The sequence below is a fragment of the Salarias fasciatus genome, chromosome 12, assembly GCF_902148845.1.
Source record: "Salarias fasciatus chromosome 12, fSalaFa1.1, whole genome shotgun sequence".
NCBI classification, from domain to species: domain Eukaryota; kingdom Metazoa; phylum Chordata; class Actinopteri; order Blenniiformes; family Blenniidae; genus Salarias; species Salarias fasciatus.
The window spans coordinates 6,021,992-6,286,688 of NC_043756.1; the positions used below are offsets into that span (position 1 = coordinate 6,021,992).

Consider the following 264,697-nt stretch of genomic DNA (forward strand, 5'->3'; position numbering starts at 1 on the left):
TGGGTTTTCTATTAATTTTCTGAACTGCCAGTGCTTTTAATGACACAACCTTGCAATACGGTGCAACTCAGTGTTTGGGGTTTCTCTCTGGATTTATGAAACGTGTGTGTGTGTGTGTGCGTGTGTGTATGTGCGTGTGACGCGTGAAAACCCTGTCTCACTCAGACTGTGTTCATTTAACTTCAAGGATGGTCGCAGCTGTAAATATCCCGGGTTGTGGTGCCGTCGGCGTGACCGTGCGCTCGCACCGTGCGCGCCCTCCATGTGATGAACCTCTCCTCTACTGTAAATGCTTTAACAGGGGTTACATTCGCTGCCATATAACTTCTGACGAAGGGTTGCGGAACGCGTATGTCATCGTAAAAAAGGATTACATTAAATAAAATGCTATTGATAAACACACCAGTGTCGGTTTGAGAGTGTGAACGCCGCTCCATAAAACTGGTCTATAAATATGAAGATTTTCCATGTTTGTAAAATGTAAATTATGCCGACAGAGATGGAAGAGCGGCCACTTCAATCCCCCACCCGTTTAGCGCAGGTTGCTGCGGTCTGATTAGATATGATAATGCGCTGCCGACATCGGGAAGAAATGTCGGCGAGCGCGGGGAGCCGCAGCCGGAGGTAAACATGTAATTTATGGTGGTGGGAATGGCCGTGCGAGTGCTGCCGCTACACTGCCATCCATCAGCCAGCAGCACCAGCCTTGACGCCGGCGTCTGGCTCTGGCTTCCTGCCACTGGCCGATGCATCACCTGGATTGCAGTCTCCGCGCAACAGGCTGAAGCGAGCCGCGCGGCACAGCTTGCTCTCGACCCTTTCTGAGAGCCGGCTCTCACAGCTCGGGTCGGTGCCGCTGGCCTTCGGTGCGTACTGTGGTACAGCAGAGAGGGAGCGCGGTTTATTTGCTAATGGGTAACAGATCCGCGTTGCTTTTATGCCAGGAGTTATATGGATTTGTAAATTAAAACCAAAATACCGCATCTCCGCAGTGCATACTGTGGCCTGCAGAGACACAGAATCTGTCTTGCTCTGAATTGGACCATCCAGATTTCCACACACACTTCCAGGACTCACTCAAACAAATGACCTTATTGGGTTTTTATTTTTGGGGAAAATATCTTTCACTCCTGGAAACGGACAGCAATAAAAAGTATGGCGTGTGTGCTGTGGTTGAGGTGACGATGAAGAGCTCCATTTGGGAACAGAAAGGCCGAGCAGCGCCCGGTTTTATAACCTGCTAATGGCGCAGAAGCAGGAGCAGAGGTGCCGTTCGGATGAGGCTATTATCACTTCTGACAGATGGCACAGGAAGAGTTTGGTGGTTCAAAGTTCATCGTCTGTCCTCTGGCACAGTAACGGTTAAATCGCCGGCGCTCGGCTCATAGCTGTGATTCACGCAGTCCGTCATTGTGCGTCTATATTTTGCTCAGATGAGGAGGCGCAGGGGAAGGTGTTTGTTGTTGTGACTGGGGAGTGTGACAGCAGCTAATTAAATGGTTTATGATCATTCAGATGAAAGAAGAAGACTGCTATGTCCTGTTTTTCTTATCCTCAGACAAATCATCTGTTGACTGATTTGGGAATGCTAATTGATTTGGGAATACTGGAATTTCAGCCACCGGACTGTTACCCAGCTTTATTTGGTTTGTTAGATCTTCAGCAACACCCTTTCTCAGTTTTGCCCAACTGCATGAATACATGAGGAAAAACAGTAAACTGATGCTCCAGTTGGAGAGTTGAGGAACATTTAGAGGATTGAGATGATACAGAAGACATTCAATCCTTGAAGAAACTGAAACATGATACTAAATAGTCTAACTTTTATACCCTACTCTTGATTTGTCTTTGAAAAGGTAACAACATATTTCAAACAGCGGGGCTGTACACCCATATCATATGTTTTATGATGGCAAAGTATTTTTTTAACCCTTGTATTTTGGGAATATGTGTAGTTCAGAGGCATGGCCTTTGAGACAAATGAGGCTCTGGTTTCTGGAAATTTGTGAGGAAGTGTATTTTCAATGAACTTTGGCATTTTTAAAAGTCATCCACGTTTCCTCGCCCACAGTGAGCTGGGATGGGCTCCAGAGCTCTGCTACGCTGAACACTAGAGCCGCGCAGAAAATGGGTGGATGGGTCCATATTCTCTGTAAATGTGTCAGATGTTTTTATGATGTTGGAGCTGTTAACTCGATAGAAATAATACAATAGAAAATACTTTCTCAATGACATAAAATAAACAGGAATGCCTTTTTTTCTTAATTTAAATACAGCTTATGAACATCAGCCTTTTTGACAGTGCTTAAAGGTTAAACTTTCGAGTAGAGCAGACATACAAAACAATAACCAATAAACACTAATATTCATACTTCAACTGACTTTTATTTTAGTTTGTTCTTTGCCCTCACAGACTATTTTAAAAGGCACCATAAGAAAGATGAGAACAGTATAAAAGCAGCATGCCTGATGTCTGATTAATTCACATATAACACACTGAAATCAAGCTGCCAAGGCAATTTATCATTCTGAGGCTCCTGAAGGCTATTTTTCATAACTGGAAGAAAAAATTGGCAAATAGTTCCTTTTCATCTTCTTGAAATGTGCTTTAAATAGCAACATGGATACATTTATTTATTCAGACACCCCAGTTTTAAATCTTCCCAAAATTATATCTCTGAGTAAAAAATTATCAAGACAGATGTGTTTTTCCTTTTTTTTTTTTTTTTTTGGCTTTTAAAGCAGAACAAAATATGACATAAATATACGTATACCAAGCAAGATAGAGAGATAAAGAGAGAGCATAAAGCGATGAGGAGGTTCGGTTAATATTTGTCAGAATGGGAGTGTTTCTCTTATTGGAGTAACCGATCTCTTTCTGCTGGGATCCATCTGGTCTTTAATGTGTTGTTTTACTCAGGTGTGCATCCATTAAACATACATTTAAAACAGTCACTGTGGTCCAGAGTCAGGATCAGGAGAGTCCAAGGGGCCAGAAGTTACAACCCCTTCCTGAGGATCAGCATGTCGACATGGAACTTTAGTCTGTATTCGTTAAGATGGTTATTTACACGTCACGCACAAACTCTATAACTTCACTGAAAGTGTGTGATATGAGCACGACGAGCCTCGGGCATGTTTCCTCTGTGGCCTGTTAGAGGAATTGCTTCGCACTCTTGTTTACCAGAAAGGCTTTGATTTATTCCACTGCGGGATTATCATTTGCAGGTCGGGGAAGGAAAGCCTGATCCTCCCTCCATTAATCTCCGGGGAGTGTTTCCCGTCAGCGCCGACGACGGATGACCTGCCCTTCAACTCTCTGCCACCCTCGTGGAGGAGTCATGTCGTCAATCAGATCGTTTCTCAGCCGTGTGCTGATTGGAGAGAGGCTCGGGGGGGAAGGTGATGCTGTGGATGATGAAGTTGATGATGATGATGAAGATGGCGATGGCACCGGTGATGCCTCGTGTGTGTGTGTGTGTGTGTGAGTGGTTCTGCTTACGTGGCCTCCAGGAAACCAGCAGCTGCAGCTTCAGTGTTAACCCTCACAAATGAAGTGGTTATTTATGGGAGTGAACGAGGAGACTTTAGTGCAGGGGACCTGTCAAAGCACATGAAAACCGCGAGGGACAGGGTTACAGCGTAGTAATCCTGAAACTCATGAATATCCTCTGGCCAGCATCCATCTTCAAGGTGAAGGAGACATTTCTCTTGTCCTTTCCTCCCTGTGCCGAGCGCGCCGAGAGACCTCGGGCACTTCTGTCTTAAAGTATGCGGGATGCCACAACAGGCAGGCTTCAGTGTAGTGATTCCATTTTTCGGTTGGTTGTTCCCTCTGACGTGTGCCCCACCTTCATCATTAACAATAGCCAGGATGATGTGCAGCTGCTTTGGGTATGAATGTCGCCGCTGTGGTTTTGGGCGTAGCTCATTCCTTTCCTGGATAACCGAATAACAACACTTAGAGTGATGTAAATATTTTTCTCAACGGATGCTGAGGACTCTGGTCTGTGGCGGACAGCTGCAGACAGACAGAGTCTTCTCTCTGTCAGTGCTCTTTGGCGGCTGATGTTTTTGTCTCCTCTGAGGTCCCGGGCCCCCCGTCTGTATGACAGGTCCCTGGTGCCCCGGCTGCTCTGTGGGACGGACATGACAGGAGGGGTGAGCCCGGGGCGGCCGCCGTCACTCGCTTTCAGCATCACCAAAAAAAAAAAAAACACAGCAGAATAAGTTCATTGGCGAGTTTTTTGTTTTTCTGCTTTCGATTATGTGAGTTTACATCTAAACACTTGGTGTTCATCAGGCGTCATGATGCCAGGCCTATAAAGACACTGCTGCCACTTTACTATATTTCTGTGTGTGTGTAAATGTGTGTTTATGATCCAGGCAGCATACTATAGTAAAATGTAGAACACAATAATGATATATATTTGAGTTTTTTTTTTTTTTTTACCATTTTAACATATTTTAATCAATGTAATAATTTAATTTATGCTCAAAAATTGATGGTTGCTCTCCCTTCTGTTCTACATCGACATCACGTACAGCATTATTAATGTCTGAGAGACATTATCGCTCCATAAATATGGAGTAAAAACACTGCAAAAACAATCTTCTTGGTTGCTTTATTCTTTTCCTGATCGACTTATCGGCGTGAAAACACACCAGCAAAAAGACACATCTGATCCTGTATGATAAACGTCTGTAATTACAGTTACAGGCTTTAAGTTCAAGTTGGATATTATTCCGATTTTTTAGTTGTAGCACTTAATTAAAAAACCTATTCCTGTTTGTGAACATTTAAATACAAATGTAATGGCAATGAGATCATAATTTTCAGATTAGTCAAAAGTATATTTGTGTGCTAAAGTGCATCGGACCCTTGTGAAGGCTGAGTTGGTGTGCAGTGATTTTTGGGAGTATTTATGGCGTCTGGAGGCCCGGGTGTGGTCAGGTAAATGAGATGGGTGAGGGTGTTTGTTTGGCGTAGAGCTGGCGGGGGTGGGGGGTGGTGGGGGTGGGGGGGCTGAGGCTGTGGTGTCTGCCCGACAAGGTGTGAGTTGGCGTGCACACAAAAACTGACGCCTACAGGCATGGCCCCGCCTTTTTCCCACCAGATCGACTTTCTTCAGCACTGGAATGAGACACAGACACCTCCTCCAGGCTGAGACATATAATCTGGGCCTGTCAGGGCCTTTATCAACAGGATCAACTGGTGTGCAGGGCCTTTCTCCGCAGTCCCCACAGGCGGCAGGATACCTGCACACGCATTCCTCAGACACATCCCTGTCCCAGGAGGCATATCGCTTGTCTTTTATGGCAGCTCGCTTCGACGGTGGGGGGAGGGAAGAGGTACAGTCGCTCCTCAGCATTGTCCCGACTGAAAACTTAGATAGAAGTATGCCCTTCAGTATGGAGGATTTTCTCGATCCCCTGAGTCTGAACATGTCAGCATGCAGATGAACAGAAAAGACATTTCAGAGACAAATGGATTTGAAAGATAATGTCGATACGGCCAGATGACTGTGAGAGATTAGGTCGCAAAGCCTTCCACAGCGAGCTAGCTGAGGATACTTCAGCCTGCATGAGGGAATCCTCCATTCCTCAGTCGTTCCGGCTCGGAGCTCCTTGCACTGTGAGTGACCAGATAAGAGAGGGTATGAATCAAAGCGGCGGCATCGTAGTGCACAGGATTCTAATTATATCACTCGCCCCTGAGCCATGCGTCTTTGTACTCTCTTTAATTGAATTGAGCCGGGGATGGGATTGGCTGACGTGCCTTCCAGTGACGGAGCTGCCTTTAGAAAGCAAGTGGAAAAAAAAACTCAAACAGTTTGGGGCTGTTGTTTTCTTGACACTAAATGCTCGACCCTTCTCCGGCCTCTCAGTTCCTTTTTACGGCCCTCGCATAAACACACTCATCCAATGCCTCAAATTATATCATCTAATGTGAAATTATTGTTAATTTTACGAGAAACTTTTCAACCTTGCAATTGCTTGTAAAAAAAAAAAAGAAAAAAAAAAAAAGAAAAAGAATGGACTCGTCAAATGTGAGAGATTTGTGAGGCTGGGTGCGACAAACACTTAACTTATTGAATTTGCAGTCACGTGTGAATGCATTAGCAGCTCTTGACTCACCGGGGCTGACGTCAACTTGTCCTCACACTTCGCCAGCTGAAGTGCTGGCATCTATTGGCCGGCGGCCCCTCAGAGACACACGAAGATTAACTTAATGATTTAATGTGTCGCCATCACCTGTTTATTTGCGCCCCGATCCTTCTCTGCTAATCACTTTGTGTGAGGGAAGCTGCAGACATGCCTCCCTCTAACAGCAGCACTGTACCTACTGTAAAGCAGCACCTCAACGTGTGCGTACATGTTTGACTGAACACTCAACACTTTTGTGAGTGCCTTGCCCGGGGCGGTTGGGGTTTTCCCCGAAAAGAACTGAGGTGAGACAAATTTCATCCGTCTTCTTATTTTGTTTTTTTTTTTTGTTTTTTTCTTGCTTCCTGTGCAGCCAGAAGGCCGCAACTGTGAAAACTGAGCAGAAATGGAAACAGGCAGACAGAGAGGTCCTGTTAGGCTGCTTGGCTTATAATCAGAATGGGATGTGGTTTTCAAAACGGAGCGCAGTACAGTCACTGGTAAATGTGGCTCTGATGTTGAGTTCAAGTTGTCCAAACAGAGGCTGTTGAGGCCGGCCTGGCTGACGACCATGTGAAAAGCTCACATTTTAAAATCCATAACCTGCCAGAGAGGGAAAGATATAAAGAGTCTGGCAGACAGGAACACTTGTAATGTTTGATGACTAATTTTTGCCAAACCCAGCTCGGCCAAGTGTTCCTTTTAATGTTCAGCTCTCACAGCGAGTGTTAACTTGGCTGAACTTCTCTTTATTACTTGTAGGGATGATTTGAGACAAAGCAGTTCAAGATTCCCAGGTGTTAATTCTAGGCGGTTTCTCCCAGGAAAAAAATGTGCTAAAGCAGCACTGCCTATTAGAGGAAACTCGAAGTTTGTCCTCTCTGCAGAGCACTGCTTTTGCTGAAATAACTTCAACTGTTCTTGTCCTGGAGAATACATTAGTATATCTAATAATATTCATATGCACCAAAGTATTTTCATGAGTATTTTTGTTTGACAGTTCAAAAAAAAAAAGACAGGTTTATTAAAAGTCTAGAAATGCAAAAATAATTCAATAAAGCTTTCTCAGTTTGCTGAAATTATATAGAATGAATTTGTGGTTTATTGACCTTCTCTTGACGTTTTGTGTTTGGTGATTACTTTTATCCAAGACACAGAAGTTTATTGTTAAACTTTTCTGTTGTCCTTCAGTGGCTAAAACACCAAAATGACATATTTTCCAATTCGATGTTATAATAATTATGTAGCATGAACCCTTGACTTATCCTTGTAAGAAATGAGAACTGAAGGACTGAAAGAAATCCACGCGGAGGGACGTGGGAGAAATCCCACATCTAACACTTTTTTCACATCTATCCCGATGTGAAGCCACACTACCGAAAAGAAAGTAAATACGTGAGACTCTTTGCATGTGATAATCGGTGTGTGAACTGCACCTCAGTTGTTTTTCACAGTGAGATCACGACGCTTTGATGTCATAACATATTTACTGCACACAACCCATTTCCCCAAAACAGTATTTTGCGCCCAGACCTGTGATTTAGTGAGCGCGCTTGTGCAAAGACAAAAGTTTTGTGGACTTATCTCAGCAAAAAAATGTCAGATTCCTCTGCCACACACAGGGCATGCTGGGATTCCAGCTGCTGCTTGCTTCATGCTCCTTTCGCCGCGCCATGCAATTATACTGTTTCCCACCGGAGGTCTGGCTTGGGTGGAGCTCTGCAAGGAGTAAGCTCCGGCATTAACTGCTCCTCACTGAGCACAACTTCACCGAAATCCACAGATACAGTTTTGGACAAAGAAGGTAAGACAAACGCAAACATGCAGCACTAAAGCACTGAAAGAAAGTGAACCAGAGACATTTTGGGGCTTCCCTCTTTCTACAATCTGAATAATCTTTTTTTTTTTTTTTCCATTTTGATAAGTAGCCATAGATCAGAGAAGATGAGACTCTAACAGAGGATAACAATGGACCATAAACAGGTCAGACGTTTAAGGTTTGAGCACAATGAGCTGCTACTGTGGTTTGGCCCGTGTAAAAGCGCACGTGGTGGGTCCAGACCGGGAACAATGAGCTGAGACGTGCACAGACAGCACGTCGCAGGGTCCCATTGTGACAACAGGGCTGTTGTGCAGGAGAGCTGGTAATGCCAGGCACAGAGGCCTCAGAGGCCACAGCCGGGCCACAGGTCACTTCTCTCTGCATGGCTCTGCGCCCACACGGTCTTTATTACATGAACAACAGCGCCTCCTGGTGTTCACAGTCAGTACTGACAGTTGCAGTGTTTCATACCTCTGAAAATCTCTCTTCAGCTTCTACTACTTTTCAGTGATGAGCTAAAGGAATGTAATTTATTACCTATATCAGGAGTGTCAAACAATCAATTTCAACTCAGTGCCTGCCAGTAAAATAAGAGTAGATTAAAAGACTAGATATCAATATCCCCAAATACCCCAAGATAAAATGTTCACATTAAAGCCTTTTCCTGAAAATGTTACTTTAGGAAAATGGTCATCAGTAGTAACTGTTTAAAGTCACTAATCTTTCATCCATGTCCAGTTTTACAGGAAAAGTGTACTCCCAGTGGACAGATCAGGAACAGCAATTACTTAAAAAATAGAATATCTTCATTACTGTGAAAATTAAATGGGCTGATTTTGGCCACCGAGCCACATGCTTAACATAATCTGCACAATCACCAGCAAGAAGCAAAGGAAGTCAATTTTGAGTGACTATGAACTGAGACACGGGCGGCAGCTGGCAGTTAAATTCCCAAAGCCTGTATTTACTGGTTTCATGGTCGATGGGGGGAGTGGAGCGTCATTTCATCCTGATACTGCCTGCAATGACTTTGAACTCACTGCATCGTGAAGTTGTTGCATGTTAAGTGAAAGTGATGGTTTAGTAAAGGAGCCAGAGCCAGTGAACTTCATAAGGGATGCATAACGATGTTCATTTTACAAAAGAGTACAGTGTGTGGAAGGCAGAGGAAGAAAGGAGTGTGCTTTTTCATTATTGACATCAATAATATGATTCGTGCACATTATTTGCTCTTTTCTGACCAGAAATGAACGTGCCTTGATGTGAAGGAGGAGAGATGAGTTCTTGACACTTTAAAGAGCAATTTTCAGGCTTGCTCAAAGTGTTGATCACAGTAATTTCACAAACATTTAAATTCAGTTGTTTATGAAAATGATTGCAATAGGGAAAGTGTAAATGTGATGCAGCATGAGGTAGGCCTGCACAATATATCGTTTGAACATCGCCATCGCAATGTGCGCATGTGCAATAGTCACATCGCAGGATGTGCAATATTTTTATTATTATTTTTAACTTTTGTTTTGCTTCGTAAAAGCAGCAAGCTGCTCCATGCTCCGCACAGCCATTCTCTCCCTCCCTCCTGCTCAGTACTCACCGCCCCCCTCCCTCCTCCACAGCAGAGAGGGGGGGCTCTCAGGCTACACTCTGAACACAGGCGACATGCAGGAGGAAGCGACAGAGGATTTAGTCCCCAAAAGAAGGCCAACATGTGAAATTTGGATATATTTCGGCTATAAAACAGACGATACTGAACAAAAAAAACGTTCTCTGCCGACAGTGCCTCGTCGTGGTTTCCTCAACACGAGGTAATACGTCAAAACCTGTTGGACTATTTGAAACGCCATCACAGGCTCCTGTATTTCCAGTGCAAAACCAAAGACCCCAGGTGAAACTTCTTCTCAAAAAACAATTACAGAAGCCTTTGCCGGCATAACACCGTATGATAGGAACTCCAAACAGCATAGACAAATCACGGATGCAATAACATTTTACCTAGCGAAAGACATGGTGTCATTGAACACTGTGGATCGTTAAAGAAGGATTTAAAAAAAATGATCCGCATGCTCGACAAGCGGTATGAAACACCACGTATTTCTCTCAAGTGGCCATCTCCCCAAATCGAGCTATTCAGGTCAGGTGAAAATTCTTCTATTTTTAATTTTGCAATATATATCGCAATATATCGCAAGCCCCCAAAAAATCGCAATGTCAGTTTTTTCCAATATCGTGCAGCCCTAGCATGAGGTATTCACGTTGAACTGCACAGGGATGGTGGATGCTATTTTTATTTCTGAGTGATGTATGTGCATCTTAATGCCAGCACTGACTGCTGTCTCGAAGCCCTCAGAAGATAAACAGCCACCCACACATGAAACCACCGACACGTGAATATGTGCACACACATTTTCCCTTCATTCTGCATTGCTCCTTTCACACTCTCATGGCTGCAGAAGCTTGACAGCACTTCACATCTGATAAGACGTCCACTGATCAGACAGTAAGAGACATTTTTACATGAAAGCTGAGCTCTTCTTCGTTCCCTCTCTGCCTGCTGCTGTTGGTTTGATTTTTTTTTTTCCCTGCATGTGCAGTAGTAAATAATTCAATGTCAGCGACGTTGCCTACAGGTCCTGGTGGGGAGAAAGCAGCCTCGCTCATCATTCCTGCGGTGTGCTTGCTGGCAGCAGCTCCTCACGGGGACACAGAAAAAGATTACACCGATTCAGGGAAGCTGCAGCGCACCCACGCCCACCGAGGACACACAGGAGTACCCTGACTCCCCCCTCCTCCCTCCCTTCTGTTCTCTCTCATCGTTATCCCATCCCTCTCTCAACTCTGCACTGAGCTCCATCACAGCTGCCGGGTCAGTGAGCAGGCTGACCACTGCTTCTCAACAAGCCTCTTGCCACTGAGGAGAAAACTTCAAGAAGCTCGCTCGCACGGCTTCTTTATCCCCCCCCTGCCCAAGGATGCTGGAGCCCAGAGCAAGATGGATGAGGCTGGTCTGCTTGTTACTTCTGTGTGTGTATCTCTGCCTTCTGAGGGAATCCAGTGCCAGGAGAGCCCCCAAGATACCCCGCTGTCCTGCAACCTGCTCCTGCACCAAAGACAGTGCCTTCTGTGTGGATACCAAGGCTATCCCCAAGAGCTTCCCCCCAGGGATCATCTCACTGTGAGTCCAGCGTTCGTGTGTGTGCATCCCACCACCAGAAGCATCTGTTTGTAACCTGCGTAAAGCCTCAGCTGCATGCCGACTGGTACAGACGGCTGCATCACTGATGTCACCCTGCATTATGTAATGAACCCCATTCCACTGAAATGACTTCAAAACTAAATTGCCGGTGTGTTTCTTCTGTTTCTCCTGACACACGTTGTCTTTGCGTTGTCAGCATTACATAATAATGCAGTTCATGTTTCTTTCCTGTGCAGTACGCCGAACTTCTTACATGAGGGAGCGTAGCAGTCAAATCATGTCGACCTACAGGGAGCAAAACTAACAATAGATTCCCGAGCTCTCTGCAGGAGACCTGCTTCTCCTCTGGGAGATTTAATCTTGAAAAGACATACTCTCAATAAATGGAGCACATCTAATGAAGATGGAAGCTTAACACATGGCTGGGGCAAGGTTATGTTCTGCTGAGAAGGCTGTCTGCACTGCACTCCGCCTGATGCTGACCCCCATTTCCCATCGATTGAATATTAAGTTTACATACTCAGGGGAAGTCAAGAGTACAATCTGGAGGAGGTGTCCTCATTTTACAACAGAAGAATTAAAAAAAGAGAAGAATAAAGTTGTGTCCTACTTGTTTTAATGGATGCAGTCTTCGAGATAAGATGTGTTCAGAGGAAACGAGGGTTTTAGAGTGAAAATGACACATTTTCCATGAAGAGACCAGCAATGCCACACCTGTAAGCGTGATCACTGCCCGTCTGATATCTATTGTGACAACAAGATGACACTTCTAACGATATGTGACGTTGTTTGTCCGAACAGGACGATGGTGAACGCAGCCTTTACAACAATCCCAGAGGGAGCTTTCTCACACCTTCACCTGCTGCAGTTTCTGTGAGTGCTCCCACCCATTTGCTCTACCCCCGTTATTCTCTACAGGATCGGAGTTATTCAGCACGCAGGCATCTCTTGTTTTGACGTGACAATAAATGAGCTTCAGCTAGTGTCCTAGAAATGAATGGTTATTGAAAGCAGTGGTGACATAGCAGGAATAAGTGGCTCTGTATCAGTGTCATTGGCAATGACTGACTCCCTTCAGTTGTGCTCTGCAGTACAAAGGCCTGTTTATCCACTCCGATGCAATCATCAGTGTGTGTTCTTCTGCTTTTGTATTGGTCTGTGTGTGTTTGTGTAAAGTCTACGTGTTTTTATTGTGTGTGTACAAACATGTGCTTCACAGTTTGTGTTTTCGACTGAATGTTTTTTTTTTAATTATTATTTTTACTTTGGATTACATACGAGTTGGTAAAAGAGTTTGTTCAGGCATAATTTTTAACCTAAAATCATTAGCGATACATGATTGAACTGATATTCCATCCTTTCTACAGGCTTTTGAACTCCAATACGTTCACCTCGATTGCTGATGATGCTTTTGCTGGCCTGTCCCACCTGCAGTACCTGTGAGTGTCACTTTTGACTGGAAACAAAAGTGCTTTTTCAGTTTTACTGTGCAGGGTTGAAATATTTTGCCTTAAATTGCTTCATATATAAGAACATAGGGTGTTTGCTTACGAAAGACCATAATGAATTATTTAGATGAGCTGCAACTGCATCAAATAGATCTGCATTCAAGCACTATGTAGATTTTTTTTTTTTTTTTTTTGGCTTCAGTGGATGATTTTTGTTCAGCTTATTTCTTAGAGAAGTAAATAACACCAACCCACCCAATGAAATATGGGGGCTGAGTGCTGCAGTATTGCAAAGAATGCCAAAAGTAAATCTGAAAATGAATTTGTCAGTGGCAGCCAGCGCTTTGCCTCCGCAGTGAGATAAAGCTGAATATGCCGTCCTGTGAATTGATGAGCTATAGGAAGCAGTTAGCTGATGACTTGGAGCGCACAGCTATCCTTGATGGCAGAGCCCTGGGCTGCTGCTGCTGCTGCTGCTGCTGCTGCGTGTGTGAGTGTGTGTGTGTGTGTGTGTGTGTGTGTGTGTGTGTGTGTGTGTGGCTCTGGCTGCAGCCCAGCCATCAGGCCCCTGCATCAGAGCCACTACGGCTCATACCTGCTGTGAATGCTAATAAAGGCATGTTTTTATATCCGGCCCCCTTCAGAGAGTCTGCACATGCCGCATGTCCTCAAATATCAATGGACAAAACAGAAACGGGACAGGCTCAGATGACGCTGACTCGAAGACCTTAGTAAGACCCGTCGGACAGATGAATTATTTTTATCACATTGGCAAAGACAGAAGCTTTCATTATCAAGCCTCATCTGGTGATTCCATTGTTGTCTAAATAAAACAAAATAAATTATCCTTCTGTCAGTATCACTCTTCTTATTTTTTAGACTTGATAATGTACCCCATTCCAGTGACTGCAGTAAAAACTCTGGCTCATTTCTTTACATGGATTACATGGATTCTCTAATGATGAATGATGATTGTATTTTTTTTTTTTGTCAGATTCATTGAGAATAATGACATCCAGGCTCTGTCAAAGTACACCTTCAGAGGACTGAAGTCCCTGACCCATCTGTAAGTGTTTCTAAAGCAGAGATAAACTCCAGAAATATGTCAGTTACCACCATGATTGTACAGATTAAACTAAATTACAAACATTTTTAAACCAATGGAACTAATTGCAGACTAAACATTATGGCCCTGAAAATAGTTGCTGTCTTTTTTTCCAGGTCTCTTTCAAACAACAACCTGCAGCAGCTGCCCAGAGATCTCTTCAAGCATCTCGACATCCTCACAGATCTGTACGTGACTGAGCGTCCCACCAGGCTCGACCTGAACATTTTCAGAACAAAACTGCAGTTTGCTTAAGTGATTGGTTTGTTTCTCATTCGGCTTTAGTTCAGTACTGATACGCTTCTTATTTTAGAGCTGTCTTTTCCCTGTATTGCCACTGTAATGCCAGAGATTAAGTCTGAAAGGTTTGTGTGGGAGTGTTTGATATTCAAATCCGCATATTCCCCCCGTTTCCAATGTGTGACTCAGAGACCTGCGGGGGAACTCTTTTCGGTGTGACTGTAAAATCAAGTGGCTGGTGGACTGGATGGAGAAGACCAACACGTCTGTTCCTGCCATCTACTGTGCCAGCCCGTTTGAATTCCAGGGACGCAGAATCCATGATCTTGCACCGAGAGATTTCAACTGCATCAGTGCAGGTTTCGCCTTCGCCTTTTCTGTCTTTCCAGCTCTCTGTAAACAGTAATACCACGTAGTAACTGTGCACTGTCCCTCTGGTGTCTCCTGTGGCAGATTTTGCAGTGTATGAAACCTTCCCCTTCCACTCCGTGTCGGCGGAATCTTATGAGTTCAATGGGGATAACTTTGTGGCCTTCGCTCAGCCCGATTCGGGGTTCTGCACCTTGTATATCTGGGATCACGTGGAGATGGTCTTCAGGAGATATCATAACATCACCTGTAAGTTCCTGACACGACAGCATGAGAACTGTGTGGCGTTACGTGAAGAAATCCTCATGGCTTTTTCTGTGATTCTCTTGAAGCTCGCTCTGCTGTGTACTGCAAACCGGTGGTGATAAACAACACTCTTTACATGGTCGTGGCTCAGCTCTTTGGTGGATCTCATATTTACAAGTAAGGCCCATTTATTTATTTTTGGTCTTTTTATCAAGAGCTAAGTCTTACTGAACACAACTCATGTCAACCTATGTGTCGGCCCTCAGGAGCAGCGATCATTTTTCATGTGACTCTTTGTGAAAACTAGATGCTCATCCCTGTTCTCAATGAACTGTAGTGCACGACCAGTGGAAACTGCCAACATGGAGGAGAGTGCTTGTAACTGGACACCAGCCTCATGCATTTTTGAATCTGGTGCTCCACCTTGTATGGGAATCTGTGATGGAGTTACGCAGGAAAGTTCTCCTCAAACATGTTTCCTTTTTGACTTTGACGCACTGGTGTGCAAAACTCACAGACAAAATGGTTGTTCTTAACGACACCCTATCTCTCCAACCATCAAGCAAGAGGAACAATACTATGTTAAAATATGCAGCACACTTCACCATAGTGTGAAGACTGAAAATACAAAGATAAGGTGAACCTGAAGGTGCTGTAGAAGTGTGGTGAAGCACCAAAGCTTCCAGGTGTTTTGGCTCTCAGCAAATTCATGTTCCAAAAATATCAGCTTCATTTTTTTTCTATAAAAAAAAGAGTAACACAACAAAATGAAGCTTCCAGCAGATGGGGTTACCTGCATCTTCACCGGGAAAAGAAATGGAATTGTCCCCTGAGGACAGTTCAGAGGTTGGACTGAACCATGTTAGAATCCAGATGTATGAAACCCGCTTTCATTCAACAGATTGAAATAGCAGCAGCTCCTGTAGAGACTCCAGCCCCCTGGATAACAGTTATTTTTATTAACTTTGGACAGAGTTAAACCAGCTGTGTCTCGCTGCTGCCAGCAGAAGCTCATCGGCCGGCTGTTTAAGCTCAAATCTAATAGTGGCTTTCAGTCTTTCATCAATGTTTCATTTGTAAATGTGAAAATCTTCCTGTGAACACAGGTGGGAGGAGGACCCTCTGCGCTTCGTGAAGATCCAAGACATTGACACCAGTCGGGTGAGGAAGCCCAACTTTGTGGAGACCTTCCAGCTGGATGGAGAGTGGTACTTCATCGTGGCCGACAGCTCCAAGGCAGGCTCCACCAGCATTTACCGCTGGAACAGCAACGGTTTCTACTCCCACCAGTCCCTCCATCCCTGGCATCGGGACACGCACGTGGAGTTCCTCGATGTCGGCGGAAAGCCCCATCTGATCCTCTCCAGCGCCTCTCAGCCACCCATAGTTTACCAGTGGAACCGAAGCCAGAAGCAGTTTGCTTTCCACTCCCAAATCACAGAGCTGGCCGACGTGCAGATGGTGAAGCACTTCTGGGTGAGGAAGGTTCTCTATCTCTGTCTGACGCGCTTCATCGGCGACTCCAAAATTCTCCGCTGGGAAGGGCAGCGTTTCGTGGAGATCCAGACTCTCCCCTCCCGGGGCTCGATGGCGGTGTATCCCTTCACTGTGGGCCTCCGCCAGTACCTCATTCTTGGAAGCGATTTCTCCTTCTCCAGAGTGTACCTGTGGGACGACCTCACTCAGCGCTTCCAGCCCTTCCAGGAGCTCAACATGAGGGCCCCGAGGGGCTTCGACCTCGTGTCCGTAGACAACAAGGATATTCTTCTGGCTGCCAGCTTCAAAGGAAACACGCTGGCTTACCAGCACCTGCTGGTGGATCTCAGCGCAAAGTAGAGCAGCAGGTGGAGCTTCTGGATATGCTGTATATCATACGTGCCAAATAAGTAAAAGACTGCAAAATGTTTAAGCCATGTATCTAAAAGTCAGCTCTTTCCTCTGATGTTTTAGCCGAGGCAACTAATTAAATGATTGTTTAACCTGATTTTTGCACTGTGTGTGTAACATCTGCACCATGTGTCACTGCATCTGCTCAGAGTAATATTGTTTATACATTATCATGTTATTTATTGTGCTTTACTAACGTGGGGATTATGTGCATGTGCAGCTACAGAATTATTCACTGGATGAGACTGGATATTGTACAGGTGGGAGTAACACTACAGATTTTGTCAGGTACACTGTGTAGGTGATCTGAGTCGCACTTTGCATGAGACTGTATAACTATTCGACACAAGCTTACATCGCTTCAAATACATCCTTACAAATAAGATTTTCTCGAGTCGATTCTGTAGAAATAACTCAGGAACCAAGCTGGCCTGAGGCATGAGTAAACCACAAACATGGCATACATTGAAAATGTGAAAATACTTTCTAACATACATTTTTTTCCCTGGTTTTATTGCAGAAACGCCTGTTTTTTTTTGTGTTTTTTTTTTTTTGTTACAGTGAGATATAACAAATGATCTCAATCTGGAAATTTGTAGGCACCGTAACAAAGCCAGAGAATGTTAAGAATCTAAAAACTCTGATCCTATCTGTTCTTGTGTTTCGTACAGTCACATAAACTGGATAAGTTGTTGCTGTGTACATCTGCATATTGAAGGGTGGGTGGGAAAGGGGTGTGATTAAATTTTGCTTTTGACCCCTTAAAATGTGTTTTTCTTAGCTGATAACAATATTCAAAGCTGCAAATAATAAAAAAAATCAGCACCTCATGATAAAAACCCAGAAAGTTTTTTTTTTTTTTCCCCCCCCACATACAGATAATACAATAGCAGGCTGCACTGTGAATTAGTGGTCAGCATTGTGGCCTAATACCAGTATGGTCCCCACTTCAAGTCCAGTCTGGACTTGAGAGCCTTTCTGTGTGTGTGTGTGTGTGTGTGTGTGTGTGTGTGTGTGTGTGTACTCATATTTCTATCCTTGTGGGGGCCAAATGTCCCCACAAGGATAGGAAAACATGGAACGACGTGCCTTGTGGGGACATTTTTCCGGTCCTAATGAGGAGAAACAGTGTTTTCTTGACCATGTTGTTGTTACTGAAAAAAGTAAAAGTGCAAAAACATTTATTTAGGGTTAGGCTTTGTTGTGGTGTGGGTTAGGGTTAGGGTAAGGGTCAGGGTTAGGGGCTAGACATGAATGGGAGTCAATGGACGGTCCCCACAAGGATAGAAATACAAGACTGAGCGTGTGTGTGTGTGTGTGTGTGTGAGCATCGTCAGCTCTGATCAGCTGCAGTCTACACAACCAGAACTTGGATGAAGTGGTATCGATGATGGATGGATACTGTATCACATTTCATGCAATTTATGATTATCTCATCTCTGAAAACAGTCACAAATCCTGGGTAATTTAGTGCTATAATTTAGCATAAGAAAAGAGATATGGCAGGAAATTGATTAACAAAATGAAGATCATATCAGCAATACAGAGCTTCTTATTAGAAATGACCAGTCATGGGAGGAACTGTCTTAAAATAAACAGCGCTACTATTTTTAGTAATGAGTTATCTCACTAATTATTTTTCCCAGTGTTACAACACCATTAACATTACTGATAATAATTTGAGGTGTGGTTCCATTGCTATAACTCACCTCTTTCAGCTTGATTTATCTTCTGCTGGAGTTCAGTGGAGCATTAAGTTTGTGTACAGAAAGAACCCATTGGTGCAAAGTTCATCACGTGATGCGACAGAGATACAGCCGAGCCCTGATCATTCAAATGCAGCTTTTAAATGGAAGTACAGACATCTATTGAATTGAATAGCGAGTTCTGTTATACATATTACAATGTCATAATTCAAACATTCATTATATCATTTATTTCAAGCAATAATACTCTTAGTATGAGAGGCTTGCACAGAATAAAATCAAAAATACAAGTGCTTTCAATAGAAAAAAAAACAAAGAAAAAAGAACAAAAAGAATTGTTTGTATTTTTAGAAAATATTAAATGAAAGTTCACAGTGTGAAATAATCATAATATTTTACATGAAATTATTAGTAAGTAAATGTGATGCATTTTATTGTGTTTTGAAAAACAATACAAAAACAATATTGCTTTGAAACTGATACATTGTTTCAAAGTCCTCAGTCAGGAACGTTCCAAATGACGTCATCATCTGATTTGCATAGCTTTAATTTGCATATCTAGGCCAAATTGAGCTTTATCATCAAGACCAACAATGGGAGTAAATGCATTAAAATAAACTGTGTTACTATATTGAGTTACAAGTAAATCTTATACTCCATTCTTGCAACCTTTTCTGTATTTCACTCTGTTTGCCCCCCCTTTTTTTTTAGTTTTATTTCAATTGAGATAAATCCGATTGACATAGTTAAAAAAAATAAATCTAATTTATAAATATTGAAGGTTTTGCCACGAGAATAAACTTATTATATTTTTTGGAGTGCAATTTTCCTGCTTCATAATCCAACAGTCAGTGAACTGTACATTCTGATTATTTCCACGGGCAAACTTTCTATGCGCAAAAACGCGGCAAACTTGACGCTTGTGAGCACAAATTAAAGTCGCGATAGATATATGTAGCAGCGTGTCTGCAGGGGTGGAGTTAACAGAACGGGAAATGAGCGCAGACGGTGTCACTGTTCTGCGCGGGTGTAAAAAACAAACGCCAGAAACCGTATCTTGTTTATGATGCATTAGCTTTGCTAGCATGGGGGAACTGTCGCTTATGTGAGGGATATGGAACATGTGAGCTGCGGCTCTTCTACAGATTTAACTGTTAATTTTAATGTTTTGGTTTTTTCAAGGGCTGCTGGTGCCTGTGGCGAGCTGGCCCGACGTTCTCCTAGCATCCAGACAGCTGTCTTAGCGACGGGAGCAAGCTGAGCTGTAGCGTCGGGTTGTTAGAAACGTCCACCGAAATGTCGCTGCCGCCCGAGTGGGGCGACGATCAGCGCATGAATTTCTTGTTCTCCGACTTCAAGGAGAACCGCGATGTCAACACGACGGACTGGGACAGCAAGATGGACTTCTGGACGGCGCTGATCGTCAAGAGCTGCAGGGACCGCGGCTCCGTGTGCGTCAACCTGCAGGAACTCAGCAGGACCTTCCGGAGGAAAGAGAAAACCCCGCTCGGCCTGGCGACCGTCCTCCAGTCCATGTCCAGGTAACTGACTGTCACCGCCCGCGGTCTCCCGGGGCCGGGGCCCTTCAAGCCAGCCGACACTGACAAACACTGTCAAGTCAGCCGACGCGTTGTTTAGCGGTGCGCACATATTGTAAACATTACGGTAAAGCGTCAAGCGCCGAGGATCACATACTCACCTTATTTATAATTAATAGAACACGTATTATTACTGTTGCTAAAAAGCATAACCGAACAACGAAGTGCATTAAGGAAAGTTTTAATAATGCTAATTTTGAGTCAATAAGTCAAATAATCTGGCATTAATTGAGCTAAGACACTACATTTTCCATCAAAATATTAATAGAAACTATTGACAATATTAACAACGAGGTGTGTCTAAACCAGGCAGTGTAGTAATGTGATCCACAACTGATCTGGAGTCGGTACCCTGGAGCTATTGCGCTAAAATACTGTATTTTTCATAAAAAATATTAATGGCTGGCTTGACCGCAGTCTCCTTCTCGGTCTGGACGCCCTTCCAGATGCGGGAGGATTCAGAGGGAGTCGGAGTTCGCGGCCAACGTGGACAGCGGCTGGCTGTCGTGGGGCGTCGGCCTGCTGCTGGTGAAGCCCCTGAAGTGGACCTTCTCCACCCTGCTGGGCAGCAGCCGGGTGTCTGCGGAGGAGTCCTTCGTGGTCATCGAGCTGGTGAAGGTGTGTTTAATGTCCTCACTCAGTGTAGCTGCTCCAAAGAGATCTCCAGTTCAAGCCCATCTGTGCGTGGAGTTTGCATGTTCTCTCTGTTTGTCATTGAGGAATAGCACATTGGTCCAGACAAAAGGTTATGCAGTTTAGCCATTCTTTGTGCCTCAGTATTTTCTTTCCTAAAATTGTGTCTTAAATGCCTCATGATAAACAGTTTTCAGCAAAGACTTCTGCACAGAAATCTACTAAAACAAACCTATACCTCAGTCATCAAGCATACAGATTACAAACATGCTGTAAAATAGATCAGGAGAAATTTTAAAGTTTGAATTTCTTCATTTTTTTTGTGTGAAAGTGACTTTCTTTAGCTAGATGCATAATAAAAATGACATGGTTCTAAACTTAAGTGAGATCAATTTTCATTAATTTCAAGAACTGTGCAGTTTACTATTTGATCAGATTTAATTGATAATGGACCTGATTCCCTTTCTTTTAATTTCATTCTCTTCCATTTCACCCAGGAAGTCCTGAGGAAACATTAGTGTTTCCTCAGTTCAAGATGGTTGTTTGAAACATTTCCTTCAGAGCTGAAATGTGATTTGCCCCCCCCCCCCACTCATGTTTTCCACTGTCATGATACATTTTGCTGTTTAGCTTAAAATTATTGCCCCTTTAAAAATACGTTGATGACATTTCTTCTATTAAAAGAAGAATGGTTTATGTATCACTCCACTTGTTTCACCATTTTAAACAGTTCTCACCTTTTTTTTTTCCCTTCTGCCTTTTCTAAAAGTCACTTTGTGTCACAGAACTGGCTTTTTTTTCCCTCCTTCTCCAGGAGAAAGCAGCAGAATTACTCAAAGCCTACCGCAGCAGCGAGTTTTCCAGCTGTGCCATAGTGTCGTTCCCAGAGCTGTGCGGCCTGTCCTCCGACGTGTGTGCGGACGAGAGCACGCTGTGCATGGCTCTGCTGCAGCTGCAGAGGGACAAACAAGTGACGGTTTCAGTGCACGAAGGCGAGAAGGTAGATCCCAACCTGCGCACTCGTCCAAACCAAGTTTCACTGACTTCAGGACCTCGTCATGTCAACGTCCCGGTGTGTGTTTGTGTGTGCAGATCGTGAAGTTCTGTCAGCCCGGGCAGGACCGAGTGTCTCCGGTCAGCGACGTGGATGTGGGGATTTATCAGCTGCAGCGGAGTGAGAAGCTGCTGGGAGAGCGAGTGGAGAAGTTAAACCAGGAGGCAGACAGGTTCAGCAGCGCAAACACAGACATGGATGTTTGGTTTAGACATGATGGGAGCAGCACACTTCACAGACTCAGGGATGATGAGAGGACATTTCAAACCACTTCTTAGCAAAACTTCCCAAATGTCGTCCCTGTATCCATCACCATCAAGTTAGTTTTTAGAGGTTAGTAGTGTTTAATCACATCTGATATTTTTAAAGAATCAGTTGCTGAGCTCAACCACCAAACCTTTGGGTTTGTCTTTCTTTAGCCAATACATTTATTACTATAAAACAAAATTTTAAAAAATGATATTATTTCTTCACAACCAAAAGCACTTTTACAGCAGTACTGTTACATGTAGTTCAGTCAGATTTATTAATAAGAGAAGTACTTGATTATAAGCTTTATCCTTAGACTGGAGTGCACACATGTTATAATCATAACTTCAAGACCATTTAGGACATCGGGAAAATTAAAAGAAAAAAAAAAACTACTAGAGAGCAGAACTATGGAGCCTTCAAACACACAGTAATACTGAAGATCTGTCAGTGTGAACAGCTGAATTATCATCGGGGAAAAAAAGTGCAGAAAGACTCACTCATTATGCATTTTATTTATATTCTACTGCACTAAAATCAAAAGACATGCAGTCAGTCTACTATTAACAGAGTTACGAGTATTTCACCGCGTGAAACATCTGTATTGGCACGATATGAATACCTCCAGTCTGATATTGCTGTTTGATTGATCTGAATGCAGGTGCAAAGAGGAGGCAAGGGCTCTGCTCCGGAAAGGAAAGAAACCTCAGGTCAGTGGGAGGATCCTCTGTTTATCTCACCTACAGCTAAATGAGTGTGATGGCAGTTCAGCTGGTTTCATCCACTCTCCGTCCCCAAAAGGCGCTGAGATGCTTGAGAGGCAGCAAGCGAGTGGAGAAGAGAGCCGACAGCTTGTTGGCCCAGCTGGAGTCCATCAGAGCCATCCTGGACCGAATCGCTCAGTCGCAGACCGACAAGATGGTGAGACGCACAGGAAGAGCGAAGCTGTAGAGCTCTGCTGTAAAGAGAGGTGTGTGTGTGTGTGTTCTCACTGGAGTGTACGTGTGTGTAGGTCGTGCAGGCGTATCAGGCTGGAGTGGCCGCACTGAGACTCTCACTGAAAGACGTGACCGTGGAGCGTGCGGAGAATCTGGTGGATCAGATCCAGGAGGTGTGTGTTTCCACCGAGCAGAGGAGTGTGTCATTTGAGTGGAGGCGGTGTGGCGAGGCTTCACGGGGGTGTGTGTGTGTGTGATCATATGTCTCAGTGCAGAGAGATTTTAAGATAGACCACAAGTAGTTCAACTTGTTTCATTTTTTTTTTTTGTTTTTGTATTCAAATATTAAAACATGAGGAGGTCTCAGCAAAGACTGATTTAAATGTTTTTCTGATTATTTCTTAGTCACACGGCACTTTCTAATAGATGGAATGTTCTGGATTGAATTTCACCAGTTTCTTAGGATTAACTACTAAATCCTCATAATGTAGTTGTGATTAAACCAGCATTACATGGCAAAAAAAACATGGTAATAATCAAGATTTTTCTTCCTGGTTTATGTGTGAAACTTTTTTTTTGTAATGAATTAGTGAAAAAACTACTTAGTAGTATTAAGTGGCATCAGCTTCTTTTTTTTACACTTGTTCATATCATAATAAAGTCGTTGATGTACTGTTTCATATGAGCAGGACAGTTCAATCTATCAAAATAAATAAAACCTTCAGCGTTTTACTGGTGTTTTAACCCTCACTATATAATTATTCACATATTTAAGTAATAAAAAAGATGCAAATAAAATTGATTTCTGATTATGTTCATGACAGACTAGTTTTTAGATTATTTTCATAGTTTAGATCAACAAAGGTTTGAAGTGATTGTTCCAGTCCAGTTATATGATCCTCACTTTGAGATAGTAGATTTGATGCTTTGATATTCTGTGTTTCATTGTGTGTTTTCTGTCATTTGAACAGTTGTGTGACACTCAAGATGAGGTGAACCAGACTATATCCGGCGGTGTGACCGCTGCGGGTAAGGAAATCCTTTCCGTCTTCAATTTGACTCGTCTGTATTTCTGGTCTGTTCATGTTTTCTCGTTCTTCTGTCTGCAGATGAAGACATGGATGAGCTGGAGGAGGAGCTGAAGGCTTTGCTGGACGAGTCGAAGCCAGAATACGTCTCAGATTTACCCGCCGTCCCCACGAGCGATCTGCGGCCCCCCGGTGAGCCGACCGCCGCGTCTCTGCCCGCCGTCCATCAGAGCCGCCTCAGTATTACTGATGAGCAGCTGGAAGAAGAGCTGAGTCAGTTAACTCTCACAGATTCAGGTCAGAGTTTCTCCGATTTCTGTCTGTGTGCATCTGGATCTGCTAACAAAAAACAGTGACAGGAAGAGATATTTTTGAATTAAATATGTGGTTTGAAGTAGTTGTTTATTTTACACTGAGTTTAATAAAGATATTATATAAGAATATAGCTCATTTACATTCGCTCACCATTCATTTTTCTGCTTTTAAAATTGAGACCTTCCTGAACATACCACTAGAGGGAGCTCACACACCCAATGACCAATAACACCTGGAGGATGGATGCTTCAGTGTATTTTTTTTCTTTTAAAAAGTATATTAAATTGATAAATGTTACTAATTCATCACTGAAACAAAGAACTGAACAGTACAATAGAACAAGGAAGCTCATATTTCAGTTACTATAAAATTGTTAACGTACATTTAATCTAGGTTTACAAAATTGTCATTTTTTTATAGCTTATTTATTGTGTTTTGTGTCGTCCTGCTTTGACGACACCATTGCAGATGTTATGAAATTCTAACGTGTTTTAAACTCTCTTCATTAGGCTTTCAACCTAAGAAAGCAACGTCGCCAGCCAGACGACTGGAGCCTGCTCAGTGACGCTCGGACGAGTCGCAGCAAGTCTCCAGGAATCCAGCAGCATATCCAGACAAACTTTATCTCCCGAAACCCCGCGTGAGTCCACGCAAGTAACAAAAGAACAACTCTGCTAAAGAATATGATGGAGGGGTTACTAAATCCATGTTGAACTTTAATAAAAATACACATCTTCAGTCACTGAAAGCAAACCAGTGAGGTTTGATTCAGTTTTTCCCTCCTTTTGCCTTGAATGCTTTCAGGTCTGTGTGCCATAAAGATTTAAACACATCCAGTTTTAATCCTTTTTTTTTTTGATAAAGATCAGGAAAAAATCCTTGTGATTTAATGTGTGTGTGTCAGTGTGAAAACCTCCCTCATCGACGGTCCTGTCCAGTGTATTAAGTGGCCTTCTGAACTGTAAAAATGAACCTAAAGTAAACAGAATGTTAAGTCAAATTATTAGAACCCTGTGAGTGTGTGAGTGTATATACAGTACCTGTGAAACGAGTTAAAAAACCAAATATGTTCCTCAAAAATAAACTTTATTTTAATCATTTGTGTGTGGTGCTCAGCTTGTGTCATTCACTTCTTCCGTCCATTTTCTAGTCCGCTTGTTCTAGCAGTAGCAGTAATAGAGACAAACAACCAATCACACCCAGAGGCAATTTAGAGTTGCCAGTTAACTTCACCTGCATGTTTTTGGACCATGACAGGAAGACTGAGGACGTGGAGAAAACCAACGAACACACAGGGACAACATGCAAATGTCCATGTTCACCATGTGCTGCCTCTGCTTTTATACATTAGGTTTTTTACTAAAAGTGTGTTGTTGGATTATGAATAAAAGTTTTTTTTTGATTATTTTTTTAATTTAATTGGTTCTTCTCAGAAGATGTCATTAGGATCCTTTCTCCTGAACAGATTTTTGATCATGTGGTTGACTTATTTTACAGCTGCCACTAGAGGGCAGCACAGTGGTTATTAACTCCTAATGAGAGACTCAATTATTCTGTGAAGTTTAAATTATTTCATTTTCTGAATGAAGTTGACAAAAAAAGCTATTTATAGCTTTATTAACTATATTTCTATATGATTATTTTGTTTTCAGACACATTTTGGACTTTAAAGTTAACTGAAACTGCAAGATAAGGTCTTTATTACGTTATATCAGCAGTGTGGAAGCCATTTAATAGACAAAGTTATACCTTTGTAAAAGGCTACAGAAAAATAGCAAAATAAGGGCCTGAAGACGTTCACAAGGCTGTAGATTTCATAGAATAAGGGCGTCAGAATTAATATCTCATCATGATGCATACTTTTAAGTTACTGTTCTTAATCTGAAGTAACGACGTTAATCTATGTCTTTACATGTTTTTCAATTGAAGGCGTCAAAAAAAGGGTGAAGCATGAATGGATGAATGGTCACTGCATCAAGAGTATGTGATCAATGAGGACACCTGGTGGCGGATCGGGGGAACTACATAAACACGCCTCTTAATAAGATTAACGCTGTAGTAAGAAGTGTCAATTTGAGGGATCGATAATGACTCATTTTTGTGAATGGAGTGAAAAGATCAGGCCCCATTCTTTATTTCCACAAGCATTTGAACAAACTGGCTTGTTTTGGAGCAATTCTTCAAACTCAAGAGCCAAGTAAACAAACCAAACAAAAGAAAAACAAATCATTTGCTTTATTGTTTTGTATATTCCAAGAACAAGTAGTCTTAACGTGAAAAGCGGGTATTCAGTGCTTCTAATTCCCATAATGTAGGTGGTAATATAACTACAGTGAATAACAGAGGTGTTGTTGTGTTTCTATATTAAATAAATAATAATAAAAAAAAAATGTTACAAATTTATAAGCTGTATAAAGTACAGTTAATAATATCACAAAGTCATAGAACAGCAGTGTTTTGAAAAAAATGCCCTTGTATCACAAATAACATTAACGGATACTGTTAAAAGCAGAACTTAGATCTCAGTGGCTTTTTACTGTGTCTCAGGAACACACACCACCTTCCTCTCTCCCTCTCTCTCTCGCTCTCACACACACACATAAAAGCACGCCCGTCCACTTTCACTTCATACTGCATTTCAACAGAGACACCACGGTCGTTCTTCCCCGTCAGCAAAAACAAAAGGTGAAACTACAGCTTCCACCCGACTAACAGCAAGTTTCAATTGCACATGTTGCAGCTCAGTCCTCCAGTAAGAGTATATCACAAGCAGATGAGAGATATTCGAAGAGTATTAGTTGAAATATTTGAGCTCTACCCTACGAAGCTGCAGACGTCTCGTTAAATAGTTGGTTGATATGTCCAGACGGTGGCTGAGAGATGTGTGAAGGTTACTATTCGCCATGACTACACTACGCAGCTGGAGCCGGCTGAGCAGGCACTGATGCAGGTATTTGGCTGAGGATTTGTTGAATGCACCACATAAGACAGAAGGAAGTGAGAGTCCAAGCAAAAAGTCAAAGATGTGTATAATACAAGGTCTTATTTTAGGATATAAATAAGAATCATTTGGCATGCTTCACAGTAGTCCTCCTCTACTGGACGTCAGGAAAAACAAAAGTCAGAAGATGAGATACAGCGATCAAAATTCAGAGTTCGTACTTCTGGATATTGCAGAGTTGCGTAAAAAGCAGGCTACACAGTGGGTCAGGCTCCTTCCTGCTCCTGCGGTGCGGTGTGTATACAGTAGGTGTGTGTGTGTGTGTGTGTGTGTGTGTGTGTGTGTGTGTGTGTGTGTGTGTGTGTGTGTGTGCGTGTGTGCGTTGATGTGCATATCAGCTTCACAGTGTTAAACTGTCCTGTCGGCCTCCGAGCGCTTGCGGACCACCTTCTCCTCGTTCACCTGGTCCACGGCCAGCGTCTCCAGCTCGGCCTGCGGGGGGGCCAGGGGAGGGGTGCCGTGCGGGATGCGGTGGGCCACGCCCACGTGAGCCCTGTACTGCCGGTCCCGGGCGGGGCTGTGCCGGGGGCTGGCCGTGGCGCCCAGCGGGGGGACGGGGGAGCGCTCCGAGGCGATGGGGGGGATGACGGCGGGCCGCTCGCGCACCACCTGCGGCTCGGGGGACTCTCTGCCGGCCTGCAGGAAGGGCGTGGGGTCGGGCATGGCGTCCACCGCCTCCCGCAGGACCAGCCGCCGGCCGTCCGACCCCAGGCGGTACACCTCCGTGAGCTCCGGGTGGAGGGGCTGCGAGAGGCTCTTCTTCATGCGGCGGCGCGGCGTCTCGGGCTGCCGGTCCTTGGCCGGCGGGGGCGTGGGCTTGTAGGAGGTGACGGGGCTGACGTTGGGGCTGGCCTCGGAGGAACTGCCCGCCAGCAGCTTCTTCTTGGTGGCGTGGAGCTGCGAGGTGAGGTACGCGATGGTGCTGGCTCTCTGCTCCAGCTCCCCGGACAGGACGGCCAGCTTGTGGCTCTTCATCTTCAGCTCCTCCAGGTACTTCTTCTCCCTCTCTTTGATGGTGTTTTCCAGCACGGAAATCATGGCGTTCTTCTGTTCCAGGTCCCTGAGCAGCTCCGTGTTCTCCTCCTCCTTTTTCTTCAGCTGGGCCTCCAGCTCCTCGCATCTCCGCTGCAGCTCCTTGCATCGGACCTCACTGCTGTCTGCGGAAACAACAAACAAACCGTGGATGCACAGCAGCACAACTTCCAACAGCAACCAGGCTTTTAATCGCCACCCACTTGCTTTAAGGATGGAAAGTAGTAAGAAAAACACTGTTTCTGAATGTCAGAACTTGTTTCATCACACACGATGAGACGGTCCTGTAGGACTGACGGTTACTTGCTTTATTAAGAGATCGGGCTTTTACTAAAAAACAGGTGTTCATCTGGCTGAACGTGTAGCCAGATTAAGGAAATAATCCCTCATCTGCGTTTCGTTGTGAAATCTGACTAATGGTTAGTGGCTGGCTGACTGTCAGCAGCCTCTCAGCTGACAGAGACAGTATGGAGACAGACCTACAGCCGGCACTGAGCTCCAGGCTCACATTACAGTGATTGCAGACAGGAAGGGCACAGCTCTGGCCTGACCTCCACCGAGGGAGGGGGGGCTCAGCCCCACCCAACGACAACCTACACATGATCACATCGGGACAGAAACGTGCATCTAACATCAGCCATCAATCCATTTTCTTTATCCTGTTTAGAGTCATGAGGCGCTGCAGCCTGTATATGAGATGATTTAATGTTTCACATTATTTGTCTCTTATCTTATCAAGTCCAGAGATGCTTAAAAAGATGAGAATTGCATGGGAGTGGGGGGGACGCTGGTGCATGTTCACCCCAGCTGAGCCCTGCTGCACTGAGCAGGCTGCATTAGTCCTGCGACAGATAATCTCATTTCCGGCACTCCAATCTCTGAGATGTCCTTTTCTAACATGATAGTGGCTCGAACTGGAGGCTTTAACGGTATTGATCTCGGTCTGCCTGGTCAGGCGGCCTGCAGCATATGGCGGTGATCCCGCTGACATGTACCGCGCTCTCCAGTTGCACGCGGCAGTGAAGTCATCGGCAGCCTGTAAATAAATTAAACTGTACTCGGCCTGCTTTGGGCCTCCCTGACTGAACTGCACCAGTGATGTGACTCTTTGTCACGGTCATGGTTTTTCTTAAGAGGGGGGGGATGGGCAGTTGGCAACGAGCAATGGGAGCTCTAACGAGCAGCAGGGACTCCCACAGTGCATTGCATCCTGACTTGAACTTTGTTAGCAGGAAACACAAAGTGCTCTGCTCTCACGCCTGTCCGCTGACCTTGGTGAAAGCTGATTTATAAGCTCTGCTAGAGTGACGCTCAGTCTGCTTCAGGTGCTGCTCTGCATTTTCACAGCTACATGAAATGATTGAAAGACTTCTCTTTCACGAAAATATCAGAAATGATGGAAATGTTTTCAACAGCTGTTCAAATAAAGTATAAATGTTAAGAATTCATCTTTAAAAAGCCAGAATCTGAAATATTGACTTTATCCTTCGCACATTAACTCGAGGTTAGAGACCTGATTAAAAAATGTACAGTTATCATCTAAATCACAAACTCACTTGACCCAGCTTCCTATTTTCTCAAACTACAGTTGTAATGCAGGTGGTTCTGTTCACATTTATGTATCAATTTATAGTTTTTACTTTCTTACGAGCCTCTAAAAACATCCTAACCAAGCACCTATATTCCTTTCATACATGATTCTCAACCAAATGACTGTTTATGACTGAGAGTAATTTTAAAACAATGTACAGCCATTTCGTAAGTTTAAACTTAGTAAATTCAGGCGCTAAATGTGTAGATAATTATTTTAAACACAACGCTTCAATAAAGTCCTCAAATGTAGAAAAATAAACATGACTTGCAGAATTAAAAATAAACAGTGGATTATTGTAGCTATGAGTGGTTATTACATTTTAGTTTATATTTTAGTTTCAGTGAAGATGATATCAGCAAGTTAAATTTTCCAAGAAAAACTCAAACTCAAATCTAAGAAATCGGATTTGGATCTTATTTCCTTGTCAACATCAAACATCTCCAACAATTAATTGTCATTTTATCTCCATAACTTTCACTCCTGAGTTTATATCTTTCACTTTCCTCCTAACATTCGGACTTCTTCCTCAATATTTAGCTTGGATTTTTTAACATTTTATCTTTATTAACAATCAAACTTTTTTTCCCTGAAAAACTATCCACATTTCATCTTTATTCTCAGGTCTTTGCCTTAATGTGGCCCACACAGAACACTTCTGTCAGAACAGGGAGGAACGTAAATGTTGCGATGCAAATTAAGCTTTCAGTCATCACAGCATCTCATTTCACTTCTCGTGTCACAAAAGCTAATTCTGAATAAATCCACATGAAAAAAACCTGCAAAAGTCGAAGAACAGCAACACTAAATACTTTCCTGTAAGAAATGAATACTGATGTGATGTGATGACAACAGTCTCTGAGCAGCAGTTGTAAACCTGACGTGCGTGTGTCCCACCCAGTATGTTAATAGAGGCTTACCTGAGGGATCAGAGCTTCTCACTGTGAGCTCGTATGTCAGGTCTGTGAAAAAAAGAGAAGAGAGGTGCTCACATGTGCGTGCTGCATGGGGTTGGAACAGGACAGCTCTCAAACAGTGACTGACTGGCTGGCGAGCGGTAAAGCACATCCAGGGAAAGCATGTTGGTGGTTTCCATATGGCCGGGTATTCATTTGATAGGATTAGTGAGAGTTATATGTCAGCTTTAGAAAACGGGTTAGCAAAGGATACAGGAAATCAGGGCTAAATCACACTCTGTCCTGTTTTTCTGGGACGCCGTTTGTATATTCCTCCCTGTGCGAGCAGATCTATTCCTGGGAGTGAAATCAATACAGGTTCTACTGGGTGTATCCATTAATGCTTAAGTGCATTTCCCATAAGTCACTGCTTTTTCTTTTTTTTTTTTCCCTGAAAGGTTTAGTTTAGCATCTTGCTGACTTTTTCCCCAAATCTCTCCTTTGATTGTACATCTTGTCGTATTGAATTCGGTGATAACTTTGAAGGGCTCCATGTGTTTTCTGGAGGTTTCCTTCTGGAGTTCATGAATGTGCTGCTCTTCCACACGCCATCTACCTGGCTCACCTGTGCATTGCTGCTGTAATCTGCGGATCTCTGCGTGAAGCCCCTTTAGCGTGTTGGCGTGGTCTTGCTGGAGGAAGAGCAGGTTTTTCTGTGCGCTGTGCAGCTGATTTTCCAGTGTAACATTTGCTGACGCCATGGCGGATTATGTTCGGACACACACTGGCAACCTCCAGACTGTTGATGACAGACGAGGAGAACAGGCAGAGAAAGGAGAGAGAGTGAGAGAGAGCGAAGACACAAAAATCAACTCATCAGGAAGTCTGACCACGTTTTCACAGCCTTTCACCTGCAAACATCTGGGTTTTGGGACGGGCTCCAGCTTTGCTCTGTCTGACTGCCAACACTCAGCTTTAGATGACAGAGCAAACTGTCCATCCCGGGAAGAAAAACTCTGCTAACAGCTCTTGAATGGCTCTAAACACACAGCAGCTTTTCGGGGGGAAATCATGAACTAAATTTTGCCTTCATCAGTTGCTGGAGTGTATTATTAACGGAGGTTGAGCTATTTATCATTGCAAACTATCAGATGAACTATTTTCACATGCAGTGAAAATACTTTGGTCAGCATGTGTTTTATATTGAGATTCCCTTCTTTCAGGCTGTGCTGCCTCAAGAGAATCACGCTTTAACTTCAGGTTATGTTGCACCAAATCAGAAAACTGTTGAACATAAAAAGACTAAATCTAATCTTGCATCAAGATTTTTTTTTTTCCTGATGATTCCTACTTTTTAAAGACTGATGGAGCCAAGCAATCAAATAATTTGAAGACCACTAAGAAACAGACTAGTCAATAGTTACAGGGCACTTTACAAGCCAAGCGATGAGTCCGTTTACATTTTTCCACTGATCGATCAAGTATCTCCCCTGAGGAGTGACCTGTGGTGAAGATTGTCTTCATGTTTTTTCTCCTGCCTTCAAGCTTTGCTCTTATTTCACTCTTGATTGATCTGTTCAAACTGTTTGTGAGATGCAAGCAAGAGAGTCTCATTTCAATTACTGAGCTGATGTTTTTAAAATAGCTTTTGTTATTCATCCCTTCTGATCCACTGGTTCTGCCAGTAAAACATTCTCATCGGGATAGAATTGAAAGATTAGAGATTAATGATTCAAGAAAACATAAATTAACTTTTTGAACAACCAGTTTAGAGTTTGGGTAAACTACAGAACACAACTTAAAGTTTATGGTTTTTATTTAATACTCACCACCAGCAGACTACCAGAAAGCAGTGAAATGAACCTTTGTTATCACATACTGTGATTATGATAGCCCAGTGGACGTCCTCAGTATGGCCATCCAATCATAAACGAGATTCCTTATGTCACACATTTGTAATATGACCTTCTCAGTCCTTTAAAACACAATAAGATTCAGGAACTGACAGAAAATGAAAGATGGGGTGGGGGGGGGGGGGCAGAAGTATCAATTAATTGTTCAATCTTTTGTAAAGTTTACATTCTGGAAATCAAAAGTAAAATGTAATTAATCTATTTGCAAACGTGTTTACTCAATCCACATTTTTGAAAATCCAACTGAGGAAATGCGTCATTAAGACGGCAACAATTTCTTCTCTGAACAAATGATCCAATCATCATCGGCACAAATTAATCACACAAATAAAGCAATAATGACAAAAACAAACGCCACAGAGCTTATTGACAGACATTACAATGAAACTGGGAGTGGCAAGCCAGCGTTGTGAAAGCCTCCTCCTTTCCTGCCTCGCCCCACCGTCCTTAGCCCTGTCCTCACTGGGTGTCCTGAACCAAAGACAGAGAAAAGACCGCTCAGTCCCAACATCTCCGCCCTGTTCCACAGAGCCGTACTGGGCGAAGGGCTGGGAGCACATTGATTCTTGCAAAACTCCCTGCGTGAGTGCAGAGAAAGCCTCTTACTGCATACATAAGTGCGCTTCAATAAAACATCCCACAGCTTCTTGCTCTTACATCATCAGCTCACTAACATGAATAATATATCACTTGACACCTGGCTGGACACGCTCCCCCATTTTTGTTTTGCTCATGACTTAAAGGTGGGGATTGGGGGGGGGGGGGGCATGTGACAACTCAAGTAGAGCCTAGTAATCACAAACACAGCTAGTGGTGTGTCATAAAGGCTGAGGAGATAATCTATTATTGATGAGTAATGTGGAGTCCTTCCGGTAAACTCTGCACTGCAAGCATATCTCTCATCCAAGCTCTTTCCTAGAATAGCTTTCCACTTGCAAAGACATGACCTCAGCCAACTTCAATATCAGCATGGCTCATACCATCACATGGAGGAGACTGTGATACAAAAGATTAGACCACAGGGCTTTGCTGAATCGAAGGCTGGCAGTAAAAGTAATGAAAGACAGACACTGATGCTTCTTTCAGTGTGTCCTGTCCTTGTCTCTTGTGTGCTAATACACCAACTAGTGTTTCCTCATACAGAGAATATAAATAATCAATGAACTGCAGCAGCATGAAACATTAGCAAGTAGCTACCATCCCGAGCCACAACAGCAGCTTAGCAGTCACTCCCTGTAAGAAAGCTGCATCTGCAACACTTCATCCCTCCATGGCACACTGTAAACTCCTGTTTAAACTCCTTTATAGCGTCAATGTTAAGAAAATGACACAAAAATCAGTCATGTCGCTCATGTTCCAGGGAACTCAAAGCGTCAACGGGGATTACGATACATATTAATAAGAATAACAAAATATTAATTAAAAAAACAGGGATGGTTGAAGATTTAAACGGTATAAGCATGACAAAAAGTCCGCGGTCTCAACAGTGTAGAGAGCTCCGCGTTAGCAGACAGGGACGCTCGATACTGTTGAACGACACTTAGTATTTCAGCACCTGCATTGCGGACAGCACCCGACATGAAGCCGCTGCTGGGACCTGCTCAGGCTGCCAAAACACCCCCAACTTCCCCCACACGACACGGACCGAGCCTCAACAACAGCCAGCACATCAGTCGGAACTCCAACTCATAATCGTGAAATAATAACAAATAAAAAAACAAAACCCCGTCAAACCTCGGGCCTGTTGGCCTGCCTTCAGATCAGCACAGCTCCCGTGTTGTAGTGTGATGTGGAGTCATGTTAGGATGCCATCGCCGCGTCTCCTCGGGTCATCACAAAGCAAAGCCTGTCCTTGTTACGTCCAGGGAGGAGCTGTCCACTTTCAGGAAATGCGAGCAAGCTGGCTCCAGTAAACAGCCCCTGCCTTCAATGTGCCAAGCGGAACTCTCACTTCAACGCTAGTAGTAAACGGTGCTTAAATATGAAGACTTTCTCACAACATGAAGCTTATTTTGATCATTTTGGCATTCAAGATTGAACTCCTTTGCCAAGTAAAGACTGCGCACTCAATGTTACGGAGGAGATTAAACTGCTTACAATGAAATTCACATGGAGAAACAACAGAAATAATTAAATATATACAAAACAAAACAATGAAAAGGGATTCAAGCTTTGAAATGTCGACTTGTTTTAATGGATTCCTCTCGGAAATGGAGTATTAATGTCCGCAAAATAAGATGATGTGGAGCTGACGTGAATTTTAACAAGCACGGTTTTCGAATTTGACTGTAGATTGAATCAATCCACCCATAAAGGGCTAACTACGTGGAGGTATGAGATTTGTATTGATGCTAGCATAGCTGAACAGCTAACGCAGCCACACGTTATCCGCCGTGGAGCTTACCTTACCAGCTAAAAATACGCAGCCCGTCGTAAATATGTTATCAAACGTTGCAAATGGACGCTCCGCAGTCAGACAGGCCGCGCCGGGGAGCTCTAATCCGTGCTGCGGGGCATGCCGCGGATGCTGCGGTGAGGGGGCTCGCCTCGGTCGGCTCGGAGCGGAGGGTGGCTGTGTCACTTTCCTCTCATCTCCCACAGCTACTAGACAAAATAAAGCGGTGCATGACGGGAAACCACGAGCAAATGATCGACCTGAGAACGCACAATCCCGATGAGATCTTCACTGTTTCAAAGAAGGGATTAAAATCACAATCACCGTCCAAAAAAAGTGCAATGTAACCGACCTTAAGTGGATTTTACTAACCTCGTATGACTTTAAAACGAGGACGTAGAGGATATTAGGGGACGTGCGGCTGTTTGCAGTCACCAGCGTCATCACCATGGCAACAGAGTGTGTCACCTGTTCGGCGGTGACGCGCTGACGCCACCTAGTGGCGGCGCGCGTGCAGCGCTTCTCCAAGCCGGACGTGTGTCAGGTTTAAGGCCTCACCTGTCAAACCGCGTTTAACCGAATGAACTGGTGCAGATGGAAATAGAAGCCGCTGGACGGAGTACAGCAGGTGGGCAGCAGATGGGGGTGTTGCTCTTCAATACAACCGCACACGTTGCTTCTAGGCAGACAGGGGAGATAAGAAAGCTGGTCCCATGAAGGGATTTTGCAAACTCATATTACGTTTTGCAATCAATTTGCACTGTTTCAGAGAGAATGACTACATAAAGACAATCGGTGGAGGTGACATGAAAGTTTTTCGTGAAAACTATCTCCGTGTTGAATGTGCAATGGAAAACATCAAATATCTGTTTTTTATCAACAAACACCATGGCTGATTAAATGTCTTAACATGCAAATAATAATAGTTACGATAAAGATGTTTTGAACTTAAATTATTTGCATCTTTCATTGAAATACTGCTATAAAAATAAGTTTGGAGAAGCATTATTTATAATACTTTTTTCCAAGAAATCCTGCAAATAAATTGGCACAAGTGTTTTAATTTCTTTTCACGTCTTCTTGTTCTTCTTCTTGAATAAATAAGAACACTCAGCAACAACTTTACATACTGAATGCAATTCAAATTTGCTACTAACACAGTCAATATAATAATAAACAAGCTAATAATGAAGGCACAATGGACATGTCAACAGCACATTGCATCTCCAATACACCATATGAGCCAGCAGGCATGTTTTTTGATTGTTCCTGGATGTTGCAGTACCTTGGATACCATGCAGGCAAGGATGGAACTTCCAGAACTGGGTTTAAACCCAGACGTTTTTGTAATGACTTATCCAATTATGTCCAGTGTAACACGTCCAAGTCATTGTTGGGAAAATCAACTGTTGCCAAATTGCATATATTTTTAGAATGCAGTGCTGAGGTCTCTGCTGGAGTATTTGACCATAGCCTGTTGCTTTGTGGGATTATACGAGCTTTATTTTCTGTGCAGCTATTTCAATGTGCAAAAATTGAGGTAATAATGCAGGTAGTGGATTTGGAGAGTAGGGTCTTATGTGATCAATAACAAAGAAAAATTAAATATGAATCTTAAATAGGCGCTAACTTTGTTAAGCTGTGAACCAACTTGTTAAAATGGGGTATCCAGAGGCGGAGCGTGGGTCTCAGTACAGAGGGGGCGGAGCATTCTCGACGGGCCCTTACGATAGTAATTTTACCATTCAAACAACACCTCATGCTACCGTCAAACAACACATTAATGCTCATTTTTATTGAGCCAAGCAAACCTATATGCCTCAGAAAGTAGAATAAAGTCACAAACCAGTCCACAAACTTGTTCTGAAGAACAAATACATATACGCACGCACGCACGCACGCACGCACACACACACACACACACACACACACACACACACACACACACACACACACACACACACACACACACACACACACATACAAATGCAGCCTGACAGGTGTCACTCAGAGCGTCCGCTTTCCATGGTGCTGAAAATTCAGATAAAAACTCACTGGCTAAATCTGTACCATCTTTGATACAGCTACAATATAAAATGAACACAGCTGGTCTAAAATTACACAGTCTATTCAGATAGATATAGACACAGCTATCTATATCTTTTGGAATTCACATATATTAGAAAAAAATAGACTCGGTGGTCTCTTATAGTTGAGAGCAACACAAGGCACATTCAAATGGGCAGGTGTTTAAGACCACGGCATTCTGATGAAGATAATATTTTTGAAGGTTTCACTGACTCACCAGTGGCTCCTATGTTAGGTTTTGGGTAGTACCGCTAGCAGCTAGCATAGTGTTTAGCATACTGTTTAACTTCCCTCCAAAGAGTTCAGATCAAGCGCAAAAGAAAAAACTGGTTCATGCCGCACAGCCAATCAGCGCTGGCTTACAGCTCTGATGCATTCATGGACAGCCGTAATGTAAGAATTGGCAAATTGGAGTCCACAACCATATGCTATACCTTCTCGCGCACACTGCACGTTTTATTATAAGAATTTATTTACGAGTAAATGTGAACACATCTCATGAAACGGGGCCCTATGACCTTGTGGGTCCTGGGGCGACCGCCCCCTTGCCCCCACTCTGGCTCTGATCTGAAAATGTTTATAAATGCTTGATGATATTTCCAGATCTGTGTCCTGCTAACCTTGAACACTTAAAAATTAATGAATTGTGGTTGAGCCAAATAGAATGACCCAGGTTTTATGTGGCATAGCCTCCTTTTGAGAGAACAATACATTTATGAGTTTGTTCAATATTCTTTTTCCAGTTTCTGATTAAAAAATGATGATCATGTGTAAGTTTCTGTTGTCTTTTCCCCACAAATCACAGGTCTCTATTGCGGATTGTCTCAACACTGTTTTGTACTACTTATATAAGCTGAGTGACACATTTTAAAGTATATTCCATTTAAGCCTACATATTTCATTACTTTCAGTACTCCATGTATTTAAGAGGACTGTAATATGTGTCCATTGCTTTGTTAAATCTGAAGTAATATCAGCACTCCTGTGAGTTTTCTTGTCTGGGGCAGAAAAATTGAGGAAACAGTAGCCTTTTCATTACTGACCCCAAATATCACTTTAAATTATTTCTGGCCAGAGGAATTCCTTGGTGACACAGCTACTGCGTAAAACGATACAAATCAAAAACAAAAGCATCAATTTTCATACCTGACCTCAAAATGAGTCTCACATGCACAAAAAGAAAACACAGCATGGAATAAATGGAAATATTGTCCCCCTCTAGAAATGTTATTATTCGGAAGCAGCCTTTAATCTCTCCCTGGATTTGGCTTGTTTGTGATAGGGATTAAATTCTTCTTATTTCTTTATTTTTAGTGACTTTGGCACACTTCCCAGCCATCTGTAGAAAGCAACCAGTTTGGGATCAGGTAAGTTATCCTCACACCAGCAAAAGTGAGGTAAAAAATTACTCCCCAACAGAGAGGGCTACCTTCCACTTTTGATTTGTTTTACTTACACACTGCGAGAGACCGCCATATATCATAACAGGTAGTAAAGTCGCTCATTGAGAGGAACTAACAAAATAAAACAAGCAGGAGTGACTTTGGACTCCTCCTGTGACTCTAACTGGTGCACGGTTGTTGTTTTTTTGGCCTTTGCCTGCAGGGGATCCGGCCCTGGGTGGAATCCAGCTGAGAAATGTCCTCCACACAATCTGACCAAAGCTTCTCTCCCACCTGAGGAGTCCTCAGTGGGATTTCCTTTAACAATCTGGCAGCAGTCATAAATATGTCCGCAATTTATGACCAAAAACTTTAATAGATTTATTTTCAGTGTTTTTTTTTCTTTCTTTTTAACAAAGAAATTGAGGAAATACATTCTTTCTGAAATATTTGCAGATGGTGGCAAAGGTGTTGGACACAGGCCAAAAATCTCCTACGTTATAGCGGTGGAAAAGCAACGAGCGTGAACTGGATTTTGTTGAAACTTCCTGGCATCAGCCACATACCAATGTAGATCAAAAACAAATCCTCAAATGCGTCTCCTGAGTATAGTTGCTGGATTATGGACAGATAGTGCCAGTCCTTGTCATTAAATTATAAATGAAACGTAAGCACATGGCAGCCTCGTCTCCAGTGGCTCTGTTTTACTAGCCCTGTTCTGACAAGCTGCCAGTACCAACACTTCTCAGGTTGTAATAGTTTTACAGTTATTATATTGAGGTTGGCAAGGCAATGTGTCTCTTAAACTCTGAAAACCTAATTTAATTTTCCAAGATGTTTTTTTTTTTTTTTTTTTTTTTAATTTGTCTGCCCAAGAAAAGACAGTCATGAATGTGTCATTCATGTGGAGGCTTCAAAGGGAGTCTATGATCATTTTATAATGGTGGATTTAATACTAAATATACAGTATTGGATAGCATAATGTACAGCTGGAGCAGAATTTCTTTAAATATTTTACCATTATACCAGAACTGATAGTCTTCAAGCTGCGACATGATTGAGAATGAAACCACGAGCACAGGTCCTTTCACCGATACCCTTGACTCATTATGCTTAAGCCAGGTGTTTTACCTTTTTACAGACATTTGAATCATCACACTGCTCCATTAAAATAAAAAAAAGAGAGTTTTCTGTTTTTAATTGCAAAGTGCTTGTGTGCTATGGAAAGCATTCGTTCTTTTCAGCATGTATGTATGAACACTGGTAGCATCTGGACTTCATAGAAGGCCAAAGGCCATTTGGAAATAGAGTGACAGAATGTATGAAATGAACACTTTACATGGAGGTTATTTCAGCAGCAATCAGCCAGTCTGACACAGTTTTGCAACCTCCAATTAATCCGAGACAAATTTACAACCTGACAAAACCCACGTGAACACAGAGAGGAAATTGTAGCCTGCATGTTACATGGGACCTTCGTGGAAAGCCGAGCTCTGGACTCATTATGCCACCACTGCCAACATGCTCCTGCCTTTATTCTGGTAATGAGGCCAGATTGCAGAAAACCATGTTTTCTGTGCAAGATTTTTTTTTTCTCTTTTACAGTCCAGGGAGAGCCGTGCTCCCAGTGCCATTTAAAGTGACAGTTTAATTACGGCTGGTTAATGGACCACGAACACCACCCTTTGAAGTGGCTGTAAGTCAAGGTGCCAGTCTCAGCAGGAAAAATGTGTCCCCTGGTACAATCTCTCCCCACACACTGGTACAAAACAAGCTGTGATGAGGCATACTGCTGAAGTGAGAAGATTAGACTGACTCACATAAACAGGACTCCATTCATTTGAAATAAAAGCATTTTCATTGCACACTTTATGTTATTTTCTTGTCAAAAATAGGAATTGTGGCTGGCATTGTCATCATACTCTTTCACTCAGGATATGTGCTATGGAATACTCTCAGTTATGGTTGTAACACATAAATAAGTACATTTTTGGTTGGTTATTATGTCCTTGGCTTGCTACATTGCAAATGGCCAAAATTATTACATTAGTAGCAGCTATTTTGCTACTGGCTGTTATTACTTTGACGTTATTTGTTGCCACGGCACAGCCACAACCAAACTCTATAAATGAAATATTTGCACCTCTGTAGATTTTATTCAACATTTCTGTGTGTCTTAAATTAAAATAATGTAACAACAATGCTGTAACAAAACATACTTGACATGCTCCTTCTGTATCCTGAGCGTTATTTGCTGTAGCAGGTTTAAAGGGGCTGCAGCACACCTCTTGGCTTCAGCTGCAGCATTTATGTGAACAAACCCAGGCTCCAGGATGAATTGCGTGTTGCGGTTATGTGCAAAACGCTTGTGCGGTAGACAGTGGGCTGCTCAGAATATGAAAGTTTGGTTGACAACCAAGAGAGAAGAAGAAGCAGACGTGCGTTTCCTGGATCCAGAAGTAATAAAATCCTTCAGGCTCCTATTTCGACCACTCAGCCGTTCACTCTGCACCACCATAATCACCGCTATGCTCCGAGATACAGCTCAAAGAATCTGTTTTTCCAAAGACACAGGAGTCTGCTTGTAGGTTTTCCCTGTTTTCAATAGAAATATTTCATCCTGGTGTCTACACACAATAAGGATGAGAGATCTGCTGACTTCTTCATTTCATGTGCCCGCTTTCATCCATCCTCAAACCGCTGCCGGAGTATGCAAAACAGGATCTTAGCGTACTCTATATGTCTTAAAACAGACCCCTGATATTTAATATATGGAACATGTGCTTTCAGCTGTGTAGATTCTACAAAATGTTGATGTAAATACACATTTAAAAAGTGACTAGAAGCTCTTTCTGATGCTTGACATGTCCTTGTGGGCGTTTGTGTCCCGTCAGGGAAAAAGAAATCCATGCATATACATGAGATCTGTGTGATACGGTCCTGACCCCGGTGACATACTGTGCGGTCACTTTTTCTAAAAGTAGCATCCTAAACCCTCCTGAGTGTCTTCTGCTTGTTTTATTGTGCTGAGTAATGCGTTTTCTTTTCCTGCTGAGAGACTGAGCAGGGAAAGTTTAAACCCAGCAGTGATAGCAGTGACAAGTTGTAATGAGATGGATGTGAATTTAAGAAACATTCAGTGATTTTAAATATACAATATGCAACAGTTTAGCAATTAAAATCAAGATAATGAAGAAAAAGTTGCATTCAAATGACTTCCATGTGACTTATTAAGTCTTGCAGATACAGTCTGTTACGTTACAGTAACAAAAATGGATATAATGGAAATTATAAAGACAAGGTCAAAACCAAACAGTGGAGAATATTCAGACCTGCAAAGCAGTAATCAAAGCAATACAATGCTCAAAGATGAAGAAGATTTCTCATTTTTTAAAAAAAGAAGTTATATTTTAATTTAAGACTGAACCAACATAAGATTTTATTCAATTAATTCCAATGTGTTGTGCTGCTGGTAAGATACTGATTTAGCTGATCCACACAACCAGACTACCATCTTGTGAAGTTTGTAGGTATTCTTAGTTTTTAGGAAGAATAAATCAGATTTCTTATGTTGTTAATATGTACCGAACAAAGATGAGACTGTTAGTCATCTTTTAATCTTTTCCCATCGAAAAACCAGGTAAAGTAAGTCAGATACTATTTCCTGAGTGTGGAACAAAGCTTGGGACACATATTGGAGGATGAAATGCTGTAAATAAACTCTGGCTTCTAGTTTATACATCTCACATATGGATTTTAGTGCCTCTGTGATCTCCAAACGCTTTGGGCTCACTCCAGCCAAGCTGGGCTACTCATCCTTCAGTGGTGGACTCCAAATAAAACAGAGCTGCTTAGCCAAGCAAAACCCACTACAGAGCAATTTTCCACCATCTGTGCGGCCAGGCAAAATACAAGGAAACCATTTACAGAGGGCCTTCCCAGATCGAGAAACACTAGATCAGTCGGACTGACGAAAAAGCCCAATCGACACAACGTCAAGGCCTTTCCTAAAGTTGTGTGCTTCCTCTGCGGGGGGTACAGCGAATGGGCTCGCCTAACTTCATACCTCCACATCGCTGCTGGAGACGCTCTGACGTTCCACAATGTCTTAACTTTCTTGAAATGATTTGATTTTTATCCAGCAGCTTTGTTTTTTCGTCCTTCATCCTGAAAAGCGCTGTTGGTTCCAGACCAGACCATCCCCCTCACTCTGGGGCTGCATTCACCTGCTGCCGGTGTCTCTGGGAGCCTTCCAGCTGCTCGCTGCAGGCCTGTGATCTGCTCCGGGACATCTCCCCTCTGTGTGGCTGCAGCAGCAGGGTCCTCAGGGCCTCATGGAGGGACTCAACTTGACTATCCTCTTTCAAAGAGGAGTGAAGAAGACCGCAAACACCCTCACCCAGCTGCTTGGAGAGAAACCCTATACCTGCTCGGCTCTGCGCGGCCAGTCGGCACAGGAAAGCCACGGATTACAGCCTCCTCTGCCACACCATCTTCAGTAATGCCGCTGTCGCCCTTGGCTGCCGGTCCACCTTCACTTTGACGAAAATCTCCTCCGTAGCACAAGGCCAGATTTTTTTACAAGTCTCAAATAGAAAAAAAGAAATATTTGTAAAGATAAAATCAGAAATGTGCATTCTGAAAAACATCTATGATTGTTCCATTTCTTTTCCCCTCCAATCTTGACTGTCAGGATACTTTTGTGCAGCTTTAACAAGCAGCTCAAGCCCAAGGCTTTGCAGATGATTCCTCCAGAGCGCATTCGGCTGTTTAGTGGCAAACGTGATTGAGTTTCATTTCAGGAAATTCTTTCCACGCTGTATTTTCATTCAGGCAGGGGCACTGCTCTGCAAATCTACGACAGCCCTGCTCCAGTGCCCCAGAGCCAGCGAAGAAAAGAGCCTCTATCTGCCACTCAGCCAGACTCATTACAATGAATGACACAGTGCCAGAAACGCTCAAACAAACAGAATACAGTTTGAATTGTGTCTGATTCCACCCGCTTGATGAACAAAATAAACACCTTTTTCTGCTCTAAGCATTAGCGTGAAAAGATATCGCTTCAGCGAGGGGCATAAGAGCGGTTTGAACGTGACGAAAAGTCGAACATTGTGGCATTTGAAGAAGCAAATTATACTGACAAGAGTGACAGGCATGAAATACACTGTGCAAGCTTGATGGCGAGAGAAATTGGAATTGGGGGTTGTGTAAACGAAGCTGCTCCGAGCGCTTCGACCGACTGCCGAGCAAACAGCTGGTGAGCCGTCAAGGTGAAGTGGACGGGGCAGGAGCAAAAACAAGAGGCTCGTACAGGCTCTGCCCCAAGAATGGCAATCACATGGAAAACACTGTCAGAAAAAAAAACAGTTTTTTAATGTACAGGGTTTTTTCAACTTGAATAAGCTGCAGCCATGCAGAATATAATATTTTTTTGTATTTTGCAACATCACCCATCTTTGTCCTTCTGTAAAGTCAAAGAATTGTGTTTTTTGCCTCAATATCACATTGAGAAATAATGAAAATATAGCGTTTGCAAATTGTTTCAACTGCTTTTTCTATTACCTTTTTTTTACACGACTCTGATGAAATTCGACTTTTAAGCAAGTTCAGATGAATACCATGATAAGTTTTCATAGCGGGAAGCAACATGCAGCTTTTGTGGTTCAAGCATCTGATTAAGATGCCTCATTCCAGCCTCTCATTAGATGTACCAGGACCAAACCACTGAAACAAGGGCCCAGGGTCAGCTCAGGACCCGTCTGGGAAGGCTCGGGGTCCCTCAGAATGAGCTTGAGGAGTTGCGGACGACAAGAATGTCTGAGCGTCTCTGCCACTGTGACCCCAAAGTGGAGAGCAGATGGATGCTTAGCTATTTTCTGACCCAAACCAGTCATTTCAGCGTGCCAGCTAAACAAGATGGTGCCTGATTTATTAGGTGTAGTTTTAAGATCCCGTTGTTTCTGCCTCTTTCCATTCTCTGGGATAAACAAGATTAACTGGCTGCCGTGTTTAGCACACATAGAACCGAGGGATGTATTTCTTCATCACAATTCCGGGCAGGAAAACTTTAGGGTGTATTTCTCAAAGTTTAAATATTCGTTTGAGATCTTTGGGCAAAAGTTTTGGCAAAAATGAACTGCATTCAGCAGTTTTGGCTTGACAAGATTAGTTTCATCTTTCAAACATCTGCAAGCTGCAGGTGAGACAGAACGAGAGAGAAAATGGGAGCACAGATGATACTGAGGGCAACAGAGAGGCGGTGTGTTTGTGCACATTCCTGGAAGCCACAACTCCTGGCAGGTCGTCCTCCTGTGCCTGTTCGCCCTTCCAGCTCCACGTGTTTATGTCTTCGGTTTCTCTGCTCCTCCCTCCCTCTCAAAATATTTTCTAATGCCACTGAAGAATGTTCTAATGTTGTTGAAGCAGTGGAGCGGTCATATTCAACGAGCAGGATCATTGTTTTTCCTTTCGGCTGATGCTTTATGGGGACGCTGATCCCCAGCCTGTGCTCATTTCCCTCCTATTGATAATAACCTTCTGTGAGGATTCACTATTCTCACATTGATGCTCGACACACCTGGCAGCACAATCCTTGGCCTGTACGGTAGCAAAAGTATGAACATCTTGACTATTTCTCTAAATACAAACTATTAACTCCTGAATGACTTCTTTGTTACTTTGAAAAAACACGGGCTGAAAATAAAGTGGGTGAGTGGAAGGTTTCTGTGGGCCTGTTGGTTCTGCTGCTGCTGTGCTCAGAGTGACTCTGTCCGAGTTACTTAGAGTCACTGAGCAGAGTGAATCCAAGTAAAGAGTATTTCGATTAATCGAATTTTCATGAAAACGGGTCTGTTGTTCCTGGGGCTGATTTCTGGCTTGTTGTAGTTGTTTACTGCTCTGGTTTGTTGTCTTCTCATCGTCATGCGTTTGTGCTCAGTGATCACTGTTAATCAGGCGGGTTTTTGTGACTTGTGTGACACCGGGAGTGTGATTGACACTGCAGCTGATAGCTCCAGTCTGGCGGTGATGAGGTTAAGTTCCCAGGTCGAAGTCATGTTTTTTTTTCTGTGACAGAAATGACAGCAGGCGTACAACTCATGTTGTCTGACTGTGAGCTGATTGAATTACACATTTGTCAATTTTGGCAGCACATAATTAATTCAATTCAGCATTATTTATATAGTGCCAAATACAACACGGTTATTCCTGGGCACTTTTACTGAGAAAGTCCAAACAGTTCCACATGAGCAATTTTTTTTTTTAATTATTATTATTATTATTATTATTATTATTATTATTATTATTATTATTATTATTCAAGTTGAGGGGTTCTGTTTGTTGGGTAATTTGTGATTTATACTGTTCATAGATCTCTTCATTTTGGCCGAGCACTGTTTTTATTTCATATGTGTCATTACATTTCTCTGAAAAAATAAATAAATAAACAAAGTTTGGGGAAAAAAAGTCACGTTCTTCTCAGATCACAAGTATCATCAAGGATTTCTAAGTGTGCACAGTCGATGCTCCTATGTGTTTATTTTAAAGGAAAAGCAGTGATTCACAAAATTGAAATAGTACAAAATTGTTAATACAGGAAGTGGGAATATGGTCTTATAGAACTTCATTGTCATGTACTCTCTGTATTTCACACATTCATGTCTTAAATACAGCTTTTGTAACAAGCAGGTGGCTAAAGACAGCAGCCACATTAACATCGGGCTGCTGCTGTGAAGTTTTTCAGAATTCAGCTCATTAATGTGCTTATTTTTATTTTTGACTCCACAGAGTGGCGCAGTACACAAAGCAGTTGTTAGTAATCTGTAACAAAGAAAAGTTACTTTTTTAAACCAACAAATTTACAAAATTCTTCTTTTCTTTGTTCAAGATTAGATAGTTCAACGAGCAGGCGTTTGAGTTTAGGCCCGTCTGGACATGGCTTTTCTCAGTTTGAGGTAATAATCCTAACCGGTCTGTAACTGTGTCACATATTCTGTTAATAATAACCATGGTACAGCAACACTTTGTGAGTCAGGTGGTAACCACTGGAAGAGCCTCTCAAACCTCTGTTATTTACTTGTGTTGGCACTTGTTTGTCATTTAAATAAACTCACAGACTTTGCTGAACTTATACTTAAGTTCTTCACAGTTCAATGACAAAAAACTAAAAACACAAGTAACATTTTTGCAAAGCTTAAACCTATAACACACTTTATATTCTGATATTGTACAACTATGGTAAGAGGAATCCCTTTCAAAGTTTTTTCCTACATTTAAGAGCTTAAATATTTTGTGCTTCCAAAAGAAACGTGTCCTGCAGCTCCTTTAACAGCTGATAACTGTCCCTTGTGGTCATATTAATGTGGACTTTAGGGACTGCAGTAACACGCTCCTCTTGTGTCTTTACTTTAAGCTGGGCCACACTGATCACAGGTTCATGTGATAAATTAGTGCTATAAATAGCTACAGTGGTGTGTAATAACAGCTGTTCACTGGCAAGTCATGAGACACAGAGTAGGCACAGGTATCGATACAAACACATGGGATTCAGCCCGTATCAACTTGTTCGTTTGTAGGTGTTGCCTTTGCTTTACATGAAATTTCATCGCATGCGGCACCAGACATTATTCGGGAGTCAGCAGATTTCATGTCTTCACAAAAGTTTCCCTACAGAAAGTCTGTCTCCTCTGAACCAGCAGAGGCGGACGGGGCACATCTGCTGCAGCCCTGCAGATCCATGGCTGATGATTACTGCAGGTAAACTTGCTTATTACCGCAGCGAAAATGAAGGGCTGCAGCTGCCAACAGGCACAACAATATTTCCCCGGAGTGCACACACCCTGCACACCTAGTTCAACATCCATGATAAACACAGAATAAATGTTCCAACAAGTTACTATATTGAAAATTCTGTGGGAGTAAATAAACTGCGAATTTGAAGGTTATGTGATGTGTGTGTGCACAGCTGGCACATTTAGTATATTTAGGTCTACACTAGGCAAACTTCACTTTGCAGAGAGCAGCTCTCAGGCTGAAGTGTGCCTGTTCTGGAGTGTTTCAGGCGACATCCTGAAGTGGGATATTTTACTTTCACCCTAAATCCAACACTGGTCTGTTTATACAGCGACTGTTTAATCAGGTGAACAAGCTTTAGTCAGTCCTTTTTCTTCTTTTTTGATGATCCAGTGGTAATATCACAGACCTATGGAGATTTAAAATAACGGACAGTACAACAATTTGTAAAGACAGTCATGAGTTGCCTTGCAGGACAAATTTGATTTCTCCAGTTGTTAATGTTTGATCAGCGTGCATAAACGTCTACTTCATTCATGCCATATATGCTGCTGATGCAATGTAATGATCTGTGTTTTTGAATCAAAAGTTCTCTAATCAGAAAGTCACTATAAGAACTTTTAATTAAACACTGTAACCCCTCAATGAGAGGCGATGTCGAGGCGCCCTTACAACTGGAAAAATCCCACAAAAAAAGGAGAAATATTTTATGAGAACAAGCAGATTCATAACAGACAGGCTGTCAGGGACATTTTCCACTCTGAACATGAGCTAAATAGGAAACTGCAATGAGCAACAAAACAGCTGTTAAAGTTTACAGGCCTGCAGCAATTTATTCATACATTAAAAGAGTGAAACTTTGAAGAAGTTGTTTACTTGAGGTCATACAGGACAGCTCATGCTGCGAGGAGGCAGACATGGGGGAGAGAGACGCTGGAGCAGCCACCTTTTCATATTTCAGTTCACAAAAGCTCAGACAATGCGTGTGAACTTGTAAAACCATTTTAACACTGAGGTGAAGTTGTTAAATCCCCATCAGACATGTGCCAGTCAAGACATTGGCAAGCAGCCTTCCCCTGACTGACTCGGTTTACTCCCATGTCGGCTCTTTAAATACCAGCCAAAAACACGGATTCACAGACATGTGAAAAACAGAAAAAGAAACACAAAGCTCATGCTGAGTTAATCTAAACATGAAACTGGTATTTGGCACACACAGGTTGTTTACATCCAGCGAGGTGAACAGTGAGGGATGCTGTCGACTGACCTTAGATATGAACGTGACCTTCTCTCTGGTTTGATCCTCTCCAGACTCACCAGCCTGACAGTGACACACGCTGGTGCTCACCATTTGTTATATTTTCTCCAGCGGCCTGGAATTCATCAAACACGGTCCTGGAGAGCCCATCATGCACATTCACTTGTGACATTTATTGTTATATAAGCTAACAAGAGGGAAGCAGCAGGAGTTTCATTCATTCTGTAAAGAAACTTCCCGTCTGCCGCTTTTTGCCACACACACACACAAACCATATAACAAATGAAAGCAGAGACTCCACAGATCATGGGAATATAAGGTTGTTGAATCTTGTTGCAGACATCTAAAAATAGCCTCAGTTTCAGAAAGATGGGGCATAAAATAAATAACAAGGTCAGGCTGTTTTGACAATCTCCTAAAAAACTAAAGACATTACTTTGAACCTTAGAATGATTAAAATCTGCATTTTTCTTGTTGTGGCTTCTTCTGCATAAACTGACAGACACGCAGTACATTTTCCATCAGCTATTAGCTCTCGCAGAGGCAGTGACCTTTGACATAAAACAACACCTCAGTCTTCCCAGACATACTTAAACATGCACTCACCAAACCACACAGGCCACGCTGGTGGCTGTCTGCATTCATTTGTATGACTCCTTAGGTCGCAGAATGACATAAAGCTATAGACTCTGACCTATAAAGAGCTATAACCAAGAACATAAACTGCTGGATGCAAATAAAGCAGTAAAAAAATATTACCACTGCGGTCTTGGCTTTGTTGCAGCTCTTCTGAGTCTGACTAACAGGACAGTCACCGCAGATTGCACCAAGTTCAACAGCAACAAATTAGAAAATGTTGAGGCTTTTCAGTCACATTTTGTCAACTGTTTTCTTGCCTGTGTTGCAAACCCAAAACCTTGGCTAGATATGCTGAAAAACTGCTCTACTATTTGAGTTTGGATTCATATTTGGAAGGTGATGCCATTCCAGTTTTGCTCTGCTTTCCTTTCCTCGGTATGTTTGTACAGGTGCTTGCATGATGTATGTGTTACAGCCACTGTGTGACTGAGCACTGACCCACTTCCCCTGCCTGGCACATGGGCACCGCTGCCTCCGTCCTCAGCAGGGAGACCGCGAGGTCTGGCTACAAAGAACCCTCTGTCACTGTCACTGAGGCAAACTTCTTTTTATTGGTCCTTAGCTTTTCTGGGCTCTGTGATTAAATTATTTCATAAATGTCTGTAGACTTCAGACGTCAGTATCTTTATATCTAAAGTACATGAAAAGATGCGCACTGCTAACTCGCCAGCACCTCAAACAACTGCAAGACGTTGAAAAACACAGCCGCGGTAATGAGAGGCAGAAATGATCAGCATCAGTATGAGGAGCTCCGCTGGGAAACGTCTGGCGGGAGCATATAAAAACCTGAACTCGGGTTGGCTGACATTAACCCCTTTTTTCACCTAAAACTTATTAAATGCTGAAGCAACAACAGGGGAGCGTGTCCCTGTGTCTCCCGTACACGCAGCTCACACCCGCCTCCACGCCTGCCTGGTACATTTGAAGCTTTCTAACACAAAGAAGGCTGAGGACACTGCTGGCTTTGATTGGCAAAACTAGTTTGAGTGCAGCGGGGTGCAGAATGGACAGCTCCTGCTTCTAAAGAAGTCCTGAACCTCCTGCCTGTTGTGTTAATGCATCTCTTGAATAAGCCAGGCAGAACCAGAAGGGGCACACTGAGTCTTTTAGGGCAGATTGATGTGAGGATGAAGCACATGCAGCTGCTATTTTAATTGGTTTTTCTAGTCAATGGGATTAATGTATCTGCAGCAAACCCAAACAGGCCACTAGGTGTCTCCTAGCACTACTTACAAATAAACACCAGCCTTGTACAAACCTCAACCAATACAGTGTTTTCATATCAGTGTCCAGAGGGTAAGAAAACAGAGGGATAGAGAATCATAATGGCTTTATTACAAAGCTGCCCACATCTATATCACACTCAGCCAGAACAAATAGAACACATTGAAAAAGAACAGGTGGAGTCCAGTAGCCTGTTTGGTTTCATTGTCTTGAATTATAACCTCAGCAAACATAAAGGTAGTCACTAATTACTCAATATGCAGCAATAAAGTGCAGTTAAGGGCAATAAATAAAAAAAAAAAAAACTGAGCAAAATCTGTTCAAAGGCAAACAACTTTGGCACACATTTTAGACCATAAAACTTCAGCTTTGTGATATATGAATTGCCTGAGTGGAAAAAGAAAGAGTTGGCTCATTAAAATGGAACGATATTGTGTTACTGTACTTCGCAATTTTACCTGACAGTTAGTATATTTACTGATCTCTCAAAGAGGCCAGAACAGATACAGTATATGTTGAAGGAAGAAAATTTCAGGCCTTATAAATGACATTTATGGACCTTGGATCACATATTCAGTCACACTGAGGTGTTTTTGGCAGCAAAAATCAGCACACTGAATTAAGATTGACTGAAATGGGCAAACAAAAAAGATAAAACTCGATATGAATCAGCAGGGCAAACAAAAGTGTGGTTCTTCTCACACACATAAGTCAGTCCAAGCCCCAGCGACCTCCCAGACATCTTCTCCTTGGTCATTTAACACTGGGATTGGTGCATAAATCTGTCGCACAGCCTCCCGTACAGCAGCTCTGAGACCTCATTTGCAGACCATCTGGCAGAGATGGGTTTCCCACACCTGAAAACTGACATTGCAGCGAGGCTGATTGCTCTTGGCAGAGAGGGTACAGTGCCACTGCTGGACAGGGAATAGTCATCTCAGCCTCAGCCGTGGAGCCACTCTGTGCACGACCACAACTGCCGGCGTCGCCCCTTCTCCTCTGCTTCCTGGCACAAAGCCAAGTCTTTTGGGTGTACGCGCAAGTTTTTCTGGCACCAAAAAAGCAATATTCTGACAAGCTGACCTGCCTGTTCAGAAACAAGCGACAGCTGAGCTCAGAGAAGCTTTGGTGGAGCATTTGATCTTGGGTTGGGTCCATTTGACCTGATGCTGCAGGCGCATGGAAAAACAAGAAACGCTTCAACACCAGGAACCAGAGAGACAACCTCTCCAAGTGGCAGCAGCACTGGGTGGTGGCAAAGAGTGAGGCTGCACTATATCAAAGGTTGCAGTAAAAATTAACTACACGTCAACATTAAAAAATAGTCTCCTTTAACTTAAAGCTTGAAACAACCCGGCTCGTCTTTTTCGATTTATAGCAGATGTTGTATTTGGTGGGACATGAGTCAACAGAGTGGGAGGTCAGTGGTTCGGGGAATTTGACTGAGTGACACTCTTTCCACCTCGAGTAGCACAATCCAGCTTTGAGGTGTGCTAAATACAGAATAACGCGTTTTCCTTTCACGTGAAATTTCACTTCACCTCGCCCGTCCAGCGGCGGCGGCGGCGATGGAGCGTGGCGCATTTTGACAGGCAGACACTGCTCATTTCAGCTGATCCCCTGACAGAGCCTGACCGTGCATTAGTATGAGCTGAAGAGAATAGTGGTAACAGAATTCCTGATCCGCATGCGGTATATCAGTGCTGTGACCGAGAAACCACGACGAGCTCTGCAGCAGATGGAGTCTTGGATTGTCTTCACCGAAGCAGAGGGGGAGCCCGTCCAAAAGAGGCTCGGGGAAAATTGATGTCAGCTGTTGAGATCCTTGCAGATTTGAGATGCACCTCCAAGAGGGGAGTTTGATATGTTTGTTTTCTGTTTGCATGTTGGGGATGAATTATTCTGGCTTCAGTCTGACAGGAATGTGCACAACTGCTGTTACTCTTACCATTTTGTTTCTGGAAGTGTGTTAGCAATGCAAACGTGTTCCTGCAGGCTGCTGGAGCGCAGATTTTGTGTGTGGGGCTGGAAGCAAGGCTCCTTCCTGCCTCTCACAGGATGTGGGGTATCCTGTCTGGCAGCGGCAGAAAGGGGCGCCGGGCTTCAAAGGCAGGAGGAAGTGGTCAGGGGATGGAGAGAGGTACGCAGGACAGGGGCGGGGGGGGGAGGCGCACAGGGCCAGCGACTGAGCCCTGCAGCAATGAATGGCTTCTTAAGCTCTCTCTTTTTTTTTTTTAAGTGAGTACATTTCAACATGAACACTTGAAAAGTACAGTCTAAACTCATAATGGACTGTGAGGGATATACCACTGTGCATGCAGATGTTTTGCTTTTGCTGTACATGAGATGAGACAAAGCTGCACTCTGACATTTCAGATACTTAGCACAGTGGATACACACAATGTACAATACTGTATCGGGCTCAGTGTTGTTAATAGCTCTCCAAGCCTCATAACTGGAGTTCAGTTTCCTTCCCACAGATCCTTGTTCTATTTACAAGTGAGGGGGCTGTCTGAGAGACACTTGCAAATCTTGACTTCAGAAGTATGTGCAGTTGGCTCTGGGAGACGCACCCTGTTCCACTGGCATCTGAGTCATGTAATAGTCAGCAGCGAATGTGTCAAGAGGCATGCGTGCAGACAAACACACTCAGCTAACAAATGGTGGGCAAACCGAAAGTGTCAACGGGCACAAAATGGAAAAAGAGTGAAAGACAAATAAAGCAGAAAACTAGAGCGGGTGAGAGATTTCCTAATCACACATGTAACCGTGAAGCCTCCTGTAATTTGGTGCTTGTCTTGCAGGCTGACTTGCAGGAGATCAAAGGCTAACGTGGAGAGAAGCGGAGGAGGAATCAAGTCATTATCACTTGAAAGATGAAACATCTCGCTTGTCTTTGCTGTAAACGCTTTTTCCCTCTCCACACATGTTTGACATTAGGCATCCTGCGGCCCACATTCATAAAGACATTTGAAGACCACTAACAGAGACGGACGTGAAGGAGGCCTGAGGCACAAGGGAACCCATTTATAGACTGGGTCACAATGAGCTGCCCTTAATTCAATAAGCTTCCTCATGAAATGTGGAAATCAGTAGAAAAATGAAAACAAAACTCCGACTGTGAGTTTAGGTGTTTGCTTGTCACAAAATCAGGGATTGCTTCTGTCTTGACCATGATTATGGCCTGCAGTTCAGAGAAATTCTCATTTATCTTGAATGCCTCTCCAGTTCAGTGGAACTAGTTATTTCAGCTTCTCTTCTCTTTGAAAACTCATTCTGCGAAAGCCTACTTTCAATTTATTGGCAAGCTCTCGTCACGGCTTGTAATTTGACACCAGCGTCATTGCCTTGCTGAGAAAGTGGATTGGATGATCATGAAAAAAAAATAAAAAAGTGACAAACTGACTTCAGCTTGGCCAAACCAACATTTTCACAGCAGTCTGAATCCTGAGTTTTCTCCTCAGAAGAGCTACTTAATCCTGTGGTTAACCTCATTATTTGATACTTTGGTAACATTTACATCAACAGCCGACTTGCAATGATATATATGTGGCAGAAAATACAGAAACACATATCAGATTCCCTTTTATAACCCACTGAGAAAGAAAATCCTATTGGTATTGTTGTTTTGCAGACATTAGGCAGCTGGGTTGTATGTACTTGTCTGTCTGAGAATAAAGAGTACCTGAACATGGGTATTCATAAACCACAGCAGCTTCAACAGTAAAAACCTAACGTATGAATATATGAAAATACTGTGGATGGTAAACTCCACTGAGGCTGAAAAGCAAAAATACATATTTTCTCATTTACAGCTTCAAAGTCCACTAATATCATGCGGTGAAGCTGAAATACTTGGCCCAATTTTTACTTTGGTCTGTGGCTCAGAGATGGAGGAGTGAGCGTTCACATGAGCAAAAACGTTGGAATAACAAAAAGCTCCCGGTGCCAGAACCGCCTCATAGATCCTGCCAGGGTGTCAACATGCCCCACAAGAATGTGCTGAGCTCTATTCTGGCCAGGGGTCAGTCGAGTGTATGTTTGCGAGCGGGGATATGTTTCTATCCGCGGGATTCACTATCTTTGCGGAGGCGTGTGTGCAAGGGGATTAGGGTGAGTCGGTCCATCCCTACTGTGAAGAGAAGTTGGAGACGTGAGACGACGAGCTCAAGTTAGACAAGCTGCTTGCTGCTGAAGGAGGCCAACGGCTGACCACCAGTAACCAATACAGTCAGTTAAATTTTAATAAAACATTGAGGCGGCTGTCACTTTACAACTGTGTGAGTAATGACACCAGGTTCATGCCATCACGTATGCACTCATGCTGCTAAAATGGCCTTGGGAAAAAATATGATTCCTATTTTAATGGTGCAAGTTGCATTTGGGCGACACCGAGTCACCATTTGCTGTTTAACGATGGAAAAACTGAATGCAACGCATGCCGCATGGTTCAGTGGGTTTATACTGAGACGCTTAATAATGGATGTGTTTTTTGGCATGATGTTGAATAAACCAATATGATTGCCTTCTCCTTTCCCCTTAAGAGCCAGGTGCACTCGCACCTTGGCACAGTTGTTATTATGGGCGTGGAATCGCCAGTCAGTGTGAATGAAGCCTTTATCTGAAGAGGAAATGAATCTAATTGTGCATAAACTGACAGCAACAGCTACAACGGACCTCAGGAATAGGGATGATTGCTGCATAACAAACACACTGACTGTTTACTTAATGTCAACTGGGATCGGATCCAGCTGCCTGCAACCCTACCTCACATTAACCAAGAAAAGGAGAGGGATGAATGGATAGATGGGTGGGACAAGTTACACGTTGGATGGAGGGCGGGCAACTTTTGTAAACAGCTGGGAAAACACAGAACAGCTGCACATTACAATTTCAAATATGCATCCATGTTTGAGATATGGAACCGAGCGCTATTGTTTCAGCCTCATCCACAGAAGCAGAGCACGAATGCAGATACTGTCTTTCCCGCTGCTGCATGCAGAAGAAATGACTTTACGGGTCAGGCTCAGCGTCAAGCCAAAGCTCTACCAGTTGTCTAATTGATGGAGATTCTTTTGACTAAATTAGAATTTATTTAACAAGAGCAATTTGACTGCAAGTTACCAGCTCCATCCAGTAGTTATTGGCAGTTCAGCATATTTATCCTCGAATGAAGTCCACAAAATTAACTTAGTATTTTCCTAAAGAAACTTAAATTGGATTAATACACTAAAACCAATTTCAGTAAGCTATGGGAATAATTACTTTATTTTATGGAAAAAGGACTTGGAAAATAAATGTGAAATATGAAATGACAGAATATTAAACAGAAAAAACTTGTGACAAACAGGTTGACAAACCTACAGGAACTGGATGACATTATCATGTCAAACTGGGAAAAAAAAATCTCAGATGAATGTTTCCAGCACCTTGTTCAATGTATGCTACCAAGAAAGAGGACAGTTCAAAAATTGAGTAAAACCCGGAAAGAGGAAAGTGAATAAAATACGCCCTGCTTGATGACCTGATGACAGCTGTGTCAGTCTGAAGCTACCGAGGAGCCGTTTTCAGTGTTCGGTGCCATCATTCCTCAGGTGCTCAACCTTCCATGTGTGCCAGCTCTGTATTTGACCTCAGCCCTTGACCGTGCTTCAGAAAGTTCCCAAAAATTACCGGTAATTGCAGTGAAACGCAGAGGAATATGATCCTGTCTAATGTCGGCATTAGGAGCTCTGAGTTTCTTCCGTTGCGGTTTGTTAAGGCATGCTAATTGCACTTTGATTCAACATATTCTGCAAGTGTGCACACATGTATCTGTGACACAGGTGCCCTGCAGCAAGGTGCATGATTATCTTTTTCTTCTTTCTCTTCATCGTGGAAGTCATACCTTGGTCCTGTTTGTGGGAACTGCCAGTGGAATTTCTGCAGCTCCATTTTGTTGAGCAGCTGTTGCCTGGAGCAGCAGTCGTCCCTGCCTGCGGTATCTCTGCAGGCCAGCTCGGCCCACACAGTGCGGGGATAAAAAGTGGCACAGTGAGCATACCGAGTTATCCCATAATCCCCCTCTGTTAGTAAGATCAGTCCCAGCAGCTCTGAAAGAAGGGGGGGAAAAAAAAAAAACTAAACAAAAGTAAAGAATGCAATGCCTTCTATTTCCCACATTCACACTCTTCTCTGTGGGAATTCCTGCACATTCACCATATATATACAAAAATTTAATTTCTCAATAAGTAAGTGCACTTATTTGGGGTAATTTTGCTTGTACCCAGGTGGAAAGGTGGAACTGGCAGTGCTTGTCATGGCGGGAAATACAGTAAGTGCTGCTGGAGATGCTGCTCAAAGACACAAAGACTGATTCACAGGGCTGATGGGAACATGTGGCCAACACATGGAGCGGCTCGAGCAGAGTGAGAGCCACAGGCTGGAGAGGCCCACTGAGACCTGGCTAAACAACCGCTACACATCACCCGCACGCCGCCGTGCACGCACCCACACACACACACGTGTGCACAAAAGTGTGCTCTTGTACATTCTCCACTTTTACAGGGGGTCGAAGGTTCACGCCATAACTTCAGTTTCCAGGTAGCACTCAGTGTGTGCACATGGTATGCGAGTGGGCATGTGTGTGGGATGTGGTGATGAGGGATATCCGGTGCCAGCGTGTGAAAGTGTTGCAGTTCAGAGGGCTGATTACAGCTAATTGCTTAGATAAAGCACAACAGAGGCTGTCATTCAGGCCCCCAAATTGAGCACCACGGATGCACAGTTCCTCCCTCACATAAGTGACGTGCGGTGTTTTTCTACTTGGACAGAAATGAGGTCCCCCCCCCACCACCACCTCTGTGCACCTCACCCATTTATTCCTCGGGCTCTGCGACTCTTGGCACGGCCATATCTACAGCTCAGAGACCTCTGCAAGATGACTGAGAGGCTGTTTGGGTCGACGTGAGCTGGCTCGTTCTCAGACTGCTGAGGCTGCTTTTTTCAGCTGTGGGGTTTTCCCCCCTCGCTGTGGTATTGATGGAATCCTAAAGATGCTTGAAGCCAGATGTCTCAACGACACAGAAGACGGAATGATAGGAAGACGCAGTTTGAAGCCCCAGACAGACCTGGCGATGTGCTTCAGCTCTCCTCTGTCCTGCAAACACTAGAAAGCCTGCATCCTAATCGCCAGGGAACACAAAGACAAGCGGTAGCTCGTATATACACATTTCAGCATAAAATATTATGACATAAGTATGAATTTCAAATTGCCATCAAGCATGGAGTAAGTGCCAAGCCTGTGGAGCTGCTCTGTGCGGTGAGAGACGATCCAACAACAAATTAATTAGCAGCTAAATCTGCTGCAGCTGTGTGACAGCAGTAAAAGCAGAAATTGAGTTGGGCTGTGTTCAAGACAAAATGATGAAAAGGTTTGTTTCCAAGACATTCAGCAGACTGAAAAAAAAAAAAAAAGATGCAGAGCAAGTGTGTTTATACCAGCTTCACCAGACTGTTCTGATGCAAATAAGAAAAGCATGTAAATGCAATAGCCAGCAGCTCAGAGGCTGATAAGGCATGTGTTGCATTCCTCCAGATTCCTCTTTTTTTCTCTCACATATGCTCTCTTTCATATTTCTATGCCTTGTCTACCTCCTCTTTTTGTCTCCGTGACTCTCTTTGCTTTCAGTCTTCTGGTCTTTCTCCCGGGGAGCAGCTCTGGGCAGACAGGAAGCGTGGCCTCCTCAGGGTTAGGCCCATCTTTGCAGTGTTTATTGTCCTAACCTTAGAGAATTAGCATTGTGGACACTGCGTACAAAGCCAAGGGCACTGGAGCTGCGGAAGGTTGCAGGGGAGGGAGAGGAAGCAAAACAGGACCAAACCGTGTTGTATATTTTTTTAACATGGGGTGTGGAGCTGCCAACAGGCATGGAGATGATTAGGAGGGCGAAGAGAAGCTGTGCTGAGACGAGGGGGTTGTTCCTGCAATTGTACTTTTCTCATCTTTTTTTTTTTTTTTTTTGCAAAGGATCCAATTTTAGTAGAATTTTGCACATGCATTTCTTTCTCTTCCACTAAAGCCCTCATATTCTAAGTTGAACTTTACCATATGTGTAAAACAGAAGACAGGGACAATGAAAAAGCCTGCACACAGCAACCCCTTTTTTTTTTTTGCCTGGATACTTCAGGGCAATAAAAGGGGAAGTTAACATTCAAAAGTGTGTGTTCCTGCTTTGTAAAATGCCATGCAGTGCAGTAAAAGTTGTTCTCCACCGCAGCAGCAGGGAACAGGAGGTTGCAGGAATGTGCTCTGCCCATACAGAATCAAGAAATATTTGCGCTAAAGCAACGATGAAGCTCTGACTCCTATAGAGGAGTGGAAGTAATAATACCACAGATTAACTTTACAGAAGGAAAAAAAAACCCCAAAGATAAATAAATAAGTAAATACACAATAAACTACAATGAACAGTAAATATTTAAGCTGCAATGCTGTAAAATATATATTTTTTCAAGCATATGCAAGTACTTTGTTTTTTTCATAGTAATAATCAACATGTTATCAAAAAAAGAAGCTCTACAACTTCATACTCTTAAAAATGCTGTGCGCGTCATGAGGAAATGCAGACAAAATATATGAAAGACCGCAATAAGTGTTTTGGATATTTCAGTCGCAGAATCTATTTACAACTTAAACCTTCAAAGCTTGAGAGGTGAGCACACTGCTTTAAATTAGAAGTCAAAATCCATTTATTTAGTGTGTTTTGTTTGGTTTGCTGGTGAAGCAGATTGAAATACAAAGTTGAGAAAATCAATTAAATCTGTCATTGTGGCAAAAAAAAAAAGGGAGAGAGAGAGAAAGAGAGAGAGAGAGAGAGAGAGAGAGAGAGAGAGAGAGAGAGAGAGAGAGAGAGAGAGAGAGAGAGAGAGAGAGAGAGAGACCAGGTGGGGGTAGTGGTGGGATGTAAATCACTCCCAGTCCCTCCCTGCAGACCACACCCACTTTTAAAATCAATATTAGAATCTACTACATATTGTTGTGCTTAGTTTTTCTAGCCAGATATTAATAAGAGTTGAATAATGAACTTTTTAAAAACACTTATTTTAGTAGTTCCAGTGATGTCTGAAGTTCAAATTTGCAAGAGTGCCAAACATACGACCCACGGGCCAAACGTGGCTCACAGAAAGCCAGAGAGAGAAGAACATCAACCGAAACAATGCAGTAGAAGCCAGCAGCCATACCCAATGAAAAGACACACACACGCACACACATACACTCTCAAGTCATACTTTGAGAGTAACTCTGAAAAAATGCTCTCTGAAGGCTGTAGAAATGGTGCACCCTGAGAACTGACAGGCCTGAGCCAAGATCAGCATGAAGAGTAACACTGGCAGCCAGGAGCTCAGAACTCTCTGCAGATTCGCCAAATCAAGCACAGAGTCAAGTTGTGTGGTACACTTTGGATGCAGTAAAATTTAAAGAGAAAATACTCATAAGGACTACTAATAAAATTACGCATTAAACTGCATTCTGCAGCAGAGGACATGGGTAAAAATAAAAACTCTTCAAAACCCTATTCTGTTTCAACGAGTTCTGACTTTGCAAAACAAAGATTTCTCCAAAAACTGATTTTTCAGGAGGGGAGGGGGCTTATATTCTAGAACTTCACACTTTTGGAAAAAAAAAAAGCATTTTGAATTGTTCTTATTCAAATGACAGTTTGTTATAATTTTCCTGCTCTTGCCTGTTTGACATTCAATATTACTTTATGTAGCCCCTGAATTAAAATGAAATAAAACTGCTGCAATAGTTTTACAAACTCTGTTTTTGCTCACTGAATCCGAAAAGTTTGTGATTTTCTTCTAATCTTGCCTAGTTTTTAATTTAGCTGTTAGGGTAAATGCATGTATTCTGTGGTGTAGATAAATGTGCTTTATTCCTTGATGCTTTTCTCTATGAAACACTTTGGAATTCACAATTTAATGGCCTTTCAACTCCATGTGGTATTTTTTTTTTTCATACATGTGAAATTTTTGTAAAACACCCCAAGCAGATTTAATGATTTCTCAGATTTTCACACGGTTGTTTTTCTGCAGGGAGATGGGATTTGCTACCTATAAAACTGTGAACAGAACACTGTCATATAATCGCCTGGAAATATTTACAAGCTCCATGTTAGCAAACAGTTGCCTTTGCATGCTGCTGACATGCAGTAACATTAGCATTCATTGGGAATCATGTTTCTGACCACCTGATCAATGTAAGTCTGACATCGACTCCGCTTCTAATCTCCGAACGTTATCGAGTCCCAGTTAAAACCTTAATGTTCACCAGCTATTTATGAACTCAGACTGTGTGCCGGGTGCCGTGTGCAGCCGCTTCACCAGAAGCAAAAAGTACCGAAAGTGTCATTTAAATTAAATGCCAGATAAAACCGAAATGGTGAACGAACAACGACAGAAATGTGGCGAAAGGTTGGAAAAGTCTGAAGGTGAGTGATGTGTCTCGCATGCGTAATGTGAATAATTCAGAATAATATTCAATGTGTCATTGAAAAGTATCAGGTTTTAGTCAGTAGCTTTTGTGCCTGGAGTTTCGCTCAAAGACACTTTTCTTGAAATGTTTTTTTGGATTCAACCTGCAATTTTCTGTGAGTTAAAATCAAGGCTGCAATAACTTTAACGACAGCTCTCACCAAAAGCAGCCAAGTAAGGCAGGAGTCAAAACAACCGTGTCCTTACTGCACCGTAGAGGAGGTGGGGCAATTAATATAAGCCTTTAATTTGCTTTAAATACACACTTTCCCTTCATTAACTTCAATCAGGAACATGTGGAGGCGGCTTTCTGTGGAGAGACTGATAATTTACACAAAACAGAGAAGAAACCGAAAATCTTTGCCCGTGTTTTGTAAACCAAGTCAAATGTCAGTGGCTAATGCCGTTAAATCTAACTCCCATGGTTTGTGGTATTATAAAAAGCCAAACGCATGAAGCAAAAGGTGGCCGGTAGGAAAGGGTATTTATATTCAGAGTGAGCCAAGAAATTATTTGTCTCATTAGGTGAAGAAAAACCTTTCATTTGGTGTTGTTGTGACTGCCCCAGTGCTCCGCTTCTCTCTGAAGAAATGAAAGCCATTTTTCTTCCTGGAAAAAAAAAAAAAAAAAAAAATGCAAAAAAGGAAAGAAAGCGACAGAGTGCAGCAGCGGAACACTGGCCATGCTCAGATTAGTTACGCTGCAAGCAGCCAAAAGCAGAAGTGGACATCAATGCAGCTATTTTCCCTCCTAAAATTAAGTGGGTTGCAAATAAAACGAATGGGGTAATGACTCAGTAACAGATCCCTCCGCCAGTGTTTAGAGTGAGGTGTAAAAGGAGCACGGATCCACGAATTAAATACAAAGCAGCACTGTGGTTGCCAGCTACTCATGAGAGTTAATTTGTGTTTGTTAGCATTTGGTTTGCACTGAAAGGAACATCTATGCACATAAGTCCCTCAGTGGTGCGTGGGCTGTTGTCCAAATCAGATGTTACACAGAGTTTCACGCTTGTGCCTCTGAATTTGCCAAGTAGGGAAAAAACAAAAAAAAAAAAAAAAAATCACAGGGGTGGCCACACAACTTGAGCGCAATCAAACTTTAAGAAAGCGTACGGGCACACAGTGTGACATCGAAAGAGACTTGCTCAAGAAGGATTAGAGTTGCACTTGTTTAGCTCCCGGTGGGTGCTATAGCTGGCCAGGCCATGCATGACAAATCCTATAGATGTAAATGATGGAGGACCGTGAGGATTTAGCTGTACTGGGGCTGAAGGTCTGGCACCCAGGAGAAGAGGGGGGAATCTCTGCCATTTCATCCACTCTGAGCTCTGTGACACTAATCAGGAAAATCTCCCTGAAGTGGAGAACTTGAGATGAAACCGCAAAATGTCTGGAAGGAGTTGGCTCCAGGGGGGGAGCTGGGGTAAGGTACGATATGGCGATCCAGGCCTGGGCTTAATCTTGAGTGCAGGAACAGTTATGAAGGGCTGCCCCAGATAAAGGCGCTGATTATTGTAAATATAGGCTCTGGTGTCTGATGAATCAGCCCGCCTGGCTATCAAAACAAGGCTCTTTGCCTGGGAAAAAGAAAAATACGGTGAACGTTGGTGGCGAAAAGGAACTAAGTCCGGACCTGCAAGAATGTGTGTTCTGAAACTTTTACCCCAGCTGTCCTGTCACTCTCAAATCTCCACGGGTTTCTGCCGCCGGGGTTCGCCGGGACGAGATTACTTTCATGTTGTTGCCTGGAACTCTGAGTCGAAGCATTAAAGCAATTCAAAACGTGACCCTAATTTATTAAGTCATCTGTTTCCCATAAGAGAGCGCTAATTAATGAGCAGGGCCGGAGGGGGAAATGAGAGGCTGCTGAGAAGAGACGGGGGAAAGGAGGGAAACACAGAAAGAGAAACATTTGTGTGGCTGGAGGGAATTAGAGGACACTGAGATGCTATACATTACTTACTGTCACATGTTTCAAATGGGATTATGGCGAGGAGACCGCATTTGAAAATCATTTGCACTTTCACAATGTTTTGATTAAAACCAATTTGCTGTATTTGTTTGGCGACTGGAAAAGCCGCGTAAACAAAGACGCGGGTGAGTTTCCCCTGTGTTTACTTTGACGTGGAGGGAACAGCAAGCGTCTGCGTACCACTTATGACAGCAATTTTCTCAATCCCAGCAAGACGCATGGAAATGATTAAAGGAAAAATGTGCACGGTGGTGGTCACAGTTATTCTGGCAATCAGCAAGAGGAAGAAAAGGCCTTGGCTTTTTCTTTTTTTTTTTTTCTCCCCTGACATTTATCTTGCACCTGGACTTGTCCTGATCAAAATAGAAACATTGGAGATCACTTTCATGAATCAAAATGCAATATGGACTTCTAATTTCTACTTATCTTTTTTTTCCATTTTCAAGTAATCAGACCCAAATGAGGTTAGAGGATATGAGCAATCTCCTTTGAAAGCCTTACAGAGGAACTGCAGAAGACATCAGCTACTTGGAGAAGCACACTCTACCTGGAGACTCACTGCTCAGACAACCATCAGCCGGTCTTTCAAACCACAACATGAGGAAGTCTCCTTCTCCTCATATTGGATATTGTAGATTAAATCAGCATCTGAAGGTCTGGACGAGCCCCAAATCAGCAGACCCACGAGCGTCATGTCGCCAAAAAAACAGCGTCTTTCCCTCCTCTACATTTCCCTTAGCAAACGATTCACACCCCACCGGCTGCTGACCGCTGGATTCTGTATTTGCACAGCTGCTGCTTTCTCAGTCTCCCTCCATATTGCGAACCATTTTCATACGACAAGAGAATAACAGTACAGGAGCCCGGCCCGTCCTCGATGGTGAGAACAGGAGTAACCAAGCTCCTGGATGACCACGGCTTGACCGAACCTCCGGACGTCCGCTCTCACCGGTTCCCCGGAGCAGCCGGTGTTGACAAGGAAATCTGAGGACGTCTTCAAGGGAAATAGGGCCGCAGTTTTTTTTTTTTTTTCCTTTCCTCCCTCAATCTAATAAAGGGTTCAGATTCCGAGAAAAAGCACTATGTTGTGGTTGAGTACATGGCTGTCAGCAGCAGTTGATTTCTTGCCACACACCAGCTCCGCTATATATCTTTACATCAGTTAAGTAAACCTCCGCTGATAGACTGTTGACTGGGTCTGACACTAATAAAGCTTTTTCAGAGATCTGGATGTGATGTATAACATGAGGAGAGACCACAGTGAGAAGAAGAAACTTTCAAATGGGGGGAAAAACCATTTAAATTGATTTAAGCACACTGTGGTGCACCACGAAGCAGCTTTTAGCTTGTAGTTAAACTGCATTCAAATCAACACAGTAGAGAACCAATATAAGTTTTTTAAAACAAGAAACCTTTGTCTTCCAATGAAGATACAGTAGAGACAGACAGTAAAGCTCTTTTTCTCAATATTTTTGTTTTAACTCTGTGATATTTCAGATTTTATTGTTTTTTTTTAAATCTCTCCTTTTGTTCATTTACGTGTTGAACTGTAGCTATTGTTGCTGAAATGTGAAATACAAATAAAGCTGCTTCGCCTTTCATCAGTGCGTTCACTGCAATAAGAACAGAGCTATGCTCATAAATAACACCGGGGCTTTGTAAGTGGGGAGGCCTCACAAAGTGACAACCATGTAACTCTGTGACACACTCCTTCGACTTTACGTGTCCTGATGAATTGAGTTCCTGTGCATGTTTCATCTCGGTACTCAGTTTTACTCCAAAGCAAAAGCTTGTATTTGAGGATGCTAAATGTGTATGTGTGTGTGTGTGTGTGTGTGTGTGTGTGTGTGTGTGTGTGTGTGTGTGTGTGTGTGTCCATGGTGTACCCTGGCATCACCGGAGCCAGTTGAGATGGGCTCCAGTACCCAGTGAAACGTGAAATGAAGGATGATAGACGATGGATGGATGAACAGATGGATGAGTCGCTGTGCAGCTGGGTGTAAAAGGTCAAGGTCAAGGTCAAAGCCAGAGAGCTGTTAAATCCAGCAACCAGCTCATTAATCCAAGCGACCTACTGCCATGTCAGAGGAGGAATTTGGGTTCTTGTTGTGTCAGCTCGGTTGGCCAAGCCACTGGAAACTGGATGTTCCCTCAAGTCTCCTTTTGGCACGTCGGCTTGTTCACTAAAAACTTTGTTTTGCTGCTGTCAGTTTGAGTTGCCAAGTTTCAGTTTTATTGACCAATTCTATAGGCTCAGTTGTCAGTTCCTTGGTTTATATTGTTTTGCATTTTTCATCTAGAAACAAAAACTGAAAAAGAATTTATCTCTCACTTTATATGAGCAACACATCTAAAAGGACTAAAAGCAGTGTTAATACAATAAGAAAAAAATACAATAAAACTCCTTCATTGCCTCCCTGTTTGATCGATTATAGACAATAAAGAAGTCTCAATGATAAATTCAAGTACTTATCATGATCATGATCAATACTCATTGTGATGACGACCTCAGCAGTCATATACTTTTATTGTATGCTACTGTGTAATATTGGTTTCATAACCTTGGAAATGACATTAATCTCTCCAGCACTGATGTCTTTGTGTGTTCCCCACAATAAGATTAATTAAATTGGCTTTAGCAACGACTAACATTTTATTCGGAGGTGCTACAAAGTCTAAATGTCAGTTTTCAGCTTGGTTAAATTTCACAGATATCATGAAGACTCAGAATATATTCACAGAATGAAAAACAAACTAGCATCATACACTTGTTTTCCGGGATTTCTGCTGTATTGTAGAGTGAAAAAACACATTTATAGCAGCAAACATATGAAAAGAAATCCAATCCTCACAAACCCTGTTGTCCTAAACACGTAAGGTGGGGCTGCAAACACACTCAGGAAAGACGGAGAACATGTTACTATGATCCATCATCCATCCGTCGCCTCTGGAATTCAGAAAACACAAGCTCCTCAAATCTCAATTTGACCCCACGATGGATTCAGCACAGAAGGTAAACGTTATAGCCTTTATTCATTTTCTAACATTCATGTAGAGCAAACAGTCTCTCACCATTGTTATGAAACGTACACACACACGCAAACATAATAAATATACAACTGACAGAGAGGGGGACTCCTGAGGACACAGACTTTCCCTGCACCACCCCCTTACCAAAGCCACCGCAGATCAACATTCCCAGCCGCAGAGAGGGAGTTTTTAAAAGTATTTCATGGATTTTCTCAAAAAAAAAAAAAAAAAAAAAAAAAGCATATTGCACTGCCAGATATTTCTCTCTCTTGCATTGAAGGATTCTGCATGTCATCACCAAAGATAAGAAATATTTAGATAAAATGTGCCAGAAAGTGTTTTCGGACTGTGTGTGTGTGTGTGTGTGTGTGTGTGTGTGTGTGTGTGTGTGTGTGTGTGTTGGGTAGGGACTTCTTTTGAACGAGGCGGTTCCACACAGGTTCAAGGTCAGGGTGCGATTAGGTTTCCTTCTCAGTCAACACTGGCGATAAGAAGTCTGGGATATGTAAACACCAGTTTCACTCCCACCCTCACCTTTGTCTTTCTCAAACCGAAACACGCACACATTATCAGATTGGCGAAGACGGGCAAAAATTAAACCAATCCATTTTTCATATCTGGAAGGTCAGTGGGAATTTTCCTCGAGCCTCATTCATCCGCCGTGTGCGCAGTAGATTCCCATGTTTGCACGGGGTCAGTGTTTGGTTGTCAGGTAGCTTTACTGAACCTGTTTTGAAAGATTAAAAAGGACTGCCCATTGTCCAGGATGACACTGACACAAACACAGCTCTGCACGGCAGCCTGCCCTCCTCTTCCACGCTAAGTCCCGTGTATTTTTGGACACAGGCACTGGTCCTATTGTTGGTGCAACTCCAGTGTATTTTTATACCGGTGCCCTGTGAGTGTTTTGTGTGTCTAATATTTGACTGGCATGTCCCGTTCCTATTTTCTGTACTTCTTGTGCCTCGGCAGCGGTCGGCTCCAGCCTCTCTGGTGACTTCTGCTTTGGTTTGGCTTGCAGACGCGCGCCTGAGATTAAGGCGGCTACGCCAGCGAGGAAGGGTGCGGTAATAAATGTCCAAAATTCACAGCAGGCTAGGGGTCAAATTTAGCTCAGTGGAGCTGGCAACTACAACGGTGGCCCAGCAACAAGCATATAGAGGGAAACTAATGTAGCAGTGAGAGCCGAAGAATGCCTGTGCGGCCGACAGAGACATAGCGTAGTGGTACAATATGTCAACAATGACTAACAGAGCTGTATCACGCTATCATATCTCTGTCTCTTCTCTTGAGTGTTTATAAAATGATACACGTTCGTAATATCTGCTGTGGTCACTGTCTCTGCGCCGAGGACCATGTCTGTGGACACTGATCCTGTGCAAACACAACTCAAGTAGTACGCACAAACAGCGCGTGCAGCACATGAAAGATGGTTAAGATGCTACACGCATACGTCGGCACATACAGTACATACGTTAATTCCGACGCACGCATGCACGCCATTCTTCGCCCGGCGGTTGTGTGCGTGCCCAGCATCAGTAGTCTTGGGCCAGCTTAGCAGCATAACTTCAGGAGCGACTGTGAGGGTCTGTTTGTCTGCCAGGGCGTCAGTCAATCCAGTCAGAAAATATCGATATCAATGTATTTATAGAAAGGGCACAGCCTCTGGTGATACCCTCTCTTTTATGAGGTTAACATTTTGAGGTTTTCCTGAAATGTTGACAGCATTTGGATGGACTACTGTGACATTCAGGGCAGATCTCGGTGTGGCACATTGAGTGAAGCACATCAAGGCTTTCTCGCACAACATTTAGAACATTCTCTGAAGTCTAGTCATGTTCCGGCTTTTCCCACGGAACAAGGTTAACGTTTGCGCTTCTGAAGTGAAGTGTTTCATAAGTAACGTGAACAGATTTGAAGAAAATAGTAATCAGTGACCAGTCAGTGTGTTTTTAACTCGGGTGTCTGGGGACATTCATCCCACCTGTTTGTTGTTGTTAATAACTTCCTCGTTCACCTCTTCCTGTCTTCAGAAACTGATGATGGAGAATGAAACCACCGATATTCAGAATAGAAGAAAACCTGCTTTATGAACCGAGCAAATTACAATGCAGCTTCAGATTGACCCCGGTGAGAGAATCGCTCATTAAACTGACCCAAATGGGGCTGACAGCTCAGCTAATGTGTCTTAGCAACACAGCAACGTTGTATTTATGAGCTGAGGAATAAAACAGACTCAGGCTTTCAAAGTAAACAGTTCATGTTTTATTTGGGGCAGCCAGTAACCAAACTCCATAGCATTTTTCACAACTGACTCGTGAGTTTAACTGGCTCTTAATTTTCAATAACTGGCAATTTTCCAAAGCAATGTGGCGAAATAGAGTATTTATTCATGTCAGCCTCATGTTACTATAACAAGAGCATGCTGCTCTGGTAGAGGCTGCTTCAGCACTGCAGAAAATACTGAACCACACTAAAAAAAAAAAAAAAAAAGGAAACTAAGGAAAATACATAACAGTGCATATGTGTGTATCTTTTGTAGTGAACAGCATGTTATTTTTGGAAAGTGGAGCTGTTTTCAGTTGTTTAAAGGGAAAGAAAAGAAGAAAAACTCTGATTTATTCTTTTTAATTTTCATTTTACAGTAATAACTGTGGCTGGAAAAACACATTATGAAAATTGGAAAATGCAGCATTAACATCTGAAATATGGAGAAAAAAATGTTAAGTTATATAAAATTAAAAAAAACTAAGTTAACAGTGTGTAAATGTTCTCAGTTCACATTTGTAAGGTGATGATTCTTTGAATAATCAGAAGTTGGATGTAAAATATTTTAATGATATCTGGGTGGATTTAAGTCTCTCTGCTGTGACTCTCCGAAAAATTCTAACAAAGAATTAGCAACAAAACAGCAAAAGCTCCCAAAAAACATCAGACCCTGTGTTCTTACTTCCTGTTGTACTCTTCAGAGCTGGACGTGACAGTCCCAGTGCACATGGCAGGGGGTAAGTCCTGGAGATGAAGGCACGATGTGTTCAGACGTGATCTGTGCAGCAGCTCGTGTGGAGGAATTGTTTTTCCAGAGCCAAAATTCAATGACTGGTTATGCACCAGACTGAAACATAAAATCTGAGAATTTAATGCCAAAAACCGCCATGGTCCCAAAAATGAAGCATTCCCTCAGTGTTTGGGTTTGTGGCCAGTCAGTGGTGGCGGTGAAGACTGCAGCGTTATGGTGATCACAGTCAGAGTCCAGCATGCACAGCGGTGGTGAGGGTGTTTATGAAGCTCCATCACTGAAACGGCATCGTTTCAACATCTGAATGTTTTCAGGGCTCCCTCAAAAACCAAGTGATAAAGTGAATGCATTTTGACACTGCGACACTGAGACTGCAGAATATGATAAACTGAAGACGGTCATGTCACACCGACAATGGTTAAATGGCTCAGAGTGAATGGCCAGGCTTCCTGTTTTTGTGTCAGAAATTAAAATTTAATCATGATTTGCCATTGCAAATGATTAAACTTGTGTGCCTTTATGTGCAATTGTGAAGTGACGTGAATGTGCATGTGTCCACAGTTGAAACGAATTCTGAAATCTGTTCCTGTTTTGCACTTTTACATTGGTGTGCATTTCAAAAACTGTAGCTGAAGAAGCTGAGAGGTGCCATTCTGCTCCACATTTCAGGATTCTAACACCCACAGTGTCTGCAGTCTCACTTTTCTCTAATTGAAACCCTTCCTGTTGGTGAGGCAGACACACTATTCTCATCCTGTTGTGTCTCTCCCCGCCCCTCGTCCTCCTGTCCATTTAGGTTAGTGGTTGAATATCTGCAGGTCTGTATTCTGATCTTGTTTGTTGCATTTGTCTACTATTCCATTAAAAACTATCCTGTCCTCATCTTTATGTCTTTACAACAATGATCAGATGTGTATGAAATGTACTTTTGAAAAGATTTAAGATTGAGGTGTTGAGAATCAGCTAACAGACCAAATCCAGGAAGACAGTTTTTATGCTCCAAAAGAGCAACATTTTCTGTTTTTTAATTTAATTTCAATGAGTTTATTGCTTCATCAATTTATCTTTTCTTCATGTCCCCAGAGTATAGGTTGAAATGGGGAAAAGGGTTTCAGCTGTGCAGTCAGCAGGAATAAAATTCCACTTTGAGTGTTTCAGGATATCATGTGTTTCACAGTCTGTGCTATGTGCAAGTTTCTAACTTTGTTGGAATGTACCACTGCTTTTTTTGTTTGTTTGTGTGTGTTTTTTTTTTTTCTAATCTCAAAGAGGTTTTCCTGGCTAAATAAGTTTAAGTACAAACTTTAAATTCAAAACTTTGCTTAAGGCTTAAACTCTTTGAAATACCTTATTTTTCCCAAAAGATTCTTCTTGTAGAACATCATACTTGCATATTTCTTCAGTGTTAATCATATTAATTGTGATTAATTAATGTAAGGCTGTCAAAAGATATATTTTTAACCACAATAAATTGCATAATTAGGGTTAGGATTAGCAATTGGCTCAAAGAAATGAAATAGGAGAGAAAACTTACAGCTCAGTTCTGAATCTTATGTCAAATGACTGATTTTTCTTAAAATGAGACTTTTTCTTTTTCACCCCTGAGCAGCAACAGGCGAATTATGAGAATTAGAATCTTTCAATGTAAGCGCTACGTTACTTCATTCCTCTAAATTTTTGGGAGTTTTTCCTCTCTCCAAGTCATGTTTTCATCACCACACTGTTGTAGCATTTTGTTTAAGATGTATTTCTGAAGTAGACAAGTCGGTCTACAAGCTTTTGAAAGTCTACTTTGGGCAAAGTTCTTTGAAAGAAAATACGAAAACTCAAAAGGGAAATTGTTTCTTTGTGTCTCTCTGATTTCCAGTTATGACACATTGGTAAGAAATTCATTACATTATGGGTTAAAAACTGCCTTAAAATGTAAAATAACAAAATTTCAAACATGTTATTCAAAATGTGATAAACTATTGGAATTGCGTTATGAGTTACGATTAAAAAAAATTTATTTTCAGTATTAATCTGTTCTGGTTTGCATGTAGAGCCATTTAGAATTTTTTTTCTTGAAATTTCATATTAAAAAAAATCCTGCCTCGTGCCACTCCTGCTGTTGACTTCTCCCTCTGTCCTTCCCTTCACTCCGATCCCCCTCCTTTCCTGCCCCCCCACCCCCACCCCCACCCCGCCAGCGGGACTGAGTGGTCTCTGCTTCTCACTTTGTAGGTCGAGTCTGAAACCGAACACTGGCACCAGGAGTCACCTTCCACGTGGCTCGAATGCCCGCCGCCGTCTTTGTGCCTCACAGTCATGAGACTGAGGTGGGCCGGCAGGTCGGGATGGGAGGCAGAGCCGCGCTCCCGAAAGGTGGACCTCCCTCCTGTGATGCTTACATAACGGGAGGACTTCTTAGAGGACACTGGACGGGGCGGCACCTCATGGCACTTGATCAAAGAGCATCTCTGTTTGATCAGAGTCGGGGTCGGACCGTTAGACGGACACTGCAAACCTTACCGACGCCCCGACCCCCTCCCCACCCGGCACTTTCCTCGCTCTCCCACTGCAATTCTAGGGATTTAGTTTCAGCAGAGCCATGCAGTAGATTCCTGTTATACACACAGGGGCAAATTAGAGAGGCAGTGAGTGACAGGAAAGGAATGGTCGCAATGAGGGAGCGAGCGAGTCTGGAAAAGAAGAGGCAAAAAGGCGTAAATAGTGGGATGAGGTGGCAGTGAAGACAGCAGGCCAGAGGATTGGTTGGCACTTTACTCGGTTGTCGGTGCTTCTGATGAAGAGATTGATGGCCTCTGAATGTGTGTGCGTGCATGTGTGTGCGTGTGGGCAGTGGTTGTTTACTGTCTTTCCGAGCGAGCATTCGCTGTGCAGAACCTGAGCTCCGGTCCGACCACCCATGTTGCCCTCAACCTGTCAAAAGCAGCAGCTCTGAACAGAGCGGTGCTGTTACAGGTGTCACAGAGTGTCGCGACCCGCTGCCTCATCTCAGCATGTCTCACCCTGAATGTCTTCTTCTCCACTGATCAGTGCTGTGCCTGCTGTTGGTTAAAGTATTAATCAGGTTGTTAATTGTGCGACTTTTCTTTTTCAGTCAGACAACTTTCATGACGCCGTGAAGAGGACTGAGTTAAAGCAGTTAATGAGTTAAAACACTCACCCAGGAGTTAACAGGAATTTGGTCAAGCAGTAAGTATATTAAAAAAAAGGAAAAGAAAAGAAAGAGCTTCGCCATGAGTTTGAGTGAGAAAAAGCAGCTTCACAACGTCTGTGTAAAGTAAAAAAAAAAAGTTTAGCTATTAGTAGCGAAGCCAAGCTGCCAGTCTATAAACGGTACTAGACTACTGTACCTAATGAAAACAATAATAATCTTATTCCTTTGTTCGTTTCTTAATTTCCAGTTTGTCTGGATGTTTGCTTAATGTACACATGACCACATGAACCTCTAGCAGTCTATGTGAGTGACTGGGTGATCTTGAACATACATGAACATAAATGTTAATGTTGCTGTTTATCCATTAAAATGTGTCAACATGTAACACATCTACTGCACAAGCTTTAAATGTATGAACATCATCTTTACAGCCTGTACCGACACACGTGTACAGGTTGTAAATCTGCAGTCTTCGCTTGGTTAACACCGATCATGCACAGGCAAACCGATAATCGGAAAAAAAAAAAAAAAAAAGCACCTATGGAGCTGGCAGTAACTCGACCCTCCTTTCAGTAGCCTTGCATAACTCCTCAGATGCAAGCGCCCCCAAAAGTGCAGCCTGTGTGACAAGAGGTGACACACGCTGTCAAAACATCAGACTGCATGCGGTCACACACTCACAGGCAGCGGCTCCTGATGTATGTCTGCACACATTAAATTCTTCACGGTAACCCAACGCTGTGGGCAGCCATACAGGAGACAGCCTCCGTGAACCCGCAGAGTTATAAAAAGAGCGCTCCGCTCCGTCTGTGCGCCCGCACCTCCACCTCTCCCGTCCAGACCTCCGTCAACCTTCCAACAATCAGATGCAGAGAGAAATGGCGGCTGCCGGTTGTTGGGGGAGTCGGGGTCTGTGGCCTCACATTGGCTAATCTGCTTCCCTCCCGTATGAAACACCACGCAGTGCGTTCTCACGCCACATGCTGGATTAGATAGAATTATTTTGGTTTGATTGAAACGTTTTGATGTTGTTGTTGTTGTTTCTGGTGGTTTAAGATCCCATGCTTATCATCTTCTCAGCTTCTCTGAGGTCAAAACCTGAAGGAATCCCTTCCCCCTGTAGACATCGCAGTAACACATCATCATCTTAGATTACAGAGCTGTTATGATGAACAGCGGCTAAAGAGCAACATTTGTGTTATGGCCGAGTTCCTTTCACACCGATTGATTTATTCGGCTTATTTTTGCTCAGATAAAGATGTGCTTCTTCAGCAGCAAAACTCAACTGACTTTTAAAGGTTTTGCTTCACTTTGCTGTCATGGTCACAAAATGTTGAGTATGTTCCACAGGGTTCAGTTTCAGGCCCACTTCTTTCCTCCTTGACCATGTTGAAACCAGCATGATGCTGAAAAACGGACCCATGCTTTTGTTTGCTCCAGACTCCCCCATTGTATCGATTTATTACTGTTCAATTATAGTTTGCTCAAAATTCAGCTGCAAATATAGATTTATACGGGACTAAGAGCACATCCAGTAGGACAGCCCTTTCAGTATCCCTGGCTATCTTTATTATTTCGTTAACAAATACCCAGATTGATCCTTTTTTAAATGATTTTAATTAGACATGATAAACTAATTTAGGTAAGATGCTATAAAAATAAAATTGTATGACAAATACTGCTTACTACTACTCTACTACGTTGCTCTGGTGGCTACAGAGAACTGATAGACGTTTTATATTGTGCACAAAGACCTGGTGTACAAAACACGAGTGTTTTCTTATGTTATTTTGACATAACGTTTGTTGATAATCGGTATTATTCTGACAACAAATCCTTCACTTTGTCTCTCTTTGTTCAGTATGTCAGCTCATTTTAACTAGGATTAGAAATAAAATGTAAAAACAACTGCACTTTATACATTCAGAAAGCGTATCTAGAGAAATAAAATGGATATTTGAGTGTCTAGACTGAACAAAAGTGAGTGAGAGCGGTGGGATGAAAGAGAGCGGCAGCCCTGCGGCTGTGTCTGCCGTCCCTTGAGGACTGAGTGTTGAGGTGTTGAAATGACCCATTGAGCCAGAATGTCAGCCATACACAGCAGATAGGATGGAGCATGGATCTGTCTGCTGCACCGCGCTCCACCCTAATCCCACCCACTGACACATCAGGGCCAGGCCAGAACTTCCCACTACACACACACACACACACACACACACACACTCCTGCGAGTGAGAAGGAAACAGCCAAGTGTATACCCAAAAGCATGTAAACAATATCAGCACATGTATACATTTTGTGTGTGTGTGTGTGTGTGTGTGTGTTCTTGTATTTCTATCCTTGTTGGGGCCAAATGTCCCCACAAGGATAGCAAAACGTGGAACGACGTGCCTTGTGGGGACCTTTTTCCGGTCCTAAGTAGGAGAAACAGTGTTTTCTTGACCATGTTGTTGTTACTGAAAAAAGTAAAAGTGCAAAAACATTTCTTTAGGGTTAGGCTTTGTTGTGGTATGGGTTAGGGTTAGGGTTAGGGTCAGGGTTAGGGGCTAGACATGAATGGGAGTCAATGGACGGTCCCCACAAGGATAGAAATACAAGACTGGGCGTGTGTGTGTGTGTGTGTGTGATGTGCTACCCTTTAAAACTTCGACTCAGAGCCCCGTAGGCCCACACTTTGACACACACACACACACACACACACACACACACACACACACACACACACACACACACACACACACACACACACACACACACACACACACACAAATCCATTCCCATTGTGACGCATCCAAAGGAATCTGTTTCCCTGAAATGCCACGTCCTTAACAGAAAACGCATGGAAAGCCTTCACAAGGCCAACATTGTTCCTCCGGCCTGTTAAAATGCACATGGAGACATTGTTGAAAGGAAAAAAGAAAAAAAACCCCGATGTGGCGTTGTGGGTGAGAGTTCAGGCCACTGGCAGATCTTTGAAAGCGGGGAAACAAAAATCTTCTGTTATTTATGAAGTACCAAAATATCGCTATAAAATTTAATGAGTGCCGTTCAAGCAAATTCTCAAGAAAAATACAAAGCTTTAAATGAGATGTATGAGTAGTAAAGTGCATCAATGAAGGAGAGCATTCATTATAATTCAGAATATTTTACAACAAAAATGAGCAGCTTGCAAACTCCCAGATATAATATTACCCAACCAAACACACGGCGGTTGTGCAACAGGCAAAAACAGCCTCTGGGAAAGAATCCAACGTGAGATATCAATGGTCTGCTTAGCATTAACTTCTCATGAATTGTAACAACTTTTCTCAGCAGAGATGATTTACCGCTGTTATGCTCCTGAAGCAACCTGTCAATCAGCTCAACTCTTCATAGCGTCTGCAAAGCAGCAATGCAGTTTGACAAGAAGAGAAAATGATTTGTTTTGTGTGGGACTGAGTCTCTGAAAACTGAAGCGTCAGCTCCTCAATAGTCACTACGGCTTAGCAGCATTAAACAAAGACAGAACTGATGCAGCCTGCAGAGAGGACAGATTAGTGAAAATCGATTTGTTTCTTCTCTCAAGTGGGAAAATGTTTGTCTCCTGGGTGCACAGTGAATGAAAGAGTAGCACAAAGATGCTGATAAGTGGCTGAAAAATGCCTCTGAAACAACATGACACATGATTTAGATAGTGGGGAAGCCATCGCAAGCTTCATATATCTTCAGTCTATGTGCAAGATTTGCTTAGTTTTGTCTTATTGATTGGAGAAAGGAAAAAAAAACTATTTGAAATGAATTAGTCGGCAAAGAAAACTTTGAAAGTTCTTATTTAAGCAGAATGAAAATGAACACTGTAGAGACCATCAGTGGTGAAACCCGTTTTGAGCTTAATATGAAATTCCTTTCCCTCTTTCTCTAAACTAGTCCCTACAGTGGCCACAATTACTTTCTCAGTACAACAATATTATTGATAAGTTTCACATGCATGCCACACATCTGTAGCATCAGCTTCTCAGTAGCATCCAAAACACAGGGACTGATGTTCGCAGATGTTGACAGTCCATGGAAAAAGTGAAAACACTTGTGATGACTGTAAGTATGTAGATCCAGAGACCAAAAGAAAGACAATCTGGAGTCGTATTGTGTAATATTTGGTGTTGGGGAGGACTTTGAGGTGGAAGCAGGCATGCTGTTAATCTTCGCTTAAGTAAACCATCTAAATGTATCCTCCATCAGTGAGGACAGGTAATCTCAAACGGTCAGGAAGGAGCTGACAGCTGGGGATTCCCCCCCCCCCCCCTCAGATATATATCGGTGACAAGGCACATCACTGGAGCTCAATGTGAATATTATGTCCAGCGGTTCATTTGAGGCAAGACGGTGAGTGAATGGCGGGGAATGACATGTGCTAGTAAAACCATGGCTGAAGGCCAGATTCTCAGGGCGGGTAAATGCTGCCAACGTTTCAGAAAGGCGATAACAGTTCCCTCCGTGCTGGTGGTTCTGCCGTTGGTGTGACAGGCGCAGGCGGACCCTCCCCAACCTCCACCCCACCCCACCCCACCCCCTTCTTGTCCCTCAGCAAACCCTGGACGTGTAGGCAGAGTTCACCTCCTTTACAGAGCAAACACAGGAGCCACATCAAAGCGGCTCGGCCCGGCCGCAGCGCCCCCGTGTACCGGTTTGTTACTCACCCCCAAAGGTTAATTACAGCTGGGATTCAAAGGGCCGGCTGGCCATCTGCAAGGAATTTGTGAGTTGAAGGCTGAAATTCCTGTCAGGCAAAACGAAAAAAAATAAATAAATAAACGGGCCGATCAATCAGCGCGCCGCTAAATTACACGGCGTAGCGCTGTGGTTTGCAGGGGGTAACGGTAAGTTAATGTCTCAACCAGAAAATAGCTTGAAACCATCGCGGGAGGGAGTTGACACTTTCATAATCCAATCTGCGGGGTGGTTCACGAGACGAGGTTAAATCAGGGCAAAATAACTGTCAGTGCAAAACAAGCAGCAGAAACAACGTTCAGACACACAGATGTGCTGCTGGAAAACAGAAAGCTTCTCCACACGGAGTTCTGCTGCAGCGATGCAGAGGCAAGGTTTGTTTGAGGATAAATTACAGGGTGGAGGAAACACTGAAAAAGGCTGAATAAAGAGAAATGACACAAAAGAAAAGAAGTTTCAGGTGAGTGTCTTTCCATGCCCAGGCCTAGTTTCTAACTGGAGCTGTCATAACTCTCCCAGTGGCGACGGTGCATTTGGAGGCTGGTGTCCCTGGCAGCTCTCATTAGTGCTATGAATAGAAAGCTATTTGTGTTTGTGCAACAGAATCCTGGGCTTTTTATGACTGTTTACCATGGAGGGAGCCGTGCTAAAAGCACACTGCACTATTGAGTGTCACAAATAAATGATATCCAGAGGCAGGCCTGGGTCAAACAGTAGTTTGAACCAGCATTTGTTTTCTCAACCTCGGAGGGCCGTTTGTTTGTGTCATTAGGTTTGAAATGGACTCTGGTAAGTCACATGCAGCACATTCATTTCAGAATATACCTTCCTGAACGTTCTCACACTGAGTGCACCAGGCTGTATGTTAAACTCATACTGGACAAACCGCTTCTGTGGCGAGCTCAAACAAACCGCAAGAAGCCTGTGTGAATGCTGCTCAGCCTCGTTGGCCTGTTTGCCACTCCTCAACCTTTTTCCAAACCTGCAACCCACTGCTGTTTATTCTAATAAGGCACAGCGGGCTAAAAGAGAAGCCTTAACCGGCTGTGGCGCTGCAGTGCCCCTCAGTCTGTATTTATTATTCCAATACGGAGAGCAGCCGTGTCTAATTGCTTGAGCAGCAATATGTGCGTGTGTGTTTTTGCGTCTCCTGTCTTGGGCTGTGAGTACACAGGCTGAATTGAGAAGCGGGTCCCTTGCAGAGCGGCCAAGCCAGCCTCACATGGTTTTAATGCTTCCTGCTTGTTGTTTTATGTGTCTGCATTAAATGGAGCCACATGCTATCAATAGACTTATGCACATGTGGAGGAAATATTCATCCTTGAGAAATCTGGGCCCATTTAGTTCAACACATCAACTGGGGAAATCAATAAATGAATCAATGGAAACGTAGGCATCACTGCAGCCATTAAACGCTCCTAAAAACCTCGTGAGCCCTAAAAGTCTCCGGGTGCCTTCAGGGTTTGACGGGCAGGATTCATTTGCGCTGCTTACGTCAGAAGCAGAGTTGTTGCGCACTCTGGGTGTGCCTCGGTGAAATGTGACGGCCAGGCTGGTGCAGGTGTCACGTTCGCCCTGTGAGTCACAGTCTGCATCCTTTTCCGCCAACTCAGCCCACAGCGTATGCCTGTGTACGTGCGTGTTTGCGTGTGTTTGTGTCGAACACCCGCCAGAAACGCTCGACCTGTTCAGCCGCCTCATGCCTGTGCCAGCATGTTTAAGTACGCACACTTAAATGCCATTAAATTTAAGCATCATTGGAGGAGACCATCCTGCTAAACCCTACTGGCAGCGATAAAGCTGTCAGGCTTCAACCAGCCAACGACTTCCATACCTGTGGTCACAGCTGCCAAACTATGTGAATATACATTCACACAAATTCTACCATGTAATGTTTGAAATCTTGGACAAAGTCTGAAGTAACTATGTCTGTTTGTTGTTGAATAAACAAAAAAAAAAAGGGTGATTGATTACTCAAGCAATCATATCCTTGAATTGAATCAGGAAGCTAATGTGCAATATAAAATGGGAAAAGGAGAGAAAATTCCACACCAAAAAGGCCTCAGCCTGGAATCAAAGACCAATCTTATCACTGGGAGGCATGAGTGCTCACCACCATTCCACCTGTGCTACAAGAGTTAAAAACTTTTTATCCAGGTGTGATGAAATGTGGCAAAAGACACAGCATGTATCTCCCACAGAGACTGATCCAAATTAGGACTGAGGAGGAGTGGAGCTGATCTCCGCCAACGCCACGGACACAGGGAAAGACTGTCACACGCTCTCAGTGAGATCTAAAGGCAGTTCGGCTGACCTTCACAAGCTTTTCAGTCTCCAGGAGGATAGAAACTCCAGACAGTCTCTAGAATCATCTCGATTTTCTTCTACAGGAGCAGTACTGTCTGGATGTTTGGCATAGAGATCTAGAGGAGGCTGTGAGTTTGCATGAAGACTGCTATCCTGCACAAAAACTTTATAAAAGAGCAAGCCAGTGTGTCTGCTCTCTGCTCAGCTCCTTGTTCGCTGGATCCTGATGAATCGGAGCAGCCCGCACCCCGAGGAGGAGACGTCAGTGACTCAGCAGCAGAAGAGTGAAGGTTTTAAATACATCCATCAGTAGCATCAGTAGTAAATCTTCATCGTGTTTACGGCCTCGCGGTGCTGAAGGGGAAGAATGTGTCTCTGAAAATCCCTCTACTCACCAGTTTCTCATCATGTCTCATTTAAGCCTGGAATATTCAGTCCAACTGACCCGTAGAAGTCAAACTAATTCAAAGAAACCGTCTGAATCTTCTATTTCAAACGTTGATGTATTTGATGAGAAATACGCTCAACAACATCAGGTCACTTTTTGTGGCAACTTTCTAACTGTGAAGTTATATTAGCTCCATGAGTTTACAGGTATAATTGAAGTATTTGAGCTGTCCAGAGCACCATGTTTGTTTGGGTTTTTTTTTTAACGACTTTACAACACTTGAAGTTCTGGGGTTGAGGTGGGACCACCGCTGGAGATAAATACCACCACTTCCTTCGCTCCTGTCCACAAAAATGTTCATAAAGGCTTCAAGAAACAAAGACGATGTAAATTAAGTGCCGCGTTAAACTGTCAGGGTGAAGTCAATGAAGAGACACACTGTACCAAAGCACACATAGTTTTCTTACTTATCAGTGAATTGAAGTTTCTCCTTCTCAGTTTTTTTTTTACTTTTAAGCCAGATGTCAAAACATCCTAAAAGCACAGCATGTAATGCAGCAGAAGTGATGCAAAAGATGGAACTGCACAGAGTGTAAAGGACCAAAAACACTTGAGGTGAGGAATTCGATGCACAATAATGAAAAAAAACTGAGCAGTGTGGATCCCACTCATAACAGTAAGACAGTGTTATCAATGTCCTGGGTCTTCCTGCAGCACAGCATGCATAAACTCAGTGTGGAGGCGTCGTTTGTCCTGTGATGGACTGGCGACTTGCTCATAAGTGAGCTGGGATTAGCTCCAGCGCCCCACGACCCTGCACAGCATTAAGTGTAGGTGTAGTACAGAAGATGGATGGAAGTGTTTTTTTAATTATACATTCACAGAGAGGACTTACTGCCACTTTCTTTCACTGAATGAAAACCATGATTTAGAACCATTGCCAATGTTTCAAATAGTTATACTATGCAAGGTACAAAAAAAATGACATTAGGTAAGAAGCTGATTGTGTCAGTACGTGTGTTTTGCGAAAGTAACTCATGTTTGAATATCAACTTTATCTCTGAATTAGATATGTCTTAATGGTGTGCACATAACTACAATACTGCAGTCTTGTGACACATGACACACTCTCTGTGATTTACTTTAATGACTAATTTAATCCTTAAGATTAACTAAAGTTACATCGGTTAGAGGGAGAAAGATTGTCTTCAGTTTGACATCAGCTCTTGAAAGACAACAGCCTTAATGACATTAAGAAGCAAAATAAACTGAAAAAAAGTACAAACTGCAGCAGACATTTCTTAAAAGGGAAAACTTGGAGGGTTTTAAAGGTTGCTGATACATTACTTACTGTGGCTTTCAATACTAATGTTATTTTCAGTTACTCTTCACTGGAGACAATCTGGTCTAAAGATTTGCACATGTAAAAAAAAACAGGTCCAAACCTAATATTTGAGGCACAGATGTGGCAGCTGATCTACTGATAGGAAGCTATGTTCAGAAAAATCCACCAACGATTACTGGGTGGACTGAGATTTACAATGCCTGAATATGTTTGTGTTGCTCACTGCTGCATCTGTTTTCCAACAGATTTAATATTCATCCCAGGTCGTTATTGGAAATGAGAAGCAGTTCTCAATTAACTTACTTGGTTAAACGAAGTTTAAAAATGTATAACTCATAATAATATACAACAAACTACATTTAGTAATAATTCTGTTGTTATTTTTGATATGAAACAACTTTTCTTTGTTCCTTTTCTATCAGCAGCTACACATCTGATATTTGCTCTGATGGACTGTAGCTACACACACATTCTCACTGTAATTAATGAACGGGTGCAGGAAGCCTTTGGTTTTGTCTGTCAGACTGTACAACTCTACTGTATACGTAGAATATGAGCAACAACTCTGGACAAAATATGCTGCAGTCTTGGTCAATTTATAATGTTCTTTTTTTATTATTCTTTACTTGCAAATTTCCTCAATGCACACTCACTCACACACACACACACACACACACACACACACACACACACACACACACACACACACCCATTGTGACATGAAGTCTATTCTTCTTCTTTTCCAGCGTCGCTGTTCCTTAATAAAAGACACTTTTTTTTAACCTATTTGTGCCTTTTTTCTTCTTTGTTTAATTGAATTGTGCCTAGATATTAGCTCTTTTTTTGTTTTGGTTTAACCTAATTGTGCCTGGAATGTAGCTCTCTTTTTTTTCTTTTTTATCCTAAATTTGTTGTGAATTTCTTCTTCTTTCCCTCTGTCTTCTTCCCTCCAGCTGAGCGAACTGGACAGAAATCAGTTTTTCTGGCTCTTCCGGCTCTTCCAGCTGACACAGCTGAGCAGTTTCCTCCACCAGCTCCACCAGCTCGACTTTTTAACCAGTTTCACCGGCTCCATCGACTTCACCGGCTCCATCGGTTCCATAGGCTGCACCGGTTCAAAGGACTCCACCGGTTTAACAGACTCCACCGGTTCAACGGACTGTACTGGTTCAACGGACTCTACTATTTCAACGGACTCCACCGTTTCAATGGACTCTACCGGTTCAACGGACTCCACCGGTTCAACGGACTCTACTATTTCATCGGACTCCACTGGTTCAATGGACTCCACCAGTTTAACGGACTGTACCGGCTCCAGTGGCACCACTGGTTCTGCAGGCTCCACTTGCTCCTCTGGCTCCACCAGCTGAACCACTTTCCCTGTCAACAGAAAATGTAGAGTCACAGTAGTGAGTTGGAGGGGTTTTTACACACTGTTTAAAATAACAATCAGCAAATCAAGCTGCTCTGATCTGCTCTGATTTTGAGGAAACAATCAAATTGAAATGTGTGTTTGCGTCATGCAGGTTTGGTATTGAACACCGTCAGCTCACCTGGCTCCACTCGGTTTCGCGCCATCGCTGCTTTCACTCCGGCCTCTCTTGGTCTCTGTACGTGTTCTGATTCAACAAAAGAGAGAATTCAAGGAAGCAGTAGATTTTACATACAATTTGAGAGAAAAACAAAGGTTTTTCTTCCATGACGAGTTTCCTTAGCTCAGGAGGAGACCTTACCAGAGTCGCCAGCTAGACTCCATCCACGACATCCTTGAGCCCATAACCCCAGACCCTGTGGGCGCAGCTGGATGGTTTCATCCACAGGGTCTGGTTTGGGGCCGGCGGCCTGGGAAACTCTTGATTCTGCAAGAGCTCAATCAAGGAAAAGCCTCATTATCACCATTCAGATGCAGCAGCACATCACAAAAAAGACAGAAATTAATTCATTTCAATTAATGCGATTAAAACTAACAGCCCTAATTAAAGCATGTGTTCTGATTCAACAAAGGAAAGAAATGGAGGAGGAGACCTTACCAGAGTCGCCAGCAAGAGAACATCCACGAAATCCTTCAACGGACTCCACCGGTTCAACGGACTCCACCGGTTCAATGGACTCCACCGGTTCATTGGGCTCTACCGTCTCCAGTGGCACCACTGGTTCTGCAGGCTCCACTTGCTCCTCTGGCTCCACCAGCTGAACCACTTTCCCTGTCAACAGAAAATGTAGAGTCACAGTAGTGAGTTGGAGGGGTTTTTACACACTGTTTAAAATAACAATCAGCAAATCAAGCTGCTCTGATCTGCTCTGATTTTGAGGAAACAATCAAATTGAAATGTGTGTTTGCGTCAGGCAGGTTTGGTATTGAACACCGTCAGCTCACCTGGCTCCACTCGGTTTCGCGCTATCGCTGCTTTCACTCCGGCCTCTCTTGGTCTCTGTACGTGTTCTGATTCAACAAAAGAGAGAATTCAAGGAAGCAGTAGATTTTACATACAATTTGAGAGAAAAACAAAGGTTTTTCTTCCATGACGAGTTTCCTTAGCTCAGGAGGAGACCTTATCTGAGTCGCCAACTACAGTCCATCCACGACATCCTTGAGCCCATAACCCCAGACCCTGTGGGTGCAGCTGGATGGTTTCATCCACAGGGTCGGGTTTGGGGCCGGTGGCCTGGGAAACTCTTGATTCTGCAAGAGATCAATCAAGGAAAAGCCTCATTATCACCATGCAGATGCAGCAGCACATCACAAAAAAGACAGAAGTTAATTAAGTTCAATTAATGCGATTAAAACTGACAGCCCTAATTTAAGGTTGTATAGAAGATCTTTATTTATAACAAAAATTAATTAAAGCTAAAAAATGGCGTTAATAAGCTGTAGCAGCCTTGTTTTTATCGTGATCATAAAAAAGAAAATTAAAATTAATTAAATCCGGACGTTGTAAAACCAACATTACTTTAGCCAATCAATAACAAGGTAGCCTCGTTATCTATTGGTTTTCTAACGTGTCGATCAACCTCTCTACATTTGTAGCGTAACTGTCATGCTCCTACACCCTTTTCGTACCCCCCTCCCCCACGCACTCCACCCATGCAAGGCTCTGCTGCCACTATCAACACCTTTTCACCTGTATACTTGAGATAACTTTTCTTAATCATAGCTGCAACGTGCTTGCCATTTGGCGAAAACATATGTTTTAATCTTAAAACAAGACTTGTATGAAAAAGTCCAGAGTGAGAGGAGGAGGGGGTGGCTTTGTTTACGTCTGCATGCTGCAGCACACACACAGATCAGCTGTGAGCTCCGAGCGTCTGCTCCAGTCACGCAGCTCCACACAAACCTCCCCCGTCCTCCTCTGATCCACCCGAGAGCAGGGACGGCTCAGGTACAGGATTTGGCGCAAGTGCAGGATTTTACTCATATTCGCTGTGTTTTATGTTGTTCAAAAGGACACGTTGGTAGCTATGTGTTAGCGCTATGATGCTAAGTTGCTACATGCTACTCAGCTCGCACACGGCACTAACTTTCTGCGTAAGGAGGAGGAGTTCCTCCGTCGAGAGCAGGGGCGGAGGGGGTTTGGGTCACGCATGTGCAGCATTTCAAAAAGGACTAACTGTCACTGGATTTCTCTCTCCACGGAAAATCCTCTATACAACCTTTAAAGCATGTGTTCTGATTCAACAAAAGACAGAAATCCAGGAGGAGACCTTACCAGAGTCGCCGGCTAGAGCCCATCCATGACATCCTACAGCAGCCATCTTATTTGATTCGTCTGATACAATACTACATTTAAAGCCTTTTCTCAGATGAACAATGGAAAAACTCTGCCAAGACAGTTTGTCTTTTTTGTCACCAAATGTTAAAGCGATACTTCAACATTTTGGCAAATTGGCCCATCTAGGGCAATTCGGTAGTCATTTAGAACAGCCTACTTACTTTTTTTGTGAGGGCGAGCTGTTGTTTATTCAGCGGTGGGTCTGAGGAGAGCTTCACGGCGGACATAATGGAAGTGGACGGTACAGTTGCTTCCCTCGTCAAACTCATCAAATACACAATCCAACAACCCCAAAACACACTTTGGCGGACACGTTATAATCCGCACATTCACTACGCTGTGAAATATTAATGCAAAATTACGAGATTGAGATTTTTTGCGAAGATTGCTAAGACGGAACTACTTACTAAACATGGCGTATGGGCGTAGTGATTTCAAAAGAAAAAGTAGTTCCCAGTATTTGCTTCAATGTCGTAACACTACAATATTATTTGTTGGTGTTTCACAGCGTAGTGAATGTGCGGATTATAACATGTCCACCAAAGTGTTTTGGGGTTGTTGGATTGTGTATTTGATGAGTTTGACGAGGGAAGCAACTGTACCGTCCACTTCCATTATGTCCGCCATGAAGCTCTCCTCAGACGCACCGCTGAATAAACAACAGCTCACCCTCACAAAAAAAGTAAGTAGGCTGTTCTAAATGACTGCCGAATTGCCCTAGATGGGCCAATTTGCCAAAATGTTGAAGTATCGCTTTAAGATAATCAGGAATTTATTTTGATTAAATGAATTCCCCCTTTTAAAAACATTCATTGTTTTGCTTTATTTTGGTATTAATTTTTTAAATCAATATAATTTCTAGATTATTTAAACTTTTAGATTGCAGAGGGAATCCCTCTCATTGAATCAATCACATCAAAACTTTTCTCTTTGGTTAAAAACCTGCTTATTTTTCCTGAACTCCCTGTTCTTCCTCCATATCATCAAACTCTTCTCTCTCTCTCTCTCTCTCTGTCTGTCTCTCTCTCTCTCTCGCAGTGCATGCTGGGAGTGATTGGTAGTAGGAGTGTGTGAGAGCGTGGTGTGTGTGGCGTTGCTTTTTGCGTGTGTTTTCTGTTTGTTTAAGTTGTTAATGTTGACTTTCACTGTAGTTTATTGATCACAGAGCACATTTATTAATTTATCGTTCTTGGGTTTCTTGGTGCGTTTTGCCGTCTGTTTGGGGGTCTGGCTGCAGCCACGACCAACCTCAGACAGCTCACCCGCAGACACGGTGTCCGGGTTGTGGCCCCGCCCCCTGCGGCGTGGAGGACGTGGCTGTGGGGGAGAAGGTGGGTTACGATAATGTGAAGTCAGTCACGGGGATGAACAGCACTGTGGTGGTCTTCCTGGACCAGGTGGAGCAGGCCAACGCTGTGGTGGAGTCGGGGACAGGTTCGTCCCGGTCCAGCCGGCTGTCCGGGTCGTCCTGTCCAACGTCTGTAGGTGAGGTGGAGGGACGGTTGGAGCTGGATCAGGGTGAGACCGTGGTGGAGGAAGAACAGGATGGAGGAGCCTCATAGTGATTTTAATAATGAGGCTGAGTGGAGGAGGGAATGGAATTTACTTCATGCCAATAAAACTCTTCTCATCAGGCCAGTTCGTGTCCACTGCTGCTCAGCTGGACTCTGTGTGGCAAGTCGTCTTTCATTCCAGACAATGGTGTGACTTCCTGTGTTTAACATCTCACTGAAGGACTATGAAACTTTGTCAAACATCCGACTGCTGTTCCAGCTAAACGCCTTGAAGATGGACAGAAGGAGTCTGAAACACTCGGCTTGTTGGTTTTATTGAAGAAGAGAGATATGAATCGGTCGCCTTCTTTAAAGGCACCTCTAAAATGCACAATAAAAGCTGAACCATTTATTTATTCAGAATACAAAAATACACATCTCAGTGACTCCAAATCGTAATAAATAGTTCACCATGCATTCTAACCATAAAAAGGCACAGAAAACAGTCACTTAGTACCAAAAATCATCCAGATAGTAATACAGGTGACAACCGTAACATTATATTCCAAATGTGAGAACACAAAACATGTCATATCATTTAACCTGAGGCAATAAATTTGCAAAAAATTGTTTATACCTACATATATGTCCTTACAAATGAAAACTGTGCCATTGTAAACGTAATGTAAACAAATAAAACTCACTTTTCTCCCATAGTTTCAGGACTACATGCCAGCTAGCCTGTCTCCTTAAAGATCGTTGCATGGGTTCTCTGGGGTTCTGGAGAATCAGGCAGTTTGCAGCATTATGTACAGTCCACTGAAAAGACACGGCGGGGGGGGGGGGGGGGGGGGGGGGGGGGGGGGGGGCAAACACACCCAGACGGTTCACACACACACACACACCACACACACACACACACACACACACACACACACACACACACACACACACAGACAGAATCAGAGTCCGAAATGTTCAGTCTGATCTGACGAGACTAAAATACCTTCAGTCAGGAGAAATGAATCAGGAAACATCTTTTGATTGGCAGACTGTCCATTTCTGAGAACCAAGAGAGGAAGATCCCGTTTGCACGATGACGATTCAGGTGAAAACGCAAAGTTTTAGCTTATTTGTTTCAGGAGAGTTTGATGTTTTGTCGAGGTGAAAATCTTCTGCCCGTCTCCACGGTGCCGCTCTACCCGAGGCTTCCCCTCCAATCACGCCTCGATCCCACAGAGCCTTTTTGGATCCCAACATCAAGGTGTACAATAATGACCTTATGACTTCTGGCTTTTAGTGTGTGAGTTTATTACAGTAAGATGTTGTTTCCCTGACACAGAATTCTGGTCCTTGAGTCCCTGGTCTACCCGAAAGTAGCATCCAGCAGGCAAAAGGCGATGTCTAATCTCTGTGTGTGTATTTATGATCCCTCGCTCGCAGACGGGGTTCTCAAGCTATAGTTCTCTGTATTTTTCCATCGTTGCACCGCCATGCCATCCTCTCTCCCAGGCTCGTGGGTCAGTCAGTCTCCGGCTTTCCGTCCTTTGCTCCCCTGGATGTTATCTGCAAAGAGCCCAAACAAAGAACCCTCCCCGGGAATTTGTGTGCTTTTCTCAGGGTCATAACTAGAGTTTATCAAAACCTACAAAAGCAAGCTCATTGCATTCATATTATAGCACTTTTACCCTCAAATATCATATGTAAGCAAGCAAGCATTAGAATAAGAATATTAGAAATAAAATTAATTTCCACAGTTTACACGGAAACGCTGAAAACGACATGGTTAGTCGTTAGCATCTCCGCCCAAACGTTGCCACAAAGTGTTGTTTTTCCTCGTTCCCATGGAGACACACTGTTTTCGAGAAGTTCCACTTTGGGAGCAGCTGTCAAAAAGGTGCGTTGCACCGTTGTGGAAAGTCTTGTGTTTTCACTTGAAATTGTTTTCGGTGTAAACGGGGTCTGAAACCGACGTGAGGCCGGAGTTCCAGTCGGGGGTGACTGGATTCTGGACTCTTCCAGCAGGGATTTACTGACCGACCAGCCGACGGATTTCCTTGATTTTGTTCTTTTTATTTTCAATAAAACAGACGTGTGTCTTCATAGTGGAGAATGTGGATCTTGATCAGCTGATCGGTGGTTCCTTCAGGTCTGGGGTCAGAACCGGGACTCCACTGGATCAGCAAGAACCGTCACAGCTGTAGACTGAATCGGTTTTAAATCCACTCCAAGTTCCCCAGCTCTTCTCCAATTAGTAAAAATCCTCTCATTATGGACTTTCGTACCATGTGCGAATTTACTTGTGAGAGCGAGAGGCTGAGGGAGACATGGCGACCCCCAAAGGGGGTCCCAGACCTCAGTTTGGGAACCACTGAACATGATCCTCCAAGGATTTAACTCTGCATGATGAAAGCTCTGAAGACAGTATCAAAACAGGAGAGGAAATATTGCACCATCATAAGATTACGACAGCAATATCATGTACAAGAGATCCGAACCAAACACACAGGAGTTAAGGTGTAATATACACAATCAAAGGTGTGAGCTTGTTGACAATGCACGCCGTGTCTGCAACCAGCCAGAACTCAGGCTACAATACTGACTAACTTTGTCTACACTGGCATACTGTATATACAGTGCATCTGATAGGTTTAGACATATGTACACAGAGCATCATATACTGAAGTAATGCCTGTAATGCCACCAGTTTGAAAAGAAACTAGAAGTAGAGTGAACGACTCGGCGCGTCGTCCATTTTCTGAAGAGGAGAATCGAAGCTGCACTGGAGCGACTGCCCTAACATCACCCCAACGTCTGACTGCCGTCCTCCGTAGTGTTCAGTGCTGCACCAAAAGGTAAAAAAGTCGAGGCGAGGCTGTCGATTGGATGCTATGATATGCCGATAGGAAAGTGCCGTTTAGATATTCCTTAAAGGAAAAACAGAAACAGATCGAGCCTGACAGAAACTAGAGCTGCTCCCAGAAGTCCGCGAATCCACCAGCAGGTCGACGGAATCGCCGTTTTAAAGGCTGAGGTGTGTTTTTGAGGAAAAGTGGAAGGAGTGTCATCAGGACATCACACATCAGGAGTGTATTTGGGGCTCCTCATCCTGGTGGGGGTCTGTAGGTTGAAGGATGAATCGACAGCCAGTCTGTGGGATGCAGAGACAGGCACGGCCAGATTTTAAGCCACAATGTCTCTGGAGACTTTTCACATTTTCTCCAGAGTAATCCCATTTGATAATCTAAAGACAAGGGCTGGTAGACAGGAGAGACAACCTGGGAGCTCTGAGGACAGTGTGGGACAAGTGGGTAGAACCACCTCCACTACTCTATAACCCACACCCTCATATCACAGTGGAGGAAAGGCTGGAGGCATTCAGAGGTCACTGCCCATTTAGGCAATACATGCCTTCCAAAACAGCTAAATATGGGATAAAAAACTGAGCAGCATGTAATGCAAACAGCATTGAACATCCAGGTTTACACTGGAAATCCAGCTGAAGGAGCCCCAGAGAAGAATCAGGGAAAAATTCAAATGTTATGTTTCTATGTCATCTAAAACTATTGTTGTATTTGTTGGTCTTTCGAAAGCAGTGAAGTGGTGAAACAATTAAAAAAATGTTTGAATATGTATTTTTTCAGAAAAGAACGAGTGAATTATCTTAAATTGAACCACTACCTGTGAGAGGTAAAGAACACAATTGCACTAAATATTGAGAGAATAGTTAGTAATCGAGTTAATAATGACATGTATCACACATGTATCACATTTCCTGTTTGTGCCGGTGGGAACTCAGTACTGCGTCCAAACCACAGTGTTTCCAGTTGAAAGGTCTCGTGTAAACAGAGTCTAATGCACACTAAGCCCTTATTTGAACGCTCCTATTAGCACATGAAGTTGCTAATGTTGTTATTGTTCTGGTGTTATCTGCAAAACGCACGCAAACCAAATGCAATTGAGAGAGAGAGAGAGAGAGAGAGAGAGAGAGAGAGAGAGAGAGAGAGAGAGAGAGAGACAGAGACAGAGACAGCAGCACTGCAACTGCATTCACAGCAGGTGGCTATCAATCTGAAACTTCTACAGCACTGAGATTAATGTCATATGAGGTATACATTTTCATTTCTTTTTTATCATGTTGTGCACGTTGATTTGAACAAATATACTTTTCGTGTTTGCGTGTGTGTGTGTGTGTGTGAGAGACACAGCAGATTACAATGACACCTGCCTACAGCAAAAAGTATGAGTGCACTTTTTTGTTCGTACAATCATTTGCATTTATGAATAGATGTATAAATTATATTTATATGAATGGTTTTTATATAATAATTGAACATACCAGATTCATAATGATGACAAAATGATCAGTTTTGATTAAAAATTCCAGGTACTTTTCATATCTCAGAGAATGTCTCCTGCAGAATGCACCTTATACTTCAGAACATGTTTGTGTTGTGTAACTTATGTTGTAGTTTTTCATCTGCAATGCATCAATTCTTTGTGAATTTTTTTGAAGATTTATTTTAAGCGATGACTTGCTTTATCAATCTCTTACATGTCTGAAATAAAACTGAAAAGCTGCACCCCATTTGTTCACATTTGCGTCTGTCTCTTCCTTCATGTAGCTCCACATTAACTGACGTCCGTTGAGACAAAACGTCTCAAAGATATTTCCCAAAGAATATTTCACCAGGAGAAAAACGCAGACGCGTCACAGGAGAGCGAATGAAGGAATGTGCTGACTGCATAAACCTCTCATCTCAAACCTCGCGTACGACCATGACGACTCTCAATCTGTCACTTAGCAGCCTGAAGCGCTGAGCGTCTGGCGGATTCAAGTTACCAGAGGAATGCGACTTCGCTGGAACGTCACAGTATGTTCAACAAGAAGTAGTACGTAGAGTTTGATATGATGGTGGTGCGGACGAGTGCAGCTAAACTCCCTAATAAGACTCCCACACGACAAAACAGCGCAGCCTACCACTGCGGCTGTAAATCACTTCTAGTTTACAATCAGCCAGAGAAGAAAAATGAACATCTCAAGCCAAAGACTGCACATTAAATTCATTAGCTGTGTTCTTACAGTAGGGCAGCGCACACGGAGTGGCATTTAAAAAGTCATCTCTGATTCCACTGAGCATAAAACTCTGGAGCTGTCGTTTGAACTCCGCCCAGTCCCATTTTCTTTGCGGTATTTGGGCTTTGTGAGGGATAAAAGAGGCCTGTGAAAGTGGATCGGAGAAAATGGACCAGTTGGCTCGCAGCTCAGAGCGGCGAAAAGAAACACATCGGCCCAGAAACCCTCCGCCGCAGCTCCAACGGGGCCCACAGTTCAGCAGCGCAACGTTAATTGCCACAACATTCAAGGCTCTTTATAGCTTACATGTGCACAGATCCTATTATGAGGTCCATGTTTGGATGCTCTGGGGCTTATAGATGAAGCCAGGATATCACCCCACTGAGGGAGAGGAGCAAGGGGGGGTGGAAAAAGATTGCACTACCTTTTGTCTGACCTGTGCTCTGCCGCTGCTGTCGGACAGTGTGAGGAAAGACAGCGACGCAGGCGGCAGCTGGAACTCTGCTGAAGCCGTCCACAGGTCAGCTGGGGTCAACGTGCGCTGGCAGGACAGCGGTTGGGACGTGACCTCGGTCCAGCCGAGCACAGCTGAACAAACTGGCCGCCAGAACCAGGCTGGAGTTCAAGTTTGAACCCTTATATCATGTGTAAAAATGGAGAGGCATCTCCCACTCGCTTAATCGCTGCACGGGGAACTGCAGGAAGCAAAATTGCAGCGGTTTGTCTAGACGGGACACAAGAGGATCTGGTTTCAGCCATTTTAAATAATATTTCCAGTGTATTTTGGGATTTTTCTGGAGTTAGAGTGTGTGTGTGTGTGTGTGTGTGTGTGTGTGTGTGTGTGTGTGTGTGTGTGTGTGTGTGTGTGTGTGTGTGTGTGTGTTTAAACATTGCCACTTAGCAGCTACGAGGACAGACTGCAGTGTCAGTTTCACGATCGCACCGCCTGAAAAATATAAGCCGCGTCGAAAGGCTGTAAGAAAAACAATGTTTGAGAAAAATCCTGGTTTCCTTATATTTTCATGCTTCTTTTAAGTATAACTAAAATGGAGGCTAAAGCTGCTCAAACTTAGTTCCTCACACGAGCTGTGAGAACTTAAAGTGCTTCACTAAAGTTAGTATTTGAGTTGTATTAATGTGTATAATGTCAGTACAAGTCTGATGGTTCTATCTTCACATAACAGACACTTAATGAAGAAGAAAAATGACAGTCTCCAGGCATTCCTGTTTGATTAAACCGACTGAAGACACTTTTCTGGTGAAGCTGCGACAGGTTTGGACCGCGAGACGTCAACCTTTTATTGCACGAAGCTTTTCTCTGTCACATGTCTGAATCACACGTGTCTCTCCTGCCTGCAGAATCTCTGACTGCAGGACTGGAGGCTTGTCAGTGCTTCCTGTTTTTATCAGGCCTGCAGTGTTTTGATTAGCTTGCTCTCTGTTGTTCAGCTTGTTTGTTTGTTGTCTTCTATCTCTGCTGCATCCTTTTAACTCTATCTGGTTCAACCCGACCTGTGCGACAGGAAGCTGCTACCTCTGAGTCTGAATCTCTCCGAGGTTTCTTTCTGGTAAAAGTGGTAAAAGTCAGTTGTTGGTTGTTTTTTTTTTTTTGTTTTTTTTTTTTCTCACTGTGCGTCCTCTTGAGGGATTGCTTGTTATTATATTGTGCATATTTTTTAAGTAAAGGAGTCATGGGTTGAGCTCTACTGTAATTGGCCCCATATCAATAGAAATACATCAGAAAAATTACACGTATAGGTTGGTAGTTGTGACAAGTAGTCACTTGTGTAGCTCTTTTTCATAATAATAAAAAAATCTTGTTGATATTTTCCGTGCCTGTCGTGACAGCTTGATTGAGCAGACTGATAAAATATTTAGCCACATAACTTCAGTTCCAGGAAGGACGCTGCTGAATTGGATTTCCTGGTGGTTATTTTTATCCTGATGTGTGCACTCAAGTATTTGATAACTACTTGTAGATTCTCTACTACGAAATCGATAGGAGACACTGATCTGCGTAGTAAAAGAAGTGCTCTTTAATTTCAAGGAGCCACATGCTCTGATTCATCGGACGCTTTGATTAAGCTGCGAGGCAGTTTGGGGATCCCGGCGTTTGCCTGTTTAGTTCAAATTTAAATCATTCGAACCCACAAATCATACTGTAATGCTGCGCTGTCGGGGCGCTTGCATGTTATTACATTGTACAACATTGCAAAAGTGTTATTTTACTCAGTCCAACAAGTTGTGACAAGAGGTTTTGGTGTGGCCGTGCAAATACACCCACTCTGTAGGTCTTGATTTGTTTGCGTCTGCATGCACGTGTGCCTGCGTGCATGTGTGTGTGTGTGTGTGTGTTTCTGTGTTTGCAGGTTGAGACACGGGCATCTAAACACAGCCTGTTTACCCACAGCTGTGTTGTGCAACAGCTTGGAGGAGTTAAATCCTCCTCGCGCCCTGGGGCCAGACTGAGGCAGCAGAAAGCACAAACCTCTGTCTACATGTGTCTCTGAGACGAGTCTGATTCACGGAGCTACCAGCACCAACAGCCTGCGGCCACTTCCAGCATTAATCAATTTTCCAAATCATTTTAGACCAATCCCGGATTCAATTTAAAAGGAGGGTGTGAAACTGTCTCCGTGCTTTCTCTGCTCGGCTCAGACTGACATTAGCAGGAAACTGCAAATGAACACTAACCCTGTGTGTATTCCAACGTGTCCGCCGACTTCACATGGCATGACAGGTCCAGGAAGGAAGAGACGCCGGCCAGTGGAAAGAGGCCTGTCTCTGAGCGGGCGGCGCCGGCCCGCCATTATAGAGGGAACATCACACCGAGGCTGGGAGGGGAAAAAAGATGTGGAGGAGCAAAACAAGACAAAAAGAAAGTGAGTGAGTAAATGAGTGAGTGATTAACGGAATCGGTGAAACTGAGTAACTCTGAGTGAGAAAGAGAATGAGTGTAATATAGTCATCACTTTTGGTCTACCCACTTTCTTTCTGGGAACTGAGGTAAATTAAATACACTCATACAGAGAAATTATGTTTCACCTGACAGAAAACTTCACTGCTAAATACTCATGATTTCTTTCTCAGGTTTTACCTGATGACACCTGATGAACGAGACTCCTCACTAGAAATACCCCGAAGAGATTCAGGCTTTTCCGGAAAATGTATTTCTGCTCCCAGGACCCAGTTTCTTCACGACTTTCAATGTAAATGTCTTCACAATGTCACATTTCTGAAACCAAGGATATGTGGTTTGCTTCAAACTGCTGTCTTTAAAACTGGTTACTTGTAAATTCCAAACAATTTTTCTTAAAAAGTTCACAAAGATTCTTGAAAATACATATTAAATAATCCATTTTGTCTCATATGGTTTCCACCCACGTTTTTTCAAACAATTAACAATCCCCTCTTCAAAAACCCAATGCTGATAGCTGATTGGCTGAGCAACATGGTGTGTAGACAGGGTCAAGACGAGCTGCTCAAGCTTAAACTGAGGAAAGAATGTGTTTTGATTGACTTTGAATGTGGTATTATTGTTGGTTCCACATGAATGTTTCAGAAACTGCTGACGTACTGAGATTTTCACACACAACCACCTTCGCCGTTCACAGAGAGAACGAGAAAATATAAAGTGACCTGCTAACAATGCCTTGTTGATGCCAGAGGTCAGAGAATGGCCAGACAGGCTGAGATGTTTGGAAGCCGGCAGTGACTCAAAGAACCGCTTGTTATGCAGAAGATCATCTCTGACCACGAAACATGTGGTTTCGCAGGGTTCACACAGGGTTGCCAGAATTGGAAAAAAGTTCCCTGATGGAATGAGTTTAGGTTTCTGCTGCCACCTTCAGAATGTAGGGTCAGAATCTGAGGTAAACGCCATGGAAAAGTGGATGTGTTGTTCCTTGTGTGAACAGTTCAGGCCACAGCCCACCTGAGGTCCAGGGTGACATGTCAGAAAGCTCCAACCAGATTCCCAAAAATCTTTTCTCAACATAATGATAGGTTTACTGGACTCCAAAGTGACCAGATGTAGTACCAGAGGAGAGCCACATCACAGATGGTCGACCAACAAATCCACAACAAACGTGCGACGCTGGAACATAAATGTGGACTCCGATCATCAGGTTGAGTACGTGCAGTAAAGTTAGCTCGCACGTTTGCATAAGGTGGTGTGGATGCCACCAAAATAAAGACGTCCTGACAAATTCCCACAGGATCGTCATTAAGCTAGAAACACATGTAAGGGATTATTGCATCGGCAGAAACAGCACACATGGATGGCAGTCTGTGGCCATGGAGAGGGGCCAAGAAAAGATGTGGCTTAATCACCCAAACTGGGCTCCAACTGTCATCCATGGCAGATCCTGGGACCTCTGGGGCTCATGAATATCTCCCCGCCTCGACTTCAGAGCCCCCCCTGCTCGCTCAGGACCTCCTGTGACTGGTGCTTGCTTTCGTCTTCCTTTAAGCTTCAGACAGAAACAGAGAAACGGGCCATGATCACACTGATTGATTCTGACAGGGGCACTGAGAGTGATTATAGATTTACAATACAGCATGTGAAGCTGCACTAAGTGAGGGAGAGGAATCTGGCAAGACTCTTTCTTATACTGTTCCAGTTATTTGACTTTAGAACAACAGCTTTACAGAACAGAAGAAATGCACGAAGGTAGGACATTGTTCCTGTTAATGGCGCTTCAGCAGTCTTAGCAAAGGCTTCTAAAGGTTCCTGCTGTTTTTATTGGTGCTGTAAGCTTATTGGCTGTTACACAGCATGGATGTAAAAATGTGGAGTTAATCTACATACGTCTCAGAAAATAATTTAATTGAAGTAACAGTTCATCTCCTATTGCAGAAGCACTTATGTGCAAGGAATAAAAGCCACATTATCAACAAAAGTTCCAGCACTTTATGCCTTTAGGAATGTGCAAACTCTTGTTCTGGTGTTGATCTGATTTTTAATTTTTCACTGCTTGCAGCTGTAGCTCACAACAGCCACTCAGCAGTGTAGAAAAAAAAGAGACATGAAATTTTGGACACTGTCAGAAATGATCTTGCTCCATCTTTGGTCACACCATTGACATTATATGAGTGCAGATTTTAGACACAATCAAAGGAAATGTCACGATTGCACATCTGGCCACATTTATATAAGAACATTTTCAAGTGACAACTCAAAATTTTCATTTCATTTTGGGTTCAGTTTTTTGAAAACGATTCCCTCGGTGGGACTTTTTAAAAAATGTTCCAACTCTTGTCGCCATGGAAATGAGGAAAACACATTTTTCTGAAAACGCTCTGACAGCACCCACTAGTGGCCCAAGATGAAAACTATCGTTTTCAGCATTTCTGCTGTTTCTGTGCAAACGGACATCGTTTCTGTGTCAACATGAAACCTTTCCGAAGCAAAAGCAATGCATTTTCAGATGTTAAACTGGGCCTAAGGTGGTCAAAAGTCACAGTGTGTAGCCGTTCAATGACTCTTTAACTGTAAAATAACAAAGAACAATACAGGTTAAATGATCAGTTATTACAGATCCATCACTGTAATTCTGCATGTCAACTTTTCAGAGTTAAGATTCATCACTTAAGCTCTGGTTCAAGCATTAAAATATAAACTGGAGCTTATGGTGACATGCACACGCGCATGCACGCACCCTAAAGCTTGGGGAATTTCTTCAATAACAGTCAGGCCAAAGCAGACATGGGTGGTCCAAGCTTGTCATTATATCCCTGCAGGCTAGAAGGCAAACACAAAGTACCATGGGAAACACAAGCTCCCCTGATGGCAGAGCACTCGAGGTGCTGTCAGTCTGGAAGGAGACGAGTCATGAACTCTGGCCGAGGCACAAATCACTCAGAGGTGGGGGTTTCAACTGTCTTCAAGGCAGCAAAGGAGCGGAACTTAACCGGTGGAGAGTAAATCCCTGCGCCTCAGCAGAGGAAATACACAGCTTGTTTGTTCCCTCCTGCAACCTGGGCTCGATCACTCCGCACTAAATCGCCGGGTGATAAATTTTGAGGTACCGTGGCGAGCAGCTGTCACGTTGACATCATGCTCGAATCGCTGCGTTTGATTTGATGCCTTGCGCTGCGAAGACTCAAGCCCAAACCGCAGGCCTGAGCAAACACTGCAGGAGACACAGGCAGGGCTGTTGCAGGAGCCGGGCGCGGGGTTGTTTACACTCTGAATGCACGGGGAGAAGGCCTCGCAGCGGGTGTGGAGATGGATGTGTCTGAATGCAGGATGAATGAGACAAGAAACATAAACAGCTGTTATCTTGCTGCCCTCTACCCCCGCCCTGACCTCTCCTTGTCTTCCTTGGCTCGCTCGCTTAGCCGGACTCCCCCCCCCCGCTGAGCCCAGCTCTCCCTGTGACCACTGCACACCTATTTCAGTCAATAAATAACGCTGACGAGCGTCACTCTGAGACAAAGCCTAGATTGTATCTTTTTTCCCAGGGTGGATACCGCAGACACTCCTGCTCGCTGGTATTTGTTTGGCAAATGTGTGACTCATGTGCACAAACCACATGCAAACCAGCGGCAGCGACTGACTATTGACTGTCTGCTCACGCAGTCGATTTTATGATGACGTTTCATTGTTTGAATTACCTCTGAGTATTTGCACTGGCAGAATATGGATTCGTACGTGGACAGATAAGAAGCCGCGCACGAAATCTGTGTCGCACAGCATGACGGCAAACACGGCCGGCCTCGTTTCAGACTGTTACACATTAAACAAAAGCCATTTTCGTGTTTGCCTATTGACTGTTCACACAGAGTTACGAGGAAGTGAAAATGTCAGAGGAAGCAGCGTGCAGGTGAATCACTGATTACAGCTGAGAGCAGATGAGCTGCTAGCATGCGAGGCCAGCAGCTGCGGAGCCTCAGGGAAGTCCCAGGAAGGAGGTCACGCACACTGCACGCCGCCACGTACAGTACCTATTAATCAGCCCCGTCCAAACACTGCCCGACACATTTCTGCAAATGACTTCCACTAAACATACATTTTGAGTTGTTTTTTTGGAAGAAACACTAAACTGGAACCCTGGACAACAAGAAGAATCTTCCGTTAAAGTCCCCCCTCTCTTCTCACGATATTCCCTCCTGAAAATGCTGCAACTAGATGCAAGAGGAGACACCCTAAATCTTAAATGTGCGAGTTTTAAAAATGTCTTTTGTTTAATTTGGTGCAAATGTGGCAACATCCAGGCAAAATATTAGCAATTAGACAAATTTCCACATCAGAAATCTGAACACTGATGATTCTAGAAGATCCAACAAAGATTAAAAAGACAATAAAATCTAATTCCTTTAATAGCATAACTGTTTACAATATAAAATAACAACAGCTCTAATCAGAGCGCAGAGAAAAACAACACTAAACACGAAACCCCTCATTTAAAATGTGTACTCAAGTAAAACTACTAATTTGGTAGCTTGCTAATGAAGTTGGGCGATTTTCCTCTTCAACTGGAAAAAATTTGTTGATGACCAAATGAATCATCAAGAAGTAAAGTTAATACACAAATGTGTCACGTGGAGTGGCGTCACATTAGAAACTGACGTCAGACGTTTTAACCTTGGCAGCGTTTAGAAATAGTCTTCCCTCTATGGAACTTTCTCACTTTGAACACACACGAACACGCCACACCAGCCGATCGATCATGTTTCTCTTTGTTTCAGTGTCTTACTATAGTGTTCAAGCACGATAAAGTTAATAATACGCTGATGTGAAAAGAAAAAAAGACTTTCGATGTGAAAAGAAACAAGACTCACTGGAATAAATCTTGGAGCAGACCCCAAATAAAGAGGCATATAAATAAAGTGGTACATAAATAAACGCTGCAATGTGATCCGCGGATGATCACTGGTGTCATTTTAAGATGCCTGGTGTTGTTTTGCTCAATGATGGATGAAGCAGAATCACAGAGACAGATTAGAACTGAAGGGAGGAGAAGAAGCTTGCGTTGGATTGAGAGAAATGCAGGGTGAGGATTGTCTCCTCCATTCAGACCGCGTCTCCACACATCAAAACCAGATGTAGGCTGGCTCCAGAGAATTGAGGTGCATTATGGATTGAACTCCGAGGTCTGGATGGCATATTTAAAATCTGCCAGACTCATCCATCATCAAGCCGACTTCTTTTCAAAGGTTGGAAGAAAGGGGAACGGAGCAGAGGTGCGGGGTCACGTGAGTGCGTCGGACAAGTAGCTAGTGTTTATGTGTACATTGTGTGAAAAGCAAACAGGAGAACGGTCACCTATCTGCGAGATGGTGAAGATTCATGGAGGCGAGTTTAAAGACGAGCACTGTGTGTGTGTGTGTGTGGAAACCACACTGACGCCTCCGCCGACTCAAAACACCCGTCCTGCCAGCGGCGGCCGGCCGGCCTCTCTGCGGTTTGTTTACATTGAGAGTGTTTTCCAGACGGCAGGTGCACACGCCGGCGTGCACGGTGGAGCTGTCGCACCTCCAGAAAGTATCAGTACCCCACAGCGAAACTCAGACTTGAACAATGCATCACGCAGAGAAATGAACGCCCTTCTTTCTGTTTGTGTGTTTGTCTCACTCTCGTGCAAACAAACACACACCTGTATCACATCCATCCCTCATTTCCCAGCTCAGATTATACAGCTGGCTTGGCAAGTGTGTGTGTGAGCGCAGCGAGAATGAGCCAGAGATTTCTGCACATCAGGAATGTCTGGGCGAGCGAGCGAACCAGTTTCGGCATCTATGCGCATGCAAACATGTTTGTGTTGTCCCGGTTTTGTCTGTGCGTGTTTGTGAGCGTTTGTGGCAGGATGTGAGGAAACGCTGCCCTGCGAGGGGAAGGCTGATGGAGCACTAAAAATGAATCATCGGCAGACAACTTGGCCGTCCCTTCCCCCTCCAGGTCTGTCTGGACGCCCCCCGGGATCCCAGAACTCTCAGAAACCAAATACTGATTGCAAGACTCTTCAATCAACTCCTGCATAATGGGGCCAAAAGCTAAAGGTGTTTGTTCAATAATGTCCCAGGTCTCCCATCCATAATTGAGGGGTCATAGGTTTGATACACATGTGCCAAAGTAACGTTCCTAGAAGAACCAGAGGGATAAAGCAGGCCTGTCAGCAGCCATGTCTGAAATGAAAGTCTTTGAAAGAATAATTCATTTCCCTGAGCGCATGAAGCACATGGAGAAAACATTAAGCAGACTTGGTCAGAATCTGACCTTTTTTCTTGTTTGTACAAAGTTGTGACCAGCACACGGTGAAAGCTGACCCTTTCAACTAACAGAGGCAAATTTCTAGCTTTATGAAAAGCCAGGAGGTTCTTTCTAAATCATCTCATGTGAGCCAAATGTTATTTTAGACACATCAGGGTGTAAAATAAGTATTTGTAGAAATAAACATGAATACTTCAACACTGAAGAAACTGAAAAAAATACAATACAACAAACAAAAAATACCTTCATTGGGTCAGAGACATGGTGAATGTGTTTCACTTATTTTACACTTTATGTTTAACAGCCTGAAATGTTCAAATCACTCAAACACACACTTTTAGATTCATCATTAACATCAAATTCATGCTTTTATTCTGTGGAAGGAAACTGAACTTCCTAGAGAAAACCCACCCATGCACAGGAAACATGCAAACTCCATACAGACATATCTGAATCAGTCTGGGATGTTCTCGTTATGTGTTGAGAGTCTGAACCACACCACTGTGGAGCTCAGGACATACTACAGTACCATGAGTGCATATTCTGTCTGTTTTATCAATCTTTCTAAAAAACATGATATTTAATGGCTCTGGTTTCTCGTGTGGTCAGTTCAACGAAATACCCAAAACAAACACAGCATTTAGTGGTTTGTTTTGTGCATTTGTCAGCCTGATTTTGAGATATGATAGCCTCAAACATTCGTATCTGCCGGCCAGTATAATCAACGTCGATGGTATTTCTGTTGAGGTCAACATGAATCACAGCCTGTCAGCCGACGAAGGCGACACTGAGCCACCTAAACACAGGACTGCTGTGAGCTTAATGCTCGTGTAGCAGGCTGATATGCAGACCGAGACAGCGATTCTCAGCAGGTGCTTTATGGACAATCAGCCAATCTGTTGGATTAAGATTTGGAAACAGTTCTGCTTCTAATGGCTGATATTGTTTAGTCTGGGAAAAGAGATTAATTTCCTCAGGAAGGAACTAAAATTAATTTTTCACGCCGCAACTTCTCAGTTCTGTGCAAACCATTGAGTCAACAGGCCACCAGTCCGTCACAGGACACACACAAACACACACCTGTGTGAGATTTGGAGACATCCGTTAGCCTCAAACGCATGTTTTTGGACTGTGGGAGGAAACAGAAATACCGGAGGAAAACCAATGCGTGCACATGGAAAAAAAACATGCAAAGTCAGCACAGCCAGGCCTCCAAGCCCAAACCTGGACTTGAACAGGGTGCATTTTTTTCTCTGAGGCGAGATTGCTAACCACCAGACCCCCATGCAGTGTCTAACCAGACCCCCTGGAAGCAGAATTTCATAGCAAACCCACTGACATTAGATGTACCACACGGGCTGTAAATTTGGCTTCTGAAAGAAACGTTGTCCAGATTACAAAACGCATACGTTTGGCATCTCGACAGTGAGTGCTGGCATGTTAGCCCGACATTATAATACAAATAACGGAGCCAAAAATGGCACTCCAGCCACAAATTAAATATATGGCTTGATAGAAAACACGCAGGTATGCATTTAACCCTTTAACTGTTTGCCTCACTCTTTGCCACACACAAGAAAAAAGTGCTATTTCTTGTTGTCCTTGCTCTTCTATGGACTCGTTGTTGTTGTTTGTGCTTTGATCCATGTTGACATTCATCACAAATGAGTCTCACATCATTGTAACTAATATCCATAAACCAATAACTGCTTAATAATAACAGTAAATCCTCGGTTGTGGTCTGAGTTTCATAACAGCTGATGAATTCTGCCTCTTTGACTTTCCACTGATTGTTTGTTTGCACGCAACCAAAAGCCGCTAAAATCCGATTGGTCAAAGCTACTGAGGCAACAAAGAGAAGCCACGATTTTCCTGGTGACAAAGTCTTGTTCATGTGTCTGCAAACGAATCCAATCCTGCAAATCAAATCAGCGAATGGGCCTAGTAAAACCTACGTTTGAGTTGTCAGGTAGAATTAACTTCTGAGGCTTCGTCAGCAATAGACTGTGTGGAAATATACTTTTGTCCTTTGAGTGAACTGATCCTTTAATGCATTTGATTCCCACCAACGTGTGAACAGGCCAACAACATGTAAAACACCGAAGACAAATTCCAGCTTTGCTTGCTCGTTCAATGAGGATGCAGTTGAGCAACTCTTCCGCCCAGCACGCTCACCGACATGTCTACACCCACCAAACACGCTCATCATCTGCGCTGCAGAGCCTAATCTGTACCAGATCTCTGCACTGATCCCTTGAATGCCTGAGGATCAGCGTGATGGGTTCTTTAAGATGCATAAGATGACACAAAAACACACCTGACATGGGGAACGCCAGTAAAAACTTTGCTCCGCGGCTTCCTGCTGCGGCTTCCAAACAATAACACGGAGGAGGGAAAACAAACCTCAGCAAGCAAGATTACAGCTGCACAAGCTTAAGAGGCATGCCATTAAGTATATCTTACCGACAACAAAGGCAAACAGAGTTATCAGAGTTTTTATGAGAACTTTAAGAAGAAAAAAAACAGCTTCATGCTTGACTTCCTGGCAGTCTATGGTAATCACCATGGAGAGCTGGTGGACCATCAAAGATACAATCAACTACTTAAAGCAGGCAGCGAGTGTGTGCCGCTCTGCACTGGCTCTTATTTATGCTCTGATTTCCCTTTTGGCAGCGCTGCTGCTGCTGAGAGTGAGCGTATGAACAGACAGCACAGACGCTCTGTGGAGTGAAACATCAACAAGGATTCAATTCTTTCTCCGCTGTGTGCTCGTTTGTTCACTCAGGTCTGTGTTGTCGGCCTCTGCCAGTGTGTGTGTGTGTGTGTTTCTGTGTGTGCACACAAATCACTCGGTTGCTAGTGGATGGAGCGTCCCCACCCATCTCCACCCAGTCCTGAAATACACCAGGCAGGATAGTTACAGACAGATCTCATGAAAAATAACCTTAGCAATCCTTTAATCATCCGGTTACTGACTAAATATTTTCAGAGTTGCTCAACAAAGAGCTGACTGTTGATTTCTTTGCTGTAATTAAATGAAAACAGCATCAGTCAACAAGAACAGTGAATCTGAAAGATCCTCTGGATACCTTTCAGATTATGTTGGGGAAAGTTGATCTCCCTTGAATTCCACCTCAAAGGGATTTCTAAGTGTTGTTGAGCTCACTTGTTCAGGTAACATTAGCTGCTGGCTTTTAATAAATGAGTTCACGTTCATATTCTTGATGTTAATGCTCATGAAAATTATGCACATTGTTCTGCAGATGATACAAGCTTCCCCAGATGTACTTTATAAACAGTCAATCCGTAAATACTTTCAGTTTCTGCTCACTTAACTTGAACTGTTTGTTTTTAATAATATTTTTACCCATGATGTTGAAGATGTACCCACAGGCCACACACACACAAACACAGACACACACACATGGAACCAGAGCAAGCTGGGAGAGGAAGAGAAGAACCGACTGAGCACAAACTGTACCTACAGCTATCAGGAACATTTGTGTAACTTCATAAAATCTGTTTCTCCCCTTTGTTTGTTGGTGTGGCTGCTTCCCGAAAACAATGGTTTGTTTTGAATCCTATTGTTACAGACGACATATTTGTATGTGACAAAGTGTGCTGTGATTCTGTAATGTGTGCAAATATTAGCAGCATAAACATTTTCATTTCTATGGTTATTCCTGTGGAGTAATTAATAAGTTACATGTCGGTATGAATTACACCACTAATTAGAGGGCGGATGTGGCTCAGCTTCATTTGATACATGGTTACATGGGTGTTTTTAATTTGGAATTGTCCTACTCTAAAACGAAATAATTCAGAATTATATTCATGAGCGTCGTGTTTACATGGGAAAAACGAAGAACTGAACCTCTCTCATGCCGGGGTCTGTGAAGCGTTCTGATTGGACAGGGGGCGTGACGTACTGACCTCTCCCAGAAGTAAACAGCGTTTTTCTCTTCTAAGTTTCTCGATTAACTTTGATCCTTCAGCTTTGCTAATATTCATGTTTTTATGTGCCCATCCATTCTTTGGCTTCATTATATCCAGTTCTAAAACTGCCTTTAAAGGTGCTGTAGGCAGGATTTTGCTAGTCAGTGCTAATTTTTCTGTTTTCTTTGGATTAAATGTTAGAGTATCCATTGATAATCCTTTAGGAGTGTAGCATAACTGCACTACCGTGAGGGCGCAGCGTTTCCATCTGTCTCTGTTCTGAGCTGAAAAGGAATCTCACAGCTCCAGGTATCTTTGACCAATCAGAAGAGCCCCTGAGGCTTTAACCGTGATTGGTCGAGGGGCGTTCGTCGCACGTTCTTGTGGGAGGGGCTTAACTTGCGTAAGGGCGTGATGTCAGAGAAAACAGGACAGGATTGGCTGTGCTGGGTTTCAAATCGCCATCTTGCTTTGGTAACCCTAAGCAAGATGGTGGAGATGCTGAATCCTGCCTACAGCACCTTTAAATAAAACATCTCCGTAAGAGTAGAACCGCGGCCTGCGGGCCGCCATCTTGGAATATTGCGTCATCATGGCGGAGCATGCGCAGAACGACCAGGAAAAAGTCGCGCCTAATTTACATGTAATTCTGCTTCCAAAGGATAAAAGTTCTATTTGGATTCAAACTTAATTCCGAACAAAGTTTTCAGGCGTTTACATGGTCAATGTAGAGCGGAATTAGGCCTAAATTGGAGAATAAAAAGTCCCATGTAAACGCTAAAGTGTCCTCGGAGATGCTGAATCCCGAGTTGCTCCAAACTGAGGTCATGAAGGCAGCTGATGAATGTGATTAACTGTGTAAAGACATTTGTGACTGTTATGAGTTTGGCAGGGATGACATGGGTGATGAGGGTAGAGTGTGTTTAAAGGATTTTTCAGTGGTGTCAACTGTAAAACTGCACTGATATTATTAAGAGGAAAGAAAACCCAAACCTGAAACTCAGAATAGATTACTAATTTCACCTTAAGGGTATTTCAGGTGTTTCTTTGATAAATATGAATAAAAATTACACTAATGATCCTGAAATGGTGTTGTTGTTTTGCACCATAGCAGTTGCTCTACTGGTTGCACAAAAGAGGTGAATGTTGAAGACAATAATAACCCCAGCAGGGGAACACGTCCAACATTATAACCATCTGCTAAAAGGCACATCAGCATTGTTGCAGCCAAACTGTACAGTGCAGCAGGAGAGGAGGACGCGCTCGCCCCTGTCGGCTGGACGTGGAAGTGATCCAGATCATGAGGGGCTGGACTGGATCCAGGTTCGAAAAAAAAAGCCTGGCAGGATCATTAAGAGGGAGCTCTCCGCTGCACAGAGCCGCACACACACTGTACACACAAACACACTCACACACACACACACACACGGTTCACACACACTGAGACTCGGAGCGGAGGCGCAGAGCAGCGCTCATCCAGATCGGTGCCAGACGCGCGGACCAGGGTTTGTTTTCTGGGTGACTTTTACTACGGTTCTGCTCAGTGGTTTGGTCGTAGAGATAGGAAATAACCTCACACTGAGGTGAAGTTTAAAGCTGTATGCAAGTGTGTCTCCTGTTCCTTGGCGGCATATTTTGGAGTATATTTCTGGGTCAAAGTGGACGCACCAGGACGCACAGGTACAGTGAAGTCAGAAGCGAGGTAAAGAGTGGGTCGATGTGACTCTGGAGCTCAGAATTCATTCCTAAATGCAGTTTTCCCGTGTTGTCCACTTGCAGGGCTCTTCTCCTCCTTCAGAGAGCTCCCCCAGGATTGTTTGCTGCGTGCGGACGCAGCCAGGAGCGCGCGGCGGCTCGGAGCGCTCCGACACCTACAGCCCGCCTGTGCCACTCCGTCACGAGGGTTTCTTCTTTTTTAAGTGAGCCATCCCAGAAATGGTGGGGCACCTACATTTACAAGCGATGGATGATAGCCTGAAAGGAAAGAACCGGGAAGGGCTGCTCGACAGCCCGGATTCGGGGCTGCCCCCCAGCCCCAGTCCGCCCTTCTGCTCCCTCTCCCCGGCTCTGATCGAGTCGCGCTCCGGCAGCTGCTCGACGCCCGTCGAAAGCCATCATGGATATTATAAAAAGGAAAGCAGAGAAGGCAAACTGGTAAGAAACAGAAAGCTGCATTTATGGTTTTATTTGACGCAAATTTGCGAGGTCTGTTTAGTGTCCAGAAAGTGACTTTGTGGAGTGAGTACAAAGATGTCGAATTAAAAACAAGAAGATCAAGTTTTAAAAGTTCTAATAGTGACGCTGCTGGGAGAGACGCAGGAAATCTGAAAGCATTTTAAGAGTTTGGGCAGAAACAGATCTCACATCAGCTCCCCTCACTCAACATCTGGAAGCTCTCTGTCTGCTCCTCTGTCCGGAATTCCTCAGTTGTAAACTTCTGATGTTGCCCTCCTGCTTCAGATGCTCCGAAAAATACTGTAAAAGTTCTGCTTTTTTATCTCCGGGGCATCTGTGGGACTCTTACTACACGGTGTCATTAAAGGTCAGCGAGTTGCTGGGCCCAGATGGGTTTCCAAACTGGGGTCCAGGGACTCCCAGGGGTCCTTTCCAAGATTCCAGGGGCTCCGGGCGAAATGACAGTCATATGAGTGCAGTCGCTTCGGTAGCATGTGTCCGAGTAAAGGTGTGTACACTGAGAAGGATGACAAGTGTGATCAGGTTTCCGTCTCTCCACTCCCGGTGATCTGTGAGGAATCTGCATGGGCGACTCTTGTGAAAAAGTTTGGATAAGGCTTACTCAGTGTCGAGAAACACCGTCAAGTTGGATTCAGTCGCCACTGTTGAGCCGCAGAGACTTTCAAACGTTTAAAAACATTAAAATGACTGCGACTGCTACATGTGTTTGAATGAATTAAATTGGTCATATATTAAACCAGCAGTGACCCTGTTCACCTTTGAGATTATGAAGTTCCAGCTGACCCGACTGAAGAAATACATTACCGGACTGATGTTTGACCAGATGTCGCAGATTGTATCTTGTATCCTGTTCGATCTTTAAACATTAACAGGAATAAGTAGCTTCAATCAGCAACTGTGTAAATAATACTTGTGCAAGTATTGTTCAGGTGATAAATAAATGATAAATCAAGAAGAGACACTTTCTGCAGTGAAGTGAAGCAAAATCAAAAGTCTTTGGCAACAGGTTTTATTTAGATCTCTTAGAAAATTTATCTCAGTTTTTGACTTACTGTGAATTCCTGGAAATCCTAAATTGTTCTTTCCATCAGATGCAGATCACTCATCTGGGGGAAAGACTTGCTGTGCAGACACTGAAAAGCACCTAAAGGGAAAATTAACCCTCATTAAGCTGAAGACAGTCGTGCACAAATAACACGATGGGAGCTGCTCCCCTGAAAATTAGAATTTAGGATAATTAAGGCATTTTTCTCATCTTTCAAAAGGCAGATGACACATCCTGCGTTGACCTGTCTGTCATACATGACAGATGATTGAGAATCATTTCCAGGTCGCTCCCAGCTTCAGAAGTCTCAGAGACGTGTCTGAGCAGGTCAGGGTGGTTTTTAAAGTGTCAGAAATGCAGCGCTGCATCCTGGGAGTTACGTGACATCGGTTTGCTGAGGCCTGCCGCAGAAACAGGGAGAGAGAGTGAGATCCTATAATCCCACGGAGGTTTGGATTAGGAGTCTTCTGCTTTGTGCTCTCCCCATAGAGGCTGTTCTGGTTTGGTACTCCGTCTTTGGGCCTTCGGTACTTGCAGAACGGGGGGAGGCGTGCATGTCTTTCCTCTTTGGAAATCTATTTTCGTGTTGTTTTTGTATGCCACCTAAGAACAAGCCTCCAGTGCTATTTGAGGTGCGGGGGGCTCGTTGAAGCGATTGCAGTCCCATTGCATAAGTTCTTGGTGACTATCTAATTCCTAAATTAAACACACATAAATGCTCAGACAGTCTGTCTTGGTGCAGATGCATGCATTGCACATGCAGGATAAGTATTCTTATACCTGCAGCCTTGTCAGTGCAGGAAGGATTCCAGGCACAGAAATATGCGTGTGGCCATGTAATAGTGAATATTTTGGGAGTGGATTAGGTGGTGTGCATGTCCGGTTGAAGGAGGCGGTTCAGCTGAAGGTGGATTAGGCAGAAGGACGGTCAGGAGGCAGATCTCACCGTGGGACACTGATGCGCCAGCAGTCACATCCATGCAAACAGGATATGAAGTCTAAGGCTTTGCGGCACCAGACAGCCGCTGCTTGGAATTCCCTGTTTGTGTTGGCGTTCCTCACAGCGGCTCCGCATTGTGCATTGTACATTGTGTGGCTTTTCTCAGCTGCAAGTCCGTTTCTTCTGGGCAGAAAAGTGCTTCCAGGGGGCGATTTATGCAGTGTGTGGAGGTGACCTCCCCTCCATTCACCAGTGTTTGCTTTGCAGACGTTTCCAGAGAAATACCTGGAATGCTCTCCATGCCAGAGCAGCAGAGGAAAGACAATCACATTCTCTGGGTCAAGAGTACCAGCAGCAGGAAAAGAAGCTGTAGCAGAACCTGCAGGGTTTTAAAAAAAAAAAAAGAAAATCTCGCAGCTGTGCTAGTGGAGTGCCCCCCCGTTGAGTCAGAATGTGGCGATGGTCGCAGGCCGTAGGTAAGACGAGCTTCACTCGGTGATCTGTGGCGCCCTTGGCCTGCTCTTGCTCGTCCCCTGTAAGTGGCATGTGCAGTCGGACCGCAGCATGTGACAGCCTTCCTGCTGTAACGTGAGAAGGACCCAAGTTTTGGCCGAGGGGCCAATTCAGGCTGGTCAGATACCTGCAGAGAAAACACTGTACAGTATCAGAGGTTCAGCCAGTGTGGAGGCAGGAACCTGTCAGTCCTGGTTTAAATGAAGCCTGTATGTCTGCAGTGTGTCAAAACTTCACACATCTGGCGCGTCCTCCTTGAGCAGAGCCTGTGAATGTTGTGTTTGATCTTGTTGAGGCTGTCTCTTTTGTTTTCGGTCCTTGGAGCAGCTGTGCCGGGTGGCCTGAGGTCAGCAGGAAGGATGGCACGGTGGGCATGTTCGCCTATTTCTAACAGGTTATTAATAAATTAAAAACAGAACCGGTGGATCAAACAGCTGTCAAAGTAATCATTAGATAAACTGGAGCGACAGAGTCCAACAGCAGGTCTGATCTCCTGCAGCTGCCGGCTTGTTTTGAACCGGTTCCTTTGTTATCAGTCCTAAAGATAGTCCCAGCTCAGCAGTCCCAAAGGGTTCCACCAAAAGCACCTTATTCCTGAGGATCAACTGAACAGACTCCTAGATAAATTCAGGAAGTTCGAGCTGGTTTTTGCCCTCATAGGGAGTACGAATAATCCCAGGTTACTGATTATACTGGTGTTATATATGTTACTATCACTACTAGTGTCTGTTATCGGAATTTAATTCAGTAAAAAAAGAAAGCAAAGATAAGCCAAAGGGTCAATTTAACTTCAGGTACTGTGAGGAGTTATTGCATGATGACAGACAGTGGGTTATTAAGATTTTAATGATGGGGATTTTAATCCAGGAGATCAAAATCAGAATGTAATTCTGATCAAGGAATCAGTGAAAAAGCGTGTTGCAGCTCCAGCTGGCAGTGCAAAATGGGTTACAATAGAAATATGTTGATAAAAATGATCAGAATTAACTCTTTAAAGTCACTGAAATATTCGGAATTTCAATATTTTAAGGTTTCTGAAGAGTATTTCAAGATCTGAGCTAAATCTGCGAATTCCAAAATCAGCTCAGTTGCTTTCAGTAATGGTTCTTGATTTAAAATAGTTTTATGGAAGCAAAAGGAGCAGGAAATGATTTTTACACTTGCTTTAAGGTGGATTGTGGGATCATTACAACTTGAGTGTTGAGTGTGTGTTTTGTTTTGTTTCGGTGTATTTGCTGGTGTTGCGAGGTTGTTATTCTTCAACCAGACATGAGGGACACACTTCCTTTACTTTAAATACCATGAAGATGTTGTGTTGCTTGACGGGAAAGAAGGAAAGAGGAAAACAGAGAGTGTTTGAAACTGCTGCTCAAACTGGACCTCTGACCTTTTCTCGAAGGCGGCCAGACAAAACAGAAAATCCTTCACTATCACCTCGTTAACATTTTCAAACAGCCTCATCTTCCCTCCGCCGGGGAACCGGCAGCTCTGCTTTCTGCAAATGAATTTCTGTAATGTCTGTAAGTCTATTTCAGTCCACACACACTCACACACACACACACACACGCACGCATGCAGGCGATGTCTGGGTCACGCGTCTCTAACCGGCCTGATCCACAGTGAAAGATTGTGAGTGAGAGATTTACCCCCAACACTTCATTTGGCCGCCGTAATTATCCGAATTCGAATGGACGCGTTGCCTCGACAGCTGTGATTCCTGTTGGACTCTTCGTCCTGCCAGTGGCCAGAGAGGAGGCTGCAGGATGTGTTTTCCTGGAGAGGGTGGGGACGGCAGTGTTTTTAATTTGGGCTGCAGGCTCTGGTGAAACAACCACCCCCCCTCCCACCCAGCCATGCTGGGATCTTTTTTTTTTTTTTTTTTTTGAAACTGAAATTCCTTAAATGGACACGTTGGCAGGCTGCTTAAAACCGATCCAGCAGTTTGTGGGCGTTTAAGTGAGACTGTTGTTGTGTTTCTCCGTGCACAGCTGCCCTACCTGCTGCTCAACTCCACGGGAAGCGACCCCAAGACGCGCATGTACCCCGTGTTCTTCGGAGAGAGCATCGAGGTCGACCCCAAACCGGAGAAGGAGATCAAGTAAGATCGTTATGGCTCGGTTCACTACATCCCACCCAGTGATCACAGGCTGAACCTGGGAGGTGAAACATCCGGCTCGCGGGGCATAATCGGGCCGTTACGGTGTGGAAATCATAAAGACATCAGCTTAACGATTCGTCAGAAGTGTTGCTCTTTGCTCAGGGAGGGTTTTAGAAGAGGAGGGGGCAACACGGAGAAAACAGTGACGGCTTATTGCCAGCATGAGCGTCAAAGCCACTTTGAGTGGGAAAATGACTGAAAACATGACAGAAATCCTCTTGTTTTGAGAAGCGACAAGTGTTTGCAAGCTTCAGTATGAAGAGAAACACTGTGGAAAAGAGGATTTGAGGTTTTTCAGACTTTAACTAGCTGCATGAAGCCCTTAGGAGTGATTCTAGAAGTCTTTCACTGCTTTTTACAACTGATGAAATATAAGAAAGCTTGATTTTACTCTCTGGGATCGTTGTTTTCAAATGCGACCTCTGATCTAAAAGACGTTCTCTTCCCTTCAGGTGCAACTCTGAGGTCAAGTACGACTCCGACAAGCATTACCAGGACCGGGTTTTCTGCTTGCCCGTCCCCACGCCGACGTCCTTCAGCGAGACGGTGGTGGCGGTGAGGAACTGCACCTGGAGGAGCTACAAGAGCCAGGTGTACCTGGAGCCGCGGCAGAGGCCCGTCAGCTACCAGAGCACCACCATCATCTACCCCAAGCACGCCAAGAACACTTACCGCACCACGCTCAACTACAACGCCACGGGGTCCCGCCGCTGGTTCGTCTCCACGGTGCAGCTGGAGTCCAGCGAGGACACGAGTCCCTGCATCATCTACACCGAGGACCTGTAGAGTCCAGACCGCAGGGCTCGCTGCTCGTCCGCCCTTTGGTTTGCTTTCTTTTGTTCGCTTGTTTTGAGGACGATGAACTCCACGCTGAAAGGGAAACACTTAAAGTTAATGCCTGGAGCTCCGAAAAACTCTCTTTGTCTTTAATGGCCGTTGAGGAAACTCTGGGAGCCGTTCGGTGACCTTTGACCCGAGTGTATTTAGATTTTCTACTGTTGCAGTCGTCGATAAAGGGTGTTTTGTTTTTTTTTTAAAGCTGCAGCTCAGCAGTTTATGTCTTATTTAATGCAAACGCTGACAGATTGGTTGCCTTCGCTCTCCGTCACCTCGGCGATCGAACCGCTCACGTCTGTATCGACGAGCAAAGTCAGCACGGCGCGAGCGGTGGAGTGCCAGCCAAAAAAAATTATTAAAAAGTACAAAAAAAACTAGACAAACCAATGCAAAGCTTTCTAAATGTGGCTTTATTGCACTTGTTTTCTTGAGTTCCCGGTCCTCTCAGAGGACTCGGGGTTGCAGCGGAGGATTTTCAGTACTGCGTCTGAAAAAAATTGGACCAAAGATAGTTTGAACATTTTAACCTCACACACACACACACACACACACACACACACACACACACACACACACACACACACACACAAAGGTTCAGTCAGCCGATTGACGAGTTTGAAAAGACAGATCATGAGATGACAGGAGGGGAAAAATGCACTAAAAATTGAGGAAATATTCATCTTGAACCAGCAGATTCTCCCTTTTGAGCTTTATGCCACTGACTTCGTGCAGAGCCTTCCAGTGAAGACAAACGCCATCAAACCCCGTGGAATGTCTTAACAAGTAAAGACTTTCATTACGTGAGCAATAAAATAAAGCAGATGTGAACACGAGGCAGCAGAAGCACTATTTCTAGCATGGTGTTTCACAAAGGCAGACAGCAAATCAAACCTGAACAGGATTTAACTGATTTAACATTTATTTAAAGTCTGAAAGTCTAAATAGTGTGTGGCCGTTTATTTTACCTTCACAGTGTGTATAAATACACTTAAAACAGCAGCTGAAAAGCACCAAACCCCCTCTGTGATGATGATGTACAGCTGATGTGTGTAGATTATTGAATGAGGCAAATATCGAAACTTCAAACCCTTACCTCAAACATTTTCTTCCGTATTCATTTTATCTCGTTGCAGATGTGTTTTTCTGATTTTCGGTTGAGGTCTTGTTGTGTTTCTTCGACTAAGGAGAGTCGAAGAGGAGAGGCGGTGCATCGTAGGAGAGGTGACGAGGGAGGGAGAGGAGGCAGCGATGAAAAGAGCAGGAAAGGATGATCTGCTCTTTAAGGAAAAAGTAAATATATCCATGAGTAAAAGAGCGTTTGGTATAAAACGGTGAAGTTTCTGGGAAGATGTTGGAGTTTGGTGACGTGTTGAAGGTCTGTGAGATGTGAGAGAACGAGGAGAGAAAGTGAACGGACGTCCGGTTTTGATCTTTACTTCTCTTTTTTTTTTTTTTTACCTTGGCGGGTTTCATGTGAGATACTTTTGTGTTTTCTAACACTTGATTTTGTTACTGTAAAATATTTTCCTGTTGTATATGTGGCATCGAGGCACTTCATAATTCTCTTTATATTTTTGTACGTCAATTGTTGTTCCTGTTCTGATCGAAGAAAATAATTTAAAAAGATGTATATCCTCACTGAATAAGAATAAAAAAACAATTCCCAAACCCTAATTTGGATGTTTCCACATTTCTTTGATTTGCATTTTTTTGTGTGTGCGTGCTTCTAATTTCGTTACTGGTATTTCAGTAATATATACAGACCCATGTGCAGAATATGGATGAATCATGGAGTCAGATCGCTGCAGTGGTTTGCACTGTTGCCTCACAGTTAGAAAATCCCAGGTTTGAGTCCTTCCAGAGCTTAGAGTGTGATTCTCCCTGTGCACGTGAGAAAATAATCTGACTCCTCCTCAGTTCAAACAGATGTGTTGGAGGCTATTTGGCATGATTGGGTGTGTGACTGGGTGTGTGTCTGTCTCTCTGTTTGCCCAGTGATGAACCTGTGATGGAGGTAAACAATAAGCTCACAAATTTGAAAATAAAATGGATGCATTATTAAAACACTGTTAATGGCCAAAGGTCAGTTGTATGATAGTAGTGTTGATCAACAAACTACAAGCTATTCAACTCTAACTATACAGGGTCATGAAAGTTAAATCCCCCGTCATCCATTTAGTATGCAAAAAAAAAAAGATAGAAATATGATATATATTAAATACAGTGCTTCAGAAAACACATCCTCAGCAAAAAAGAAAAAAGAAAAAAAAGGAAGCTTGACACTTCTCACAACGTGAGAAGAGCAGAAAAGTAAACAGTGGCCTGGTTCGACAGTCTCACCTTCTGCATTCGCCGCAGCACCGACTGTAAATTCAGGAGCCACTCGTCTTGTATGTATATCCTTCTCAGGCCTTAAATATCAGACTGAAACTAAAATAACAGCGGCTCCTGCAGCCAGCTGGGCTTTTGGACGGGAGCCTCGGGGCCTCCACGGCAGCTCGCTTCATTCAGCGCCTCATCCGTCTCTCTCCTGTGTCGGATAAGGCCGAGGTGCCTCCTGACGGGCCCCGGCCTCAGCTTCACACTCACCCAGGACTCATTTTTCACAGCCGCTTCTCTCTGTGGGAATAAATCCAGGCTGCTAAAATTTGAGGGTAAAACAACAGGCCCAAGGTGAGAAAATCTGAGAAAATTATGCGATACGTTGTGCTGAAGTAAAAGCTTCAGCTTGAGAGATATCGCCAATAAAACCGGAGGCTTGAACTTTAACTCAGCAACTTTGTGAAGACTGAGGCCGGGAGTGGAACTTCACACTCTCTCTCTTCCACAGAAAGATTCACACACACACTCACACACATCACATCATTCATGACACACTATGGATATTTTTGGCCACTGGGGGCGCTAAAGACCAAACACCTTTACCAAGCGTCTGTTTTACTGAGATAAAACTTGTTTTTGAGATTGAGATTGAGATTGAGATGTCAAGTAGAAAGTTGCATTAAATGTGCATAATGAGTCCAAAGTGAAAGTTCTATAAATATGGATGGAAGCTGTATTTAAAACAACAGATGACTGACTGTGACAGCGATTTTTGCAAACTTGAATATTTATATAATGAATGTAAAACTGCCAAAAAGGAAACGGACTCCGGTCACTTCATCCCAGCGTAACCTTGACAGGCTCATGAGAGTGATGTGAGAGGGCAACATCGTAGACACGCAGCGTCCGACCTTCACAGGAGGCAGACGACGGTGCAGCAGATCACACCGCCCAGCAAACACAGCAACGTCACTGATCAACCTATCAGATCACTAGATCAAATGATACAGAACACACAGCAGGCTTAAAACCATGATACTCGCGCTGTTCGTCTACAGCGCTAACCCACTGCATCACTGTGACGCTTTCAGTCATTGTTCCAAAGCAAGAAGAGATCTTTAAAAGTCACCAAGACACAAGGCCCGGGGGAGTTTAGAGTCACCAGTAAAAGCATTGAGGGACAAGACCGGCGTACCTGAGGCACTGCCTCAGGCACTGCCTCAGGCACTGTGCGAACGAGCAAACTACTCAGGAGCTTCTTCTTCCCATGAGACAACACCACTGACATGTATCACAGAGAAAACAGAAAAAGGCCACAAGAAGAAAAAAAAAAACACTTTAAAACTCAACCTGATCGACTGAAGTAAAATGAAATTCCCTTAAAAAGGTTTCTTGTTTTTCAAAAGGAGTTTGTTCCTTCCAAAGTGGTTTAATGCTTCATGTGGAACTGTTGGGTTTTGATCCTTAAATGTGCCTACAAATGACTGTGTTGTACTTGGTACTATATGAGAAAAAGCTGAATTAAATAGAATGGTGAGCTGTTGAGAGATATTAACATTAAAAGCTTAATTTAATAAGCAAATATGATGCATTTTTTGCATTTATATAAGAAAAAACGTTGCTGTAAAACTGATACATTGTTGCCAAGTCGCAAGTCAGGAAAGTTTTAAATGACGTCACCATATAATTTGCATAGGTGCTCATTTGCATATCTAGGTCAAATTAGCTGACGTCACTTAAAAATTGATACATTGTTTCAACTCGTCAGGAAAGTGGGCTTTCAGGAAACTAATGTAATGTCAAACCTATGCCTGCGGCGCCCCCTTCTGGAGCTTCACCTTCATTACATCAAAATTTGTTTCCAGCATAAACCAATGAAGAGACTCTGAGACGATGAATGGCAATAAGCTTTTTATTTAAACATTAAGGCAGTGTCTTTTTTTGTTTTTCATTTTTACACTGCTATCCACAAAGCTTGCTGGTGGGCATGTAGAATTTTAACCATGTGAATATTTCTTTTTTTTTTTGTAATACCAACCTTGAAGCAAGCCACATAAATATTTACATCTCTTCAGTTGTATATACAATCCTTGCTATTATACAGTGGGTTATAATAAAAAAAAAAAATATGCACAAAATGGTTGAACAATGTATATGTATATGTCAATCCCCTCCCAAACCAACACTGGACAGTCCAGGGAACGCATCAGCAATCAGGTTTTGTCCTTTAAGGTGTGAATGATTCATTTGATTTCTAATAAAACGCAGACAAAAACAGCGACAAGAAAGTAAAAGGGATGCAAGTTAAAATTCCTTTCATACCTTTTTAAAAACACGTTAGTTATCAGTGTAGGGAACAGCTGGATATGGCTTAGTCTATTGAGCATCACATTCTTCAATTTAATCCGTGGATCAATGATATGAATAGAGCGCCTGGCTGTGTTTTCGCCTCGTCTTGATCAAACTATAAACCTTCCCGGAAACATGGCTGAGATGAGTTTTCTGCAGGTGAGGCATCGCACCGTCACGATCAGGTAGGGTGAAGGAGGGAGAGGAGGTAGTCCTATAACAGTCACGCTCGTGTTGTGAGGATCTGCTTAAAAAACAAAACAAAAAGCCAAAGCAGAGATGGAGGTGAGTGCTTCTGAACCATCGACTGCGGCCTCGGACCAGCTCCTCTGCACTGATGGACAGAGAGGCCGAACGTGACGCTGCGGAGTCGTTTCACTCCGGAGGTGTGGTGAAGTACACTTGGAGTCGTACGTGAAAAGCTGTGCTGCCGAGCGGCCTCGACAGGTTCTGCTTGGTTTATTGGATCTGATGAGTGAAACCGTTGAAAGCTAAGGCAGTGATGGATTTGGAAGAAAACACACATGCGCACAAAAAAAACAAAAAAAGGACGTTTCTTTTTGTTGTTTTAGCCTTCCCTGTATGGACAGTATAAACCCAGGCAAGGGGGGCAAAAAAAGGAAAAAAAAAATTGTGCGTCACTTGGTAACTTCAGTACTGTATATGTAAAATAAATGGCACTTAACACTAGGAATATCTCATAACTGTACAAAATCTGCCTCGGTGTGGAGTCTCTTGCAGGCAGTAAAAGGTCAGAGGTCAGGCTGTCACAACAGCTCCTAGACTGGGTTCGGACGGGCGAGCCGGAGGCGCCGCCGCGGACCCGGGGTCAGAGAAAGATGGCTTTTTGTTGTCACCTCTTTAATGCGAGAAAAACTCCGAGCGATGCGGTGGAATTTACCTTTTCAGCAGTTTCGCGGTCGGTCTGCAACCTGCTCCAAGCGGCTTCAAGTTGTCCTTCACCAAAAAATGTGATTGTCGCTTTGAGTGTGGGCGCGCAAAACAATAAAAGGCGGCAAGACCAAAACAAAAAGAGAAGGGTGTTGAAAGGACACCTCCACAGAGAGCCGTTCTCTCACTGCTCTTCAGGACTTTTCTTTTTTTTTTTTTCCTTTTCTCACCAGCCCCAGGAAACACCGATTCTCCAAGATGCTGTTGTGAACTGACTGACAACTAAGTGCTTAATATTCAAAAACTGCTTCAACAAACACAGACATGGTTAATATAAAAACAGTGAGAAAGTGTCACTTGTCTCAGTGCCATCCATCTGGCAGATCACTTCCCCTCGTGTCAGCAGGCCCCCCAAAATATACCATGACATCAGCATTGAACAGCATGTTTACCCTGTAAACCAATGATATGACCCCCACCCCCCACCCCCTCCCACCCCCCAGCATAACAATCTCTGCCCAACAGGTTCTTGTCCCGAGCCCCCCATAAAAGATACATCATTGCAAAAAAGAGACAACAAAATGACACCATTAAAAGTTCACCATCAAAAATGTACTAAAGGTCTGAGCTCACCAAACACAGGACTGGACTGACAGAATTTAAAGGAGGAAAACAAAGCCAAAAATAAAAGACAAAAAAAAAAAAAGAAACTAAAATGAGGAAGAAAGAAAAAAAACAAACAAAAGGATGTTCTTGAGTCTCCTCCTGTCGCCCTCGCCGTGTTTTCTTTGTAGTGGTAAGCAGCGCACAGGCCCGACATACCCGGAGTTCACCCAGAAGAAACACCGCGGGGGGCCTCGCTGGGCGGGGCTGTCGCTCGCAGGTGGGTGGGGGTTTATCCGTCACCGGAGCGGCGGGCTCCATCTCGACCTCAGAGTCCCTGCCACACCGCTGTGAGCACGCCGGACCGGATAGGTGCAGGTCAACGCGTCTATCGATAAGGCCAGTGAGGAAAAAGTAGCTTTTAAAAAAAGTGATTTGTCCTTTAGAGTAGTCCTGAAGTGAATGCATAACACGTGAGCGCAAACACAGACACACACACACGGTGGGGTGCGCGTGCACGGGGAGCGGCAGCGTGTGTCTTCGTCTCTGCTCCCGGTGCGGTAAAGGACGCAATCCGTTCTCGTCGGCTGATGAGGGAAATGCAGGTTGGAATGATGTGTGTCGGTCTGCAGACGCCTCAGCAGGGTAAATCTGAGTGTGTGTGTATATATATGTGTGTGTGTGTGTGTGTGTGTGTGTGTGTGTGTGTGTGTGTGGCTGCAGCATCACGGAGGCGGTTGACTGTGGCGGGTCCTGTTGTCGTGCGGCGTTGTGTTTCCGGTCACTCGCTGTCAGACAGCGTCTCGTACTGAGACATGAGCAGAGGCTTGGGCTCCTCCTCCCAGGACCGGCCCTGCCCGGGTCCGGGTCCGGACCCCGGGCCCTGCTGGCCCCCCTGCTGCCCGGAGGACGGGGAGTGAGCCGACACCGTGCCGCTGGGGAAACGCATGATCAGCGGGTTGCACGGGAAGGGAGTCGGCGTCGAACCTGCAAGAGGCGGAGCGAGGGAAAGGTTAAAGGACGATCCGCGGCCGCTCGGCCAATCGCACGGCGGCGGCTCCGCACCTGCAGAGAGAGGCCGGTCCTCCCACACGCGGTTGGTGAGAGGAGTCCGTCTGTTGCAGTCTCCTTCTGAGTGGACTGAGGACACAGAGGACGGCCGCTCGCCCCCGGACAGGCCCGGCCCGGGGGACTTGGCCTTGCGCCCGTTGGAGCGTCCGCTGCCCTTTAAGGACTTTGCCCCACCTGTAAACAGAAGAGGGTGATGAAAACCCACAGCGCCCCACAAGATCTGAGCTTGTTGCATAGCAAAACAACAAAATGACTAAATCAAAACAACTGCTAAAGGTTTCAAATGACCGTACTGGCCCAAAAATGAACGGCTTAATTTCAAGTAGAGCCGGTTGTCTGTCGCTGCTATTACCTGCTGTTGATATCTTTATTTAAACAAAAGAAAATTAACATCGGCAAATGAAAACTTGTTCAACATTCAGTTTGAAAACTGAAAAACCTCGTCTCGTCTCACTGCTTTGTTCCAAAGGTTTTCTGTGGCTGCCACACAAGGAAATGTGTTGTAATTTGTTTTTCTTCCAAGACAGTCAATCTGGACTCATCGCCCTCCTAACCATGTCTATTTGCAGTTTTTACTGTGCGTCACAACAAATGGTGTTATTTTATGTAACCCGACAAACTGCAGGCTTCTTAGAGGAGAACTTCACAGAAGGTCACCTCCACACACGGACCGATGATTGCTTGTGTAAATAACTTTATGTATGAGTCCTCTGTGGCTTTCTGGCGAGAAATGATTGCAATGTGTAAACAGAAATTTTACCGATGGGCATCTCTGATCACTGACGACCAGAAAACATTCACTGCCAATACCAGAGAGCCCAAGTGTGCCCAAGCACAATTAGAAGGATATGACATTGTAGCTAAATCTATCAATATTTACATTTAACTTAGAAGCTTATGAATAACTGGAAATAAAAGGCATCAATTAGATTTGCACAAAGATTATAAACACGTAGAAGTTGCAGTTTGGGGAAAATGTCACATCAACTGAAGGAAAATCTCAGCTCTCAATATTGCATTTAAAGAAACAGAATCAGTGTTAAGTAGCTGGATCAGATGAAGCTGATCAGTTGACGGGAGGCGGCACCTTGCGAGAAAGAGTCGTCGCCACGTCCATCAGCAGAATTCATGGAGTTGGCAGCGTTCGAAGGAGAGCGCTCCTCCGACTGGTCGTCGTATTTGCCCATTAAAGCCTTCCTGATAATGGCCTCCAGGCCGATCGAGTTACCCGGAGCCTCGGGAACAGGGTGGTTGCGGACGCTCACGGGTCCTGTGGGTGAGAGAATGGCAATCAGATGCAATAAGCTAACAAAATATCACAAAAACCATGTAAGACGAGCTTCAGATGAGGGGAAAACACACATCCAAACTTTCGGCTTCGGAATATGAGATCAAAGAAAACACGGAGAGAGCAGAAAAGCCTGAATAATAAATCTGAGTCAGTGGCGAACATACGGGCTGGCAGTGACTTAAGGACGCCTACATGAGTCACTTCAGTGGTAAAAGGACTCCACTACTCAGTTTCAGGATTTCAGCAGTCTCATATCACTTCAGTTAGTCACATCTCTGCATGAGGAGCTGTTCTCGATTTAGTTTCTTGTCCTACGGATCAAACCAAGCTTGGAATGGAACCTGAGCGGTACTTATTTACGTCAAACCAGCAGATATCATGCAGACAGCAGTGGTTCTGCCAGGGAGGAGCTAACGTGTTTTGGACGCTGGAACTTGAAGCGCATCTTGTTTTGTCTCAGAAATAAAAGGTAAAATAAATGATCATGGGAGTTTTTCAATACCTATGTGGTTACCTGCAGTCGTAGACGCTGGCATATTGAAGATTTCGGTTCCTGGCTGACCAGCATCTGAACATGAGAACATTGTTTTTAGTCTCATTAAGTCATTAAAAGACAGGCGGAGTTCTGGTGTGTTCTGCTCGTTTTCTGGCGCTGTCTGGAAGTGGAACTCACTGAAATCCACGGTCTTCTTCCTGATCATCTCCTCCTTCTGTGTCCTGACGATGGCCGAGGTGCTCTCGGTGAGCTTGCTGAAGAAGGAAGGAGGCTGGGAGGTGTTGGGGGGAGAACGGGAGCCCATCCTGCAAGGAGGCACAGCGGCAACTTATCAGCACAGACACACAACCATCACACTGCGAGGTTTGATTTGGATCAATGGTTAACTCTTTATATGGCACTATGTGGACAGCGTCAAACTCAATGAAACATTTTAAGTTTCTTTTTCTTGTTGACGGAGTTCATGCATTATTCAGTACTGTGTAACACATCACTGCCCTACAGATGTTAAATCAAAGCATCCATCAGGTGAAATATGCACTATGTGGGAATACGGCGTGCTTCTTTCATTACATGAAATGTGTAAAGCAGAAATGTTTCGCTGTCACTGATGCAAACTGTAAAAGTCCTAATCAAGCTTCCACTATTGTCTTTTTTTTTTACTTTTTTTTAATGTTTTGTGATTTTTGTTAAGAGGACGTCACCACATCAGGCTGATAAATATTTGCAGGCAAAGTTTAAGATTAAGTCTTAACATTAAATACACCGTCACAAACACCGTCCAAGCACCCACTCCTGCAGATCGAGGTTGTAACATTCAAGGCATTCCTCCTACTTTAAGTAAACCTCAGGCCTCGGATCCGGTGGCCCCTCCGGGTATTTAAGTTCCACCGCATGCACCAAGCTGAATAATAAACTGTTGATTTATCTGTTTTATTTCAGCCACGTGTTTTTTTTTTAATTAATGTTTGCCTGGCAAGCAACAACTGTCTAGTAAACACAGTTTCATTGACTCCCACCCTTGAGAAAACAGTTGCAACACTCACAACAAACACTTTGGCTACAAAAACGGCCTCAACACTGATACGGAGCAGAGATGCAACCGTGTACGTCGTGTCTCAAGATTACGTCTGTGAAAGTGACTGATGGAACAAATATCCAGCAGTAACTGGGTGGATCTGAGCAGAAACGGGAAATAGTCACAGTTTCCAAAACAAGACTAAAGAAGACACAGGCCTGTGACAGCTCCCGTATCGCGGCGAGAATGAATCCAGTGTTTCACAACTGGGACAGAAACTTAATTTCTCCGCATGGATCTGAAGTTTTGGATGCTGAGAAGGAAACAGCAGCCAATGGTGTAACATTCCCAGAGAGCGAGAGAGACAGAGAGAGAGAGAGAGGGAGCTGGCAGTGTCATCCCTGACAAAACAAGCCCACACTCTCACAGTGGCAACCATTGACCACCACTTCCTGTCTGACTGCCCCTGTGTTTTGTCTCCACTCCTCGGACTCTTGTACGTTTTAGCTGCCTCAGCAACTCCCCAAGAGGAAGCCAGAAGCCCCAAGAGGGCAAACCGTTGGATGTTGTGTTAGCTACACAAATAAATGACATGATTAAGGCCAGACTTTGTTTAAATAATGGAAAATATTGATTCACTTCGTGTGGCCAGCTTGACTTGATTTCAATGCGATTGCTTTGAATTGGCTCAATAATAATAATAAAAATAATAATAAGGCTGAAGGCTTCACCCTTGCTCCCCCTGCTCGCTGGAGTAGGACGACCCTCCCTGGATGTCGTTCTCGGAGTTGGCTCCAGCAGGAGACACCGGTTCAATGCCATCATTTGAAAGACTGACGGGTGAGGTCTTGGACTGGAGGGGAGAGCTGGAGAGAACGCAGAAGAAAAACAACATCAGCTACCTGCTGATCTCGAATGAGTTGCACCAACAAAAAAAAATACATAAGACTTGTCGGCTCATAAGACATATCCGAGTCTTTGCTGAAGCAGGATGGTGATCACCTGCACATCCGGTTCTTACCGGTCTCGGTTTCGCTCCACCTCTGAATAGCGGGACCCCTGGACAGACTCCTGTGAAGTGGGTGGGGGCTGGGAGGCACTGGGCGGACGGGTCAAGTCCAGGACAGGCGAGCCGTGGTAGCTCTGCTGTTGCTGCTGGCTCTGCCTGGTGTAGTCTTTAGTTATCACCTCCTGTTGGTGAAAAGACTCCTTTACGTCAGACATTACACAACAGCGTGTGGCACACATACAAATCCCTCAACCAATATTTGAGGGTTTCACTTCACTGCATCTTTTTTTTTTTTTTTTTGTGGCATTCTTTATTTCACATTAGCTTATTTTGTGACTTACACTGACAACATAACACCACTGTGACAAGAAAATCTCTTGATATCGGGTTAACTGAGCTGGACATTTGCAGTGCAATGCCGAGTGCGCTTACGCTGATGTGCTGGGCCAAGGTGACCACCCTTTGGCTGCCTTTGACGCAGGGGGATGGGGGCTGTTGGCCTGGAGACAGTCGCTCTTCAGACGGAGGGCGGTACAGACCATGTGGCTGAGCTGAGAGTCGCATCCAAGGAACACACACGCACACACACGCACGCACAGATGGAGGGAGAAAAAAAATCCCATCCACACAGGTAAAAATTAATTCAGCTTTCCAGTTTGAGGTGACACAATATTAAAAAAAAATATATATATATATAAAATGCCCTGAGGAAAGCATGCAGTTCTCAGACATGTTTGTTCATCCATCAACACTTAAAGTGGATGTTCAATCTGACACGTTTCATGATGCATCTGTGCATGAAAGCTCAAAGGGCAAGCATTTCCTACAGAAACGCTCCGTATGTGCATGTAAATATGGCCGAGTGTCTGCGAGACAAGCTACGGCAGATCTCTTCTTCATTCTAATTTGTACTTTACATACAGACCTCCCAGGATGAGCTCTGACCAGAAATGATGCTATATTAGACTGGCTTCGCTTCACTGACTCATAAATTGGGAAGTTAAAAAGTCCTGTAGCGCCTCGCAGAAGACCGCATTAGGATGTTAGGACTACGGAGACCTGAATGAAGACGATCCTCTTCATACTGTCAGCCTACTAAAGCAGTCTGTCTGCAGACTGACTAAAAGTCCATTTCCAGCCTTTTTTCCCTTGTGTCATGTCTCACTATGTGTTCTATTACACAACTCTTGCACTGCAGTACATGTGAAAAGAGGATGATGTAAGATGAGAGAGAGTGTGTGTGTGTGTGTGTGTGTGTGTGTGTGTGTGTGTGTGTGTGTGGTGGGGGGAAGGATTAACTGTATGAGCGCTCCGAGAGGACTAGTCCCCCCCGGGGTTTCAGGAGACAAGATGCTGCGGTTTTTGCTGTTAACTAGCAACGACATAACAGACTGTGGGTTCCTCTCTGACGCGCGTGACATCGGCCTGCAGTCTACAGTGAGGTGATAACCCACGTAATCTGTTCAAAGGAGCACGCTTCCTGTTTACTACTGTATGTTCGAGCACATCAGCTCACATTTAAACTCGGCATGCGGATGTCACTTGGCCTGAAGCCTCCCTACCATATACAGATGAGAGACATTGCTCTACCAGAAGAAATCAACAGAACAAAAATCACATTCCACATGACAAACCCCCAGAGGCTTGATTGAGAGAAATGTGTTGAGCGTTTGGCGTGTGTGAAGAACGAAAACAAAGAGGAGGAATAAAAACCAAACGAAAACAAATCTGCATAGATTACAGTGAGCCATAAACAGGAACATGCGGAGATTTGGAGGGCCAGAAGCTGTAGTACCCCCCCTCCCCCTGGATGGCTGAACGTCTCCTCAGTCTTTGACACTTTCATTCCCCATTTCTCCTTTGCAGCTCTGGTTCACTCTGGGACCCCAGGGAGTGACTATGTTGGCTGCTAAAGCTCTTCATTAAGTTAAAAACACACACACAAACGCACGCACACACACAAAAAAACAACCATTGGACCAATTTTCCTTCTTATTTTGCCATCTGAGTTACATGCGGTCATTGCAGGGGGAAAAAAAAAAAGGAAAAGTATCCCAGCACAATGTGTTTCAAATAGGACTCTTACTGGAAACATTGCCTCATCAGAGATGCAGGACAGAAGCACAGCCACTGCATTCATAAAGTCCACGTGTGTGAATTATGCCCACTTGCATGTGGTAAAATATTCTGTGTAAGTAAGCAGCCGAATGGGAGGGAGGAGGGGTGCCACATGTTCAATTCAAGTCACGTCGGCTACGAAAAAGAAATGAAGATAAGCAGCAAAGGATGCTTTGCCTTAATGTCCCACCAGCTATCTTAAAGGACACCTAGGATCTTGTTAATGGAAAATGTCATTATTGGCCAGTTGATCTATTAATGACACATTAAGCTGCACCATAAGTTGCAGATATTAATTTTGAATCAGCCAGTCAAGGTCCAATTTGGACAGGCCAGTTGTTACTGTTTTCCACAGGGCACCCTTGGTGATCTTTAAGTTTGTAAAGAAAAAAAAAAAAAAAACTAATAATAAAACGGGAAAAAAGCAAAATTATAGCATTGAAATAAATTTAAAAAAAAATGTAAATGAATTGGGCTGATTTGAAAATGCCAATCACCACAGCGTGCAATAGGCCACAGACTGACGGGGGAAGGTCTGGGTGATGAGGGGGACCCTGGGATCCAGAGCGTCTTACCATCAGTGGCGCTGCTGCCAACAAGCGAGCCCGTCTCTGGCATCCCCGTTTCACAAGAAATTTGATGCATAATTATCGCGTTTATGAAGTTGGCCGCAGTCATGGTGGTCTTACCGAGTGCTCGGAGCTCTTGTTCCTGAATGGACATCGGTTTGTTTTGAGTCTTTTCCCTACTAGGTGTGCCGCTTTCTCCACGGCCAGGAGGGTTCTCCGACTGGGGAGGCAGCAGGTGTGGGGGACGGCTTGTAGCCGAGGGATAAGAACCTGTGTATGGTCCTCCCGGGCTGGGGCTGGACAGCTTCTGCTCAGATTTACTGGACGAGCCGTGCTGCTCCTGCACATGCTTCGGTAGACTTCCCCTGCTTTTGCCTCCATCGCGGCTCTGCTCTTTGGCCACGCTGGAGTCCATGGCAGGCGGGTAGCCCTCGGGAGCCACACCTGTCCTGAGGAGGTGTCCAGGGTAACCTTGGTATCGGGACGACCCAGGGGTCATGGACCTGGCAGGGCAAATCAAACGGTGAAATGAACACTCATGATCTCGTGGATGATTTCATAAAAAAAGTGCGTGTATTTCGAAAGCAGAGCTAGAAGTCAGTTTACCGTAACACGGATGATCCAGCGTGTTCGCTGATGGACAGGCTTTTGCCCCCAGTGTTGTGCAGCACACTCGGCCTCTGCTGCACGTTCTCCTGCGTCCGCGGTGAGACTGGGGAGTGCTGGTGGCCGTATGGCTGCGAGGCTGGTCTCACACTGCTGCTGCTCGCCAAGCTGTGCTCTGTACCTGAGAGGCACAAACGAAAAATGCTTATTCCCGCCTCTCTGCGGCCAGCATCCAACTTTACGGCTGCTGTGTGACTTTTGCAGACAAAAATGATTAAAAAGACAGAAACAGTCTCTTCCACACCTGGTCTCCAGATGGGCGCGTGCTCCACATTTCCCAGAGATCCGCCCTTCTCCCTGTCACGCTCTCGGTCTCTGTCTCTCTCTCTATCACGGTCCCTTTCCCTTTCGCGGTCTCGCTCTCGCTCTCTCTCCCGGTCCCGCTCGCGCTCTCTCTCCCGCTCCCGCTCTCTGTCTCTCTCCCGCTCCCTCTCCCTGTCACGTTCGCGGTCTCTTTCGCGCTCGCGCTCCGAGGATGACGTGCCTTGCATCTTGTTTATGTGAGACGAGCCAACTGTAAACAAAAACAAAAAGGAAACCTCATGAAAACAGAGACGGGGTGATGCATTCAATCTGCTGCTGGCTTCGCTTGTGCGAGCCGAGGCCGTACCGGGAGAGATGGGGGAGGTGGTGTAAGGCCTGCCGGGGAAGGTGGCGCTCGTCCCGGGGATGTAGGTGATGCGGTCCATTGGGGAGCCGGCTGCCCCTGCAGAGGGAGGGACCAGGACAGGTAAGTGTGGCACCTGAGAAAGATCGATGATTCCTGGGGGACAGAGAGAAAGAAGAGTCAACATCAACCCAACGCCTGGTCTGAATGAGGCAGCTGCTGGGAACAAAGAAATACTGGCTCATATCAGGAGACTTCATTTTACTCCAAAAGCAAACTGTCTCTTAGAGGTGAAGTGCACGGGTTAGGCTTTAAGAGGTGGAATGTCATGACAACAAAAACACTGTCGCTAACATGCAATCACTCACTAACACAAAATGAAGGGCACGATGGATTAACACAAACAAATGGGAACAAGGGAGTGGATGATGGATGAATGGATGAATACAACGTGAAAAAAAAAAATAAAAAAATGAGAGATTACCTGCATAAACTCTGCTTTAACGTGTGTTTCAAGGCAAAGCCACTGATGATTTATGCAAGACGTGTTCCTGTGAATACTTTGCTGATATATGTGTGTTCATTGGATTACAGTGGGAACCAAACTGACGTTAAACGCTTTTACACTACAAGTCCTGATGCCCAGATCAGATTCACTGCCTAAATCCCATCTTTCTAACCATGCAGTTACACTTATTTTATCAAGTGACCCATATTTGTTTCGCGCGATTACATTTTCCTACAACATCAGAAAAATCTAGCATGCGTACTTGGTAGTGTTTACAAACTTGAGGCTATTTCTGAACCAAGCACTAACTGTGAAGCGATGGATGATGACATGTGTTTGATGCTAACGTTGCGACACATGAGAAGCTCTCCAAACACTGCCAGGATTTTTAGGTGGGGAAGGAGGAAAAGGTCCATGATTGCATCTTGTGCAAAATCTGCAATTATTCCCTCTCCTCACAAAAGAGTGAGAAGTGATTTCACCTCTTCTGACTGATCAGATAGCCTCAATTCTTCTCATTTATTTACTATGTACTCAATAATCAACAAAATTAGGCAGAAGGTCGCCGATTTGGATGGCGTTACAGACGCAATGTGAAGAAAATCTAATAAGCCTGGCTGCATGGCGGTCACACTGGCGCGTATCTGATTTTATTCCACATATGAATGAGGCCTGTATCCAATCTCAAAATATCTGAGTACGTCTTTTTCCTGCTTACACTGTCCAAAAGGAGATCCTATCTGTGCCACTTCAGAGCAAAAAAAAAAGAAAAAAAAAATTGGAATTGGGTCACCTTACACTGACAGTGGGAAAGCAGCCTAACGGCTCCCTCATCGACGTCACAATACAACGTTTCACTGCAACAGTGTGTGTATTCGTCTCTCTCTCTCCAACGAATGAATGATGTAAGCCACAACTTCAAGTATGCACAAAGTAAATACTCCAGAGAGTAATAACTGCTCAAAAAGTGCCTCATTACTGTTACTTCGCTGCTGCCGGATACGGCGGGCTAACTGCCTGTAATAATCACATCACTACGGATGCATTATCCAGCCGATGTGCAACATGAAACACATGGTCAAGTCGGCTAGAAACAGCCTGCACTTCGTACTGCAGCATACAGGTGCTTCTCTTATTGAATAAAATCTAGGCAACGTAAACCCAGCTGTCGCTCCCTCACGGTAAGTGCTCTTAGCCAGCTCCGCCTGGAGGTGTAGCACACTTGACAGCTCCCAAAGCCAATGTGTACAAAAAAAAAAAAACGGTGATACATCTGAGTGAAAAGGAGCGCTGCGGACACTCGAAGACCGTTGGCCTTACCGCGGGGGGCTGCGGTGTAGGGCAGAGGGAGGGGCTGGTCTCGTGGAGTCAGACCCCTCAGCAGGTCGGAGCGCTGGGCCGCCATGGCGGCCGCCGCGGGCCACTGGTGCATCTGCTGAGAGGTGATGTAGTCGTTGAGCAGCGTCTGGCGATTCTCCAGGGCTGCCGTGTCTGGAAAACCACGGATGAGGTAGGGGTAGGGATGAGGGTACGCTGGGTTGGGGGCGAGGTGGCGAGGCAAGTAGTAGGCAGCTGCGGGGGGCAAGAAACAGACATCTGTGAAATATCTGACGAATGAAACAAAGTGAATAAAGTTACTGTAGCTTCAAAATATCTATTTTGTCTTTGAAGGAATTTCTTCTTTCTTCAGAAATGCTTTTTTATTAGGAAAAGGAGGAAACACCTGAGATAGATAAAACGTATGTTCATTCAGATATGAAGTGATGAAACAAATGGGTGGAGAGTAAAAATTTGAAAGCTTTTGATTCTTGTTTTAAATAAACTTGCGGCTGTCCTCCTGTACCTGGATCAATGGGGATGCCACGGGGCAGTGCTGCAGGATCGAAGGCTAACGGGATCTGCCGGTAGACGTCTGAGGCCCCGAGACCCTGCAGCAGGCGCTCATACGCCTGCGGATCTGTGACACCCGACAGCGGTGATTTGGTGGCGCTCATCTCTCTGGGGGTCGGCGTGGCTTTACGTTCCTGAGGCGGATTCTTGCTGGGACCTGGAAAAAGGAGGAGGAAAACGAATCAGCTGTGCAGACGGTGAGGGATGAAGGATTTCTGTTGAATTATTTGTAACAATGACAAAGACAGATGGATGTGCAACTTTTAAACTACATTCTTTAAAACCTATTGATCCGACTCGGGCTCACATCCCCGCTCACAGACACCAGCATTCATTCACAACATTCAGCTAACAACACATTCTGGAGATGTCCTCACCCTCGTGCTGCCTTTGGCTTGCCTCCCTGGACAGCGGGGAGCCGCGATGCGAGGGACCGGGGTAAGGAGTCCTTAAGGCGCCTTTGTCATCGTAGCCCACCGGACTGTGGTGGGCTTTGCCTCCCTGCTCGGACCCCAGCGTGAGCGGCGAGGAGCGAGCTATGGGGCTCGCCGTACTGACCACCGCACTGGGCCGGCCTTTAGGGGCCTCTTCATACCGACCCCTCTCTGCTCGCATGTCCATGTGGGAGGGTGCGTTGTGGTAGGAACGTGGAGAGCTGGCAATGATGGAGCGGACGTCGTGACGTTTGGCTGAACCGGGCGGCTCCTGTTTCATGGATGATCCCTGCAGAGAGGCACAACGATGAGGCCTTCAGTGGAATCAGGAGCTCAATCGCCTCTACATCGGTTAGAGGTATGGGTTTACCTGTGTGATGATGCCCTCCTTAGCAGGCTGTCTGAGCTCCTCCCTGGGAATTAAGTGGATGGAGCGTCCAGCCTCCTTCACTGTGGGCACGATGGCCTCTCTGCCCTTCATCGGGTCGGAGTGTGAACCGGGCCGACGAGGCGGAGAGTTCTCTCTTTTCATCTGCTTCGCTTCCCGCAGGTAACCATCCTGAGGGTCCAAATGACGAGGAATGCCTGAAATCAAAAGAAAGCATTATCACTGTTCCTCGTCCAACAAGATCACTGGTTTCCTTTCTAGCCAGGAGGATAGAAGCAGACAGAAAAAAAGGAAACAGAGCTTCACATGGGATTATATCAGTTCAGCAGAAACACCAGGGGTTTTAAGACCTGCTTCATCTGCAATCATCTCCAGGCAAGATGATACAAGATGCTAATTCCACTTAAGTTCTGTCAGATAAATATAAAAATCAACATGGAAGTCCTGCTGCCAGTGGGTGACTTCTGATAAGACAATCTGTTTCTTGAGAAGAACAAAGGCTGCTTTGGTCTGTGATCAGCTCAGAAGTGAGCACACAGAGCATGCACTTTCACACAAACGGCCAGTACAATTAACACACACACATGCATGAGGGATTCAGAAAGTCTTCTCTCAGGATCAAACGGAAGTTATGTTTGAATGGGTAAACGATAGAGGGAAATGCGTAGATTTGTCTTACCTTGTGAAATGGAGCCACGGATGTGATGGGCATCTTTGTAGTGTGTGTGATGCGGGCTGTCTCTGTCGTGTGGCATGGCTCGACCGATCAGACCTGAGGATGAGAAGCGACACTTGAGCAAAACGCTTCATCAAACATCGAAGGTCAGTGTCTTTTGAGAAGTTTCCAGTGGAAGCAGATATGTGGGGAAAAAAAAAAAAAAAAAAGAAGAAGTCAAGTTTCAAACACAGTGGCTGGATGTCTCTTGCCTTCACAGTTGGCAGCAGACAGCGAGTCCCTCATGGGCAGTCCTCGAGAAATGCCCCCCTCCATGACGTCGTATGGACGCTTCAGGCCGAGCATGTCTCCCGCCTGTCCTGGGCCTCGGCTGTCGTCTTTGGGCGTCTGAGACGTCGGGCCTGCAGATGACGCAGGGGTTTCTCAGCGTTTTGATGAAAACGACTAACATCTAATAATAGGTGTAGAGAAAAACTGAACAATACTCACGGTCGTATGTGAGGATGTTCCCGATGAGGCCCTCAAAGAGCACGTTTCCTGTGGACAGGGCCTCATCGCGCTCCCGCTCAGTTCGGCTGGCGCTGTCCTCTGTGATTAGACGTGTTATGGTTCCCTTATATAGCAGATCGGCTGGCGTCCCCTGTGGTGTTGAGAGGAGAAATGAGACCTGCACTTTGTCACCGCAGAGTGCAGCCGCAGCTGTCCTCAATAAAAAGTCAAGTCTGATTTTGTGATTTTGACAACAGATTAGAGCGGTGAGATGGCCTCCGCTCCCAGACGGCTCGGTTAACAAGCCCGCTTTTTCACTCGCACTGAACCATTTCCAGATTGTCACCAAAAAATAAAAATAAAAAAAATACTCTGTCCTCAGTTTTCTTGCCAGTTCAAACTATGCAAGGACATGTTAAGCATGCTTGTCATTTTTACTGTAAGATCAATAAATTAAATTAGTAAATTTCAAGGCAGATGTGCTTCCTGACATAACACGAGATAGTGGAGGTTCGGGATCTACAGTGGTGACCTGTCTGCACTTGGATTTGAACCAGCAAGCTTTGCTAACCTCTGCTCCACCACCGCTCTTTGTTGCAACACTGCTGTTTCGCAAAATAAACAGTACATCTGTTTATTTCCTTTTTAAACTGTGCCACAAATGATAGAAGCACAAATCTGTTGGTAGAGCAGAGGAGTCGAGTGCACGGCCTTTCAATGGTTAATAAAACATGTAACCAGAGAAATCTTTTCCACTTTTTATGGTGCATTTAAATCCAAAGAAGAAATACAATAAAGAGTCCAACTACTAGTGACATGACGACAAGAGGTTATATCATGGATGCTAAATCGTTCTGACAAAGAAAGGTCATTATTGAGTTACTGTACAGATCAATAACAATCTCGATTGAAAACAGTTCCACTACAGTTGTTGTGAATGATTGGGAACTCTGCTCTTCTTTTCAGGGTTGTTCAAATCTATGCGATGCAGTAGACGGAGCGGCAGCACAGCAGACGTTGTTATATACCGTATTGAATTCATGTAATTGTTTTCAAAGCAGAAAACGTCTTTGCAACAAGGCTGACATATAAGAGGAAAGCAAAACACTCAAACGCTCAGCTTGGAAATACAAAGTAGTACTCCCAGAAGAAGTGGAGGTGCAATACTTGGCAACAGCAGATGACAACGGGCAGCTTTGAAAAAAAACCTTGAGTCATAATACTCGTCCACTGTGGGTGAGTCACACTTCTACACTGCCAGGTGAGAGCATGAGTGGATGACTGAATAGATACACAGCAGTACCTAAAAGGGGTATTTCTAGTGCGCTGGTTGGAGCTTTTTAAAGAAAAACTACACTTGCAGAATTTCCCTAATGGGGGGTTTCTGTTTACAGGATCAGGTGGCACTCACTGAAACAGATTGCGTCTACTTCTAAAGACGCCGTATCAGTGAAACGCGGGCATATACTCAATGATGTAGGAGCGAGTTAAACAAATAAAGCGACTGCCCTATCACTGTAACACTTAATCATTCACTTATCTGTTACTAATTTACCATGGTGGACAGCGGCCCGCTCAACACTTGTTGTCTCCTGCATGCCAGTTGGATGTGATATTACAGTGGGCAGGCATATCAATGACCCGCTTTTGCCAGGATCGAGAGTAAATAGATAAATGAAAGCGGGAACAGGCGCGGTACAGTGTGTACCTGTTGCCAGGGCGACAGGGCCACTCAGCGCTGTGGTTATGTCACAGCAGCAGGGAAATCCAGCAGCCGCAGCACTTGGCTTGCCACATGACCTCTCACCAACACCGCTGCTCTCTCTTTCATCACAAGTACAAAGCTCAGATGCAGGAGGGCTGCTAAATTTGACTTTTGGGCTTTGTGCAGTATGGTCAGAGGCCAGGGACTGCATCCATATGAGCAAAACTAATGTTTGCCACTGGGAGAAGTCAAGGCAACTAAAGAGAATGATTGTGGCTCTTCGGTGCACCGACACTATTACGTACCTCAGTGCAACTTAGTTTGTTTTCACTGTCTACATCTAGTAAATCAGTAAACCAGTGTCTGGCAAATCACTTCAAACTGGCCACATCACACCACCGAGCTTCCGTAACGTAAAAACAAACGTCAGGCCACGTCACTGGCTGGGGAAACTGATATGTTCTGTGGCTGACAATGACGGACAAATTTAAAGGCCAACTGTCGCTTTGACAAATCAGATCACTGGGGGCAGATCTTTACACACAATCACCCGCCGTGTGGCGGTAATTAAATCTATTAAAAAGAAGGTAAAGGTTAAAAAGAAGCAATCTGTTACATAAATATACTGCTGCTGTGCAGAACTAAAAACAGCATCTGCGTCACTTTATCATGTGACAAACTTTTCACATCATATCGTGATTGGTAGTGATACCACTAAATGGAAAAACGCAACACTCCATAACCAGATTACAAGTTCATATCATGATTATTAACATTATAGTGTCACAATATAACCAATAATATGGCACCATCCTGAGATGTAAATGCATTTTAGAGGTAAAGGTATGTGACATAAAGTCACCTGCAGGCCCTATATATGCACCAAGTTTGTTCTTAATTACACAATTCCTGCAAATGACTCATTTAGATGGATTTCAGAGGTTGTGCAGAGGTTCTCCAAATAAAAGGGGAAGAGGCCTGTTTGCAGGTTGTCTGTTATAACGCAATACTTTAACTTGAGTGCTGTCAGCAGAATATTCCGCGCGCACACACGCAAAGGGACGACGGCTTGCTCGCACAGACACAAGGATTGCCAACAGTGGCAACAAATTGTAATTACTGGAAGCTCTGGTGCGATGAGTAAAAAAACTGAAAACAGGAATCGTCTGTGCATTACATCATAATACCGACAGACGATTTGTATTTCGCAAAGAAATTGCACAGATGAAAAAAAAAAAATGCAGTGAATAAAAGTCCAGGCCAGCAGGCATTTTCTGACTCTACAGTAAATCATCAGTCAAACGCAACAATTTCAGAGTATATTACTACGACCAGGAAAGGCAGGAAAGACCGGCTGTAAATTCAGACATTGTTATTTATTAAGTCTGCATTCGCACAGACTTCGATTTGCTCTGGACAGAACTTTGTAGCAAGGAAAGGACCCCAAGCTGGCTCACTCTAGTCACTCCTGTATGACAGCTTTAAGAAAGGACAGACTTCAGTGGTGTGAGCTTACCTGAGTAATGGAGCCCCCTCTGTAGGAAACTGAGGAATCTGGATGCATTCTGGTCCCTGGGATGCCCTTAGTGATACTTCCCCCCTGAACAGCTGGAATTGAACCTGCAAACATAAAAGAAAGAAAAAAAAAAATGCCACCAGAATTAAGTTTGTTGACAAAAATCAGTAAAGCTGAGTGGAAAGCGAGACTGTACCGCTGCCGCTTTCGGTTTGATTCATTTAACATGAACAAAAACCCCCAAACTTTATCCAGACACAGCTTTATATTGCTGAAAAGCTTCCCGCACAGCAATGTGGGCAGTCGCTCCTGTTCCTCACTTCCTTCCAAGCTCTGTCAGATTAGATAAGCTTCAGTGGACTCAACTCCCCACTGATTTTCAATTGAGATTTAAGTCTAGTCTGGGTCACTCAAGTACACTCAGAGACTCATCCCCAAGTCACTGTGGTGCGCTCCGTGCTGCGTGCCTCGGGTCACTGTCATGTTGAGAAGGTAAATCTTGTCAGCATGACAGTGCTGAAAAATAGTGGGGGGAAACTCACGGCTTGACTGTTATTTCAGGGCATAAAACAGCCTCTCGATGGATGGCAAACATTTGATCACTTTGAAGTGAATTTGTGATGAGAGAAGGGAAAATGAGAGTAAAGCTTTCGACAAAATACACCAGTTTTTCTTTTGTTTTTAACTCGGAAAAGGGGAAGACGAAAAAGTCGAGGCAAAGGGGACACCCACCCCGTCCACCATCGTGAGGCGCCCCCTGTGTTGACAGGTTATCAGCCTGGGAGGATGAACTGTGAGGAGACAACTGCTCCTGCTTCACCACTGGAAAAGAGCCTGTAGTGTGGGACAGCGAGGAAGAAGAGGCCACAGTGAGAAAGACACCCAGATACAGCTCGGGCTGGATGAGACTGCTACCAAGCAATCAGAAATAAAGTGGAGTAATTTCTTCCAGGCAATTTCACTCACCCACTTTCCTCTGATCCATCCACGGTAACCCCATTTGAGAGGAGGGCATCTTGGCATGCTCCAACCCGTGAGCTGGGTTGTGCAACTGCACCGGTGTGCCCTAACAGAGCACATATTTGGTCAGGATTGTAATGCATTTTGTTTTTATGGAGAAGAAGCTATTTCACCAGGGCATACCTGTGTGATGGAGCCTCCGGGCTTGCTGGAGGAAATAAGGGGCGGAGGCTCTGGCATGAGGGGTCTGACTGCTGCAAGCCTCCCACTGTCCTGTGGCAGACTGGCTAGTGAAGGGTGGCCTCCCGGCTGGTACGCTGCCAGACAAACAAGAGGTAAACATTTAATTTGAATCATCCTTGAAAGCATCACACAGCATGCATTGCATCCAAGCCTCCGAAAGGCACTCACAGCTGAAGTGGAGCAGGGACTGGTCCTGGCTGATCTTGGCCATGTCTCGTGGGGACATTGGGTAAGGGGACAGAACCGGGCGACCCAAGTTGGAGGGCCTCAGGTCGTCAGGGCCCAGCACCTGCTTCTTGGCTTCACCGTGTGGTGAGAACGCTCTGGACTTTTCTGAAAATAATTAATACGCAAACAGTCGGCACGCCGAGTCGCCATAATCCAGGAAGCCGTTCATTGCTGTTGACACAATCAACACAGACCCCCTCCGGTGCCACTTCCCAGTCACAGTGACGCACCACTGAATTAATACCAAACACAAAAACTAAGGGTAAATATTTAAAGTTCACAAGTGAAATCCAGCGGGTGTGCCAAAGTGTGATTAGAAAGAAGCGGGGTTAAAAGGCATCGGGCGAGTCCACTTAATCTGTTCAGGAAGGTTAAGTAAGCACCTCTCATTGCTTTCTAGCTTAGCGAAGATCATCACATCGTGACAGGTTTTCGCTTGCTTGCGCACAAACGTAGGGTGACCGAATATCTTTTGCCCGGGCATGTTCTTTTTCACATTCTACCCCCCCTCCTTTTTTTCCCCAATATCAGTTCAGAACAATGTCTAGCTTTCATTTTCAATTTTTCGAGGCCTGTAATTAAACTACCACACATTTTCCCAAGAATCTTAAAAGTCGACTTTGAGACTAAGTTTTGTGAGGTCGTGTGAGGCGCCCTCATTTTTTGGGAAATCACAATGGTTTTACCTTACACAAATAAAAACAGCGGATGATGTCTTAAATGTGTGTCCACGGGTATTAAGATGCTTACTAGTGATCCTCCTCTTTTGAAATGAATGAAAAACTGCTTCACTCTGGATTTCAGAAATGCTGCTCGGTTATAAAATACTGATCTCTGTCTCAAAGCACATTGTATGGCCTCGAACAGTCCAGCGGAGACTCGTCTCACACACGCTTACAGTAGGTGCACCGCAGTACACTATATTCCCTTCTGGGTCAGTAGCAATACCAGATCATTCATCAGTTCCCTCTTCACGAGTGTCCCAGAAACACTTGAATACCCTAAACACTTGAGAACATAGATTCAAGGTTAGAGCTTGTAGCAAGGACCAACTAAGTGAAACTGGATCACGCGCTTCTCTCAAAGCCTTTTTGGAAGGATTAACATTAACCTCTAGTTTCTTATAATCTCACTGTTCTTAACTTCAGAATCTTAGATTCCTTTAAAACGGAATATCTAATGACTTGGACAAATTGCAGTGGAAAATAAGTTTATATAATGTAATTATTGAACTGTTATAGTTTATATCTGCATATGTTGCTGTAATGAAGTGTTCATTTTTCACAGATAGTTGATTTGTCGTTAATTCAGTGGACTCATATTTGAGCATGCATCGGTAATCGACAAAAATAAAAACAAGCAATAAAATCGAGTATTGTGCCTTCTTAGCAGACAGAAGAGTTTGTGTGGTGAAGGAGCCGTGTGTGCGTACCATCCTTTTCGCTGTTGGAGGGGCTGCGTGGGCGAACACGGGGGCTGCTGCTGCGAAGAACCTCCCTGTCTCTGTCTGCCTGCAGGGGATACGGCTGCTGTTTGCCGGGCTGGCCCGAAAGCTGCTGCTGCTGCTTGACCTCCTGAGAGGACTCCCCGTGAGCCATGGTGATCTGCTGCTGGTACAGCGCCAGGGCGTGGGGGGGCAAGCCCGCCTTCCCACCTCCACCGCGCTGACTGACCTGCATGGAGGCGTCTGGCATCTGCACCCACGGAAGAAGAGGAAAATGAAAAGGTTACATACATGCCACGAACATAACACAGGCCCCCCTCCGGCCTGGTATGTGACATATGGTTAGCCACATACAGTATCTGATCAACATGATAGCTTTTAGGCATCTCTTATTTCGTGGTAAGCTAAAGTTTCCCTAACGCCTGGCATCTCATTTCTTCCCCACAAAGCAATCAGTCTCATCATCTTCCATCTGGTTGGCTTATCTTATACAAATATGACTTAACAATTTCACCTGCCATACTGTTATCTCTGTAAGCAGAAAGAGAGAGAGGCGGTATTGATACCACAGCGATGGAAAAGTCAAAACATATGAGTGAGTGAGTGAGTGTGTGACTGTGTTTCTGTGAGCTGGAGAAATCAATATCAGTTACTATCCGTTGCAAAGACACTTTGCTAAGAATGGAAAAGCTGCGATGCTCTCCACCCAACTGCTGTGTGATGTGTGAACTGGAAACTCACAATAGGTGGTATAGTGGCGGCTCTATGTTTGAGCTGTTTCAGGTCCATGGGCTTCTGTAGCGGGGAAGATATGACCCCGTCGTGACTGTAGTTCAGCAGGCTCGGCCGTGGAGAAGTCATTCTGCACACAGAGACGGAAATAAATCAGTGGGAGTGAAGACGCGGGTCACAGTAGAGGGCCTTTCTGATGTTTCTACCATCTGATGAAGCACTTCAAAACTTCAAGATGTCAACAAGCTGCCTGGTGTGATATTCTTCAGCCATTTCAAACCAAATTTCTTGAGTTATTGGAGAATTTAAAGGGTAACGAAAAAATTTAAAAAGACCAGAGGTTCTGTCTGTGTTTATACCACCATTCCCCCCCCCCCCCGGAGGCTCATAAATCCTCACTCACAGAAAGCAGCTGACGGAACAAAGCAGAAATATATGGTGTGAGTGTGTCTATAATATGTGTTGACAGAAGCCAAGACTGTGGAAAAGAATTGCATGTAAAAATCCATATCCAAGACTCTCACATCTGTCAAAAGCACACAGCACACTCAGAAGCACACACGGACGCAAACACTGATGCACAACTGAGTGAGAGTGCATGCACACATGCATACACGCACACACGCACGCACTCACACACGCGCACTCACTCACTTACTCCCTTTGTTTGCTTTGGCAGAGAGGGCAGTGTTCCCCTCAGCTCTGCCAGTACATGCAGTCTGCTGTCATGGAAAAAATTGAACAAATACCGTGCAAACAAGACTAATCACTCCTCCCACGCACTTTGACACCCATTTCTTGTGGTTTCATTCACACATATATTACAAATACATAGATATATACGTGATTTATATTTGTATTCTCATTCAGACGCGGTGCAAATAAAATCCTCGGTTGATAGAAAAGAGCAACCTGTGGTGTAGACACAAGTGGCTTGCCAAATATGGCTTCACTGCTGTACAGTGTAGCTAGGCAACTAATACCACTTCAAAACCCTCGCTGCTTTGTTTTCTAATGTCTGCTGTGGTGGACTAGAGAAGTAGAACACCTAGTAAACCACTCTGAAACCAGAAGCTCTTTGACACTAATAATCTGAAGCAGGGTGAAGGCTCAACCATTTCAACAGGGAAGTGACATAGGAAACCCGCATTTGACATTATTTTAAACACGAAACTGTTGGAAAAGTGTGTGTGTGTTTGTTTTTTTACCTGTTCTTGTCATTGTTGTCTGTCTCCTCCACTTCGTCAGCGCTGCATGTGGCACTGGAGTCGCTGTCCCCGTGGGAGCCCGTTTTGGCCGCATGGTCCTTCTTGGAGCTCTTGGTGGAGCTTTTGACTTCCTCCATCTCTGGTGGAGGTTTTTTATCTGCGGCATCGCTGGGTGTCGCTGGCTGCAGCTGCTCCTTGCTCGACTCCCCAGTCTCAGTTTTTATCTCCTGCTTGATGACAGAGTCTACATCCTCCTGGACTGGAGGCTTCTCGTCCCCGGCCTGGCCCGTGTCGGACCGGGCCTCCTCCTTGTCTGCGTTGCTGGAGCTGCCCTTTGACCTGTTGGAGCCTTCCTCTTTAGCCTTGCTGTCCTCAGATGAGTGTGGCGAGGGCAAGCTCTCTGTGTCCGAGCTGTTGTTGGCTACACCTGGCAGACGGAGGGGACAGAGAGAAACACAGATTAGGGTTTACCGAGTAAATCATGTTATATCTCCTTGTCCTTTTTCTTCCATATTTCTTCCCCATCTCTTTCTGCTAAACCAGATTGTTCACAGTGCCAGTCTTCTGCCTAATCAGGTTTCACTGTACAATAAAGGGGAACACAAAACCAATTGGGATGATGGATGAAATCCCCTGGGGCTTATGTGCTCTATTGCGGAAATTCGGTCCATGCAGTACACTTCTATCAACATACTACAGCAGCATTTCCATGACACTTATGTTTGTCACTGCAGAGCACAAATGTTCCCACCATCGGGCTGATACTCAAAGGGGTTCACTTTTATTGAGTTAAATGCATTCAGGGGCCACTTTAAGCAATAAAAACACAGCTTGGCCCATGAGTCAACATTTATAACTGATATTAGAGTTCACTTTGACTTAAATTGTCACGGACATCATATTTTAAACATGTGTTTTGTGTAGCATACAGCGGCTGAAAACGAAGGTTTGACTTTTCTAAGCCAAAAATGTTTCATGTAATACAAATGAAAAAGTCTCGGGGGACAAATGAAACTTGCACCTCAGACATGAATAGATGTTACCCCGTCAAAGCAGCATCCACCCTGTGCTCAAGGTGAGGACTTAACCTAATAAATCCTAACATAGCACTGTGTGAGTGTCGTACCTTCTCCATCCTCGGGGGCTTCCTCTTCGTTGCAGCTGGCTCCTGAGACCTCCATCTCCTCCTCCTCTGCTGCATATGGGGCACTGGCCTCCTCATTCTGCAGGTTTTTGCCCCTACGACGGGCCTTTCGCTCCTTCTCCTTGAGCAAAACAAAGCACAGGCTTAATAAATACAGCTCTCGGGGGGAGGAACCTTTAGATGACAGGGCACAAAGAGTATAAATGACTTCACTCTGTCAGCGAGCAAGTGAAGAAAATGTGACTTTTTACTTACAGTTTTCATTTTATGCTGCTGCAGAATCTCGTCCAGTTTCTGTCTTTTCTTGTAGTTAAAGTAGAAGTTTTTGCACTGTGACACGGTTTTTGATCCCACCATCTTGGCGATGGAGGACCAATTCCTACCATACTGGAGAAGGCCTGGAAGTAACAGACAGAAAAAAAAAAAAGAAGTGCAAGGTTTAGAACAAATTTCACCAAATCCTATCAAATTACACGAGATCAATACTATCTTGAAGCCCAGTCTCTTCAAGTGTGAAGTATGAAAGTCATATTAGATCAATAGCTTGAAACATTCGTCTGTGTAACATACAGACAGTCCCGCTCCCCCGGCCCAGCAGCAGCTTGATGCCAGATACCACCTAAATGGAGACAGAGCAGGACTGAGTGAACGGCTGAAAGGAAGGGGAGCGGCGGTGCGGTCGGTGGACTGTCAGTCACACCAATGACATCACTAACTCTTCCCACGAGGGCTGGTCTGTGACTTATTCCTACTGACTTTGATATGACCCAGTTCCAAGAAACTCGAGTCTTCTACCCAGTCAGCCACATGATTGTCCCTTACACTGGAGTCTATAGACACCCGCTGGGCCGGGGCTGCGATACATCAACCTGTCATGAAACACAAAGGTGTGTGTGCGCGCGCACACACACACACACACACATACCCAACAGCACAGTGTTTGTAAGCTAAAAACAGACATGTACAGAGTAGCTGATGTGTTACAAGTACAAGTGGGTGCGAAAGGCAGATAGCATCGAGTTTGCTCCAGTGCCCCCAACCTGGAGTCTGCTGTTCACCGAAGGCAGCTCATTAACAGTGTGTGTTGTAAGAGGCTTAGCTTACACCACCCACTTGTTTCCTGTGCCAGCCTGACAGGTCCTGGCAACAGGACAGCCTTCTCAAAAGGTTGTCGGAGGGTGGGAGGGGTGTTATTAACAGGCAGCGAGCCAACACGTCTTGGGATAACCTTGGACATGGGTTCAGAGGTCTCTGCATCTCATCGCTTAATGGACGTAGCTGGACAACAAGCAGAAGCACGAGCCAAAGGGGAGGAAAGGACAGCTGTTTACAGCCTTGTCATTTCAACTCTCATATTATCCAGAGAGACGGAATCTGATACCTACGCTTTATTGGCTGAGGCCAGCGCTGAGTTACAACTGCAATAAAAACTGATCCATTCATTCACTGCAAGTTGAATATTTAGGACATCACTCAAAAGATCATATTTTTATGTACAGAGACACTGGTGATCAACATGAAAATGTCACCAGAAAGACTCCAACAATAGCGCAGCAGCGCACGTTGCTCAATTTAATCCATCCCTCACACAGCCAACTCTATTTTCTTGTTTCTGCGCTGACATATGCTAAACACAACATCAGGCAAATAAATAACATGCCGGGGGGAGGCTGATAACCTGTGCATCAACCAGCAAAAACACAGGAAGACATTTAACATTCGCTGTCTTTTATTTAGAATTTATTAATGCCAATATAACAGGAGCTGCCAAATCCAGTGAGGGTTATCTCCAAGTCTGAGCTTCTGGTGTCTAAAAGCCACCATGCACCTACAACCTGTCAAGTGTTAAAAGGAAGAGGTTTTTCAGCTAAAATATTCATCGCCGCCACTAAAGGCATTACTAGAGAAGCTTCTCCAAGAGAGAAATGAAAATAAGACTGGTTGGCCTGAGTCGCTCCAAGAGGATTGACACGTGACCTACCCCTATTAACCTTTTACAGCCGTCTGACAAGAGAGGAGAGGAGTGAGCAGACTGCCCTACAAGTCAGACACCCTCCGACCTGACGCACAGCACACAAACACGCACGTGCTCTCATCAACCAGGACAGCAATAGTGGCAAAATATCGCCCACGTTCCAACAAGTAAGATAAACACTCTGCTGCATGCAGTGACGCTCAAGCATTAACAGCGAAGCTCATTTACAGAAAGTCAGGGACCACACCGCTGTGGATTCAAGTTGGATCTAGTTTATGCTGTAAAGCACTCGCGAGCATAAACCTGAGCACTTCTGATTAATTCATGGCCTAAGTTGCTGAAGCAACACACATGGAACAAACACCCAATCAGCAGCAGCAATACTGAAACAGGTGGTAGCTTCACGCCCAATCGGGACACGGCATTCTCATTAGCTCCTCCCAGAAAGAGTCCAATCAACACCTGGTGCAGCCAGAAAGTGGTTTGTTCACGTCAGTCACATGCCTGTCACTCCGGCCGTCGTCTTGTGGCTCTGCTCTGGATAACACTATCAGACGGTCTGATCTCCAGAGGGCCAGCCGGGAAGCTCTTCGGGGCTGGGCCTTCCGATCCAGAGCAGAGGAGATGAAAACAGCTCAGTCTCGGCACTCTTCCTGCCAGCTGGCTTGATACTTGAGCCGGTGTCAGGTTGACATGCTCCAAAACAGCACATGCTCCTGGCTTCTCCCCTCCTTTTTTCTTCTCACTCTGTCCACCCCGCGCTTCGTTGAGTGCTGGTCTGTTCTTCTCTGCCGTGTCTCTCCCCAATGGCGGTCGTCTGGGAAGACTTCCACAGGAAAGTGGGACTGTGGGGCGGTGCTATGTGCTCAGCCTCTCTCTCTCTCTCTCTCTCTCTCCCCTCATCTGATCTCTCCTCTATCTCTCTTTTTTTCTTCCCTCCCTCTTTCCGTCGGTCTGTCCCTCCCCCTAACTCACTGTTCCAGCAAGCGCCGCGGCACGCATGCACGCGCACGCGCAAACGCATGAGTGAGTACAAACTCACTCGAACCCTCTCTCTGTCTCTCTTGTTAATACTCTAGCACACATACACAAACACACGCACACAGACACACACACACACACACACACACACACACACACACACACACACACACACACACACACACACACACACACACACACACACACACACACACACACACACACACACACACACACACACACACACACTCAGGCAGTCCAAGAGTAAACAGAGAGCAAAGAGAGAGAGTGAGAGAATGAGAGAGAAATAGAGAGAGAGGGAGGGAGGGAGGGAGGAGGCACTGAGCCAGATAGACAATGGAGAAAGGATACAGAAGTGGAGAGTAAGAGAGAGCGAGAAGAGGGGGAGGCGGGCGGGGGAAGAGAGGGAGTTGATGTTGATACCATGAGAAAGCATAAAGGCTTTCACATTTTTCCTGACTGACCTGCTTTTCATCTTGAATGTGACCTCTCCGGTTTATAACAACACAGAGAGAGGGGAGAGAGAGAGAGCGAGTGGGGAAAAGAGACGCTTGCCAAATCTTCCACAGCTCTTGCCAAACTGGGCCGGTGCCATCTCCCAAACCGAGAGACAGACCGGAGAGTCAGAGATAGTGGAGAGGAGAAAAGCAGAAGAGATAGTATGCCATTCTCTACCTGCTGCTCCTTTAAATGGGTTCTTCCAGCACACAGAGCAGGGGCCATTATCCAGCTGCCTGCCTGCACCCAAGCAAAGCCTGGCAGATTAGTGCACTTACATAAACACTGGCCAAGACTGGCGCACATGCAAACGCATACACAGCTTGGACCAAGTGCACACTGTCACAACCTGTGCAACTCGCACCTTGTGCATGCGTGCACATCGGCAAAGCCGATGAGTTTCAACACAGAAGCGTTACAAAAGTCTGGCAGTCACTTGTTTGAGGTACGAGTCTGTATGAGCGGTGAAGACAGGAGCAATCTATTGCTGAACGTTGCCATGCGATCCTCGAAGGCAACGCTGGCTGGCACCGCCACGCTGGAATGCCGATGCCCTGCCAGGCACCATAAATGCAATTATTCAGATCTGTTTAGCTCAGGGGGATAAACACATTAGCATCAGGCAACCTAAGCCTCTTTAAAACATATACATGGCAAACACCTGCCAGGGGAAGCACCTTGACAAGCCTATTCAACTGTCTGAGGTAACGGCGTACAAAGCGGTTTTGATAGCAGAGCGTCGGACATCTTGGCAGGGGGAATCCCTTCGGGTACAAGTGGGGGCGGCTGGTAGAAACGATGAAAAATGCTATGAGAAGCTCCCCCTCCTCAGCCCTGGGTACTGTGGCTGGGGCTCGGTGGTTGTGGTTACATAAGCCCTTCAGAGAAGCCCTGCTCCCACCGAGCTGCCAGGCTAATCCTCCGGGATGGAGCGCCCCACTAATCCCACAGCAGGAGAATGGAACTGAAGACATTAACCAGGATTACTACACAGGACTGTGTTTGAGCCAGGCCAGCGCCAGTTATCGCAAAATAACCTCTTAACACACAAACCTGTGCGCACATACAAACCGACACCTCACGCAGCATAAACCTAATGCAAACTTCAAGACTGCACGCAGTCGAGTCCTCCGCAAGAGGCACTTCATCCACCGCTGATTACACAAGGTGAAAATAGTCAGAAGCAGAACTGAGAGTCACACAAAGCACAGTGACACATCACCTACAAATGGCCACAACATGAAACTGTGTCAACTTTACAGAAGGCAGGACGTGCACTGGCGGAGGGGATGTTCGGTTTAAAAACTGCGCATGAAGAGTAGCATTAAATACAAACCGAGTCTAGTTTAATGATCATCCACATGAGGCTTTTTTTTTTTTTTTGAAATGCACAAACCAGATCAAATATTCTATCTTATGCAACAGATCATTGAAGAACTCCCATTGAAGGAGTAATACGCACATGGAATCACTGACAGCATGGAGCTCATTCAATCAGTAACTAAGGCTCGCTGGACGCAGCTCTATTCAATATACTCACGCAGGTTGCTGGTGCGAGGAAAACGGGCTGGATGTCAGCAACCTCTGTGAATCAGCCATAGGCTTCTGGGTAATCTTCAGTCAGAGACAATAAACAGCCCGAGTTAATGACTGCTGCATTTGCAGAGGCTGGCTGATAAGGGGCAGACTTTACAGCCTCCTTGATAAAAGGCAGGCTGCCTTGACCCAGAGAGACAGAGGAATGACTCCAAAGAGCAGCAGAGCCCATACAGGTGGCCGCACACGCACACACGCACGCACACACAGAAAGAGAGAGAGAGAGAGAGAGAGAGAGCACGTGGCGGTTGGTGCCTCAGTAACAGGAAGTCACAGCCACATCACTTGTACGCGCTTTCGAACAGCGTTCGAGCCGCGAATGTTCTTTCCTTTTGACACCTGTACCTTAATGCACGGTAACGGCGCAGAAGCAACACGTCGCAGGAAGAGGGAAGGTTAACCCTATCTTACCTTTTTTGGCAGTTTCCATCTCTTCTTCCGTCCAGCGAGAGCTCTCATTCATCTCCAGATTAGCTGTCAAAAAAAAAAAAAAAAGGAGAAGCACAAAGTCAGTGAGGGCGGGAGGAGGAGGGGGGGAGGGAGGGGGCAGTTGTCAAAAAGTCAGTTAGGGAGTGACTGGCAAGTGGAAAGGAAGGAGAGACAGAAATGAAAGGAAGGAAAAATTAAAGAATAAAAGGGCAGGGGGGAGAGGGGGGGCGGGGGAGCTTGTGCTGCTTTCCAGTGAGGCACTGCAGCATGGGGTCGCTCAGGACTGTTTGTTTTACATGGAGGAAGCAGGAAATCCAAGGAGAGAAGTCAGTTAATGATTATAGACATAACAACTGGCTTGTTCCCCTGAACAGACCATAAGCCAGGCCGTCCCTTGCCCTGCACGGCAGACAGCGGAGCCGTCGCCCGCGCCTGTATGTGTGTGTGTGTGTGTGTGTGTGTGTGTGTGTGTGTGTGTGTGTGTGTGTGTCCTCTATAGGGACCTGTGAAGGGCACAGCGGGCCGGTTCACACTGCTGCCAGCAGGGGAACCAACAGGGACCGGGGTGGGGCTGCTGACTGAGAGCCCCCACCGCTCCGGTCACCTGGGGATTCCCTGTGACTAAAACCTGTGCTGCAGGAGCAACTGCAGCACACACACACACACACACACACACAACTGCTGAAACATCAAAAACCTCATCCGAGCCTGCAGTGAGAGTGTCGGTGTGTGCGCGCACGGCTGACTAAACCATCTGCGAGGAAACAAAGAACTGAGCGGCGGACACTGCTGACACGCAGTGTTTTGTCCTTAAATAATACTTCTGTCTTGTGCCAACGGAGAGGATCCTGGCTACCTCTTCCTCGTGAGGAGCCACAGTTTTTCACCGCTTTGATTTCTTATCACGCTATGTATTAAGTGTCAAAAGTAGAGGAGGGTCCAAGAGTGCGGGTGAATAAATACACGGAGACAGAGGAACAACAGTGCACTCTTGTGGTGTGGATCAGGAGGACAAAAGTAGATCAAAGGTGACTCAATTCAGTCAGTGATAAAATATTTATTCCAAGATCTTATTTACTACTTAATCACAGCTCAAGTGATGCAATGGTCATAGCAGAGTACCATTTACTGCTCATTTTATTTAGGTTACTGTAAATGATGCATAATGAATCAATGTGACATAATCTAGCATGAACATAGAAATGATTTACTGCAGTGGGGGTCATACGTTGCACCTCTGGTGACATGGATTTTTATTTTCCCCAAGGTTGAGAGAAGAGAAAAAAAAACAATTGGCACACACCTGTTGCACCACAGTTAAGACTCACCGAGCTCGTTGTTGAGTGGCGGTGTAGTGGTCTCCTCAACCTCGCTGGTCATGGAGCGGGTGACGCGGCCCTTTCGCAGCCCCTGGCTGTTGGCTGTGCGTCGACCCCTCGCAGGCACAGCAGGCTCTTTGTCCTCGGCATCCTCTCCAGAGGTGTCGTCCCTGCGTCGGGGAAACATCACAGTCAGCAAGAAATACAAACATTTGAATTCTGACATTTCAAGTTTCCATACACAAAGCTTTATGCTTTGTTTCTATTGCTTGAGTTTGAAATGTGTGTCAACGCCGAGGATCAAATAGCTAAGGGGGGTTTCAGGGGATGGAGGGAAGGTACCGAGTTGCTGTGGAAGACTTCAGACTGTCGGCTGTCACTAATGACACAACAGTTAAAAAAATGATCAATAAGCTCGCTCTGTGTCTATTTCCGTTTTATTGGGGCTACGACACTTTGGACCAGTTGTAAAATAATTGTAGTGAGGAGGTTGACATATTTTAAGACTGTAATGTTGGCCTAGAGACAAAAAAAAATGCTTTACGTTACAAAAATACGTTTCACTGCCACAGCTTCAAGGCTGCCAGACATAATTCAAAATCATTCAGATGTACAATGTTCAGTTCATAAAAATGGTCTGAAAAGAAAGAAGGGTGGCACTGTAATTTCAGACGCAGATGTGGTGCCTGCTGTTAAGTCATTACACCCAAAACTAAAATCTAAATGGGAAATTTTGATTATTATGAGGGCCAAAGATATTACATCCTCACTTCCAGAGGGCCAAAATGTTACGGAGCACTTCTAAAACGAGGATGCGTCCAGATTATGACTACCGCTTCAATAAAAATCTTAATTCATTTTGAATTTAATACTGTAAGGGTATTTCCAATTTAAACGAGGTTCAAAAGTGGTTGAGTAGACATTCTTTTTTTCCAGAACGTCAGAAAAAAAAGAATGAAATGGGCCTTGATCAGTGTCACCGTGGGCCACCAGTTGCTCGCGTTTGCATCACACTGTCTGGTCATCTCACTGTGCTCAGGCCTATCACAGCACTGAAGCCAACACAGACATGTTTGCCTGTTGACAGGCATGACAGGCGTAGAATCAGACACAACCTCAGGGGGCTAAACCTGTATGCCGACGCTGCTTTTTTTTTTTTTTTTAATTCTCTTTTATTTCTGGGAATAATTTATCGGGTGTCAGCACAACAGCATGCCAGGAGACGGCCACTGGGTTTCAACTCTCTGCTCCTCCATTCATCTTCCCTCCAGCATCATTAATCTTGCTGAGGGGAGCCGGTGGCACTCTAAATATAGGCAAGGCCAGCTGTGCCAGGGGTGACAGGCAGGCTGCAGTCCCCCGGCCTCGGCTCGGAGCAGAGAGGAGGGACAGAGAGCTAGATCACCGTCACCTTTCATCCACTGTAGCTGCTAATAAATACGACCAGTAACGGCTTGAAGTTAGCGCAGTGTCCCAGCTCAACTGACAACATAATAAAGTCCCAAAATACAGATCTGGACTGCTGTGGATCTGTTCATTTTCAGGAGAAGAAAGCAGCGATATTCCATCTGTTGTTCGGCGTCCTTTGCTGGCACTGTGCCTCTAAACACCCCCTCCTTTACCCCTGCAGCCACCTGCCTGCACGCACACACAACACAAACTGACAGGTAGGCTAATTATACCACTTATTTTTTGCCACCGAAAACAAGCTAGACAAACAAAATAGGAACTGCGTTTCAAAAGATGAGACGTGGCCGTCATTTTGGGAATGGGAAAAACAAACAGGAAAACAGCTGCTGTGATACAGACAACAAATGGATGCTTGAATGTGCTGTAGGTGGAAAGTCTGGCTGAAGGTGAGGGAGTGAGAGCTCAAAGGTTACAGAATGATTGGATTTTCAGATGCACTCCCACAAGCCAAAACGCACTCCTACTCTAGTTCCTTCATGCTGACCTGGAACAACTTAAAGAGAAAAAAGTGAGCTAGAAAACTGGAGTAAGTTGGAAGGTGAATACAGCTGCACTGGTTGAGGGTGATCAAAATGTATTAAGTGTTTTCCAATCAGCTCAATCTATTCCTCTCATCTGCTTTATTGAATCAACAAACATGTCATCCTCGCAACACTTAGTAACTTGAAAAAGGACTCACTTCATTCCCTCCTCTTTATCTTCAGTTTCATTTTTTTCTTCATCGCGCTCTCCTTCTTTCTCTTTCTCCTCCTTCTCCTTGTCTTCCTGGCTGCTCCGGTTCACTTGTTGCTGCTGTTGCTGCTGCTGGCCGTGCTGTGATGAAAGGCCCAGGGGAAAACATTACCCTTGGTTAGAGGTTTAAGCAATTTGCACAAACTTTGATAACAAGTCCATCCCATTTTTTTTGCGTACACAACAAAGAGAGCAACATGATTTTCTGCTTTAGTATGAAGCATTCTGCCTTTCAGCTGAGTGTAAGTCCTGGGAGGGTTGTGAAAAGTACCTGAAACTAAACCATGACGAAGCAACACATCAGTACTTAACACATTTGTCATTAAAAGCTGATTCAAGTTCAGATCAGAAGAGGCGGGCTTTGTTCGTTCCTCATTCTGGTGTTATGAAGCTCCCTCATCTTGGCGTCCTGCCAGTTTGGTGCCTCTATTTTTTTCCCCCCAGTTGTCAAATGTCAACAACCTATTTGTTCCTTGATAGCTGTCGAGTTTTTACATGCAGGTCTGCTATAATGACGCTCAGCTGACCCTCAACACCACGCGTGAACCCAGTTGGATCAGCGTGAAAATGATTTTAGTGGGTTATAATTTCTCACCCAACATTTATGTTGATACACAAACACGCCAAGTAGAAAGTTAAACCCAAACCCAAAGTGATGATTCAATAAATGTGAATACAGCGGCTTAATCATTAGCAACAGCATAAATCATAATTGAACTTGAAGCATAGATTGGAGTTTCAAACTAAATTATTTTCTAAATAAATAAATAATGTTGGACTTTATATGAAGCATTATCAATTCCTCGTTTAATGTTTATTTTGGAATAAATTACTTTGCCAAAAAAAAAACCAAAAAAAAAAAAAAACTGGAGGTCTATATTATGAATTCTTGCTATGAATATACTCCAACATAGACACCTGAAAAATCTACTGAAATACAGCAACAAAGAACAAACACCTGGAATTATATGAGATTGTATTTTAAAATAACCCCTCTTCACTTCGAAGCATGGGCTTCATTCTTCCAATTCTTAAAAATTAGTCTTTGTTTAAATTGAAATTAAACAACAGGATATGAAAGTTCAGGAATTACAATCGAGGCAAAACATTTGCTCTTTAAGCAGCCTGAACCACTTCCTTACCCGTTTCCTGCTTGTCTGAGATTTTAAGGTTAGAGTTCAGATTAGTGCAGAGGGACGGCTGCACTGAAAACCATAACTGCAGCTTAATATTCCCCAGCTAACTTTCATTAGGCATCTTTTATTCGATCAGATGTTTTTACAGTTGCTCCCCCTGGGAAAAATCTCATCCAATGAATATAAACCGTTGCTGGTTTTTCCACTTTACTTCATATCGACTTTATGAAAGAAAAAAAGAAAAAAAAAAAAAAGACTCATTACATGTGGCCCCCAGCAAGAGAAGGGCAAAATTAAAGTAAATAAAAAAGAATAATACAGAGAGAAGTTATTTTGTTCTCCATTTGGACAGTATTACTAATGCCCCCCACCCGTCTCTTGGATATTAATGTCTTTTAAATTTACTCAAGACGGAATGCAAATGAAAGACATAACTCAATAGAGCTTTATGGTCTCTCTGGTCCATGTGCTACACAGACATTTTTTCCCTCCTAGGATACAAAATTAGTTCATAATCTCGATCTGAGAAGACATCTGCACTGCGCATAAACAGGCTCTAAACTGATCCACAGAAAGTTAAACCATCATAACCCGACCCATTACCGATGACATTAAACCACTACTTTGTCCTGTATGCAAACACCGCCTCTATTAGCATTTCGCCGTCACGCTGACGCGTGGCGATGCACTCGTCTCTCCCCGGTAAGTAACTCCCACTGTGAGTGTGAGCTATTAGCGCAAGCTGCTACTGGAGAGATGTGGAGCAAAACCGCCAGGTAATGAGCGGAGGCTTCTTCAGGAAAGATGAGGCGACACCAACCTCCCGCCCACAGGAAAAAGGTCACCAGTAAATTAAAGTGCCATTTCATTAGTGTCCGCAACTGTGAAGTTCAACAGCGCCTCATTTAAGGGTACGTTTTAAGTGTTAGGTCGCGTGCAGCAGGAACAACCTCCGTTTGGGAAAGAAACGCCTCATGTGAAAATAACGTTGACACGTGGAGTTCAACAAATTGCAGCAGGAGCAGCAGCAACCGCTGGTGTGTTTTTCTTATGAATGCCTTTCTGCAGGAACATCAACAAAGCTTTTACACAGAGGAGACAGTTTGGGCAGATAAAAAATATTTCAGCAGTTAAAAATCCTCTACTTGCTATACTTTCACACTTGAGTTAATGTTGTTCTCAAAGTTAAAATATTTTCAGCTCTACGACGAAACGGCATCGGCGCTGAACATGTCTGATGAAGAAGACGTCACTTTCCCTGGGTGATGAATTGACCTGTGCGGTGTTTTCGCTGCTTTAGCAGCCTCGAAGCGGCTCACAACAACCGAGCCACGGCCGCTCTGCTGGAGTGAAATTACATTATCCGGAAATTTATGGGATGGAATTACTATGAATTACCACGTGTCCGATTCTAAAGAAGTACTTTTATTTCCCCAATTACTGAAAAAAATTGGATTCTGTCAATCGCTATTCAGATAATTGACTGACAGCAAGCTGCAGTGTTGCTGAGCTGAAGCCAAACGTGTCATGTGGGGGTTGTTTTTTAAAACAAAGAAAGCCTAGTTTAGACTGGGAAGCTGTCAGAACGCAGAGCGTGTTTCTGAAGAGTGAACTTTAAAGGTGACAGTACCTGGCTTCTTCCTCTGCGACGGTAGTTCCTTCTCACGATGTTCTTATAGTTTTCGTTCTTTTTGGTCAGATAGTAAAAGAGCACGCATTCGGCCACAGTCTGAAACATACAAGAAATGGAAATGTTTCATTTTTTCCGAGAAGACTGAGAGGATGACGGCAGGAACGACGCACAACAGAAATCAATCTGTACCTTTCTCTCCAGAAAAGACGCAATCAGGCCAAAGTTTTTAGGGTGCTGGATGAATCTGTGGGAGCAGAACAAAGCCAATGACTCAAAATCAGTGGTACATGCTAAAAGCTTCTAAAATAAGATGAGAATAACACCGAGGAGAGAGGGGGGTGACGTCAGTGCAGAGACAGGAGAAATCATTTTGGGAAAAAAAAAAACTATTTAAAGTTTCTCCGTATTAGAACAATATTACATGAATTAATCATCTGGGCCACAGAGTGGTGTAACAGTTGGCATGGAAGCCTAACGAGAACATTCTGGGTTTGAGCATGGGGGGGGGGGGGGGGGGGGGGGTTGGATGAAGCAGTGTGGAACATTGTTTTACTGTTTCAGAAATGACAAAATACGACAGCAGATGTGTAAATAGTAAGGACGTTTCTTTGTATTTGTAATGGATGGGCTTCATCAGGACAGCGAAGCTGACAACTGGAGCTCTTTGTGTGCGGGATCTTCAAAGTTGCCGATGTTACGGCGTGGGTTTGATTTGATTTGGCAGCTGAAAAACGCCTTCTCTCGATTCTCATTAAAGGGGAAGAGTGACTTCCTCACAAACAACTGCTTTGACCCATCAGCAGTCAAACACACAGTATGCCAGAGCGTAAAAGAGGGACTTCATGCTGCTGCTTGGAAGGAACCTTTCACCCGATGACAAACATGAGAGCGGCACTATAGAAGGATTAGCGCCTTTGCATTAACCAGGAAAGACACAAGTTGAGTGTTTAAAAAAAGAATAATAGAAATCTGAACATGATGTTAAAGAAAGGACTGTTTTGCGCGTCTGGTTTGACGGAGTGTTTGCTTACTTCTCTCTGAAAGTGTCCTTCTCCTGCTCGCTCCACATATTCATGACCTGCCGGTCCTTGTACACCTTCATGGGGTCATCCATCAGCCCGTTCATGTTGATAAACTTGATGCGCTGCTGCTCAGCGTCGAACAACATGGGTGGGATGACTGCCAACTGTCGCATTTGCTTCTCTGTGTTCTGATGTCCACATGCGCGCGCGCACAAACACACACACACACACGCACGCACGCACAAAAGACAGGCAAAGCAACATCCTTGAGTGAGTGGGCCACTCTCTAGAGAACCCACCTGACAGCAAAGTGCTTAGACAGACATGTCCTAAATGCAGCCGGCAGTGTGAGCAGAGAGAAGCGGAGATGCCCTTGTTAGCAAAACGACTAAAATGTATTCCTCATTTCCAGTCAGAGAGGATGTTTAAGGGGATTAACAAATGTCATCTGCCCAACGCATGTCACAATCTACGTCTCTGAAATGTCAGGATCCATCTATAAAAATATCACCTATTACATGTGTGATGCATGACTCAGTATTAATGATGATGGAGGAACATAGTAGTTTATAAAGTTTACATTGTTGCATGCTGTGTATAATCTCACCTCTCCTAAAATCAAGTTAGGATCAACATATTTACTGTCATCCTCAAAAAAAAAAAAAAAAAGGCAGTACAGTCACAGCAACCAGTGAAAACTGTGTCGACTGTACAGTTTCAAAAGAAGGAAAGAGAAAAAAGAGAGAACTGCAAAAAATGACACAGGCAGCAAAGGCTTCCAGAAACTAACAGCGTTTTGGATGCAATCCAATTGAAAGCAGCTGTGCTTGCTGCTGGGATGCGGTGACCTTCCAGGGTTAGTATTTTGCTCTGGTTAGCCATGCTAGTTTAGCTACAACAAATACGCCAACCACATTTCACATCACCTAAATGACATGAGCAGTGGCGATGACTGACGCCGAGTTCCCTACATCTTTAAAGAACAATTACAAAGCAATACCTAAGCACTGTTGGTATTAAATGCCCTGTGGCTTTTTAATATCTTGTCTCTTTTACTACAGACTCGTGTTACATCTTCATTTATAAAATACTGAGTGAGTAAATGTTAAGCGCCAACAGTAAAGCAGGGAAGGCTTCCAAAAATAAACCTATAAATATTTTATGAATGAGTTTCATACAGAGTGCTGTTAAACAAAAAGAGTTCTTCAGCTAAACCAGTGCTTAGTGCAAGTCTAACTTCATAAGAGCCAACGCAATCAGCTTAAAGTATTTGTAGTATATTACAAGGATTTTCGTGTATGTGAGCTAAATATGATTAAATTTCCACTTTTACAAATATGTGGTTTGTTCGCTTACATAGCACAGTGATTATTGCTGGAATAATAATATAAAAAGCCCAGGAACACATGGTTTCACCTTTTCGTGCAGTGCCAGGCTCAGTATGAGATCTTACCTCGTGCTCTGATATTCCATCAATGATTTCTGAGACTTCGTGTTCGCTGCGAGCTGCAGATGAGGTCAGTCCGCCTCCTCGCTGCCCAACACGGCTGCAGAAGCAAAGCCAACGCATCACTCAAAGGCTCTCGTGTTACCGTCGCCGAGCCCTCCGCTCGTCACAATGAAACACACCAACACCAACAGCAGCAGCAGTAACAAGGCCACAAACCGATACAGAGTGATCCAATCTGTTTCAGAGTGCCTGCTGTGAAAGGAGAAAAAACTAGAAACTGTGACCCCCACCTCTGCATTCGTTCCTGCAGCTCTCTCTGCTTGCGGATCTCTGGGAACTGCTTCTCGTAGTACTCCCGCACCTTGCTCTCTTTGGCTCGGCGCCGCGGGTTGTTTTCAATGCGCTCCACCTTCTTCTCCCAGGCTTCCATCAGCTGGTCATAGCGCTGGCAAAACTTCTGCTCCTGGCAGATTGCAGGGAGAGAAAAAAAAATCTCAGTCGGCTGCAGACCCACTTAAATATGGGCATGAGCCCGTCATGATATTAGCTTTTAACTTAAGACACATAACTAACGCGCCGTTAAGTGTGGAGGAGTACAATTAGAAGTGATTGACAGGCACTACTTCATCAAAAGGACCCATCACAAGATGGTATTTGAGCGGGCAGATTTTATTTTCTGGTAATTTTACACCTCTCTCCGTCTATCTGGAGTGTCCTGCCATGCTCCCCCACTCGCTCCGGCGACATCCTGCTGTCCCGTTTGGGGGATTCTAGCCTTCCGTCACAACTCTGGCAGACAGAAGTCCGCTGTTTTCCCGGCTTCCCTCACGGGCAGGCTGTAAAGCAGATCATTAACGCTGGTGGAGACACGACCCCCAGCAGGCCCATAAACCACGATGCGATGTCTCCCCGCACTCTGCCCACCTCCCCCACTTACGGTGGACGCTTGCCCACGACGGGTGGTGCACTACTTTCCTCAACCACGCCGACGATACACAGCAAACGCTTCGCCGTGCCAGCTGTTTCTGGCAGCGTCTTGAGACGGGATGTCAAACTCTGTTTAGCTCACGGACTACATACGGCCAGATTTCATCCGAGTGGGGCTGGACAGGCAAAATGAAAACATATCAGGCTATCACTACTGACAACTCAAAAATTATGCCTGAACTTTTGTACGAAAATCCCCACAAAAAGGTACACCCAGAAAAAGCTAGACAGAAAAAATATTTTGCCGACAACTTAAACTGTCTCAAAAAATGAAAGAACGAATGTCCGTATCGTTTCAGAAAGCAGGACTTGTGCAGCCTTCAGTGTGCATGTTTTCACAACGCCAGGCTTAGTGCGACTTTGATCAAAGAAATTTTTTTTATAGCAATAAGGTTACTGATGAAGTTCCTGAGTACCACTGCCATTTGCTGTCTGGTTCTGGGCTTGAGTGTTGTTCTGCGTCGTCTTATAGCAGTGAACCCCGGTGGATGAATTGAAAACAGCAGTTACTTCTATTAAAAAGATGCAGATAATAGCTTGATTCTGACCAAAGCTACCTGGGACCTTTCATTTCAGCTACTTCATTTCCAGGGACTAAAAGGTGATCTGTTGCTCATTGTTGCCTGTGTTTCTACAGACTGAAGACGTGGGAGTCTTATGCTGACGGAGGAGGAGCAGGTTCAACTCGAGCCGTTTTTGATTGTGCTTCATTGCACTTTAAATGGGTTTAGCGAGACGTCACTAAAAAAAAAAAAGAGAGAGAAGCTCTAAAAGCAAATTGGATCCAAATGACCAGAAAGCAAAGTGACGATAACAGAACAAAACAGCGCAGTTTATTTATAATATTAAGGCAGAGAAATCATCCAATCAAACACGACCCACACCCAAATGTTTCTGAACCTTTTCAAAGTACTACTCCATCAACGGGGACTCCAGAGTTAAAATTAGACCCTGTGTCCAGCGAAAGAAACGCACAAAGTTCCCATCAGCGTTCCCAGTTCTTGGTGAAAGTTCCTGCCGCGGAAACACAGCTCATGTTTTTTTGGATTTTAGGATCCACACACCCTGCCTGAAGCAAAAAAAGTAGTTTTCAAAATTTTCTCATGCTTTTTCTACTTGAGGAAACATGCAAAATTGCAGACCTAACTTGCGCTAATGATTTTGTGTTGAGTCAGTTGACTTCATGACGCTCGCCTGGCATCACAGTTCACCCATTGATGTCTGATTTATTTATAGTCGCACTCACAGGCTCAGCCTCATTCAATCAGGCTGGCGAAAGTGCAGGCTAACCCTGCACAACGCTCATTCAAGTGTTTACCTGACAGTGAATTCAAAAGACACGTGAAATGATACTTTTAGATGACAGCACGAGAGAGACAGAGAGCCTTTTCTTGTTGTCTTTTTCTAAAGCGATCACCAGCTGAAGCTTCGGTAGATGCACTAACATATCATGCCCAGAGCTCTCTCTTTTTTTGTATGCCTAAAATAGCCGCTTACTTCAAGGAGCAGCTGGCCCGGTTTGACACTAGTCATCTGTCACACACTGAATCTCAGCAGAGAGTCAGAAATGTCTTTTTTTTTTTACTTACCCACTGCTTACGAGCATGATTTCTCCTTTTGAAGTACAAGATGAGCTTTTTCCTCATCGCCTGGTTTCTGAGAGAGCGAAGAAATAAAGACACAGAGAGGAAGACAGATGGACAGAAAAGAAAGAGCGAGGTGAGAACATTCAAGAAAACACTCGATATCAGACAGTGCTTTGGCTTTCATCACATCTGTCACATATTATATCCAAGTGTAAGACATTCCCCAGATGCTCAGGTACACTCTCCCTACCCTCTGCGCTCCGTCTGCCTCACTGCTCTCCCCAATAAACAACAAAAAAATGCACGCATACACACACACACACACACACTCACTCACATAAACACAAACAATGCCTGTCCTTGTACGCCACTGCTCGGTAAACTCAAACTTGCTTCTGGGTGGAAAAGGACAGCGAGAGGAGCCAAACTTATAAAACTTGTCTGTGCTGGGAACAGCCAGCCACAGCGCTTCAAATAAAGGTCAGGGCCAGTAATCTCCTTAGGCAGCCACTCAGTTTGTCTCTTTCTTTGCTGCAAGACAGAGTTTTATTCCTGACACTTAATCTGTCACTTGTAAGGTCACGTTCCCCACTGATTAATGTAATCTTATTCTACATTAGTCACTTCAGCTGAGCCGCAGGGTCCTTCGGGTCACAGGCAAGGACGAAAGACGAGGAAGTGGGCTACTGGTGGTGTTAGCGGTTTGTGAAAATTTAAAAGATAGCACGATAACACTCAGAGTCCGCAGAGATAACCACACACGGTGACCTCGTCGTTATTCTTTGAACATATTATCTGTGGAAACAGGACCGGGTTCAAACTGAACAGCCTTAACCTCCAACCCACATAAACACTGCTACACACCCACGCGTACAAACACATGTTGAGCAATGCCACCCCGGCAGGGACGTCACATTCTTTGAAATCGAGCATGATTAGAGCAGATGTACACATATTGTGGTGAGAACTGACTCGGTATGGCAAAAACAGGACTGATAGATTAATCCCTCTAAAGACAGAGATGGCATTGTCCTCTGGACACCAGATGGCAAAGGGAAAGATTAGTGGCCCTGAACCCCTACAAAAGGTTTCCTTTGTCCTTCTCTAAGCCTGTGCCATTTCTGAGATATTGGAGAACACAGTAATTTGGCATAATACCTCCAAACTGCAAATACTGAGAATTTCAGAAATAATAATACTTCCTACTAGAAGCAGATTTTCTGTTGCGATACAACCGTGCTGAGAATTGATCAAATAGATCAGTAGTGGTGTGGCAGCAGCACCGTGTGTGTGTGTGTGTGTGTGTGTGTGTGTGTGTGTGTGTGTGTGCAGGAGTCGAACTGTGATGGGGACTGAGAGCTCCACAGAGATATTGGTAGTCATCCATCCCAGCACGGATGAATGCCAAGGTTATCAAACCGGTTAACTAAACAAAGGAGGCAATTGTGCTGGCCCGGAGCAACACACTGGTATTTAATAACACACAGACACGCACACACATTTACACACACACATGCACGCACACGCACATGGAGAGAGAGAGAGAGGGAGAGGACAGTTTTCAGTTAATTGCTTTGAGGCAATAATACTGATCAAACGGTGCAGGATCAAAAGGGGTGAAGACAGCAGTGTGTGGCAGAGAGGTCAGACACATCTAGTGGTACGCCACCGTGCCCAAACCACAGCGAAAACAGCAGAGGCAAGCCATCGAAACCCTCCCACAAGCCTTTTGATGTGCCTCACTGAATCATGGGCCTTAAAAGATTACACATTGGACATAAGCCTCACTGATGGACGTCGTAATGGCCTCCCTTTACTGTATACATATGAGGCCCATCTACAGAGAAATCCAATGCAACAGAAGCTACATTTTCTGGTTAATTTGATCACGTGACACAAAGAACACTCTTTAGATGAATTTAGTCACCAATTTAACTCAAACACATGCTACTTTGGACTGTGGGAGAAAACCAACACGGACACAGGAAAATATGCAAAATCTGCTTAGAAAAGCCCCTGAAGTTGGACTCAAAGGGTTGATGTTCTCACTGTGAGGCGAAACTGCAAACCACTGTGCAGCTTTGTATCAATTTATGACTTCTTAAAAAAAACCAAAAAACCTCAGGTTACCTCAGTAAAGGTGAAAACAGAGCGGCTAATACTCTGAATCGGAGGAAACGGCCTCTGTGATGCCAAGTTCCCTCATTCAAGGTCATGACAATAAAAAGAGTTTGAAATCTGATTCAAAAATATTTTTTAATACATAACATGAACTCCGAGAACCCAGTTTGATAATAAATAGGAAATACAAGGACACGGAATGGACGCTGCACTCAAATATTGCTAGATATCTGAGGAGTGGATTCAAGCAGAAGTAGAAACTAATTAGATTAGATGACTGTATTTTCTATACTGATCAAACTGCCAACATTAGTCCATTCATCCTCCTCCTGCTGGGTATTTCAATCTGCTTTTAGCCCTCTGCAGCATGCTTTGTTACACATTTATTCCAGTAAGTTTTAAATCTGACAACTCACATCTCTCTATGATATATCATGCTTGCCAGGGAGAATAGACGGATGGAGGTTTAGGGATGGAGACGATCGTTGAGTTTCCCCACACAGGCAATATGCTACCACCACTGGAATTAATAACTAGTTAAATCACCCAGACTCTTCCTCTGGAATTATTGAGTACCTGCTCAAACAAAACAATCCAACACACTTTTTTTATTATAATATCTAACAAATGTCAGATCCATGTTTTACATTTCATTACTATTTGGCGTGATCTAAATTGTTGGTGATTATCGAAACTGAACGAGTTTGTTGTAATTTTAAACGGCATCATTGTGCCTTAAAATTTGGGATGGAAACACATACTATTAACCCATTCACTGTGTTGAAAGTAAAACGTTCTTAAATGGGAAAGCATGAAGAGGTATGCAGAAATATACTCACATTTTGATGTTTTCATGGTACTGCTTGGTATCAGAAGGCTGATTGTACAGAGGCTAAAAGAGGAGAATAAACCATGTTAGCAAACGTGCAGAAGACTGTGAGCAGTACACACACATACACACACTGCAGCATGTCTTCAATACACACCAGGCGTCTCTCAATGACAAATTGCAAAAGTGGCACAAAGCTCTGACTGACAGAGTGACCTGATCTGATTGAATCTAAAGAACTCACTGGAAATGAGAGCCCTCGGGGACACAGCCAAACCTGTTGGCTGCCGCCTCTTTGCAAAAGCTCAATAGGTAATTTGTTCAACAGAACAAAGTGATCAATTCACTCAGTGAGTACGAGATGGATATTTTCACAGCTTGAAGGATACTATGACTCGGCATAATTCCAACAAAAACAGGGACGCATAATCAAAATGATACAGAACAAAAGCGCACTAAAAATCAGAAGTTTTGATAAAACCAGCATCCCATGATTTACTGCGTCTTTTGACTGTAAACAAAATTCTTCAATGTACAGTTTTTTTACGCAAAAAATGGGGCAATTATGCCATTTCGACATTTAGTCTCATCTCTCATCTATTTGCCATCTTTTATCTCTTCAATGACATCTTGCAAAAACCCGAGGGAGCAGAATACAATGTCTACTCACCAGTTCTACCCTGGGTCCCAGTCCCTCCAGTATCCTGTGAGCCTCTTCTGCCTTTTTCTGGTGAGGTAAGACAAACACAAGTAGTACATTAGCCGGCTGCCTGCACCTCTGCCATCACCACGGCAACGCTGTGAACATGCTCACTCGATCACTCGGGCTACAACACTGCGTGTCGGATGGATGGACGGCCGGCCGGATGGATGGAGAGATGGATGTACTGACTATTATTAGAGCTTTTAGCTCAAGCTGGGCCACAGTTTCTTCCCTCAGCTCCCTCTCCCCTCTCCCAGAAAAAAAAAAAAAAAAAAGATTACTCACCTCCCCAGAGCAGAGAGGTAAAAGAGAAGGAACAAGCAGGCAGGAGAGCGGAGTGGGAGTGGAATAAAAAGTGAGTGGGAGAGAGAGAAAAGGCAATCCAGGAAGGGGGGTATCTAATAAGAGACATCTGATGAAAGACAGAGAAAGATCTCACCTCCAGCCACCTACAACTATCAGCCTCTTAAAACAAAAAACCCTGGCAGGGACAATGAAGTAAGAAAGGAGAGGTGTCGGGGCTTGAAGATGGGCAGCCGAAAAAAAAACCTCCCATCCATGTCTTGAGATGACCTCTGAGCAGCGCCGCTCCTCCATACATTTATATTTAGCTCCAGCAGACAAATGTGCGTGCAGTGTCCCAGACTAGCCCACTCTTGCTCCTCTCTCCCCTCTGTACACTTGCTCTGCTCCATCGATCAAACAGACCCTCCGTGGCGACGCACAACATGCTCTGCTGCTTTCCATCTCAGCTCATTTCCCCCGGTGACCAGCGAGCCCGGCCGGACCGGGTCACCCGCGGCCAGGAAGGAAAGGAAGGAGAGCCAGACGGTGGGTGGGGGGATTTTCAGAGGTGATAACAGGGACAGAACTTGCCAGGGTGTGTGTATATTAACCTTTCCTTCTCACTGCCCAGCATGCCACTGCGCTGCCTTGTCCATTTCCACGGTGTCCTCACTACAGAGGGAGCATCACAGCGTGTGCACAGGACCTGAATGCGGCACCTCGGAGGAGCTCACGCACAGCTTAGCTCGAGTCAACACAAGCTCACAACTGGGTCACCTGTGCCAAGTGACAGGGCTCCAGTTTTTAAAAGGCGCGCGGCTAAAGAAAGCGTGCATTAACATTTGTTAACCATATCATTGAACGCCATGAATCACCGAAGTGCAAATGCAGTGCCACGGCGCTGATGTGCCTTTTCCCTCATTCCCTGTCGCTCCCTCACCAGTGAGTAGGTGTAACAGGCTGCAGAGTATTGCCTCAGAGAGCTTGTTCACTACAGGAGGAGTTAATGAGCTGCAATTATTAAAGAGGCTCCCTCCCTCCCCCCCGGGGAGTCTCAAGGACTTCTCTTCATTTTAAAGCTGCGATTCTTTAAGCAAATTTTAAAAAACAGGGCAGCATGAAACTGGCCTTAAAGCTCTTCAAATCTGGCTTTTAAATACGAGAAATGACTCATTCAGCAGTGGAAAGAGGGGTGTGGATGAAACGCAGAGCTGCACTGAGTGTTTCTTCAAAAGTGTGAAGAGTCCTGATGGTTTAATAACAGTCATCTGAATCCATGCACAGAAAAACATTTTTTTTCAATCATGCCACCCTGTGGTAACACACAGGACTGCGACTCTGGGAACTAAGCAACCGCACCATTGTCCAGTTCTCCAGTAGGTCACATTATCTCTAAAATAAAGCATTTAACAGAGGATGCTCCAAACCAGACCTACGAAAATAGCACAGCAGTTGTTGATGCAGCTACAAAGACAGCAGGGCCCAGAGGAGGAAAGGAGGGAAAAAACAAGTCGAACAAAGATTTTTTTTAAAAGAAATAAATGAAAAAGGCAGAACTAAGCCATCTGAAGAGTGATACAAGGGTTTATGACTGTTCTGTGGTATTATAATAATGCGGGCCTAGTGGGGCTGTCTTCTCTTGTGTTCGTGTCTCTGACTGTTTAGTGAACTTGACTTTAGTCATCCCTGGGGTTTCACAATAGCCTGTCAGTAGAAACGTGGCTGTAACCCAGTCTGAGAGAGACGGTGACACTGAGCCCACCAGGGACACATGACACCGCAGAGACACCCGCTCAAAAAGGCACGCCGAGGCCACCGTCATTACAGACAGGTGCTTAAAAACACAAAAAACCAGCAGGCATGTCGGCCAAGCAGACACGACAGTTAGTTATGTTTTTTATCTTTCCTTTGAACACAATATCTTGCATAAGGATGCATTACTGTAATTATGATTTGTCAAAATCTAGTGGTATGTCTACTGCTATCAGCAAGTAAGACAAATATGGCAGAACAGCAGGAGCTGTGTTTTTGTCCGGTGTTTACATAACCTCAGGTGTACAATTAACCACATCCTATGTTGAGGCTGTGAGAAAGATCTGTTGTTTATGACATACAGTCCCAGGAAACCAAGATGGTGCAATCAGTTTCGCTATGATCCAGCAAACAAAGACACAAACTGCTGAGTAAAAATACACATACCATTAATAAAGCAGATTTTGCTTAAATTTTCTTCAAAAGATGAGCGTAATCTCACTTTCGCGAGGGGAAAAAAAAACTATTTGGACTATACAGCTGAGAGTGAATGACTTTAAAAAAATTGGCAATAAAATCAGTGAATGAGCAAACGTAAAATTAAAAAGGAAGCTGGTTAAGTCTAGCCGGGAGCGATAGCATGGTTGGAGGAGCTGGCAACAGGCCAGAGCACATCCAGCCAGTCAAAGGGAAGTGGGAAGTGTTACAAAGGTTACATTTCATTGTGGAGTAAGCCTTGAGTCATTCTTAAACTCCCAGTGAAGTCTTGAGCAATCTGCAAGCCCCTGTTACTCCACAGAACTGTAGTGATTCAGCTGCACACGATAACAGGTAAAGTCATGAAGGTCAACCCTTCAAAGAGGCCTCGTGCATCATGCTTGGTGGTATCTGTGCAGGTTAGGGTCAGAAAAGTTGTACTAACTGAAGTGTGCTGCTCAGTAACTCCTAATCAAGGTTTCTAAATCCTAAAGAGAACATAAATTTTACACATAGTTTGAGGCTTTCAATATACTATACTGCTCAACAATCCCATTTAATTCAATTTAATTTGAAAAAATGCTTCACAAATTCTCTGCACTGCCAAGTTTTGACAGTATTCATAGTTTTGCATTTGGTGTCTCAGGCCACTTGGGAGATGATCCAGTAAAGGAGAAGGCCTCTGCTTTAAATGTCAATTTGGATCAAATGGACACTTGTGTCTGTAACCACTAGGGGGACTGAGAGCACTGAGAATCACACCACCATGGTGTTAATCGTGTGCACACAGCTCTACTGTAGGTAATTATTGGCTCAGCTACGACTCACGTACCACCTCCACAAAAACTTTCGTACGGGCTCTCAGCTGGATTTACAAAGTCAGGAGACAACGACTTTTGTCTGACTGCATCTATTATCTTCAAGTGTGCGCATGTTTCCCTGTGTGTACATGTATGATTCATCATCCCTGCTATGTTGACCTTTAGTCGCTTATTTTGAGCTTGGCTTTCCGTGACAATAAAGAGGGGGAGGGGTCAGGTATGACATAAACCGTGTGTGACAGTCAGCTTGTGTAAACATGTTTTTTTAAAGAGGGTATATGAACATAAGAGAAAAACACCAGACGGAAGCACAGTACTTGTTTAAGATCATATATCCACCAACAGTAAATCCATACCAGTATTTCTAAAACGTAATAGAAAAAGGAAATTAAAGACCTGCATTTCACTGGTCTCTATTTATAGAGAAAAAAATCAAGTCTCTGTGGTGTGTTCGAAGCTGCACCTGCTGGGTAATCTAGTTACCTTAGATGCACTGTGCCTATCTTCAACACTGAGCGACGGTCTTATCTCAGACTTTAGAGAGAGATAACCAAACCAGGAAACAGAGCATTGAGAGGTGTAAGAGCCTGGCCTAGCTTAGTTGGTTATCTTTTATCAGACCAGTGAAAAAACATGACTGAATTACTGAAATGTGCGTGAAAGCAAACATCTTTATGAGGAAGTGTCGACATATGTAGTGTATGCAGCAAACAAAGCAGAATGTTAAAAAGAGCAGTTTTTCTTTAAAATGTGCTTCTGTGTGACTTAAAAAAAAAAACAAACTTCAAGTCAAATGCTTGAGTGAGCAGTGCGCTCCAAAAGTGTCTGAACTTTCACCACAATGCCGTGAGCCAGGCTAAACGCATGAGTGGCATTATTTGGGCAGCAGGTACATTTTCCTCTGCCACACACACCAATGAAAACAGACTATGAGGAAACAAGAAGTTCCAGCACCTGTCACATCTTGTGTTTAGTCTATTCAGACAGCTTTGGTCTGTGGTGCATGCAGCAAGCCACACCGACATTTATCTGGAACCAGATCAAGATCTGTTTTTCTCACTTTTTTTTTTTTTTTTTTTTGCTTCACATCAGCGCTTTCATGGCACCTCAGGAACCAAACTGACAGAGCAAATGCAACAGTGCCTGTTTTGATCAAAATAAAATTAGCAAGTAGGACGATGCCCACACTTCTAGTGCTAATCAATCAACCAACCAATCTTTATTTATAGAGCACTTTTCATATGCATAAAAAAACAGCGCAAAGTGCGTAACAGTAAAATTAGTCATAAAAACAGAAAACAAAACTGCACCATCAACCAGGTCGGATGCGCTCACACAAACACACACACACACACACACACACACACACACACACACCACCACCAGTGGGGCCGCCCACACCGGGAGAAGTCAAAGGCTATGACTGCTGGGGTCCCAGTGCACGACCTCGAACCCCCCCAGACCAAGGGAATCCCCCACAACAAGGTGTGGAGTCCCCCAGACCCAAAGACCAGAGAGCAAGGCATTACAACAATCTAACCGGCAGGAGATGAAAGCTGCATTATAGCACCTCTGTACTGGCCTGAGAGAGAAACGGGCAACTCTGGCTATATTCTAATAGCCAGGATGCTCGCAAAGGTTGACAGGTGCGCGATGCAAGGGTCTCTGGGTAAGCTGTGTGTTGCACTGACCCTGTTCTCGTCGTAGATGATCTGAACAAGGCTGCGGTGTTTGGCCTCACTGGGTGGCGGCGAGATCGGCCTCTCGGGCTCGTGGGGCTTTGCAGCCTCTTCCTCCAGCTGTTGCTGTAACACAAAAAAAAAAAAAACAAAGACAAGTGTTAGCTCATCTGCAAGGGCCTTGAACTGTCTGAAAAGATGTGTGGCTCACATGCTTCTGTTGTGAGGGTTAGAGACAGTGTGTGTGTCTCTCGGCTCTCCAGCTGGGATGGCACTAACTGTCCTATTAGCTGTAATAGCTATTAGCTCCCCAGGGTCTACTTAATCAAAGAGTTACCACAACAGTCTGCTAAAAAAAATAAAAAATAAAAATAAAAAAGCCAAAAGCCTGCTGTGTAGCTGGAACATCCAATGACAAATAAATAAAAGGAAGGCAAACAAGGAGACAAAAAAAGAGAAACATAAAGGAGAGAAAATGTGGGAAAATGCCACCATAACAAATAGCAGAAAACAGTGCAGTTCCCTCAAATTACTTTTTACTCTGGCATTTAACCAAAAGTGAGGTGTGTAACAAAAGAAAAAAAGTGTTCTGTAAATACAGGCAAAAACAGAGGAAGGTGAGCTGGTGTTTTGTAAGACTTTGGACTCGAAGGATCCAGCGTAGATAAGGACCTATGACTCACTGAAAGCATTTATTGGAGTTCACTCAGTTCTTCTTCGTCCATAAATCTTCTCTTATGCAAGAGGAGTATAGAAAGAAGGGAAGGAAAAAAAAAAGACGCTTGTTCCAACCATCACTGAGGGAAGCAATGAAGGCACCATCTGGGATCCTATAGGCTATTTCCAGCCGAAAGATTAGAAATCAGAAATTGAAAGGCCAGTAATATACATTAGAGAGGAGCAGCTCTCCAACTGCACATTATGCACACATGATGAAAAAGCACCAATGGTCAATTACGGGCCCCACAAATGATAAACCAGTGAGGAACGTGGAAGCAGCCACCTTTCGTAATGCTGGGTTATAATGAGTCAAAAAAGTCTCCTAACCTTTAATTATTATTACTATGGATTCTCTTTTGATGAAATGTGGAGCTTCAACTCACATTCATGGGACAAAGTACATTTCTACAACAGCCATTTACAGGAGTGTGATGAGGTTAAACAGTGGAGTCAAGCTTAGCTTGCCTCAGTTGACTATTTCCCTGGTTTAAGTTGAGGTGTTGGGCCTTCCTGTTCCAAGTGTGTATCCTCTCCTACGTGTGAGTTTATCCTCCACAGCCTACGATCATGCAGTTGAGATATACTAGTGATTCCAAAACTAACTTTACACTGCATTTAAAGGATCTGATAACGCAACCCACATGTGACCTTAGCTGAGGTTTTTACGCCGGTGAACAGCATGAATACATACTTCCTTCAACGAAGTGTGACGTGGCGAGCGTCAATGTTGCTATAAATTGTCCCTGGCTGTACCTTGAGTGTGTGTGACTGTCTGCCTCTCTGTGTTTGTCCTGTGGTACAAAGGGAACTGGTTCAGGACGTAGTCTGAAATCCCTTGTTGTCACCTGGGATCAGTGTCAGCACCTACGACTGGATGAAGTTGTTTACAACATATGGTAATATTGCAAAAGGCTCTGTAGTCCACCGACAACATGCAAGTGGGTTCAAGATCACACTGCTGATTTCAGTTGACGTAGCAGAATAGCACAACCTAAATAGATCTCCATTTAATCTTCTGTTGAAACTACAGAAGCAATGTAAGTACGGCAGACCACTTTTTGGATTTTGCTGACAGTAAAGCCAGACTTCTGACAAAAACAATTCCTGAATAAAGTAATGACTACTGCTTGGTGCAAGAACAAACAAATACAGTGACTCATTCTCTCCGAAAAGCTACCAAAGCAGACTGAAATGTAAATGACACACCACCAAAGTGTCAGACATGAATATTTTGTAAACAGTAGTTGAGGCATGGCCTGCCTTCTAATGTAAATAGGAGTATATAACTTCGTGGAATGCAAAATTTATAGTTAGGATTTAAACTGTAAGGCTTAAATTTGCATTAGAACTTTTAAAAACAGTTCATGTGTGTTTTAAACAGCTTGAAGAAAAAAAAACTCGTGTGGAGCACACAAACTTGCGCTCGGAGGAATGACACCAAACAAGGTAACCTACAAAAAAAAAAAAAAAATTGAAATATAAAGCTACAAACCAAAAGGAGCCAAAAAAACAGCCGTGACCCACAGAATTAAACCATATCTGCTGATATTTTTCCAGCTGAAGTAATTCATCATTTCTATCTATGTCAATCATTTTTCTTTAGGTTTCTGCTTCTCATCAATCACTTCAATAAAGAGACGGGCCCAGGGACAGGCTTTTAGACCGAGCTTTTCAAAAACACCACTGAGCAGCTTGTACCATCTTATGTTCAACAATCAATTCAGCTTATCAAGGACATCCCAGGTCTCTTTGGTGCCAAAACAAAACCTGGCCTTTCATAAATCACTTCTTCCACACTCCTCACTTCCATCCTTATATAGACTAAATGCATTTCTATCATTATGTGCGCCACCACCACCTCGACACTTGAGCAAATGTGTCTGGCTAAAGACGCATTTCAAGATCATTGCCTGAGAATGTTTGGATCCAGAGTAGACTGACGGGTGGAGGGAGAACAGGGGTGTATTCAGCTGTGTCGTTGCGTGCGTACAGCTGGCCCACGGTGAAGTCAGCCCTCTGCAGCCCCCACACACCTCTTCCTCATCTCCTGACGGGGGCTTTGGAAAGGGGGGTGCGCAGCCCCGGGAGGGTCAACATGAGAGCGGAGAAAGATGGATCATCCCGTGCCATGATAGCACCGGATAAGCATCTGGCGAGGGGAAACATAGACATTCCCATAGAGAGCACCCCCCCCCCCGTTTCCGTTTCAAACCCACCACAGAGTAAAATAAAATAAACCGGCCATCCTGAGCTCGACTGACATGACACACGCTGGCGGTAACCTAAGCCTTTACCCCCACCCACTCGTCAACTCTGCCAGAACTCTTTAAATAAAGTTTTAGCATGTCACTTAATTAGTCCAGATGTTTTAATGCCTGGAAGGAGCTGGACTGTAAAAATATCCATAAAAAACTGAGTGAGTATGAGGCGAGAGAGAGGGGGGGGGGGGAGAGAGAGAGAGAGAGAGAGAGAGAGAGACGAGGGATTTTGATTTAAGCCTTCAAGCAGCTGAACAAAGATTTGTGATTTATTCAGAGGTTGAAATCCAATAGCCTGTTTTATTGTTTTTATACTATTCTGTTAAACAGGCGGATTTCTTTACCTTTAATATTATCACATAATTAAAGAGTGTGTCTAACTCAGGCAAGGTGAATTTGGAGCTAATTTATACTACTTCACCAACAGCCACTCAGGTCGTAATGGTTTACTAAACAGTTCAGATCAAATCAATCTTTAATTTGGAATGTTTATATCTCACTACACAAAACAGATTTAAGTTCAAGCTGTTTGTGTGCGTCAAATCCTCACTTTAACTGATTTGAAACTATCAATTTAAAGCCTGTATGACTGCACGACATGATAGGGACACCAGGATATATTTTGACTTTAGGGCAATAAAAAATGAGGAGGAGTTACGTTAACTTTCAATGGATGGCAGTGCTTCATATCACTAGTTGTTAATAGTTATCGAATTGTTTGCTTTCTGGGGACTTCAATAATTTGGTAGAAGTTATAAATGACATGAGAATTATGGCGAGATAAAATGTGCATGCTTAATCTTGCAACAAAATAATAATGGTTAAAAATGCTCCATTCACACAACCACTTCCTATCTTTTTATATTAACACTTGGCACTAATAAATAATGAAGGAAAAAAAACCTTTATTTGGCACCACTGTGTTAAAATGTAACTTGTTTCAGGTTATTACATCGATGAATAACACCGGAAGCAGCTCAAAAACTATGATGCAGGAAGTCGTCCGTCAGTCTGTATATGTTAAACTGTGAAAGCAGAGAGAAGTATCTCACAGTCAAGAGTCACACTTGTTAGCATTAACACTGTCAGATGAGAAGACAGGCATGCAAAAGCACCTGCCATCCGTAAATTAACATAAATGTGTATTCAAAAGACAATTACCTCTTAATGAGGGGATGCTAAATAATATATTAAGAAAGTACAGTGGAGGAAGGCTGCAGCTGCAACACAACAAAGCCATCCATAATGTTTCTTGACTAAATGTGGCAAACGACCAAAGAGGAGACGGTGTGGCAGGGATACGAACGCTTTAGCAGTCACAAAACCTTCACCATAATCCTTCTCTTCCCCGGGGAAGCGGTTATTTATAGCCGCATATATTTTTAACCTACTTTTCTCCTAAATAAAAAGCCAAATACGATAGGAAGAAAAGGGAACGCAGATGCCTGGAGGAATGCGTGTACACAATCACTGCACACCGAGGGGAGAAAGAAACGCTACAAGCTTGAATGCAGCTATTACAACACAGCAAAGTCTATTTAAGACTTTATTGCTCTGATGCCAACCGAAGCCTGGCAGGGAAAGTCGCACTGGAAAACCACACATTTCAAACACACAAACACTGCGCCACCAAAATTCAACAAGGACGCCAGCCATGGCAAAGACTGCTGCAAGCAGGACCTCACAGGCGCTTGACGCACTCCCGTGAGGTTAGGATGAGTGTACGACACACAGGAACATCAAAGCTATTCCCCTTGATTTCTTCAGCTTTTGAACAGTCGGATGCAAAACAAAAAATAAAATGCCTCCCAGAAAAACCTGTACATGAACCGGTATTAGAGATTCTAAAAACTAGAGAACGATTTATTATTTGTGACATTAGAAGCAACTTTCATTTTCAACTATACGGGGGAATAAAGTGGAGAAAATTAAATGGAAACCAATGAAAAATGCACCTAACTTACAGCTTATTAGTCTTCCTTTCTTGCAATTTCAAAGCCTTTTCTGAAGCATATATCTTCACTGGCTAATCCATCGAGTGCTTTGATGGTGTTACAACAATCAACAACTTAAATCTTTGACATTAATCAGAAAGCTGGAGGCATCCACAGAAAGGCTGCCAGCGTATTACCACAAAGCGTAATGATTGGAATCTAAAATCAGGACAGATAATATCTCTCTGCAATCAAGCTTACGACGGCGCCCGCTTCTGCACAGACCTGTTTTTTGCGAAGTTTGCAGATCTGCTGCTCCACCATGGTGATCTCCCTGTCCACCCGGTCCATGTTCTGGATCAGTTCCTCCTTGGAGAACCGAGCTGGCACCAGATCCAAGTCAGTGTCCATGTGGACCGGGCTCACAGGAGAGATGGGCTCCAGCTTCCCCATCCCGCCTCCACGCTCCTGCAGAGGTACAATGAGGGAAGAGAAACGACATGATCAGATATAAAAGTTGTAGATTAGGTACCATTGGGAATATGTGGAAACTGGCAAACATTTTCACATGAAGATGGTGAACTTTCATTATGCTTGGAGTTTTTAAAAATGACTTGGTAGAGAAAGGTAACAAAAGCTCATCTCTACAAAAAGCATGAAAGCGTGCGATTATGAAGAAATGACCATATTTTCTACACCCTTGTGTTTCTAGTAATACATTGTTAGCAAGTGTCTTTACAGGGAATCATCTAAACAATCTGTGTACCCTTTGAGAAGCTAACATATGCACATAATGAAGTCCACCGGGTCATGAAAGTCAGTGAATTGTCTCAGTGTCACTAGATCGCACTAATGAATATGAGGTCAGTCATCCTCGCCAGGACTGTGCTCAAGAGCTTCTGGCAGGCGATTCCGCATGGGGAAGGGGAAAAAAAAATCATTTCTCCTCTTCTCCTCCAGAGTGTTGGTTGGTGTTTGAAGGGTAGTTATTAAAATGTATTCCGATTTAAAAAAGGAAGAAAAAAAACAAAAAAAAACTGCTGTCCATCTGTCAGTCAACAAAACACTGTGTGGCTCATCAACAGAGCCGCCTCAGCGATGAGAGGAGTGATTCATGAACACACCGATCTTCAAAGTGCAGTTCAGAGATTCAATGTAGGGGTAGGTTATAAATAACTGGGGAGGTTTTCTCTGGTGTGTGATTGTGAAAGTATTCAACTTCCTTTATTGCATTTGTGAGCATTAATCCTGCTACTTATCCAAACGGTACACAAAAAGCATAATATGCATTTTAATTCCGTTACATTTCACCTACAAGACTGTTTGCAACAGATACGGTCTCATTCTTTGCCTTTCAAACAGCATTACGAACGAGCAGCTGCTCCAACTATGAATTATGGCTGGTTAATGCAGGAAAGTCCTACGTCAAATCACGCATGTGCGTGACTAGTGTGCTCAATGAATAACTTCTCCTCCCTTGCTAGTCGGAAACAGAAGTATTAACTGGTTAGGCTTTCAGCCCTGTACAGTGAGCTTTTTGACTTTCATTTAAGCGAGGATACTGTACCATCAGACAGCAGTCTCCCTTCCCCTGGCAGCGCTAGTATAAACTTCCGTTTTAAAACAGCGCGGAGGGAAATTAAATGTCCTCTTACAAACCAGCATGGACTGGCAGTACTTTTGTGGAGAAAATGAAAACAGGATTGCATGTAGGCCGTGTCAGGGGAAGGAAAAGAGAGAGAGAGAGAGAGAGAGAGAGAAAAAAAAAATCACATTTAATCATACTACTGGAACAATGTGCAACCGCATTCATCTCAAGTAACCAGGACGACGACAGCTGAGGCTGGCTGTGCCGGCCAGCCACATTAGTTTACCCGGGTATACCGTGATCCCATGATGCAGCTCACCATGACAGTGGAGCTGCAAGATATGTTGCTTAAAATTGTTGAGAGCAAAGACTTCAGCAATTTAAAAGGGATGTGTACATGCTAAATACCTGTTCACTGTTAACTTCAACTGTTTTGGGGGGATCTTTAAGATTTCCTGGTTAAGCAAACCCGCTTCAAACGGTGTCATGTTATCTACCATCACATGAATAACTTTGTGGTGTAGTTGTTTTCATGCACTATTTCATTTTTTAAAAGCAGGGCTGAAGGCAGCTCAGATTGATCTTTTTATATAATTATTACAGAGCAGAAGACTAATTAAATTACATTAAAATTGCATTTTTGCCTTGTTTTTCCCCATGTGTGCCTAACACATACTGATTAGAAATGTGGGTTACTGTTCTGCAGATAACAGAAGCACTGGCTTCTAGTGACCAAGTGCACTTCTGCTTTTTAAATGCATGTGATTGATCTCAGGTTTATTCACCATAAAAGACTTGCGTGAGCAATCCAGGCCTGGTTTTAGTTCCGTGTTATTTTTAAACGTCTGAAATAAAGGTTATGCAAGTGGGCTAATCTGGACGAGCCATGCAGCAATACGACGCCATAGGACTGCTGTGATGTGAAAATGTCAGGGCCCCAGGATGTTGATGGCCTGTCCTACATGAAAGTAGCCCGAGGTAGCCCAAGCCAGATCGGCACTGAAGTCCACCACACACACACAGAGCTCTCTGAGTGTGAACGTGACATACCTCATTACCTGTTTTGCAATTTTTCACACCACATACGTCTTTCACAGAAGAGACGTTTAACAAAAGACTGCAATGTGCATGCATTGTCACACAACCCTAAATTTCAGAAATTCTTTGTTGTTGCTGCAGACATTTAAAGACAAGTTCCTGAATGATCAAAACCAGCCCGAGTTAACATTAAGTGCATCCTCCTAGCAGTATGTGTGCATCATGGAAGATCCTTCTTTTCGTTTTTCAACACAGTGCCCACATGTCAAAGCAGAAGAATGCTTCTGTTAGGGAAGCGCATGGCTGAAAGGGTAACCGCCACATTTAAATTCGAGTTCAACACTCAGAGTGAAGGAATTCTAACACCCCAAGCCATCCTCTGATCATACCAAAAAAAAGGGTTCACTCTCTCCAACAGTGTGAATACACTGAATAGAACCACAAGTTCACTATATTCTGAAGAGAGTTCCATCCTGAACGGCTAATGCAGCAAGAAGGCGAGCTGCAGCATCAAAGTCCACATTTTATTCGTACTTTAAAGCAACATGATTTTTTTCGGGGCAACTTCAATTGAACAATAAAAAAAACATGAAAGTCTTTGTGAACATCTTGATAAGCTTTACTTATGCTGTGTTACATAATCTCAGAGTTTCCATTGGCAGAGCAAATGGAGACAACAAAAGAGCACAGACGCGTTTAGGTGTGCGGTTATGCTCCGAGGGGGAAACTTTCCCTACAGAAAGTCCCTAGCTCCTGGCTTGAAAACACTTGATACAGCAGAGCACTGTAGCATCGAGTCATCAGTAACTTCAGTGTGAGCCCCTTTTGTCACATCTTCGGTTCACAGCAACGACAATGATGTGCTGATATAACATCAAGAACAAGATCACACGAACAGCAACATATTTTGTATTTGAGCAAAGCTTTCTACATATACACACACGTAGTTTTTTCCTCATTTGGACTCATTTGTACTTCCAACATTTTCTGCAATGACACAAGAACAAATAAGCTCATAATACTTCCTGTTATCTAAGAAAAACTAGAAAGGCAGGACTGGCAGTCAGGAAGTAAAACTGCAGCTGTCTGGTCAGGCGTTGAGACAGTTTGCTTCATAAAAAAAGATTTGATTTATGACAATCGAGTCAAATCTAATATTCTACTTCACCCGCTATACGGTCCTCTCTACTTATAAAAAGTACAGCTCCATGATAGTGACCACACTTGTGACATATTGCATAAGAAAGAAAAAAAAAAGGTCACGGGTCAACAGTTAAGCCATGAGCCTATCTGGCAGCTTACAGCACAACATGCTCATCATGACCTGATTCATATTTAGCACTTTCAATCTTTCAATTGGTCTGTGTGTGTGTGTGTGTGTGTGTGTGTGTGTGTGTGTGTGTGTGTGTGTGTGTGTGTGTGTGTGTGTGTGTGTGTTTTTTTGTTTTGTTTTTTTACAGGAAGTCTCAAACACTAATACAAGGTACAAAACATTCAGTGAACAATCATTCTGACACAAAGGTGGGACCTTAAATGTATTTCTATAGATTTAGATAGATGGAACTTCTAATACAACTAGGGAAAAAAGATCCGTGCAATGAATAAGAACACTGGAAAAGATAAAACTGTATTTAGCCAGGAAAAAGCCAGCAATTCAACAAAGCTTCACTATCACTGGTATTTAAAAATACTAACAGCTTTTTTGGTCCTGCGTTTTCAGCATCCAGAATTTCTGAAATTACATTAATGTCTTCAGAAAAACAAGATTATATCAGCAAAACATTTTCCCTTTAAAAATGAGCTTTCTGAATGCCGTACCCTAATATTCAGAACAATACTTCCTTTTAACAATACAAGTTTTTGCTGGTTGCAAAATATAAAAGGCAAAGGTTTGATCGTGTTTCAAAGGCATTATTTAATGCATTGAAGATGATCTGACATTTAAACTGGGCATCCCATCTACAGAAGCAAAAATAGCCATGAATCGTAATGTAGTCATTAAACAACAGCTGTCATGAGGGTCAAATCATGGCCGTCAGTATTCACAGTACTCACTGTAGCTCATCACTCAAGCTTGATTAATTCACCTGGATATGCATTAAATAAAGCAACTATTTTATAGCAGGTTATCATGTGGAGGCTTTTTCTCAGAGTCAAATAACACCAATAAACCAGAATCATCAACAGGGCTCAAAAGCGGCTGAACATGGTGGGGACACAAAATGCAACTCATTACGTCAAACTCTGGTGAATACATGAACACATATTTAGGCCACAAAAATAACTGCTGTAAATGTTTGGATCTTTTGTGGCTCTTCGTCAGGCTGTGATAAGAAGCACCTGATAACAATACATCTGCCTGAGCGATGAGTCAGGCTCCGGACGCACAGGGTCAGACAGCTTGCACTGTGTCACTGCTGCAGACACTACGCCTTGTGTTAGATTTGTCACATGCGGCGCTCTACAACATAAATATGTCATAAGTCTGACAGCCAAGCTCACCAGGTCTCGGGTTGCCATTTAGACTGATTTATAATTGGCGATCACAGAGTTCCCTCTTTCGACTGGCCTTCCTGTACTCCTCCTACCAGCAGTTGTGTAAAGTGTAAAATAAATACCTTATGTAGTTGAGATCAGTCATTGAAGACACTGTTTTGGTGTATTTAGAATACTTTATATCCTGTGATCAGTGGAACACTTTCCATTTGTTGAGGGGGCTGAGTCAACCGAGAAACAGTTTGGTGTTTATGCCATATAAGGCAGGAGTGGGATGAATGGAAATTTTCAGGACATCCAAAGAAAGATGCATACTCCACGTTTCTCATGACGATTTGCGCTTGTCGTTGATTTCACTCCCTCGACCACAAAACCCAGGATGACTGCACGACGGTGTACAGTAACAAAAAGCTGTTTTTGTCCTCCTCTGATTCGCTGTCCACGTGAGTCATGCCGCAAGCATCAGCTTTGTCTGATACTACTGGACTACTCCCTCTATTCCCGTTGGTCTTAAGTCTCCTAACCGTCCTCCCCCTTCTCTGTGCCTCTCCACATTTGCCCGTTGCTTAATTTCCACTTGCGTCGCACGTTTTATCCCACTATCATTGGGTGCACTTGTTCCATGTGATGATTTTATCTGACACCTCTTATATAATGGGTTTACAGCTCTCGCCGCTGGAGGGGGAATTACTAGCATTCCTAAATATTTCCTTTCTAGCTTTACAGTCAATGTTTTCTTTGGGGTTTTTTTTTTTCCTCTCAACCCTCTGTTATTGGTTTCTCTATTTACCATTCCTTAGCTGTCTGCCTCCCCTAGCATTTTGAAGCGCTCTGCGCAATGTCAGGAACACCTCCTCATCAGCAGGCGCTGTACTGCAAGCAAGTTGGTTTGATCTGCAGTTCACACAGCTCCATCCTCAGTCTTTTGAAATCTAGGTCAGCGCTTATTATTTATTAATTGCTGTTTCACAACTCCCCGAGTCTTCCCACTGCTGCTCGCAGAGATCCAGCAGAGCTACAGTGCACAATCTCTTTCTATGTGTTACGCTGTGGTGTGTCTAATAACATCCGCTGGGGTTATGAAAGCGGCTGGCAGGATTATTAAAAAATATTACAAACAACAGGAAAATACTTTCAAATAACAAAACAACTGTTAAAAATATCCCCATTACGGATCAATACATTTTTTTGCATGTAAGCATATTTCTTTAAACGGTCACATATGTGGTCAGACACAAAGCTATACGCCTATTCTTCGTAACAAACACAGCTATAGGCAAAGTTTATATGTGTTTTTGTTATCAGAACAAAGTCGTGGATCAGTTTCTATGCACTTGTTCATTGTTTTGCTGTAGCATAACCCACAATGTACAGTGAATACTGACCTTTGTCATGTCCTCAGCCCCTCCCAGAGGCAACGGCGGTCGATGGGGAGAAGGTCTCATCAGAGACTCGGGTCCCATCTCTAAACGAGGCCTTTTGATTTCTGCATAGTCCACCTCTGATTGGCTGGGGGGCTCTGGTAGGTAGATGTGCTCATAGCGGATATGCTGCTCTTGTCCTCTGCGGGGAAAAAACAAACGTAAAAGGTTAATAAAACTCTAAAAAGCAGGATGGTAACAGAGGAGCAACTTTGAGTATGAGAATTTATTTGATGTCATTTTTAAAGGTTTTTCACCAGATCAGACATAATTTTAAATAATTAACCGACTGTTCATGGAAATTCATGTTTGAAGTCTCTCTGATGTAAGCTGACCCATCAGAATAACAATGACAAGGTGCATCAAACGTTTCCTGTTAGCAGCTGCCTCACCAGCAGACCATCAAACCACCACCTAACATGTCAATGCTGTGGGTCACATATGGAACATGGTGGCTCCAACGTACAGCAGGTAAGAGATGTGACAGCATCCTGTGACCAGACACCACCCAAAGAGGTCCAGCTCCCAACGCCGTGCCTCCGTAGCGGTTGGTGTCGATGATCTATAAACAGCCTTTAATAAAGTGGGTGTAGCTCAGGGTGGCTCATTAGTGAGTGTTGGCATCCTCACAGCACAGCTCAAGGAGCGCTAAGTAAGGTTAATTAAAGCTTAAACCCGAGGCCAAATAATGTCTAAGAGACAAACGTGAGAAAAAAATAACTGACAGAAGCTAAGAGAATGAAAGAAATACGATCGGAAACGAGATAAACAAAATATCAAGAAAGAGAATAAACTATAAAATCAAATCTAGTCTGTCCTAATCCATTACACAGCAAACACAGACAATATTAAACCTTTCAACAACAAATCTGGTTCTGCAGAGATTTTTTATGAGCAGTCATCTTTTTCGATCCCCATAAATAAAGAATATCTTTCACCCTCTATAGGACACTTGTTGCTGTCTGTGAGAATTGAATGTTCTAGAACTTTTTGAAGTTAATATAACGGAAAAATAACCTATTAACATATCAAACTGAGATTACTCACTTCAGCACAGGATGCACACCTACATTTTCCGCAGATAAGTTAGATAAGGGAATAGCTCAGCAGTCCTCTGAATGGCCAAACAACTAAAAAGTGTGTCTTATAGTACAAAAACTAAGGTAAATAGCACACTGTAATTGTCACAATCATTGCTAATTTGCATAGAATTGACTGAAATGATCAATAACAGCACCTTGCCTGACAAAGGGTCAAAGACACAAAGACTACACTTAAAAAGAACACAGTTGCAGCGTAAACACAGACAGGTCTACATCTCTACTGTTCCATTAAAAACACTCATACACCAGCCTGATTCATTTGGTTCTAATAAAATTACAATCAAGTGATCACTAACAACCTTTTCTTCCCTGTAAAATGTCAATGTGTAATGGGTCATTCAGGACTGGAAAGTGGAAAGAAAAGCGAGCAAGGAAATTGGAAACAGTGAGTCACTGTTACAGTATCGTCTAATGGTTTTAAATAGAGCTGCACATGTGTTTTGCCGACAATGGTAGGTAGTGAATGGTCACAAACACAAAACTATAAAGGGACTTTCTTACAGCTGCAGCAGGAACTGTGACACTTCCTGTAGTGTATCACAAACTGCTGCAGATCTGGATGGACGTCTCGGCCAATGATTACACTAACAGCCACGGGAGGGAGAGGAGGGGAAAACTAATGTAATACGATCTGGCCATGGTGTTCAGCATGTGTGGTACTACTATAAATCACAATCATCACATTTCTTAAATACACAGGAGAAAAATATCCAGAAACAAGCTCGAGTAGCCACTAAAAAGAGAGGGAAAGGGGCTCCTGGTGAGCAGTCAAATGACAGCTTCGAAATGTTAACTGCACTCACTGCTTAGATCTGGCTTTTTTTATTAGGCCACATGAAAATGGCTTTCTGTTCCCTCTGTTTTCTCAAGTCTGCCCTGGAGGCAGATGCCAGAATGTCGGTGACTTTGCCGCTAGTGTCAAAATGGAAGTGGCTTCTGAGGAGGAGAGGGAAAACACAACCATAATTGCTGGTTCAGACCCACAATGGCCTAGTGTGTGGTTTCTCTATGTGCCAGAGGGCATGGAGCCCATCTCTGGCTGGTAAGGTGGCTGGAGGGGTGCTGGAACAATTGAGACCATCCACTGACTGGACCAGGGATCAGCATGTGTCGCGTCAGCCATAAATCCACGGTTTAAAAAGATGACACGGGGTGCTGAGTAAAAGAAGCGGATTGTGAATGTTGGTCTGTGACGCTGTTGATGTAGTACCTCAAAATACAGTGGGTCAAATTATCACCCAGATGGTGTGTGACTACTCCCCCGGACACAATTTCCTTGCTCATTCAGTCGAATACTTCCTCATCTCCATGGAGGGCTGGCACTTACGTAATCACATCATCAAGCTCTAGCCCACCCCCTTCTCTCCCGCTCCGTCCCTCTTTCTTACCCCCCTCTCTCCCTCCTGTGAGCGTGCAGAATAATCTGATCCCTGGGGAGGATTTGTCTGGAGGATGAGAGAAAGAGATGTGTGGTGGGGGGAAGAGTGTGGGTTGTGGGGGCTGCAGAGGGGGGTGGGGCTTGCAGGAGGAGAGAGAGACAGAGAGCGAGAGAGAAGGGGGTCAACGTACACAACACCCCACAACAGCTCCATTAGTTTCTTACTGGCTCGGGCCCAATTATGACAAGAAGAGAGATGTGTGCCGATGGCAGGCCTGTTATTGTGAAAGCATACAGTGTTTGTGTGGCTGCCAATCTCTGCGACACTCCCCGGAGGGGCGGCTCCACAGCTGTGCAGGGCTAACGGAGAGGGAGACGCCTGGCAAAGTGCACCACAGCTGGGATGAATGAAACTGAGAAAGTGCAAAGAAGAGACTGGGGAGGTAGTGGAGACGAAAAAATCTTAGTGCCAAATACTAAAACACGCCACTTTCCAGTGCTGTTTGAACCACATTACCCACTGGCCAAATAAACTATATTTATTGAACGGGTTTCTTCATCGACATAGATGTTTACATAACTTACATCTGCTTTCGAGAAATCAATCTGCATTGAGCGCACAGAGAGTAGTTTATGTGCAGTGGTGGAAAAAGCCAACGTAGAATTAGTGTGTCGTAATTTGCTTTTCAGGAATTCAGCACGAGTGCATCAAACTACATAAAAGGCTACACCAGATCAAGACCAGATCAAAAAATCCACAATGAAATCAAAGTGGGTCAACAAATGAAATTAAAATACTGAAGGGTTGATTATCTTTAAAAAATAAATAAAAATGACAAATATCTCAAATATATCCGACATTGCTGTTTATTGAAGTTGTGACAAAAGGAATAATTCACATTATGTTCAATTGGTGCAACACACTTGTTTGCACTGTCTGTTCCAGCTAGAAGAGAAAGCCTGTTAAGTGGTTTCTATGTCTTGTTATGCTTGTTAGAAAATGTATTCACTCCCTTTCTCAGGGAGCTTGGATGATCTCAGACAGATGGGAAGAGGCGGAGTGACTGAGACACTGCCTGGAGTAAAGAGGAGGATGACAAACACAGTGCGGTGGTTCATCAATGATTATATACTGTTGTGGATCCCTGACCTGTAATTAGGGTAAATTTGGAGCATTAGCTAAATGGCACATTTTCACATTGCTTTCAGCTCAAGCAAAGTGTGGATGAAGACTGTTACGTAATGCATCATACTGGCCATTATTGAAAAGAAAAAGAAAAAAAAAGCACAGTTTTCAAGGTCACTTTAGTGCACATTCTCTGGTAGAATGTGAACAAACCCAGGCTTTCTGCAAATGGAGATGTGTGTACAGAGTCACTAAGACTAATGAAAGATGGGCACAGAAAAAAGCAACATAATAAAATGAAGGACTGCCAAGGCCAGAATTACACTATTCATGCTCTGAATGATAGTGTAGAATAAGGGCTTGAAACTCGATTGTGAGCCCTCCAAAGGAATGCTGAAGGCCTGATATATTCCACTAAAAGATTTCCCCACCCCCGGACGCCTGCCAGCAAGACCAGTTTATCTCCAGAGAAACGTGGGCTAACTGTGCGTAGTCGTTCTGATATGATACTTGTTTTTTTTTTATTCACTAAAAAGGAAAAAAAAAAAGCGAATTTGGTGCCTCAGTGCTGAGCACAATCCACAGAGTGAGTCAACTCAGACACTGATTGAAGGAAGTGTGTCCGTAAATCAGGAGCTGGTGGGTAGCAGTCGAACTGTGTGGCATTTATTTCTGCATCAACCCATGACCCGGTGTTCCCACACTGTGGGCCGGGCTAATGACTGTTAAACGAGGCCAACACACTGCTTTGTGTCTTACAATGAAGACCATAATCCCATCTGATTGATACCTAAAGACGCCGACACCACACGCCACAGTTCCACACAGCTACAGTTTTACCATCTGCTGTCTGCTGTCTTAACGCCACTGCATTCCGGACACGGAGCATTTTACATTTTGAACTGCAGCCCGGCGGCTCCACCAAACATTCTACGCATTTATCACATTTCTGCTGACTGACTTTCTCGATGAAATATGCAGACATTTTACTTCTTTAGTAATTTTAACACCTGCCATAAAAAGACTTACCCTTTGTGCATCATGCAAAATTCATATCATACAGATTATTATTTTACAAGTACTCATCCAGTCTCATCCTCAAAAAAGCATGTCTATATAAATAATAAAGAACACAGATACAAGTACAAGACCCAGATCTCCAGAGACAAAATGCTATCCATACAATGCTTTGCTTAACGCACTGTTTGTCTACTGAAGATGGAAAAACTATACAGGTTTTGTTGACCTGCAGAACCATTATATATAACACAACGTTACAACTTGAGAATGCCAATTACATAACGATTACACCAGGGGAGGGTTAACAGGCAGAGGCTGCAGCAAGATAATACTGCTAGAAAACACAGTATGCGTGAGGCTTTCTTTGAGCATGCTCTGTCAAAACTCAACAGGGACAAACACTAATGTGGCACTACCACCACAGCACGCAACCTCACGGTCTGCTGTTGAACTCAACTGGCTATAGCTTTGTTTTTATACTCTCTCCACACAAAAAGCTGGGGGCATGTAAGTAATGCCAGCAATATTTAATTTACAACGCATGTAACAAAAGATTTATGTAAATGGAGAACTTGGAAACTTGGAACTTGGACAGTGTTAAATGCAGTGAAAATGATAGAAATCTGTTGCTCATCAGGGAATAGAAATTATGAGTATGCTGGGTGCTTACCTTTCATTGCCAGGCTGGAACTCTGAGAGCAGAGAAGGCCGGCGACGATGGGGCTGAGCCAGGTGGGAGCTGTAGTCTCTGGCATGATGAGAGTGGTAGTCGACCAGTCCCACCTCCTGAAACACAAACGGCAGGTCGTCAGAACACCACAACCAGAAATGTTTCACTGAATCCTCCTCGACAAGAATGGCACAAACACTCAAAACACACACAAATTTATTTTTTTTTGACCATTTCCCGCTCCCATTTCCTGCCTTGGGCTTAATGAAACATGCAGCAGAGTACACTCCAGCTCTCATTTCTCCCTGCATTTCCCTTCGTTTCCAAGACAAGTGGGGTACCATGTAACACTTTTCCCTCTGCCAATCAGAGATTGTAGGACACAGCCCATCAACCCTCATCTCCTCCTCAATGTGATGACAAGCTAGAGTGGCAGGATTAACTGTAAGAGCAGCTGTGGAGACCTTTCAGGGCGTCATAAGCCTTGGATCCTCCCGCCATTCAATAACAAAATAAGCCTTGCAAACAGTGGAGGTCACTGGTTGAACTTCCACATCAACTGGGGGCCCTTTTCCTTTGAAGTCCATACGCCTTTGTTCCTGGTGCGCAAAAGAACATAATCCTGATAATTAGGAGATGTGGGTGGAAATAATGGGGAAGGCCTTAATATGACTCCCCGATGACAACATGAACTTTCAACTCACACGTCTAATGAGGGAACCGTTACGAGCGCAAAACAATGAGACCAGGAATGTCCCTGTTGGAAAAACAGCCGTGGGAGGCCTCTGGGGTGAGGACCCCTCCAGTGCTTCTCAGTAACATCCTGTTTAGTAAATATTGACCAAGTAGGCAGCTTCAGCTACAATCCCTCAAACAGTTCTGAAGCCACTGGCTGTGCCACCGCAGGTCAGACCCCTTACCGTGTGCGCCCGTTGCAGCTGCAGTGGTAGGGTGGCGGGGTTTGGCAGGTGCCGTGTGTCCAAAGTCCTCCGGCCCGGCGGCACGGATTGGGGGTGGGAGGACATGCTGGCACAGCCGCTTCCTCTACAAGCCGGAAGTGTTTGTGGCTGTAGAACAGACGCCGCACATCATCGGCTGGTTCATTGAGCCCGCAACCTGAAAGAGAAACAACAGGAATCATGAGACATTTGTGAACCACACTGGATTTAATTTCCTTTATGTGCATTCAGGAGGTCAGATGAATACGAGTTTAAAAATATATATAAAAAAATAAAAAATAAAAAAAAACTGGCTGCATCTGGCTGAGGCAAGGCAGTGACCTGATGATCAAACAGGGAACGATAAGACAGCGACAGGCGCTGGACATTATTGCTGTTTAGAAGCTGTTCAAAGAATTCAAAATGCTGCATCGCACATGCTTTAGATATCAGCTGTGGTGATTCACTGTGGCAGGAGCAGGTGGAAGCCGAGCGATAAAGTGAGGACAACAGAAGAACTCTGAAGACAGATTACAAAACCGTATGAAGATCAACAGGGCTGCAATGATCAAAATGTTATTTTTCTAAACTAACTATAAACTATGCTGAGGTTACTGCAACAGGAGGAATACCAAACTCAGCAAGAACAAAACTTTGCAGAGGCGTAACGGTATGTAACATGCACTTGTTATGGGGTCAGTAGGTTAAACAAAGGTGAATCAAAAGCTGCTACCTTCCATATCAGTTTCCAAAAAATGAACAAATGAAAAGTCTGAAGACAAAACAAAACTAATTTTGTTCAAGTTTGTAAGTACACTGGGTGTGTGGTTTCTTTTTACCAAATAATGATTTTTGATTGAAATATTGGTGATAAAATCATAAATTAAACAAGCACAACACAGACATCAAAACTAAAATTTACAGCAAGTTTCTATTACACTCCAGCGACAGTGAGTGTAATTCTGGTCTCAATCATGACAATGTGAAATATTCAATCCAATACATCACCACAGCTCGCAGTACACAACTGTCGCTGAGAAGCAGTTTAATGTTTTCTGGCTTGCACCTCCAGAGCGGCAGGAGATCAAAGTGTGCGTCTCCGTCTCCTCCGGATATCAGAATGTCATCACCTCCCTACCACAGCTGCTCCCCCCACTCTTCTGCTCCTAGTAAAGGAGTGAGAGGCCCTGCACCTGCTAGAGTCGGCCTCTCACTGAATGGCCCACTGTCCTCACACTGAAAACTCAAAGACGGGGCGGCCAAATCAAGCAGCGAGTCGGTAAAAATACTCAAGAGTTTAAAGGGGTTTTAGAGGCAACATAAATAACTTATTACCACACGGCGATGTAGGTCTCTCGAGTCACGACGGTGGACTTCAATTACAGATGACGTTATGTAAACTGCAATGGCCTCATTTTCATGGCGTGTGTCATATAGTCACGAGAAATTATGTTATCTGGAGAAGTAATGCTGCAAGTCAGTCAATCTCCTTTATAGAAGAAGTCAAAGATTAAAACTAAACAGTCATCAAGAGGATTAAAGCATAAAGACACCAAAACAAAACCCACTCTGGAATAACACGTGAAATGCCACCCCTCAATAGGATAGACAGCTCTGTGAAATCAATCCATTTAGACACTATTGAGCTGTACCCAGCTTGTGACTGAACATTCAGTCCTGCTTCCAAGCCCTTGATAGTAGTAGTAGGTGGACTAGTACTCATGACATGTGTCCCTGTGACTCTTGCCAAAAGAGAAATGAGGACTCCTGCCACTTCTATGGGCCGCTGACTAATGACGCCTCTCTCTCATGACTCATGTTTCAGTGCTGCGTGAGGCACACGAGGCGGCAGAAATATGGGCTCTCAACATGGCACTGATCGAAATCTTGACGAGGCAGCTCAGTGCTCTAAGTGCACTACTGTTCCTTTCACTGAATGAGAGGCTCGCCCACCACTCCGGAGGGGTCCACTATGTAGTTTACTCCTAAATGACATTAAATATACCCTGAAATACGAAATACTATCCATCAATCCTCCAACCATCCATCTTTTAGAACATTTTAGCCAATTTAAGGTCAGAGACTCGGAAGTAGGACTGCTGAAACCGTGAGCCGCATATAATTCAAATATTTTTTTTTAAAAACAGACACAATGTTAGAATGAGGATACAAACTTTAATGTGTGGATGGCCATGTATTGATTATGGATGGGTGTTTTAAAGGAAGTGACTCTTAACAAAATTCTTTTTCAATCAAAGAATAAAATTCCTTCCAGAGTACACAAGCACTCCACGTAGTTGATAGCAGTAGGATGTAAAAAGCGAGCAAGAGCTTGGCTTTAAGTTGTTTTCTTATTGCAAAATTGATTGACAACTGTCCAGTTCTGCATAAAAACAACTTCTAAATAAAAAATAATCTGTTATTCCATTATTTGTGTTCATGCTTCAAGATGTGCTTCCCTGCTGAAAATACTGCAATCATATACCAACCGTAACTTTAAGCTTTGATATTCCTCTGTAGTGCGACATTAATCCTGAAGTTTTTTTTTTTTTTTTCCCCAGTCTGTCTCCTCACGTAGGGACTTTTAAATTAATGGTAGATAAATGTCTCTGTGGTCAAGCTGCGCTCGAACTCTATCATTTCTCCCATACTGCTTTTGTTGACTCATTCACTTTGTTTGAGCTTGACCCAAATTCGGTCTCTCAATCGATCAAAGTGATGTATGACTTCTATCCATCATCCACTTGTGCTCAGTGCAGCAGTCCAGGTCTGTGTGGCAACAATCGAATATTACATTTAGCAGCTGAAAGCTTTTTTTCCCCTCTCTTTTTTTCCCCAATCAGGTTGCATGATTGAATTCAGGATATAATGTATGTCAATACTCTTAATCTTGGTATTGTCAATTAAATTTAAAAAATCTGATGTATTGCATACTATTTAGTTAGTTTGCCTGTTGACAACTGGCACAACTGGAAACATCCACAATACAACGCACAGTAAGTTCGATTAAAAACAAAAAAGAAATATTCCTCAAATGTTCCCATAAACAAAATCCTTTTAAAGTGATCACGTTGGATTCTTGCCTCACTCGGCGGTGGTCGGTAAACTGTGATATGAGGTCAGTGGCACTAATACCAGGTCAGCTACCTCTGCAGTTGGCTGCAGTTCCTCGTAGTGAATCGTTCAGAGAATTCAAACCAGGACATGTTACATAACAACCTGTGCAACCGCAAGTAAACAACAACATTCTACAGCACTATGAACCTGAGTAACACCAGAGGGAAGCCTACATGGTGGTAGATGTGGTTAAGTACCAGTGTGCAGCTCCATTGTGAGATTCTGCTTTTGACTATTTGACAAAGAGGAGTGGGGCTGGGCGATGTGGCCCAAAATTCATAATATCACTGATTATTTTCCCTCTATCTCTAAATGGTGATATGATATAAACTCAATTATTTTTTTTCTCAATAAAGTTTCACCATAAATACAATTCTGTGTTACAGTCATGAACAGATTGTAACACAGCTGCACAAAATAAATATGTGAATTCTCCAGAAACATGGTGAAATAAACTAAACTCATTTTGGTGTAGTGAGAAACTAGAGGGGGTTCGACAAGCGAAATGACAGCACACTAATGCACAAACATCCACAAATTCAAATTTTTTTGGTGCAAATAAATAGAACATACGCAGGAAAATATATTGACAATTTCAACATCATGCCAAATTCAAACATTTTATTCTGATGTAAAATACAATGAAATGTCTCTTTTAATACTGCTGCAACTAAAATGCAACACTGATTCAGCTACATACACAGTCATTAGGGTCATTAGTGCAGCTTGCTTCAGAGCAAAAGGCTACAGGAAGGCAAGAAATAAGGAAACGTGAAACGTTGAGAAATATTTATATAAACCATATTGTTCTTTCAATATTCACTTTCAGGAAAATGTCAATATATTGTAAATCAGCCAGCCCTACATCAACCATTCTTTAACTGTCAAAAATTCCAAAACTAACATTCTGAAACTATGAAACATTCTAAAGCGGTTACAAACTAAAGAGGAGGAGGACCCTTCCCTTCCTGCTCAGCTGTCATAAACACAAAGTATCACTTGATTTTAGTTATGCAAAGGGCTCTATTACGAAATGCTGAACATGGCACTGGCAGTAAAAAACAGAGGAGCTCTGTAAACACGGACTCACAGAGGCCACTAGATGGGAAAACACTGCTGGAAGTCTCACACCAAGTAGAGACTCTGCCTTTGTGTCTAGCAGCCTAAACTGTGGCTTCACATATTTTCATGAAACTAGTGCGCTCATTTCTTAATCAGACAGGCTTGCGTAAACAGACCCCGCAAAGGGAAGCCCATCAGTAGCCCTCAATGCTGAATACTACATTGAAAAAAAAAACTCACTATTCAGACGTGTGTGCAATAAACTCAACAAAAGGAAGGGAAAAAAAGCTAGGGAGACAAAGAAAGGGTGAGATAAGCCATCCTACTCGGAAGCCTCTCTTTGATGACTGTCCAGTCCGCAGAGATTCCCCTGAGAAGAGGGAAAACAAGTCTGAAGGCAGTCACAAGATCCGCACAGGACAAAAAACCTGAATCAAGATGAGAGGGCCAACACAATGAGAGAGCTTTGACATCAACTCTGAGGCGAATGGGGCCTTCCAGACGGGAGGCTAAACACATGCACTGGCACTGCTACAGACACCCACAGGCAAGTCGATGGCTCACTGCCAACACTGCAAATGAACTCAGTCACCCCACTCTCCAGCTATAGCGTGCTTTCCTTCTCTGCTCTCCTTTACTCAGAGTAGAGTGGGCCTCAGCCTTCAGCAGTGCAAGCCAATATTTCATCCTCTTACCCCCCACCCTCTCTCTCCATTTTAGGAATGGGAGTGGAAATACTAGCACAGAGCACACAGACGGCTTCCAGGCTGCCAAGGGGAGCAGGAGGCAGACTTCAAACAACAGTTTAATTCTACTGACATAAACACTTAATCAAATCTAGTCTAGTCTGAGCCGGTATCTTGACAGCGGAGCTGCAAAAGCGAGCATAATGAATTCAACCGCATTTCCTTATTCTTTAATGACAGAACTGTGGAAAAGCTGTCAATTTCTTTGTATAAGGTGTAGAGCCTGCATTGTCCTCGTGTCCATTTTAAAGCAATTCAATTAGGATTGCACAATTTGATCCTATCAAGCGAATAACCTTGGATGACTCTGCACTACATCTGAAATCCTGAGCCATAATATTCTGCTTGCAGGCGTTTTCACAATGGCCTCTTTCAAATTAGCCAACAGTTCTGCACTAAAACTGCCATTGCCAATCAAGCCAGTCTTTTTCCAAGTAAGCATCTCACTGATTAGCAAGAATAAACAAAGCCCCAATTTACATGCAAAATTGAAAAGCTTGTTTTACGCAACTCTTTTGATGGTTTTCGGGAAGTCTTAGCAAAGACAGAAAAGTATTGGCTTTTGGATTTCAGCTTTTTTCCCCCTCAAAAATAGCATATTACAAGTCAGAATAAAAAATTAGATGGGAAATAATTAGACGGGAAATACTGACCAAACTCAACCGAGTCCTATCTGAAGTACAAGGACTGCTTTGCAGCAATAGTTAATTACATGTTTGAGCAAATAAAAATGACACTGGGACAGCAACATCCTCCAATCTGCTGCAATTAAGAAAAAGAGCTATATCTTATTGTAATAATCCAAAACACACCAACACATCCATTTATATAAGCACTCGTTTAATGCCTGTTCTTCATCGCAGGCACTGTGTAGGTGCACTGAGCAAATTTCACACCGTGTAACAATTACTAAGCCACCTACCACCACTTTAGAAACATAGCAATACATGAATCTCATCACAAAGCCCGTTTCAAAGAATATCTTGAGGATGCAGCTGTAGAGTCGACCAATAGCACCCAACAGAAGAGACGTCGTCTTGCAGTACCAGTGTGGTACGTCAGTTCTTTCATCTACACTATCAGCACAAAGTGGCATTGGTCTAGTATTGAAGAAGTAAAGAATGGCTGCTGTTCACTGGTCATGCTCTTGGCAGTTTGACATTGTTTAACCTTCCATCACACCTGCTTTGATAAGATAGCTCAGCCTTTCACAACAATGAGCTTTTTCATGACTTAGCTGATGTTATCAGTTATAAGGAAGCTAATGTGTTGAGCCTGAATACACCAAGCCTGATAACCTCCAGAAAACAGTATGGTGTGACGTATATTATACTCGAGTCCCATTCAAAATCCAGTTTGAAGCCTTTGATCAGCCTTCTACAAGCAAAGTCAAACAATATACTTGATTGACTTCCAAATATTTTCTTTTTTGGTCTTGATATTTAATCAATAGAGAAATAAGTCGCCAGAAACATTCCTAACATTTAATTTACAGTGAAATCTACTAATTTTTTTTATCTGTGTGCTCACCTATAGCAGGATAGTTAGCCCCGTTTATATGGGATTTTTTCCAATCCAATATCAATGACAATGTTTTATTAAAAGGATCTGTATACATGGAGGCTGAATAAAATGATTCACCTTTAATCCCTGTATAAATGGGCCCCAGTTTAAACGGATTACATAGCGTCCATGATATGTGAAAAACGTCTCTCTGCCAGTTTTCAAGTTCTGATCTTTATCTTCGTCACCATCAGACTTCAGAGCCTACCAGCGTGTTTTGATCTGCAGGATATCCGATCAAATAGCTCCGTCACATGCCGCCTGGTAGCGAGCCGTCGCATGCTGCACTGCCAGGTTGCATGCCACCAGGAGATCTGCTGCCATCTTGCTCCTCAACAAGTTTATGCTCTCTCGGGGCTTCTGTTAAAAAGTTTTTCCTCAACCACCATCCACTGCTTCTGCTTGTTTTGATTTTGACTTTCTGCATTGCTGCCTCGTGTTTGCTATGCATGACAATGTATGATGGAGCGTGAGTTCAGAACAAATAACCCACTCGTTCGATCCGCTGACTTCAGCTGTTTATATGAGGCATCAAGCGGCTCATCAGTCAGGGTAAACTACCTCTTACAATCCAATCCGAAATTTTATCCAATCCAAGTGAATCGAATTAATTTAGTTGTTTATAATAAGAAGCGTTTACAATCCGTATCACCTCACAATTCAATTATAAGGAGTATATTTGGACCTATGTAAACAGGGCTCGTATCGCATATCAGTTTAGTTCTCAAACTTTTCTGATATGTTAGTTCACTGTGAACCACCCAGGTTCCTCAGGTCTACTGGGACAGGCATGCTTACTGTTCCAGGACTCAAAAACTAAATATAGAGAGGTAACATTCAACTTTTATGATCCACATTCCTTGAACATTTTCCCAGAAAACTTTAGGCCTGTTCCAACTCTGAGTTCATGTATATCAGAGACTTACACTTTTGTATCTTCCGTAGTTATATCTGAAGCCCTTTACTCGCATCTTAAATGCAACATAATGAAGCAGGAATAAAAACAAGGGAACCCATATCTTTAATGAGTAAATTTTTAACCTAAACAATGCGATCTGTCTCTGCTGCGCCTCCACAGTATGTCTGTGAAATGGAAAGAGCCCATTTTTTATCACCATAAGAGCAATATTTTATCATCAACCAGAAGCGTTATTTTCCATCCAATAATTTGGATCCAACACCAAGTTGTGTTTACGAGGTTCTTACAGGTGTGCATGAAGGACAGGTGATAAAAGTGAACCTAAAACACTGCTGCATGACTGAATGTGAAGTACTCTATTAGAGTATGACAAAATAAATCACTGGGATCTTTTTGAAGCAATAAGCTGTAAAGTCAAGCTGAGCAGCTGTCCAACGCTTCAAAGAGTCTGATGGCATCAGATAAAGGCCGCCTCCACTTTTGGCCTCCAAATGAACAACCAGGGTGAGATAATGCAACATGCATAATATGTACCAACTCTACTAGTTTTCTTTGAACATGAATTAAGCTTCATCGGTTAATCCACACTGCTAAATCAGCTAAACCTTCAATTAAAAAAGTACATTAAAGCAGGGGAGAGTCATCAACATCTAATGCTCATATTTACACTGTGTTAGAAAGTGACAGTTCAAAGCGCTGTCATGAAAACACACCAGTGACCCATGATCATTACAAAGCTTAGTTTGAGAACCATACAAAAAGTTTATAAAGCTGCGTCCTCGAGAGCAGAGCTCATACGGGGGGGGGGGGGGGGGGGGGGGGTGCCTGCTCTGTGAGCCCAGGAATGTGGCACCCTGTCAGGTCTCATAAGGATTTATCTCCCTGGAGCCTCATTATCAAAGGGCCCGGGAAAAGGAGGCTCTCGCTTGCTTGCTTTTTTCCGACATTCACTCACATTCAACTTCAACTGGCAACAACTCTGAAACACTATACAAGCATGAAAACCATCTGCTTTGCATATGGTTTACCAGGCTTGACTGAGAGCTTCTATGTGGCCCTGGTCATGTTTTACAACACACTGAAAATATGACTGGGTGGTCATACAGGCAAAACAGATAGTGCAAGGTTTCATGCACACTATCTGCTCTCCTCAAGTCCACTTAGTCTGGTTTTAAGTAAATGTTGTGCAACTTTACAGCTTAATCTTGGAGGAATTTTTATCTTCACTACTCATCTAGCTGTCGGCTTCTCTGCACCAAAATAACACCCGTTCTCCAGCCATCCAAATGAAACATTGAAACAAAGCCGCTCTAATTAATCCACTGAAGCTTTTGCATTTGGCCCAAAGAGGTCTTTTCAGGTCATGATGCAGGAACAGGGTCAATATTCAAGCTAAGCCCAGCTGAAGATAAAGGGAGCAGAGTTACACCTCTTACCAGCGATTGTCCCTTTCCTCAAAATAATTTTTAGTTTTTCACAGCAGTTATAACAAGACTATCATTAAAAGATGGTCATCATTAAAACTTTCACTACCAAGAAACTCTTTCCAACTCTAAAATGACACACTTCTCTTATTGTGTTCACTACAGCAGGGTAAACATGACTACACACAGAAGTAGAGAGGTGGAGCTATCTATACAACAACCAATACAAAGTGGGAAGGTGAGTGCATAAAGTTTTAAATCGCCAGTCAAGCATGGGTATGAAAAACCTGGATGAAAAATGCCATTTCTTACAACCGAGCAGTTAATGCAAGACATTAATCACTGCTCTCCTAATTACATTAAAAAAACATGTATACGCCACAACTACATAAATACCGAGGAACATCCAAGAGCACACCTGCAAAACCACTCACCCAGCTACCATGTGTCTTTAACAGTCTACAGTCAAACCTTTTCTTATTTTTGTGTCTATATAAATCCAAAACTATATTTTATTGAGAGACATTTCATAATGCTTCACAACTTTCTAATGAAAGTCCTCCAATTAGAGGAATAAAATGGCTTGGTGGTGAAAGACAGAAGCTATAAAAGATGACAGCTGACAATATTGCCTGTGATCTAACTTGATATATAGTGCAGCTCCTGGTAAAAAGGTGGCTCATGTATTGTTTTTAGTACCAAATGGTGAAAGAACATCCAAGCACCCGAAGCTGATCTTACCTTACCTCTGCTCAAGTTTCACATAGGAAATCACATTGCGGTCGCAGTGTACAGTCAGCAAAGAAGAAGCAGTGAGAGACATGTGAACGCACAGTCAACTTTGGCACAGTCGCAATTTGTCTGATGGAGAAATGTCCAATCATCGCCTTCAACCACAGTTTGTCACTCCTCTCATTTTGAATCTGACAATACGTCTCATCACCTTAACATGATCATCATCCATCCAAAACACCTGGAACCATGAGCGAGGAGAGAAAACCTGCAGTGAATGTGAAGCTGAAGTAAAACGTTTTCTCAAATGGATCAACACAATATAAAAATGTCAATTAAGTTAACACAGTGCCTCTCCGAGATGAATAGTTTTTAAATATTCAAACAATGACCTTTTAGCAAATACATGACACTGATCTCTTTGGCACCGACTTCTGTCGCCTTTAAAGATATTGACTTTCTTCCCTCAAAAAAGAAAACTCTTCTCTTGATATTTTGTTAATCCATAGCGGCGCCCTTTAACGAATTGATTACCAAACACTTATTCAACTCAAAGGACACATGGGAAAAACACTGGCAGGCCAGTTCACACCTTCTCTTTTCATACAAAGAGCACAACTGAGTCTTAAAAACTGTCTCATAAGCATGCAAAATGATAGTTTGCATTTGATAGTGTTCAGATTCCAGTTTTGAGCTGCAGCTGATTAAGAAAAGCAGTAACTGGGCTAGCATACGGACACTGCTAGTCAAAGTAGACACAACCACGCAGGGTATATTCACGGGCAACACTGAGCTGCGGCACTCATTTTTCATAGTTTCACTGTAAATACAGAGAGTAAAGGACCCGTTTGCAAATACCGTTGAGCAGTGGTTACTGCAGCCTGTGTCACCACAAATGGTAATTTTGTTGACTGTGCATATACCACAGGACAAATCCAACAAGCAGCTGTTATTAGAGACATCAGTTTATACATGTGGAACAAGAAATAAAAGTAACCGAGCAACATTGGTAATTAATCATTTCAGAATCATTGGAGATGAAATGACCAGAGCCAGAAAATGTGTCACAAACATTTTTCCTTTACTTAATTTATCCAGTACCAAAATGTACCAGATTGCTGTTCTAATGGATCTGACTGTTAAGGTCCTAAAACATCCTAGAAATAGCACATGTAACCGAAAGAAGTTCAGGGTCATTTCCAGTCAGTTGGAAAAAAAAAAACAAAAAAAAAAAAGCCACCAGGAGCTGCTGATGTAGAGTGCACTCTTGTGAAAAACCTCGCACAATCAATTTTGCATGGTGTGAAGTAGTGAAGAAAGGTGTCATTTTTCCTTTGTAAAGCTAGTGTAGTGACAAAATGGTTTTGAGCTGTTATTTCAAGATAAAAAGGTTACGTGAGGTCGTTGCGGAATTGAGGTGGAACATGAGACTGCTGCTCCGCATTGATTAAAGCAGGAGTATGTCTCTTCTGTTACAGGCACATGAGACGAGCAACTGAAAAACAGAGCTGAGCAGCTTCTGGTGTAAATACAGCTTAATCAAGTCAAAGCACAGAACGCTGCAGTACGTGCTTGTTATACACCTGCACAAAAACGAGAACAGCACTTTTCTCTACCAAGCACTGCTGATTCAAACCCAGAGCTAAAAAGTCAAATTAGGCTTTTTTTGTACTGTTTAAAGACAATGGGCAAAGATAACAAAACCTTATTTTCAATCATCTGCCTGAGTTCAGACATATACAGTTACACGAGTGTAGTGTGGGGTTGCAACTTCGCTGTAAACCAGGGCTGAGACAATTCCTCAAGTAATTCCATTACTAAAATGCCTCGAGGTGAAATTCTCTGCCTTGAGGCTTCATTCAATGCACTGCTATGTGCACGATACATGGACTGCATGCTCACTTCTGCTTTTGATGCCGTAAAGCGTATACGAAGTGGGGAATGCGAAATGGCGGTGGACAAAGACGAAAACAGCAAGCAGCAAGGAGAATAAAGTAACCTGTGGAGAAAGCGTCAGAAAACTGTAGGACCATTATCAACTGAACAGAATGCAAAACACTGTCTGATACATGTGCTGCGGAGTCAGTTTTCCGTTACAGCACTTCGTTCACGCTAGAGCACCTCAGCCAAAAGCATTCGCAGTATGCACTGAGCCTGCAGAGTAGAGCCAACAGGTAATGTCAATGTCACATTCACTTAACATTGATCAGTGATTACCAATGTGGATTATAGCATGAAAGCAAAGGACATACAATTAAGTGAAATTGGGAAATAATTGCAGTGACCACTTGATGAGGCATTATGCTTAAAAAAAAAAAACAAAAGAAAAAAAAAAGAAATAAAGTATTAGTTAAGTACTGTTAGAAAATTACACAGAAAATACTCAAAATTAACATCTGGATACCACGATGACAGACTATTGCGATATTTGGGTCCAGTCCTAGATGCTATCGCAAAATTTGATATTCCACCAGAGAAAACCAAAGCTGTCATCCATGAGAAGTTTGCTATTACTGTAACAGTGGTTAAGACTTAGAAAGACAATGGGCGGTGCAGCGCGCTCTGAAAAACTGCCCAACTATCTCTAAAGGTCTCAGTATGCTCCTCCGTCGTCGCCACGGCGTTCCTACGACGTTCCTACGACGTTCCTACGACGTCTACGTCGTAGCCCTACGACGGGCTACGCCGGGGCTTGACGTGCGCCTCCCGAAAAAAGTGACTTCGCGTCGAGGCGACGCGTGGTGACGTGAACGTCGAGGGCTGTGATTGGTCCGCTTTCACGTTGTTTATAGAATAAAGTAGAACTAACACGGAATACTTTTCTGATCCGAACAGTGCTTCAGGAGAAATTTAGATCCAAAACTGAGCGTCGCACATCCCTATACTAATAGCGGTGTTAGCACTGTTAGCAGACGGGGCTATTTGTATAGCCGCTCCTAAAACGGCTTTAATCGTCCAAAAGCTCATTAGTTTCACCAATATTTCATCATGGTCCGCTCAGCCTCTCCTCCACCACAGCCCGGTGTCGCCAGATATGTCATATCTGCAGATATATGTTCGGTAAATGCACACGTGTCTAGATACGTACGTCTAGAAATCTATGTCTATAGATCTTTGTCTAGGTAAAGCCGGAGCTACGGAAGCCGCATTGTTGTTGTGACTGCGAGCGGCTTGGCAGAGGAGGGCGTTCCCTTGATGAAGAAGCAAGACATGTTCAGTAGCGGCGTAGAGTTGCTGGCGTAGGAACGCCGTGGCGGCGACGGGGGAGCATACTGAGGTCTTAAGTGTGGAGCAGCTGGATGAGCAGCAGCAAACAGGCACATCATTACACATGCTGGTGCAAGCTGTAAGCACTTTCCAACAGAGGTGGCCTGCTGCATTATCTGACCCAGCACTGACACCAAGAGAAAAACAACCACCTTGATCTCAAGCTGAACAGTGGGATGCGACTTGAGCCATCTGAAAGAGCAACTTTTGTTTCTGAATGGAAAGACCAGGTTACCCTCTTTACTCTTCCACAACTCATGCAAAGCCTTAAGAAGTCCGTACAGACTCCAGCTTTTGAGACCACGCCAGTCAAGTCATTCTAAAATGATTTGACAGAACCGATCACAGAAAGGTGGCCAGGATCGTCTTTCACCCGGAATCAAACCATGGCCTACTTGCTGGTGTGCTTTAGATCCCAGGTTGAGTTAACTTAAGTTCCTGCCTGCTGACAAAGCTCTCAAGGTCCAAAGCACAGTACAAATCATGTCACTTGCTGCCAAAAAGGAAGCGGGGCAGAATAATTTAAGTGAAAGTGGGTCTCCAAGCACAGCACAAGACAAGTCAGTAACACATGAGAGGGATGCTCCATCACTGCTGGAGAAAGCACTGGGGTCCTCAGACTGACGCACCAGTGATGAGGAGGACGAGGAGGATCGGTTGAGCCAAACTGTCCAGAAACAGGTCTTGATGCACTTTGGAGAATGTAATCTATCCAAGAAGAAGAAGAAGCCATTGTCATGGTGGAAAGCAAATGCAGCGCGCTATTCAACACTGTCAAAGCTAGCAGAGTCCTTCCTGTGTATCCCGGCAACATCTACGCCAACAGAGCAGTTGTTTTCTGCGGTGGGGAACACAGCACCGAAGCACAGGGCAAGCCTTAGTTCTGAGCCTGTTGATCTGCTTCACTGCAACCACAGGATCCTTTAATGTGTTGAGTTTATACAAAGACAGGAGAAAATCATTTCAAGTTCATTATTATGTCAGTTTTATTCTTCATTTTTATTTCTATCTTCTTCAAAAGTAATATGAATTACTGTTTTTTGCTCAGTTTAGCACTTTAAAAAAATTAAAGTGGCCAATCTGCTTGGTTTTTTGTCACTATTAAAATCAAGAATATGGAAATAGCACTTAAATGGCAGTATTTTCTGTCATGTATTACTGCTAAATTAAACTGAATTTACAGAACTTTTCTGTAATCAATTACCTGATTAACTGCTAGAATAATGGATGGAATACCGATTTACTAAAATAATCAACAGCTGCAGCCATACTGTAGTGTATTTCTGATATAAAGAAGAAATTATTTAGTATTTCCTAAATTACTTTGCTGAAATGAAGAAAAACTCTGAAAGGCAACAATAAAGATGGGTAAACACTGTCCACAACCAGGAGGAAAATATTATGCAGCCCCAATAATCAATTCAGAGAAGCTTACATTAAAAAAAACAACAAAGCAATCATCCTGAAACATTGTGTCAGTCATAAACTAATGAAAGTGATGGTCTGAAAATGTTGGAAAACCAGGAGGATTTAAACAGAACCAGTGATTGGCCATCCTAAACTTCCAGATGTGGTCATCCAGCTGCATCCAGGCTGTACAGCACAGCCGCGATTGGATTTCCTGCGTGCTCCCTTACTGCAGGCTGCCTCAGCGACACTGTGTGAAATTACATAAAGCTCTCCCCTCCCCCCAACCCTGCTGGCCGGTGTAAAGCTGGGGTCTACACACACACACACACACCACATGCAGCTAACTACTCCCTGTAACCATGGAGGCGAAGGCACTCTACCAAAACACACCGGATGATCTGAAAGCTGCTCCCTCCTTTCACAGACACACGCTGACACCAGGGAAACACATTTTACATCATTGCTCAGATCAATACGCGATAACAAATCACATTCAACAAAAATCTCACCATTTCTCCTCTGCCGTTCTCAGGGAGATGTTTTTCTTCCTACAAAACCGGTCTTCTGAAATACACTCAAAGTGACATGCGAGACTGTACAGTATTTGTGAAAAACATTTGGATAGTAAATTCTAAACAAAAGTTCCAAACAATAAAATGTAGAGATCAGGATAGATATTTTCCTATTGCTGGTGTGTTTGCCTCTCAGCAACATGCAAACACCACAACATGCAAACAGATCTCATGCTTTGCATCATCCCACATGACATCTGTGGTGATAAATGAGATCTACATATGTCGTGTGGATCTGTGGCTGAGTAACGCTGGAGCTGCATAAATGCTCAAAACGGCTACCCAAAGACCAGTTAATACAAAAAAAAAAATCCAGGCAAAATTTGCTGCTCCAACTGTACGCAGTATTGGGATATTCATAAGTTGTTCAAACACAAAAAAAGGGAGCACTTTCATTGGTTTTAGTGTATGTGGTGACACATGTCCATCCATGATGTTCATTCAAAGCTCTCATATGTACTGTACTAGCACAAACAACCTATTTTTCTCAAGGAACTAAGTGATCAGATGAGAATTATTCTTAACCAGAGAAGAAGCAAATAAGAATGATGACCTACAGGGCTTTCTGAGAAATCAATAATACTATGCCTTCTGTACAGGGGGGAAAAAAAAAATCTGCAAGAAAATCTACATAGCAGCAAACAAATGTGTGATACACATAGTTTAAAACTGTAGCCCAGCAAATGCAAAGTCATGACCTGAAAAGGAGGGCCAGCATGTGACTCAACCTCTTTCTTAGGTCAACAGTATATCTAGGAAATGGCATGAGAGCAAACAACCTCTGTTTACAGAAAGCCACAGCTCATTACAGTACCGATTCAAAGTCTGAAAATGACGCGGTGCACTTTACACATTCCTACAACATCTCTAAAACACAACTGCTGTGAATATATCAGAGAAGTGTTTTTATTGATGAAAAACCTGCTGCGGAGAAAGCAACTCGTGCAATCAAGTTACAATTTGAATACTTTTTTGCTTGAACCTCTTTTTTTCCCCCCATTATAGAGCTGAAATTCCCATGAAACAGGTCAATTTGTTCCAATAACATTTCACTTGCTGAGTGCCATTTATATAATTTGTGTAAAGCAGTGCGCACACAGAAAAGAGTTGGGGAGGTCCAAATAAAGAATAATAAAAAGAGCACACTTTCAAAAAACCTCCATCACTTTCTCAGTTTGACTTTTCTAGCCTGTTTACCCTGAAATTGACACCATCATAGTAAATTAAATATGGTTGCCACACACACTTTTTTTTTTTTTTTTTACTGTTCTGATGTAAAGTAAAAAGCCTGCTTAGTATAGATGCACAGATCTACTCTCAACAGGTCCCACTACTCCTCAGCGTGTGTAAAACACAAGGCGACAGCCTCTCTGATGTCTGAGGCGTGAACTTCCGAATCCCCCTTTATTCTCTGCTGGCTCAGTTCTTATAAAGCCCACCTGACATTCAGAGCTCCATTCTAAGCAGCAGGAAATAAAACTGAGGAGTGCACTTGTCTGCTGTGCTGACCTACTTCCTCCGCACTGCTACTTAATTATTCAAGAGCTTTGAAATGTTCTTCTGTATAGCAGCATGCAACCAAGTGCCTGTGTTCGCCTCTCATGATAGCGGCTCCACAGAGCTCCCTTTTATGCGCGAGGCGGTGCTGATCTGTGTATACATTGGGGCAGTGTGCACGCCTGAGATATTCAGAAAGGCAGCCTAATCAAGACGACACATATCAATTAAACTTGATCGACTATGTCGAAGCATATATTTTGTTTGAATTACAGAGTGCGAGATCTTAATGGACCGAAATCAAAACATTAGAGACGTCATAGCTGCTGCAGCTCAATACTAACTTGTCCCCAACTGCACTGTCAAGGAGCCAGAGCACGAGTCGAGACACGAGTTCAGCCCTTTCACGTAACCTGTAATTACCCCTTCACACCTCTCACTGTTATATATCACCTGTGTTTTCACAGTGAGATCATCAGCCCTGAGGGGGCGCGCATTCGGCTGCCATTATTAACGTGTTTTAATGTACACAAGTGGTATAAATTGTGACATTCTTCATGGAAATGTGAGGCTAATCAGAGAGATGAATGTAACGCTCCGCATAACTGCGGCCTTCACAAAAACAAGAGTAATGTCCTATAACATGCTGTCAGCTGTGTTGCGTAACAGAGTCAAGTGAATCACTTACCACAGAGCCATTTCTAATCTCTGCTAATCCGCCGTCTGGCTCGCTTTTAGTATGTTTAAATATGGGTGACTGGTTTTAATAGCAACTCCATTTCGCGGCCAAGGAAATCAAAACGGCACACCTTGAGAATAACAAATGACTAACTTTTAATCTATTTCCAATAACACAGAGAAAAAGCATAGCTGAAAAGGAACGAGAGGTATTTTTAATCAGTGGTATTGTGGAACAAAACAAACAATGGTAAGCATGTGGTTGGCATCCATTACCTACAGGATTAAACCAAGCAACTAATTCCTTGGTTGCATCAACCAACAAAATAAAGAGGTAAACTGGATGAACAAGTACAAATACTCTTGTGTCTTTGCGGCACACCAAGTCTTCAAATGAGAAATTTTTGAAATGTTTCGAAATAGTCCAATAAAAATACATATAACAAAGGCTAGTGGAATAATTGCCTTTTTGTTTTTTTTTGTTTTTAGGAGCAACACCCATTTTTCAATCAAGCGCTGGCTTTAAAAAGAAGCAATATCACACTCAAGACGATCACACACACCACATGTGAAAGCACAGAAGTGTGACTGTTTACACAGAATAGGCTGTGTAATCAGTATCAGAAAAATATATATTGTAGCTGGATTTATGTGTGTAAATTTATTTGAAGGCAGTGCATACAGCCAAAATGACAGTCTGTGTTCCATAAACAGTAAATTATCTTTTCTGCATCATCGGCATGTGAACCATGTCTATACAAAAGAGTGGCACGTCTTTAAAGAACTGACTACATGCGGGAGGAAACTAAGTTTCTTTTATACCGACTGGCTGCAGCAGGAGCAACTCTGGATTGAAATAAAACCTAGACACAACACGTAGATGGTTAGCATAGTGATGCTTGACATGGCATCAAACATTAATCCTCTCCAGCATCACAATGCTGTGCTGTAACTAGGAAGAGACAACAAGTCGTCTCTACAGAAACCAGCTGGAATAGCTGTATCTGAATGCTGATTTTATTTTTTTTAGTCCTCACAGATAATTGTTGTATAAAATGCTGTAATTCCACAAGAAATAAGCTTTCTGAGCAGCTGCTGTTTATATAATTGCAATTTGCACATAATGCCGGATCAATGTTCTTAACTCGGTGTGCATTCACCTCGCAAAATAAAGCGTAAAATGTGATCCTGAAAATGCGCCCAAAAGCTCTCTGCTGTCAATAACAATAACACCACAGCTTTTCTGCTACTTTATCCAACTATTAAAGGGTGTCGAAAAGTGTGTTTGTGCAACGATCGGTGAATTAATCCATTATCAATTTGTAGTGCTCCGTTAACATGCGAAGCATAAAATTAAAACAGACTTGATTCGATATTACAATTAGCCCAGGAAAACACGGCTAAATTGGATTGTTGAGATCTGAATTGCTGATGATCCTCAGGATTGGTACACATCTGGGTATTCAACTCTGCTGCCAGTTAAGATCATTTTAATTGTCCCGATTGGCTGAGATCAAAAATCAACTTCATTTCACTTCAGGTGCAGCAATGCATTAACTTGAAATACAAGACGTAGTCTGGCATCCAACTAAAATGCGGAGCAATGAATAAATCCTGCCTTCCATTTCAGTTCCGAAAGGGTGACAGATGAAGAATGAGTCTGATATGCAGATCCCATTAACCCCAAACAGGAGGTTCAACATACCCCACCCCCTCCTTCTGTCCACTGCATCTCTTCTATCACAACTTGGGTAAAGAAAAAACAGGAGTGTCTTTAAAATGAAGGCTAAATTACCAGGCTGTAGGCCAATGGCTGCATTGACCAACATGAGAAACGTTTGCCTCGAAATAACATGCCGCAACCACAGTTTTTCCATTTAGCAATCCCAGAAAACAGCAGCAGGACTGCAGCAGCTCGACTCTGTCCCTCCACGCACCACTGTAAGCGAGGCGCTGCTGTGTCCAGTTCAATCGCACTTTGATTGCGAGCAATCTGAGGCACACCAATGGACCAGCTGTGCGTGATCAAAATATTCGACCACACTGAGTCACGCATTGCATTCTCCACACACAAAACCTACCAGGTGCAGTCCGCAAGCGAGCAAGAAATGCTAGACAGCTGCTGTTACTCATTCAGTGTGAGGGAAACTGGGTGGGAGGAGGAAAGGGACTACGCCTGGAAGGCAGTTTCACTCAGATTTCCCTCTTGGGTTTCTGTATGTTAACTTAAAGCAGGCATGTCTAAAGCCTGGCCTCGGGGCCAATCACGTCAAGAAGCCGGATTTTTACAAGGCCCCGTGCCTTCTGTCCCACAACGTCACACTTTTTATCCACAGCAACATAATAAACAAATGCATCATGCGATTCCTGTTTTCAACTTGCGTTGGCAGCATTACTGTAAACATGCAAATTACGTAATGTGTGGAATGAGCACAGCCTTTGACGTCAGCCTCGCATTTAGCAGTATGTTATGCTACTGGCATGACAACTGCCACGAAAAGAAGGCTATTCCTCGCTTACTGTTCTCAAAAAACAAGCGTTTTATGCTTTAAAGTTATGTAACCGTTGTTAATGAACCTTATGAACTCTGACATACAGCTTCTGAGAGCAGTATTTCTTTGTAATCATTGTATTACGTGTTAAAATGACTATTAGATATTGTAGCTGCTGTTTTTGTGTGCATACCTGACTGAATTTGAGAAGGCAGTGTGTTTTTGAGTATTCAGATCTTTTAGATGTCAGTAGAAGGCAAATAAGGATGCTAAACTGGGATTTTAGTTTCTCTCAGATTCAATCATAACAATATCAACTTCGTCACCCTATATCTGATCCCACAGAGCAAACAGGTCAAGTCTGGTCCTTCGCATGTGTCATTCACTCAGAGACGATCATATGTTGCACTATCTACATCAAGGGAGGCAGTCTTCTCTTCTCACAGAGCACCTGCCCTATGGCTTCACTCAACAAGCTTGTCTGATTAACAGTTTTAAAGCTGCAAAGCCCGAACCATTTCTAAAACCTATACATAAGCATCCCGTTTACGGGCCTTGGTGTGAGCACAGCCTGGTACGGCACGGAGTGCCAGAGATACCTCATAAACTCAACCGAGGATGAAACGGCTTCAGAGACAGTTACCTGCACACACGCGCCCATGGGAATTGACCTGAACGGGTCACATTTATCTAATAAACCAAGAAACACTGGACAAAATTGTTTGCAAAGTCATGTTGCACACAGTAACACAAAACAATATTCTAGTATCTCATAACAGAACGACGGCATCTGTGGGTACAAACAGTGTCATGGCCTTTGTAAGTAGCACTATGTTATATTGAAATAGCAACATCTGCGTAGAGGAGTGTTTGAACATACAGTACTATTGAAACTGATAGCTGGTGTAGTAAAAAATTCATGTTTACTGTTATTAAAAAAATACACCAAGTGACAAGGATTCCTCGGTGGTGGATTGATTATTTCATTGATGAAGTGTCCCAAGTTCCTCTGTTCGTGCTCCACTAAGAGTTGTTTTTGAAGAAGAGTTTCAACTGAAATCTTCATTCATGAAAAAGCTTCGTCTTCCCTCTAGAATTCCCCTTATTGGGTTCATCTTTCATAGACAATAAAATGAGCGAGAACTTTCCCCTTTCCAGTTTCATAACTGTGTTGTGTTTCATAATAGGAGCAGAAATTGAACTAGCAGAGAAACAGTCTCCCCGAGGCACCACATAGAGTACAGGATTATCTCTGCCCCCATTACCCTTTAGGATAAGGGGGAGATATCGCCTCACTCTCGTTTAACTCTTCACAATCCAATTTGCTAAGCTGACACAGTGCTGTGCCGACTTGATTTCAGCGGTCTCAAATCACAACTGTTATACAATTCAAGGATTATTAGGAGATTTTGCGCTCTCTGGGCTGCCTGGTTAAACAACATTTTCTTAGAGTGTGAGGGCGTAAAGTACCTGAGGTCTAAACCACAATGTTTACATACCAGAAATGATTTCACTACCAAGTAACCAAAGCTTGGCGCTGATTACACGATCAAATTTTAGCACTGATGAGATATTTTCTTGGGATTTGTAGACATGAGATTTCAAGACTGACGGGTTATTCTGCTCCAAATGAATACAAAACAGATGGCAAGTATTGGACGCCAGACTTTTTACAATTAGGTTGTGAATGATCAAAAACACTGGCTGCCTGAAGCCACAGAAGCTATAATGAACATCTCTGGGGCGTCACACTTCATCTCCTCTGTCAGCCCTCCTCTGCGGTTGACCCACTGCTCTGCAGGTACTGACAGTTGTAGAGGGCTGGTTGGTTTCAGTGTCATTTATTCTTTGCAGCCACTTCAAACACTACAAATCTCAATTAGCATAACAGCAACTTGATAGTTATGCGAGACATGACGACTATGAGCAGAGCAGAGCAGCATTCTCATGCAACAATGTCAAAACTGTCAGAACGAACTGATCACGAACATGACGACGACAGCATTTGGGGTCAATGAGAACTTTTTTTTTCTTCTTTTTTTGGAAAACAGCAGAGTTTTAATACAAAAGTCAGACGCAGAGAGGACCTGAACAACAGAATGTTTGAATGTTTTTATATCGGACTGTTCTCTGTATGCATAAATGACTGTATGACAAAAAGCACCAACTAGTGTTCTCGTATGAAAAAGAAAATGCTCAAACAATTCCAGTCAATTGGTATTATGCTTCCTTTACATTTCTGCTGAAATGTCTTATGTGAGGCACTTAAGAAAGGTTCATCTTATCTTTACACAATGTAAATTGCTACATGCGTCTCAAGTGTTGCCACTGACGTCAATAGGAGATGTCGGCCTGTCGTCACATGGTCTGTGGAAATATCCAGTGGTCAACAGTGCAGCGAGCACTCGAGATACCGGCTAATTTGTTTTCCACACATCTTTTACGAGTTTCATGAATAAAACACATCTGATTTTAATAACAATGGTAACACCATGTGTGGTAGTTCGATGCACTAATCGATTCGAGACAGAATCGGGCCTGAAATTTCTCGGCGCGGGCTGACCGCTGCTCACTCATCACTGCACAGGGAGCTCAACGAGCTAGAGAGAGAGCTCATTTCTCTTAATTTCTCTATTTGTCTGAATTAAATGCTTCAACATGTATCGCCTTGACAGAATAAAGCAGCTCTACAACTGTTTCCAATGGTAGCTTATGTAAACACAAGATGATCTGCACCAGTCGAAGTTCTGTTTCAGGTTAAGCGCCATTAAAATGCAAATTATAATGCAAAGCTTTTATCTATGTCGTTGGGGCGTTTTGTCGTTACTGATCAACTCGCCATAAAAGAATCGTTTCATAGTTTCCATTCGCTCCATAACTCCGCACAAACCAGAGGTTGTCGTGTGAGAATACACGTTGAGAGCACATGAGTTATACTGCACTACACTGCCCCTACAGGCCATCAGTGGCATTCCTTTGTTACACACAGTGAAAATGTACCAAATTACGCACGGGATGAACACCAGACAGACAGAAGGCTCTGTCCATATCCATCTGTGTATCCGTCAAGCAAATCTGAGCCTTAAGACCGATATCTCTAAATTTGTGTTCTGGATGTTTGGTAAATATTTGCTATTTTTTTCACTTGCCAATAAATCTTATTAGCAAACAGGCATCATCTTTTAAACTGCATAGGAGGAAAACCTGGAGTCCATCATGTCTTCTTGGAAAAGAAGACGGAGGAAAAGAAGCACAGAGGCAGAAATCAGCACTCTGAGCTGGAGAGCCGACTGATGTTCCTCGTCAGCTAAATACCCCCCAACCTCTGAATCGCAGTGTCTTCTTGAAGCTTGTGTTGACACAGCAGTAAAAGTTGGTGCGTTTGAGCAATGCGGACGAGGCCATCAAATCATCCTCGGTTAAGCATCACCACAAGGACTCTACACACTTTACGCACTGAATAAAAACTGTGATAAAGGCACACAAAAGAGAAGAACAGTAATACACAGTAGAGTATCAAACCTCCAGAGTAAATGCAGTGGTTCATGTGTAATGCTGCGGATTTCTCAAAATAACAATAGTCCTAGAATGCTCATTTCTTCTGTACAGCTGTATTACTACCTCCAGTCTTTAACTCGTCATCTACAATATTCTCCAAATTAACATGATCATGACAGAAGACAAAATGAAAACAATGGCAGAGGCACTGCTTGTAAAAACAAAGCACAAACTTCTCATTCATCGATATAAAAAAAACTCATATGAAAGCACAGGCTCGCCATGATTTATGCTTTTAATCTAAAAACCTCAGCAAATTTGAAAAAAAAAAAGTGACACTATGACAGTACACATAAAACATGTCTGACAAATTGTGGGATACTTTAGCAACTCTAGCTGTGATTAACATTACAATGGAGGAGAGAAGTACTGCGCAGTGTTTACATTTTTTTGCATCCTATAGTGAAATCACTCCCCATTTCAAGGAGTTTTTGGGAAATAAATCGAAAAACGTCTTCAATTTGTCAGTTTTACACTTTACTTCATTGATTATTGATGACTTTAATAAAAAAAATCTGAGGGAAAAATTCAGCCTGGGGTTGAAATTTTTCCACTCCTCACTATTTTAGTGAGAGTCCTATAAAAGAGCTGTCAGACAACTATATACTCAACCAAAACAAGTGCAGCCATGTTCTTCCACCCTTTAAATGTTTGAATTGTATATAGCATGGAGTCCTGACAGATCTCATGATTTTCAATCCAAAGCACTGAAATTCACACTTGTGTATCGCTCTCTGTGAGGGAGCAGCAGCCATTAATGCTGGGGACCAAGCCTTGAGGACTTTGGAAATGTTTCACAATGCCTGAAAGGAGCTGCCCTGTAGAAGGCCTGTATTTCAAATCAGACTGTCGCAGACCGCAAGGTTTCCTTTTATACTATGGAACAGCAGAAACCTGAACGATCCACCGCCTCATTTAACATAAAAATGTGATGCACCGATGAGAAGCACTTGCTTTCAGAGAGAAAGAGAACACATTGCATTCCACACAATATAGAGAGCAGGCCAATCGTTTATAAGTCATCAATTACTGAGCAGATCATGAGAGGAGACGTGTCAAGATTGTGGTTCACCATTTTGGTCAAACTAGTTCGAGGGAGAAACGCCAGCTTACGTAATCAGAAAGGACAGCTCACCAAACGCACCAAAGCATGTGATTTACCAACAGACACGCACTGATACAGCTCGACATTCAGAGGTTTCCACATATGTCACATAACAAGTTACTTTCACAATGCAACTCCAAAGGGATCTTAACATCTATGTATAAAATTATATATATATACACACATAAATATATATATATATATATATATATATATATATATATATATATATATATATATATATATATATATATATATATGAGAGAGAGAGTCATGATAAAATAAGAGCTATATCAGATAAATCCGACAATATGGAAATGGTGGTGGAGAATGAGCAACTGTACAACACACATTTCTCCACAACTACATCAACTGAATAAAACAGACCCCTTAAAAAAACGTGTTAAATCAAAAACCTCTGACCTAGTTGTGTGTGTGTATGTTTATAATCTCCTGTTTACTTTTATTCTCTTATCATTATGATATCAAAAGCACTGTATTGATTATATCTTGAACGTAATAGTGGACTACACTGGAGTAAATAATTCCAGTAATAGCTAATCTCATTATGAATAACAAACTGGATTTGCATATTTCAAAGTGTAAATATTAGTTGGAAGGACTGAAGCATTCCATGACCTATTAAACATTTACAGATATAATTCATGGACGTGTTGTAAAGTAATCATTTAGCTATAGCTTGTAAACTGGAGAAAAGGTTGAGATGACCATTATCAGCCGGCAATCATGATTTATAAAGCACTATATGAGAAAACTGTGTTCAAATGTCAGAGATAAACCCAGGTTCAAAGACAGTCAAACTCTGTTACAGTGACAATAACGACGGATCAATCTCAGATTTTTTACACTAAATCAATAATGTGGTCCTATATAAGTGTGAACCGACATTAAACTATTTAGAAAATCTATTGTTCCTTATCATTCATCTGCCAAAAAACAAAAAAGAAATAAGCTCACATCCGTCACAAATAAAGCGCATTAAGTCAACTAGCAGCAAAACCAATGTTTACAAACCGGACGCTTTGTGCAAAGCCAAGTTAGCAAGCTAGCGACTTAGCCACCACAACATACATTTGATAGCGAGCTGACACGTAGTATTCACGGTAGACATCGATGCTATCATATCTTGAACAGTGTCTTTAAAACCAGTAAGGCATATGCCCGATTATTTCAGGTGAATAAAACTCCCCTTAGCCACTCTGCAGTTCTGACAGCTAGCCGAGGCAGCTAGCCTCACTAGCAAGGAGCTAGCTTAGCCTAGCCATGTAGCACGTGTTCCTGATTTATAAAATAATTAACTAGGTGACGGATTCCAGCCGACTGGGAATACAGCGGTGAAGCGAGTAACCAGCTAGTCAAGCAGCTATTCAGCGTTTCAGTTTCTAAAGACACGGCGGACCGTGTGAGTGTAGCGTATAGACTGGAAAAGGTCAGTACTGCTATGTGAGTGTGTCTCCTCCAAAGAATAGCCGGACCCCGTCATCCAACAACAGAGCAGACCCCCAAAGCAACGGGCAGCCAGCAATGGAGGCTAACCAACCTTAGCGGCGGGGCAACAGAAACCATTCGGCGGTGTTGTCGTTCAGCAACAAAGGTCCCAATCCTCGTCAATCCCGTCCGACTTCGCTTAAAGATCTCCTCTCATCGAGTGAACGCGTCGCCCCGGAATTAATCCACATGAAAGAGAAGTTTTCTTTTTCATCCGCTCGGCGAGCGGGCTGTGGGGCTCCGTCGTGCCTGTGTTCCTGCACAACACAGTGGTGTGGTTCTGCTCCCCGAGCCGCTGCTGCCGCGGAGCTGCCGCTGAGAGAGAGCACAGCGGGCTGATCAGCCTTCCTGTCTCCCCATAGGTCCGCAGGCTGGCTCGCCCCTCCTCTTTACTCAAGCACTGCACATTTCCCACAACCACAACTGATTCACTGGCACAGGCACAGGCACGGCGGTGGATGTGGCGCAAAGAAGAAAAGTTGTGATTTTCATCTGGCATTCAAACACAAATCTCACACTGCGACTATGAGCCTCCTCTGCACACCTGCACTCCCCACACAGACATGTCTCCACAAAGGACTTCACCTATCTGATCATGAAACTGATCTGGATCTGAAATGTAGTGATGTAATCAATGCAATGCATTTCCAAGAAGCATGCATTTGTGGGATGAGCAGCAGAACAAAGCAATCGGCCACTAAACTGTCATCAGAAATGCATGCTCCAAGGAAATTTATTGGCAAGTAGCACTGTTTACATTAATAAATGGATGTTTTATCAGTGTATTTCAGATCTTTTATCGCAAATGCTCAGTTTCTCAATCAGATATGTTAAGAAGTCCTTTGTGAAAATTTGGATATGTCTGTTTAAGGTATAGAGATGTGGAGAGGAAAACAAACGTGACTCCATATAAAAGGGAAACATTGGTGCAAAAATGAAAAACAAGGTAGAAGGTAGAAGATAGAAGCCAAAGTAAAAGAAACAGCTTACATGACATGCAAACTGAACACAAAAGGAAAAAACAACTAATGTTACACGCAAATACGCCCCACAAGATGCAAAAGCAATCTGCATGAGTTGCAAAACATTGCAAAGTGACAGGAAAGGGAGTGAAGGATGACATAAAAAGATCACAGAGACAACAAATTTAGATGCAAAATGATCTGAATAAGATGAAAAGTTTGAAACAATCTGAAAATGTGGTGTAAAATTATCACACGTGCATATGAAATGAAGTCATTTGCATAGAAATGCAATGCAAATTACATTCAAGCATGAATTATAATGATCCCAAGGTGGTTAAAAAAGTGACAAAAACAATTAAAAGAGACGATTCTGAAAGAGAAGCAAAGCAATGATAAAAAAATGCAGAAGACCATCCAAATGTTCACAATAGAGCTGCAAAAATGACAAACCTGAGACACAAAATGGCCACATGACGATTAAAAAAAGAAATTGAAATCAGATAAAATGTGAGTTTATAAAAGAAGAGTTTCAAAAAAGCAATGAAAAAAATGAATCTCAATAAATGCAATCAAATAAAAAAAAGCAAGACTTAAGAAAGCCAATCCAAAAACATGACCAAAAAATTAATAAAGATACAAAACTGACGAGATGACTTAAGGCTAAATGAAATGCCAGTGATAAACAAATCATGGATTTTTCTTTAAACCAAGCAATTAAAATAAGGATAATAATGTGCACACACATGTAAAACGGAATTTGAAATGTGACACAAAATGACCCAGATGAAACAAACAAAAAAAAAAACCCTTAAAAATGCACTTCTGACCTAAATCAGGTCATAAATCACTGAGATTGCAACACTCCACAAAGTGGCAAAACTGTTTACATAACAACAAATGAAGAGTCGACAACATACAACTGAAATAATGCAAATATCAGGCAAAACACACAGACACGATTTACCAAAAGTTTGTCCGCAAAGTGACCACATGAATATGAAATGCAAATGTGAATGAGACAATAAAAGATCAAGATGAGGCAGAAAACGGTCAAAAACAGATGTAAAAATGATGAATAGCATCTGTAGAATGGAGACAAAACAACCACAAATCGTTCCCGTGTTATTTTAGCCTCCATCAGTTCGGGATGACGTTTCACGATTCACACCCAGTTTTATACGAACCTTGACTCGTATTAGAAACTTTTGTTGTTGGTCTTCGTCACTGTTGCAGTCTGAGGTTGGAGATTTTATTGTTTTCAAGGGGTCATCTCCAGCACGGACTCTCCAGACAGTCTACATCTGTGCTGCTTGACCCCCACAGAGAAGTACAAGCTGTGAATACAGTGACTCAACATTGAAGGATAGTATTCGGGGGATCACAACATCCCATGCTGTGGACATAGTTGATGACTCTGCTGAGGCCAGTGCCCTGTAAATGGTCCGAAACCCTTCTGACTCTCCCTCTCTTCCTTTCATATTACCTCCCACACTGGAGCTAATTTACCAGCGAAGATTGTGCGTTAAAACCTGAGTGCATTTCTGCGTTAAATGTGTGCAGCTCATTAGAGAAAGAAATCTACCGCTGCATAATCCTTTGACAGGTTTTGACAGGCTATGCTAATTAGCTTCAGCTCATTCTCACCGTGTAATTCAGATTATGTATGAAGTTATTCCACTTGGACAAGACGTTTCACAACCTGTGTTTGCCACATAAATATGTGGCACACTCCAGGCGGGCTATATCTTGACCTAAATTTCAGCTGCAGTCTTCCTATGATGTCAGATGGGATTGTTTTTTTTCCTCCCTGTTTTTCTTACTGCTCTGCGGTTTGGGAGAGCCCCTCTAACCATCAGGATAACCACCATCTCTTCATCCAGCCATCACAGAGGAGGAGGAGGAGGAGGAGGAGGAGGAGGGAGGAGATGACTGTTTATTTCTGCTGGACTTTCTGGACTCGGGCGCATGTCTGGATAATCAACCCTTCAATCTCTGGGATGCCCAATTTGTCAGCGAGAGCGATAGAGCACGGGCGCTTCTCACTCGCCAGTTCTGGTGTCAACAGCTGTGTTTCATCTGCAGCCAGATTCCCATGGAGTCAAACAAAGCTCCAGACAAAAGCCAAACAGACTGATGAGCCGTCTCGAGATTTCAGACTCACAGGCACGTCACACCGACAAAAAACACCTGCGATATCTCTTTCATTAAGTTATTAGAGTCACCGAGGACGAACGCTTCGAGGCAAACTGAGTGCGGCTGCATGAACTGTGCATGCGGGCTTTGTGGATTTCAAAGGGGCGTCAGCTGAGAGATGCACTGCAGACAGTCATTACAGGTCTGAAATGCACAACAGAAAATCCTTGAGAACAGAGAATGGGCTGAAGGGAAAAAATACAATCCTCATCAAAACAGAGCTGTTTAAAGACAAGCCACTGTCCGGGGACCGCCAGATTTATCAACGATCAGCTTTGATTAGGGATTCAAACACACTTGTGCTATAAGATAAGAAACACTTATACTCCAGCAGCATCCTTATTGCCTGGAAGAGTGTAATTTAAGACAGGCTCAGTTTGACTTGAACTAATTGGATTGAAGTACAGTCAAACTGTGCATGTGCTAATATCTCTAATTCAAACTATGTGCTCCATTTATAATGTGATTTTTAAATGAAGATGATGGATATTCATTCACACGTACTGCTATTTATAACACCAGTATAATTACATGCCAGGTTCTTCCTTCTTGCTGTGATGTACATTTTTAGCTTTGGCATAATTCATTCTGCCATCACTGGCATTCATTATTGTCATGACAGGGCTGGAGTTAAACAGCCGGGGAAAATGATCTTTCTCTGAAGATACCACATAGAGCCTGATATTATTTTTTTTTTCAAATCTTCTTAATAATGACGTAATTTTAAACATCATTCACAAATCAATAAAAAGTTTATGTTGCAAAGCCAGGAGCTGAGTTTCCCTCGTAGCCAGAGGATTTCACCTTTCAGCGTTTCTCCTTCCACAACAAAGACAGCAGTGAGAGCAGAAATGGCAGCGGCTCAGCGAGGAGTCCAACGACTGCTTGCATTGTTGGAATTCCAGCTTAACTTCCTGAGTCTGTCCACACCTGGCCCTCCGCCAGCACGCGCTTTTCTCTCATTTTTCCTTTTCCCGTCCTTTCATCAAAATCATGTGCAGACTAAAATGTGCTTTTTAAACATAATACGAGTCCTTTCAGCCTCACCCAAGTGTAACAGGAAGATAGAGCACTTTGTGTTTTTATTACATCATATATATCGACGTGTTTCAGCAGAGTTTTAACAACTTCTTTCTGATTTCTTTTTGTGATCTCGTTGAGAACGATAAAATAATGATTTTCCACACATTGCTGTACTCCGGATTCCTGTTTCGCTTTAACCGGGAGGCGGTTTTCATGTAGCCTGAGTTTTTCCTGGCTTCCGTGGGTGTGACAGACACATTCACACTTGTCCAGAGTCCAAACGAACCCCTGTAACGAAGCTGGCAGTGGCGCAGCATCGCTGGAGCTCAGCTCAGTCAACCATCTGTTAGGTTGCATGGATTCATGCGGAGTACACTAAAGTGGACCTTGTATGGACATGTTCCAGCACGACTGTCATGACATCAATGTTCACCATGAAACAGACAGACAGAGAGAGCGAGAGAGAGAGAGGGAGAGAAAACATTCCTTTCTCTTTCTAATGAAAAGCGCATGTGAGGAGACTATTCGCTGCCTTTCATGTTTAATCCAGGTTTCAGTGCTTTAAATAAATTGGACACAGACGCATGATGGGGCATATATTATGCACATTTTTAATATGTACATATGGTTTGAATAAGCCAGGACATTTGCTCTTTGATTGCACACCACAGTGTCAACACACAGCACCAACACTGATAACGCCGACCTGTTGAACAGGTGAAATCAGGTAGTTTGTGGACCTTGCCAAAGATAAAATGCTGGGTTGCGATATGAACTTTGGCAACTGAGGAGCACAAGTGATTCTTTTGTCATGAATACAGATGTGCGGCTTTTCTCCCACACGTCTCCCTGCTGATAACAGGCATTATCTCCGATCCTGAGGAGAAGATATGAATGCCATATCTCGTCTTCATCCACAAGGACAAAAGTGGTGTTTGGCTGCTCTCTAAGTGCTCTAAAGCCCAACGGTGAATTGTTGCTGACCAGCCAAGTCAAATACGGCTCTACGAGGAAATGCTGAGCTGGGTAGTCTTGACTGTTGAAAGCCTGGCCAGCGCTGAGCCCTTCACTATAGAGCACGTCGCTATCTATCCAACCCTTTGTCCACTGCCAGATAAAAAGCTTGAGGCTCACTTACATATAAACTAGACTTAGACAAGGACTAGTTCCAGGAAAGATGCGTGGGAGGTGGAATCAAAGTATTTCCAGGAAAGAAGAAAAAAAAAAAAGAGCTGGGGTGTATATGGGTTGCCATAGCACTATATAAAGGAGGAAGAAGAATAGCAGCATTTTCAGTGGGAGGACAGAAAGGGGAGGGGTTCAGAAGAGTGCAGAACTCCCATAAATAAAGCTAATGAAATGGCAGTTGAGTCTGGAGAGAGGTGGAATGGCTGGTTGGGTCTTACCCACTGTCTGATTTATCCTCAGTGTCCCTGTGAGCACAGTGGGGGGATCCATTACCTCACCTCATCAATAACATCCCATGGACAGGGAAAAAGGTCTGCTTTCCACACCGGCACCCACCCCGGGGACCTGCTCACAAGGCTCACATGGAGGGGGATGGGAAGCCGGTGTAATGTAGTCACACATATAGAGAGCAGAAATGTCTCAGCTGGGGGATGGGTTACTTTAGGAGAGCTGCACAGGGGGCAGCTCCACATACAGCACAGGACGCACTCAGCACATTGCTGCGGCTCATGATCACATGCATATGCATTTTACAAGCGGTGGAAATAGATGCATTCAGCATTTCCCACATGGACGCAGTGTCTTTGCTCTTAATCTGTGGGCGGATGGTGAAAAGAGAGATGTACATCCTCTGAGTCAGAACCGAAAGAATCGTAAACGGTTGACAAGGTTCACCTGACTCATAAGCAATGCTGCTTATTGCAGCGCAGGTGCTTGCGTGCAGGGGTTTCAGATGGTTCCTAAAGACATATCATGAATATGAATGAACAGAAAATAGTTCTTCAATGAAAAGGCAAGTTGTGAAAAATAAAACAACATGCGAAGAGGATAAGGCCTTGGAAGTATTTCACTGCAAAAAAAAAAAAAAAAAAACGGGGTGAAACGTCAACTGAGTTTATGGTCCAGAGGGAGTTGATAACAGCGCAGCGATAAGGAAAGAGGGCAATAGTAGATAGTGTGACTGAAGTAATCTCTGTCACACATCCCTCTCTCTGTGCATGCGTGTGTAGTTGAGAATAATCTTTTATGTGCTTTTTGCAGCGAGATCACAAGATAGTGGCAGTGTCTGTGCAGGCTGAGTAAGACACCCTGAGGGAATGGCATTTCAGCAGTGCAGCTGAAAAGGAGGAAGCTCCGCACTCGAACGCCGCAGCAGAAAGACACAGAATAAAATCCTTGTCAATCACTCCGCATCTCCGAATTCTCCGTATTCTCGCTCAGCCGCGCCGGTGTCAGCTCAGAAAAACATTGGACTTTGATCAAACAATTGAGGATTTCATTCGTATCAAGTCAAGAATTCAGACGTTCTCCAGAGGCATAACCCATCGCTCGGAGGTGTTTGGGCAGGGAAACCACAACAGTTCTCCGCTTTTCAACTTTCGACAGAATAAATGGCAACGTCTCTCTCCTCCGAGCTAAAAGGCGGCGTGCTACGTCATATAAATCTGTCTCCTCGGTGTCAAAGCGAGGGTATCCAAAGTTCAGTTTGCTGCTCGCTGCTTAGCAGTGATTTTTAAAAGAACAACTCAATTACACTTTGCTGTCAAAAAAAAAAAAAAAAAAAAAAAAAAAAAAGCCCCCGCAGACATGCAGAGGCTGCTCTTCTGTGAATTACAGCAGCCCGGGACTCAGACCTTTGACAGGCCAATGGAAGAGTGAGCTATTTTTATGCCGCTCTGCACAGCTCACACAGATTTAACAGTTCCACTCCCATCTGTATAAGCCTCCACACCGCTGTTGCTCCCCGCTGATTAGTCATTTGTATTTTCTTTTTCTTTTTAAATTTGCTTCAAGTTGGGTATCACACAAGAGACCAACTGCGGAAAAATCTGCAACGGCTGAACACTGAAATCCTACCGGGCCGTCTCACTCAATGAAAATTAACTATCGCATTGTTTATTTATTATTGTTTTCAAGCTGATTTAATAACTGTGATCTGCAAGGTTTTTATCATTTCTCTCCGGCAGTGAAAGAGAAACCTATTTATGGAGATTGTCTCATGATTTAACAGCAGAAATATGCATCATGGTATTCACTCTTTTACAGTGAGGTTTTGGCTTCGGGGCAGAAGCAACAAACAGAAAGCACAACCTGTCAACTCTTTCAGTAAGCTGATACCATGAACTTCTTAACATACAGCTGTCTATTTTCAACATTCATTCGGAGTCCTGTTTCTCGCCACAAGGCTGGTTGAATCAGTCTCACACTCGCTCTCCTCTTCCACGTTCATTTCTAGTTCCAACTCCTGTGGGCTGTGTCAGCCGTGAATGCTCAACTGTGATTCTTGAAATTCATCAAACAAAGACTTGAATTGAACTGAATCCTGTAGAGTTGGCTTAAATATTCCTCAGGGCTCGTGTCGTTTCACATCAAGCGGTACTGAACATAAGAGGTTGGATGACGAAAATAACGTGCATGAAAGCCTTTTCTTTAACATTTACAGTCTTATGCAATCAGATGAGGAGTTATATGCTTCCTATCGTGATCTCAAGAGTTCAGGTCAGTCTAGTTTTCATCCCATTTTGTTAATCCATCTGTCTCTGTACTCAGCCTTTCACTTTAGGTTATATCTTCATTTTAACCACAGCAAAATCATTCACTGTCTGGAATTTCTCAGCATTTTAAGAGCAACAACTTCAATGCCAAATGTGCTCGATCAAGTTCAGCAAATATCTCATAGAAAAAAGGAAGAGATGAGAAACATTTAGTTGAATCTTTGGCAGATGGGAAATGTTCATTCATTTCTTTGCAGGGAGGACTAAAAACCAAATGTTACTAAAGCATTTTATTGATGGATTACACCATCAACATGTTGCAATACATCAAAGGGTTTAAAGCAGATAGACAATCAGACATTTACTGTTATTACCAATTTATCGTCAGCAAATAATTGAAAGAGCACCCCAGTGCCATGACCCTTCCTGCTGTACCACACAGATGTCAGCAGACATTTCAGATAATATCAGCACCACACACAGCTGATTTTGTCAAAAATCACTGTTTCGGAGATGAAATACTGAACCGAAGGTTACGTTCCAATCCTGCTGGAATGAGGTCAACTGCAGTTTGCCGCCAGGTAGTCGATTTACCAAAAGCCAGTTCAGTTATGCGCAGCCTCTATGTATTTAACATGTTAGAGAAGTTAAGCATTCCAACCAGGTTTTTGTTTTTTACCCGTATTTCTGAGAGAGCGAGTCAAAGCGTAAAGTCAGGCAGAAAACCGGAACGACACAGCTGGAGCAGACAGCGAGATTCCTCAAAGCTCTGTTCACCTGATAGAAACCACAGAGCTGAGTGACGGTGACTAGATGGAACCTTGTAACAGGGAGCTAATTTTTTCCTGTGTTTTTATAACAACAAGACTGTGAGTTTATGCTCGCCGCTGAATGAGGTTGTACTGAAATGTGCATGATGACAATGGGAAGCTGTGATAAGGTTTCTTCTGTTTTACCCTCTTGTGTACTGGAATATTATAGTCTGCTAATTAACAAAAAAATCCATAGTCCAGATCAGGATGAAAGGAACACGATCCATAAAATTAGACGATTGTAGAACCAAATTAACATAGAAGGGGGGAAAAAAAAAAATCAACATTTGTACAATTTCTCTTGAGTGCAAGATCAATGTAGGTATTGAATTTCATGGCGATCCATCATAAGTTGTGACATTTCAGTGAAAAAAACACCCACAAATGTCAACTCCATGGTGATAATGGGAACAATCCGTTTGATAAATGCTCGGGGTTATTTTTCTCCAGTCAGGATCAAAGAGAACGACGAAAATTGCTGCAAGTATTTTTAGCTGCGGTGATTATGGGAGACATATTGTATATCAGCAGGCTTCACACCTGAACTCACACTCTCACACATGAGCTACAAAAATACTAAGACTTCATGCTGAGCTTTGACATATAATAGAGGTAAAAAAAAACAAAAAAAAAAACGAAGTATGAATTTTCAAAATCCGTCATATCTAATTAAACTAATGAAAAAGAATCATTACAGAAACAAAACAGGACTGTCCTGCCGTGCATGTCCTTGAGGAGCAGACAGATATCCTATTCAGCAGCTTGTGTCTGGTTGTGCTGACACCAAGGTCAAAACGTACAAACCTGCTTGGAAGAAGGGAAAATAGTCCATCAAACAAGCAATGAACCAAGCGCCTGCATCCTGGAAACTGTCGAGGCAGGAATTCGCAGGGTCCTCTGAGAATCGATGCCGCTCTGTAAGCATCCACCACGCTCCCTGAGCATTCGCAGCTCGGCCTGTGGTCCTTCCCCCCCTTCGACCCCGCCTTCTGTCCTCTACAGCCCAGGTGCAATTTCACTCAGGGTGTGTTTGCTGAAATGCCTTTTGTTATGCTCTCGTGAGTGAGAATTAAAATCGATAGGTTATAAAATTCTCTGCATCTCTGTGAAACACAATGTAAAACTAGAACGTGTTGAGGGAGAAAAAAAAAAACAAAAATGAAGGCAACGGAAAAAGCTGAGTGGTCATCGTAAGAGAGTAACAGAAGAAGAATTTAGCCTTCCACTGCCAGAGTTAGTGAGTCACATCCGATCTGAGAGATTCGTGTCAGATGTGGGAGAGTGGGAGGCGTGTGTGTGGGCTGCAGAAATATGATATAGAAGCACCGAAGCAGCCTGCTCGCATTCTCTCTTGAACACCCAGAAATTAATCCATCCACCTTGGAAAGCCCTCCAGGCTTCTCACACCGAGGACATAATGCGTAAGTCGCAGACTTGTAAAGAGTCTTTGTGTGTTTGTGTCCCTGCGAGACACCGAGGAAATGCTGAAGGAGAGTAACAATGCTCCGTGCATGCTGAATAAAAAAGGTTTCCATGCATGTTTGGTTGGAGATAACTCAGTGATACACTGCAGCTGCTGCGTATTGACTGAGAGGAGTTATTCTCCCTGCAACTGAGCAGCGATGCATTCATTGACCTTTACAAACATTTCAAACACACATCAGCGTGTCTCAATCATCGTGTTCACCATTATTCCTCACTTGTTATTAATCTGCTTCTTGTAATTATTTGGTGGAAAATGTGATTTTTTTATTCCTCTCCATCCCGTTCATTCAGAGCAGCAGTCATTTTGATCCTGGTAGTGATTGGTGCCCAGCCAGGTGGCAATAATGTGCCCATTCTACTGTGTTTCCTTCCCGGGGTCAGGGGTGCTGGGTGATTAACACACAGGATGTGACCTTTAATCCACTCGCAGCTCCTTTCAGCATTAATCTCCCCCAGCTAGCATTCAGCTCTGATAATGGCATGTTAATTAATGACGCTCTTTTGAGGTGGCGTCAGCCGGCAGTGGAAGGTCCGAGAGCTGCTTAACACTTCACACATGTTCTCAAGCGTTTCAGAATATCATCTAAATGACACGCACAGTCAAAACCAATCAGGAAGTGGGCAGGCGACAGGTCAAGATTATTTTTGCTCGCATGCATACATCTTCTTCAGCATGGACATATTTAAAGGTTTGATGGATCGATCAGAACAAAATCTTCTCTCACTGTGTCTTGAAGGCTGTAATTTAAGAGAAGCATAAAAATTAAGATGCTCTCTTGTGCATGTTAATTCACATTCCAGGAGCAAAATGTCAACCCGTTTTCTGCTATCGCATTGATAAAGCAGCTCAGCGAAACATATCCACAAGCATGATCCACCCAGAGGACTGTCATCGCCCCAGCTTATACATATTTAATCAAATATTTACATTCTCATGCTCGCTATTCCCTGCTGATGCAAGAAAGAGAGCGAGAGAGCTGGCGAGGCCTGGGCTGAGTCTCAGTTTTGTATATACTGGATGAGTCAGAGTGATATAGAAGAGAGGCAAGGGCCAGGACTGTCAGTGTCTGGGAACTGTGACAGGATTTATGGGTCCTTCTGCCTCAGGGGTAGTGTGCGTGTGTGTGTGTGTGTGTGTGTGTGTGTGTGTGTGTGTGTGTGTGTGTGTGTGTGTGTGTGTGTGTGCGCGTCTTTGTCTTCTGATGGGGGTGGATGCAGCAGACAGCGAATGATCAGTCACTTCCCATTCTCAGCTTTCAGTCTCTCTGCAGACTTCTCTTGCTTCATCTCATTGACTGTTTATCTGCAACAGTTGTGAAGAGGTCGTACACAAGTGTGTGCCGGTGCGTACAGACGCAGCAGAGCTATATGCTAAATATGCACACACATGTTGTCAATACTGAAATAAACTCTCACCATGCTGACATTTGATGGTGGTGTAATGTACTCATGTGATCATAATATACAACACATTTGGTCAGATTTAGTAGCTCGAACTGAAAAAAACAGTAGGAGAGTTTAAAATTAGGAATCTCTTGAATTGTAATCATTTGTTTCCCACGATACAAAGATGCTCCTTTTTTATTCCAGTTGATGTTGGGTGAATTCAGATTACACCGTTTAATGCTGGAGCATGACTGCAGAGTGAAGCTGAAAGAAGCTAAGGTGAAACTGAAGCATCGAGGGAAACATCAAACCAACTGGGAACTGTAAAGGATTTTTTATCATGTCATAAGCAAAGCAAAGCTATCAATTCAGTATGCTTCAGTTTTTACTTCAGTGAATAAAAAATAACTGAAGTCTTGTTTGCAATACAGTGTAAAAAGTCAATTTTACACCTTCTAGCAGCAGAAACCACACTGGGTTCACAAAAGAGGAGCAGAATCAGAACAGGAGAACATATGAATATCTAATTTTAAAAAAAGGTGTCATGTAAGGATTCCACCGACTTTCATAATACATCAAAATTATACGGATGTCCCACTGCATCATTTCTTCCCCCACCAGGCACAGCAGGACTGACTCCTGCTGCTCAGTCAAAATATGATTTTCTCCCCCTCCCATGCTTCCCTCCCCCACAGCAGTGGCTCCACTTCCCCCTGCAGTGGTTCAGGAGGAGTCGGTCTGTTGGCTTGTGTCTCCTGTAGCTCAGACCTGCCTGGCCGGGGAGCCGGGATCCGCCGAGGCCTGACCCGGCCCCAGCTGCTGTCTGGGTCTGAAGCCGAGACCGGCAGCCTCTGACAGTGAGGGAGCCCGTCTGCACACACTCCAAAACCATCAAAGACCATTTGGGAAAGTGTCCCGTCATCTAATGTTCCTGCTTGCTGCTGATATCAGGCAGTGTTAGGTTGTCTAGTTAAAGGTTTTCAGTTGTACTGCACAAATTAGAATTGAGCATTTAAAGGCAAGAAGCCAATAAGGTTGTAGTTCAGCGGTGGAAAAATCCACATGATTTCTCAAAAACTCAGTAGTCACAGAGCTTTTTTGGACATCTCATACATGGAACTGTCATCGGCAGGTCAAACAACCATGTCAGAGCAGACAAATCTGATATCTGACTTGAAAGACATTTTGTCAAGAAAAAAAAACACCTCTGTGAGTTGCTGGTGGATTAGTCTTTGGGTGAGCGTGGTTGTGGGGTGCTTGGGTATTGTGAGGATGTACAACGAAAATATGAAAAACAACAGTGTGAAAGATTATGATGAGTTAAAAACAAAAGCAAACACATTACTTAAGGAATCAATCCTTAGCTGGTAGCTTATACTGTTAGCTCAATGAGCCAGAGGTGTCCAAACCGTGGCCTGCAATCCAACTGCAGCTCATAGATTAAATGGCCAAAGTCTAATGCGTAATTTCCTTCCATTTCCTTTACATAGATACAGTTTAATACAATGTAAAGCAATAATTACTGTAGACTCTCGGAGACAATTTCCTGTTGCTTATCTATGACAATTAAACCCTGATAACATTACCATCCTGGTCGCTTCTTCCTATAATGATTAAAACATATTTTTATGTGCTGATGATCCCATTTTTTGTTTCCCTTTAAGAAATGTACAAAAGTGACTTTGAGAACAAATACCTTGTTTGGGAATAATAACACAATCTGTATGTGGTGTGTTTGTAAATGACATGACCCGACCCTTTTGCCTCTCTTCTCATCCTTCTTCCCTGTTCTCCTGTCTCTCCACGTCCCCTTTCTTTATTTTCAGACCCTCGCCACACTTCGGGGAAAAGAAGAGGCCCCCAACTCAGATACCGGACCCCATCGCCCCATCGCCTTATGACACTGCAGTGCTCGAGTGTGTGTGTGTGTGTGTGTGTGTGTGTGTGTCTGTCTGAATGTGATTTATGCATCTTGTCCAGACTCGGTGCGAGCTGGGAATACAGCCCCCCCTCCTCCCCATCGTGCCTTGCTTGCCCAACAAAGCTCTCTAAAAATATGTGTCAGGGGTTTGGGGGAGGTTCCCCTGAGAGCCAAATAGAATTAAGGAGCCAACTCCAGTCACTGCAGCCACAATATAGCTTCTCAGCTGACAGCAGGAGCACATTTCAGGGGGGAGTAAGCATTCTGTACTTATACTTTCCTACACACACCTGCACATTTTTCTATATGACACCTCTGCATAAAATCCCTGAAAAATCAATTTGGACCAAGAGTCTGACAAGCCGTCTTGACAAAAGGCCCATTTAATTTCCTTAAAGATACACACCTCTGAACTCAGAGGCTGGCATTTCCAAAATAAAACAGCCAAGCGCACAGAGCCAGCATCAGCGCTTCCTCCGGCATTAATCTTGTACATTTATTCTGGCCAGTCTACTTGCAAGGCAGGAATTCACCAGGACATCTCATGTTGCATATCAACACTTCCATTTGTGCAGCGAGAGGCTTAAGTAGGTTAGAGGCACACATGCACACTCCACTTTCGTCTCGAAGCCCTCCGGGCAGTAAACGATTCTGTCATAGAGGCTGCTGCTCGTTATCGACGTGCTCGCAGGCTTGAAGAAGTGGGCACCGCAGCAGATCCTGCACATGCCATGAGTGATACTGTACACTATGGATTGGATATAAAAGCATAAGCACGCACGCTAACATACTTAAAGCAGAAGAATCCATGCATGATGCAATAGGTACCGATTCAAGAGGAGTACATGGGAACAGGCAGGGGAGGAAAAATGCAAATATGAGCTGATTGTAATGGCTTTTAATGATTGCCCAATGCAGCGCACAGTAAACAAAATTCTCAGGCTATTGCTAGCTTTACCATCGCTGCAAGGCTGACATTAGTCACGGCGTCGCCTCAGGCCGAACACCGCCACGAACAGGCTAACAAGATCACAGTCACATTCTGACAGGCTAATGCTCACACTGCTGGCACACATTTTGTGGTTAATTTACCTTCTTCATTTGACATGAATTAACTGATGAAATGACATTGCCGTGCAAAAATAGAGGCTGGTGAGCTTCACCGCGATGTAGAGAAGAGAGCTGTTTGACAGAATTACTAATTGTAATTTCAAGGTACAGTGGAAAGTGAGTGAAATTAATGTTTACGCAGTTTGTGGTGAGTCCAAGAAGAACTAAACGGTAGAAATTAATTGAATTTTGAACCTGCTTTTATCTCAGCAAAGATCACAGCATGCGAGAGCGTGTCCAGCACTGGTCAAGAAGAAGGGTTTTAGAAAGAACTCCAATTCCGGCATTGTATCTGGACCTGGAACAATGGGGAGTCGCAGTTTCAGCCAGTACCATGGACCCAACAGTGAACCAAGTCCACGTCCTTGTATGATGACTAAAAAACAACTCCATGACTAAAATACAAGCCCCGAAAAGCATAAGAAGAATCTGCAAAAACTCAGGTCCCATTTATGATGGGAAATGCACAGTTTCTGCATTTTTGTTTGAGAAAACTTACCGTACATTTTCCACTGTCGGAGCATTTTCAAAAAGTTATTTTATGTGACTATTTTATGCAGAGATTGCATGTTCTTTCATGTTTTTTTTTCCCCCCAATCCAAAAACATTTCTGCCCACAGTCAGCTAGGGTTGACTGTTGAAGGAAACGGCTGTGTGGATGTCTATACACACACACAAGCAGCTGTCTTTAAAGGATTGTGTTGTTTTGATGAAGCCAACTTTGGCATGTGGTGTTTAGTTTGCTTCCCTTCCCACAATAAAGCATTGTGACTGCTTCGGTGCCTCTGGCTCCGCAAGCGTCAAACCTATCAATGGAGTGATGAAATCTGGAGATTACCGAGGCATTTAGAGATAAATGTGTTACCTATTGTCAGTAAAGGAGGTCTGAGATGAAAGTCTTGGGGCCGTTAGCAGGATGGTGACCTAAGGCATAGATTTCACAAAACAAAGGAGAGGCTGGGAAGACAGAAATGCCTGCTTTAAATTATTCAAATGAGTCATGACCTAAATTCAAATTACAAGGTATTTAAACACAGCAAATCCAATTTAAAATATATGTTAGGAGAAATCTGCTGCAGAACGGTCTTCTGCAGGAGGTGAGTTAGAAAGTCCCAGGAAGCAGGTGCAGGAAAGACATTCAACAACTGTTAACTTTCTGTTGTTTAGCTTTGGATTGTTTTGAACATCTCCATCGATGAGATGTTGGAATATTTCAGGCTGGTTCAAATCTGTCTTTTTGTTTTTTTCATTTCCGTCCTTCGGGCCCGGCATTAACGTGGTTGAAAGAGGAGAAAAGTGCTGGTTCTTAATCTGCTGCAGCTAAAGAAAAAAAAAAAACCACACCCCGCGTAGCCCGGAGTTCTCTGAGTGCACGTGCGTGCCTCTCAGCTCTGTCGAAACACCGGCGTTACCAGATAGTTTGACTCTTCGGGCTGGTAGCCGCTCAGGGCGCCGGAGTGGGATTTGCGGATGCGGTTAGACCAGAATAACAATGCCGAGATTAATGACCCCCGTTCCTCCGCGATGCTCGCGCTGGCTGTTACATTTCACAAGTATCTGCGGCTGGAATGTGTGTGTTTGGATCGTGTGTCTACTGTATGTGGAGGGAGGTGTACTGTAGGCGCGGGGCCCCTCGTGCACCCCGTGACATTCACGCTGAGGAGTGAACACCGCGGAGGGGGGTCTGAGGGGGGTCTGGAGCAAAGCCAGCTGGATTGTATGATCAGTGTGTGGTACCTGTGATCTCTGACTGGAGGCCCCCTCCACACACACACACACACACACACACATACTCCCCACTCCCCGAAGGTATACATGTGACAGTGAATTACACCATCTCCCACCAACCGCACTCCCCGGCTCACACACATGGTTCCTATCACGGTGGAGACATTCCAGTCGTTCCAGGAAAAAGATCTTTCGCGGATGAGAAACGTCCAGGATAGAGGAAAGATAATCCGCACAGAGGAAACCTAATGAGAGAGTCATGTTTGCATGCACACCAAGGCTAATTTAAACCTCGTGCTTATTGTCACATTGCAGTGGAGTCCAGCTGGGGCGCGTTATTTTCAAACAATTTGCACATGCTAAAAATGTTTAACCATACATTACAACTTAATCGTCTGAATTATACAGTTAATGAATGACTATTAGAACAGTATTAGAGAACGACGCTGGAGGGAGCAGCGTCATGACCTGCTGGACGGACTCGCACTGGAGCGAGTGTGCAATAAGTATTGGGTTGGATGATGCACCACCAATCTCTGCACACGTTTGTCGCCCCGAAAGGGTGAATAGTCCTGACAGGAGAGATTACGCTGAGCACCACCATCAAGACCGGGGCTGGGCAATTAATTGTCCCCAAGGGAGGCATGAAAAACAAGGACTGCAGCGAAAGGCTGAACCTCGAGCTGACTTCAGTTTCTTCAGTATATAAGTACGCAGAAATCTGCGCTTTACAGTTTTTCTTTGTTTTTATTTACTAGAAATTCACTATAAGTCTATTGCACCATTTTATATAAGTTCTTGTTGCACAGGACTGGAGTCAGCATTTAGGTGCGCTGAAGCAAGGCACAGATCTGAAATATGCAGAAATGATTGCATGTTTTTGGATTCTGGGAGTCCTTGGGGGGGAAAAACACACACATACACACCCCACAACAATCGCCACTGCATCGCTGTTTGGTCAGAAAGAACTTTACACAATGAAACAAAATAGTTTTATTGCAGGCTCCATGCACACATTCCAGTTCACCGACCTCTGGCGGGACGGTAATGGAGCGTAAAACGCTCAGGCCTGTTTTTTTGTTTGCTCTGTCCTTTAAATATCTCAAAATAGAGCTCACATCTTATTCCTGTGTCAGAATGCAAACATAATGGTGGGATGATCACACCTTCCAAACATCAGCTGCAACGCTCCCGTCAGGGTTTAGCTTCCAGCACCCGGCCGCATGGCGAAGACCTGCAGGAAGCAAACAAGAGTGTGTGACGTCGCCTTTCCGCCACACTGCGGATGCTGTCCTTGTGCCAACAGTGTGGGCACGCGTCTGTGCACAGAGTTATTTTTGGACCTTCTGGGATCCCTCTTTTGTCCGTCCACCACTTCCAAACCCAGAGACACAAATAAAACCAAAAGTGTTTGGTGTACAGGCGTATAAATAGTTTCAGGACTTCTGACGCGTCTGAATTGTTTTTTTGTTTTTTTTTTAATCCTGCGATGTTTCACACTTTCCTCACTAAATGTCACTTCTTTATTAAATCAAGTCTGGTTTTAATTGAGATTTAACAACAGAAATAACAGGTAATAAAGTGTTGATGATGTTCAGCTTCCTTGCAAACACATGATCAGAGGCCTCATATTCGGCGCTTTGAACTTGCGAAGGCACCGTCTCTTTCCAGTTAACTGTCAGAAATATTTGAGTTGACTTCTGCGAACCTAAAGAACTGGTTTGGAGGATTTGGCAGTATTTCACAGCGAAGTTACAAGAGCTGCAGGTTTTAAAGTGTCGTCCTCACTGCCTCTACATAACAGGTGGTTTTCTATTATATTGTGTTCCACACAATCTGAAAATATAATCGCTATAAAGGTGAAAACAAAGCTGTACTGACACAAAACTGATATTTTATAACTGAATTCTTCTATAAATGTATTTTCTTCATACTGTGATAAACAAATAATACTATACTAATCTTAAATATCTGTAATGAAAAGTTGAAAATTCTGCAAAAGGTTTTTAAAAGTATCAACCTGAACGCAATAATTTGACTAGTTTGTGTTGTCATGAAGCTAAAGCACTTTCTCTGTTCCCTGTAGAAATCAAATCAGGAGCGGAAGGCTTTTTACAAAATGTACTTGATGAGAGGAAGACAGGATGAAGAGGAGGAGGAGGAGGAGGAGGAAGGGGAGCAGGGGCTGCAGAGCCGTCCATGGGGGCGGATCAGGACAAGATCAATGGGAGTGACAGGGAGTGCAGGAGGCAGCAGGAGATTCAAAGTAGGCCAATAAATAAAATCCTAGTGAGACAGCGGCTGCCTCCCCCTCGGCCGCCACCTCCCCGTTCCACCCCTAACCCCGATGGCCCCACCGCCTGGGCCCCCCTTGATTACTGGCCTCTCAGAGAGGAGGAGGAGGAGGAGGAGGGGGGGAGGGGACGGAGGCCCCCGGCTGCACAATGCAGCTCTCACACGGGGCCCTCGTTCACCTCTTGCCTCCATTTGTTGGACATTCATCTTTCAGCATGTGTGTGAGTTTGTTTAGAGGGTGGAGGCTCGGCGGATGGCGGGGTGGCAGAGACTGGTGGGGACAGGGATGGAGAGCTGGAAGGGTGTGTGTGTGTGTGTGTGTGTGTGTGTGTGTGTGTGTGTGTGTGCAGAGTGTCTTCTATGTTTTTTACATCATCTCCCTCCCACCCCCCCAACCCCCTCAAAAAAAAAAAAAAAAAAACAGCAGCTCTGCTGTGGTTTCACTGAGGGAGCTGGGTGGTTTAAACATTAGCCACTGCAGAGTCTCCCCCCTCAATCTGGCAGCAGGCACCTAACCTAATAACGCAGGAATGAATCCGAGTGTGTCACACCACAGACATCTAAAAAATGGGCAGAAATATGAAAGTGGGTGTAAAAATTATGTGGAAAAATCTGCAGTGCTTTAATGCTTTGGAAGTGGGGGAGTGTCTGCAAAACACACTGGAACTAAAGCATTGGATCACAAAACAACAACCAGATGAGAGAGAAAAAAAAAGGAATGAACTGAGCTGCTATAAATATAACACACATACATTCACGGTAAGTTACAGTAATTGCACCTCCTGTCAGCAGGAGTGCCAAATGTCAGTCAGATGGGAAGACCGAGGTTGGGGGTGGAAATAGTTTAGCGTCAATCAGCAGGAAGGGGAGATAAACAATGGAGGCTCAGCTAGTAATGTTTAAGCTGTGCTGGGTTTAGTAGCAGGTTGGCGGAGAGATCAAGAGACGCTCGGCTGCCACAAAGTTTAACCGAGCGACTGAAAAGGAATCCAAGCAAGAAAATGTTTCACTTCCATCAGTTTTTTTTTTTTAAATGTCTGAACATAAAAAAAAAAAAAATCATATATATCTTTTTAATTTAAATGAGACCACCACTGTTTTCTTATGTGGTAACAAATTGGACACAAAACAAAATGTCAGTCTGTCACAGTTAATTTGGTCAAACTCTGAATCCACACACACCTTGTTTTTATAACACTGATCACCAGGAGGAAACCATTAACGTCAGCTGTTTCTTCTTTATCTTCTTCCTTCACTTTATCATTTGCTCAGAATTCTGTCAGCTCCAATCGAATAACATCGGTGCGCAAACGCCGACATGTGTTGCATATTTATCTTGTTCACACAAAATGTGGTGAATTATTTTTATACTCCACTGGAACGCAATGTTGTTTCCTCTGAACAATCGGAACAAAATGACTCACAAGATCCTCATGACAGAAAAAAGTCATTTAACATGTTTGTGACACTTTAACTTTACTCATATTTGTTTCTCTACTGATGTACTTGTTTTTGTTTTCGTACTTGCTTTTCTATTGGATATATTTAACAGTCAGATTTTATTTCCAGTTGTTTACATTATGCTTCATTCTTCACGCCACATTCCATTAAATCTTGACCATGAGTACAGATGAAACCAGTTCGAGTCCCAGTTGTGGTCAGAAGGATGTCCGGTGTAAAAACAGTGGAAGTGACAATGAAATGCACTGTTGGCTACTGTTCAAAAGAAAAAGAGGGGGGAACCAAACTGATTATCTTTTTTGTTGTTTCAAAGAATGCCAACCACTGGAGCGGAGCAGCACGGGTGGTGGGTGCGTCGGGGTCGGGGACGTTTTGGCTACTGTGACCCACAAAAAAAGTTTCTTTTTCCTAGGATAAAGTTTTAAGTTCTGTAACCTGTGTGGCTTTTCTTTGGCTTCTCTGGTTTTTTCCACATGCCACCGAAACATTTGTTCAGGCTGTTGGGTGACTGTATGGATCATAGGTGTGAATGTATGTAGAAATGTGAAACTACAGCTTTGCTAGCTTCTAACTAAAACAACGGGAAAAAAAAGAACAGTTTGACTGTCCAAAGCGAAGAGAATTAAACCATCCTGTGTTTGTCAATTGTATTTATTCATCCACAGCAGCCAGCCAGCTGTTTCAAATGTACAGATGTGAGCTGTGTGTGTGTGTGTGTGTGTGTGTGTGTGTGTGTGTGTGTGTGTGTGTGTGTGTGTGTGTGTGTGTGTGTGCGTGCGTGCGTGTGTGTGCATATGCGCATTTGTTGTTGTTCAGCTTCTGCCTGAACCAAAACTTACTAAACTCAGAATGGATTTGCTTCTACAGCTCATCTGTTTTAATTCTCAGATTTTTGTAAATTACTCACTAAATGACAACAGAGCCCCTCTGATCACTTTAAGGTACGAATGCAGGACACAGAAGCCACATCTAAAACCCCTGAATATCAGACTACAAGTAAAGACATGTATTGTGTTTTTTTCTTTTCTGCTTCAAGGAATCAATTTCCTGAAATGATGCGAGGGCAGTGGCAGTTAATTGAAGAGGAGAAAGTAAATTAAATTAATCAAACTTAAAGCAACACTAAGGAACTTTCAGTTTTCGTTGATTTCGGCGGCGCCAGTGGACAAAAGCGGTAGTGTTTTGCCTGAACGAATACTACAGTTCCCATGAGGACTCGCGCGTGGCGTGGTAAAATCCTGCTCCCGGTGGCATGCTGTCGGACTGAACTCGCCTACATTTGTTTCCAGTGGCTGTGTGAAGGACGGATAACAACGAGGTAATGAATCTAATGGTGGCTAAACAATGTTATATCATGATGTGACGCATGCCGTAAAGCAGTCCGCACATTTGGAGTTTTTTAGTGTGCAGGGTTCCTACCACCCTCCTCACAGCTGCTCAGTCCAAGTGAAAGCAATACTGACGCCCTCAGGCCGTGACAGAGGGGTCATTCAACTAGTTGTAAGTCGAAGTATCATCACAAAAGATATTAAAATGTTTTATTAAAGTTGAAAAGTTCCTTAGTATCGCTTTGATTAAAAAGAATATTCAGCTCATGTTCACTTGGGTTTGTCTATTTTTTTTCAATAATGCATTAGTAGATCCAGACTAATATTTGGGTTTAAAGGACTTAATATCTTTACTTTTACATTTTTTAAAAACTGTATTTTGTATTCTTTCACTTACAAAAGGACAGAAGTTGTCTCAGTGGCTCAATGCATCACCTAGTGGTGTAAACTTGTACGACAAGACGTTCTGGTGAGTCGAAGTTGGAAAACTTTCGTAGCTCCACCAGCAGCACCTGGTTAAATACTTTACTGAGCCCCTTGAGGAAATGATTTCTCTGCATGCACACCCATCCTACTGACCTTAACAGCACATACGGAAAGCAGTGGGTCAAAGGTCACGCTCAGGGAGCCACAGAGGTAACCTGACTGCTCGGATTCAAACTTGTGATCCTCCGAACACAAGGCCTCTTCGCCACCACGGCTTCCCCCGGCAGGTTTCACAGCGTGAGTCTCACCTCAAACTTTTTATTTTTTTTGTTGTATTTTTCATTTTTTTACACACTCACACCTTCGCCGCCCCAGACAACTTAATCATGGCTTTTCACTCGCCCGTGAAGTGGTGAACTGACATTTTTCCATCTTGGCTTTCAGAGTGAATGAAGTGATTTCTTTTGTTTGTTCCTAAAAGATGTTTGGCTGCTCTTATCTGAGAAAATGCCTCTTCTTAAAATAAACCACGTGGGATTTAACTTCTGCTCATCTTATTTCTGTATTTCTTGTTGCAGTCTGTCTCGAGCAGTTGTGTTTCCTTCAAAAGCAAAACGCTCATCTGTCTGGAGGATGTAGGATAGAAAAAAAACAAGGAAATTTGAAACAGTCCCTTTATATTAGTGTTGATTTTATTATGTTGCTCATAAAGCTGTAAAGGCAGATCACAACACAGCACAAGTGACAGCTTAAATTGATAACATGTCCATTTCCAGCACTCCAGTTCCAAACAGGAAGCTCGAATTCATGCTGCAAGAGGAGCAGAGTGAACGCAGTGGAGGTGTGAATTTGGCATGCACCTGCATGCAACTGAAGAAAAATACACAAAAAAAAATAAAAACGCCATTCAGGCTGGGAGACTTTCTTCTCCTGTGTCAGTGGAGTGTGTCTAAATAATTCACAAAGCACATACAAGCACAGAGGACAGGCAGATGACAGGCAGGTTGGCAGGTCGAGGAGAGAAGGGAGCGACGGGGAGGGAGGAAGAGGAGGGGTGAGAGCTGGTGTGTGTGTGTGTGTATGTGTGTGTGTGTGTGTGTGTGAGCAGGGCCACACCTCAGCCAAGGTTATCGCCGAGACTCAGAGAGGAGACAGAGATCCCCTTTGTGGTTCACAGCCACTCGCTTACATGACTGTCATACCACAAGACATTTGCGTGGAAGATGAGAGCAGCCGAGCGCGGCGAGCCGAGAGGAGGCGGTCGGGGAGGAAGGAGCCGGCAGACGCAGGAGGGGAGAGAGCCGTTCAGAGGGAAAGGAGTGGGAGGAGAGAAGTGGCAGACTTATACTGGAGATCTCCGCGGTGTGTTTTCAAAGTGCCAAATGACACTTCCTATCAGTGTGCCGGGGGAAGTGGAGCGTGTCGGCTCCGGTGCGCACTCACCACATCTTGCATGCAGAGCAATTACCACTGGCACGTACCCCCCCCCCCCCCCCCCCCCCACCCCCCCCCCCCCCCCCCAGCCCCACCTCCTGCCCATCCACCTGCATCTCCACCTACACCTGCACCAGCATCCCACTGCAGTGGAGCGAAATCAGCCAGCAGAGCCGTGACTCATCGTTTGGAGCAACGGGCCTACGCTGCCTCGGCCTCAGGAGCCAGGCAGCTTAACGGGCACCGGGGAACGGCTAAACACGGCAAAGCTGTCTCATTATTGAGGGGGGATGGGGTCACCTTTTATTCCAATTAGTATGAATTATCATGATCCAAAAAGCTGTTGTGAGGTATAATTTCACCCTGTCACCGCAGTCACACAGTTTACCGACCGGCAGCTCCACGAGGGCAGTCGAGGGCGGAGGACCGACAAACATGATCTATTGCTGCTATTAACACCACATGGCGGCGTTCGGCGCTCACACGCCCGTCTCCATCTGCATCGCGCATGCAGCCACCAGGAACTGTGAGTTACACAGCACGGTGGTGAGCACGGTTCCAGATCGAACCCCGGGACCTTTATGAGCAGAGTTTGCATCTTCTCACTGTGCCATGTGTGGATTTTAATCAGGTCATGTGTTATCAATTGGAGAGGTGTGAATGTGCGTGTGCACGATTGTTATTCGTGTGTGTGAGTTCAATCAGACTAGAGTAGACAGGGAGAACGTCTGGCTGTTATGAATGTACACAGCTGCATTGCAACTTTGAATAAATGAGTAAAATATGCACTGAAAAACAAAATAACAGATAATGGATGTGATAGAACAGGCATGAGCAACTCACAGGTGGCCTCCATTTGCACACTTTGCAGTCGATTTCCAGGAAGCAACGAAATCTTTACACATGCATGTGTTACACACGATTAAAACTAGAGAAGAGGAATGAGTTCTTCTGGCAGAATTAGTTTCTGTATTTCTCAGAAGTCCTCGTGGTAGATGTGCTGTGAGATGTGCTGTCACTATTTGAAATGGTGTATTTGTGACATTACAGGCCAAAACTGTAGACATTAAAAACAACAACGTCCCTGAGTATTTTTATTTATGGAATGAATTGGTTTGCATTTCAAAGTTTCAATTAAAGTAAAGGAAATAGATACTTCTTAAAATTATTTTCTAACTACCTGCACCAGTATCATCAGTATCATCAGTGTAATGCATACCGCTCACACAAGCGTATGTTGTGTTTTGGTGCTGCGATGCTGCTGGTGAATACAGAAATGATGGTCTGTGCTGTTTGGCTCTGCTGTGCTAAAACGTGAACAAACAGACATATTAGCTTCTCAGTAAATTCAATAAGATGAAAGATTGTGTGGAAATGTTTCAGTCAGGTGTGAAAGAGCGAAGCTGGTTCTTCGAGAACCATACTGAAGCAGCTTTAGACGCCATAATATAAAATCATGCTTTTTTTTTCTGTTGCTGTTCTTAATGTTGCAACAAAGAGAGAGCGCAAACTGAGACACCTCTGGAAAGAAAGATGAGGAGACGAAGCTGTGTTTGTGCGAGCGTGTGCTACATGAAGCATTGTTCCAGCAGCCCTGTGATTTGCACTGAAGGGGTAGCGGTTGGTTGCCATGGCAACCTTTCAGTATAGATGGCCTGCTTCTTCTCCAGCGGCGGTGATCATCAGCATCATTGAAGGAGCATCATTAGCAGGGAGCCCCCGGGGCCGTGTGATCGCTGCCTGGCCGACGGACAGAATCTGGCCTTTCATACAGTCCGCACACTCTTCTCCCTCTCTTTACCTGCCTCTCTCACTCTCTCTCTCTCCCCCCCCCCCCCCCCCCCCCCCCCCCCCACCCCACGGTGTGTCGAACGTCGCCTCTGCATCTGTTGCCTTCAGCCCAGCTTGTCTCTCAGGCAACAACAAAGCCCCGGCTGTGTTGATCTCCTCGCCGGGGCTGTGTCAACACGCGTAATGATTGTATCATCCCTGTTTTCGGAGGCTGTCATTCAGACGGCTCCTCTGCACCTCCGACACGCTCGGGGGCTCGGAGCAGAACAGCAGCCCTCATTCGCACTGCTCAGGGTCGTTAAAAAACAACAAAAAAAAGGAGCTGCTAAGGTAAAGACTCACATGGTGGGATGTCAGTGTCATGTCACCCCCCCTCGCCCAAAAAAACAGGAATTTTTCATTGAAATTAGAAAAAAATAATAATAAAGGGAAAAAAACCTTCAAAACAGGAGCGTGCACTCCAAAGTGCTGCTGTGGGGGGGCTCTCTATACAAACACTGGAAATGTGTCACTCTCAGTTCCTGGATCAGAGGGCTTGTGTGCGTGGTTTTTTTCCCCCTTTCTTTCTTTCTCTGTTTTTTTTTTCCTCCTCTGGTTTGAAAATCAAAGCAGCAATGTGTCTGCGTGTTTACTCGGCTGTGTGAAAGCGGCGGTTACCCCCACCGCTCTCTGCTGTAAGCTGGCATTTGGATTTAACACAGAAAAAAAAAAAGAGAAAGTGGGTAACAGAGAGATGGCAAATGGCTCTCTGTGCAGCTTTTCCCATCAAATGCAGACATTCACAGAGGAGGTGTGAAGCGGGAGAGGAGATGAATGAGCGGCATGAAAGTGCTGGTGAGGTTTATACTCCCTCCTTTACCACGCAGGCCTGACTGGACTCCCTTCCCTCAGCCTCTTTGACTTTTAAGTGACTTGCTCAAAAAGAAATCCACCATCTCTGACTTGTGTTGATAAAAGACGGTTTCCCGAGTCTAAATAAGAGAGGCTGAGCTCAGGGATGGAGTGACGTCCCGGGCAAAGGAACCAGCTTGGTCCATCTGTTCCTGTGCGAGCCCTCTCTTCCACCTCACCTCCCTTGTCTCAGTCGTTTAGGCCTGAATGTGGACTGGCCACCGAGTGCCAGCACACAGCAGAGGCGCGGGGCGTGCACCGAGGAGCAGATGGGAAATTTCAATGAGCTGGAAAATCTGGAGTAGTATTCTGGTGCTGGCCTCCACCAGAGAGCAGGGGAGCTGAGGCTGGAGCAACAGTGACCCCTTGTGGATGATCTGTATATGAGAGTAGACTCTTTGAAGTGTGCATCAGTGGAGGGAGGCTCTCTTTCTGGAAGAATCAGCTGGTCAAACACGCACACCGAGCACAGAGACAGACTGCATGCAGTAAACCAGAACTGCATTTTAAATATTACGATTAACGTGCTGGCAGCTGTCCACTTCTCTCCCTTTATTCTAACTCTTTATAAAATCAGTCCTCCAGAGTTTTCTCTGAAAAAATCCAAATACTTTGAAGTAACTGGAACAATAAAGCACCATAATCAACAATCCAGAGAAGACAAAACAAGGAACTTAAAAGCTGAGTGACTCAGCCGTCTTCCAGTAACTGAGAGTGATTCACTCTTTCACCCTCGATCAACACTGCATTAAAGCTGCTTAACAGGATTCCAGCCATGTTTATAGAAAGAACAACCAAATCAACCGACCTCACCTTTCCTCCATTAAAACACTCTTGTGTGTATGACACTGACTGAAACACATATATTTAATCATTTGGGGCTTTAATGTTAAACTGGATACATTTCTCTGATCCTGGATGAGAATATCTAAAACCTGAATCCCAAGATCCCTGAATTCCAGAATGAATCTCTTTCTGTTTGCATGTTCTTCCTGTGGCTGCCTGTGTTAGATGAAAGTGACAAATCACACTATGACTGGATTAGGAAGTAAAGGGATCAGCAATGGAACCTTCAGTAGTCTTCTTAAGAAATGTGTGCTTCTGAGAATGCATTTTAACAGGAATTTCTACTCGTAACTTCTCTAAAGTTGCATCCGGTTCGTAGCCTGAGTTTGAATCTTGTTTGCTTGTAAAAACCAGTCAGGTGAAACTGACTGACTCATCAGAGTGTGACTGTCTCTCTTAAGGCCTTGTGATGGTTTGACAGTGCTTCCTGCTTTTCGGCCCGGTCAACTGGAGCATCTTCCCTCCTCCCGGAGGTTCTCATGTGGATAGCGCTCCGTAGATGATAAAGCAGTGGAAGGACGGACATGACAGCAACACGTAGAAAAGACAATCCTAGACGCAACGTTCAGTGTACATGGGCACACTGGAGATAAATAACTCAAGTTTTGAGTTTGAATTTCAAATCTTGTGTCTGGAAATGTCCTTCAGTGAACCCCCTTTTTTTATTTGTGAGCAAATTTTCAAGCTGGAATATTTTTTTTTTCAATACAAGTTAATTTGCTACTCAAGCAGACATGGCAGCCTTGGTAAAATATTTTGCCACTAGTGTTGCTTTTTTTTTTTTTTCCAAACATTATTCAATGAAAAGAAAAATCACTTTCAAAATAGTAAAGGTAGTAGAAACCAAACCATTACTCTGCTACAACATGACATTCTACATCATAACAAAAACAAAAGCACATTTATCTAACTGCATCAGCAGAAGCCCTTCAACAGAACAGAGACATTCTCTGAATATTTCAACAAAGCAGGCTGTATAAAAACATTCCATCCGCATTCAATGATGGCAAGACTGTTATCTGTCTCCTACCATTAGTACATGTTATATGGTGGTTCACACTCCTGTGTTCAAAACAGTGTGGAGCTCGTGTGCGATCCTTGCGTGCATGTGGGTTTTTGCTGGATACTCAGGCTTCATGTTACAGTCCAAAAACATCCATCTGAGGTTAACTGGGGATCCCAAATTGCACATGGGTGTGACCTGTCCAGCGTGGACCCTGCCTTCATCCATTTTTGTCAGCAGGGCTTGGCTCCAGGAGTCAGCACAAAAAAGGAACAAGTTACTTCTGATAGTGTACACAAAAGTCACACTTACCCAAATGTTTTAGCTGTCATTTAAATACTATATCCCTGTCATATGAAGACATCTGGTTAGCACTGTGCATCAATTTATAATTTGTGATCAATTTTTTTTTTTTTTTTTTTTAATTGGAAACAAGTTATTATTGTCATGTTTTCATTTGGGCCTCGTACACTAAGGATACAAATTCACACTGCCAGTTTCTGACACTAAAAAACTAAAAGACAAATATTTGGTCCAATACACTTGATGACATATCAATAATGACATAAAGCTAAGCAGAGAGTCACAATTTGGATCTCAACCAAGAAATAGGCAATAATCATGAACTTACCATTAGATGTCAAAACAAAAGATAACAGCGAAGGCAAAGTCGGTGTTATATCCTCCTCCTGTTCACTGTTGTTTGCAATGCAACGATGTTTTAACAAAAAGCTCCTCATTTTATTACTTGAAATGAGTCAACTTCACCAGAAAAAAAAAGCACTCTCACTAACAGGAAGCGGCGAGTTCAAAGGCTAAAGCACGAGCTGCTCCTATTGGCTGATTCGGGAGTTTTTAGTAAATAAAGTCAATACATGTCTATTTTACGAATGGATTTATTGATTAACCAGACAAAAAAAAAAAATCAAAAAATCCAATATTCAGAAATAACTAAAATCTAAATAATAAACCACTTTTTAATTTTAAAACATATTTCTTTGGGGTGTTATGGCGACCAAGACCCTCAGAGTTTTACATTATTCTAGTTGAGGATATTTTCTCTAAATTAAGAGCCAAGGTGTTCGGTGTTCTCTGTTGGTACATTAAATGAAGTCATAAAAATTGAAGAGATGTGTCGTGTGGACATTGATTTTCAAACTTGAATTCTAGAAAGATGTTTCACTTCATCTGTGCTTCGAAGAATTTAGACAAACTGAAATTCAGCTGACTGAGCATCCCCTTGTCTGGCAGAGGTGATGATTACTTCTATGCTTGGTTTAGAATGTGTTGGCACCAATATTCAATTTTATTTCAACTTGAAAAGCTTTTCATGTGATAGAACTGAAGGCATAGTTCCATCTGATCGGGTTATTTCCAATGTCCTGTTTTGATGGAGCTCAGTCAGAACATTTGAGTGGAAATTATTTTTTTTCAACTTGATGACAAAAGATTCCAGAACGTGCTGGAAAGCCACCTTCTTATCCAGTGTTGACTAAATACCAGACTGAAATCAGGAGAGCATTAAGAATTCACAAGATTTTAAAGTACTTCAAACAATTTAATGAAAGGAAAAGATGAATTTGTGTATAAAAACAAAACACTTTATTACAATTAGGCTGAAAAATCCAATGAAAACACAACTACTTTACAAGTACAAATGTTTTTTGTTGATATTTACAGGGTTTTTTTTTTCCTTGAACATCAATAAAAAAAGGGTTCATGAGAAAACAAAATACTAAAGTACATGTTTACAGTGTATTTGCTGAAATAAACAAAAGGACTAAAGGAACGTGCATTTTTCTCCATTCAGTATCTACAGACAACAAGAGAATCAAACGCAAAAGGACTATTCATGAATACACTTATTCTAATGGAGAGCTTATTATCCATGACCTTCAGCCGGACGTCTGTGGTCGTCTTGAGATGGATCAGGATGTGATTGTGGGGAATCTCTGAAAGTTTCTATCCGAGGAAACTTCCGACGTCTCGTGAGACGAGTGAAGGACAGGCTGCTGGATCCTCTTTGATCTGCAAAAAGAGTTCAGCCCTGAAAATCTATTAAACAGTGAAGGTTCCAAATGTCCAGAGCGAGGCGAAGCTCGCTCGATCCTCGGCTCTGGGCCCGCGGACCGGAGGAGGGCGCCGCCTCCTCTAACTGCTCCCCCCGCTGGGCTTGGCGGGTGTCTTGGCCCGGATGCCCCCCTGGCGAGCCTGAGCCTTGGTGGGCTGCTGGGGCTGAGCGGGCTGCTGCGCCGGGGCCTCCACGGCGGAGGCGGTGCCGGGCTGCTGGGCCGGGCTGTGCGGAGGCGGGGTCTGGATCTGCGGCGAGGCGGCGGCCGTCACCACCTGCTGCTGGAGGATCTTCTGCTGGACCACCTGAGCCGTGGCCGTCCCCGCCGGGATCATCTGCACCTGGGTGGGCGCCGACGTGGCCGCCTGGGTGAGAGTGACCGTCTGGGCCTGGATCTGAAAGACAGACGGCGGCGACACTTTACAACTCACGCCAGACGTCCGAGGCTGCAGATTTCATTCAAGATCGAAGCGCTGCTTTCAGAGCTCGGCTGCCCTCGTCACCGACAGAAATCCTTCCACACAACACATCAACCGGCAGACACATGGGACCAGCGGAGTCGGAACGATGTCGCTCGTCAGATTAACTGCTCACAACATGCTTGTAGTCACAAGTTTGCTGGTTGGAGTCCTGAACCAGCATCCCTGAGCAAGGCCCACAACGCTCCAACTGCCCTGGATGCACCAGAAAGGGCATCAGGGGTCAAACTGATCGTGAAATCACATGATCCGCCATGGCAATCCCAGAGAAATTCATGATCCGAGCAACAACACTCGGTCTTTGCGAAAGCAAATTAAGCTTTTACTAGAGTTTGTCAGAAACTGACGTTTTGGGGGAATTCATACACTAAAGTCCAATGAAAATATAATAAGGAATTATCATGTACACATTGTTTTTTTTACTCATTCATCTTTAAATTTGTTCCCTGTGAGATATTTTTCCCATTAGGAAACTAAAAATTGTAAAGAAAAAAAGAAAAGAATCTCTGGCTTCCAATAAAGAGTAAATTGAAAGGAAAAGGGAAAAAAAAAAAACCCTGGAAGATGTGACAAAGGCAGCATCGTCTCGAGCTCTGTGTAGTTGAAAGAGATGACGGTCTGTGTGTGAGGAACTGAAGCTTTTGAAACTGTTCAAGTCTGGCACAGCCTGAGGCGTTAACCACACTCTGAAGCCATCAACCACAGACGGTCCCCCGCGGGCCTCAAATCTCTACCTGCTGAGGAGAAGAGACTATTTGTTGAATATTGGCCACAGTTGGTTGCTGCTGCACTATTTGTGGGAGTTTAGCCACCTGAAACAAGCAGAAGAACATCTGACATGAGCACACCGACCAACACTTCCTCTACACACACACAGCCTGCGCGGCGGCCGGCGGCGCGTCCGCTACCTGGATCTGCTGGGCTCCGGCGGGCTTCTGCGCCTGGGGGAGGGACGTGGTGAAGAACTGGGTCTTGATCCCCGGCTGGAGCTGGGTGGTGGTGGCGTAGGTCACCTTCTGCTGCGCCGGCTGAGCCGCCTGCACCGTCACCTGGGTGCCGATCTGGAAGACGGGACGCTTGACCTGAACATTTCTGTCCTGAATTTTTTTTTTCTTTTCTGGTTTTCATTAAGATTTATTTGGATGAAATACACCACAAGTCAATATAAGGGGTCTCATATTTAGAATTGCTAGAAATGGAAACCTGATGTTACTTTCAAGGCTTCATGGGAATATGGGCCTTAAAAACCTGAGTGAACACACATGGAGAGCAGCAGCTCATCCAACACTGAAGCCACCGTAACATTCTTTACTGCAGTCAACATGAATGCGGCAAACCAACAATGATTCTGGGGTAAAAACTACATAATTTAACCTTTTTTTTTTTAATAGAAGGGACACGTCGGTATTCTTTATCAGAGTAATGTTATGTTGACACTAATGCTGTCAATTTTAATCGTGATTAATCCATTGAGGTCTGCCAATTGGGTCAAAGAAAAGAACTAGAGGATAATAGTGTTTTTTCCTGACATTGGGACTGATTTATGAGGATTAGATTGTTCATTGCAATTAATCTCAACTTTAAAAAAGTTAATTGTTGACAGTTCTTCATGAATTAATCACGATTAATTGCGATCAATGGGATTAAAACTGACAGCATTAGTTGACGTGGAAATAATTCATTTATTCAATGACACATTACAGAAATCAAATTAAAAAAAATGCAGTGATGATTTTGGTCAATCATTATCAGAAGTTTTAGATGTAGTATTGCATTGGTCTGAAAATGTAAGATTTTTTGTTTTCCTTGGAAATCGGTCTAAAAAACTGACGCAGCCATGGGTTAAGGAAAAAAAGATATCTGCTTTTCTTCATATTGTCTAAATGTCGAGGAACATTATCTGACATAATTTGCATTCAAATAAGTATAAATCTCCGATGCAGATACTGTGATCACCTGGAGAAAAATGTCTCAAGAGGAGCTTAAATCACTCGGCTACAGGAAGAGATCTGTAATAAATAACTGTCAAGGTAATTGGAAAAAAAAAAAAGTTTCACAAGTGACCTGAGGCTCACACATTAAACAGGACATATATGATGGTTGTAGCTCGACGGGGATGTCGGTTTCCTGACAGAGATTCAGAGATTCCTGTCCAGTGATGATGGCCGTGGCGTCTTTACCTTCTGCTGCACGGTGGCCTGGCCCTGCTGCGGCTGCCCTGCTTTCTGCTGCGCTGCAGCAGCTGCCTGCTGCTGCTGCTTCTTCATCTGGATCAGCTGCTGGACCTGCATCTGAGGGAAGGGTGCGCTGAGCACGGGGCCGCCTGGCAGAGAGAACACACAAACGCACCATGAAGACAGATGAAAACAACCGGAATGAAGCTCTGGTGAATGTTGCACCGAGGTGCACGGGATTTAAACACACCGGTTTTCTGCGCCTGCCCGATCGCCACACTGATGCCCGCCACAGTCACTGGCAGAGTGGTGACTCCAGCCGAGGAGACCACAGCTGGCACGGAAACAACTGGAGGCTTGGTGAGGGTCACCTGGGCCGTCTGTCCTGCCTGGGCCTGGATCTGGCTCTGAGTTGGCATCCGGGCCTGTGAGGAGGGAAGAAAAGTACCCGGATCAACGTCGCTCACTGACTGATGCAATTCTAAGGGTTTCTCATGTCGTATCGATGTGTAATGAAGCCTGCGTTTTCACAATCTCACCAGTCTGGTGACCTGCAGGTTGGCCACAGTGGTTCCAGTCAGCACCGCTCCCGGTCTGGGTGCAGCCACAGCTGCCAGCTGAGGATTGGCCTGAGCCGCCTGTGCAGGCTGCACCTGAGCGGCCTGCTGGGCTCCAGCGGCCTGCTGGCCCTGCGCCGCCACCGCCGCGGCTACTTGCTGCTGCTGCTGTTGCTGCAGCTGCAGCTTATGTTTGTGCATCTTCAGCAACTCCTGTGAACAAACATGGAAACGTCAGGGATCCGGTGAACTGAGCACATCCTGTTCATATAAACCAAAAGGCCGTCAGACACCATCGTCTGGTAATGTGAGAATAGATCATTTATTCTTCCAACAGGATTTAACATTGTTTATCAATGATTGTCCTTTTCTGCCTCAAAGAAGAATAGATTGTCAAATCATAACATTTCTATAAGACATCAAAAGTCGAACTTCCAAAGTCCTCTACACCAGTCAAATCTTCTTTACTACTGGGTAACTCTGAAACCCTACAATCACAGAAGTCTCTCAGTTCAAGCAGCGGTGGAGATGTCTCAGTTTGACTCCAACAGTGTGTGTGGTGTACCTGGGGTTGTTTGCCTACAGTTTTGATCTGAGGAGAAGTTCCCTGCTGCTGCTGCAGCTGCTGCTGCTGCTGCCGGAGCATCTGAAGGTGTGCCGGGGTGAGGGGTTTCCCCTGTGGCAACTGCATGCCTGCGGCTGGAAAGGCGACATGAGGGAAGTCAAATGCGGAAAACACCGATGGGACATCCTGAGAAACCAACTCGGAGGGAAGCCTGCGTTCGGTACCTGGTGTGACCTGAGTGACCAGCGGGCGGGTTTGAGACTGCACCGGGCTCAGAGTGGTAGAGACTACCGCCGACGCCGTCACCGGGGTGACGGCTCTCACGGCCTGACCCGTGGCGATGGCGACCACTTCGGCGGGGGCAGCGGCGGCCGTTACGGCCCTTTGTTGTGCGTGGACCACTTGTGCTCCGGCCGTACCAGCGGGCTGCGGCGACAACAACAACAGACACAACAATGAGCGGAGGCCGCACCACTTGTGATGATTATCCCTGCCTACGGAGTTTGGCGCTACGTGCCGATCTGAAGGCTGTTTGCGTCAGAGTAAATTAATTCCTGTTAGTCAGTAGGTGGCTGAGTGGAGCCAGAGCAGCAGCGAACATGACTCACAGAGAGAGTGCCTGATATGACTGGAGATGCCAAGCGCTTGTTGGCCTGGAAGGGGCTTGGAGGAACTCCAGCTACTGTGTTCACAATCACATTCCCCGCAACGGTGGCTGGAGGAAAGGAAGAAGAAATAAATTAACTACTGGAACGCCAACTGCAAAGTAATGTGAGCCATATGTATGTCAGCGTACCAGCCTGGATGGTTGTGCCCACAGTGGCATTTTTAATAGCTCCAGCCTGAAAGAGAGGGAGGAAAAAAAAAATGTATAAAAACACAAAACATGTGTTTAAATCTTCCTCGAGGACAAACTGTAAGATCCAAAATGAACTCTACGGAGAAACAAGCCGGTGGTGGACATGAGGACTCACCAGCACGGCTGCGTTTGGCACAGCAGCTCCGGCTACAGCGGCGGCCTGCGGGACCTGAGCCTGTCCGGCAGCGGCGGCCTGGGCCTGACCCGGAGCGGCCTGGGCCTGGGTGCCTCCAGCCTGCTGCTGCGCCAACTGCTGAGCCTTCTGCTGCTCCGCCAGGGCCTGAAAACAGGCAACACACCGGTGAGAATGAAAGAACAACACTTCAACCAGTCTACATGCATGGCTGTTCCTCCTGGTCTAAAAAAAAACTTGTGTTTGAGAACCATCCACTTGAAACAACGCAGGATTGCTTCTCTGTTTGTGCTGTGACAGACTGGCGGTTTCAGGATGTTTGTTTGTTTCATTTTTAAAAATCCGTTTCTTTAATCCAAAAGACTCAGGCTGGGATCTGACGCTCCGGGGAACGGCATTCATTTTCTCACAGAAAAAAAAATAACAAATCAAGAGAAGCTGCCAGCGCGGACCGGATCTGATTGCAACAGTAATAAAGAGTGTTGAAACGGTAAGAAAACAGTCGCACTCTGCTGTTTTCACTTATTGAATCAACATTTGCCATGGTGACGCCTGATTTAATTTACACATCCACAAGTAGCAGCTCACTGCAAACTGTCACCTTTTTCTCTTTAGCGATCCTTTCAGCACGCTGAGACGCCACCTGGATCGGCGGTAATGGCTTGTCGTAACTGATCCCACTGAAGAAAAGAAAAAAGAAAAAAAACATCTTACAATTCCTTCTTTACTGACTGAAGTACCAGATAAATATTGTTAAAAAAAAAAAAAAAACCCAAAACAAACCTTTCTGCCAAGACGGAAGCATGTTTTGGATTCTTCTGGAAAGGATTCATGCCGAGCCTGTAAAAAGCACAAAATATACACTGAAACCAACGAAATGTCTCCGGTGCAGCTTTCGGCATCGTCGGACTAAGCAGTTGCTCACAGGGGTTTGATGGGCGGGCTCCTCTTGCTGGCGATGATCTTCATGAGTTCAAAGCGGCTGTTGTAGAGCTGGATGTGAGTGGAGTTGTCATCCTGCGTGTAGATCTGGCTGGTCCTCAGAGGCCGGCTGTTCTTAGACTGAACAAGAAAAGAAAACTGAAGCAAATTCGAATCACAAAAGCTTTCAGACAAACCAGAGACCAGGCAGAGAACAGTACCTTGTATATGCTCTTAGTTTTCTTCTTGGGGTTTGCTTCATACACCAGCTGAAAAAAATATTTACCACAATCACCTTTTTGTTATTTTCTTGTTTTAAACAAAAGAAAAAAAAAAAAAAAAGAGTAATCAATACCTTGCCCTCTTCTCTGGGAATGATGACGTTCTCGTAGCGGTTGCGACACTGCTTGGGTGAGCGGTATATGCGGCTGCATGAGTTCACCACGTCGCTCACCAGATCCCAGTTTGGCGTGTGTGCAGGAGACACGATTGTCAGGTTCAGCGGCAACTCCAGGAGCTGCTTCACAGCCTGACGGGCACAGAACAACGTGCGTCTTAGTACGTGACGTCCGTTCATTGCTAGTTTAGAAAGAGGGATCGTGAGGGGAAAGAGCACCTGAAGCAGAGCCCAGTCCTCGCTGATGAGCCACTCGGGGTTGTCCTGGCTCGCCTCCATCGCAGGTTTAACCAGGGAGGGGAGGGGCTTGGCGAACGGCGCCTGCTGCTTGAGGGAGAAGTTCTTTTTCTGGTCTTTGCCGTCCCGGCGAACTTTGAGCATGCTGGCCTTTTCGAAAAGGGATCGAGGAGGAATGACCGTCTCCCCGTGACCCTTCTTCTTCTTTCTGGCAGCTGCTGGACAATGAAAACAATTAAGTGCCGAAAAAAAAAAAAAAAAATCACAGTAACACTTCGAGATGAATCTAATCTCCATCTTTGGAATATTTTCCTCTAGTGAATTTATTTAGTGGAGTGAAATTACAAACTAAAATGTGCAACAAAGGCTGGTGAAGGCCGTCAGCAACAACGTCCTTACCTGAGGGATCCATCTTGAGCCTCTTGTGCTCTTTGCGGATGTAGATAGGAGGCAGCTTGGACTCTGGCATGGGTGTGGTGTCATACATCAGCATCATCACAGAGTCGATGTAGATATCGTTGTCATCTTGAGGTGGTGTGGGCGGGGTCCAAAGCTGTATTTGAAAATCAAAATACAGTCAGATGACGGTGAATATTGTGTTTCGATGGCAATAAATGTAATGAAAACAAAACTAATAAACATTTTGGGAAGGGGAGATAAAAGCTTCCCATGTATAATATCCATAGTGTATTACTTGAATGCGTGATGTAGCTTAAAAACCTTGTCATTCACAAATATCAACAATCCTAGTGGTTTCTTTCAATACATCACACGTGGCGTCTTACCGGCATGATTTCTGTGTGGCCATCCTCTGCATCAAACACATACTCCTGTTAAATTGCAGAGACCAGGTTAATGTCAACAGCTACAAACACCAGCTCGCTCCATGAGCAGAGATCACTGCTGCCACCCACCATGTTGTAGGCATCCTCTCTGGTGTAGGTGAAGAGATCTTCATCTCCCTCTATCATCTGCCTCCCTTCTTCCTCCTCCTTCAGCTTCTGCAGCTGCTGCAGCTCCCAGCCTCTCTTTGAACACTCCAGTCGCTCCTGAGGGAAGTACACAAAGAGTTTGCAATCACTCAGTCAAATATTACAAAGTGTGAACACAGAAGGGCGCGTTTCACCAACCGACTCATTTATGCTGCGAAACATCTCCGAGTGTACACCTGAAATCTACAGAGAGGTGTTGCACTTTACCTTCAGAGCAGTTTCGTCGTCACTGACGTGCAGGTACTCCAGATAATGGAGGGCGTATCTTTCTATAGGTGTGAGCTGTTTGGAGGAAAAGTAAAAGTTAACAAAAAACAAACCTTTTCTGATTTATTTCTTGTACTTTTTGTGTTTAATACTCTAAAAGCAGATCTACCTGTTCCATGACTGCATTCAGCTCCTCGATCTGGACAGGCTCTTCTTTGACCTGGCTGTTTGAGTCCTGATCAGCCTCTGCTGGCTCCTTGCCCGCCAGCTGCTCCGTCTCCTCCTGGTCCTGGTCCTGCTGGTCGTCCTCCTCTGGCTGGGTGTCCAGGTTTATGCTGTGGAGTGCTTGGATGTACGGCCTGGCTACTCTGGGAGATATGGCTTCTGAAACTGAGGGCTCTTGGTGAAGAACCACGAACTCCTCCACCTTCTCTCCCGAGCCCGCCTCCACTTCAAACAGATCCTGGATTGTTCGCTAAAAACAACAACAGGTTACTTTAGGTCCTGAGCTGGATAAAACTACTGAGAGAGGAGCTACATTTAAACTGTGTGTGTTTAACTCCCTCAAAAGATTTTCAAAGTTAAAAATCTTTGAAGCTAGAGAAGTCTGAATTCATCTTACCTGTGTGAGGAAAGCTAGGGTGTAGTCGGTGCCCTGAGCCGCCACCTCTCTGATCAGGTCTTTTGTACCGTTCTTCAGTAGTTTCTCTTCGATGGAGTTTCCACTCTCCAACCTGTGCAGCACAAAATTATTTGTATGATGTAGATCGCAAAACTTTTAGCTGATCTCCTCATTCGGTTAAGTCTATATGGATTATTTGTCTGGAATAAACGATCCACTGTATTGACAGTATCACCTGTATATATGTATATCTTTGGAGCGTCCTATTTTGTCACACCACTCCTGAGTGCGGGCGTCCATGCTGGGATTGAGGTCTGTGTCATAGAAGACGATGGTGTCTGCGTCGAACACCGTTCCAACGGTGGAGCAGCAGCGATTCGTCAGGATGCTGCAGAACACCTGCCTGTTCCTGTTGAACTTCTTCATATTCTCCTGCAGAACCAAGAGCCACACAAAAGATAATCCGTTACATCCAGTATTTTTACTCATCTCTGACCTTTGAGTTTCACATAGATGATTATAACCTTCACAGACGTCACTTAAGTGGCTGCTGTTAACATTCAGCAGCCACATCGTCACAGATGAGGTCTGATGAAGAAAGACGTTTTAGTGCCCTCGACATAATCTTTGTTTTTCCCCAGTGTACCTGTCTTTCATCGAGGCTGAGGCTTTCATCGATGCGCACATAGGCCAGTTTCCGGTAGTCGAGGAAGGCCTCCAAGATGTTGAGCATCTTTAACATCTGAGTGAAGATGAGCACACGACGGTTCTCCGACCGGAGCTTCTGCAGCAGAATGGCAAGAGCCTCCAGTTTACCTTTGGAGAAGAAGAACATGTGAATTTAGCACGCTTGTTGAATAAAGAGGGCATGTGTCTGAATTGCTCCTTTAAAATAAGCCTATTCAAAATAATACTGTGTACGCGTCGCAGAGATGGCTGTGTGTGGAGAGCAAATTCCTCTGCGTAAAAAAATTAACTGTAATAAGAATGAAGTAGCCCTGCTTCCTACACAGGTTGAATGAGTCATACCAAAACAAAACAGAGATTGAGATGAATATGATATTTTTAGCGCTGCATGTTTGCTCTTCTAGCCTGCTGCTGTTTCATTACAAAAAAAGAAAAAAGCCCAAGACTAACCTGAGTCCATTTGCATTAACTGCAAGTCAGGATAGCAGATGACATGTGTGGATGCTAAACGGTGGATGTCGTCCCGATGAGGCGCCGACGCCTCCAGCAGCCGACGATGAAGGGACTTCTCTGCCAGCCTGTAGGGAACTGGGGGATTGGCTGCATACAGGTGAGGAGGCGGAGCTACAGCTGGAGGCACCACGCATATCAGTCTGAAAGAAAACCAGATGCATCAGGATTATTTGAAATATGAAAACACATGAACTGGCGACAGGTGTTGATTTACAACATAAAGGGAGAAAAACATTTGGAATGTGGCTTAAAGAATAAAAACAGAGTTGAAGATGTGCCGACATACCTCTTGATGAGGCTGCTGGCAGCTTCCTGCTGATTCTCCACAGAGAGCAAAGAGGACTGCAGGGTCGATGTGGTGGCAACACATGTCCTCTGAGCCCGAAGGCAGCTCTCCCTGCCAACCCACCGCCAGCCTCCAGCGGTCAGAGCCGTGTGGCCGGGCTCGGAGCTCAATGTGCACGCCTGCAGCAGGTCCGACCCGTACAGCACTCTCCGACTGCAGCGCCGCTCATTCGCTTCGAACAGGCGTCTCAAGCGCTCCTTCAGCTGCTGACTCTTGTCCTCTGAGGACTCCTGAAAGCCACAGCGACAACCCGTTGTTTCAGTTAATTCTGAAGTGAAGCTGGGCATTAAAAAAGCGATTTTAGAACAGAGTGATGCACTGACCTGATTGCCGCTTTGAGGTGTGAGCTTGGCAGAAGCTGATGTCGCATTTGTAGTTGCACCCAACGCTTAAAGAAAAAGATGCAATGTCAAAGACACTTCTACATTTACATGACATCTAAAGAAAGAAAATTACTGCATCAGTCCACCTAAAACTGGACTTTAAAAAGTACATAGAAACATTTTCGCTCCACTGAAATCAACATTTTCAAAGTGTGACTATCAAGCTCAGATAATGGGCTGAAATCCCATCAACTCCTGCATGAACACAGGGACTGCAAGAGGATGACGTATTCCGTGCACACTTCAGAGCTCCACGTCCAATACTGACCCCGAAGTCAAACAGCACGTCAAAGGGTAAACGGGACTCCAATAAAGGAAGCCAGCTGACTGGAAACATGAAAACTAGTGGGGTTTGTATTTGGACCCATACAGAAACAGACTGTATCTGTGACACTATAGGTCAACGTTCAATGGACCAATACTGATAAGTTCAAAGAATGCATATATGAGAGTAAACATCCTTTCAACAAAAACAATCCTGTGCATGACATCATGGACAATTCCAACAGTTCAAGCTGCTCAGGTAAACAAACTGATCGATTTACGACACTAGTTCCAGAACGTCATACAGAAAAAGGAGGCGAGCTCGCTCTAACAACATGTTTTCTAATACAAAACAATATTTTAACCTTCAACAATATCGTCACAAGTTGTCCAGTTGATGTCATGAACGTAAGAAGACGGTGTTAGTGATGCAGTGTCTTTGCTGACAATAGGTCACCTTGCTGAGTGGTGGACAGGGCAGGATGAGGTGTGCCGGGTGTAGCTGATGCACTGGACGCAGGAACAGCTTGAGGAATTGTTTGCATCAGCATGGATCCCTGTGGCCTAATGATCTGCTGCCCTGGAGCTGACACAATCTGCAGGATGTTGCCTAAATCCATGGTATATATATAGTATGGGGAGTTTATTAGGAGGAGCCAGACACATGCTTAAAATGTTAATGTAGAATCAAATAAGAAAGACTATGTACAAGATTTATTGATGTCCTTATCAAACTTTGTTTTCCTATGATGAAAAGCTGATGATAAACACAGGATTAGAGGAGTATGTCACACAAAACAATGACACATATAAAAGTAAGATTTACATGTTTTGTGATATAATAGATTAAAAAAAAAGGTGAATTACATAAAAAAGCATCAAATGGACATAAAGAAAAGAATGAAATAAAGTGGGACAATGGGATGTACATTACCGAGTGTACCTTGGAGCTGCAATGGCTGCCCGGTGGTGAGCTGGCGGAGCTGACTGGGCGACAGCGTGAACTTGTTGCCCTGAAACTGCAGCGTGACGGGAGTCTCCGGCTGCGCGATGCGATTCTGATTGCCCGCTATGTTGGCCAGCTGAGCAATCTTCACTACATCCCCACCTTCAACACAAAAGTAAGAGGAAAGAAATGATCAGGAACAGAACTGAAAAGACCAGAAGCAGTTTCACAGTGATCGTTAGTCCAAGGGTGAAAAAAAGGCCAGGCATGCAGAACCAGGGTGGATTAATCGGTGGAACAAGCACAGCTCCTCTCCACAACAGAATCATAGCAGCTCCTACTTTCAAACCCTGAAAGGGAGAAGAAATGACTACAAAGAAAGTCCTCGGGTGAGACAGAGATCCTAAAACAAAAGACGAAAAAACACATTTGCTGAATTTCTTGATGTCTTGAAGCACAGCTACTGAAACAAGTACTGCCCAGTTTGTCATGAATATTTGCGACACTTCCAATAGATCATTCTGCTCTTGGCTTTTAAAACATGGACTAAAAACAAAATGTGAGACAATAACACGTCACTGTACAGTGGTGTTGATGTGGTAGGTTTAGAAGCCTTCATGGCCAATTTATCGTGCTCATGTTTTTTAAGGCAGCGGCGTCAGACAGCACTGATTCATTTGAATTCAGTGATGCACAGAGAAAATGTGTCCAAATCATCTGAAACTTCAGTGACACCTGCTGGGTTGAAATCTCTTCGGACTGAATTTGGTGAGAATCAATCACATTCACAGTCTCTCTCAAATCGCAGCGCTGCAGTTCTTTGAACAGCCAAAAACATCAAGACAAGTAAGAAAGAAAAAAAAAAAAAGGTTTAAAAAGTTTCTCTGTCCACATTTGAGGCTGAAAGCATTGATATCCTGTGGGAACTCTTCCACATGCTGTGCATTTTTGCTCAATGTCAGAATAAAATCTTAACATCAGCAAAGAAAAGAAAAAATAAAGTTTGGGGGGGGGTTTCTTCCAGCAGCTGGGCTAATGCAAGAGAAAAGAATATTAGTAAACTGGGGAAAAATTACGATTAAAAGCCAGGGGGAAATAAAAAAAAAATTCAGTGAAACAGCACAGTGACGCGAGGTTTAACTCAAGTGGGTCATTCTCAGTGTTCATGCAGGTTTCAAGAAAGAAAACGGGGAAGGCTGAGGTTGTGGGAGATGCTGCTGATATGGCTACAGGTTTACTAACTTTTTCAACGGTGAGTTGTAAAAGTATTCATGATTTGCGACTACTGACGCACAAGCAGTGCGACGTCTGCTGGACCTATAAAGTCATTTATCTGGACGATACAAAGACTGAATACATATCAGCAGTGCCTCGAGTAAAGGCCTCAGTGCAGAGCAGCCTGGACTGTTGTGCCAAAGGTGGAGGGGAAAATGCTGAGAAGGAGGGGATGGCAGGCCACTTACTAGGCAACCGTGCCTGGGCCTGGGATGTAAGAACCAGCCTCTGGGACAATAAGCTGGGTTGGATGGCATGGCTGGGGGCTATCGCTGGCCTCGGGACCTGTGTTAACCCAGGCTGGTTGATGGGAGCCATAGAGCCCACCACTGTGCCAGCTAAGGTCACGGGGGCAGCCCCCAACACATGCTGACCAACGCTACTGTTCCCAGAGGGGGCTACAGTGCTGCTGCTGCTGCTGCTGCTGCTGCTGACAGGCGGGGCAGCCTGGGGTCTCTGAGTAGCTGTTCCAGCTGCTGCAAAGTACAAGGCAATACGGGATGGGACTCCATGTTAAGGGAGGGGAGGGGACCCAATATTTAGTCAAACAATTCAAAACACTTTCCCCATAAATTCAATTAGCAGTGGTAGACCAACATAACAAGCCACATTCAGGGGTGTTACAGCTAGATTATTTATCATACACAATCAAGAACATTAGTAATTCTACACAGATTAGACTAAAATGGCTCATTACATTCTGATTTTTTTTTGCAAAGTATTCATATAGTCAATCACACATTTTGGTAGCAGAATAAGCTCTGCAAAAACAAAGCAAAAAAACACTTGTACTCTGCATCAGGATTGTTCTTATACAGTCAGACCCTTTAACATCTGCACACATAACTTCATGATAAATCAGACTGCAGTTTGTGGAGTGATCAGTTTGCCCCGTTTACATCAAACTGAATAAAGTGATCAAACTGATGTGTTGGCTTATGTGTGTCAACATTATAATTTAATTTGGTCAGTGGATCAATGTGAATAAAGGTTTGTTCTTGTTGAGGGTATGAGGTTAAAGAGCAGCTTCTTTTGAATCAACCAGTTCAGCTCTGGTGTCACCGTTTTCCCTGAAACAATGTGGGTGAAGCAACACAAAGATGGGAAGCAGTCCAATGTGCAGCTTCAATAAAGTCTGATTGGATCATTAACTGGGTTACACCACATCACTGTCTTATTTACAACTTTTATCTGATTTGGCCAATCAGATAGATGTGTGTACATGATGTGTTCTTGATGGGATTTTACTCCAATCACTTAGGGTCCACAAAGCAGTTAATATCTTCAAAGTCTGACTATAGATCAGGTTAAAAAAAAAAAGCATCTCAGTTTTGCAGCTTAACAATGTACAATGTACACACACACCACAGGCTTAATGTTGGTATGAGCATATCAGGTAAAACCACCACGAGAAATCTTGATGTTTTAACCAGTTTGCTATCTAGAAATGCTCCGGGGAGAATCTTACCATGGGGAGTGGGTGTGGTTGTAGCAGTGGTGACGGGGGACTTGCCCCTGGTCTGGCCTGCCTGGACGGGGGTGGACGAGGACGTGCTTGTTGTCGGGGAGCTTGTTGGAGGTCTCTGTCCGGCTGCACTTGCAAAGGCAGCGAGACGGCCTTCAGGCTTTGTGCCATACTGCACCGGCTGAAACAACCTGGACAGAGTTTTGAAAAAATGATCATAATGTGTAAATTCCAAAACAAATAAGTGGATACTTTGGAGGGCAGCATGAAAACTTGAGAGGTTTTTCCACTTTGATTATGTTTAACCGCACTAGTGTTTGGAGATGCAGCGCTCACCTCATGGGCTTTATAGGACATGGTTTTGGTCTTGGTGGTGGATCTGGACCAGAGTGTATCTCCTCGATGAGCTGCTGAGTGACCTTTAGCTTGGGTAGTGCCTCCTCTGTCTGATACCGGGTCAGTTTGTTGTCATTATTGATGAGGTCAAATATGGACAAGTCAGCCGTCTAGGAAGGAATTGAACGACAGGACAAAACTTGATCAGTGTTGATCGTTTACAGCATGTGTGTAAAACAGACACAGAAAAGATGCATTGAAAACATGTAATATATCACAAAACAGGAAAGAAAGAAAAAAGAAGAATTGAACAAAGCAACAGAGCATCCAAGGACAAACTTGAAACGTTGCCAACATATCAAACCACAAGACAGTGTAAGTCCCTGAAAGACGAAAGTCACAGTTCACACCTTGCTCGAGTCATTCTGCAGAGCCTCCAGCACCAGCGATGGAGCGTTGTATTGTAAAGAGGAAGAGTAGTAAGAGCTGTGAGTTTCTCGGGGCACCACCAGCTCGGGGTGGTTACACACTCGCTGCAGCTGCATCAAGACCTGCAGCACGCTGACGAAATGGCCCGTCTTCAGCGCTTCCTGAGCTCTGAGGGGGCACAGAAGATACATCAGACCAAATAACCACAACACAGACAGCTAACATATTGTAACCGGTATTCAGTACAGTCTAGTTAGTATTTTATTTCTGATTAAAACTCCATTGCAGTTTTTATCTGGCCACACAGGCTGATTTATGATGTAAAAAGTACAATAATCCATTGGGATGAAATGTCTCACCCTGGTTGAGTGAGAATGTCTTCGTAAAGGTTCTTCTGTCTGCTGGACAGGCGGCACTTCAGTATGTGCTCGTACTTCTTCGGCAGCTGTTTCTCTACGTCTCTTTTGGAGCGCCTCAGTATGAAGGGTTGAATCATCTACGATGAAGATCACAACGAGGGTTTATGTGAATGGCATAGTTAGTGGTTACAGGTGAGCGCATCATTCAGGCCCTATACCCACCCTGTGCAGGCGGATAACCAGTTTGTGGCAGTAGTCCTGATTCTGGTCTGTTCCTGCCTTCACAGGAAAGTCGGAGTAGGGCCTGGTAATTCCGGGCAAGAGAAAGTGGATCATGGTCCACAACTCCTTTAGAGTATTCTGGAGAGGAGTGTTGATGAGGAGAATCCTCTGCTCACTGAAAGAAGCAGACAGATATTTCAGATAGGTTGTTGTCTTTACATTGGTACAAACAAATAAAGTGACATTAAAAACAATGCATTGATCAGCAAGCTCACCTTCTGAGAGAAAAGATTGTTTCCCAGTGTTTTTCCGTCATGTTTTTGATGAGCTGCACCTCGTCCAGGACCAGATGCCTCCACCTCCTCTTCAGAAAATGATTCTGGTCTTTCATCAGCAGCTTGTAGGACGTCACACAAACATGGAAGCTGTTCGCTTCTCCCCACCACTGTAAAGCAGTTATACGTCATTAATAGACAAAACCTCTTTTACATCGAGTGATTTCATAGCCACGTTAAAACAAATAACCATTCTCTTGGATCTGCGCTCCCTCCTGTTGCCAAGGTAAAGAAGGATCTTCAGGCCGGGACACCAGCGCTTGAACTCCACTTCCCAATTAAGCAACCTGCATGTCCTCACGATGATAAGATGGGGTCCCCAGATGCCTGTCGACAAAAACAAGTCTTTGAACACCGAATTTCAATCTTTACAAAAGACAATGAACTAGAATGATGAGTTTCACTGAAGTGAGACTCACCCTCCTGCCCAGCTAGCTGAGCCATGTAAGCCACAGTCTGCACAGTCTTGCCAAGGCCCGTCTCATCAGCTAAGATGCCGTTGAGGTGCTTCTTGTGAAGGTTGACCAGCCAGTCCACGCCAATTTGCTGATACTCTCGCAGTGATCCATGCAAGAGGGCAGGAGCTGGGCTGCGTGTCTGGTTTTCAAAAGAAAAAAAAAATACAGAAAGAGAAAGAAGAAAGGAAATAAAGTCAAGTGAAGTCATTCTTCACATTTTCTCTTTTTAAATGTCTAAATAAGTGTGTTTCTTACAGTTGAAGTGGTTCTGAGGCTGCCCTTAGGCAGGATTTGTTCAGTCGCAGCGGCCACTTCTGCTATGTCTCTGCCAGACTTTCCACTGGAGTCAGAGGAAGCAGCTTTGTCGGCACCACGGTACTGGTCCACACTAAGCAGGGAGTCTATCAGCACTGGCTCGGATGAGCTGCCTGCAGGACCCTCCACTTCTGAGGGGGAGAGAGAGAAAGAAAACAATAAAACATTACTGAATATTCTACAATCACAACTGCAAACTTGATAAAAATGAGATTTTCCAGTGACAAAAAGCTACCGTCAGTCTCTTCCATTTCATCCTCATCACTGTGAGGACTCGGCTGAGGCCACTCAAAGCTGTCAGCATAGGCACCGGCATACTGTTTGATCAACGCATCTAGAGGCATCTCAGCTGTAAGACAAATAAAAAAGCCTTTAATGAAGACATATCAGCAAAAAGATGGGCAATTATCTGGATTCTCAATGTCTTAAAATGCTATTTTATTCATTACAAAACACATAAAAGACATTTCTAGTTAGCTGGTTTTACTGATCCTCAATAAATGATCAAGCTTTGTTGTTGGGTCTGGTTTCATTGACTCGCCGTCATAAACACACAATTTAGTTATCTACTCAATACTTTCCAACTAAAACCGTGGACACCCCTAAATTTGAAAAACTGAGTACACAAGTCATACACAAATGAATACCACACAAAACAATTCATCCTGTTTGATTAAAATAATTCCCATGCTTAGATAAATAGATGAAGTACCGTCTTTAGCGAGGTCAACCAGCTCTGCCTTGTGGTCTGCTTCCCCTTCCATGACCTCCTGTTCCTCTATGGTGCTCTCTTCATCGGTACCTGACAGTGGAAACAGCTTTTAATCAAATATGCAAAGTTTTAACTTTGTCCTTTTAGTCAGTTCCATTATTTGTATCACATACCATGTCCTTCAGACAAGGAAAAATTGCCTTTTCTTTTTTTAGCTGCAGATGGCCCCTCCTAAAAAGAAAGAAAGGAAAAAAAAAACATGGGGTATAAATATCTTTTAGGATGATGAATGTGTGTTTACATTCATTAGTATGCCACTGCAACACCTACCTCTTTATCGGCTTTATCCCCTGATGACTGGCTTGATACTGTAAGGCAAAACCACAAACTCAGTGCAAATGTTCAAGTTTTTGTTTTTAATAAAAGATGAAGCAGGACAGCAAACTTAAGCAGAACAAATGGGTGAAGGCTGTATCTCATACAACCAGGAAAGAATAATGCATGAAATACTGAACTTATTTTTTGGCAAATATGTTCCGGTTTAAGTCCAATAGCTGTACCTTTAGCTGAGGCCTGTTGTAAGCTTAGCGCTTTGAGTCTCTTCTCATAAATTTCAAACTGAAGCTTGATTTCCACAACCTATGGGGGGGGAAAAAAAGGGGAAAAAATTCACCAGGTTACTGGTTAACTTTGCTTCTCATCAGACATTCAATGTGGTCAGGAAAAACAGATTACTAAATAACTAAATGGACAAACCTGTTCAATGTTCAACCAGAAGAATTCAACCTCTCGGGCAATCGTGCTGGCAATGTGGCGAAGATGAATTTCCCTTTCTTTCCTTGATCTCTCTTCACTTTTCTTCTGTTCTTGGTGATAACGGGCACAGGTGCGAACGAGCTGCAGCATTGACAGTGAATAACATCAGGTTTTCAACAAGACGCCAGTTTTGGAGTAAATCTTGTTGTCGAGCTGAAATGCAATTTTAAATTTCCTGTAGTAACTTATGTGTCTGTCGTACCTTCTTGGCAGCCGCCGCCTTCCATCGCCTCTCCTGGGCAAAGTCAGCAGCCATCCACTGCATCTCTTCCAGGAGGTAGTCCCAGTGGGATTTGGGCCGTGACGCCTCCACAAGCTTGGGTAGCTTACTGGCTGACCACTGACCCTCTTTCCTCAGCTCAGAGATGCGTTGGTGCACTTGATTCTCCTTGGAGATGGAAATAGAAGTGGTTATCAAAAACACCACATATTCTCCCCCAAATTTGGTCGACTCAATCACTAAATTAAAAACTTGCTCAATCAGTGCATACAAAGAACAATTCACCAAGTTAATCATAAACATCAAACAGATTCACCACAAGGCCTGTATTCATTTGCGATCTGTATTCAATCAGTGCGTCTCAGGAACTCACCAGTTTGGCTTGCTCCACTTGCTTATCTTGAGAACCCTCCTGTGAGGACTGCATGTTTGTATTTTGACCAAAGCCACCTATCTTGATGGCGGAGATGCCGTTAGTTCCAGTCAATTTAGACTGGGTGCCAGGATTGAGGTTAGAGCCAAGAGGACGGAGAGGACTTGCAGCGTGTGCGGTTGGAACGGCGTTGGGAGCAGTCAGGGGGGCATTAGACACGGATGCTATTGATATTGAGTTGGTCAAAATCCTCTGAACTGGCTGGTTTGGCTCCGTACCGGGGCGTGCAAGTGCCACAGTCTGTAGAGAAGAGACAAAAAAAAAGTATAGCAAAGTGAATGTCTAGATCAAACACAGGCATGGAAAGTGTATCTGTAAAGTCTGGCGCCGACTGACCGCTTGTCCCGGCTGTAGAATGGCCTGGGACTGCTGCTGCTGCTGCTGCTGCTGCTGCTGGGGCTGCAGCTGCAGGTGAAGACCTGTCTGCATCTGCTGCTGAAGTTGCGCCTGGAGCTGTGTGTGAGGACTCACTGTGGTGAGGACAGCAGCCCCTGCTTGCACTTTGACCTGCGCTTGAAGCTGAGCACCCGGCTGAGCTGCACTGTCCACTAACTGAGCCTGCTGGCTAAGAGGCATGGGCAGGCCGGCCATCGGGAGCGCACCCTGAGGCAACCTGCTCGGCAGCTGTGGGGGAGGGGTGTGCAGGCTGGCGGCGTTCTGGACCGGCGGTCCCTTCGACGGGTCGTACTGCTGCTGGTTCTGCTTCTGTCCTGCAATCTGGACCGCTTGAGGAGTAGGCGGCATCCCGCCTGTATACACAGTAACCATAGTATAGGACAAAGAGGCAGTACAGAAAGCAACACAGAGAAAAACAGTTAAAAATAAAGTTGTTAAGTTTGTCACTGCAAGTGAAGTGCTTTAAAAATTCTTGTGCCTTTTGTGGTTTTAAAAGTTTTTTATCGTTTGGTAGCTTTCCCTTAATATTCATTTGAGAGACCCCTTTGAAAATACTTTTTTAAATCTAATACTTTGATATTGAAAATGTAATTTAAATTTCAAAAGACTACTTGAACTTGAGCTGTTAAAGCTCCTCAACCTTCCCTTAATGAGCTAGAGGAACTGTATTCATCATATTCAACAGTAGTGTACTACTTCTTTATGATCAGAGCGGAAACTAATGAAACTCATACAGCAAAATGATTACAGAAGAAATGAAATCAATATGAGAATCTACATGTCTCTCAAATAAAATACTACTTTGATTAATGCAAAACCAAAATATTGCATTTCAAATGTTGAGAGAATGTGGTTTAAAACATCAAATTATACATGCAATCAGATAAGAAGGTCTTAGAGAGAAAGAAGAAATGTTAGAAATGAACAAAAAACAAAAGTAGAAAAATAAAGAGACAAGGAGAAGAAAGGGGAAATAAAACTACAAAGCAGACACTCACAAAAACACCATATGTTTGGCATGCATGAAGCGATGTCATTCTGGCAATAACCAAGGCATCTGGATGCCTCACATAGCGACAAAGCACACAGGTGAGCAAAAGGACACACATGGGGTCTTGCAGACAGCAGGCCTAAGCGGAGCTGTGCACACTAAAGCAGCACCTGCCTTACCTCCCTGCACGCCACACCACCTTGCCTAGACGCCATCAACACCTGGCCCTGACACACCCACACAATCGCAAAAACCCGTGCCGTGAACACAACTCCTCCAAATGTCTCCCCTCCTACTTAGACTGAGGGAAAGAAGCCAAGTCAGAACAAAACGTCATGAAAGAACATGGACGAAAATCAACCAAACGTGAGCATGGCAAAAAAAGACACTCTCGAAGATTGATGGCTGGTGATGTTGAAGTCCTTTCGGTGCCGCAAGGACTGACAATCGAAGAGGGAAGGACTCGTGACAGAATGACGATGGGAAATCAAAAAGGAAAGATGAAACGTGGATTCATAAAAATGGGAAAACAGGCGAAGCCCATTGGAAAGTGATTTCGTTCCCACAGGGCACCCACTTTCTTTGATCCACCTCCAAATTAGCTGAAAAATCCATCAGCTCAGGAAAGTCGGTCCAAATAATGACGACTAACAGGAACGAACTTCAGAAAAGAAGAGATGAATAACGACAGGTGATCAAGAGTTGAAACAAAAAAAGGAAATAATAAGACATGGCATCTTCCCAATGAGTGGCTACTCTTCTTCAGACATGGATTGTCTTCTTCCCCATTTATCCTGACAAAGAGGGTTGGAGCTGGTACAGCTAAACCTGAACCTCCTTTGGACTGCTGAGAAATCCAGCAGATGGATGAAGATCGGTTTGTCGATGCTGCTTGGAGTTTTGTTTGTCGAAGATGAATGTTGTGGTTCACGTTTTTTTTTTAAAAAAAACTCCTCAGTTTAAGGAAAGGCATGGGTCCAGCAGCATCGAACAGAACACAGAACGGCCTGGTAGTAGCACTCCTACCTTGCGCAGTCGGCATAAGCTGCTGGAGTGGAACGCCAGGTGATCCTAAAGGAGCTACACCAGGATGCTGGAAAATCAGCCCATGGCGACCAACGTCAATCCGGGGCCTCTTAGCCTGATCTGGGATTTAAAACACACAATACCCTCATAACGCAAAAAAAAAGTACTCGGCACAGAGGAATAACCTTCTGCGGACCTTACAGGTCACCTCTCCTTCCTCGGATTAAGACTTCAACACAGAGCGCTAGTAGAGGATGCCAAATATCTAAAAGCAGAAGCAATTAGAGGGAGAAAAGAAAACAAACAGAAAACAAAGCAAACGGGGAGGAAACAAAGCAACATAGGAGAGACAGAGGTCTACGATCCTTGCCCTACCTGCTTGCACCATAGCCTGTTGCCTCTTAAAGGCATCCATGTCTCCAGAGTTTGCAAGAGTGCCAGTAGCACCCCCTTGGTGTCCCTGGGAAAAAAAAAAATTCTCCAAAGGCGTCACATACTTCCCGATTGAATGTGAAGGCATAAAATCCAAAATTTAATCAAAATGTTTTTTTTAAATGAGTCAAATTTAATTACCTGAAACTGCTGCTGGGTGGAGAATGCTGCAGAGACATTTGGAGGAAGTTGTGTTGCTATAGCGACTGGCGTCACTGCTTGGCCATCTTTTCCAGTAACAACTTTTACCTATTTTAAATAAAGAAATGACAGAGGCATTTTCAACAAAAGGGCCTAATGTGCTCAACATTTAAAACATCTACAAATCTCCACATTCGAAGCCAGCGAATGTAATACCTCATCATTGATGACCTCAGACTGTTCTTCTTCTTCCTCTTCATCTTCAAGGTCCAAGTCATTCTGTCGCAAATAAGTATACAAAGGAACGCAAGGCTTTTTCTTAAAAGCTAGGTAGTCCATCATGTTCCCTTGCAGTTGTTGAAGAAAGAAAAGTTCAATCAGATATTCTTTGAAGACTTCTTTCAGACTCTCCATCTTCTTGGTATGGTGCTCTAAGCACTGTTTCCTTAGCTGGGCAATCTCTGGTGTGGAGGGCGCAATTTCCTCTAACTTCTTGGTGACCTGCTTCTTGGTGCCCACAGTCATGCCAGCGGGTGCAAGAGGATTGTTGGGGATCCCTTGTGGTGGGCTGGTGAGGGATGGGCTCGAAGGTGGAATGGAGGCAGGTACGCTGAAAGACGCCGCGGCCGTGGTTCCCACTCCTGCAACCACACCTTGTGGAGTCTTTTCAAATATCGGACGCGCCAGCTGTCCTTGAATGATACTGCTAATCTGTGGAGGTAGGTGGGAAGTGGTGATGTGACCAGGGCTGCCCAGAGTGGAGAGAGTAGCACCAGTGGCAGCAGGACTCTGAGGTCCGAGGTGGTGAATGGTGCCTCCAGTCTGTGAATGAGGCTGAGACAGCCGACGCTCCCTCACAGAGCCTGGCGCTCCTGGAGAGGTGAGTTGTACCTGGCCAGTTGTGGCGGGGGCAATCTGGGCCAGTCCTGTCCCCTCCTGATATACAAAGTGTCCACTACCTGACGGACTGCCTAAACTGATTTGCCGCATTAACATACCGGCTTCAACGAATCGTGTTGGACTCTGTCCACACACACCCAAAGCTGCCGCGGGAGCTCCTGGCCTCGTCACACCTTGCAGGGGCACTGGGCTATGCTGAGTTGGACTCTGAGGTTGAATAGGTTGGGGGACAGGTGAAGTGACCTGGATGTAGGAAGATGGAGCATGTTCAAATCTCCACTGAGGTGTAGTATGCTGGAAGCCAGGGGAGGCTGGGTTCTGGATGGGGAGTGGCGTCAGCGTGATCTGCTGATTTGAAGTCACCATCTGCCCCACGTTTTGTAATGTTATGTTCATGTTCTGCCCAGTTACAGGACTGCGACTCATGATTATCTGATAATTGGGTGACTGGGGAGCTGAAGGACTGGCAGCAGAAGTAAAAGTGGTCACAGGAGACTGAGGATGGTTAACGGTAGCTTGCTGCTGTGTAACTGCCAGGGTAGGCTGCTGCTGCGGCTGCTCCTCTGCTTCTGACCCAGTGACAGACTTGGATCTCTGGAGCTGTCGTTGCATGTTCTGTGATCCACTTCCATGGTGCATTGCGTGATATTGTTACTATGTCCAACCACAATAATCTGTGAAAGCAGAAAAAGGAATACATCATTTTTAATCCAGAATGCAAAACAATATAGCAGAGTGCTACACAACGATGTTAAGTCATAAACTATAAAAATCTTGCAAGGCAGAAAGCCACAAAATAAATGACTGCAACATTCTGATAATATCTAAAGCAAACTCACTTACCCATTTCATACAATAATTAACTCTTATTTGAGCAAGTTGAAGTACAAAAAGATACATACTTTGTAAGAGATAACTGTGTCAGACTGGCATTACTGAAAAAATATAAGCGATGGTATATGCATCAAAATGCAATTTTATTAGTTTTTTTTTTAAGCACAAAGCAGCTGCTTGGCTGGACTAATTAGGGTTAGAATATGGTTAAACATACATTTTACAAGTATTTTAATTTACATGAAAAATTAACTAAAATATAGTATAACACAACTATAAATTACTGTTACCTACCTGAATACTCCCTATAGGGTTTTCTTTTAAGCATTTCAACACAATTAACTAACACAACATTATTGTATCGTCTAAAAATGTATAAAGTATTTTCAAGATATTCCTTTAAACTTATCTTAATATGAATGCCGCTCAATGCAAGCGATGTTGGGAAAATTGCAAATGTATTCTAAGAGCGGTAACATCTCTGCGGAGACTCTCAGTCATCCAGGTAAAGGCGTTGTCGTTTTTATCACTGGATTTGCTTCAGCTTTTAAAGACACCTTGATATTTGTACATTACAGCAATTTGATGTTCATACAGCATCCTTTGCACGTTTGCATCAACAAAAATATTAACACTGCCAGATGAATAACCATATCATACTACATCTAAAGAAAACGTTAAGATTCTTCTTGCACTACAATAAACAAGCTGATATTAATTTGCATTTCAAACAAAGGTGAAAGAGGTATACGCTGCAGCTGCCGGTAGATCACATAGACATGGTTGAATTTCTACCGTAAATCACACGGTTAAGATATTAATATAAGGTGTCGCTTATAGTTCACGTTGAAAAACATCCCAAAACGACATCCCTGTGAAATCCAGCACATCTGACAGCGGCAGTCTCTTTGTATCGATTAATATGAGCTTACGGCGTTACCTTTCAGTTCCACTTCGGGGCAAACCGATCGCTAGCGTTAGCATTGGAACAACAATAAATGCAACTGCGATAATGAGCAAACATACGTACACAGCTAAGCCAATTACAACTAAAACAATGGAAATGACTGCAAATATTGAACTAAATTATCATCTACAGTGTCGCCTCAGTATTTAAAAAGACCCATGTTACGGGACGCGTGCTAACCCATCCTAACGATTAGCTTGTTTCGTGCTAACAGGCCAGCTCCCGATTAATAAATACATTTATCAGACAAACAGTGTTACTTACAAGGGATTGAGATTTTGTGGCGGGTTGATAAATCCTAAGTCATATTTACAGGTGGTAGCGCACCGTAACAAAATGTATCTTGGTGAAAAATAAAATATTGATATTGCTAGCTGCAACTCAATGTTTTGAAGCTAGGTTAACTTCATTCAGCAACATGGCGGACGCGTCAACCCCGTCCGTGTGACCCGGATGTTCTTTTAGCTCCTGGAAGACGTCTTTAGCCATAGATGTGTAAAAGTGAATGTTACGGTTTTTGTGTGTTTGCTGTAAATAAAGAAATCTAAAAAAAAAAAGAAAGAAAGAAAAAAGAAAAATGAAACCCTTGTAACTCGACGTGGCGTTTGTGTTGAATTGTCAGTGCACAGCGCCCCGCTGTGGTTTGGAGGAGTAAGTGCAGTCAAAGCAACACGACGGACGTGATGTGTTTTGTGAGGTGCGGAGGAGGGAGAGCATTGCTTGTGGTGCAGATAAACAGTGCCACCTAGTGTTAGTAAGAAAAACGCGAATCGTGTGTCATGTCGAGTATTCCACCAAGTGAGTGCTTAGGCCAGGGGTGTCCAAAGTCGGTCCTGGAGGCCGCAGCCCTGCATGTTTTCCAGGTCTCCCTGCTTCAACACAGCTGAATCTCATGAAGACTCATGGCCAAGTCCAGCAGAAAGCCTGATAACGAGCCTCATTGCAATCAGCTGTGTTGAAACAGGGAGACATGGAAAACATGCAGGGCTGCGGCCCTCCAGGACCGACTTTGGACACCCCTGGCCCCTGGCTTAGGCACACCAAATCAGCTCCTCAGCATGACGTCGAGTTTAAAGCCCTATTTACTTATTACAAGGTGTGTGTGGAGGGGAGGGGTGGGGCGTCTCTGCGGGGAACATCTGTCACTAACTGTGTGTTTGATGGGGAAGATGTGGCTATGAAAGGTCACGAGTTCGAGCCCCACTGGCCACCCAAATATGCGAACTACTTCTAAGCGGATATTGTTCAACTTTGACATAAAACTAAGCT

The 264,697-nt window shown here is 43.8% G+C and overlaps 6 protein-coding genes across 14 annotated transcripts; 3 read left to right on the top strand and 3 right to left on the bottom strand.

Annotated features, from left to right (window-relative positions):
• Positions 1–10,406: 10,406 nt before the first annotated feature.
• On the top strand, positions 10,407–16,456 carry lgi3 (leucine-rich repeat LGI family, member 3). The gene is made up of 9 exons (XM_030105702.1): positions 10,407–11,141; positions 11,964–12,035; positions 12,530–12,601; positions 13,605–13,676; positions 13,832–13,903; positions 14,145–14,314; positions 14,409–14,573; positions 14,657–14,747; positions 15,677–16,456. Exons 1-9 carry the CDS (start codon positions 10,939–10,941, stop codon positions 16,404–16,406), a joined length of 1,647 nt encoding a protein of 548 aa, XP_029961562.1. The 5' UTR covers positions 10,407–10,938; the 3' UTR covers positions 16,407–16,456.
• Positions 16,457–19,196: 2,740 nt separating this feature from the next.
• chmp7 (charged multivesicular body protein 7) lies at positions 19,197–25,078 on the top strand. Of its 2 annotated transcripts, none has more exons than XM_030105704.1 (10): positions 19,197–19,704; positions 20,208–20,379; positions 21,209–21,394; positions 21,487–21,620; positions 22,359–22,407; positions 22,499–22,618; positions 22,710–22,808; positions 23,607–23,664; positions 23,745–23,855; positions 24,488–25,078. In XM_030105704.1, exons 1-10 carry the CDS (start codon positions 19,460–19,462, stop codon positions 24,541–24,543), a joined length of 1,230 nt encoding a protein of 409 aa, XP_029961564.1. In that variant the 5' UTR covers positions 19,197–19,459; the 3' UTR covers positions 24,544–25,078. The 2 variants fall into 2 exon arrangements, with proteins under 2 accessions (XP_029961564.1, XP_029961563.1); XM_030105703.1 differs by having other exon boundaries at positions 19,198–19,704; positions 23,745–23,960.
• Positions 25,079–27,196: 2,118 nt separating this feature from the next.
• Positions 27,197–35,028, bottom strand: ccdc92 (coiled-coil domain containing 92). Of its 4 annotated transcripts, XM_030105707.1 has the most exons (5): positions 34,816–34,856; positions 31,124–31,297; positions 30,523–30,564; positions 27,307–28,136; positions 27,197–27,244 (listed from the first exon to the last, which is right to left on the bottom strand). In XM_030105707.1, exons 2-4 carry the CDS (start codon positions 31,257–31,259, stop codon positions 27,328–27,330), a joined length of 987 nt encoding a protein of 328 aa, XP_029961567.1. In that variant the 5' UTR covers positions 31,260–31,297; positions 34,816–34,856; the 3' UTR covers positions 27,197–27,244; positions 27,307–27,327. The 4 variants fall into 4 exon arrangements, with proteins under 4 accessions (XP_029961567.1, XP_029961566.1, XP_029961565.1 ...); XM_030105706.1 differs by lacking the exon at positions 27,197–27,244 and having other exon boundaries at positions 27,255–28,136; positions 34,821–35,028; XM_030105705.1 differs by lacking the exon at positions 27,197–27,244 and having other exon boundaries at positions 27,255–28,136.
• A 70,497-nt stretch (positions 35,029–105,525) lies between these two features.
• Positions 105,526–111,889, top strand: rflna (refilin A). The gene is made up of 4 exons (XM_030105728.1): positions 105,526–105,805; positions 105,905–106,279; positions 110,808–110,917; positions 111,430–111,889. The coding sequence occupies exons 2-4, from the start codon at positions 106,061–106,063 to the stop codon at positions 111,761–111,763; spliced, it is 663 nt and encodes a 220-aa protein (XP_029961588.1). The 5' UTR covers positions 105,526–105,805; positions 105,905–106,060; the 3' UTR covers positions 111,764–111,889.
• A 4,145-nt stretch (positions 111,890–116,034) lies between these two features.
• On the bottom strand, positions 116,035–209,544 carry ncor2 (nuclear receptor corepressor 2). Of its 3 annotated transcripts, XM_030105442.1 has the most exons (47): positions 209,285–209,544; positions 183,564–183,759; positions 182,644–182,759; positions 177,311–177,488; positions 171,089–171,271; positions 165,904–166,017; positions 160,845–160,901; positions 160,185–160,237; positions 157,228–157,294; positions 154,942–155,114; positions 154,655–154,748; positions 153,211–153,389; positions 152,369–152,423; positions 152,177–152,275; positions 149,358–149,491; positions 147,218–147,378; positions 145,872–145,934; positions 140,645–140,787; positions 140,372–140,510; positions 139,246–139,672; positions 138,047–138,167; positions 137,294–137,555; positions 135,802–135,966; positions 135,574–135,707; positions 135,397–135,496; positions 135,163–135,264; positions 134,431–134,534; positions 131,210–131,360; positions 130,972–131,121; positions 130,724–130,816; positions 130,027–130,241; positions 129,600–129,945; positions 129,176–129,379; positions 128,653–128,904; positions 126,828–126,980; positions 126,462–126,731; positions 126,158–126,338; positions 125,672–126,054; positions 125,173–125,175; positions 123,297–123,415; positions 122,877–123,046; positions 122,587–122,721; positions 121,015–121,142; positions 120,856–120,909; positions 120,138–120,320; positions 119,045–119,224; positions 116,035–118,966 (listed from the first exon to the last, which is right to left on the bottom strand). In XM_030105442.1, the coding sequence occupies exons 2-47, from the start codon at positions 183,666–183,668 to the stop codon at positions 118,761–118,763; spliced, it is 7,104 nt and encodes a 2,367-aa protein (XP_029961302.1). In that variant the 5' UTR covers positions 183,669–183,759; positions 209,285–209,544; the 3' UTR covers positions 116,035–118,760. The 3 variants fall into 3 exon arrangements, with proteins under 3 accessions (XP_029961302.1, XP_029961301.1, XP_029961303.1); XM_030105441.1 differs by lacking the exon at positions 125,173–125,175 and having other exon boundaries at positions 120,844–120,909; XM_030105443.1 differs by lacking the exon at positions 125,173–125,175 and having other exon boundaries at positions 118,761–118,966.
• Positions 209,545–238,588: 29,044 nt separating this feature from the next.
• Positions 238,589–263,863, bottom strand: ep400 (E1A binding protein p400). Of its 3 annotated transcripts, XM_030103997.1 has the most exons (54): positions 263,693–263,863; positions 260,944–262,301; positions 260,728–260,835; positions 260,530–260,614; positions 260,155–260,274; positions 258,078–258,490; positions 257,682–257,981; positions 257,291–257,476; positions 257,029–257,169; positions 256,833–256,911; positions 256,603–256,640; positions 256,446–256,503; positions 256,273–256,362; positions 255,796–255,909; positions 255,501–255,691; positions 255,207–255,384; positions 254,978–255,114; positions 254,728–254,897; positions 254,453–254,627; positions 254,231–254,367; positions 253,853–254,039; positions 253,443–253,612; positions 253,110–253,297; positions 251,830–252,117; positions 250,364–250,528; positions 249,878–250,030; positions 249,097–249,161; positions 248,714–249,003; positions 248,365–248,567; positions 247,874–248,043; positions 247,463–247,659; positions 247,228–247,339; positions 246,775–247,080; positions 246,606–246,680; positions 246,321–246,455; positions 246,192–246,236; positions 245,806–245,959; positions 245,389–245,624; positions 245,128–245,301; positions 244,994–245,041; positions 244,777–244,913; positions 244,635–244,691; positions 244,453–244,531; positions 243,834–243,998; positions 243,656–243,701; positions 243,468–243,574; positions 243,084–243,285; positions 242,860–242,993; positions 242,277–242,507; positions 241,988–242,162; positions 241,744–241,886; positions 240,472–240,624; positions 240,298–240,375; positions 238,589–239,479 (listed from the first exon to the last, which is right to left on the bottom strand). In XM_030103997.1, exons 2-54 carry the CDS (start codon positions 262,264–262,266, stop codon positions 239,165–239,167), a joined length of 9,426 nt encoding a protein of 3,141 aa, XP_029959857.1. In that variant the 5' UTR covers positions 262,267–262,301; positions 263,693–263,863; the 3' UTR covers positions 238,589–239,164. The 3 variants fall into 3 exon arrangements, with proteins under 3 accessions (XP_029959857.1, XP_029959858.1, XP_029959856.1); XM_030103998.1 differs by lacking the exon at positions 260,155–260,274 and having other exon boundaries at positions 250,355–250,528; XM_030103996.1 differs by lacking the exon at positions 263,693–263,863 and having other exon boundaries at positions 250,355–250,528; positions 260,944–262,266.
• Positions 263,864–264,697: the final 834 nt, after the last annotated feature.

Bases quoted from the DNA above. Each gene is read 5' to 3' on its own strand.
- lgi3 (XM_030105702.1), top strand. From the start codon at position 10,939: ATGCTGGAGCCCAGAGCAAGATGGATGAGGCTGGTCTGCTTGTTACTT. The intron at 11,142-11,963 runs GTGAGTCCAGCG...TTGTCCGAACAG, and splicing joins CCCCCAGGGATCATCTCACT to GACGATGGTGAACGCAGCCT. The intron at 13,904-14,144 runs GTACGTGACTGA...TGTGTGACTCAG, and splicing joins CTCGACATCCTCACAGATCT to AGACCTGCGGGGGAACTCTT.
- chmp7 (XM_030105703.1), top strand. From the start codon at position 19,460: ATGTCGCTGCCGCCCGAGTGGGGCGACGATCAGCGCATGAATTTCTTG. The intron at 22,408-22,498 runs GTCAGTGGGAGG...CGTCCCCAAAAG, and splicing joins GGAAAGGAAAGAAACCTCAG to GCGCTGAGATGCTTGAGAGG. The intron at 23,961-24,487 runs GTCAGAGTTTCT...TCTCTTCATTAG, and splicing joins GTTAACTCTCACAGATTCAG to GCTTTCAACCTAAGAAAGCA.
- ccdc92 (XM_030105707.1), bottom strand. From the start codon at position 31,259: ATGGCGTCAGCAAATGTTACACTGGAAAATCAGCTGCACAGCGCACAG. The intron at 30,565-31,123 runs GTGAGCCAGGTA...TTTTTTTCACAG, and splicing joins ATTACAGCAGCAATGCACAG to ACCTGACATACGAGCTCACA. The intron at 28,137-30,522 runs GTAAGCCTCTAT...TTGTTTCCGCAG, and splicing joins GAGAAGCTCTGATCCCTCAG to ACAGCAGTGAGGTCCGATGC.
- rflna (XM_030105728.1), top strand. From the start codon at position 106,061: ATGGTGGGGCACCTACATTTACAAGCGATGGATGATAGCCTGAAAGGA. The intron at 106,280-110,807 runs GTAAGAAACAGA...CTCCGTGCACAG, and splicing joins AAAGCAGAGAAGGCAAACTG to CTGCCCTACCTGCTGCTCAA. The intron at 110,918-111,429 runs GTAAGATCGTTA...TCTTCCCTTCAG, and splicing joins AAACCGGAGAAGGAGATCAA to GTGCAACTCTGAGGTCAAGT.
- ncor2 (XM_030105441.1), bottom strand. From the start codon at position 183,668: ATGTCCTCCCACCCCCAATCCGTGCCGCCGGGCCGGAGGACTTTGGAC. The intron at 139,673-140,371 runs GTACGACACTCA...TCCGTCTGCCAG, and splicing joins AGCCCCCGAGGATGGAGAAG to GTGTAGCCAACAACAGCTCG. The intron at 119,225-120,137 runs GTGCCGCCTCCC...TTCTGTTTACAG, and splicing joins CGACGACTCTTTCTCGCAAG to GTGGGGCAAAGTCCTTAAAG.
- ep400 (XM_030103996.1), bottom strand. From the start codon at position 262,266: ATGCACCATGGAAGTGGATCACAGAACATGCAACGACAGCTCCAGAGA. The intron at 248,568-248,713 runs GTATGTCGGCAC...GTTTTCTTTCAG, and splicing joins GCCAGCAGCCTCATCAAGAG to ACTGATATGCGTGGTGCCTC. The intron at 242,508-242,859 runs GTACACCACACA...GTTTGTTCACAG, and splicing joins CTGTAGGCAAACAACCCCAG to GAGTTGCTGAAGATGCACAA.